Genomic DNA, 243,388 nt, shown 5'->3' with positions numbered 1-243,388 from the left:
CACAAGAAGTACAAGACCGAGGATGCCGGCACAAAGAAATTTGTGGTGAGTCGGTTTCATGATTTCAAAATGATAGACTCAAAGTCTGTCGTTGCACAAGTGGAAGAGTTTCAACTTCTCCTGCATGAAATTGAAGCAGAAGGAATGAATTTGAGTGAGGCTTTCCTAGTAGGAACAGTCATAGAGAAATTACCTCCTGGGTGGAGCGACTACAAGAATCGCTTGATGCACAAAACCAAGGAGATGAATATGGAGGATCTAAGCCTTCATCTAAGGCTTGAAGAGGAAAATATGAAGAAGAGTGGTAAACTTCCAAGGGTGCCCAAGGCAAATTTGGTGGAAACTTCCAAGCCCAATGGGAAAAGGAAACGAGATCACCAAGCCAAAGGCAAGCAGTCACAAAAGTTTCAGGGCAACTGCTATGTCTGCGACAAACCCGGACATAGAGCCAAAGACTGTAGAAAACGCCCAAACAACAAAGGAAAGGGCAAGGGAAAACTTGCTAATCAAGCTCATCTGACCGAGCAAGAAGGTGAAGAAGATGATGAGATGCTGTGTGCTGTGGTCTCCCAGGTGAATCTGGTGACAAATACCAAAGATTGGTATGTGGACACAGGTGCAACTGCTCACATTTGCACTGACAAGAATCTCTTTGCCTCTTATGAAAAGAAAGATGATGGAGAGAAGATCTACATGGCTAATGGTGTTCCTGCCACTGTAGAGGGAAAGGGTAAGGTGATCCTAAAGTTCACATCCGGGAAATCCTTGGCCCTAATGAACGTGCTTCATGTTCCAGAGGTTCGCAAGAATCTGCTCTCAGTCCCTGTACTGATCAAGAAGGGATTCAAGATGGTGTTTGAATCCGACAAGTTCACTATTAGGAAGGGTGAAATGTATGTAGGAAGGGGTTATGCTAGTGATGGCCTTTTTAAGGCTTGTGTTGCTGTAATGGATGAAAAATCCAAATTTGTGTACCCGAAGGCTGTTATTGCCAATAATAATAAAGCAGAGTCTTCAGTTTACTTTGTTGTTTCTCCTTGTCTATGGCATGGTAGATTAGGACATGTAAACTATGGTACAATGAAAAAACTAGCAAACTTGGGGCTAATTCCCAAATTTAATTTGGATGACAACCATAAATGTGAAACATGTGTTGAAGCAAAGTTTGCTAAAAAACCATTTCAATCAATTGAGAGAAGCACTGAGCCTCTAGCATTAATTCACAGTGATTTATGCGATTTGAAATTTATTCAAAGTAGAGGTGGAAAGAAATACTTCATCACTTTCATAGATGATTGTACTCGGTTTTGCTATGTCTATTTATTAGCGAGCAAAAATGAAGCTTTGGACGCTTTTATCAAGTATAAAAATGAGGTCGAAACTCAACTTGATAAAAAGATCAAATCTCTTAGGTCCGATAGAGGTGGAGAATATGATTCTGCCTCATTTGATGAGTTATGTGCAAATTTTGGAATAATCCACCAAACTACTGCACCATACACTCCTCAGCAAAATGGAATGGCTGAAAGAAAAAACAGGACATTAAAGGAGATGGTTAATGCCATGTTAATAAGTTCTGGTTTACCTCAAAACTTGTGGGGGGAAGCAGTTTTAACTGCTAATTATATTCTTAACAGAATGCCCCACAAAAAGACAGGCAGTATTCCATATGAAATGTGGAAAGGAAGAACACCTTCTTTCAAATACTTGAAAGTGTGGGGGTGTCTTGCTAAGGTGGCAGTACCTCCACCAAAGCAAATTAAACTTGGACCTAAGACAGTTGATTGCATATTTATAGGATATGCACAAAATAGTAGTGCATTCAGATTTATGGTACACAAATCTGAAATTGATGACATCCATGTTAATACAATCATGGAAACAAGAGATGCTGAATTTTTTGAGGAAACATTTCCTTATAAAAATACAGAAAACTCTCAGAAAAGGGTTAGAGAATCGAATTATGAGAATGAGAATCAAGAGGCTGATGAAATAGAACCAAGAAGGAGCAAGAGATCAAAAATCTCTAAATCCTTTGGTTCAGACTATCTAACATACATGATAGATAGTGAGCCTCAGACATTCAATGAGGCAATGTCAACTCCAGAAGCTCCATTTTGGAAAGAAGCTGTAAACAGCGAAATAGAATCCATTCTAAGTAATCATACTTGGGAATTGGTTGATCTCCCTCCGGGGAATAAACCAATTGGATGTAAATGGATTTTCAAAAAGAAGCTTAAAGCTAATGGTTCTATAGATAAGTACAAAGCAAGGCTTGTAGCCAAGGGGTTTAGACAAAAAGAGGGTCTAGACTACTTTGATACTTATTCACCGGTCACGAGAATTACATCCATCCGGATGCTAATTGCCATATCCTCACTATATGAATTGCAGATACATCAAATGGATGTAAAAACTGCATTCTTGAACGGTGAACTCGATGAGGAGATCTATATGGAACAACCTGAAGGGTTTAAGGTCAAAGGACAAGAACACAAAGTATGTAGACTTGTCAAGTCATTATATGGACTTAAACAAGCTCCTAAACAATGGCATGAGAAATTTGACCAAGTGATGATTCGGAACGGATTCCAAATCAATGAGTGTGACAAATGTGTTTACACCAAAGTCGTTAACGACGAATGTGTAATTGTTTGTCTATACGTCGATGATATGCTAATTCTTGGACGTAATATTGAGATAATCAATAGTACCAAGAAAATGCTATCAAAAAATTTTGATATGAAAGACTTGGGTGAAGCTGATGTGATACTGGGCATTAAAATTTCCAGAAATTCGGAAAGTCTAGCTTTATCTCAATCACATTATATTGAGAAAGTGATTGAAAGGTTTAAAGGACATGGCATCAAGGATGCTAATAATCCTTTTCTCCCTCATCTAGTCTTACATAAAAATACTGGTAACAGTATTGAACAGTTGGAATACTCTCGGGTTATAGGCAGTCTCATGTATATTATGAACTGCACGAGGCCAGACATTGCGTACTCTGTCAGTAAACTAAGCAGGTACACAAGCAATCCTGGACATGAGCATTGGAAAGCTCTATTAAGAGTATTAGGGTATTTGAATAAAACTAAGGAGAATGCTTTGCATTATGGTAAATATCCTGCTGTTCTAGAAGGGTATAGTGATGCTAATTGGATTTCAGACTCCGAGGAGTCGAAATCAACTAGCGGTTATGTATTCACCCTAGGGGGCGCGGCAATATCTTGGAAATCCTCAAAACAGACGTGCATAGCACGTTCAACGATGGAATCGGAGTTCATCGCTTTGGATAAATCTGGTGAAGAAGCAGAGTGGCTTCGTCACTTTTTAGAGGATATTCCCATATGGCCGAAACCCGTGCCTGCAATTTGCATTCACTGTGATAATCAAGCTGCAATTGCAAGGGCACAAAATATGATATATAACGGTAAGTCCAGACATATCCGTCGTAGACATAATACCGTTAAGCAGTTGCTCTCAAATGGAATAATTTCCATAGACTTTGTGAAGTCTAAAGACAATTTAGCAGATCCGTTTACAAAGGGGTTGAGTAGAGAGCAAATTGACTGCGCATCGAGGGGGATGGGCTTGAAAGCCTTATAATAATGAGTTATCCTGATGGAAACCTAACCTAGCGATTGGAGATCCCAGGGACTAGGTTCAATAGGACAACACAAATTGAGTGTAACTTAAGTGTAAGCAGTACGGAGTTTTACTCCAAACCCATTCCTAAGATGCACAAAGTGCTGCTAGAATGTGTGTATAAGGTTAAGCTATGCTTTTAATGATTCCTATATCTTGTGATAAACAAGTGGAGTATTAGAGGATACTTTTGATAGGAATTCACCTATGTGAGTAAAGAGTATGGCCGACTCTATGAAAGTATTTTAAGGCGATACTTTCTAAAGCACTCACTGAACCCAAGAAGTTCATGGCCGAAATAATGAACACAACCGAGAACCAATATGAATTGGATCAGTGCTGCGTGAGATCTATTGACTAGGCTTACACAAACAACTGGCAGTTCAAGGCGTCAGTCCACTGACTAGTTAAGTAAGTCCGATGGATTTTCACTAGAGAAGGTTCAAAGCCAAAAACTACCTATCTCGATGCAGTATTGATTCTACTGCACTCTCAGACGTTTTCCCGTGTCAGTATAGTCGTCTGTTCACATTCAAAGTGGGGGATTGTTGGAAAATGAGGGTCAACTATAGTTTGACCATTATTAATTGAAAGCTCAATAATAATTATTGAATGAAAATTACGGGCAATTGATCCTTGTTATAAGGACAATAAATTGGAGCAATTAGTGTGACCAAATCATTTATTGGTTGAATATAAAAAGACTCCAAAGTGACCATGATGAGCATGGTGGACATAGTGCAATAAGTGTGTGTATGAGAATCCCACATTGGAAAAATATCATGTGGATGTGTTGTTTATAAGCCCAAGTGTTGTAGTAAGACTTTGGGCCCAAGGGCACCCAAGCTTTTGTAGGAGTGAGAGGCTCCACATTATGAACTTGGACTCAAACACACGCGCGCGCCCGCCCGCCGAGCCGAGCCGGTCGGTCGGGCGTGGCGAGGCGAGCGTGCGTGCGTCGTGCGTATCAGGCCCTTCGCAGACTTAGCCCAATAATTTCTTACATTTTTGCACTTTGTTATAAGCCCATAAGAGAGGCCCAAATGCATTGAATATGGACTGTTCGAGCCCAGCCCATGACTGGCATCTTACCTGGTCAACCATAGCAGTTGCAACAGCCCAAGATATGGGCTGGTGGTTGCAACCTTGCTTGGTCAAATTGCCAACCCGAAAATCAGTGATTTCTCACTGATTTTTCTGGGTTTTTGTTGCTAAGCCTCCTATATAAGGAGAGCCTTGGCAGCAGCTTTATTAGAGAGAAAATCTTCTTCTTCTTCTGTCATTCTGCTGCTCTTCTAAGTCTCGCTTTCCTTGTCTTCAATCTGTTTGAGAGTGCAATTCTAAATTGGTTCGTCTAAGTCCATTAGTATTGAAGTGCTGCTTACTAGTGGTTTGCGGAGCGTTGTATCTTGGGAAGAGTCTGTCCGGAGAGCTTGGCACCAGTGGCTGGACATTTCTCTTTAAGGAGATTCGTGAAAGGCGTACCTCGCTCCCACTATTCCTATCAACTGTTTACGGTTTTTGGTATTTTAATTTAAACATCAATTATTGAGTTCATATATGCTGATGTTACTGTTTTATTTCTGTAGCTTGTTCACTGTTCATGCAATATAAATATTAATTGGTTTATTGCATGTTATATACCAACATCTCTCACCAAGAAACCTAGACAAAACATGAGAGATACACCACAAAGTGATCATCTTTGCTATTTATCAATGCGTATAACCTTCTGATTTCTCTCTACCATGAGCTTTATCACTCATGCACGAACTCCATCTCAGCACCATACCCCACAACAACACAATCTCTCCACGGCAGCACAACCTCCTGCTGTACCGTCCACGCGGCTCTTCCCTCAGCACACTCGACACTGAAAGGAATCAGTGCACTTTGCAAACAACTTTCCTCCTTAAATATATAGAAAAGCAACTTGTCGTGTACCACAAGGAAAGAGAAATCAAAAACAATTCAGACACCTCCTTAATTCAATCCACAAATTCAATAGGAATTTGCTTCATCATTTAATGTTTCTTTCACGTGGTCCTCACACATGCCAATAAAGTCTCATGCCAAATCAATATTAATTTTCCATCAAAATCAACAGTAACAACATCCCACAATATTTGTTGTATAATCCTAAATATGATTATCAACCAACCATCAAGTAGGCCATTGTCATCAATCACCATCGATAAGGTAATAATGACAATATCAGATTAGACAAAACCAAAACGAATTGAAAATTTGAGATAATTATAATTTTAGTGGAACTCAACATCATGAACAAATTGTATAGTGATGAATCTTATCGATGCCAAATTGTATGTACTCAGAACGAGTTCGATTCTCACACTAGAAGCAATATCTTTGTGGTCACGAGCTAAGTTTTGAACTAACATGTCCTATCGTCAGGTAAAAAATTTATGTACGTGTGAGTCTGATAACATGAATTTAGACCCATATCGAATGTTTAAAGGTAAATTTTTATAGTGTCATTCTCTATTGTGATGAGAAAACTTAGTAGGTGCAGTTTGGGATAGACTTATCCAAAAGTGATAAAATACCCAATCAATCGTGTATTAATGGTTTAGGTAGGGAAAAAAAAAGAAAAAAAGAAGGGTGCATTCAAATTTGGGATTCATAACTCACATGAACTTATGTTCAAACAAGAATAGAGACATTATGAACTCCCAATTTTTTATCAACCTTAGCATTTGGTGACAGTTATTTTTGTTATAGCAATGAAAAATATCGCAGAACTCGGATTATATATAATATAGTAAATAATATTAACATATTACTACATAAATTAGACCAACTGTCCTGTGCTTACTCATTTACTATTTATTATTATATAAATTAGACCAATTATCGTATTAAATGCTATTAAGAACCTACTAGAAGCAAAAGCAAAAACATATCCAGAAAGGCCCAAGAGAATTATTATTCGCACGATGTAATCCATCTTCTGTGAAGCCCATCTCACATGAAGCCCAATAAAAGCCTATTCAAATAATTTTAGTGTCCGGTCCATCTATATCAATACCGGGTCTCTATAGTCTCAGTGTCCAGTCGACAACTAGTTCGGGCCCTAAAGACATAGGAGAGAAGAAAAGCCCCTCGCAGCCAGAGCTAGGGTTTCGAAACCCTCTATATATGCCTCTCTTATTTTTCGTCCACCGTCGTCTTCTAGGGTTTACTGGTCGCAGCAGGGAGAGGGGGAGCGAGAGAGCAGCGAGATGGTTAAGTTTTTGAAGCCAAACAAGGCTGTCATCATCCTTCAAGGCCGCTACGCTGGCCGCAAGGCCGTCATCGTCAAGAATTTTGATGATGGCACTCGCGACCGTGCATACGGCCACTGTTTGGTTGCAGGGATAAAGAAGTACCCGGCAAAGGTTATCAGGAAGGATTCAGCCAAGAAAACAGCGAAGAAGTCACGAGTCAAGTGCTTCGTCAAGCTTGTCAACTACCAGCACTTGATGCCTACGCGTTACACCCTCGATGTGGATTTGAAGGACACTGTGAACCTCGATTCTTTGCAGAGCAAGGACAAAAAGGTCGCTGCTTGCAAGGAGACCAAAGCAAAGTTTGAGGAGCGATTCAAGACAGGCAAGAACAGGTGGTTTTTTACCAAGCTTAGGTTTTGAATGGTTTTGTCGCTGTTAGATTTTGTTGGATCTGATGTCTTTTGAATGCTAAGTCCTAGTACGGTTTTGATGAGACTTTTATTTCTTGGATTATATGTAATAGTTTGTTACGATTGAAGTTCTTGGTTGTTAAAAATATTTTGAATCTGTATCGGGGCTTATTTATTGTTCATGAATTATATTGTTTTATGCTATATTTATCTGTTTGTGTTTATTTGCTCTTATGGAATTTACTTAGATTTCTGATGTTATAAAGCTAATAGATTTCTGATGTTAGAAAGCTAATCGAGAGTGATTTCCCTTGTTATTGTTGTTCATTGCTCTATTAGCATATTTTATTGAGATTGAAGGTCTTGGTGGTTAAAAAAATTTTGGATCTGTAACTGGGCGTATTTATTTCATTAATTATATTGTTTATGCTATGTTTGTCGGTTTGTGTTTATTTGCTCGTATCAGTAGTAGGGAACTTACGTAGATTACTGATGTATTGATGTTATAAAACTAATCGAGGGTGATTCTCCTTATTATTGTTATTCATTGCTCTATTGGCATTGTTTTGGCTTTCTTTGAGCATGTAATTTTGATTTATGAAATGTATTGTGCTCATCGATTGACATTCTATTGTAATCAGTCTATTGCGTACATCCCTCCTTATGGGGTCAGTTGTGGCTTTGTACATGCCTCCTTATGGCTTTCTAGAATTCTTGTTGCCAATCCATAGAATCTTTTTTCTGGGCACTAATTGTAAATGTAATTTGGTTTATTGGGTTTTGAATAGTGTGTGTCCGAGGTCTGAAAGTCTTTACTGTTATTTTCTCAAGGGATAGGTTGGATTTGTGCCATTTCTTAGTGTGACTGGTAATTTGAGGTCCTGTATGTTTTGAGTGGTGAAATGGAAATGTAAAACCTCAGCTAAACAGAATTTTGTTATGATTTTTCAACAACTTTTTATGTATGCTTGTGGTGTATGGTGTGTATTTTGGTTTTCAAAACTGTACCTACATTGCCTGGTTTTGTGTGCATATTATCATAATAGTGTTGTGTCAAAGGTGCATCTTATATATCGCCACTATTTATGTATGTTGTTCTTTGTTGGCATAATCTTTGTATCCCTTTATAAAATCTTTTGCTTTCATAAAAAAAAAAACTTTTAGCAGTATTCATTGCATATCTTCGAGTCTAATTTTGGGCAGTGGTTGTGTTCCTCTTTGCTGGGATTGCTGAATCTGGCTGAAACATTAATATATTCCTTTGTTCTCATAATGATGCCATGTAGATGTTTTAGGAAAACACCAGTTGGCTTAGTTGCACTCAGAGCTCACTTATTTTTTGAACTTTTGAATAGTTTCAGTGATCTTGCATCCGATATTGGTTGCGGTGTTTGGTATGGCATCTTTATACTATGTTACCTTATTTGATTGTTCTCTCTGTGAATGTGTCCTTGGTGGTTTTGGAGATGTGGGTTTTACTAGGTATAACCACCATCGATCATGTAGTTGTAGATATTCCTTTCTGCGTTTTAATATTTTATCTAAAGTTTGGGCCTTGCTTGAAATTTTCTGTCTGAGCCTTATTCGCAGGATAAATTGAAATTGGGCCATGTTTTTCTTGAACAGGCTAATTACGGGCCTTACAAGACTACTCTTGGTCTCTTTGCCCACATTCTAACCTGGCTGGCTCAGCCCTCATAGCAATTGCAATGGGAACAATTTATTGGCCAATAAAAATCAATACTGGATCACGTATTTATTACAAAGGTCGTTTTGATAATAAATACAGCATTTGATCTATTAAATATCCTTAAGCCCATCAAACTATATGGGCCCAATCAATTTAAGATCATATAGCCAAGACCATTCCTAATGATAATGGAGAGTGAGGCCGTCCCTTTCATTATTTGTTTAATGAATGGTTTTGATTATTTGTTTAATGAATGGTTGGGAAGTCCAGATCGTTCGATGTAAACATAACACAATAATCCGAACATAGAGACAACATTTGATCCCCTTAAACGTCTTTAGAATCCAATGATTACGTAATTATGCCGGTTAATTACTTGTGTAACTCTTAATCCCCCACCACAATCTAACGGACTTAACGACACACATACAAACGGAACAATTTCACAACAGAAACACCCAGCATTTAACAATACTACGCGCTAAAAGTTACCGACCTTTCCCATTGAATTTTCTCTCTCCCCAAACAGGTTAGGGGTTTCGCTTCTGCTCTGACTCTTCTCTGCTACCTCTCTTTCCTCGCTCTTCTTGTCTTTCTTTCTTCGGTTTGTTCCTTGCCTTTCGAATCTCTGTCGCTGAGCTGGACTTTCTTTTTCTGTAATCTGACTTTCCCTCTCTAGAATTTTGTTTCTTCGTCGATCATGCTTCAGAGCTTACTAGTCCCTCAATCTCCAATCAGTTCGAATCCTAATAACACTGCCTCCTCTTCCATGAAGAAGACTAAGCGTGTTGAACGAGCGGTCACCGGTGGTGAGGCTGAATCTTCTGGCGGAGACGATCAAACCGCCAAACGGCCGAACTTCTCCGGCGACGCGACTGTGTCGGGGGAGAAGACGGCAGAGGAAGAGGCCACGGCCGGCGAGGGAGAGTCGTCGGGGTTGCGATTATTAGGTTTATTGCTAAAATGCGCCGAGTGCGTTGCGATGGACAATCTTGATGACGCCACCGATCTCTTGCCTGAAATATCGGAGCTATCGTCCCCGTTCGGATCGTCACCGGATCGAGTCGGAGCTTACTTCTCTCACGCGCTCCATGCGCGCGTGGTCAGTTCCTGCTTGGGGACGTACTCGCCTCTCACCAGCAAAAATCTCACCTTATCTCAGTCGCAGAAGATCTTCAACACTCTTCAATCATACAATTCCATTAGTCCATTGATCAAATTCTCTCATTTCACAGCTAATCAAGCGATTTTCCAAGCTCTGGACGGCGAGGATTATGTCCACGTAATTGACCTTGACATAATGCAAGGCCTTCAATGGCCTGGATTGTTCCACATCCTTGCCTCCCGATCAAAGAAGATCAAATCAATGAGAATCACCGGGTTCGGATCCTCATCGGAGTTGCTGGAGTCAACAGGTCGACGACTCGCTGATTTCGCGAGTTCACTCGGTCTTCCTTTTGAATTCCATCCTTTGGAGGGCAAAATTGGGAGCGTGACTGATCTGAATCAACTCGGGGTGAGACCAAATGAAGCTGTAGTAGTTCACTGGATGCACCACTGCTTGTATGATGTAACGGGCAGCGATTTAGGGACTTTGAGATTGTTGAGTCTGTTGAGGCCCAAATTGATCACAATGGTTGAACAGGACTTGAGTCATGAGGGAACCTTCTTAGGGAGGTTTGTGGAGGCATTGCATTACTACAGTGCTTTATTTGATGCTCTTGGGGATGGATTGGGGATGGATAACCTGGAGAGGCATATGGTGGAGCAGCAGCTATTTGGGACTGAGATTAGGAACATTGTGGCTGTTGGTGGTCCTAAGAGGACTGGTGAAGTTAAGGTGGAGAAGTGGGGGGAGGAATTGAAACGGGTCGGGTTTAGAGCCGTTTCGCTTGGGGGAAGCCCTGCTGCTCAAGCCAGTTTGTTGCTTGGGATGTTCCCTTGGAAAGGTTATACTTTGGTAGAGGAAAATGGGTGCTTGAAACTTGGATGGAAGGATTTGTCCTTATTGACTGCCTCTGCTTGGGAACCCTCCGGTTGAGTTTTTGCAAAGAACCCAATTGAGATTGATGTTTAGGGATGACAATTTCGAGCACGAGTACTTTCGGGGTGATTGAAATTGTGGCTAAGATGACCTTGATAATGAAGATTCAATGTGTTGTTCAAAGGATTAATTCTCTCTGGAAACTTTCTTGACCTTGTACACTTTGTTTGTTCTTTGGGGTGGTCTTGGAAGGATGGAGCATCTCTAATTTCTTATAATTCTTCGAAGCAAAAAATGTATTCTTTTATGTTCCAATGATTCTGGAAAAGGTAGGTAAAAATAAGGAATGAAGTTCTCACATTCCAATAAATTTTGGAGGTGGTTAAGGTCCATGCATGCTGTTTAACACCAAGTTGCTTGTTGAGAAGTCGCTATTATTGACCACTTTAATGCTTGCTTATCTGTGTTCTTCATCCTGATCTCTAATTCTCCATAGCCAATAAGTGGGAAGTTGGAAAAAAAGTTGAGAATTCGTTGTCAAGTGCTGGCAGGAATTATAGTGATGGGTGAGAGAGACGGATATTCTTTTTAAGACAACGAAACATGAAGTGGCTCAAATTTGATTGCAATGCAGGTTAGGATGCAATTTCATCAAATATATATTGTAGAGATTTTCCTCAACACCGAACTAAGGACATGGACTTGAAACTCACCCTCCAATCTTGTGTATCCATTATCCACGGATGTTCTCTATATTGTTGTAATTTCTTTACAGATATTCTCAGTGGAATTTTACTGATGATTGCTCTGTAATGGCAATTTTTGTTGAGGATACGAATTGATATTAAATAAAAAAAATTGACTGTGTTCTGTTTATGAAGTTAAGGTTTTCCACCCAACTTGGGGAGAAGTGTAATTCGGCAATCAGCAAAGTGTTCGTATAGAGAAACTCTCGTCTCGAGGATGCGGTGCATGGGTTTGGAGGTTTACTCCACCGGATGGGTCTAAAAGGCCCTCCCTTGGAGAGATTCTCACAATATATAATAAAAAGACTCTTATGCCCTTGGCCCACCTTACTGGAGTAGTAGATGTAATTCTCTTTTTAAGCCCGTCCTGTCCCATTCGTCATCTTCAGTCCGAGTTTGGGTCAGAAGTAATAATTTGAATGAAGAAGAAAAAAACAGTAATGGCGACAAAGTAGCCCAGCTCATTTGTGCTAAAGCCAAGCATGCGAGTCCATGCTGCACTCTGCAATTTGAAAGCTGTGTTTCTGATGTTGAGATGATGAGAATATAATACATCGGCTGCTTTCATTGTACGGGCAAATTTAAGTGAAATGAACAAGTGCAATGTAAAAGATTATGTTCTTGCGGAGTAGCCTATGTGAATGTGAATAGTACTTGCAATTATTTCTTTATCAAATACACTGTACATGCATAAAAGTTTCATCAGAAGAGGCCCCAGCCTTTTTTGTACTATATCTTATTGGGTGGTTATCGCTAGCGATCTCCATTTGACTAAACCTGACATGACTTAGAAGTTACCTTATTTTTTACAATTTATAAGCTAACGTTCGAAAATGAAAAAATAAATTCAACTAAACGGGCAAGTGGAATATTAGATAATAGATGGAGTATATTAGATAATTGAACAAGGCTTGCATAAGTAGGAAATGTAAAATATCATGAATAATTATGACACAATGTTGCCAAATAAGTGAAATAACTTATTCAGAAATATATGCAACCCAAGAAAATAAACAAACTAATTTAAATACAAACACAAATCAGCTGTACTTTCTGATTTTCATGGATAAGGGAGAATAACCAAAATAAGTTCCCCAACCAACTTCCAGACTCGAAGCTTGGAGGAAGTGTTAAAAACAAAGCTTCAATCTCAAGCGCATAAATTTATATGAAAAGTAAAACACCATGCAAAATCGAAATCCAGATTCCAGAGTACCACAAACTAGTATTTTTTCCCCAAGATCACACCAATGATAATAGACACTAGAGCAACTGCCAAGATGAACTTGAATGAGGTCATAGCAGAATGGTCCTCAGTTTGACCATGGATCCCTGGAGAGGATGAGGTTGCCACTGAGGTCACTTCAGACCTTTTCTTACTCTTTCTCTTTGTTGGAGTAGAAATGGTTGATCCAATGTCCCTGGATTTTATCTCTACGACATCCTTCGGTTCATTTGAGCTGGCTCCATTACCCTGCAATATGATTTATGAGCACTCAGCTGTTCAGTTTCCGCTAGAAAAACACTACCAAGAAAAAACTAGGAAATCACGTAAAAAGTTTTCATGAACAGGAAATCATATATCTTATTGTGAAAATGGATCATATCCTTAGAAATCAATTAATTACATGTAAGTGGTTAAATATCAAGCTCAAAGCCACGCTATTCACTTGCAAGCACACATACGTGAAAGTCTTCGTATTATATTAGTGCAACACATGCATATATGTATAACATCATGATTTCTGTTGGCTCAGCAATAGGAGAACTTCTCACATTGTGCGGCTAACAAATGAAGTCAACCAAGATTACTTCCTCCTTCATTAATTTTGGCACTCATATTACAGAGTTATTTTTCCTAGAATATTAGTATAGATCTTAATCACAAAGACAATGCAGAAGAATATATACATAAACAACATACAAATAACCTAAGAACATTTATGTTTGCGCAAATGTGTGCACCTAACTCAAATCTTGCTACATAATGGTTTGAAGTCAAGATCAGAAGATTTCCTATATAGCTTCTTTGATCTTATTTCAGAACAATGACCATATTTTTAATTCTCCATGCTTTTACATTTTCTTCAGTTTTCAATCTTAAGAGGAGAAGAGAAGTTAACTGACCTTTTCTAATAATTTGGCATCTGCTTTTTGCAATTTCTGCTCAAGCTCCTTGACAAGCTTCTCCAAATGCACAAGTTCTTTGTTTTTAGCTTCAAGGTCATCAAGGGATTTCTTCAGAGCTGCTTCTCGTTCCACCTCTTTCTGAGAGTATGATTCTTTCTGTTTGATAGAACCACAATGAAAGATGCTCTCCGTCATTTAAAAAGTCATAAACATTTCCAAAGCATAAAGCCATTACAGATTCTTATAAAATTCACAAATACGATAAATTTTTTATTTCAAGCTAGCATCAAGGATCATAAGCTTAAGCTTGAACTTATATCGTCATAAAAATAGGTTGAAAGAAAATAATCAGATTAAGTAGTTGTAGCGGTACCTCATCTTTCAGTTGAGCTTCACCTAACACCAACTGCTCTTCAACTTCCTTTAGCCGAGTTTGCAACACAGCCTTCTCAGCTATCTCGCCCTTGTGCTTTTCAAGCTCAAATCTCAAGGCATCTTCGTTTGCCTTCTGTTCTTTCAGTTGTTCCTGAAGTTGGAAAATCAGAGACTGAAGTTCCTTATTTGAATTTTGATATGTTTCACTGAGCAAATTGTTCTCTTCCATAATAGAGGATATCTGTCATAAAAATATGGTTGTCAGAAAGTTATGAAGAAAAAGAGAAAACACCATGTTATTCATGACCAATTGAAGTATCCACGAAGTTGCTGTAAACCTGAGATTGTAGTTTCTGTCCTTCGGTACTAAGCTGCTGTGATAATTCTTCAATAGTCTTCTTTGAAGTCTGAAGATGTTCGACTGTTTCATCCTTCTCAGCATGGGCTGCGGACAATTTTGCTTGTACATCACTCAGTTTAGATTCATAAATGGCCAGCTCCTCAGTAAGCTTTGAATTTGCTTCAGCTAGTCCTCCACTCTCCTTTTCAAAATGATTCAGCTTAACTTGAAGTTCATCAATGGTACTTTCCAAATTCTTTAATTTTAAAAGAGTCTCTTCTAGCTCAATTTTGCGAGATTCTGCAATTACAGATGCTTCAGTTGCTTGCCCTTCAAACAATTTTATTTGACTTTGAAGGGCATCTAGCTTCTCATTTAAGTCTTTGACTTCAATGTCTCTCTGACCAAATTTTTGAATGGATTCTTGTAACTGATTTTCAGCTTCTACAATGCGGGCTTCGGCTGTAGAATGAAGTTCCAATGCTCGTGAATGCTTATCTGTTAATTCTGTTATAGTGTTGGTGTGGGAAGCAACTTGTTGAGCACTGGCTTCCTTCTCAGACATAGCTAAATCTAGCAATTCTTGAAGTTCATCGACCTTGCTTTTCAGTTGACAATTTGTCTCGAGTAAAAGTTCATTGTCTGAAAAGGAGTTGCAAGCTTTATTTTCTGCTTCTAGGATTTGTTTTTTAAGTTCTTCATTGGCAGTTTCCAGAGAAGCCATTTTCATCAAGTACGAGTCCAATTCCTCCTTCAAGGACGTAGACCTGTCAGTTTCTTCAGCTATCTGCTTTTCATATGTCTTCACCTGGTCTTCACGAACCTTCAGTTTCTCAAAGAGGGATTTTGCCTCAGTATCCCTGTTCGTGAAGTTCTCCATTGCTTCTAGTAGTTTAAGGTCTGTATCCCTTGTTAAAGACTCATGTACGGATTCAAGCTCCAAGTTCCTTGTAGTAGCTTGCTCTATTACTCTTCCTTGTTCCTCCAATTGTTCCTCGGCTAATTTGAGCTTCTCCAACACCTCATTTTCTCTGAATCCAGCAGCATTAAGATCATTCTCAATGTTCTTCAAGTTTTCTTGAGTCATAGTTAAATCATTCTGCAGGACTTCCAATAGATTTTCTGCTTCACGGAGCTTCTCATTGGAACTGTTCAATGCTTCCTCAAACCTTTTCTTCTCATCTGTTGCCACATTCAACAGACCTGTCAACTCACTTTCCTTCTCGTTGGCTATTTGCAGTGCAACTTCAAGGCTTGATCCTTTTGCTTGAAATGCCTCGAGTTCTGATCCAAGTTCCACTACCCTGTCCGAATACTTCTTGGAGTCTGCTTCAGCATCTGCACGTTCCTTCTCTAATGAGATGATTTGCTCTTCAAGCTCTTGAATTCTGTACTTCTCTGCTTCAAGTAACAGCTCCAACTCATTCACCTTTTTTCCTGCATATTCCACTTTGGAATGAGATTGTTGGAAAAGATCTTCTAGCTCAATGCTGCGCTGGTGATTCATGCTCGCTCTGTCCTCATGTTCAGCAGACTTCTCCTTGGCAATCTTCAACTCCTCTTCAAGCTCGGAGTTCCGCGAGGATGATTGGCTCGAGGCAGATTCCAGTTGGGTTATCTTATCTTGGTAGTCCTTCATTTGGTCATTTAACAGTTTCTTTTCTTCCTCAATCTCTATCAATGCCTTGCTGAGTTCTGCTGCTTTCTCAGAGAATTCTCTTGCATCTCTCTTGGCATCATTGCTCTTTAGTTCAACCAAATTCAACTGCTGCTCTAGCTCCACATTCCTTTGTTCCACTGCAATGAATCGTGTCTCAAGCTCCCTCAATTGTGATTTTGCTTCTTCTGCTGCTTCATTTGTGGTCCTGATCAGTTCCTCAAGCTCTGTGTTCTTTTGAGTTGCAGTTATTGCAGCAACCCCAGATTCATTGTGGAGCTCTTCCAGAGACTTTAACTTCTGTTCAAGCTCTGCATTGTTTGACAAAGCCTGAGAAAGAAGCGAATCTGATTTACTAAAATTCTCATTTGAAACTTTTAATTTATCTTCAAGGTCACTGCATAAATCCTTCAAATTTGCTGCATTGCCAGTGAGATCTGCCACGGCAGCTTCAAGAGCTTCTTTTTCTTTCACTATTTTAGCCAGTTTTTCCTGCATAGTTGAGACCTGGGCTTCTTGTGCTTTTGACCCAGATTCAACTAATTCCTTTGCATTCACTTCTTCCTGCAGCTTCTGTCTCATTTCTTCCAACTCAGAAACCTTTGCTTGAAGGTCTTCTTTTGTTGCAGTTAACACGTTCTCAAGAGTAGACATGTCTTCTTTAACCTGAGAATCTGAAGCCTTTTTTAGCTCCAATTGATCCTTTAGTTCATTTATAGCAGCTTCATTCGATGAAAGTCTTTTCTCCATGTCAAGGTTTTGTGTTTTGGAAACTACCAATTCCTCTTGAGCTGTTAGAAGCTCTGTTGCAGTGGCCTTAAGTGCTTCCTCAACCTTTTGATTCTCAGTGATCTTTTCATATAAGCCCTTGATTTCTTCTTGCAGTGAAGCCATCTGATCTTCCTTTTCTTTAGTACTCTGCTTTGCTACTTCAAGCAGCTTCTCAAACTCTGATGCCCTCTGCATCTCAGATTCAGCATGTGAACCGCTTTGCTTGTGCAGCTCTTCAAACTTCAGCGCCTCACCTGCAGAACGCTGCAATTCTTGTTCTAGCTCTTGCGTCTTCTTTCTTGAGCTTTCAACCTCAAGGTTAAGACTGTCAAATGCCTCCTTTACCTCAACCAGCTCCTTGTGCTTTGCTTCTTGAGCTTGCAATGCCTCTTGCAAAGTACTAAGCTGTGACTTGTAGTTCTCTTCAGCTTCAATTATCTGTCCCTGCAATTTCTCGTGACCAAGTTCAAGCTCTTCATATTTCTTTCCACTTTCCTCCAACTTATCCTTAGTAAGCAAGACCACATCCTTCAACTTACTGTTTTCAGATTCTGAATTCTTCAAAACCCCAGTAACTCTTTCCAATTCAAGCTCAAGGTCCTTCACCTTCTCTTGGGCTTCTAGTAATTCCCTACTTGAACCACTTAAGCTTCTTTCAGTGACAGATGGTTTGTCATCCTCAGAAGAGATCTTCACTTCAACCGGTTCCTTCTCTACTTTAACAAATTCTCCATCCAAGGTAGTCTCCTCATCTTCTTTTGTTCCTTCTTTTCTTATCGGTGCCAAGTCTCCATTATTCACCTATAAAAGAAAAAACATAAATGATAGTCAGTGGCATCCGCATCAGTGAGTGTCCATCAATGGATTATTATCTCCCCTTCACCCTCTTTCCTTTCTCTATCTGTTGGGTATCAGCATTCAAGATTTTAGGTTCATAAGAATTTCGTCATCTCTTGTTAATTATTTCATTCTAATTTCTGGTGAGGCTCCAAAAGTATAACTACAGAATGCATAAAATGATTTGCTTCATTTCAAATGGACAGAACAGTCACATGTCTGAGTAATTTATGCATAGAGATTAAAGACAAGACGAAAACTGAACAATCCTAGCCCTCACAGGAATTTGTAGAAAGCATACTCTAAATGGTAGCAGATATACATTAAAAGATCTTATTGATAACGCATGTAGTATTTTGAAGCATTTCAATGTCTTGCATATTTCATCCATATCATTGAAGACCATAGTAATAATGGAAAAGTCAAATGCAGACACAGTCCATCTTATAAGTTGCCTGGTGAAAAACTTGTTTCAATTCAAGTACTGAAATGTGGATTGGTCTCTATGTTCTACTTAACAAGGTATAACTTCTCAATAAATTTCCATGTGTAGTTTTGTTGATTTCAGATAAATCTCTTTGAATCTGCTAGGTATAACTGCAAACAGCAACTGTTTAGGGCTATTCAAAATAAAGTATGCACATACCTCGACGGGACCAGCATAATCCTTCATCACCGGGACTTTGGTACTCACTTGAGTGTCTCCTTCCATATTTTGAACAAAATTTCTCCTAACTTGGCTTGTTTCTCTGTTTGTTACAGGTTAATAGTTTTGTCAGAGCTATCAATCTGGATATGAACTCATTCAAATATATTAATTCAAGATCCATTGGATGCAACAGAGAATATATTACTAAAAAACGATGTTTTCAATCTCACGGAGCATTATCAAAAGGTAAGACAGGATCATAGTATAGACATTTGTACACATGTATTAGCATTATTGCATAAACACATCTATTATTTTATAATTACCTGTAAAACCAAAGTATTATACAGTAAAAACAAAATCAAAGACAACTGACGTGGGATCCAAAATGGGTAGCCGTCAAAGTCGTGATATAGACAAAGTGCCTGATGCATATACTACAAAATCTAATCCTAGTTTGCACATTTTACTTGGCTGTTTTCTCTATCGAAACTTGCACCTCTCGAACCTCACATGGCAAACACCTGTCTTCATGTCATCTTATTCATCTTTAATTATTTGCTCTAGTGCTTTTGTTCCTATATCTTATAGTGCAAAAACCTATTTTTATAAGCCGTATTATTAATATAACCTGCAAAAGTAGTTCCTTATAAATCAAAAGCGTGCCATGTTAGATCATTCCCTTCGTTGGCTTGGCCCCAAATTCAATACTTATATAGGCTAAGTGCACTTAGTGGGCCCTACTGACCCCATTTTCATAAATAAGGCATCGGTAATGTCGTGCCGTTAGATTGTACCACGGGACCCCACTTGATGCTCTCTATTCAATCAATCAACGTCTCACAGGCCAAATAGGCATTGGTTTCGTGCAAACACGCAAATATACCAAAAAGAAAAGTGTGGTGGATGGAGACAACACAGAATTAGACATCTCATCTTCACCACCACGTCTTGGGATTTAATATTAAATGGTTTTTTTCCTGTAAAAAAAAAAATTTAGGTGCGTAATCTTTAGAGTGTGTTTGGATTGAAGGATTTGAGGGGAAGAGAAATAGAGTTTCATTCTAATTCCCTTGTTTGGATAGTTTATAAAAAATTAAATAGGATTGTGATAAATATTTCATTAATTGAGTGATTTGGAGAGAATTAGAGGGAATATTCCCTTCCCTTCCATTTCATTCCCCTCCTCAAATCCCTCAATCCAAACACAGAATATCAAATAAAGTAAAATTTGAAACTGAGAATTCAATAAGTTATTTTTGATGTAGATCTCCATTAAGACTAAATTAATAATTTGCACCAAACATCATCACATTCCCTTCTCTTTCTCAGTTATTTTTCTGGGGAGTCAGAAAAGAAAATATATAAATTTTAATTAGAAATATAAGCCGGAAACAGCAATGAAATTTGTCAACAAAATGATCTTGAATGTTTTCCATAACAAACAAAAACAATTAAATGTCAAACTCACTCGCTTTTTTTATCAATCGAACGACCACGCCAGGAATCGACGATCACAATTGTGATTTGTGAATCACAATCGATACTCAAAAACAAAATAATAGTATAAATCTTCAAACTAGAATTTGGAAGAACATCACAATTGAAAGAAAATCGACGAATCTGATCATAGCAGTCAAAGCAGAGCAGAACAGAGAACTTATTACTATTTAGTAACAAATTTAAAGCAAATCAGACAAGAAGATCAAACACAAGCACATATAAGAAGAACAAATTCAACAGAGACAATCAGAGAGATTCAAATCACATGTACAGTATGACGATCATCATCAGATTAGGGTCGTCTACTCCCTGATCACCAAACAAAAACTCAAACAGAACAAAATCAACACTCAGTTCTTCCACTACTTGATTCGAATAGTCTGAAAAGGCGAAGCAAAAAATAAACAAATAAAAAATAAGCGAGGTAAAAAAAGCGAGCTGTGTTTGGAATGTAGAGGAAGAAGAGATTCCTTACCTGAGAAGACGACGAACTGATGAAGTCGATTTTCCTTTACTTTTCGTGTTTATGAACAATTAGAAGCAAAAGGAGGAATTAGGAGATGATGACGAAGGAAATGATGGTTAAAAAACAGAATTGTGAGAGTAATGGAGTTCTTTTGTGAGAGAGAAAGAAGAGAGAGAATCTTGATGTGTATATAAAGAAGGAGGAGACGAGCCCACTGGCCCCATTCCATTTGAAGTTGGGACCACAGTGGGGTCGGTACGCCGTGGCTTTGGTGGCCTCATGCGGTTTGCCCCTAGATTTCCGTTCATTTACAATATTGCCATATATGTGTTTTTTTTTTTTAAAGATGTTAAATGCTTATTTAGGAAAATCTTAAAGTTAAAAAAGGATTTACTTGTTGGGTAACAAAAGTTTGACTTCAAGTCTAGATATGAATTTTGAATTTTCAAAAATCAAAATCAAGAATTATTGTAATCATAATAATGTTAATCTCGTTTCCTTTCTTATTCAAGATTAATAGTACCCGCAAATGAGCCATTGGTTGAGTGGCAATGACTTTGCATGTCCCTGACTGAGGTCATGGGTTCTAGTCTCACCTCCTCCGAATATTTATAAGGAGGTGTGTGGGCTTAGTCTGCCCCTGCGTGGGCTTGATAGTCTGCCCCTGTGTGGGCTTGATTTGTGCCTCCTGCGTGGGGCCTGTTGACACTTGTACTTTCATAGGCTTGATCTGGTGGTGTGTCGTATGTTGTATTTGTACTCAAAAAAAAAAAGATTGATAGTACCCAATATCTAAACTATGAGATGATTCAATTATTTTTTTATGACATGATATTTTACTAGATTGTTTGAAATAAATTCAAATGTTTGGTGGTGGACATTTGACTCTAACTATTATAATTAACTTAACAATGCTTAAAAAGTCAATAAGTTTTAATAATATTTAAGGTATTTCGATAAGAGATTTTAATAATTTTGGGCAAATCAAGTAACCAACTTATCATATTTCACGTTATTGGAGAATTTGCCAAAATAAAATTAATGCTGAAATAGTAAAATGAATTCAACTCAAATTCTTTCGTTGTTGACTGCTTCAATTTTTAATTTTCTATTATTTATGGGAGGAAACTGTTTTTCAACACTTGGTATAACATATAAAAGAAAAAGAAAATACATAGTTGTGGTTTGTGGCTTAACGGGAGGGTTGAACGGTCACTTAACAGTGAAAAATGTTTGGCTTTTTGGTCTATGCCCTGTAAGTGGCGGCCACAGTGACCGGCCAAACCGCCCTTCAAATGTGTGCCAAGCCAACCACAAGAGACTTTCTTTTTCTTTCTATTTAGCTGATCCTGACATCTACTCTTCCTTTTTCTGGTTTCTTTTTTTTTTCCTCTTAATTTTTATAATTATATCATGACTTCTTTTGAACTGGCACAATTTATGTTCTTATATTTGCATATCGAATTTTATGCATTTATGCCCTCCTTAACACTAAAAATTATGTCAATAATAGTTGTTTAGATCACAGTAATCATATTAATTTGCCTTTTGATTCATGATGATGATAGTTGATACTTGGAACATTAATTAAATTTTTAATTGGTTTTGCTAATGTAGTTATATGATATACTTAATTCCTACAAGAAATCTATTTAATAATCCCACAAGTTTCTGCTAATTGCAAACTGATAAGTTTTTCAGTGAGATGAATTGTTGAAGTGACAAAATCTTCTCAATCCTTCTAACTTCTAATGCATTAATTAATTTTAATTTTATCAAGAATGTTAGTCATTAGAATTACTTGAAAATTAGTCAAGTAATATCTATCACACAACAATGACTAGAGCACGATTTTTTTGACTTGGGAATAATTAGAAAGATTATTGTGTATGATAAACCACTTGGGTGTGATAGTCTATCATTGAATTTTTCTAGGGCTAAACTGTATTAGCTCGGAAGGTTTTGAGTTAAATTCCATCGTGAGTAATACTATTGTGGCCACGTGTTGTATTTTGACCCAACTTACCCTGTTAGCATGTGAAAAATTGATGTGTGCGTAGGTTTGAAGACCCGAGTTTTTGCCCATTTTTACTAAAATGACAAACTTAAATGATGTGTCCTCGATTATAAAAATAATATTGTGCAGGTGTTGCACAAGTATAAGGGCCTCAATTGGTTTGTCTCATGGGACCAGAATGTGTTGATCTCATCGCCGGCCAAACACAAATTGAATTTTTGACTAGTAGTTTTCAGACCTTAAAAAAGGGGTCAATACATCAGCTAATATTCCTTACATGACCACCAAATTGGCCTAAAAATAATTTAAATTTTGACTCTTGATTTCATAATTCATGGTTGACATTTTGTTTGAATATGCCTTCGATTAAGGAGGAGGAGACTTACATAGTTGACATGGTGGACTCATTCTGACCCAGTCAGCTCGACCTGAAAGGCCTATCAGAGTCTGGACTTGGGCCGATTTGGTCATCTTTAAACAGGCCCAAGCCCACTTCACAGAGTAAACCTAAAGGCTAAAGCCACTCAAATCTCTGCCACAGAAAGTCAGACTCCTCCTTATCTTTCCTTCACAAACACCAGCAGTCCACAAGAGAGAGAGAAGAGACATGGATGGAACAATGCAAATTGCGCTTCCAATACTAGGAATAGTAGCAGCTGCTGCCGTTACCTTTTATGCTGTTAGTTTTAATGAGCTTAGAGAGGTACGCGCCTCATCTCTTTTCCCTCTCGATCTCTTGTTATTTTTGGTATTGAATCCTTTGCGCCTCTGAATAATTGTGTAGAAATCATTTAGAGACTTTGAAGATTCAGAATATGAAGATGGAGGATTCACAACATCTTTAAGCTCAAGGGAAAGGCGTGCCAGAAGAAACGCAGAAAAACAAGCCAAAAAAAAGTGAATTATGAAGCACAGACTCTTGTTTGTAAATGGGTTTTGCTTTGCACTAATAGATTATTTCAACTATGTATTCTATCTGCCTAGTAAGCCCCTTGTGTGGATCGTCATGGAGAGTCCAAGTTCTTTGTGTCTGGTTACCAAACACGTTCAACTGGCTTTGAACGTTGCAGCCGATAATTTGTCAACTACCAAGTGTATGTTTGAAACAAGAAATATTTAAAAAGGAAAACTAATTAGAAGCAAAATGAGGTGCTTTTGCCTTTTCCATTGCGATTGCAAATGAAATTCTTAACACGGTCAGACTGCAAACAGAAACACTTTTTGACAGCATACCTTATCACAGCGCCTCGCTTCGCCTCACTTTAGGCGGTCAAAATACACAGCACTCCCAAACGGACCATAGTGTGTGTTGTGTAATACAACAAGATGTATCTGATAAGGTAGTAATAGAAAAGAAAGGAGAAACTTACCCCATTCAGAAGCGAATGGCTCGTCGGCGACATATCATCTGCAATAAAGAAGGGCTAAAGAGGGATCTCGCACTCGATTTATGTTAATTATGAGTAAATAATGTGCACATTCACGTTAAGAGGTATATATAATTAAGGTGAATTTCTCAAATATCTGAAAGAGTATTGGGGGATTTTTTTGGGCCTGGGGGTCCATTCAACCCACACTCAGGTATTGTGTGTTCCGGGTTAGGCAAGGTCACGACTCTCGTCCACGCCTCTACGGCCCATCAACTCCCTACACATTTATTTCAGAATAATTTAGTATCCTCGCCTCCCCCACTGCTAGAACCTATGACTCCTTATATAGTTGGGAGAGTGAGTACCCAAGAAAAATTAACTTATAAAGATCATTAGTCATACCATGAAGCTTATGTTCTTGGCAACAAAGTTGTTAGAGAAAACTTGAACCGAACCACTATAAAATGTTCCACCAGTAGAATTGCAGTGTCGTTCCACGCGATTGCAGTCGATGTGTAGCCTTGTCCTTGGAATGTTCTGTTCTGTTTGGTTTTTGGAACCATAACTTTTTCACAAAAGAGAGAAAGGAAAGGCAATGTCAATGACAAAACTTTTTGATACATACATATATACTCACTAGTAAATGCCAGAGTTGATCCAAATTATGGTCCTTTTCATACTTATATTAGCAATAGCATCAACAGCTGCTTGAACTGTTGTGAAATTGCAGCAACCATTTCGATCGACGCATAAATAAGAGGCAGTGTTAGTGTCTGGAGGAGGTATATCAACCGGAAAATCGTCGCAAACAGATACTGTTTTGCCCTTATCGGAGTATCGTCGATGATGCTCATAACTTTCAAGCCCAACAAGTGTGGTTGATGAGGATGTGGTTACAATCAATTTGGTGAGGTAATTGAGGAGTAATGAAGGGTAATTTGGGATTATAAGACTAGTTGTAGATGCAAAAATTGCTAAAGCTGCAACAAGAGAACTTAGACAACGTGTTGCAAGAATCATTTTTTTAGAAATTTTGATTGGAATTTATGCAATAGAGGAATGTAGATGTAGATGGGGATGATAATATAACTGGTACCAACTTGAAGTGAAAGGGTTTGATAGCATGTCTTGCAAATCACCCTGTGCAATCTTAGAGAGTATCTATTTTGTACCCTACAGATCTTCAGTGTTAGTGATTCTTGGAATTTTTGGTTTTTCTGTATATAACATAGCTATTGTTGATGCTTGAATCGAGAATCAAGCAATTCACATATATTGGGTTTTGAATTAAATATAGATAGCAGGACTTTGGGGACCACTAAAGCTGGAAAATGGGCCAACGGAAAGAGATTGGTGAAATCACTTTACGAATTGGCCCAGCCCGGCCCGGCCCATTTGAACCACTATTAAATGTCTCATGGCCCAGCTATTGTGATGTTTATGTATCATCAGGGGGCCCTTTCTTCTGCATGCATGTAACATGCCTATCGCAGCTGTCATGAAATAACTTTGTTAGAATTTCAGGTTCATAATCATCAGCCCCACCGTCGGCGTTCAAAATAGCTTTGTGACAATTTTTCATCGAACATACCAATAATATAGTTATCTGCTTTAGTAGAACAATAATGTTTAAATTTCTCCTCCAACATCATTAATTTTAAAAAATCTAATTCTAATTAATTAATTAGGAAACCTTTTTTTTTCCTTGATGAAAAAATTATCCTTATGCAATCACACAATTAATTTTGTCTTAAATTCATTTCCCTTGTAAAAAGCAATCAACCATTCATGGGGGGAGGGGCAAAATCATGAATAATCAACAAATAAGAGCAACCACAATGGTTGTTATTTGATAGGGCATGAATTGCAAAAAGTGTATTCCTAATGGGTCATAAAAAATGTAAATACTCCAATAATGCCAATATAATAGCCTTATTTTGGTGTGGCATGGATGTGGGCATGCCCATATGTTTGCTCTTAATTAGGTGCCTAAATCACTCACACTTACATTTTTTACACTAAAATCAATATGGATCCCCCTCTATTATACAAAAATGAAGTCAATAAATTTATACCATTATATCAATATATTTTGTTGATCCAGTCACATAAACAAAGTCCTCTCGCATCAACAAAATACATATCCCAGTATATTTTTTGTCCTCAATAAAAAAACAACAATTATGGTTGTTCTAGAAACTTCTAAGGGGTTAAAAGTTGAATTGACTAAGTTGATTTTTTTGTCATAAATTCTTTGACCCCTCGCCTTCGCGCGTGTTCAAAGCGTGCGTGTGCCTGCCAAATTGCCAATCTGCCAATAAATGAGCGGGCGGCACACATAACAGAGACAATCACAATGAGAGTGAGAGTACAATAAAACTAGTTGCATAAACATAATTAGTTTGAAAAATAAAGATTTTTGATAATTTTTTGATTCTTTATTATTATGATGAACAACAAAATTTGAATTGTAAAAAATAAAGATAATTATGAGATGAATAAATAACTACAATATATTTTTCTTAATATGCTAAGAAATAATTTTCTAAGAGAGAGCGAGAAATTAGATGTATAAAGAAAAAATATGTTCAGAGTTTAGCAATTATTGTTTACGTTGTTTTTTTCTCCAAAGTAACAAAAGTCACTAAGAACATGTGTATGGACAACATTCTATACATAGTAATAAATAGATAAATCATGAATCCCATTCTAAACATGAGTACTCAATAGTGTCAACAAAGCGAAAATATATGTGCCCATTTATTCACGTGACTAAAAGGTAAAACTAAAAGTTTTTAAAAGTGACCAAGTTTGAAGTGCAATACACTTGACAAAGATTTTAATTATAATGCGAGTACATTCAGTAGCAAGATAATAACACTGTTATATATAACATGACATTATTGAATTGTAACATATGGTCGATCACATGAGGCGAAAAAGACGCGATGATAGAAAGCGTTTCTTGACACAACTTCAATTTTATTTGATTTTATTACATATAACAAGAATTTGAGCCATACAGAAACAAATGTGGTAGCTTTTGAAGCACTTCAATATTTTATAATATATTTATCTTAATTATATAATTATGATTGTTCAATTGCTTAGTCGTTATTTTTCTTTATTTTACCCTTTTTATAATTTTTTGTTGTTCCTAATAGTATTTATGCACATTTAATTGGTGTTTAGCCATTAATTCTCATTATTTTATCTCTTTTTATCATTTTTTGTTGTTCCTAATAATATTTATACATATTTAATTGGATATCATTGAAATAACATTGATTTTTTCATAATTAAGAAGAAGCTTTTTATGGGGAAACATCTCCATTTTATATATAGAAATTAATTGATTGATGATGATTGATGATTGATGATTAAAAGGGAAAAACCAGGACAAAAAAAAAGAAGCGTAAACAGCGCATTCTTCTTCGTATGTTATCATGTAAACCCCATTAAAAGAGTATAGCGGGGGTCTCCAAAATAGTAAATAAAGACCGACTCTGTACAGAAATATTATCAAATTTTGTGTTGATTTGTGTTTCGAATGGACGACGAACACAACTCTGCTTCTAACTATTCCAACTCCAATTCGGAGCAGACGCAGTCTGATCGGCCGGTCCGTGTCTACGCCGATGGGATCTACGATCTCTTCCATTTCGGCCACGCTCGCTCCCTCGAGCAAGCCAAGAAATCGTATGATTGCTCGTCTCTGTCTTTACGATCCTTGTTTCTGTGTAGAATTACTGTTTCTGGAATCTTGATCTGAGAACAGTTCGAGACTATCTCGTTTGCTTTATTTGTTGTATTGTTTTGATTTCTCTCACAAGCTCGTGTTTGAGAATTCTATTTTATGTATATTTTATAGAATTGCTATCTTCGTATTTTTCATGTACCCTCGTCTGCGATAAAAATGTCAATCGCGATTAACTTGTGAAATCTACTTTTTCATTGTTGTTCTTTGTTTGGTTGAATATAATTTATAGGTTTTAGTGGCTAAATGTACTTTATCACTAATGCTTGATTGAATTGAAAATTCAGGTTCCCCAACACGTATCTTCTGGTTGGATGTTGTAATGATGAAATCACTCGCAAGTTCAAAGGTAAAACTGTAATGACGGAATCCGAGCGGTATGAGTCTCTTCGCCATTGCAAGTAGGGCTTCTCTCACTTAAGTAATCCTTATCAATTTTCATTTGTTACTGTGTAAACAAGTTAAATCTGGATGTGCATTATTTTGAATTGTTTTCTAAAAGAACAAGACCCCTACTAAGGAAAGGCCTAAATGTGGATTGTGTGTCAACAAGAGCTTTATAATTCAATTCTTTAATATTTCTCTTTCCACAGGTGGGTGGATGAGGTCATTCCGGATGCACCTTGGGTGATTAATCAGGAATTTCTGGACAAGCACAAGATTGATTTTGTAGCCCACGATGCTCTTCCGTAAGGACATTAAGTTAAATTTCACTTGTACATTTTACCAGTTATGATGTTAGGAGAAAAGAAGCGCATTGGAAGTTTGGAACAGTGAGCAAGCTGCTCTCCTTTCTTTCTGTTTCTCCTTTTATCGACTGTTTTTCTATTATAAATATGTATTGCTTGGAGATATGTGGGTATATTTATTTTCACATTCTGCAATTGCTCTGCTTTATCGTACTAAATTTCCTTTCTAATGCTGACTTGGGTAACTTAAACCTTCAGGCATATCATTTGAGTTTTTCTTTGCTGTGTAATTTATGCAGCTATGCAGATGCTAGTGGAGCTGGGAATGATGTCTACGAATTTGTATGTCTTGAGAGTCTTTTTTTTTTTTTTTTTTTCATTTTTTCTGTGATGGGCAAGCTTTGGGGCGTTGTTTGAATCATTGACCTCATGATCAGGGGATGGGGCACTACCGGCTCAAATGAGACAACACTGCATTCTTGAGTGACAGTTTTTAATTGTTTATACATGCTTACTAATTTCTTCAATGTATAATCACGCTGAGTGGACATCTATTTCAGGTGAAAAAAGCTGGGAAGTTTAAGGAAACAAAAAGAACTGAAGGAATATCTACGTCCGACATTATTATGAGGATTGTAAAAGATTATAACCAGTATGTAATGCGCAACTTGGATCGGGGATATACAAGAAAAGAGCTCAATGTTAGCTATGTGAAGGTATGGGCTAATCTACCTCTGATCTGTCTGCTCATTTTCTATAGGTTTTGGTTCGTACTTGGTTCTTTATTAGATTATTTGTGGGGTAAGTTACCTTTTATGTCCTATCTGTTAATAGGAAAAGCGATTGAGGGTGAATATGAGGTTGAAGAAACTACAAGAGAAAGTGAAGGAACAACAAGAAAAAGTTGGCGAGAAGGTATATATTAGCTCTTAGTGACTTGCACTTCTTTTCTCATTACTTTTATCATATATAAAATTTGGAGTTACAGTTTTGTGCCTTATAATGCTAAAAGCCACGATTGGTAATTTTTTAATGTTATGAGTGCCACCTATGCAGATTTTATAGCACCGAGTTATTACTTTTTTTCATCTTTCCATCCTAATGCCCTTTAAGCATCAAACTAAAGTCCATGAAAGCATGTCATCATTATGGGAAATTCAACGTGTTGGCTATATTTATTAGGAATTCTGGTAGAAGCGTCATTGAAAAGCCATCGTAGGTTGTGGTCACTGTAGCAAAGAGTGTAATGGTACTGTTTCCTATAAAACACCTATGTTGGCCTATTTTGACTGACTTTGCAGATACCTAAACAGGGTATTATTAGTGAATCAAAGTCATTGGTTATTGCTCTTTGTAGTTGCAGCTTGTATGGTCATATCTGTTAAGTGGCTACTGCTTACCTGAATCAACAGGGGAATCAATGCTCTTTGCAGTTTATTTTGTAGTGATATCAACTTTTTGTCTTGAGGTAACAGTTGAAGTGGTGACAAACTGGTCTTACTGGTCTGCAGTTCAGGCTTGTGTTGATAACTGTAGCTTTGAGTTTTTTAAACTATAATTATGAATGATGTCTATTTTACTTTGAAAGTTTTCCTGCTCCAACATTTTTTGTGGGAAATGTTAATAGGTTAGTATTTTTTTTAGGTTTAGATCATTTTTCCTGGTGTATGACCAGGCGACCAGGAGGTAGGTGAATAAAATATGGCATAGTTTGTGGTAGCTGGCGGAGATGGTAGCAATGAGTTGTGATTGTCGTTGGTGCTTATTGTTGGTCATTGGATGTTAAACAGATTATTAATATTGGCTTTTGGTGGATTGCTTAATCTCACCCCGCAGGATGATATAAAGCTTTAATGGAAGTGTAATTTCTCCAGAGTATAAGATGATTTCTTATTGACAAGGATTTTAAATTGAGCCAACATAGGATGTGTGAAGAATGCATCCTACAAGCTATTTTCTTTGTATAGGGGTAGGTGACTCGTTGAGGACAGTATCATTAATTCTCACTTCTGCACATCATTTGACTTGTTTTGAGGAATTTGAAGCTTGCCGATGAAGATGTATTACGATAGTTGCTTGAATAAGGGTTTTGATGCTATTTTGGACTGAAAAATGGACCTTTTTATCTTTTAGTATCTAAGAGGCTTTGCTGGCAGAATTTTTTGTTCCTAGTTCTATATGGTGTTCATTGTTGGATTTTGCAATGGCACCATTGCTTCAATTCGCTTCCACAGTACAATACTGGTGTGTTTATGTACACAGACAAACACAGCCACACATCCGTTTTGTTGGGCTTTTGCCTGCCTTCTTGTTCTGTTGTTTGTCCTGTGTTGTTGCAAGCTTGTGGATACTAAGAAATTATTGGACTCTCTGATCTCATCAACGTAGTGATTTTATTAGTTCCTTGTTGAATCAGAATATAATCCTTTGGTAAGTGATACTACTCTATTTGGTTTTGATTGGAAAATTATGAAGACTTGTAGATGGTAGCAAAGTATTGGCAAATTGATTTCAGCAAAATGATGCTTCGTCATGGTTGTAGATGGTATTATTTTGCTTGAATGGAGAAAGAATAATCTTAGAAGGGCTTTATGATAAAATGAAAACGGTATTTCATCCTTCCATTGGTTAACGTTTAGATTGGGAGAGAATTGATGACAAGTATTTCTTTTCTTTGGTCTGGGGGAGGTTTGTGTCAACTTTTTTAGAGCCGACTGACAATACTAGAATGAGATAGCAAAGAAGAGTACAAGCACTATAGGGCCAATAGATTGCTGGAGAGTCTGGTATGATTTTGCTTGGGGAAGGAAAAAGAAAGATGTGGCGTTTCATCTAGTGTCATATATTCCCTGGCTATTATATACCCTTTAGTCTCTCTTTTTTTCCCCAATAGGCAGATCAAGGGAGGATTGTGCATTCTAATTATCTGGAACTGTGAAAGGTCGTTCCTTCTGATAGATAATTAGATCTGTTATTATGGATGTAAAGAGTACATGCAAATGTGCTAACAGTTCGCTGTGTGTTTTCTTTACTATGCCAAACTAGTTGAATGATTATCTATCGCTGGATGCCTGGACTACTTGGGCAGGTCCAAGTCAACTATGCCTGCCTGGCTATCTTTAGAATTTGATCCAGTGGAGCCTTAACCTTATGCATCTTTTTAAAATATTTTTTTTTCTGTGATCATGGATAATATTGATGCAATTATCTTAATTTCTCATTTCAGATCCAAATTCTCGTTCTTTTTACTTGCCTATTTTCCCCTAGTTTCATGGGTTTTAGTTACCTATTATTTTGTTTTAGATTCAAACCGTTGCAAAAACTGCTGGTATGCATCGCAACGAGTGGGTGGAAAATGCTGATCGATTGGTTGCTGGATTTCTTGAGATGTTCGAAGAAGGATGCCATAAAATGGTGAGCCTCTATTCATGTGACATTGACACATACCCGTGTTTGCGTACACTTGCACAAAGGATTATTTGTGAAATATAAGTAGCATGGAACCCTGCTATTTGCTTGTTTATTTACTATTTTGCATGCTTACAAATAATGTGGGGTGTTCCAGGGCACAGCCATCAGGGACCGAATTCAAGAGAGGTTGAGGGGGCAGCAGTCTAGAGATCTGCTGCAAAATGGCAAGGAGGATGAGGGTGAGGAAGAATATTATTATGATGATGATAATTATTACGATGATGATGATGACGACGACGATGATGAGTACTACAGTGAGAAAGATGAAAAACAAGATAAATAAATCTTCCTTTTCATGCCCGAATGTGGTACGGTACGTGGCAAAATGTGCATTGTTTTAGTGCTGCTTTAGTGTGGGGGTTGCTGTAAAGTTGCTATACAACAGCTGGGGGATGTGGATGACGTTATGTGGTATTTGGATAAGATATCGGATCATGGATCTGAGTTTGTCTTGTTTCCATTTCTCATAGTTTGGCTGTCTGGTTGTTTTGGATTTGCTAGGGAAAATACTCAGCTTCCTGCGCTAGTGATAACTCCTACTCCTATGTGGTCTGTATTTCATCTAGTCATGAAAATGTAGTTTTTTTTTGAATATGAAAACAATTGGAAAATGTAGTATTATTAACTAGTTTAGAATCTCTTAAAAAAAAAACTTTAAGATTGTGCATGGATAACATTGTTTGACAGTTAAGTTTAAAATTGCAGAATGACCAATTTGAATCCAATAGTTATTTTTAAATTTTTATTACTTTTCTGACTCTTCCCCTTGACTTAGAGCATGCATATCAATTTCTCTATTCCTACATTTAAGGAAAAACACCACCCAATTAGATTCCTTAAATATTCAATATTCTCTTTTCAACTTTTGTATTGTATAGGTAATTAATATGGAGAATCAGTCAGGTGGGTGAGTAATACTAAAAAGTAATAAATATAGACCCCACTCAATAAACCTTCCTTCACTGCCTTGTCATTTACTCTCCAAATGGATCTCTTATTTTGATCATGGAAAAGCAAAGCATAGACTTTTGCAGTACTTATTTAATCCATATTACTGTATTAGGAATGGGGTATATAAGTAATAGATACTCATTTTTGTCATATCACCTCCTCTCATTAACTCTACCTGCATGGTCCCCTCACCTCGAGCATTTGTGGCAATTTCTCTATCCCAGCATCAAAGGAAAAACACCACCCAATAAATTCCTTAAATATTCAATATTCTCTTTTCAATTTTGGTAGTAATTAATTAGTATTGAGAATATGTTGGGTGAGCAGTACTAAAAATAATTTCCAAGCAGAAACCACATGTTTGCTTGTTGAGGCACTGTGTAAAAACCATATGAATTAGTCAATCCCCAAACAAACTACGTTGTAGACTTACAGAATTTTCAGTCACCAGTTTGTGTGTGGGACATATAAACATAAATATGGTCAGGAATTCAAGGTTTGTGTCACATGTGAAAAATAATGACAATCCTGTTATAAACCCTTTTAATTAATTTGCTCTATTTTTGTGCGCATTACACTGTTGTGGCACTCCTTCTCCTTTTACCCACTTTTATTTTATTTTATTTTCTTTTCTAATACTGAACACCAAAAATATATATTCATAAGATTTTTGAATGATAAAAGGAGATTAAGGTTTAGGGTTTACATACAATATTTGGGCTTTGGCTTACTTATCCATGTATTAGTAACCAAATGGAAAAAAAAAATAATCTAGCAAAAACGCATTGAAATAATTCTTAACGCGCTCATTATTTACTCATATTAGCATAATTGAGACTTTTGGCTCTGTTTTGTCTTCTATTCCTCGTACTACCTTCCATGGTTGTTGGAGAATGCAATTGCAGGTGTGATTCTGAAGAGGAAGTGAACAACAAACCAGAGGCAAAAAAGTACAAGATCGCTGCCTTCTTTTCGATCCTCGTTGCAGGTACGATTGGGGTTTGTCTTCCAATGTTTGGGAAAAAGATCCCTGCTTTACATCCCGATAGAGACATATTTTATGTAATCAAAGCTTTGGCTGCTGGGGTTATATTGGCTACTGGGTTTATTCATGTTCTTCCTGATGCTTTCGAGAGTTTGACGAATCCCCTTTTGAGTGAGAATCCATGGCAGAATTTTCCCTTTACGGGGTTTGTTGCGATGGTGTCTGCAATAGGGACTTTGCTGATTGATGCATTTGCCACCACTTATTTCAAAAAGTCCCACTTTAAGAACTCTCAATCTGCAAATAATGGTAATGGTGATGAGGAGAATATTCCGGGTCATGTTGATGTTCATACTCATGCCACTCATGGTTCTGTAGAGTGTAGGCTCGGGCTCTTCTGATGTTCTTCTTCGACACCGAGTAATTGCACAGGTATGTATGATTCAAGATTTCAAGGTTAATGGGGTTTGACTTTGATAGTTTGATTGATATAATTTTGGGTTTAATATGAAGGTTTTGGAGATGGGGATCGTGGTGCACTCTGTAATTATTGGAATTATCAGTGGGTGCTTCAGAGAATCCAAGCACACTTAGGCCTCTTGTTGCTGCACTTTCCTTTCATCAACTCTTTGAAGGCATGCCACTACAAGAAACTGTTAATTTTGTCACTGAAATTAGCAACGGATTTCATTCCGTCATTGATATTTTTTGTTAGTGACGGTGTTATTAATGATCAATTCGGGAGGGATTTAGTGATGGAAATTTTCGTCACTAAAATATTTCATCACTAATTCCGTGACAAATTTTAGTGTGAAATCCCGTAAAATTTAGTGACGGATTTGTGACGGTAGCGTAATTCCGTCACTAATATTAGTGACACAAAAATTTTCGTCACTGAATATGTCCGAGAAGACAGTCTGCCACGTAGGGTGTCAGAGGGGTAGCTTTTGCGACAAAAAATCATTTCCGTCCTGAAATATAGTGATGAAAATTTATTTCTGTCACGAAATTTTATGACAAATAGGGGAAATAATTATTGTTGCAATGCTATGGATGGAGCTTAGAATGGAGTTTATTATGGTTGCATTGTAGTTTTAGTATTTGACTACTTAGAATGAAGCTCTATTATTGAATTTTTCATTTGAGCTTTGGATTTTGAGAAATCATTGTAAGGATATTAATTGTCAGTTGTCACTTGTTGAGTGTTTTGTTGGTTTGGAAAAAGGCTTTGATGATTAAATACAATTATATTAATTAAAAAATAATATTGCATTAATAATTTTTCTTCACAAATAAAAATTGTAATTTTTTAAAAAAGAATTATATTTTTTAGTGACTGAAAAATACGTCACAATTTCAAAAAATTTTATTTTATATTAGTGACGGAATTTTCCGTCACTAATTTGAAAGATGTATTTTTTATTATTTAATTAACGCATGATCCGTCGTCACAAAGTCTGTCACCAAAATATCCGTCACAAAATCCGTCACCAATACGTCACAAAATATCCGTCACAAAATATCCGTCACAAAATGTCGTCACAAATATTTTAAGACGAGGGTTTTTGTGACTGAATTTTTTCCGTCACAAATCCGTTTTGTGACGGATAATTCTATCACAAAATCACCTGTTTGTTGTAGTGATGGGACTTGGGGGCTGCATGACTCAAGTAATTAAATTTTGTTGGTTCCAATCACTTTCAGATTTTGATCATGGATTGTGATTAACTAATGTTAAGTGAAAACGTCGACATGAACACTCTCTATCTTTTCTTTTGTTATGTTGTTGTCGTTATTAATTGATAGGCAAAGTTCAGGGCCAGATCAGTTGCAATCATGGTAATCTTCTTCTCCCTAACAACACTTGCTGGGATTCTATTCTAATTGGCATTGGAATATCAAGTGTGTACAATGAGGATAGTCCAAATGCACTAATTGTTGAAGGAATATTCAACTAATCAACTCTGCCTCTGCTGGAATATTGATTTACATGGCACTTGTTGATCTTCTAGCCGCTGATTTCATATGAGTCCAAAACAGTGGAAGACTTGAGTTGGGTGCAAGCGTGTCGCTTCTTCTTGGGGCTGGTCTAATGGCTCTAGCAGCCAAGTGGGCTTGACCTAGAACTAGCTAGGCCTAGACGACTTTGTATATTTTTGACAAAAATATATTAAATCCAAAATAAACAAAGTCGTCTAGGCCTAGCTAGTTCTAGGTCAAGTCCGCTTGGGGAAGGAAAAAGAAAGACGTGGCGTTTCATTTAGTGTCATATATATATATATATATATATATATATTCATTGGTTATTATATACCCTTTAGTCTTGTGTTTTTTTTTTTTTTTTCCTTTTCCAATAGACATAATATATATCAAGGGAGGATTGTTCAATTTGATGGATGCTTATTCTTTTCAACTTATCTGGAACTATGAAAGGCCGTTCCCGTGTAATATATATATTGTTAGATCTGTTATTATGGATGTAACGAGTACATGCAAATTAAATGGGCTAATATATAGTTCGCTCTATATTTTCTTTATTACTATATGTCAAATTATCTATATATCGCTGGGCGCCTGAATATTATTATGATGATGATATATTATTTATGAGGATGACGAGTAGTATAGTGAGAAAGATGAAAAACAAAAGGAATAAATCTTCCCTAATTTCTTCATGCCTGAATGTGGTAGCTGGGTACGTAGCAAAATATATGTGGCTTGTTTTAGTGCTTCTTCTTCTGTATGTAAAGTTGCTATATATACAACAGCTGAGCTGGGGGACGTGGATGACGTTATGTGATATTTGCTAAGAGTAAGAGATCATCGGATCATGGATCGATTTGAGTTTTGTCTTGTTTTCGTTTTCCATAGTTATCGCTGTTGGGGTGGTACGTTTTGAGTTTGCTAGGTAGGGAAAGTACTCAGCTAATTCCTGCCTGCAATCCTGCGCTAGCTAGTAGTCTCTTCTAAATGGTAGACATGCATGCGAGATTCAAATTCTCGTGCCAAACAGCAAGCATGGAGGTTCCAAGTCCTCTTCAAAGAATTGAATGATGACACTACGTACTGCGAATACCCTTAACCCGGCCCCCCACTTGATCCCTCACTAATTTTTCAATCCAAGCACAAGTCACATGTTGGCTTGTTGAGGCTCGGTGTAAACGCCATGCCCATGTGAAGTCAAGGTCAACGTAATCAATTATATGGGGGATGGGATGAAATCACTCATCGAAAATTCCAAAGCAAACAAACAAACAACAATATTCGTATACTTTTTAAGAATTTTCAAACTCACCGGCTTGTGGAATTGTGCGTGGGACATATATATACACATAAATATCGTCGGTCAGGAATTCAATTCAAGGTTTTGTGTCACACATGTGAAAAAATTCAAAATATATATGATGATCCTTCTATAAACCCTTTTAGACCATGCATGTTTTGGGCTTCAATTTCTCTCTCTCTCTCTTTTTTTTCTTTTTTTTTTTGTATATTCTGTTGTTGGAAGGGGTTGTGTAATTTTTAGCTGGAATTTCAGTTTTTGTTGTTTTAACTGATTGCATTCTTTTGGAAGACTGGCTAGGCCTATTATTTCTATTTTCTGTTTGTTGGTTGCTCTCAATTCTATGTTTTTGGTTGGCAGAGTTGGCTTAATTTGTTTCAGTTTTGAAATTTATGTTTGGTAGCCATGAATAGAAGAATATTGGGTGACCATCTTTAATTGTAAGAATCCTAATACAAACTGAAAATCTAATCACACATCAAATGTTTGTTTTTGAACGAAAGTATCCCAACACAATGTGAATACAATAAATATGCATGTCATATTCACGTAACTATGCACCACATTTTTGGCCCCCAAGGAGCGGAGGTCCTTGAGGAGGACCATGGCAAGTCCACTCACATCTCCAATCCCCTAAATTCCCTAAATTTACTCCAATCCCGTAAATCCAATGTGATAGATATTTATAATTTTTCTGTTATTAATAAAAAGCAAAAATAAAAACAAATGAGAAAAATTAATTAAATTATATATAAATGTTTCTCAACTTTTTTCTTTTTAAAAAAATTCGTTCAGCACATCAATTATAAATAATACTTTTATGTAAACAGGATATTAAAAAAATAAGAGAAAAATAAACTAATACGAATCTTTAAATTCACTCGGTGCGAACACTCTACAAAGTCGAAGTCAACGTAATCAATTATATGAGATTAGGCCACTCCTTAAAATTCCAAAACAAACTATATTACATTTGTATGCTTAGAATTTTCGAAGTCGCCGATTCATATGTAATCGTGTGTGAACGTATGGACATAAATAATATGTGGTCAGGAATTCAAGGTTTGTGTCACTCTATATACCCTTTTAATTATGATCCTTTCTTTACCCACTTTTATTTAATTTTATTTTCTCATACTAAACACCAAAAATATATTCATAAGAGTTTTGAATGATAAGGAGATCAAGGTTTAGGGTTTATAGATAAGATTTGGGTTGGATTACTTATTTTTAAATTGAAAACCAAATGGAAAAAAAAAATTTAGCAAAAAATCATTGAATTAGGTATGATAAGAGAGGCAAAGCTTAAAATTCTCATTATATTTTATTATTTGGATTGTTTACAGTAATATGTATGAAACGAAATTCATTAGCTTGTACTCGGGATTTATCATGTAGGATGGAATTCAATGTCATTCACCAATGACGTATAGTAATGGTACCCAAATTAAAATAAAGTCACAATATTAGTAAAACAGCAATAATTGAAATATTTGACAAACATTATATAACTTGTAAACACAATTTTGCATATAAGAATAAAACCAGCTGTATATCTGATGTTTATATTTATTTTTTCTTAAAAAAAAACAGCTGTGTAAGTGTATAGATTTTTATTATTTTGAAAAATATTAATATTAGTTGTTTTTCTTTTTTTGGCTAACGACTAAACATAGACAGAGTCAGCCGGCAATTAATGAGCACACTATTTCGACATAAAAGCTTAGAAATTTGGTTACGTGGTTCGAGTTTGCTGTTAGAATGCAAATGAAAGTCTTCACTATGTCGACACTCTCCAATTACTTCATTCACAACTTACTTAGCTATCACTCATGCGGATTTTAAAAAGTTTACTCCCATGTCCATTTGATTCCTTTCTTTTTTTTTTCTTTTTTTACTTTATTAAAAGATATGCTCACGGTATATACTTAATGAGCTCATTATTCACTCATAATTAGCAAAAATAGAGTGCCAAATCCTTCCTTAATTGCTCCTTTGAGTAATTTAGATTGATTTTTAGTCTATGTACTTCGGATTGGGTTTTCCATTTTTTTCTCCGAAACACAAACATGACTATCATCGATGTAAAGATGGGTCCATGGGATCATCTTTCTATGTAAAAAAAAGTTATAAATATAGACACCACTCAGCCCTTCCTTCACTGCCTTGCCATATATTCTTCTAATCCTGTCTTTCAATTTTTTTTTTTTTTCACTTTCTCTGGTCATGGAGAAGCAGAGACTTTTGGCTCTGTTTTGTCTCCTGTTCCTCGTATTACCTTCCATGGTTGTTGGAGAATGCAATTGCACGTGTGATTCTGAAGATGAAGTGAACAACAAATCAGAGGCAAAAAAGTACAAGATCGCTGCCTTTTTTGCGATTCTCGTTGCGGGTACGATTGGGGTTTGTCTTCCAATGTTGGGGAAAACAATCCCTGCTTTACATCCCGACAGAGATATCTTCTTTGTAATCAAAGCATTCGCGGCTGGGGTGATATTGGCTACTGGGTTTATTCATGTTCTTCCCGATGCTTTCGAGAGCTTGACGAATCCCCGTTTGAGTGAGAATCCATGGCAGAATTTTCCCTTCACAGGGTTTGTTGCGATGGTGTCTGCGATGGGGACTCTGATGATTGATGCATTCGCCACCATTTATTTCAAAAAATCTCACTTCAACAACTCTCAAGCTGTGAATAATGGTGATGGTGATGAGGAGAAGGTTACTGGCCATGAAGGTCATGTTCATCTTCATACTCATGCAACTCATGGTCATTCTCATGGTTCTGTAGACTCTGGATCTTCTGATGTTCTTCTTCGACACCGAGTAATTGCACAGGTAATTGAGTCTTGAATTGATTGTTTGATCGTATAATTAATTTGAATAGCAAAAAAAAGTTAATTTTTCCTCTTATTCCAAACATTGAAACATATTAAATTAATTGTCAAGAGTTAGATAGTCTCACATCTAACCAACTGATTGATTGATTTCGGAGATTCAGGAGAACAAATTCCCGTTGACCCAAAGTGTTTTGGCTGAATTTTCTAACATTAATCGTGGTCTTTTTCCCCTTTATGTATTAATATCTGCCAGTGATGGGATATTTATGATTCTAGGTTCTTACTTTGATAGTTTGATTGATATAACTATGGGTTTGACATGAAGGTTTTGGAGTTGGGAATTGTTGTGCACTCTGTAATTATTGGAATATCACTGGGAGCTTCAGAGAATCCAAGCACAATTAGGCCTCTTGTTGCCGCACTATCCTTTCATCAGTTCTTTGAAGGCATGGGACTTGGTGGATGCATTACACAGGTAATTGTTTTTTTCTTGGTTACAAATTCCAATCACTGTCAGATTTTTTTTTTATTTAATTTATGCTGGACTTGTTGTTTCTATTGGGATTTGGGACTCCACTGCCTTTTTTTAATCGAAAAATATTTAGTCTAGATGTGGAAGGATTGTGATTAATAAATGGTAAGTAACAAAGTCAAGATGAACTCTCATCTTTTTCTTTTTGTTATTTGATAGGCAAAATTCAAGGCTAAGTCAGTTGCAATTATGGCACTCTTCTTCTCCCTAACAACACCTGTTGGGATTCTAATTGGCATTGGAATATCAAGCAAGTACAATGAAGATAGTCCAAATGCACTGATTGTTGAAGGCATATTCAACTCTGCCTCTGCTGGGATCTTGATTTACATGGCACTTGTTGATCTTCTAGCAGCTGATTTCATGAGTCCAAAGATGCAAAACAGTGGAAGACTTCAGTTGGGTGCAAACGTGTCGCTTCTTCTTGGGGCTGGTCTAATGTCTCTTCTAGCCAAGTGGGCTTGACCTAGACCTAGACATAGACTTAGACTTTGTTTATTTTGGATTTTTATTATAAGTTTTGTCAATCAATTAATTATGGTCCATAAATTGTGCTATGCGTTTTATCTCTTCCCTGTACTTTTTGATGAGTCATATCATTAAATTTTACCTTGGGAGCTTACTTTTATAGTTTTATGGTGACTGTAACATGTAGTGTTAACAATGTCCACGTAAAATTCCACCCGACTTACGCGTCAGCTGTTACGATTTAGACTGTTATGTAAATAGCGGACCTCGACCAACGAAGGTTGGCCGAGTGATAAGGGGCTCTGATAACTTAAATAAGATTTTGAGTTCGAGTCTTTATGGATATAGAAAATTTTTTTTGAGAGATCCTCACCTTTGACGCTCTACCGTATCTCGGAGGATTAATCTTGAATTTATCTGGGATATCTTGGTAAATAAAAAAAATAGCGGACCTCGAGATTTGCAAGCACAAACGTCACACAATACTAAATTTCTCAATTATCACGGGATGAATCAGAGGTATGGTCGTTGATATTTCAACGAACTCCCTGTCATACCTGTGAAATTACATGATTGTTGAGATACCACAGATTGTTTGTCATTCTCTCTTCCTTGGGATTTAGTTATTTTCTTTCTTTCTCCTACGAGTTCTTTCTTCTTAATGCCACCTGTGATACTAATAAGGCATGGCACTTTTTCTTTATCGACAAACAATATTGTATTAGTTATCTCGGCAAGATTGATGTTACTATGTACTACACTTTGAATATGCATGTTCTCTACTAGCCGCCTCATTTGACAAGCAATATGTGGTATCTCAACAATCATGTCATGTCATAAAACCTTGGAATCTTACTGTTATAGCGGTTAAGTTCTGTTTTGTATAGCAGGTTATTATAATTTTCAATGCTATATCAAAAGCTGTGAGATATTTGATAAAATTTTTCGACTATGATAGTTCATAAATTGTGAAAATTATTTTATATTTATTATTAAAATTATTTTGTGTATAGAAATTTCAAATTAGTTATAATTTAATAAAATAAAAAATAGAAAATAAAACCAAATGATATATGTCCATAATTTTTCCATCCATAAACTTACATAATCTAAATGGCAAGCCAGATAGACATGCTACCTAGATTAAAAAAAACAAACAAATTTTATTAAAGAAGCCATATAGGCATGCCACATGTTTATGTAAGTTTATGAATGTTTATTTTATGAATGTGTAGTGCTTTTTGAAGTTTGTATTTTGTCAACGCTACCGTTGACTTGCATATATTGTTTGCCCCACCAAACAGGCAAATAGATTTTGAGCAACCTACACGATAGTAACTAGGGTTTAGGTTATTGTGACGTTGGTGAACCTCAGACCTGTAGGATTAAATTGGCATTAAAGAGAGGGTAGCACTTGACGACTTAGTGATAATTAATCGTTGAAGTCAGTAATCTTATCCGGACAATGATAATTCAAGAGTGTTGATCATGAGTGGAAGAGTTACTTTTATAATGCTTGAGTTATGATATTGGGATTCCAGCGAACTCTCTGTCATTTATGCTAGATCACATGGGCATATCATATCATAAACCCTTGGGATCGATCTTACTTTTATGGTGGCTGTAACGTAGTATATATGAACAATATTTGCATTAGTCGTCTCAAAAGGATTGATGATAACACACTTTTGGATATGCATGTACTGTAATAGCCTCCTCCTTTGACTATGTATGAAGGCCATAAAATTAAGGGCAAAATAAATATCTGAAGGTCACTGTATTGTCAGCCATGTCGGAGACCAAAACAACGACTCAAACTTATTGGAGTCGTACATCTTTGAATCTCTAAAGTGGGGTTTGTAGGTGAGATCCAAGGAAGTGATGCCTTTAATCGATGTGCTCCTATTTGTTAAAACAAGTAAACCCCAAGGCCATTTAGATGGCTAGCGCTTCTTCATTTCACTCAATTACAGGATCCCACCATGGGAAAAACTCTAGCTGCTCAGATAACATTCTACTTATATGTTCGAAATTATGGTCTAAAAATAAAAATCTTATTCGATTTAAAACCGAGTCAGGTCCAAATAAAAAATAACTTGTCCACATGGAGATGTCATTTTTTTTTTCTTGGGTGACTTCCTTCGTCAACCATAGAATGGAAGAATTCATGGGCCATGATGGAGTTATCCTGAATGAGTCGGCCCGAGACAAAAGCCGATTGTTTTGATTTTGGGCAATAATTTGATGAATAAGCCCAAAATAGACCCAATACTTGTTTGTCAATAATATTATTGTCCCCCCCTCACATGGAGATGTCCTCTTTTCTTCTTTTTGTTTGTTGGGTAGCTCAACCCAATTTTCTACAATCTTTTGTTCCATTTTCGACGAGTCATATCACTTGAAGAAAAGGATTGCCTCTCTTCTACGCTCTACTCTTTTCTCCGACGACTTTTACTTTCTTCCTTTGACTGCGCTCCCTATCCTCATCAATCAATCAATGCATCCCATTCTTCTCTAATCCATCATCTCAGTCAAAAGCAGCATTGAATACATCGGTCATAGACTCTCCAGTATGGAATTGAGACTTTCCACCCGCAATCCAACGCTCTGATTGCCGTGTGAGCCAAAAGATGAGTTTGTTATGAATTAGTAATCCAAAGAAATTTTGTTATAAAATCATAATTTAATATTTTAAAATGAGATAAAATAATCTTTCGGACAGATTTTGAACAATCTGGGTCAGCTTTCCACTGATGTGGAATGTAATCAACAATTATTAGTCAAGAATATGCTTATTTGGCAATAATAAATATTTTTTTTTAAAAATTTGTCCTTCAGTTGCTAACGTGGCATTTATTCTTCTTCATCCTCCAGCTGGTTCTCTGTTTCCTCCTTTGTCCTCTTCTACTTCATCTTCTTCCTCTGCCTCTGTCCCGCGTGTGAATCTCCATCTTCAGTCATCAAAGCTTTTTCTTGGATAATATATGTGCCTTGGGTCATCTGAAAATAGGATCCGATTCTTTTCCCGCTTATCCCCAAATCGAAGACCCTAAAATCCCTAAAATTTCAGAACAAAAATTCATAACTTGAAATCTCCACACTGAATCAGACATGTCTTGATGTAAGCTTCTTCTAGAGAAGAATCGGTTTCAGATGACCTGCTCAGCAAAATCTCCTCGGGTCCTCAGGTGTTTTAGTTGCTACTTGCTAGGCTGTCCGACTATGTGAGTTTTCTTCTTTCATATCTGTGTGACTTCAAAACCCACTACGTAGCAGAAAATTTGACCGAAACTGTTTAAAATCTGTCCGAATGATTATTCTATCTTATTATTTTAAAATATTAGATGATGATTTTGTAATAAAATTTCTTTTAATGATTAATTTATAACAAATCTTATATATTATCTTTCGATGATGATGTAAAATATAATATGAAGCTTAGTTGCACCCCTCATTTTGTTAAGTACACCCTATTAACACTCAAAAAACACAGATTTATAAACACCCCTTTATCCTATCATTTCCCTCATCATTCTCTCTTTCTCCTTCCTTTCCCTGCTCATTCTCTCCTACAACATCCTCCTCAAATTGATGGAAGAGTTTTCGACGAAGTCATGGTCGGAATCTTCAACGGATTTGATGATCTTCAAGTAGAGAGGGAATGAAAGGAATTGGTAAGCTAAACAGACAGAAAGCAAAGCCAACATGCATCTCATTATAGCTCCGATGTGGTGAGGGCTTGTGCTCGACTCTTGGGTATGGATGTCAAGCACTTCTTGAAGTTGATACTTTGTCTATCATTGGAAGAAACTACAGGAAAGAGGAGAAGCTTTATGATTTTTCATTTGTGATCACTTTGGATGTGGGTTTTTTCACAACATGCTTCTGGTCTACAGTTGGTGCTTCTGGTCTACAGTTCTCGCCCAGGTTCAGACCCTCATGCCATCACGGCTCGAGTCAAGGCTGCACTCGCCTGCCTTGGTCCCATATTCACTGAAGGTGAGAAGGTTGGGAGGGCAAAGAAATGACTGCCACCACAGTGGACAGGGTGCAGACAGGGTGCAGGTAACAAAACCTAAAAAAGAGAGAAAATTGGGTGAACACATAATCATTTTAATTTGAGTTGGAGTTTATTTAGAATGAGATGTACTCAATAAAAACTGGGATGCAATTAAGGTTCATCAATATAATTAACCCCTCCCCTCCTCACATGGAGATGTCCTCTTTTCTTTCTTTTTTTTGTTTGTTAGGTAGCTCAACCCAATTTTCTACAATCTTTTGCTCCATTTTCAACGAGTCATATCACGTGAAAAAAAGGCTTGCCTCTCTTCTACGCTCTACTCTTTTTCTCCGACGACTTTTAATTTCTTCCTTTGACTGCGCCCCCTATCCTAATCATCAATCAATGCATCCATTCTTCTCCAATCCACCATCTCAGTTAAAAGCAGCATTGAATACATTTGTCATAGACTCTCCAGTATGGAATTGAGACTTCCCACCCGCACTACGACTATCTGATTGCTGTGTGAGCCAAGATTAATACTGTGAAGCCCATCCAATTACTTAGCCGTCCGATCTTAAGAATCATTTAGGAGGAACTCTGTTATTGGTACGAGATGTAATCGATGATCTATCTAATCTTAGTTAATATTAATGGGTTTTGAACCGAAAACGTTAAGGGAAATGCTGCATTAAAAGTCTTAATAGTAAAGGAAGGAAACCTTAAAATGGAACCATCAACAGTGATGGTCATATTTCTATGACAAATTACCACCACTAACTAATAAAGATATCAGATTGTCCAGAGTAGAGTGTGAAGACCCACCTTCCATCAAAGCCAATCTGCTGGATTCACTCATCTTCTTCATTTTTCTCCTTATCTCACTATCAGGCTCCATAAGGCTTGTAATTCCTCTTTCAATCTCCTTGAGGCTCACAATACCCTCAGGTTTGTCAAAGACAGACCTCCTATAATCCATTTTAATCTCCACTGCCAATCCCAACTCCACCACTATTTCAAAGGCACTGAATTGTTGCTCTGCATACATTGGCCATGCAGCAATTGGAACACCAAACCATATGCTCTCCAGAATTGAATTCCATCCACAATGCGACACGAACCCTCCGATTGCAGGGTGAGATAGTATTGCAACTTGTGGTGCCCATCCAATGATCTTACCGATCCCAGCCGTTCGATCTAAAAATCCTTCTGGTAAGGCTTCTGCAACATTAGTGTACTCAGTAGGACGTGAAGAGGCTGCATCCTTTGATGGGGCTTGGCGTAAAGACCAAATGAATCGATGCCCACTTAACTCCAGTGCAGATGCAATTTCTTTCACCTGGTCTGGACCAAAGCATCCAAAGGACCCAAAGCACAGGAACACCACAGATGATGGAGGTTGGTCATCAAGCCATTTCATAATATCAGAGTTTTTGTCAGCCTCACCTGTGCTTTCAGTAACATCAGTCTTGAGACTCAAAATTGGTCCAACCGGGTACACCGGAGGGGTTAGAAGAGAGTTCACTGCAAGTGGTTCGAGCTCCATGAATGTGTTTATGATGATACCTTTGGCTTCTCTGCAGCTTCTTGCATAAGACAAGGAAGTTGGAAGCCAATCCTTGCTAAGAAAAGAAGTTGGCAAGACATTAGCTGGAACTGGGTTCAACATAACTGGCAGCTGTAACTCTGCATCTGAGCCATCAAACTCTGTAATGTCCACGTTTTGCTCATCATGAAGAGTTTGGAGATGAAACTCGAGTCCTAAGTAAGACGCGCTTGAGGTGAAGTAAAGATAGGTGGGAAGATAAAACTCATTGGCCACGTCTATCATTGATGTACATAACATATCAATAACGAAGCCAGCAAGTTGAGGACGATTTTGGGTCTGGAAAAGCTTGGTCACTTGTTCTTTGACTTGGGGTATCTGGAGGTCGATCAACTGACCTAAGTGCGAGGGCTTTTCTGAGGGTTTTGGCTCAGGACGAGGCACTTTGATGAATTGGAGACGGTGGGATAAGGTGGAGGAAGCAAGTGATTCAATGTAAGTGGCAACTTTGGAGTCAGAACTCCATGGCTGTATAATAAGGAATGTTATGGAAAGCCGGTCATCACGGCTGACGATGAGCTTTCCTACCTCCACAGACGGCGCTAGGTGGCCAATTCCAGGTGCAGGGATGAAAATCAGTTCTGCTTTCTTCATATTGGGCAAAAACTTTGCACTCTCTCTTCTCAATGACCTGCAGTAGCAAAATGGTACATATTATATAACATGCCTTCCAACAAGGGGAGGGGCAGTGGATCAATGACTTTTTGCTATTTCTAGTCTAAATACACTTTTTTTTTGTCTGACGGACTAATTCCAGCCACATATTTGACAAAAGTAAAGCCCAAAAAAAAAGAAAGGAGAAAGATGGGCAATAAAAGAACACCAGAGGGAGGCCCGAGGGGCTATGAGTCAACGACTTTTTGCTATTTCTACTCTGAAGACACTTCACAGATTAGTTTTGTGCTAATATACTAATTTACAGATGACAGCTAAACAACACCGTGCATAAGGCTCTCCTAGTGGATAAAATTAGGGATATACAAGATGTATGCACAAACATTATCCCTACATAATATGTGAAGACACATTTGCAGGAATTAAACTTGTGACCTAACGGTAGAGTTGCAAGATATTTTTGTAATCCTGTAAGGAGCTTACTATATATTCTTAAAAGGTAGGATCATTAACCAATGCTATTCAGCTATCAAGCACTTAAATATAACAACAGCTAAAATCTCTAAACAAGTATCAGAGAGACGTCATTTTTATTCCACTTTCCAGTGTTGAAGATTAAATTTCAAGGATTAGGAGTGTGAAGGAGCTTATACTTCGGCTTATAACAATGTAATTGTAATATAATACCAGCATAAGGCTTTTTCTTGACATTGTCAAAGTAATTAACAATTTCCTTAGCTTCTTTTGGTTCCTGAATGATAAGACACTTGAGCAAGTTTGAGCAGCAGTTTCCAACTATGAAAAGCAAAATGATTTGCCTTCTGGGAATCAAAAGAATGCAGTTACAAGGAAACCGGCCAGAACGTTAAAGAAAGTTAAGGGCAATCCTTCATATGCTTCAGAGGCAGCTAGATCCTCCAAATTCAAAACAGAAATCACAGAAAAGAAAACAACAAATATATGAATATATTAGTGAATGTTTAAGAAAAAGGCACAATATTCTTATATGAACAATAAAAAAAAACTTTCAAAGAACAAAATGAAACAAAAATTAAACATATACATGTGGCCTATGAGAGGAAATGCTAAAATGCGTGTGCTGAATGTATACTGTTAGGTGATAAATCAATTAATTTCACTAAAGATTTAGTCTCTAGAAGTAGAACAACTTCTCATAAGGTTAATGCATGACTGACCTTGATAGTGATGAGACCTTTTTGAGTCTATTCAAGTCGCTTAACGAACCTATTTTGGCCCTGTTCATCATTGCTGATGCGACCATGGAGCACGTCAATGAACCTCAAGGAATCCTTTGGAAAAGTTCTTCAAAGAAGATTAGAAGAAGCTGAACTGCTCATAAATCAGGAAGAAATTCCTTGACAAACACATAATCAAACATTTGACTGTAACTTGTAGTCTCCAGTTGGAAAAAAAATTGATGTAGGCCTCCCTGTTAGATGTTAATCCGTTGATGCAACAAGGTAGTTGCGATACTTGCCTTTCCATCAGTATTCATCCAAACTAGGGTTCTCATCAGGATTGCAATTTAGAAATGCCCCATGGACATGATCTGTCATCTCCACAGCCAATCCTTCCAATATTTCATATACATCATCGGACTGAGGATGCTCTTGATCCTTAGACACAAAACGATTCAAATGTCCTGCAATCTCTATCCAGCTACATCCAACCTCCTTTCTCAAACCCCTTTCCCTCATTTCCTTCCTTATTCTGTGAGCCCTTTCCCAATTTCCTTTCTCTGCATAAATATTTGATTGCAAGACGTGATAGCCTGCTTTGCCATTCCCTGCATCAATTTCAAGAAACTTATTGGCAACATCTTCTGCCAGTTCAAAATATCCATAAAGCCTGCAAGCCCCAAGAAGTGATCCCCAAATTTCCATTGTGGAAGCCTCTTCACCTAGTTGTTCAACAAACTTGTAAGCGCCAACCACCCTTCCAAACCTCCCTAACATGTCTACAACACAACAATAGTGCTCAGTTGATGGTCGAATTTTATACTCTCTCCCCATAGCATTGAATATCTGAAGACCTTCATCAACCAAACCAGCATAGCCACAAGCTGACAAGACAATGATAAAGGTAATGGAATCAGGTATGACGCCTGATGTCTGCATTGAGTAAAACAGTGAGAGGGCTCTCTTGCCCATCCCATTTTGACCATATCCCAATATCATAGAGGTGTATGTGACCGAGTTCTTCTCCATGGTATAACAAAGACATTTTCAGCATAGCTGACGGCACCTGATTTGGCGTACATGTCAATTAGAGCAGTTGCCACAAAGACATTTTGGTCCAAGCTATGGCGAATTGAAAAACCATGAAGTTGCTTACCAAACTTTATACTTCCCATAGGGTTACAAGCAGGGAGAACAGATGCCAAGGTCACAGGACTGGGAAAGAAATTATGGTCAAACATCTGTCTGAAGGTTATAAAAGCATTATCGATTATCCCATTTTGGCTGTACCCAGCGATCATAGCATTCGGGTTGCTTGATCTCTACTGGTGGCACTGCTTTTTTCAAAAAGTAGTTGTGCAGTTCTAATCAATCCAGATTTGGAATACATGTCTATAAGATAACTGTCCATTCCATCAAATTGTAAGCTATGCCTAAGGAGATAAGCATGAGTCTGCCTTCCAATTTGATGGCTTCGAAGGTTAGATGATGCGGAGAGTAGAGCAGTCACTGTCACTGAATCTACCCTATATCCCTGTTTCTGCATTTCATGCCCTAGCATCAACCCTTCATCATCAAGTCCATGCTGCACAAAAGCAAAAACCATTGTATTCCATGAAACATCCCTTTCTGGCATCTGACTAAAAGCTTCAAATGATGCTCGGATAGAATTGCACCTTGAATACATGACAACAATTGCATTCAGCACAGTTACTGGTACTTCTACAAAATTCTTAATTATATAGGCATGCAGCCGTTGAGCCAAATCTAGACATTGCAGCTGTGAAATTGCAGTTAGTGCGGAAAGAAAACTTACATCATCACGAATGGCATCTGAGTCCATTGCGTGAAAAAAAAGTTCAATACCTTCAAGTGGACAATTGCTCTGGACATCCCCCCCAATCATAGTGTTTCAAATCTCAGTATTCCTGTCCGCACAATTTTCAAAAATCTGCCTTGCAATGTCAATATGACCAAGCTCTATGTACATGGATATTGCAGAACTAACAACAAACAAGTCGTTCACATATTCATTACCCAGTTTAATAACCATCCCATATAGCACATTAGCATTACTATAATCCCCCATACCTGACAGGGCAGGAAAAACATTGACAAAACTTACAGCACTTGGTATTATTCCCTTCGCCACCATCAGCCTAAATTGCCTAGCCGCCTTTTCATCTCTCTTTGTGGTAACATACCACGAAATTATGGTGTTCCAAGCAACCACGTTTCTTTTACGCATTGTGTCAAACACTTTGCGGACTAAATCATAATTTGAGGAATCACAGACCCGCTTCACCATCACCTGTACTTAAACACGTAGTGTACATGCTCAGTAGAGAATTATAGACAATCATACTTGGATTCGATAAACAACGAATAAGATGGCAGTGCACGGCTTTTCCTACCAATGAGTTGCGGGTCTCAGCGCAGGCCTTGAGGGTAGATGAGTAAGTGTAAGAGTCACATTTAACGAGGGGAGAGGCATTTTTCATCCGACTATAGAACATGAGGGCCTCATCTGGCAGATTGTTGCAGATGAAGCCGATGATGATGGTGTTCCAGATAGTGGTGGTTGACTGTGTAATTGTATCAAACAGTTGGCGTGCAAGACGTGGCTGCCAATCTTGGCAGAGCTTGCTAAGGCGAGAACGTATTGTAGGGGTTTTGAGAGATGGGTTTGGTGGTGGAATTAGTTGGAGAGAATAGTTGTCACAGTGACTGAGAATATGTGGTGTAGAGAGAGGAAGAGCCGATGAGGATGAGGCCACTGGTGAGAATCTTGTAGTGGCCATTCTTCTTTGTAATCCCGTCCTGTTTGTGAAATTGTTCCGTCGGTTGGTCGATATAGTTTCATTGGCTACCTGCAGGCTGCAATTACAGTAGAACTTTGTGAATCACTCTGTCGTGTCCAGTTTTTAACTTCTCTCTATCTTGGCGGATAAGATCTATTTTGTACCATATATACTTTGTGACTTAAAGCCATTTTAGAATTTGTTCAATCCTTGGCCACTTCAGTTCCCCAAATCCAATTCATCGTTCTCCCTCCAGTAAACCCACCTCCCCATAAAATCCTCGTTAAGGCCCCTGAATCTTATGCTTCGATTTCGATATTCATGGAGTCTCACAAATCACATGTCAAAGATGCCATAACCAATCAGAATTTGAGGAAATACAAATTGCAAATCAGTCTCTGCCATCTTGTGGTCTCTGTTTCCTGGATTATTTAATATGAACAAAATGGCTGTGCTTTCAAACAAGATAATATGTATGAAAAAGTATCAAAATGGAAGTTTGCTGTTAAAACAACCGGGAAGCCACAATGGTAATGTGAACAAATTACAAATTCAGTAAGAAATCAAATATTTGAATCTCTCAAGTAGTTGGAGAGCTTCACATGGATGCTTGGATCTTTCTTCTTCTTCTTGAACCGTTTAGAGGCTGCTTTCAGCACCTTTCCCCATCCCTGAAAACAAGTACTAAATTTTTCAGCCGAATTGAAGGTTTCCAGTATCACCCCATGCTGTAATTTTATCCAAATTGAAAAACACACAGCATGGATTTTCTAAGTAGACTAATATTCTCTACCAATTTAATCTCAAATATGAAGTTCGAAACTTCTGTCCTTTTGTTTCTACCCTCTAAAAGACTAAAAATATCAGCCTTTTCATTGATGATTAAAGATTTTCGGTTTCTTTTTCCTTTCCAAGAAAAAATTTCGTTTCTCTGCAAAGATTTCTCAGATGGGTTCAACAGAATTCTAACAGTTGAAGCATAAACATATGTAATTGATTGAAAACCCAGATGAAAAGATATACCTTAGTGGGGAAGGGCACACAAGAACTCTTGACTGGAGTTGGAGAAAACTCAGAAGCATTGAACTTCTTGTTCTTGTTCTTCTTCTTCTTCAAAATATCAAGATTGAGATTGACATTGATTTTCTTCTTCAGGCAGGGAGTTCGTTTCTTGGCACTATTTCTGCTCTTTCTGTCAAAATCTGGATCAAACCCGTAAGTAAGCTTTCTCGGTGTGACCAAATCAAATTCCAGGTCCATGGGACTGTGCGTACGGGGGACCAAAGGAGACCATATAGAACTCTGGGAGTAATCGAAATCGAAAGCAGTGTTATCTGGGAACTTGCAGAGAAGCTCTCTTGACATCAATGGCTCCAAATACTCAACCACTTTAGCAGTAATGAAAGTGAGTTTCTCTTTCACTTCTAGTTTTTCTCTCTCCATTAGTATCGCAAAACTATGAGAACTGTAATTTGGTTTTGTGCCAGGACGAGAAGGATATAATTAGGAAGGACAAGAAGAAGACACAAAAAAAGTGACCGTTGAGGATCTGGTCTTGTGTGCTCATCATGTTATTGTGTTTTTTTTTGTATATGACCAATTTGTCCTCTTCTTTTTTAATAAGGCAATATATTTATTGATGAAACGGGAAATTACATCATAGTGGGCCTGAGCCCATATAAATGCAAATATTCTTCATTTCAAGAGTAGTGGTGGGATATGGATCGGCCCATTGAACTCATTTGACCAAACTAGTGGGCCGAATTGTTTCTGTGAGCAGTGGATTTTGTTATGGGAATGGAATCTTGCCGGCCCATTGAACATTTTCGGCCCATATGTTTAATGAGAAATTTTATTTACACACCACTAATCTACTATCAATCTTGCTAGCCCATTGAACATTTTCGGCTCATATGTTTAATGAAAAATTTTATCTACACACTACTAATATACTATTTCTTACACGACTTTTTGAACATGATAAGTTTACACCAAAAAAATTATAAGTTTGCACGCAAATTTGTAGTGAAAAACCAAATTACCATTGTTTTATACAATATTAGAAATATTAGTGTTAAATATACACACATTTAACCCACAATTCAATCTCCCATCTCTACCGTTTTCATTACAATCCAACGATCGGCTCTATCGATTCTGCAAATCCGGACTTCGTTTGCCCCTACCAAGTTTTCATTCCAAATTCGATGTCACTTTTCCACCTAGAAAAGGCCAACATCAAACTCAAACTGTTAGTTTAAGTAGGTAAGCCCTTGATTCGTATTTCTCTTAAAATGCCTTATGAAATCTATCAAATCGAACAATATGGGATTGTTAATTGTTACATAGCATGAGTGAGTATGAGTAATTGTGAATTTTGGGTTTAAATCTATGTGCAAAAAAAAGGCACACAAGGTTCGTTTTTGTGCGTATTAAACGACATGATCGTGCCATTTTATACATGAAAAAGGGATACAGTCATTGTATACAAAGATATTTATAGAAACTACACCAATTTAAAAAGTGATGTTGAGATAGTAGATTAATGGTGTGTAGATAAAATTTATCATGGGCTAAATTGGTTATAAACACGAGCCTCCCCATAAACGACCATCACTTGGTGCAGTCCCATGCAACATTGTAAACAAACACACCTAGCGGAGTGGGTATCATAGCTTGGCTGCTGAGGATTATGAATTATGGAGCTCATTGTTGATTAACGCACAAGATCTATTTGGAGATTTTGAGTAATTTGAATGGAATTTATGCATAAATCATACACTTATTATATAGCCTGAGCCTAAACTCAATTTAGCAATTAAAAGTCTATATTTTTTCGTTCTGTTTTCAAGTGATTTTAGTTATTTTCTGATGGCAATCAAACAAGTTTTCCTCATTATTTTATGTTTTTCTGAAAAATGAAAACAGAAACGTGAAAAGAAACATACCAAACAGACTCTTAAGCTTTTTGATTAAATTCCAGAGACAACTTTAGAACAACGACAACAAACTCATCACATTATCATCAACAAACATGTTAATTATTGATCTCATCAGCTCATTGTAAACCCATTTTGATACACATTGAACTAATTTAGGCAAAAAAAAAAAACACATATATGCTTAAGAGTACTATTCAAGATTCCTTTAGCACTTTTGGTACCAATTTATTGTCTTGTGTCCTGCATCAAACAAAAAATGAACTAGTTACAGACATCATCATCAAAACATATATGTACATATATGATCATGTAATTAAGTATTTCTATACCTTAATTAGGCAGCAGGACATTGGAATCCTGCGGGTACAGTCTTGCCACAGTCAATGAGGACTTGAAGAGCAATTGGAATGATGATGTTGAGATTTAGAAGCTTAGCCTTAATGGTGGTGCAAAGACATACGGCAGCATCCAAGTCCACAAGCCCTTGAAGCACTGGACAACAAGTGTCCTTAGCACTACTTCCAATACCAATATGAATCAAACCCCCCAACACATCCACACATGCTCCTAGCTTCAGAGTGTCAATTGGGCATGTGGGTTGTTTTGGTGGTGGTGGTGGTGGTGGTGGTAGGTAAGGCACAGGCACAGCTGGAGGAGGAGGAGGAGGACATGGCACTTCTCCTGGTGGTGGTGTGACAACTGGAGGTTTGGGCACAAATGGTGGGGGTTTCACAGTTGGGGGTTGGGGAATGAATGGAGGGTGTACCGGGGGGTTGACCACAGGAGGCTTAGGCACATAGGGAGGTTCAGGCACAAATGGTGGCTTCACAATTGGAGGGTTAGGTGGTTTGGGCACATAGGGAGGTTCAGGCACAAATGGTGGCTTCACAATAGGAGGCTTGGGTGGTTTGGGCACATAAGGAGGGCTGGGCACAAATGGTGGTTTTACAATAGGAGGCTTGGGTGGTTTGGGCACATAAGGGGGTTTAGGAACATATGGTGGCTTTACAATAGGTGGCTTAGGTGTATAAGGAGGTCTGGGCACAAATGGCGGTTTTACAATAGGAGGCTTGGGTGGTTTGGGCACATAAGGGGGTTTAGGAACATATGGTGGCTTTACAATAGGTGGATTAGGTGTATAAGGAGGTCTGGGCACAAATGGCGGTTTTACAATAGGAGGCTTGGGTGGTTTGGGCACATAAGGGGGTTTAGGAACATATGGTGGCTTTACAATAGGTGGCTTAGGTGTATAAGGAGGTTTGGGTACATATGGTGGTTTTACAACGGGAGGTTTGGGAGGTTTAGGAGGGTGTTTTGGTGGGAAGGGTGGCTTGACATGAGGAGGTTTTGGGGGGAATGGTGGCTTGACATGAGGAGGTTTAGGGGGGTGTTTTGGGGGGAAGGGTGGCTTGACATGAGGAGGTTTTGGGGGGAAGGGTGGCTTGACATGAGGAGGTTTTGGTGGGTGTTGAGGAGGAGGGCAGTTTGGAGGAGGAGATGGGTGTGGGCAGTAAGGGCAAGCAAGAGAGATGAGCACAGAGCCCAAGTTCAAGAGGAGGATTAGCAAACTAGGTAGAGCAAACTTGCCCATTGTGATCAGTAGTGTTCACTGCTCCCTTAGAGAGTGTCAGTGAGGTTCCTTAGTATGCACAATTGCCTTCTTATAGAGAGAGAGAGTACATAAATCATTATCTCCTTTTCTTTTCCTCTCATGAGAGTGAATGCCAGCCAATAATGGATATATCTATTAAAATTTTATCTCACATTGGATTGGGATAACACAACTGAATGACATATAAGCAAAGATCGAATGCTTATATCTTACACAATCAATGATTTTTTTGGCCTAAAACCCAATGACGACAACTAAGAGAACAAAGTCATTTGGACATTTGATTTAAAATGGATAAATATTAATTTGTAGTGTTAGGGCTCGATTTTCAAAATTTGAAGAAAAGTCAAACCAATTGCGCAATATTCCAACCATGAACCATCCCTGTGAGACCGCTTACCCGCACATAGATATTTCTTCCTACATTGCCAGTTGTGTTGGGAATGAATGTAGGTGTAGGTGATGTGATTAGGGTTTCATATGAATTAAGTGTAGAGTTGTAGCTATATATGTATATATATAGTTTAAAGTAGCAATTTTGAAAGAGGATCAAGAAAAACGCGGTTTGTGATTCGGACAAATTTAACATGTAGTGCTCCTTCCCTGTTGCACCCGTGACTATCAAAAAAGAACACACATTAAATGACAAACTTCCATTACTTTATAGTCATCACAGAATCATATATATCCATGAATAGTAAGTATGAGTGTCGGTCATATGTATACAAAAAATATAATCAAAACATTGGAATCATTGAAGCTTCGTGGTTTCATTATATGTATGCACTGTACGTAGCACTGGAGCACGTGCTTCAGTTCCCAATTCCATGAAAGTTGATAAATCAAAGTGATTGTGATATCTCTATGTATGACTGAGTTTAGGCTTATATCGAATGTTCAAAAGGTAAATTTATATTGTGTCAGTTTCAATTATCAAAAAAGACAAGAACATGTATAATTGTGTATACAGACCTTGCTCGCAAACTGTTCGATAAAAGTTCCATTAGAGTCCAATTCATTTTATAAACAAGCCGAAAGATGAGACTAATTTTATGGCGTGATTGCCTCGGCTGTAGAAGAATTCTTTTAATTAGAAGATTCACATTTGAGTCGTAGCATTGATTGAGTTCCATTGCATTTGCATTCTCATTTCTTAAATTCAACTATTCATTTTGTTTTTTGTTCGGATACGAGTGGTGCTCGAAGCTGCACGATCAAATCTGTAGTCCAAAAGTCTGCTGTCCAGAAGCCCAACATAGTTTCCAACTGGAGTATTGCGCCTACGATACACAATATTGAAGTGGATCTGACTAAAATTCAAAATTGGTGGGCCTGGAAAGTTCACTATTTGATAATAGTCTGGCCCAGATATTACAAATGGGCCGTGACAACCAGAGTATTTGCAGAGCCGATCTTGATATGTGTGGGTTAGGCAAACGTACAGATTCGATTCCTTGATTGAAATTATATCCACGACTTAAATGGACATGTATTGGGACATATCACTGTCTCCTAAGTTTACCATGCAAGTGTAAATCCCGAGGTAAACATACTCTTGGCTATTTTTCTATCACAAAAAATAATAATCTAGAAATACTCGGACTTTGACTCTTCATTGTGTAATTTCTTTCAGTGTTTTAGGTATATATGCATTAGACTCAAATAATACATTATAACAAAAATTTACTCAAAGAACGTGATGACGTTCAAAATTGTCTTCAATCTTGATGATGTATCAGGTGGTAGGATCGATGTCGAAGTTATCCTCAATAATAATGAGGATGACCCACACAAGAGAACACGTAAGCTAAGGTGGGTCCTGATGGTGTGCTCTGGGGATCTCTCCAATGTTCAAGTCGGTAAGTTATCAAGTATGAGTGCTTGGTGTTTGAAGCTTTCTCTAACAATTAATAGTGTAGAAATGCAAAGTTAGGGCTCATTTATCTGTAGAGGGGTCCCCTTTTCTATGGATTAGATGAGTTCTAGTCTTGGTAGGAGTAAATATCTTCTCCCTAATCTTAGTCGAATTTATAGGAAGATGAATCCTAACTTGATTCTTTTACTGATTGGAGTCGATTCCCTTTTACACTTTTAGTTTCCTTATGGTGTTTGGTCACTATGGATTGCCGATGATGTATGCTTGATATTACATCGAAGGAAGCCTCTCGGTCTTCCCGAGATGCTCTCTCCTCGGATACCATGCCTTATATTGACTCTTCAAATATCTTATCCTCGGTAAGTGTCCTAGGTTCTACCTTGATCGATGATAACTGAGGATGCTTCTTTGCATTGGTGGGATCCTAATTTTTCATGCCACGTGTCAAAATCTCGATGGATATTATTTTGGTACGATCAATCATAATGCAATATAACTTTCTAGAGAGAACAGTGATTGGGTCAGAATACATAAATGAATCACATAGGTCCAGGCCATATTTTTGTCTATACTATATGGATATTACATTCAACATGTGTTAGGTAGGAGCAAAAAAGATCTACCTAATCAAATCTTCTACCTAATCAAAGCTCTAATTGTAGAACTACTACCTACCCTTATATGGTTATATGTTCTCTTTTGTTCGTCCAATACGAGTAAATTAAAATGGGTTTTAAAGGTAATTGATAAGATAAAGTGAAATTAAAAATATAAAGTAGAGTATAAATGTATAATCAACTTTTAATAGATCTAATTATATATTTTAAAGGAAAATAATTGATGCCTTTATTATGCATATGCCCTTTTCAGATCCTGCTGTCCACCATTACATAAAACTAGGGGTTATATGTATAATATCGTCAACAGATAGTCCAATATTAAAGTATTGTATATTTATTTCAGAAAATAGTCTCATCTCGTCTCTCTTACTTGAACTCATAATCTTTGGACGTTGAAAAATGAGTAAGCAAACATCAACTAGACTTAGTGTAGTGTGTGCATAAAATAAAGTAATAAAAGTCGTGATATTTGGCTACAAATTTTAGGAAGAAAAAGGCCGGCCTCCAAATTGAACAGTTGGTCTTCAGTATTGGTTAATCATTGCACGTAAATCCAAAGAAAAAAAAAGTACATAAATTGGCATTCATCAGAGCGTGCAAAAATGCAATTAATATAGAATAATAATCATCAAGAAGGCAAATTAGAAACCAAGATTAATGATTATTTATGCACAAAGAATGGTAATTAATTTTTACTCACTTGGATATACCGTGACAAGCATAGCATCACCACCAAAATCACAGGTGCCTCCATCGCCCTTTGTGCGCTCTATCAGTAACTATTGAAAGCACATGCAAATAATGCACTGGGCTTAAAGCTCGGCCCATTGGGCTGAATTAACTTGCAATCCGCACCGACCTGCATGCATAGTCCATGGCTTCTTGGACTATTGGATCAGGAACGGATGGCTGGATTGAGGCTGCTTGTGCTGTGGTCGTGGAGCTTGACTACTTGTGGTTGATAGATGGGGGCACCGAACAGGCTTTGGTGGGCTTGGAACAGGAGGAAATGCGGTTGGCGTATTGGGCTCTCTGGGAGGTGGGCCTACAAATGGGTTTTTGGGAGATGGCTCGAATAGGTGGTGTGTTGACTGTTGATACAATTATACTTATACAAAAGCAGGGAGCCTTCAGGGCAGCTTGGGCCTAATGGGCCATTGTAGAGGCCTGAGCATAAATGAGGGCTTGACTATCTGCCTGTTAGCCTGCTTGAGGTCCGTTTGGGCTTGAAAAAAGCAAATCTAACGCCATACAAAAAAAAAAAAGAAAAGAAAAAGAAAAGGTAGAAAGGCTTCTCAACTTGTATATATATATATATATATTTTTTTTTTTTAATTTTATAAAATCTTTTATCTATCCATATATGATATTCAGCTGAAACATTTAGGTCTCATACGCGCCATGTTACACAATAAAAAAGAAATAATTAAAAATTAAAAGTAATTTAATTAAAACTCTAATATATTTAAATAGAAAATCAAAAACAATATTTTTTCTCTTACGCGAATGACTAAATATGCTAGTGGGAGTTCTATATGGTTGATGGAATGTCCGTGGGATATTGATTCCCTCTTCATGCGGGAACGTTGTAATTTTTCTGTTGGTTAAAGAAGTTATATTTTCTTCTTAAAAAAACACTATATATATAATTATTATATATGACAATTAATAAAAAATGAGATAATAATAAGAAAAAACGCACCGACCCCCAAACTATGCCCAAAAGAATTTACTTTACCCTCCAACTATCAAATTCTTTCAGGACCAACCAAACATATGAGATGTACAGCAAACACTCCCTCCGTCGATAATGCTACTAGTCTCTTTTTCTAAGAGAAAATTTCACTTGCTTTGGTGGATCAATATTAATTCGTCTTTTCTTCATCAAAATGATGCTACTTTTTTTTTTGAAAGGTGAAATGATGTACTTTATATAAAGTAATCCAATCATTCATGATTTTATTTTCTTCATAAAATGCCACTTTATTAAAGTAATCCCCTCGTTCATGCTCATCTTGAGTAATCCTAGTCATAAAATGCTACTTTATATAAAGTAATACTATCCATGCGGCAGTTCTGGTCCCATTAAAGTTTACTTTCAGCTAATCCCAAATCTTAGCCAACTGGTTATGAAAAATGAATAGTTAATAGAGTTAAGGGAGGGAGAGTCAAGTGTGGGAGAGTTATGAGAGGGAGACTATATTTACGCACCTTAATTGGATATAACATAAATTTAATGAGATTAAGAAATGTGAAAAATACCCTTATTAATGAAAAAAATTTATGAATGATTTAGTAAAAAACAAACTTTTCTTTCACCTCATAAACCCCCAAGGGTTACAAAATATAGAGTTGGAGAGTTAAGGGGAACTTCATCCCTCCTTCACCCCACTTAACTATTTATCCTACAATCCAAGCAATGTGTAGTTACTCCTCCCTCCTTAACCCGACTCACTTAACTCTTTAAAACATCATTCCAAGCAAACTCTAATGGATAAATTATATAATATCAAAGGTGCTTCAACCATGCAAATTTTTAAATTAAGCAGCCTTATAACTAGGCTCTTGTTGAAGACTATAATAACTGTGATCAGATGCGAAATCAGGAAGAGAATGTGAGAGGAGCAAGTATGTTGGCTAAGACACTGATACCATACATTCTCACCTTATTCTCATGTGTTTCTATTGCAGGATTCATTGCAGTGGCCAAGGTAGCCTTAGAAAGAGGCATGAGCCATTATGTGCTTGTGGTGTATGGACATGCCATTGGATCCCTAACCACAGCTTTATTGGCATTTCTCTTTGAAAAGTTAACTTTCTTCATTCACTAATTCTGAAAATAAACATCATCTGCAACAGAAAGAACTAACCCTTAGTTTGGTGTCCATGCTCATATGTTGCAGGAACAACAAAAACAAAATCACTGGACCCATCTTGCGAGATATATTTTTCTTGGGTCTTCTAGGGTAGGGTGATGACTGATGAGTACTAAACTACAAAACATTGTCAGTTAATAATGAAAATTTTCTCATGATCTTTTATTTCTATATATGTAGGTCCGTGTTGGGAAGGACACTGGTATACGCAGGACTAGAACACACATCAGTCACACTTACTGCTGCCCTGACTATCCTAGGTCCATCGGCAACCTTCGTCCTGGCCTTTATTTGCAGGTACGACTCCAATACATACATGTATATATTTATACATATGCTTTTATTTTAGCTAAAGAGGGTTCTATATGTTCCCTTCAATCTGCTCGCATATTCAGGTTGGAGAAAGTAGACATCTTCAAGCGTGGTTCCCAAGCAAAAATTGGGGGCACTATAATTGCCCTAGCTGGTGCTGCAACCATCACATTCTACCACGGACCCGTTGTTATTTCACCTCTCAAGCCACTATCAAACAAGATAAGCTCCCCAAAAATTAGACAAGGCGGTGATTGGATTAAGGGCTGTTTAATGCTTCTTGTTGGAACCCTTTCAATCTCAGGTTTTTACATCTTGCAGGTAAAAATGGATAGAAACAGAGAGCATGTAAATAAACAATGACCAACTCGCACACACACACACTCTCTCTCTCTCTCTCTCACACACACACATATGAATTCATGTGATTGGATTAAGGGATTCAAATTGGAAAGGTAATGACTTAGTGCAGACAATAGCAATCAAGAAGTATCCGGCGCCAATAACTCTCACATCACTAACCTGCTTATCGGGAACCATACTCTCAGCAATCATGACAGTAATTCTAGATCACAAAGCTTCAACGTGGCGATTGTCATGGGATGTTACCCTTCTTGCTCCTATATATAGTGTAAGTCCTTCAGTTTCCAATTCAAATGGCAATAGCTTTCTGAAATGGAATTGATAAAAAAATGCAATCAAATTTTCAGGGAATTATAGTGTTTGGAATCTCAAACTATGCTCAAACATTGGTAATGAAAGAAAAAGGACCAGTATTCATGACAGCATTTATGCCTTTGGGAAATATTATCACTGCAATAATTGGTCTGCTAATCTTTGGGGATGCATTGCACACAGGAGAGTATGTAGATTTATTTTGTTGGTTTGAGATTGAAACTACTTTCAGCTTAAAAGAAGAGTTTGGGTGACTGATTTTTGGTAATATTTTCAGTATGGTAGGAGCTATATTGATAATTCTTGGCTTGTATGCAACTCTGTGGGGAAAAGAAAACGAGAAGCAGCAGCAGAAACCATTGGAGCACACAACAGAACAAGATGTCGAGTGCAAATTGGATGAGGAGGATGACCATAAATGACATCATAGTAGTAGACAAATGTATACAGTTGCTATATTTCTTTCAGGAATAATAGCATTGCTTTTTGTCAAGTATGAATGGCATACCTGCTTTATGGGGCTGCCTGTCTTCAATGTTCAATCCGAAATTTCAGCCCCTCATTCCAAGATGTCTCAAGCCACCAACATTTGGTCAAGCGTTGGAAAGACAAGTCCGTACACTCTTCACCTATGCAAATCTGTAGTATGTGTAAATTACATCAAAATTGTTTCAACCATGCAAGTTTTAAAGTTAACGAGTTATAGCTAGCTTTTCTTGAAGACTAACAATTGCGAGGAAAGTGCAAAATCAGGAAGAGAATGTGAGAGGAAATATGATGCCTTAAGCATTGATGCCATACATTCTCTGCATATTCTCATGTGATTTGCGTTGCAGGATTTGTTGCAGTTGCCAAGGTAGCCTTCGATAGAGACATGAGCTATACTTGCACTTTTACATGAAAGAACCCAAAAATTTACTATTTGGTCTCCATGCTCATATGTTGCAGGAACAACAAAAGCAAAATCATTGCACCCATCTTGTGAGAGATATTTCTCTTGGGTCTTCTGGGGTGATTAGTACTTGTTAGTTACTGATAAACTTTTTTAAGTGACACAACAACTACTTTTTTATTTTTATATATGCAGGTCTGTAGTATGCTTCTTGTTGCAATTGTCTCAATGGCAGCCTATTTCGTCTTGCAGGTGAATGAGATTTGAGAATCACATTGCTAGCAATAAACCGTCAAATAACTTAAAACTTTTGTACAAAAAGCAGTAGGCACGCTGGACAAACTTGAGAAGCATGTTATTTATGAGCTAATAGTGCAGACAATAGCAATCAAGAAGCATCCGGCACAAATAACTCTTACATCACTAACCTGCTTGACGGAACCATGCTCTCAGCAATCATGACAGTAGTTGTAGACCACAAAGTTTCAACATGGAGATTGTCATGGGACTTTGCCCTTCTTGATTGAAGAAACTAATAATAATTCGAATGAAGCAACCCTCTTGTTGCCTCAGGACCATCCCTCTGGGATTCTGGAATGCATCTGCAATCCTTCAAAATATACACATTAGTACATTACCCTTTCGATCAATCAGACGACATTGATGAGAAAAACAATCAACAAGCCTACATGGGACTTTCTTAAGCTGCTGATGAAAAGGTCTAATACAGTGGAGTACTCACAGCCTGATAATGCTTCCTATGGTCTTCCAAAATCAGTTTCTTCATCCCGAAAAAGAAAGTTGGTGCTGTTATGATTCCTGACAATAAAGTCACAAGATTCAAAGCAAAATCAGGATGTTATTTGGAAGAAGTCCACACAGGGAAGCAATCCTGCCGTCGGTATTGATGCTTGGGACACAGTAGATAGTCAAGCTTGTGATATGGGGGGAGATGAATGGTACACACCGGTTGATAGAAGTAACTCAAAGATGTCTGGCAGGCAGTATCGAACAAAGGCAGCAAAGGATAGAATCATAGAATGATTGAAATGCCATCTCTCATGCCTGGATTGATTGCTGGAATTGAACTGTAGATGGGCCAGCATTGTTGAGATTGTTTTCACTAGGAAGAATAATCAAGGCCAGAATATTGATATTTTGCTGTACTTTCTTGCTCTTTATCTAGTTTGAATCCCATATCCCATGACCAATTTATATATTCACAGGAAATTTTAAGTCCTTATTACCAATCAAATTACTTCTACAATGTACAAAAATCTGGAACAAGACCAATCACTTTTAAAATTAACAAGTACTCACCTCTAATTCCGTTGCAACAAAATTGCTCATGCACAAAGAAGAAAAGAAAGAGGATGGGGAAGGCTCAAAATGATACAATACTCAGTTGAGAATAATTAGATCCATTCCTTTGGATTGATGCAAGCATCTAGTAACTTCCACTCTTCAGTTCCCTCTTCAGGTTTCTGAATACCAAACAATAAAGCAGTTCTCCCAGCATATTAGTTTCGCAACTTATATTGAACATCCATGGAGATTGATAATGATTTGCGGAACTTACATGGTCATATTCCCACCGTGCAGTCAATGGGAGGGAAACAAGAATACTCTCAATTCGTCCTCCTGTCTTCAGCCCAAATGTTGTACCCCGATCATAAACCTGTAATTGGAAAAATCAAATCAATAGAATTGTAATACTTAGTAATGAAAGATATTTAAATAATGAGATCATCAGAGGTCCGGAGTTTGGCTCAATACCAAGTTGAACTCAACATAGCGCCCTCGACGCAGTTGCTGCCATTCCTTGTGCCTATCAGAGAATGGCAAGTCCTTCCTTTTCTCAATAATGGGTATGTAAGCAGGAATTACAGAATTGGCACATTCTGTAGAGTATGAACAATTTGGGAGTTGTAAGTCCATGCAACTTAATCTCTCTGCTTAGGAAAAAGAAAAGAAAAGAAAAACCAAATAGGCGCACACCTTGCAGTGAAAGAAATTACCAGTAGCAAATGAAAGAAGCATCTCCTGATCATGGTCATTTAGATCATCAAAAAATATTCCTCCAAGCCCTCGCCTCTCACCTCGGTGCTACATACAGGATTAACAGTCAACCTAAAGTTTGTCAGCTTTAATATCAATTAAACAAAACCGCATAGGAACAGAAAGCTCCACGACACTACATTTCGAACAATAATGGCAACTTGAATCAGCAAAGACCATCAAGCAAGCTTCCTGATATTATTTTGGCTCTACCGAACTATTTCAGCACTTAGTCAAGCATTAGCTTCATCACAGGTGGTTTGTTAAAATGCATCCACACCATCCACAACAGGTTATTTTAAGAACAAATGAACAAAGGCATCACTACAACAACCTATAACATTAAAATATATATATATACCAAAAGATTCAGCAAGACTGTACCTGAATGTAGAAATAATCATCACACCATTTCTTAAATCGGGGATAAAATGTAGGATCAAACTTGTCACAGGCTTGTTTTTGAATCTGCAAAAAAAAATACTAATATCAGAATACTTTCATCTAAAATTAACCATTTTTGAATAACAAATATCTAAATCTTAATTCTTCCAAAAATTGACATAAACACATTTTCTTTTTACTCTCTGAATGCATATGGTAAAAGGAACTCGAATCTATCAATGATTACAATTTTTTTTTGATCTGCCAAAATATACCACCAAAAAATTTGTTCTATCAACAAAATTTGCATCATCATGAAGGCCTTTATCTTAAACAATGTTAGGTTCAGCTACATGAATTAACGACAATCCATTACATGAATTCTCCTCCACCATTGCTTTCAAAGGTTATACTCGCCCCTAATCCTACAAAGTCATTATCTTTTTTCCATCTCCCTCTTCTCTCTTTAGAGACAATCCAAAACCATCTTAGCCGATTTTCTTACATTATCACCGAAAATTGCAAACTAGGAATTTCTTTTATAAGCACTACCAACACATAATATGACTACATAAATAGAATATTTACCGTATGGAAGTGTCTAACATCCTCCTCAACAATGTATGCAGGAGTCAAATCTGTACCACCACCAAACCACCACTGCCTTGGTGCCCCAGGAACATCTGCATGATTTAACCCAAAAATATAAATCAATAATCCCAGCTGTTCAGCCAGTTTATTATGTGCATATGCAACATCAGAAACACAGAATCATGCTGTTTGATAAAAATATTAAGTAATTGATATATTTTTGAATGCCCGACAGCTAAAGAGAGAGAATAAAATAAACTTCCTCATTGCATTTTGAAGTTTTCATTCACATCATCGCCAAAATTCATGAGGTAGATCATTGACTTGCTACATATGTTAGTTCTTTACATATACTTCAAAAAATTGGTTGTGCAAATTGAAACTTTTTTCATAACTTAAGATATCATTCAAAAAGGTTCTCTTAAAATGATCATTTCGTTTGGTTCAATTATATTATTTGGCATAGTACAATTAGTGCTCCACATAATTATGCCATGAAAGAAACAATTGTTTTGCTATAATTCAACAGGATGATTATACCATATGTTTTCATATTGTTGTGACAACCTAGTTTAAGTATTAGCCAATGAAAAAAAGAAAATGCACAAAGAAAAAGTTTATACCATATGGCTTATTGGCTTAGACAATGTCGATGTACATGGGTATTGCTATTCCACATGTTTAAAATTTTATATATACTTTACTTTTGTTTTCTCTATCAACTTATTATTTTTTTGGTCAATAAAAAAATCAAACTTCATATGAGAAGAAGAGTTGCACTAAGCTTTAGGACAAGATCACAAGACATTTTTTCAACATAAGGTAAAGCAAGAACAAATGATAATTATACATAACAGAAAATATATAGAAAACAGCAAAACCCAACAGACAAAACTTAGAGAAATAATGATAATGAAATATGGTTTGTTAAAGGGGGGAAAAAAGAGAAGGAAAATAAACGAGATAACCACATTAATATTTCCAAAAAGGCATTACCTTTTGGAGCATCAGTCTCAAAATACCGATAATTAAAATGCAAAGTTGGTGCAAAAGGGTTCTTTGGATGCAAGACCTGAAACATAAGAGAAAGGGCAACCATTATAACATGTCTTCATGTTATTCACAGGAATATAATGTAATGTTGTGCTTTCAACTAGCACGTATGCTAGTTCCATATCTACAGTCACTCGAATAGAAATATAACACACAGGAATCAATTGTTGAGTAGTTCTCCGATACACAGATCCAATAGTCTAACAATCACCCAATACAGGCCAGGCGTCCACATACAAAATTCATACACACACACAAAAGCATGAAGCATGATAAGATATCCAAAAATTCACCTTCCAATGCACAATTCCCAGAGGAAGGTTGGTGAAATTGAGCTAAAGTGACTTTTATCTTTTTGAACATCACAAAGTAGCACAACAAATTAAAGTAAAATACCGAGCTGATTCCAGCTGCAAAGAAAGGAATGGGACCGGGCTTATGGTTTGAAGCAGCAGCCTTGGCAGCACGGTAGGCCTCAGGAGGCATAACACCGTAGACAACCGACACATTAACACCAGCCTTCTCCCAAACGGTACCGTTTTGAAGGACCCTGCTAATGCCACCGCCACCTCCTGGCCTAGACCAGACATCCTCCTTAAAACGGCCACCGCCATCAACGACCTCGATGGCCTGACAGACTCTGTCCTGCGCCTCCCTTATCATTGCCTCAAACCGAGCCCTCACTGAGGAGGATGAGGAAGAAGAAGCAATGCCATCGGATTCTCGAAGGAAGGTTTGAGGCCGCTCAGTCACCAGGGTTTCCTTCTCAATAGCAGAGCAAATCACACTAAAACGACGACAATTGAGATTGTAATTGCGAGTGAATGGACTTCTGGTAGTCACACCGATACAAGATAAATGCGAAGGGGTTTTCTTGGTTGAAGGAGGAGGGAGTGGCAAGAGAGTAAAAGAGAAAGGGGTGGAGAGAGCGGTTGCCGGAGGCATGGCTCCTGCCGGAATGTGAAGTGCACGAGAAATTGAAGAGAAACTATCTTGAACGCATATAAATTGTTCGAAGAAATGTATTTGCAGAGAGGGTGACAAGGAGAAAGGACTGTGAATGTGAAAAGGCTTGGCTTGTTCTCTCCCTTTCAGTTCGAAGAAATGTATTTGCAGAGAGGGTGACAAGGAGAGAGGACTGTGAATGTGAAAAGGCTTGGCTTGTTCTCTCCCTTTCAGTCTATTCCCCTCCATGTTGTGATGGATAATGGACCCCAAAAATAGAACCCCATTTAATGTGAAATGTTAGATGTAAAGTAAACCCTACATATATATTTTTAATCAATGATTATTTTAATACCACATAAATTTGAAAAACTTTTAAGGATCAAATTTTGAGGTCTCTAACATTACCTTCCGATGACAAAATATCAATAAACCATTTGAAATGTGAACCCACCCACGCCCCCAATCTCACCAAGAAGTCGCTTTTGATGGGACGATCCAATACAATAACATCGTTCACAAAATTGAACAGAACAAAATATAATTCTGTTATGCAGTCCTCGTGAAAATGCAAATGAGCACCTAATTACCTGAAACAATATTGTATTTACACAGGCGAAAGAATACCTAATTTACACCGGATAGGAATAATTAGATGAATAAATAATGGGATTTCTATTTACGCATGGCTTTGGTTCTAGAAATTGCTTACAAGGCTAAGAGATTCCCCTGGATCAACAAACGAGAATAAATTCCTACTTGATATTAGTTTGGTGCAAAATATGTCTGCAACCCCAACCTCGGGCTTTCCCCTGATCAATTGTAGATAACAAAGTCCGCAACAAAATTTCAGCTTCTTCTTTAGATGTCAGTTCCAGATTGGTCTGAAAAAGTGGAAGAGGTGTGGAAGGATGATTCCACCGCTTTGTTCTTGTCCCACTGCCTTTTTTGGGATGCTGTTGGTTCTGCCTCAAACCGGTATCTGAACCACTACCAACAATGTTTACAACCTCTTCATCTGTATCAGCATGGATTACGCTGTCCAGACCAATTTCTGAATCTATTACCCACTCTGGGTCAACAGGAACACCCCTAAATTCGGGCTTCCCCAAGTCTACCAAACTTGAGCAACTAACGATCAACATTAGTCGCTCAGTAATGACGACAAATTTCCCAGCTTGTTTGAGTGTTTTGCACAGTATTAATAACTCGTCCTTGAGCTTCAAACCATCATCAGCCTCAACGATCACAGATGTTCCAACAGCTTCTTCCCAAGTATAAGGCCTCAGAGGAAGTTCCCTACTTAGAGGCCTTGGAAGGCGCACTCTATAGCATTGTGATCCTGCTTGGTACAGACTACTTCTGTTTCTGATACTCTGTGCAGTTTTTCCAGTGACCTCTAGGATACTAGCTGCAGGTCGTGCCACAAGTCCAGTAACTCCCAAAGCTATTCCTGCAGCAAAGCAGGGACATCTAAATTTGAGACACCAATACTTACAAGCCTGCAATTTAAGATTGTCCCCATACTTTTGCTGTTGATATATAAAGAGGATGTAGAAGATATTTGGTAGGATGTAGAACTTATGAAAATTGCTACATTTTTGTTATGCATTACCAGAGAGAACACCAGGGAGACCATGTTTCTCAGCTTCTTTAATCGGTGATTGGAGGAGACCGGTTAGGCCCTGGAATGTGTGACAGGGAAAAATATATTAGAAAACTGAAAACTACCTCTAAATCGTGCATCTATTTATTCTGTTTGTTCTGAAACCAAAAAGCACTTGTAAATTGCGTATTAAGAAGTACAAAACACAAGTATTTCCGACTGTAGATACATATTTTCGAAGCAATGTGAAGTATCAATTCTAGACATTGGACCCTGTAATATATATTAAGTAAAATGTAAGAGTGTGTGCACTTCTTTTATAATAAGGGCAAATTCAACTGAATTTTCCCAGTATTTGAACTGTGTTCATTGGATTCTGTACTAGAAATTTTCACATCAAAATTCGAATTGTCGCTGATGAATGTATGTATAATTATAATAGAATGAAAACGCAAAGACAGGAGTTCGGCAATCTTTTTGAACAAACTATCTGCGAGAGTAAAATTCCATGCATGCCAATTTTTTTTAAATCATGTGTAGTCACAATTCACACTTTATTGCATTTTGCAATGACAAGTGCATGATGCACACACTCATCCACATAAGGGGAGGTTGCTATTGTGACTTGAACAAGAAACTAATGTCTAACACTTCCCCTCAAGTGAGCCAGACCCAACCCATAATAAGGGGAGCCTAAAAAATGCAATAGTTTAATTTTAAACAAGTGGATGCGAGTTTCAAACTGAAGACCTTAAGCTCACCAAAGCCTTTGACAACATGTGAAACACCACTCATCCAAAAAGTTTAAGCTGTTGGAAGGATGAATCTTTACTTATTATTCAAATAATTACTCTTAAAGGTCTTAATAGTCAGGATTGTTAATAATAATGTACTTTAGTTTGTTTTTCCCCCTAAGGCAAAAAACATTACACTAAACAAAGGCAGTAAGAAGGTGCCGGCAAATAAAATGGAAAACTTATTCACTTGAAGAAATGGGAATATCATGAATAGGTCTTAAATTTCCTTAGGTCATTTTGAAAATTAACTTTTATTAGAAATTTGATTTCCTTTATTGATTAACTAATGTAATTATCCTATTTTGATATCGTTTCACAATATTTTCATTAGACCTTTATCTTTCAAACATAAGTGCCAGTAACATTTATTATATTTCCTATTCAATTAAGTATTTCTTTTCTAGATATTTATAACCAACCAATCTTTACAGAAGTGCCAAACAATATTTTGATATTTAATACATTAAACAAATAAAAAGACTGCACAAAATGTTTACGGAGTTCTATTTGTTAAAATCCTTTCTTATTTCCACGCGATAACATTTTTAGATAAGACTTTATGTTGATGATCGGGATGCTGATGATGAACATATTGGTTCGCTTAGATGATGGAAAAAAAACACATTTTATCGTCCAGTCTTGAAATTTATTATACGATCCTAAAGTGATATCTATACCAATTGAAAGTCCAAAAGTGCGTGAAAAAGAAAAGAACCATCAATCACAGAGATGGGATACCTCTAGGACTTCATTTATTACACCTTTACTGTGCGATGCAAGACCCTTCTGTGGCTTTTCCATTCTTCCAACTGACTGGTCATCAAATGTAAATGCGACAATACCCTAAAAGAAAAGAATCCCTTTAAATCATCAAATGGAAAAGTAATCCATTGAACATTTCAAGTATTGGCAGATATAAATATACCTTGTGTGCAGCTTTACTAAACTGAGTGGCAGCATCACTCAAGGCATACACAGTGTTGCTGACAAGACTAGTGGTACCTTGTGCAACGCCTGTAATAAGTCCAGTAGGGCTCTGTCGAAATAATAACTATCTATTAAAATTCTAATGATGAAATCGCTTCTATTAATTTGAAAGATATTAATACCCGCAAGAAACTTTTGGCAGGAAGTGATAAGAAATCTCTGACACCAAGCCCCACACTCCTTGCAAATCCCATGGGGTTACCTATAACTCCAGCAGACCCAAACACCTACAGACCATATAATTACAAGAGTATGAAAAGAACTCTAAAATGAGAAGTCAGACATAATAACTGCAATGAATTAAGCAGCGGTTTCACAAATGAGTAACGACATAACTGGCAGTAAATTTCTGAAATAAAGATTATAATAAGGGTGTTGAATGACAATAAAGGTGAATTCAAGAGCTACATTAAGGTTTAACAAGACACGTATTAAGAAAATTAAGAGCCTTAGTGATAGAAGGAAAACGCTCAGCAAACACATGGAAGGCTCCGCAAGCATCACTATTATATGCAGTCCAACGTGGGGGATGTGGTGCCAACTTTTAATTATGTCTTTTACCTTGTACATCTCATGAAGAAGTTGCCAAGTGTAATGCCTGATGAGGATCTCCTGAATGGATTCCCAACTAGCCATGTGATGTGTGATTATCAATTGTTTGAGATGAATCCGTGCTCCCTCAATGTCAGCAACAGCCATAAGACCTCTCTGTAAATTGTTTTAACTCAAAGTAATGAAAGTAGATGTTAATAGTAGATACGAATAAACATATAAAATAAGTGAATCAATGCAGACCCACGGAAGATAAAATATTAAAATAACCCCAGCATCTTAGTTCCACAAATTTTTTTTGTGTGATTAAAACAATAACTTCTTCTGACAGCAAAATCGTATTTCTAGAGTTCTTTAATCCCAATATGTTGTAGTTAAAGTAGAATATGGGAGTTGTACTAAAGAAAGAAAGAGGTAAATGCCCTGGAAGAACAAGCTTGTCAAAAATAGAAAGAACAAGTGTTCTTCAATCATTTAACTACAACATATTGGGCGATGTCTTAGGGTAAAGTTTTGGTCAAACAAGTGAGGTCAAATCACGGACAACATCAATAACTTGGTTAAAGAAAAGCTCTCTTTTGAAGAACATGGTTAAGACAACAAGCAAGACATTTTTGCTTGAGAATGGAGTAGTTTTCCAGTTATTACTACAATGCTTTTGCAATGATTTTATTTATGTTGTTCCTCCTATGCTTTATTAAGTTAGGCTATTGCGGAAATCACTCAACTGGAACAAGCCTTGGTTTTGGTCATCATGCCATTCCTAGCCTTTTACGTACAACATTTAGTTAATTATTATAATTCAGAGACACCTGATCAATTAATGATCAACTAGGAGTTCTAGTGCGACCACAAAATAAGAAAAACTTGAACAGTTTACACATACCATTACACTAATCTACTTATTACTCTGGTTTTAAGTATCCAAACATGAGCTTGAAAAAAAAAATTCAGTTGCTGTTGATATACCAGGAAATACTCTCGTCTGAATTTTCTCATGTATTCCTAAACAAATAAAGCTAAAACATCCAAAAACCTAACACTCCAAAGCACCATACTCACCACAAACTTCTAAACCATATTTACTATAAAATAACCAATACAAACGATCACACAATTCTATCTCATACATATTTCAACACTGATTCCAAAGAATTATGCCGACTTACGTGAATGAGAGATTCACCAGATGTAAGAATGCCATTTCTAAGCATCCAGGGACTACTAGAAAAGCTATAAACAACGAAGTGCAAAATCATTGTCAGTGGATAGGCAAAAAATTATGAGCAAAATAAAGAACGGGGTTTAGTAATTGTTAATTAATAAAAGTTATCCGTTCACCTCAATGTAATCTTAACCGGTCCCAAATCAAACAATTCCACATATATCTTCTTCTGTCTTCTAGCCAAGACATAAATTTGCTGCCAAGGAGCTCCAATTGGAACTACTGATGGTAGTGATGCATTGCTTATATGACCTCCACCAACTGGAGCAACATTTATATAATTCAGTTGGTGATCCATCGCTTTGACATGCTCACGAGATAGAGCATTTGCAGAGTTCTCCTTGGAGAAATCCACATCATAGAAAAGACGATGCATTGTAGGATCAGAAAGAGGCAATATTGAATCCTGAAACCTTGATGATACAGTTTTATAGAAGTCAAGCAAGCTTAATATTACGTCCTGTTCAAGCTCAAGACGAATATTTGCCACTCTGCAAGAAATCAATAGAATATAATAAGAATGGAATCAGTTACAAAACAATTCAGCTATGCGGAATGTAGCAATGAGTACCTTAATCTTATATACTGGAATGAAAAAAGTGAACTATCCTTCTTCCTCCATATTGCAACGGCTAGGTTGAATACAGGTTCACAAGAATTGTCACAGGTAATCTGTGGAATGACTTCACTTTTAAATTTTGTATGACCATCCCTTGCTCTATGGCCAGCAAGGTTGCTTCTGTGATCATGATCAAATGACAGAATAACAGGGTAGGGTGTTGTCGGCAACTGGTTATCAATTTGCAACGAAGAGATCTGAAAATAAATTTTTTGCTGATCCATGCTCTGAAGTAGATCAACTGTTATGTTCTGGGCACATGCAAAAACCAATTCCTACGGAAAAAAAAGAAGGTAAACATATTACGTAAATTTGTCCTAAGAAATGCAAAATAGAGGTTCCACTTACCTTTGGGAAAGAATTAATTAACGAAACACCAATCTGTGGAATTGTAATCAAAAGTCTTTCCTTGTAACCAACAAATTCCTCCTGCTTATGCTCATGTTTTCTTTTTTCTTTGAACCACGGGGAACTATTATCTTTCATATCTTTCAGAACATGGTAACTTGAATCAATAATGCTGAGCACCTGGAGCAGAAGCAAACAGCATTAATCAATGGATAAGACAAGGGTTAGCATCCATACCAAACTATCAACCTATGAACCTTTGTTGCTCCCTCCGCTTTGACCGATATTAACAGCGTTCTCTCGGGCTTCTGAAGACAAAAAAAAAAAAAAATAGTATAAGAACTTAACTTTGACAACAGGTTGGTATTGACAAACTGATACCATAAGTTTGATAAGTTGCTCATTTTCTTTTATTGATTTATTGCAATCCATGTGGTTCTCCAAGTCAGGCAAAAAATCCATGTGAAAAATAAAAAAGTTTGATATTTTCTTGCATATGAGACCATCCAATGAAAAGATATTCCATGCCATCCAATCAAGCAGTTTTTGGACTTATCTGATGTACTGCTGTTCTCAATGCACATTTTCCAAATATCTAACTTCATGGTTGAATTCCAAGAGACGGTAATAATTCACATTCCCAATGTTTCAACTTGCTAAATATTTTTCAAGGAATTCTTCAGATAACTATGAATTGCAAGTGAATGCAAAAGTATCACATTCCCCATGTTTCATCCTCAACAATTATTTATCAAAAATAAAATAAAATAGAACTTGGCACTTGGCACATACAAGGCGGCTGTTTTGAGGTGGACAGCAGCATGTGGAGAATATTGACTATCAATGATGTACCGAAAAAGCTGCTTTAAGTCTCTGAGCGTGCAAGCAAAAGGAGAGACGCCTAATTTGGTGTTGACGGTGCTTACTTGTCGGAACAAGTTTGGATGAGATTGCAGTATTTGGTGCCAAAAGGAACAGTAAACGCACCAGTGAGATTGCAGTATTAAGCTTTTTCGCCAGAGTTCATTTTTTTAATGGGTTAATCCCACTGTGAGATTGCAGTATTTATTCTGATCAGTGAGTGTTATTTCCTTGGCTCCGGTTGGCATTTTCAATTGACCTTAAAAATTCCTGTTCAATTCCAGCACTGGGGAGGGCACCAGTGAGTTTTCCGAAAATCATACGGAATTTGGCCAGAATAGCACTGGGGAGTTCCGGATATCAGACCCATTACTCGAATAGGCTATAAGGAGTATTCTGGATGAGTTCAGTTACTCGACCCATGATTTGTGATACATGTGATTTATGGATATTCGGGAGTTTGGAGGGTTGTGTTTTGTTTGTTTGGGTGTTTTGGGAGGTGAGTACGAAGGTTATGGTTGGATGGACTGGGTTTGGCATGCATCACAGATTACTACCCATTTTTTTCTGATTATTTTTGGACTTCCTTCTAACTTTTATGGTTGTCATTTGTGTTTCCCGTGTAAGATTTTATTTTATGTTATGGGTGGTTTGTATGAGGTTATATTTTCCTCACATCCCCGAATCGCTGCGTGACAACCTTATTCAATAGGCGACCTAAAATGACATTCTTGTATACTTCCCTCCAGTTCTTAGCACCTCAAGTGTTTTCTTGGAAAAAATTCATTACTTACAAAAAATAAATACTTTATGCAACAGCAAGAGAATGAAAAGGACGACAGGCATGTGATTTTAGAAGTAAATCCTATACTTAAAACTACCATTTCAGATATTCTATGTTTACCTAAGAAAACAGAGTAATAGAAAATACCTCAGAGGTTGAAGGCAGGTGCACAGGCACATGTTCTTTTAGATCATCAAGAGCATATGACCCTATAACACGCTCTCCAGGTACCTAACATTTCTCAAAAAAAAATTATACTAGTAAATATTCTTTGTAATAAAAAAAATTTACTGAAGCACCAAGATCTAACAAGCAGCATTGGAAACTAATGGGTTTTTCCCCCCTCTTGTTTCTTTTAAAAACTTACTAGTATGCATACCTCAACAATGAGACGGTGTGGATTGCAAGGTTCATCCCATGCATACGAGCAAGAAGTGTAAGAATGGATTATACTGTCAAAATTTTCACATCTTTGCTGATAAATCCGTAATCTCTGCAAAGCAGAAAGATTGGCATGAAAACAAATAGGCAGATTACATAATACAAAAAAGGAAGGAAAAAAAATCAGTCGAAACGCAAAAGCTTTCAGGATCCGTTTCAAAGGAAGAGACGGTGAATAAAAAAGACTTGGTTCACAGGCCAACTGGTATTTTCATTTCAAGGGAAACACATAGAAATGTGGAACTTGCTCACCAGAGTACACACACAGTTAGCATGGTTTATTCACCAGGCTGATATTAACTTTTCAGTGCAAATGGAAAGAGCAAGAGAAAAATGATACTTCTATCTTAAAGAGTATGTTTATGCTGATCACAGTTAAATCGCAGTGATTTCTTTAATTGTTCTATGGGGAGGAAGAATAGATCTTCTGCCCCTAGGGCTGGGTAGCGAGGAGCTTGACCACTTGAAATAGTGGTGCTCTTCAATTATATGAATAAAAAGATACCTACCCAAAGGTTTGGACAAGTTAACCAGTCTTGCTTACATAAATTAAAAAGTGCACATTTTACATATTATACGAAACCATGCATCAACACCAAATGCATATAAGTTTGTCCAGAAAAAGGAAACTCAGGCTAACAAAAAAAAAACAATATTCACTTTTTTTTTTTTTTTTTTTGTGTTTCTAGAATCTCAGCATCGGCTATTAGTATAATGGAAAAATAGATAAGGATACAAACCTCTTTTGAGAAATTATCAATCCTGTATGGCATGTACCCTGTGTCATCATCGGAGAGGAGAATTAAGTTTGTGCCAGAATTTCCACTGAGGCTTCCAACAATCTTTTCATCCCTAATGGAAACATCAGCATTCTGTACCTCCACCCTCACCATATTTAACACACCATACACATAATTCCGCATCTTAACTTGAGTGTCACATAGGTGATCTGGCAAGAAGCTGCCTGACCATTGCCAGCCAGGTCCATCAAAACGAACAGAAACCAACAACTCCCTATAGAAGAGAGAAACAAGGTCAAGAATTTTCTTGATGCAAAGAAAAAACATTAGGCAGTAAACAAACTTGCAAGAGATTTTTTTCCCTGAATAATAAATGTAGTATTTCAGTAGTGTTCAGCAGCATAGCATAAGTTCTAGAAGTAACAATGCATTATACCATCATTTGAACAAATCAATCCTTTTCCAGAAGACAATATCATTAATTTATAGCAATGGCTAGAAATGGAATTAAACAATTCAAACCAAGAATTTTTTAAAATTAAGTAAAAGTAAGGTTGTCAAGGTTATTTACTTCCAAATGACCAGTAGCACAAACAAGCATTTTATCAGTTAACTAATGCACGTGAGATAATCATTGTAATTAAACAAAGCATCTCACTTACTATGCAGCATACCTCGTTATGTCTGTCCAGTGAAGATGAGCATGCTGCCCAATGCCCAAATGGAATAAATTATCAGTTCCCTTCTGCCTATAACATAAATCCTTGCTGCACGCATTACTAATGACATATCTGCAGAAAATTTCAAATTAACCGGAAGATAAGAAAATCGAAAAAGGCAAAGTAAAAAAGAAATATTGTTTGTTCAAAATAAATTGTGACCTAGGCTGAAAAGTAATAGCTTGTGTCCGCCCATCAAAACATCCAGCAAGAGCATTAGAAGTAACAGATATCACGAAAGCCGCATTTGTTAATGATTGAGGAACAAGAATGCTGGTTGAGCCACTGGGAGGGACAAGAGGGAATGGTTCTGACCATGAAGAGTTTGGCATGGTCCTACTTACTTGAACCATAATTTCCCTGACAGAGGAAATGGGAGCAGGAGAATACATGCATGCCTTGACCCTTCCATGTTCATTACCTAGTACGTCAGAATCCCTTGAAGTCGACTTAGAGCTAGAAAAACTGTTTTTCACAGTATTTAGAGAAGACCCTTCACCCAAATCAATCCTTTTTTGTTTTCCTTGAATTTTAGAGGAACCAGATGAAATGAAAGTATTGCCAACAATCTTTCTAGTTGAGATCATGCGACCATCTGAAAAAGAACACCCCAAACCATCCATTTGTACAGCACTAGCATGCAAATTTTGCTCCGAAGCTAAAAGACTGAGACCATCTTTCTTGCTATGTAGTAGTTCATGTTCAATCAAATCATAACAGGAAGTGATAGTGCATCCAGTCTCTTTGACAGTACTAGAAGCATCTGAAATTTTGAGCGGAAAACCAGAACAATTATATAAAAGAAAGGGCACAAAAATGAAGAGTTCTCGAGCACCAGAGAAAGCATCCATGGTCTTTTCCACTGTAGCGTAGGTTGGACCTTGAATAATGTAAAACAAATGTTAATACTGTTTCCCCGAATACTCACTTAAAAAGTAAAATAATAAAGTGAAATATAGATTACCATTAGATAAATCAGAATGAAATGCAATGGTTTCAGACAGAGAGAACTTAGTTCCACTGAACTTGGCTGCTGCACTAAATGTTTCAGTTCGTGGAAACTTCAAAACTGATGGGTCAAATCCATAGATCTTGAATTCCAGCCCCAGGTCATGAGAAGGATCTATGTGATGAAATGAATTTTCCACCTGAAACTCAACACAGATAATCATAACTCATGGCATCACCTACGGCGAAACAGCAAAGAAAATAATAAATCCAAACATCTAAGTGTAGACACCCACAAACCTCAGAAAGCAATGCAGTACGAGTAACCCCACCACTCTCAACTTTCAAAGATACTTCTTCCGGGAGATAGTTATTCACAATCAATGGAGTACTCAAAGTTACTCGGTGGATGGATCGTTTCTTTGACTTGTCCAAATCATGCAGTAGTTTATTGCCACTTTCAACTGATTGTTTGAAAGTGCCATCAACACAGAGAGGTGATGCCTTTTCTGGCCCGTCAGAAAAGCAAATATTCTGAACTGACATGCAACAACGAAATGGATCACTGCTGGGATGAGATGGGTAACAGACAAAAGATCTAAGAAACCCGATCTTGCTCTCGTGCATGAGAATGTCTGAGAGGTAATGTGCTTCACTCCACAGATAAGAAGCCCCAAGTGGACGCCACCTCATGCGACCAGCTTCTGCCAAATGTAATGGCAATGGAAACTCCTGACCAGGATATATTGGATCCAGGATCTGGAATGACAAAAGACAAGTTGGAGGAGTACAGTATGATAGGAAGAAGTAGATGTTTAAAAGAACGGGAGTCATTTTTTTCCTCATACCTTAGGGGATACACCAAATGGGATATCAAATCGTAGTTCCAATGGAACTGAAGTTGAGTTCAAAAGCATGACCTGAAATCCTTAAATGTAAGTAGATGAGCTGAAATCCTTCAAGTGTGAGTAGATGAGCATTAGAAACTCATACAAACAGTTTGTACAGCACATACCGTTGAATATAGTCGTATGAGCTTGCTATGGCGTTGTACTGATACATCAAACACAACAGGGGCAACAAAACCACTATCGGTATCAGCTCTACCATTCTCCTCAATATTCATAGTATATTTTGAAGTATCCACAGCACCATCAATCTCTACTTTTTTTGAAGCCTTTGAAAAATCAACCTCAAAGTAGGTCAACCCAACAAGATCCATTGAAATGGGTGTAGAAGGAACAGACGTTCCGTCAAGTTGAATGGACATGAAGTGATGAGCCACTCCATTTGGTTGCATGTCACCGAGCCTCTCAGAAGAATAGCCAGGCCTATAGCGGAAAAGTTGTTCCTCAGGAGTGTCATTAAGATAAATTGAAATAGATGCCCCTGGTTGAACAGATTTTCCATCCTTCATTTCCGAGATATCAAATTCACTGGAAGTAACCATCCCATGAAAGACATAATATACTAGAGGAAGAGAAGTCAAATTTTGAAATACATAGGGGGCATATCTTCCCTCACATATATTTTCCATTAATTGAGGATTTAAGAGTCTCTGATTTTCAGGAAGGTCCTTTGGTCCCACCAGACTCCAAGCATCCTGAACCATATCAATTGTCCTGAAAACACACTTCACGAGGGAAAATATTGTAAGGAAAATTCTAGGTGTATCAATTGTCCTTAACCATATCAATTGTCCTGAAACGAAGTATAGTTCGCATGTAATTCCCTTCACTGATACCCTTTTGTGGTTTAAATTACATGGGAAAAATAAAGCCTACTTTTGCCATATGCATTTCACCAAGCCCAAGAGAGTTATTATTATCTACTTCCACACATTTACCTGCCCACTTGATTTTGTATGGAAATTGTGTTTCTAAGGACTAAGGAGCATGCAGAGAAGAATATCAATCAACAAGAATAACACCATCAAGAAGGCACAATGCAAATGAGAATAATGACGTCATGCTTAAGAAACAACAAAATAATCATGAAAATGTTTCAACTATTTACAACAGTCTATGGAGAGCATCCATTATCTGTCATTGCACCATTACAAAATATGCACGTCTTCCAGCAATATGTCAAGCATTATTCATCCACTCACTTTGAATAGGATGCCCCCAGATACCATGAAGCATCTACAGCTGAAAGGAGATTCAAGAAGCACTTAATGTGATAAAAATTATATACCTCAATAAGTGATTCTGTGAAGTTCAAGTTAAGCTGTGCCATTGATGTAATAGATATATCTGTATTCATGGAGCTGTTCATCAAAGCAGCTGTCTCCTGCTTCCTTGTCATGCTTATCTCAAACTTACAAGGCTCGATAAAAGACTCCCACAAGACCTAAAGCCAACACAAGTACCGAACATGTCAGCAAGTAGTTTGTACTAAATATGCGGAAATGATTCACACTTTTCATAATTGATAAACCTTGTGAATGTTATTGTAGTTCACTTCAAGTTCGCTTGTAACTAAGCTTTCCAAGCAATTTCCAGCGGCACTGGCATGTAAGTGGAAGTTCCTCAGAAGAATTTCCAACAAAGGTCCACCTGAGCTCCACTGGATGGAGGAAAAAAAAAGTGATAGAATTAGAAACCAACTGGAAAATATAGAAAAACATTCATGACCTTAATTGCAAATTTTGTAAGAAACACCAAATCTCATACTGCTAAACCACAATTTCAACATTTGGTGAGGGTGAATTTAATCATCTAAACCATATTCCAATACTCCCACTCTCATGTTGGACATTCCCTTGACAATGAGAGCCCAACACCAAGATATTTAATTTGAAGGCCACAAGTGGGAGCTGGGTGGCGTGATAGAATTTAACTCGGGACCTCGTGCTCCATGTTTTGTATGGTCCTTATGGGGTGAGGAGGGTCAGATACGAAGGATCATTAGATGCCTTAAAAGAACTTATACCTTTGTGTTCTAACGGGATTCGGAGGTGAATGATTTCAACATCAGTTCATTAGTAAAGAGGCCTTCTCAACTTTTTGGACTGTCGAACCAATAACTCAAAACAATCAATTCATCACTCTTCATTAGAGATATATAAATTTACCACCAGAGCATACTACACATTATTTTTGGAAGCAAAAATAATCTTCATTCAGGGCCACCAAGGAGAAGATAATAGCCGAGCATGGGGAAAGACAAAGTTAGGAGCCGACAAGACCAATGGATGTCTAGAAATTATAACAATAAGACAGCCAAAACTTCAGATCACCAATTGTCCATGAAGTGGTCTAAGTCCGTTTCCTTGTTCAGATCCCGTTAAATCTCTCGCCAAATTACCATATCTAGACAACCAAAACTTCATATCACCAAGCCAATTGTCCATGAAGTGGTCTAACCGTCTAAGTCTGTTTCCTTGTCCAAACAATCCTTTTAAATCTCTTGCCAAATGACCTGCATGTAAGTTGTAACTAGAGGAATAATTGGAGAATCTTCCCCTTCTCTTAGTCTTTGCAAATAAAGAGGCCAGCTATCAACTCTGAACTGAAATTTAACGTCACCACCCAACTAAAGTTCGAAATTCACCGACCCTATTTTCCTAGTCCAATTACAGAGGAACATGTGGCTGATAGATTCTTCCTCAGCTTTGCAGAGCATACTAAACATACTTGACGCATTCTAACAATTCATCCTCATGTCAGCATGACAGGTTGGCCATCCCTCACCAGAAAATATATCTTTATGATTCTTTGAAAAGCATCAGACCAAAGGATAAAGGTGCTTAGTAAGCAAAACTGCAAAAGTATATTTATCAAGATGGATTTAAAATTAATATAGAGAAAATACATGGCCCACTGGTAAGGTTGTCTCATAACCTAGTGGCCATGGGTTCAAATCATTAAGGCTGTGCACATCTTACCCTTCTCCAACCCTGCATCCACTACAAGAGCCTTGAGCATAGATTTGTTTACCTTTATGGTTTTAACATTACGGATTTAAATAATTTTAACAGATAATATACTGTCTTCTCACTATTAGGGCTTTATGAAGCCCACACCCAGTACATCTCATTGCTAATGTTCAGGATTAGAAAAAGAGCCACGAGTCTCTTACATTAGAACGAGACATATTTCATATTTCATAAAATTACTTCCAAGATTGCCCCAAGCAATATCTTTATTCTCTTTACTTTTATCTTTGTCATTACAGCACGAACTGCATAAGAATCTTGAAGAGGAATCATCATAGGCATTCAGGATGGTGCAGATATTTATGGAGTTTAATATAAAGGGGAATGGAAGAGTAAGACAGGTAAGAAAAGATAACAAAGTTACAGTCAGGCTTATATGGGAGGCAACAGGTAAGTTATGTTGGACAGCCGTGAACGTGATATCATAATTCATGCAAATAATGAAGTGAAGACTGAAAATCTGGGATATTTAAGGTCAAACATGTAGAAGTATGGCATAAAACCCCCCCTATAAAGAACATGTAGAATGTGCAATCCTGGATGATTCAGATAGGTTTAGTTGTGGAAACTTTCTCTGCCATATGTATTCTCTATTCCTCCCATGAAGTTTTCTTCTCGACTGAAAATGCCATTTAATATATATACCAGAATATCAAAGGTAAACTAAAGGATAGCATTTCCAATAGAAGTTATGAATAGCAACAAGATCAACATCACAGACAGCACAAAAGATTGATATGCAGCAGTTGCTGCATAACAAATGTGTGCAGCAAGGAACTCGAGTATGACTTTTGGGATTTTCTTTTCAAGAAAAAATCAGATCATCAAACATTTCAAATCCAATCCCCTAAGCACCCCAAGGCCACAATTGAATTATCTTTTGAAGCTTAAAAACACAAATAAGAGTAAGATAAAAAGACTAAACAATGCAAGTTATCACCCCATCGATCTCAAACAACTTCAAAAGATAAGAAAATCAATGGGTTGAATAAAACTTGCCGAAAAGAAGTGCTAAAAAAATCAAATAATGCAACAACAGAAAATTGTCCTTTTCAATGCAGATTGCAAAAAAGAGTATAATGTATATGGTAAGAATTCATCCTAACCTAAAGAATCATAGAGAATTTGTAAGAACATACCCTTCCATCAGATATCAGAAGTGAAAACCTTCTCAACTGCAAATTTATATCCATACTATCATATATGCTTTGAGAAGATCCAGCTTGGGGAATGTTGAACTCCACACCATGCCAGAAATAGAATACTTGATGCGACAGTGAAAAATCCAACCGGTCACACTGGATCCCCATTTTGACTTTGACAAGCTCACTCTGGTCACTTTGAACTTCAGTATCCAGATTAACACGAAATATTTGGAAAAAGGGCCAAGAGTTGCCATTTTTACCCTCGAATATCTCAACTGTTCCACTCAAACTTTCCAAAGTGGAATTCAGTTTTGCATTTCTTCCCGTGACAAGTAGTTCACTATTTCTAGTATGTGTTGCAACTGCAATATATTTACAGTGCCTCCCTTCAGATAAGTTTGATGAAAAGGGCTGAGGCTTCTCATCTTGGACTCCAGCAACTGCAAATTCACCTTCTGGCTCTTTGCTGAGACAGACAGGAAAATACATAGTGATAGCCATATTTTCTGACTTCACAAGGATAATAGTATCCTCCTTCAGGTTCTCTGAAACACAATGAGGTGAAGTACTTGGATTTTGAAGAGAGGATTGATGGGAGACAGCAACAGCTGTATCAATTGAGCCAACCATTTCCAAAGGTGAACTCTTTGATGGTATATCAACTGTATAAATATTAGCTAATTTTTTAGCACAGCTAGTACAAAAGTTCATGACCTCAGTCCACTCAAGAACATGTAACCAGAACTCAAGAGAGGGAATAGAAAAGCAAAATTCATTCTTCTTTTGATCAAATTTTGAGAAAGAAATGTCAAGAACCAACGAGCTTGAGCAAGCAGCTACACATCGTGCTAGCAAAATGGGATTGAGCAATGAATATAATGCTAAAGCAGAAAAACTAAAGTCCATGCTTATAGGTAGCTCATTCATCAGAGATGCAGAGCATCGGAATTGCATATTGGCCTCAGCTACTGGTTTTAATAAAACCAAGTCATCTCTCAAGGAGTGCAACTTTATTGACAAATGATCCACACTACACCGGACTTCTGTTAAAAAAATGCCTAAGGCAAGAGACGGAGCTGCATCATATTCACTTGGACATCGTTTTAATTGAAGAAACTGCAAAACATCTGATGTGTAACTTTGCGATTTATCATTAACCGAGGAAAATTGATCTATGACATCAAGCAAAGCCTCCAATCCATTGAAAATGTAAAAATCTGTACATAAAGACGGAGAGGAAATGAATCAACAGAAGGGATAGCAAAATAAAATATTCAATTTAAAATGAAACTTGAAAGACAGCATATCCTACCATCAGCAATAAGTTGAACATTATAAACCTTCAACATGATGCACGTGGCAACGGAAGAACTTCCACGCAAGGATTCATTTTCACAGGGTATTCTAACCCAAACATCAGCACTAAGTGGAGCAAACAAGGTGACATTTCGACATTTGTCAAATATAAAGCAATCATATCCATTACGTTCGAACACTAGCAATGATACAAATAAATCCTGCCCAAATATATTTAGACAGTGACTTTGTTCTGATATTTTCGTTAGTGGAACCATATTCTCTGATGGAATGTCAAACAGTAGATCCTTTGAAAGACAAGTGTCAATGAAACTACAGTACATATGTTTCATTTCGATCTTCACAAATTGACCGTCATGACTTTCGACTGGCAACATTAAGGTGGAGTCTAGTATCTCAAACTTATACATAGCAACGCTCCGGTTTTCTGTACTTGTCTGCCCATGCATTTCTTTTACATGCTGCTCAGCTGACCAATCAGGCAATGAGAAGTAACCTATTATGATCGCCAAATATTCAGGAGGCAAAATACAGCATACATGTTGAATACTAATGTTGATCTCAAGTTGAGAACTTGATGATTGAGCGTTTCCTTTCTTCACCCGAACATTTAAGATAGGAGACAAATTCGGCAATGACGGACCCCACAGAAACTCATGAAAATTCTTGGTCCACCAAGAAGTGGTGAGAATCAATCCCTCAACGGAGCACAGTAAATCCATTGAGTCATCATTAAAGAGAACTGAAGACTTAGTGGCTGGCAGCACAATTGTTCCTACAATACACGAGGAATCATGGAAATGCACTTTAATTCCAGAGAGATTAATATCAATACAAATATTTGCATCACCAAAACTCCCTGAGGCAGGAACGACAAACATATTGGATGTGGATTTCAAAGGTGAAGCATGAGCTGATTTAGATTCCTTCTTGGAAGTACATTTTGGACTTCTAACTTTACTTTCTCTCATGCTGAATAACTTCCTCCAGTCATAAATGGAATAAAGAAGTGAACTGTCAAGGCTGCTAAGTGATCCAGAATTGCGGATTGAAACAAATGGATAACTACTCAGAGGGATGGTGGAAGAGTCAGAGGATCCAGTTTCAAAGAAATTTGAGAAACCAAACCTTTCAAAATTAAACCCAGGAACTGTCTTCGATTTTTCAGTATCAACAGTGATTTGGGACTTCTCACCAGCACAAGTAGCGCCATTTGAATATAATCTAATAAAGAATCCATTCAGCAATCTGAATATGTATGGGTAGCAATGTAGATCACTATCATTTAAGCAAACAGTCAATTTGTGGCTACCTAAACCAGCCATTTTTGGGGCTTCATAGTGCAAAAGAAAGCAAGCTTCACCACATGCATTCCTATCAACAAAATCATCAGTTTGGTCACCCAATCCAACACCCATGTATTTCCCATGTATAGAACTGGAAGCCAATTGATTCCCTGATAAAAACAATGTCTGGCTGCCCAGTTCACTTCTCAATGGACATGCTGCAATTTTCAACCCTTTCACACATAACCAGCACTCATCACAATCTTTGAAAGAATACCTGAAATTCATACTACGAATATTATTCATAAGCAAAGCATGTTAGAGATCAATTTTAAAAAAAAACAATTAATTTAAGCAAGCATTGAAGAAAAAACCCGTAAAAGACACATTAGCTGGTTTGAAAAAATAATTTGACCCAGCTAAAACTAATAGGAGTTTCAAGCTAGACACTAGGTATCCCAATACCAAGAAGGATTAAAGGGTCTTACGTCTTAACCGGAAAGGAGAGGACATTGTAAAACATAAAGAGAAGGCATAAAAAAACCTGCTATAGGATGTGGAATATTCAGGAAATTTACAGTATAAAAAATGGAGCGCTCAAATTAAGCACCCGAACATTGCTAAAGCTATATTCAAATGGGAATTAAAAAAGGGATTCAAATATATCTAGCTATCCTTACTGCCACTTTCAAACCTCCCCGATAAGCCAAATCAGGGCCATGGCAACTAAGAAAGGCTAGTTCACAATATCCATCTTGAGAGCAGGAAAATTTTTAGCCTTTTCTTACACAAGCATCAACCTCCTTGTCACAAAGTTTATTTAGTTGTCCTGATAAAGCCCTTTTCCTTCTCGTTTACAACTATAGGAATGACCCAATAGAGATCCTTAATGAACTTTTAAAACTCATGCCCACCAATGTGATTGGTTAACAGGACCGCGAAGGAAAAAGAAGATACAGATATGCAGGTGAGAACAAAGTAGATTAATATGGAAAGCATTACGGTTTCAACCTTTGGATGTGATCATTTATTCCATGATACAATAATTAACAAACTCCTTGCTATGTATAGGTTGTCCTGATAACAAGTATAGCTATGACCTAGAGTTACTGAATGAACTTTTAAAACTAATACCCACCAATGTGATTGGTTATCAGGACTGAGAAGGAAAAAGAAGATGCAGGTATGCACATGAGAACAAAGTAGATTAACACAGAAAGCATTAAGGTTTCAACTTTTGGATGTTGTTAGAATATATATAAATGATGTGAAATGCCCCAACCCAACAAGTTAACTTATTGAGTTGAATGTCAAAATAACTAATCTTAACAGATGGGATAATTTATTTCATGATACAATCATAAACAAACTCCTAGATATATACAACCCCATGTAATAAGACTAAGCATCCAATTGCATGGTTTTGAGGCAACCAAACACAAAAAAGCATTTCCCTACACAAAGTCAACAGTATGAAAGCATACCAAATATCTGAATTTTGAAGAACAAGTATAAGGGAAGAACTATTTTCTTCATCATTTGCAAGGTCAACATGGATACTGAACAACTCCAATTTTGCAGTGATAGTAAGATGAAAAGAATGAGCCCCTGAACAGTCTGATGCGATCTTATGTAAAGCATGGCTTCTAATTCTCAGAGGTTTAGCTCTTGAATGAATAACTTGCAAATATGAAACTACAGCCACAACTGAATCGTATATTGATGGAGAAAAGTTTGCACGAAGTGATGATACAACCATACAAACCTGGAACCAAATGAAAAAATGAGAAAAACATTGCTATAAAATTCAAATCCACATCATCATAAAGATACACAGTGAAATTTCAGCAGATATTTTAAGGCGTATACTCAGAAGAGAGAGTCCTGCATACTGCTTATATATTTCCGATAATCAACGAACTCTGATATTTTTATAGGGGTCTAAGAAAAATAGCCAAAATAAAGACATTCAATAACATGATAGCACATGAATGGTAAAAGTAAAGGTAAACAACTCCAGTGCACAAGACTCCCTCAGTGGACGGGGCATGGACAGACAAAAGATGACAAAAAATTAATTAAAATGAAAAAGAAACAGAACCATAGTGCCAAAGCACTGAAGATGTATAGTAACACTTATCCTCAAATTATCAAATCCAACCAACACACAAACTATAAAACTCCCTCATCTTCTTTACTCCTAATTCATTATTTCATTGGCCCAACACACCAAAAGCACTAGGCACCTATATTGGATTTGAATTACATGTTAATTCAATATTTTATGCCAAACCATGGGAGCGTCTTATAAACACCATTCCTCCATACTTCTACATCCCCAGTAAGAACGCTGACCACTATCTTCCATAAATTCTCCTACGGTTTCCATGACAATTTGTTTTTTACTTTGACTGTAAAAAAATTTGTTATTAAGTGGCAAGTTGTTTCCATGACAATTTGTTTTTACTTTGACTGCAAAAAGAAATTTTATTAAGTGGCAGGGCACTGCAGCCCAGGAAACACAAAACATCAAACCATTAAAAAAAAAAGTATAAAATAAAAGAGAACATGGAGCACAAATGATATCAAGTAGATTGTTACAAAGTTTAAAGAGCAAAATTTTAATGGCATAAAACAAGAGTAATCTACGAGTGGTGTATGTCAGCATCCCGGTCAAATTTTTTATTTTTATTTTTATTTTTTTGCTATTTCTTCCTGAAAAGATTAGCCTCCATGGCAATTCACACATAAAGACGCAACTTATATACCTCCAACTGTTTCAACACTGATTCATCAGGAATGATGCAAGATGCCAAGGTAATAGAGGAACAAAATCTCTCCAAAACAGATATTGTCCCTAGGTGACTAGGTATCTTGAGCTTCATCTGCGTCATCAAAATTCTTACATTCAGAAATCCAACCAAGGAAATAGAACAAATAATACCCAAAAAGATAGGATAACAGACCTCAAAATTATCCAGTTTAACTTCAAAGTGGTTATAGAGATCCTGAAGTTCAAAACCCATTAAAAAACTGTGGGCAGAAATTGAATGTTTAAGGACGGATGATTGTTCATTGACAGTAGATGCAAGAGAAGCTACATCAAATTCAGAAGTAAAACGAAGAGATCCCAATTCAAAAACCTGCAAAATCAAACAGACCAAGAGAAATATAACAATCGAAAAAATATCAAATCAGAACATTAGCAAACTGAACTAAGAACTACAGAGCACCGAGCTACAGAAGAATAAAACTTGACCGAAACAAAACTATAAAGTGCTTTGTGCAATCAAGTTCCAGAACACAAAATTTTAAAATAAGTACATTATCATTTTGTGCATGTGTCTAGACAAAAATGGAACGAGAAGGTAAGCTCTTGACATACATCCAAGACATAGGAAAATTCAGAAAAGGGCAATAAAAATGGTTTTCCGCTATCTGCCCCCAAACCTAACATAGACACTAAATCCTCGACCCAAAACCCCATACTCTAAATCCTAGACCGTAGAACCTAAATCCTTTCCCCTAACCGACAAACCTTGAACCCTATCCCTCATGACTCAATATCATGTGAAACACCATCAACCCCAAGAGCTTAAGTTGTTAGGAAGGGTGAATAATATTTAACCAAATCTCTAACTGTATCACCCTTATTGGTCACACACACAAAACCAAATAACAAGAACCCTTCTTTAAAAAAACTCAGCAATACATAGATTTGTACAAGGCAGTCAATAACATAATGTTATCTCAGCTTTTATGACAACATAAGATTGATGGGACACGAATAGTGAGAGAATTAACCACCTTAATATGTAGAATTCATTTTAAAGAAAGCTCAGCATTAAATAGAGTGAATAGGTTAAATAACAACATTAAAAACAGAGATACAGATGAATATTTTAATGCAAAATTTCGTGTTCTAAAAAAATTATACCAGGAAAGCTGACGTGCACACAATATGTTAGCAAAACACATAAATACCAAAAATTTGCATTGAAGCCAATTCAACACAATATCCAATTGAAAATGTTGGGGAAATTAACTTACTAAGCAATAGTTATGCAAAGTTGCATCTTCCCAAGGCACATCTATGGTAATATTGATGATGCTGACATCCCAGACAACTTTTTTATGATTCGATAATACATATCTACACAGTTAAGATAAATTTGTAAATAAAGGCCAATTTATATAGACTGTAATATGTATAGAAACTCCAGTGTTAAAAGAACATACTCCGCTTTAGTTAGTAGTCGAGCTTTGACATCATCAATCCCATTTAGCGATGACAACACCTGCAACAGGTTAAATATTCACTGTTACAACTTTGCATGCCCTTTCACCAACCAAACTTTCAATTAAAGAAAATGGGATGGCAGGCTATAACAGTTATATTGAACCAATGTCTTCAAGCTCTGTAAATTCATTAGATTTCAATACAAATAATAAAGAATTATGAAACTAAAAACTAACTCAAGAAAAGAAAAAAGTCCTGAAAAGACTTTTGAGAAACAGAAACCATATTTCATTGAGCACAGTGGTTCAGAGGTTGGTTCCTCAGTTCTCAACCTGGAGGGGCTCACATCACATTTGAATAACAACAACAACAATAATAATAGTAATGTATTTCATTAAATTTCTCCACTTGAGTAGACGATTTAAATCACAAAGACCTAATACATAGATAAAGTAGGTCAGTTTTCTATTGTTTAATCTACAAGGGTTGCTAATAACTAGCTACAGCAACTCTACAGTGAGTCTCACTCAAAGTTCCAAAAAACATTAGTAAGGTTAACAAAAGGTGTAATGTAGCCAAATTTGGTTAGAGATTCACTAGAAGACAGTCAATGTACAGGAAAATAAAACTTTTGTAAAACGCTTATGGGTTGAGGAGCAGCGAACTACATATACCATAAGAAAAGAAATGCCAGTAAATAATGTTGCTTAAACTTGCAGGCAAAAGTTCAACCTTCTGAAACAAATCAGTTATAAAGATCTCTTATCTGATGATCCATACACTTGGCTTAGCTTCAACCTATAGTACTAGTACTTTCGTTAAGCCCAACTTAAATTGTTACCTCATTTACCGTTAACAGAGGTTTTTTTCCTTTAATGGAAAAGGCTGATAAAGATATTTGAGATTATAACGTATATGGGAATGCAAATATAAGAATATAAACAACTGCATTTAAAATGTAACATCATGGAAAAAGATGAACCATCAGATATTAGTTAAAATTGGAAAATGTAAACAGAGGCAAAATACTGCAAGAGAATAGTGCACCATCAGGTTGGGATGAATTTCCATAAGCATTTAGGCTTACCCTTTCATTGTGAAATTCGAATGATCTCAACACTGCAAAAAAATCTATCACATTCAGGAAAAATTCCATATCACAAATGACTTCAAGAGGCTGAAGCATGACCTGACAGCATAAGAACACACTGTAAATACATGATTCGACAATTTAAAAATTTACCAGCCTACAAAAGTCAAAAGAGAAATTACATTATTAAAGAGCATGGAACATCATACAACCTCTTTCTTTAAGTCAAGAACATTAAAAGTACCTTTACTCCCAATTCCACCTCTAGCTTACGAGATACATCCACTTGAACTTTACATGAAAATTGCTCATATTCTGGCACATCTTTATCAACAAAGGACTGCAAACAACAGGAGGATCATATATTTTACATAGACAAGTCAAAGGAAAATCAATGAATCATTCTTCATCAACCAAACATAGTTTTTTTTTTTTTTTGGAAACAGCTTATATTTGATTAACAAAGTTGTGAGAACATTACCTCTTGGCAGTATGCAATCAAATGAGGAAAGCTAAAAGGATACGAGCATAAGAAAAGGGCAATGTCGAATGTGCAAGAGTAAGGATATGGAAATTCTATGAGACTTTCAGAGCAACTATGCAGCTTGTTACACCATATGACAAAGATTCATACTTACACATACATTAACAAGAAGATTTTAAGGAATTGAAACTCAAAGAGTATGCAGTCTAAGAAATAAAGAACATCAAACTATGGAAACAGGCATAATATGGAGGAATAATTGTGTATACTGAAACCAAGTATTTGCATCCTTTCTAGCAGCTCAAAACACAAGCACAGCACATTCCGCACTGACCATAATTTACATGAATCGACCAGCCACCCTCTACTTCAACAGAGTAGAAAGCATGTGCAATCGCAGCTCTCATAACATTTTTCTGGCAAAAGGCTATTCAGACACTCGTGCATACACATATTTATAATTTTCAGCATAGCTAGAGACGGACAGACAGATAATAAATTCCAGTCCATGAACCAGAATCCAGTAGAACTGCTCGATCAGACATTTTAAGGCTTCATCTAATCCTTTGCCTTAGAATGAACTCTAGGAAGAAACTCAATTTCAATTTTCAAGGAAATTTTTAACCCATTGACACCTCTCGTATTTAGTATTACACTTCAGATGAAACCTGCAAAAGTGGCCCAATAGATGCAGAAGGAACCTCTAGCACTAGCCATAGACTTGGGACCTTGGGTTTGAATTCTACCTGCAATACCTTGGCTTTAAAGTAGCACTAGTAGTTTGCTGGTGATTGCTACTATTAGGTGTTTGGGATGCCCCACCTTAGAGATGTTCCACATCATCCCAAAAAAGAATGAAACAAAAAAGTTGATGATTTGATTTTTTTAAGATATATGCCAAAAGGAGAACAATCTTGTCCGATGGAGGGAGGATTAGTGAAAAGAGCCTTATTAAAAAGGCATACAATCTGTTTCACATAATAACATTATGCATCAGAAAATGAGAACTAGTATCAGCAAATGAGAGTAATACTTCCAAGTTTCAATTAATTCTGCTATCCTCTTCTCAATTCCTCATTCACTGTTTTTCTACAACTGCAGTTGCTCATCTACCAAACATAAACACCTTTCATTGTATTCAGAATAGCTTTGTTTAAACTTTAAACCACATAACAATAATGTATACAATTTTGACATCTACAATGCTGCAAAGTCACACAACCAACAATATTTCAGATTTCTATATATGACATGTAAAGTACTCATACCCCCATCTTTAGTAGCCTAACATTCTTGTTGCATGGATTAACCATCTCTCCAGAATTTATGGAGGCAGTAATGGTAGCCAATTCCCCCCAAAGCTTGAACTCAATCGCTGCCTCTTCAAGAATCAGCTTAGCAACCTCTTCATCAGTTTCGCTGAAAACAGAAGCACTAAGAAGTTATATATTCATTACAAATGGTAGTGGACCATGGAAAGAATGTTCTATTTTGACAAGTAAAAGGACCATTAAACTAATAGGACCAAGTATCAATTGCTGCCGTTCAATAAATTTTTTTATAAAAAAAAATTGCTTAACAAGATCAATATTCCTAACAGTCAGTGCCAGTCTTAGCCAAGAAGCAAAAGGAAAACAAAAAGGCAAATATAACATGCAATGACAAGTTCACTATTTATCTCAGCAAATATTAAACATTCTTTGCAAAAGAAAATTAGATGAGATGAGAAATGCATTACCATGGATGCAAGAAATAGTATCAAGCCCAAAAATCACAGAATTAAAAGCAACACGTAAAATACTACATGGAACACAACACCAAAGTCAAGAACTACTCTTGAAGGAAGCAAAATACTAGATAATACTATATTCAAAGCAATTTGTTGTTCTCTAGTTAATCAAAAAAAACTTAATAATTGTGACACCAGTCTTGAATGGTTTAATACCACCATGCGTGGAGGACTTGGACATAACCTTGCAAAGCACCTTTTAGGGAGCAAGACTAGGCCACGAAGGCAGTTCATGCAAGTATTAGGCCAGCTCATTATAAATGAAATGGTATACGAGCAAGAATTCCTCACGCTAATTAGTCTGCCTGTAGGGAGAGTTGACCTGAGGAGGAGAGGACATTGGACAAGCTTAACCAGACCAGAGAAGGACTTAATCAGAGTATTACAAGATCTCAATCCCACATCAGGTATGAAGTGAATAACAAAAAAAAAAATCCGTGGGGGATATGGACAGACCCTTGCAAGGTGCGGGGAAAATCACAAAGCCTAGAGGATCAATTCAGGCATTACTTCCCATGCATTAGGGCTAGGTCATCAAACATTTTTCATCTATTACTACGGCCACTTAACTTCCATCTAAAGACACAAAATAAAACATAAAAAATTATCCTACAGTATATATGGTGGGCAAATTAGATGCTTGGCAAGATGTTATGTACCTTCTAGAAGTCTACAACATACAAAAGGTTTACAGCTAACTAACGCAGAAACATATATGCTCTTATCAGATCAGACTACACAATTCTTACTATGGTAGGCCACAAAGGGATGGAGTTACTACAGAACACGTTCCAATGGAATTTCCTCATTAATTTATTAAATACTCATTATATTTAATGTACAATGCTAAAAATTTGCAATCAAACTTCATTACTACATAGCAAGACCAAATTGCTAAATCGAAGAAATGCATTGCAGGGTACCAAGGGAGTAGAACCCAGTACAACAACAAAATGCAATCATGAAGCATTTAAAATAGAAATGTGGAACATCCCTCTAATAGAAGATTACCAAAGAAGTGTTCTCAACCATTAATACTACCAATTTAATAATGTTATCCACCACAAACATATACACTGTAACTCAACTTTTGTTAGGAAAATAGCCATGAACTTTCTCTGTCTGATCAGAAATTTATGTCCATTTGTAATTAGATTTCATAACCATCTGCCCCATTCTCTATGACATTTTTTTATTTTGCTGAAAATGTTTTCCTTCCTAGCAAGGACAACAAATTTTCAGATGCAACCATTCAATTCAACTCTTTGCATAATGGATATACATTCAATGGTTAGAAAGTGACTCAACGGCTAAGTTTAACAATAACATACTCATTTCTGAGTGTCGCAGAAATTTGCTCTATGCTGAACTTGATTGCGCAGGCACACATCTTGTCATTTGAATAATCATGACTTCCACTGGATAAATTTGTAGGATGAAACTCTGTTGCCTCATATATGTCCTGTACCCAAGAGCAACAATATTTATTGAAGAACATATATCAGTCCCAACTACCAAGGGCACACCTACCTTCACAACTTCATCAGAGACCACACCAGAAAACTGGCTAGAATCATCTGTTCCGCCAGCACCAAGCACACCACGGGACAACCAATTTAACCATCCTTGAGACCTGCCAGATGAGTGCTCATCGTTTTGTGACTTCTCCATTGGAATATTGGAACCATTCACTCCAATATTGAGAGGTGAAGAGCTTGATAAGACTTCCTGCAACAAGATCGAATTCACGCAAAACAATTGCAGTGCTTTCAGTGGTAACATTTTCACATATGCTGTGAGAAAACAAGCAACTAATTGACAAATGCAGAAAACTCGTCTCAAAATAATCACGAAACTCAACCAGAAAGAATCAGTAATATAAAAATATGATTAAACTAGAAATTTCAGAAGAATCACCACCTGAAGCTCGTGTTCAGCAGCGGACCTATAACTTAGGATATCATCTATGTCAGATTCTTTCTCCATTTGCTCCAACTCACGAAGTATATATTCATCAATGGACTGATAATAACAAAGTAAGACAAAAATTGAGGTTATAAACAGGAGAATAACAAAATACTTTTCCTAAATGCTCAATAAATGTGGACACCAGAGTTGTAAAGAACCTTCTATTGTATAAGACAAGACAAGAACCACAAAAGCGAGATTGTGAAGAGAAAAGAAAGATGCAATCACATGCTGTTTCACCTTCACAACTTTTAGTGGACATTAAGAGCTCATAACATATCAAAGCTAGTAGCAGTGGCTTTAAATGGTTGTTTATAAAGAATACAAGTTTCCATTGTCATGACTCATGACTGCTGATGAGTGTATGAAGGCACCAATGCTACATCTACCCAATCCCACTATGTAAGCTTAAGCATATAAATCGCTAGAAGAGAAGGAAAATCTAGGTGCATTAACAAGACATAATTTGTAGGTATAGAAACAAGTTCGAAAAGAAACGAGTGGAGCATCTAGATATTCTAAATTTCATTGTGAAACATGAAAGGAGAAAAACATATGGTCTTAGAAAGAGATTGATTAAAGAATTCAAGTAAGACTTCAGGATAACACAAATTCAATGTTGAGAGCGACAATTGCTCGTATAGCATAAGCAACTAACAAAAATTTTAGAGGTTTTAGAAAGCATGGGCCCAAAAGCAAATGAACAACATGGTGGAATGAGAATGCTAAAGCAGCAATGAGACAGAAAGGGGCAGTATAGAAAGAAACATTTGGAAGAAGCTAACATATCCCCTTTTTTTAATCATAATACACAATATATGAAATTCCCTGCCCACTGAGGGTCTCTAGAAGATAAAGATGGGAAACGTTGTGGGTCCTGATGGAAATATTAAGTTCAGAAATGGTTAGGTAATAAAGAGACGATGCAGAAAACAAATTCCCATTAATAATAAGATACCCCATGAGTACAATGGAAGTATTGTCGTACCACTTTTAATGGCACAAAGACAATAATTAGAATTGCAAATGACAGATTAGTCATCAAGCTGGAACTACAAACTTTAAAAACTTCAAAATGAGTTTTTTAAGAAACTTAACACGTATAAACAATCCATTACCTGCTCTTGTCGAAGAAAATCAAGCTTGGTCTTGTACAGGTTGACATATTTCCGTCGATAACTCCTGTAATTCAGAAAAATAACCTTTCATTCCACAAGAATGTGTGTTGTGGATCTTCAATTTTATCACCAAATACAGATTGAGAATGTTAAAAGGCTAAACAAAAGTGGCCAGATTAAGAGCTAGTAAGTAGTAACAAATAATCTCTAGCTTCAATGCTTGTAAAACAGCATGTATCAGTACTGTACAGACCACTACTTACAGTTTCTTTCCAAAGTATCTCCATGAAGTTTTCTTCAATCTCTGGCGCACATCTGATAGGACAGATTCTTGTGCAAAGTGCCACAACATTTTCTGCCAACCATCAGGTTTTCTTGATAAAGGACTACAGCATGGATGATAGCGCCAATACCTGCATCGTTAAAATCAAAGACCCAATCAGAAGCCCCCAATATTAGATGACACTGATGTTTCACGGCTGTGAAAGAAGCTTGCAACTAGTTGCCTTGATGCTAAAACTGATCAATGGCATGCAGAAGTTCGGGTCACTGACAAATAAGGCAAAGGTCCCATGGTATGCTCTCCATACAATCAGATTTTATTATCTAACCCAGTACCATAAAATTAATATAAAAAGTTTATGATTTGCAAAAAAACCTTTTCCCAACGTATTATTTATGGCTTCATCGATGTTACCTCAGCTAACACATACAAATCCCAATTCCTAACACTAAACAATCTTTTACCTCGAAGATAATATTCTATTTTAATCTTTTAAATTACACAGCCTTTTTTCATAAATGTAAATTCCCAAAAAAAGCACCAAAAGTATGCTGGCCAGTGTGCAAAAGTAGTATACTGCTAATCCGTCTACATCCGACAACGAAGAGAGTCAACCCTTTCACATCCAATGCTCTCACACTTCTTTACCTTCACACAAACCAAAAAATTGGCACTTTAGAAGTGCATGTACCCCTCCCAAGACTATCATTTTCTTCAACAAAACCCATGCAAGTCCTGTCGTTGTGTATGTCACCTCCCAAAACTGTCTACCTACCAAAGTCTTCCTCCCTTAGCAAAAATGTTCATATCAATCACCGAGGTCCAAAATATTGGTTTCAAATCTCAGATGATATTAAACTCTAACAGCTTTGGCTGTTTGCGTGGCGAGTCCTGCAATGAAAACCTTACAACAGATACTAACTTGTAAAATATAGTCTTCAATTACGTAGCTGTTTTTTGCAATCAGAAAAAAGAAAAAAAAATACCTTTGCAACAAAGCAGAAACATATTTGGGAAGTGGTATTGGGGGTGAGGCGGAGTTTTGGGATGAAATTAATAAGAGACCTTGTTTGCAATTCGAAGGAGGTGAAGTGTTGTACATCTCACATAAAATATAAATTTGAACCCCCAATCACTTCACCTGGGTTTAATTTTAACTCCCAAACACCTCACTTCACCTACTTGCTCCCAAGCATACCCAAAAGTAGTAGTAGTCAAGCACTTTTAAAAAAGAGTCAGTAAAATAAGTAAACTAAAATGAATCATGGAAGCCATGTGAAAAAAGAAAATGAACAAGTAGAAAATGTAGAACATGAAATATTGTATAGCGGAAAACATTATCGCTTAGCACCAAACTTACTTCTCCCTTAATCTGCTTGTACATAAGTAATCTGATATAATCAATATCTGTTGCAGCTGAACTTCATTCAAAGACATAACCTGGAGAATAAAACATGATAAGTTCAAGTTTTTACAATAAATTGCTAGCAACCTAAAATAAATGGGATGAGTTCTCCAAGAAAACAAACCAACCAAGCTAACGATTTCAGCACTGATGCTATACTGTGGCATATCATTATCAGAGTTTCCAGATTTGTTAACCTACTTAAGAAAATAAACATTAGTACACAAGGAAAAATCAAAGAAAAATTAATAAACACACCACAATCACCAACAATTTTCAGGCCTAACACATATATAATAGGTAAAAGGTACATAGATACATATTGGTTGTAGGAAAATATTACATACACCTGTTCGCAAAGAGTAGAAAGCAACAGTCAACGTGAAATGAGTTCACCAAAAAAAATACGCAATTTCTTTTCAACAAGTCACAACATCTAATATTAAAAGTGTACGTGGAAAGCAGCAACCTAGGGCTGCAATCTAGGGCAACAAGTTATCCCTCCCTTTGTAACATTTTCCCTTTTGAACAATGGAAAGAGGCAGCAACCTAGGGCAGCAATCAAATAGATCTTTTGTTGATCAATTCAATCAGGTAGACTCTAGTTCGACTCTAGTCAGGATGGAGCTCGAACTGGAACAAGACAATAGTCTGCTAGCAAGCGGGTAATTGAGTTCAAAATACTAGCATATACTCTCTATATACAAATGTTGTAACGATAGACTATTATACATCACATTTTCAAATATACATGACTAATAATAGATTGTATTCACATACATGTATAATAATTTGGGTTTAAAAAGGTTTAAATTCAAATATATGCAGAATCGCATTTGCGAACATTAACATGCATGTAGAAACAAATGACAGACATAAGGATTACATACCAAAAGCGATATTGATAAATCAAATGGATCTACCAAATGATCAACATTATTTCCTTCAAATTTACTGTTGGACAGAGTGTTTGAGTCTCCAGAACTTTCTGAAATCATCACATTGGAAACTCCTTCAAATGGGCTACAGTAAATCTCCAGACCTTTGATTTCAACAACCTTATTTACTTGGCTTCCTCTCAGTTTTCCAAGGGATGATCTGATATATTGCAAATCATTAACTCAAATAACAAGGGAAACATAAGTTTGTACAGATTAGGAATACATAGAAAAATTTGTAGCCACACTTTTTTACACAATTATTCCTCCATAGATAAAATATAGCTGGTGAACAATTTCAAAAAGAAAGCACAAAGTCCAGCTCCGTAATACACAAACATAAAATATTTCAAGTCATGACCAAGCCGAACAAGCATTTGATTGTTAAATGATATATTCAATTCTTTCTTTTTCAGATTTACTCAAGCCATAAATGAACCAACCTGTCACAAGCCTGCCAGTCAAGCAAAAAAAATACTTGGCTACTATCATGTCAAATCCATGAAGTTCAAAAAAATTTTGCATCAAAGCAAGGAGGAGTATACTACAAAATTCTCACATGTGCGCTTCACATAGATTAGTAAATGCACAACACATTTTGCTTTACTTTAGAGTGAGTCAAAATAAGAGGACCCAACCCCACCTACAAAGCCTGACAATCAGTCATTGATGACATTATCTGGGTCCAAGGAAAACCCCATACCAAACATACTATGGCCACATTTCAAAGGATTTCAGGGAGTCATAGCATTCCACATCTATGATAGTCCCAATGCATTTCTTTTTAAGTTTCTTGCCATCTCCGTAAGTTACCTAACTTCTTTCACTTCCACTTTGGTGATTCTCAAAATTCTATCACGCATTTCATTTGTCTCTTAGTCATGCCACATTTTGCTTTTGGCCAGTTCATTATATATTCAGAAGAAAAAAGAAATAGAATAGCAGTTGATGACACCTAATGATTCTACGGTATGCAATACAACTTATAAACACAAGTTTAAGACTTCTTGCTCATCCTGTCGTGGAGGAAAATATGGAAATTCTTCTTAGACCTGCTATACTAGTTCATTTATTTTAAGACCCAAGTACAAAACAACAAGTAGTCACATAACATTTATTTTCCTTCAAAAATAACGAGAAATAACAAAGATGTTGAGGAGAATTCACTAAGATACGCAAGGTCAGTATCAACACTCAATATTTTGATAACTCAGAAACCAACAAGTGCAACATCAAATTAATAACAGGAATGGTCCAACCAAAGAAATTTAAACAATAAAGTACACTGAGTTAACCTAAAATTACCCAACCGGATTGTGCTTCATTATCATCAAGCTGGAAAACTTCAAACCACACATAACCTGTATCTGGGAGTATAATAGAAAATAAATGTTAATTCCCTCATATTTCATAAACAAAGTATCTAACCAGTAAACTGCTTCTATAAGGTCTTTATTAAACTGAGTTTGATAGGCATTTATAGAAAATAAATGCAGATCCCCTCATCTTCATCATATTGAAGTTACTATATATGACTGTTGGCAGGAACTAATAGAGCCACTACTAAAAAGCCACCAACTGTAATGTGAAGGTGATGACTCCGACTAAAGAATCCAGCAGGAGAAGGGTTCACTTAAGATTACATCATCCTTCGCAATAGCAAACAAGAGACAAGACAACGACAAGTAAAAATCAACAATAGATTAACAATTTCAACAGCAGAAAGACAAGACAAAGAATTTTTTACTACAAGGTTACATCAATAAGAAGCACATGTCCATGTAAAATTGTTGTGCTCCTTTCCCCAGAGTTTTCCACCTTTCTCATTCACACTCAACCCCCCCCCCCCCCCCCCACACAGCTTCTTCTTCTTTCCCTTTTTCTAACACAAAGTTTAATATATTATTAAGAATGCTCTTAATAATCCATTGTATGAATTAACATGAACAGCTTAAAAAACAAAGTCATTTTTCCTCCTTGACCGGGCATATTCTCTATGTTGCATAGATACGATCCAAAATAATAAATGCTACAAAGTAGGCCTTGGAGATAAGGCTTGATTTGAAAGAAAAACTAATTCACACATTGGACTTAAGAATATAGCTATGTTTTTACTGCGGTTGTTGCTGGTGTGGGACTTTAGTGTCCACTCCTATTAAATGTAATAAAAACTAGATGATCATCACAATTATGAAGAAGATGCATTTAAAAACAAACAACCATCATCCAAACGAAAGATTGGTTTTACAAGAACTAACTTAACAATATAAATACCGAACTCATGATACTAGTAATCCATTGCCTAACCACATCATCTAAGCAAGTAAACAAAAGATTTTTTAAGAGTAAACGACCACTTATTATGAGGAAAAGGAACACCGAGTAGGGAAAACTAAAAGAAGGAAAAAAATAATTATGTTCACACATTTTTTTTTAAAGTAAAGGAGCACTTATTATGTGGCACAAAATATCTTTAGTCCAACAATTAATCACATAAGAATAGATTTTCTTTCATATATACTTGTGGACAGCACATAATATTCCCAAAATGCCTAAACTCATTTTAAGAGAATGGTTAGCATCATTTTCTTTGTATATCAACATCATGATATCTATTGACATGACATAGGTCCTCAATAAGTATGTTGTCTACAAGTCCAGTGGAAACCTTTCTAAATTCAATCATATCAGTGAAAATTAACCAGAAGTCACTCCAATTAAATAATTAAGTTATCCTCAGACTCCCGCTGGTGCTAATAAGATGTATTTCACAAGTTTTGACAAAAGAGAAATGGAAAAGAAAATTCATTCATTCTCTCTTAATCTTGAATTTCTTTCTCATAAATATTTATCAAAACATTCCGGAACTACTAAATGTAAATAGACTAAAAAAACTCAGTGCACAAACCTAACGATAGGTATACGAAGACAACATATGCACAAAACAAAGATGCTTCTGCATAGAAGCCTATTACAATGCTCATCATTCAAGCAACAAATTTGAATCAAAAATTAACCAGTAATGAAATAAGAATACAAAATACAACAAGAAAATAGTGATAAGTGTAAGCTTACTGATTTAGACTGTACATCGCTGTATTGAACATGGAAGTTTCTAATTGACACTTGGATGCTGTCAAGAATCTAGTAGAAAAGGAAGAAGTCAGCAGAGCAAAAGTATAATAAAGATTCCAAAATGTCATGGCCACATCGTCAAAGTGGCTGACATAGAACCCATTACCGTGTATATATACAACAACAATAAGAATATGCAAAGATATTCCACCTCCATATCTGAAATAATAGGAAAATCCATGGAAATAAGAAGAAAATGAACAGATTTGTGCAAAAATAGCATTATCAGATAACATTATACCTTTGCAGTGATGTATGACACAAATGATTGCGCAGTCTGATTTTCTGCCGGAAATAAAAGTAGTAATAAGCAACAAGAGTCAAAATCAAAGACAAGCAGCTATTGCAGTGAAGATAAGAAGCAATGTTTTAAAGTTGTGCGAGTGTAAGGCCCAAAGAGAACAATATTGTGCTAGTGGATTTGGGACTATATCCCCAACCCAGAAAATACCTCACCTTAAAACATAAACTAGGACAAAATTCTAGCAAGAAAAGCCACTATAACCTTCCAATTAAACCACGATTATATGTTTCTTAAAGCATTTGCTTTTAATCTTCTTGATTGATTACGGTCTGCGGTGTTCTAAAGTTCCTATAGTGCTGTAAGCCTGTAACAAGCATTAACTAGGGAATCTTTCTACCTGGCTAAAATTTAGAGTATAAAACTGAGTTTGCCAGCTATGCCTACCTCAAACTTACTTCACAATCGTGCCCTCAAAAGGTACTAAATTTTTTTGCTGGTCCCACTCCTCAAAAATCAAAATAAGGTTATAATTACAAATTCCACACCCTCTCAGTATTCATAAATATTTTGCTAGCGATTAATCATGAATTTTGTTTGCAGGTATGTTAGGAGAGAAAAAAGCTACAGCAAATTATACTTATAGACAACCATAACTAAGAATCATGTAACTCACCACAAACCCTCCTTGATAATTTTGCCAGTTCTGCAGCAGCAAGTTGAGCCTTTTTGCCTGCGAATTCTCTTTTTTCAACCGCATCCAAACTCCACTACCAAAAGTAGGGGGAAGACCAACTATTACAGCTTGCCAAAATATTTTAATTCTTTAGAGCCATTTAAAGTATTCTACATATGCATCACATACCACACACACCCAAGCAAGTACACCAATGTTTGCAAGTATAATTGAAAGAAAACTATGCTTTTAATATTTGCCCATTTTCTTTTTCTGTTTAGCTTTTTTTTTGGGTCAAATTTCAAAGCATAGACTTTTTGGTGCTCTTCATAGAGTTACCTCCTTTTCATCCCGCTGGGAAGCACAAACAAAAACATCCTCTAAAATAATCACAATAGGATCCAAGACAAGCTTTTTCCATGGTATTTTGATGCATAACTTTCCAATGCGACCTACCAAAGAAATCCATTTAGCAGAAAGTTATAGAAGGCAAAAAAAAAAACTATATAAATAAATCCTTGGCAGCAACACTCAGCCCTAAAACATATAACGGATACGTTTGCATATGTCACTTCTCTGTTAAAGAACATCAGCATTGTATACCAGAAAAAAGTTACAACTTAAAACCCCAAGAGACGATCAGAAAAGTTCAAATACCTTGCTTTAAAGTAAATCCAACCGAAGATAATTTCCCCAGTTAAAAATTGTCAGCATTATACAAAGTTACAACCCCAAGAAAAAATCAGCAAAGTTACATACCTTGCTTTAGAGCAAATGGCAACTGAAGATAATCAAAAGCTTCGAGAATAAGTTCTACATTCTCCAAAAGTACTTCTTCTGCGAAAAACAAAAAATACATGTAAGTTAATATGACAAAAAAAAAGATATTGATTAACATATTTAATCACAAGTCTTAATTAACATGAATTAGAAGTAGATTTTCTATCAGACCTAGAGCCTGATAAATCCATCAAGAATCATGAATAAGTGAAAAATCAAGAATCATGAATAAGTGAAAAATCAAGAAATCGGACCTAGTCAGTCTTTCTTCACTCAACAATGAGAATTGGAAAACCAACAAACCAAAAAAATAGCGGAATCACATACTAACAAAGACAGCAAATAAATGAGAACAGAAGAACAAGCCGTTCCAAAAGGTGATTTTGAGTTGCAGTTATTGAAAATCCTTAATGCATCCACCTAAATAACAGTGAAGTAACTGATGAACCATAAAGTGGTTTGCAGAAAGTATTTTCATTAGCTTGCTTCAATTACAGAGCACCAATAGTATATACACAACAATTAACAATGGTCACAGAGCAGATATGACAAGAGATGAAAATCAAACATGACAACGGTCACAATGCTAGTTAATGGTGGGAGACAGCTATTCACAAAAGGAGATGACAACTTTGTGTATCCGATATCTTTACTAGCTGGGGCTACTAAATAAGACCTCCCAACATGCTGCCCTTTTCCTTTCCCTATTTGTTGTAACACTCTCATCACTCGCACAGTCTGTGAATACACAGCCAGCTACCAGTAATTACGAATAAATTACCCATACCTCCACCAGTCCACCTACTGCTTACTTAGGGTTTCTCTGCCTCTTATTTTCTGACCCTTTCTCCAGAACCAAACAAGTAGTGACAACATAGAGAGAATACGTGCACATTGCATGACTAATTAACATGAATTGGACGTAGATTTGATTTCTATCATACCTAGAGCCTTCAGAGTACACCAATTGAGAATTATGAATAAAACCCGTAAAATCAAGATGCCGAACCTAGTCGGCCTTTATTCCTGAACAACATGAATTGGAAAACCAGCAAACAAAAGAAAGTAGAGGAACCACGGAATAACAGAGATGAGCGAATAATCAAGAACAAACCGTTCCAAAAGGTGATTTTGAGTTGCTCTTTTTGGAAATCTTTAACGTATCCACCTAGGTAACCCTGAAGCAACTGACGAACCAAACCTTCCAACATGCCGTCCTTTTTCCTCCTCCTCTTCTTCTGTAGCAATCTCGTCGCTCACAAAGCCCGTGAATAAACAAAGACACAACTAGTAATTCCGAATAAACTCCTCGTACCTCCACCTACTGTATACTAATTAGGGTTTCTCTACCCAGCTATTTTCCTACCTTTCTCGGCAACAAACAGGGAGGGAAATATATGTCGCATCGCGCGACTGGAAGGGTTTTTGTAGTGAAATCGAGTTTTCCTAATCCTAACATCGATGGGATTCTTAATTAGTAAAATTGGTCCGTTAGAATCAGAACTAAATGACAAATTTAGCCTTCCATTCCCCGAAGGAAAGTGTCTATGCCTTCATGGTCCGTTAGAATCAGGACGAAATGACAAATTTAGCCTTCCATTCCGCGAAGGAAAGTGTTTTATGGTCCGTTAGAATCAGGACCAAATGACAAATTTAGCCTTTCCTTTCAGCGAAGGAAAGTGTTTACTTCAACACACACGGATGGGATTAGTGATCGGCAAAATTAGTCCGTTGGAGATGTCATCCAAACTACTTTTTCTTTAGTTTCTTTAATTTAGATTTTTTTTAACGTTGAAACATATTATATACAACATTGCGATTTGATTAGTTCTTGAATCGTAAGAAGTTTAAGAGCAAATAATACTCATAAATATTTAAAAATATATATTCTTGATATGTATGTGTTGTCATCTTGCCAAGCGAATACAAGCAAGGAAGGAAGAAACTATCCCTCACTTTAACTCTCTCACAATCTAACTTAACTCTAGCCTCAATTTCAAAAATTTGTGAGGGGAAATGAAATTTTGTTTATTATTTCATAAATCATTCGTTAAAGTTTTTCACTTATTTTAACTTCAACAAAGGTATTCTTGCAATTCACATCTTTTACACTTCATCAACTCTCATTCACTCTGCACTCTACCTTCTATCCAAGTAAGAGTGAGTCAAGTTACTCACTCTTCCACAACTCTTCCTCACATAACCTGCCCTCCATTTACTCTACGATTTCATTTCTCAATCCAAGCTAAGCCTTAACTAATGTTTTAGAAGAGAGGTGTGGTGAGATAAAGTGAGGCGGGTGGGGGGTTAGAACATACTCGGTGTGAGATAGGGTAAAAGAGGCTTAGGAGGTTTCGTTGCTACTTGGCATTTGCACCTCCTAAAACCCCCCAACACCTCCCCAAAACCTCATTCCAAAGCACACCCTTAATCCTTCCAATTTATCCATTAAATGAACTTTCAGTAGGAAAAAAGCAGATTACTTATATGGAAGATGCCAATTCATGCGTTTCTTCAACTTTGAGCTAAAAACGTGTCTACGATATGAAATAGCTCAATCATTGAGGAAAGTGAAACCAACCCAAAAAGTACTAACCAGAAAGTTGAACATCGGTACGAAAGATGACCAACAATCTCTAACGCAAGTCATAACTTATCAAAAATCATTAATCACCCGGGGCCAAATGCTTTTGCTTTGCCTTCTCTATAAGTGGTTTCAACTGCTTCTTCTCAGCAAGAATCTTGAGGAAGTTAAACAAAAAGGGTATATAATTGTGCTTCCTGCGTATGTTTTCAGTTCTCCACTTCTTGAACTTCTCTTCCTCCATCAGAATCTTCTCAGTAGCAGCCTCAATTCCGGCATTCACCTCTGATAGTGATTTGTTCAATGCCTCAACGTCGCTATTATCTGCCACTCTCTCAGATTGGCAGGCAGCCAGCTGCTGCAGGATACGCTCCCTCTTCTTTTGGAGCTCCTTGAGTTCAGCAGTATACATGTCTTTTCTGTTCTTGATTACTGCCATGAGATTGAATCGTATTTCATTTTTGGAATACTTCTCTATGCGTGCCTGGATGATTGGTTGCACTATGCGCAACCAATCCAAATCACCATGTCCACCAGGGCACTGACCAAGGCTAATTGGTCCCTCCTTCAATCCATCAAGCTCATATAGCACCCCATCAACTGGTAAATAACTTATAAAATGGTACACATCGTCATCTTTGCTGGCAGCCTTCTGCTCCTCAGGAACAAAAGGCTCCGGTCTTGCAAAACTGTTATGTGCTGCACGTATAGCTTCACTGTTATTGATTGCCAAACCTTTAAGTTCGGGTGGAAAACTTTTGGTGAAATCTTTCAGCTTTGACAATTCCGGGCCAATGTCAATATCCGGATGGTTCATGAGGATAGATAAAATTGCTTGTGTTGCACAAGCATTATTAATGACCTACGAGAAAAAATATTCTATTAGAATACAAGCGGATCATATCACACAAATTACCAACTTCATGGAAACTGACCTGGCTGGCAAAAAATAAGTTAGGGTTTGGATCTTTAATTACAAGACGGTCATCCTTTTCCCCTGGACGCCATTTGAAAAGGAAAATCAACCCATATACTGGCCTGTAAGTTAACAAATAAAGGTAAAGACCAAGTCACCAAACTTAAATCATAGTGTGCCTAACATAACATGTCTGCAAAAGATAAGAACCGAAGGCCACTAAAAGGCAAAACTAACCTAAGATCATTAAGAGAGTCAAGGTCCAGTGAGTACAACTCCTCAACCTGTGCAGAAATGAAGCATAACGTAGAAGGAAGGATGGCGGGGTATTAATGGTGGTACCAAGAAAAACACAGAAAATTATTTCCAAAATTAAGCAAATAAAAACCCATAATAAAGGCCAAAGAGAGATACACAATTTTGGACAAATAGAGTTTATTGATATTCTATAGTAGCCTGCATTTCCCCCTCTAACCATTTACATGATGAATTAATAGATGAACTAATTAGCCCCACGAATTTACAAGAACAAGATGACTCAAAGAAACCAATGATGTATTTAACCAATTACAGTAACAAAATACACCACACTCCATGGCTAAGGACAAGCATAAGACACAAATGTCACATAAATTCAAGTGGTTACCTGTACACCTTTTACTTGCATTTGCTGGATAAGTTCCGTAAACACACCTGGAATGGAAGTTGAGAACCTTGATATGAAGGCACCATAAAAAATGCATACTTACAAGAGAAGGGGGATGTGTAATGTCTTCATATGTTCTCACAGATGCAATTACTTACATATCTTACCCAAGTGAAAAATAAGATATTGGCCAGCTAGGAGGGCAGGCATATATATAACAAATATTAGTCAAGGTTAAAACTCAAGAAAATTTAATTTTAAGTTTTTTAAAAAGACACCTTCCCAATAATGTGGTCTAAACAGTAATGTAGGCCCATTTAAAGGTCATTGTTAGTCAATAAAAGCATTATTTTATGTTTCTCAGATTTATAGAAAGGGGGGTCAACATTGTCATCAAAGCTCTAGTCCATTTTGAGTAAGGGTGGTAGGAGTTTTTAAATTTGTGTAGGGTAAGAATGGTCATTTAGTATTGGGTGCACTCATACTTTGGAGTCTTATGTATTCTTCTAACTTAGTTAGAAAGACAAGTTTCTCAATTTGGTTTGGAGTTCAAGCACGTTTAATTACAGGGTAATTTAGAAGTTCATAAATACATTTTTTCGCAAGCCAGAATAAGTTTCAGTGCATAAATACATATGAGATCTACTACTTCACGAATGAGAATAAGGCACATTGGAGATTCAGCAGCAGTGAAACTTTCCCTTAAACATTGCATGATGCAATTCTAACCTTATTTGTAAATTGTAATGTACATGGGCTACATCAGTTTGGACTCATTATCTCACAAGCCAGATACACTAACTAAAGATTAGAACAATATTGACACACTAGAGTCGACTTTGTGAAAAGATGATTGCCTCTTTCTTTCAACCCATAAAAGAGGCTGCATTTCTTAGGGAACATTGAATGTAGTTGCCTGAGCCGCAAGAATGTGAGCATGCAAAATTTCACATGATTTGGATGTCTTAGACATTTGTTAGCACAGGTATGTGGTGCAACTTGATTGCCAACAATACTGTATCCTATATTCCTATTATTTACTCAAGAAACATAGCAACAGAAAGAATCTACATCTTCTTTCAATTACATGAAACTAACATATTGCAACTAGTAAACTTCGGATGAGATGTTTCTAGAATAATTTCAGGAATATTGTAAATTTCTTACCAGGATCAGACTCAATAGTGCACCAAGACATGATAAGAGATTGACGGGACTGCAACAACAAAAAACGTCGACCAGATTAAAGACAGAAGGTATCAGCAAAAATGCATGCTCAAATTCACATAATTACCAAAACATTTCAATTGTAACAAAAACTCGCGAGTATCAAGCAGGAAAAAATTCAACCAAAATCATGCTGTAAAATAGGCAAACTGAAATCCCAATTTCACCAAACAATACAACCAAAACCCCTCAACCAACTCTATCTACCATCTCTTAAACCCAACCTAATCAATGCCAAATTTCACTTATGCAAACAATCGAAAACCTAATGGGCAAGAACAATAAAACTGAAGACACAAGATCACAAACAAAAACCCTAGGGCTGAAGATAAAGACCAATACGTTGAAGTTAGAACCTCGATTGCAAGGCAAATTAACATTACGCTTAAAAGTATGGCAAGATCAGAGAGCGAAACCGCATATCAGTAGAGGAGTAGTTAGGTTTAACCAGAGAAACTGAAATCTAACCGCACAATCGGATTTCTTATTCTACCAGTCTCTACTTCGTAGCTCTCTCTTCTTTCCTCCTGTTTGCTTCTGTGCTTGTCCTAGTCATATCGAATAAATAGCACACGAAGGCCATAGTAGACGGTGGATATGTTTTTGTTGAAGCAAGTTTTTATATCGAAAGCCCAACCCGGAATCTACTTTGCTAACCAGTGGAGAGGGCCCATCTATAGCCCATTATAGATTCCTGCTCAGGCCCGTTTTATAGCCCATTTTTACGTGAAGACCATCCCATTATTCTTGAATCAAAACTCAAATTTTGTGAACAAAATTAAATACACACGATTTCATTGCAAATTTTGAGAAATGTAGTCATGTATGTTTGATTTTATTAATTATAGAGGAGAAACATGAAATGCTAAAAAAAAGGTCTGCTAATGGCGATTAAAGAACGGTCACAAGAAGTTCAATACAAACCAGAAAACACACATCTCCAAAATACCTCAGATTTCCCATACATTCAAAACTTGAACAAATTTCGGTGAACCTTGAGCACCAATCTACATGTCAAAGATATTCTAGTGGTAGTTCTATGAATAACTTTGAGATCTCCAGTCCTCATTGCTTGGTCTGCTTTCTCATTAAGTTCTTGATGCATCATTCCTTGGGTTTCATTCACAGCCTGAACAAGAAAATTGCAGCAATGTAAGACATTATGGACATGCCAGTTCATTCAGACTACTATTATGAATCAAATATAGCCTCAAGTCAAATTGATCAATCTTACCCCAGCGTGCTGTTGTGTCACACTATCTTTTATACCGTGCAAGTAATCTGCAACAAGTTCAATGAAATCAACTGCTCAGTGAATTTTGGATAATATGAGATCATGTAGAGGGAAAAACAAAAGACCATGCACCAACCGGAATATGCATTATCCTTGAAAATGAGTAAACTACGAGGCATCAATAGGACAGAAAAGGGATGGTGATTATCTATCCATTCATGTGTCTCGATCTTGAAATCTCTACCATCACATCTTCTATTTTCAGCATCACCCTTCAATGTGTTGCTCCCAAATCTTAATTTTGAATGCGGTGTGAAGTCCATGACAGCAGGTGATCCCAGAGATAAAATAGCTACTACTGGGAAATAAGCAGGTCCATCCTGGTGCGGCTGAGTCGGAAACAAGATCATAATAAGAAGTGCTGCCAAACATTATGCTGGATAGGAATGAGGCAGAGATTTAATACAGGGATCAAATATTTGATCCCATTATAGGTCCGACATTCTTGTAGTAATGACAATGCTAATAATGCTCATCTAATCAGGTACAGATAAAGGTAATAAGGTTCTCAAGGAGTAGCCCACGGTCTATCTAAACAAAAGTTTCACCAACTTGAGATCATAACAGTGAGAGAAAAAGGAAAATGATAAAAAAAAAAAAAAAAAAGACCTCATATCAGTGGGTTTGGTACAATACCATGATTCCCTGGTTAGGATGGTACTCGTTGATGAGAACATGATTGATTGCTGATGGGAAAAGCTCTGATTCTTCATAAATTCTCCTTGTAATCTTTGTTAGCCAAGAGGGTACTGCAATAGAGATGTTTGACAGTTTTTTTTGCCACACTTGTAAATATTTGAATGGTGAGAGCATGCATCACAATTACTTCAAGCAGAGGTGAAAGAGAAGAGATACACATGTCATTAACTCATTATTTGCGGCATAAATGTCATAAACTTATGCTTCTTTCCTCATTGGTGATCAGGTTTACATGTCCTCATCATTCCTTTCTTTCTTATCCGTAGTGAGTACCCATTCCATAATCACACTTGATACGAAACTAGAGGTTATTAAAAGTAATGATAGTTCGACAGCACTACGACCTACATTCACAAGGAGGCTTACTTTCAATTCACATGCAAATCCTAATGGAGCTTTGCCTTCCCATGTTTAAGGAGTGTGTGATCATATGCACACAATCCTAATGGGTGGCAACTCGCAACACACAGCACTTCTCTATTCTCCTTAAGATTTGTAGATTGGCAAGCATGGCTATGTTTGATTTATTAGAGCAACATTCACAAGTACTTAGGTCCCTTCTGTTCATGGAGAGAGCGCTTCTTACACCATGCATGCTTTTTAAGTAAAAACAAAGAGCTCAACAGATTGCTACAGAATTCATGATCATGTAGAGAATCAGAAACTGTAAAAAAGAATTAAGTTACCGACTTACACTCCTGAGGCAGAAGACCCTTTTCATGGACAACACCACCTACAAATGACCATAGACCAGGAAAATAAAACATCACCACCATAAACAATATAAAAGCGAAGGAGCTCTTGTGGCCTGGTGGCAGCCAGCTCCCTATTCTAGCATGAAGAGCAATGATCGATTCCACCCTCTCTCACAAAATTAATAGCATAACCCCATGAATTAAAAAATAATGAAAGTGAAGGGCTGTTTTCTTTTTCTTCCATACCGTGTGTTTGCAAGTGCTTTTTTTTTTTTGTGTGTGTGTGTGTGTAGGGGGGGGGGGGTTCTTCTGTAGAACGTAGAGATAAATAAGAGAAGGAAACCAAAAAATTAGATTACATACCCCAGTTCTGTAGTCTCCTATTCTTTAAAGATTTCCATTTTGACACAGGAGCTTCATAAATCTAAGGAAAAAATACAAAGGCGGTTTGAAATCACTCAACAATGACAAAAGAAAAGGAGAGAAAAGTGATGATTGGATAGCCAAGAAGAGCAAAACTACATATATATGCATGTGCCTGTGTACTATCATGTAGCCTTGACTACATGAATGCACGGAGCAGAGGGCATCCTCACATTATTTAGAAGCTGGTTTTCTTCATCGACTGTGACGAAATTCGGTATATACATCAACGTTGGCACATCTCCAACAACAAAATTATTGAACTTTCCTTCCATTATCCTGCCAAAATCAAAATTAAAAAGTTGATGACATTTGAGAATAATAATCATCATCAAAGCGTTTATCCCAAACAATGAGGGATTCTCCAATGTAGTTCGTTGGTTTACAAATGAAGCTATCCACAACGAAATAAGAACTCACCAATATTTGAGGGCAATATCAGGAAAAATGCCTAAATTTCTTTAAACCTGAAACACCCAAAAGAGTGACTCCATGATCTATTGATTCAATTTCTTGTGCTACGAAATCATGTATTTATAAAGCAGAGAAATTCCGAGGGAAGGAGTACTTACACAGTTTTTGATATTCGGACAAATCCCAATCAAATTTCGATGTGGAAACAGATTTCTTCCACGGACAGAACTGGACTACAATGTTGTCGAGTGGAAAAAAAAAAGTTTCAAGGAAAAATTCTCAGGCTGTAAAAGTCTAGTTGCAGCTCAAAATTGCTAAGAGAGAGAACTAATTACAGAGAGCAATAGTCATCTTCTTCGAGTTACCTTCTCCCGTCAGAGCGAGAGCGATGAAGGAACGAGAGACCACGCAGGAATAATTATTTTGGCCCAGCCCATGGGATTAATCCAAAAAAACCCCAATTTTCTACGGGCTTGAATCCTATAAGACCAACTCCACTATTGAGCTCAGCCCAAGATCATTACCTTTCTTATTCAAATATTGGGCCTTAAGCCCATTTATATGGCCCAACTCTGAACTTATAAACGGGCAAACTAGTGAATAGAGTTATATGCTACAAACGGCCCAATATACTATTTGCCCCCAATTTTTGGTTATAATTTTGCTTTACCAACCAGGCAAGTATAGCCCAACGGCCCAATATTCTAAGAAGGAAAATGCTACGTAGCCCACTTATAAATTTCTTATCCCTATGGTCAGGGGTGAACATGGGTCGGGTTTAGGAAAATACCTCATGCGACCCGCATAAGGTCGGGTGAGATTTTCTTCAACCCTTAACCAACCTCATTTGAAGATGAGTTGGGTTGGGTCGGGTTTAAGGTTGGATTGAGTTACCTGTCATTAGTTTAAAATTTTCACTAAAATTCTCCACCTAAATCATTATGGTGTAATTAAAACATAAATGAGGCCTTCACATTATTCAAGATAAGAAAAGTCTACTGACTCTAACATAAACACATATATATATATATGAAATAAACTCAATGTTTGATTCTTGTTAATACTGCATACAAGTGTGTATATATATATTGCATACAGGTCTATACAAGTATAAAACGATATTATATAATAAAATAGGTCGGGTAGGGTTAATATGGGTCAGGTTAAGGTAAATACCTCATCCAACCCGTGTAAGGTCGGGTTACCCTTTAACAAACCTTTATCCAACCCTCAACTATGCGGGTAGTGGTTGGGTTAGTCGGGTCGGGTTGGGTTGGTGGGGCCGGGTCATATACGGGTTTTGCACGGCCCTACCTAGGGGTAAAAATGATTTGTTACGGTTTATTTTTTCAAATTTTTGACATTAATTTAACTGATTGATCTGTTATATGTAAAAAAATGAAAATAATCAATATAATTTTTGTATAGCCCTACTTATCTCTTTCCAAGTGTATGTGGCACTTGATTAACCATAGTCTATCAATATGACATGAATTAAAACAAACTCCCCTCCCTCATTTCTTCTTAGCGAGAAGGCTAGGACATGAATATCTTCTCTCATTTATTCTTTGCATCTAGGGCACATTCGTTGTCGTCCCATCGCCACCTTCTTTGGTTCGTTGCCTTCCGCCATGGACGAATGAAGACCCACCAAACACCGGATCAAGGATTGTGAATCAAGAGAACCAAAGAAGCGAATGAGAGTATATATTTTAATAAATCCAAGATAACAAAAAAAATATGTAATGGTATTATGAGAAGGATCTGATTCAAACAATAAACCAGACCCCTCATTATTCGTTACCATCACCTACACACTCTGCCCACAAATACAAATATTTAAATTGTGAAGGTATGTTTAATGGTGGTTTTTGGTTTTGTTTTTGTTTTTTTCCTCCTCATCTTCCTCCGCATTATCATCTCTATCTCTGGCTCTCCGCGAAAGAAAGCGTGAATCGGCACGGAATCTTGTAATTCTTGTGCAAGTTTGATTAGATGCTGTAAGGAGGTGGCTTAGGCAAGTCCTTGACAAGCCCACAAAGTATTGCATTGTCAGGGACATTGTACTCATCTCTCAGTGATCGTTCAGGAGACAAAACACTGATGTATAGTTGTTGTCCCAGGTAGTTCCTCTCCCATATCTCAGACCTCAAGTTCCACATTCCGGCATTGTCGAATGTTAGAAGAATTGCAGCCCATGATTTGGGGAAGACTTGGATTGTGTGCCTGCTAATCGCATCGAGGAGGTTGTAGTTCTTCCTCTTCTCTGGAGCCCAGGTTCCGGGCTCAATTCTGCATACATATGTAAAATTAAACATGAATAAAACTGCAGGGCAAGGCGTATCAATGACACTAGCTTCGCAGAAAGTGTATTCTTACGCGACAGCGAAGAATGAGTATCCGCTCAAGTGATAAGACTGGATGCTCTTCTCGTGATTCTCGAGGATGATTTCCACAAAGGTACGGAAGGTGACGTTGTTGACATTGGGTTGTACAGTCACTTTTTCGATATTGGCCGGAGGTTCATCTGGGATGCTGTCATACTTGAAGACCTTGTCTGTAATTCCATAGTACTCAGCAAGCTTAAGTGGGGTTGGAGCATCGACGTGAGAGATTCCATTGAGCGCGTAGCGAAGCTTGCCACCGCTCCTGTCAACTGTGTTCACAAGCTTGATTGTTCGGGTAATGTTGATGGCACCGTAGTGGTATGAGCCTTGGGGATTAGGCCTGGCAGCACTGGCTGTGAGGTTCCAGCGGAATGAGCGGAATTGATTGAGAGACCAAGCCCACCCAACTGGAGCTTCAGGGAGTTCAGGAGAGGCAGGGCCTTTACCACCTTCGTAGCTCATAATTCCCTTTGAAGTTAGGACACTTTTGGTGAATCTGGTTGAAGCCACCATGTAATAGTCCTTTGGTTCTTGATCAGCTGTCACCAGCACGGAATAGCATTGCCCGGCGTGGACGTCAAGGGACTCGTATATGTTCTGGACAACATGTGAGCCTTCCATCTCCACAAGCTTCATATTGTGGTTTTGGATCCTGAAATTGAGTGATGTCTTGATACCAGCATTGCAAATTCTATACTTGTAGATCTTGCCAGGCTTCATTGTGAATAGAGGCTTGTCCTTGCCGTCTCCCTTGGCGGCTTGGCCATTGATCAAGACACCATCAGGCCGACCAATTGATCGTCCGCTGTCCAAGAACTTTGTGAGAGTGCTGTGGCTCTTGGTGTACCAGTCATTGATTATGACAGTGTAATCATCCTCCGGATCAGGGTAAGGGACCGGGATGAGCAGACGACTGTTGATCCGGAGGCCACCGAAACCACCAGCTGCTCTATGCATACCTACACTTGGGTAGTAGATGTAGCTCCCAATCTGATCCTTCACCTGGAAATGGTAAGTGTAGTTGGTGCCAGGAGGGATCGGGCAATTCGTTCCAAGCACACCGTCTTGCCATGAATTCTTCCTCTGTTGGACGCCCGTCCTGAAGACATTATATACAAAACTTCAGGATCTCAACGTTCCATTCAATACTAATTATATAACAAGAGAAGAAAACTATTAATTACCATGCGAGAAGGAAAGGCTCGTCGAGGTTGTTGAAGACATTGACAACCACATTGTTGTTGCTGGTGGAGTTGATATTGGGTCCTGGAAACTGATTGTTGATCATAATCACTTGCTGAGGAACTCCCAAAGGAGAGATGGTGCCATAAGTGATGTTCCATGTGAAGAAAATATAAGGATCTTCACCTCGAACCATCGACATAGTCCCCGCTGAGAGGCATAGCAGTAACACTAATATCACCCCATCCATGATGTTTGCTTCTCCAATTCCCAATTCTCTGTCTCTATACAATGTCTATATATATATAAAAACTATCTATGGAACTTGAAGACGATGTGGCTTCTTCTGCGGCTCCTTGTCCAATCTGTAGGTAGTCTTCTTATATCATAATAATGAAGAATTGTAACCATTCAAGACCCGCAAAGTTCTCTGTGCTCATTATGCACTGTTTGTCCTTGTTTTGCGTTGTTCCTCTCGATGTTTATTTGCTGTCAACTTTTACCGCTTAAAGACAGCTTTTGTTCAATTCAGTTACTCTTGTCCTAAAACCATGCATGCTCATGCTCACATTTTCTTTGCTATTTATGGAACACAATGCATAAATATACACACGTTAAATATATGCAAATAGTAGGCATTTTCTTTGATTCTATATTTTCAAATTATAAGACAAAATTCATGAATCTTGAATCACTAGGTTAATGGGTCAATAACAGAAACAGGTTTATATAACACTTAACCCAACATTATCCAATTAGTCCAAACTTTGCATGAAATTAACTAAATCTTCAAAATACAAGATTCTAAAGGAAAATATGATCATAAGATCACTGAATACAATTTGTCTGAAATTCTGAACTACTCTTCAAAAACTATGCAGAGTTAGTTTCAACTGCAACATGTCTTTTCATGGTAAACTGCTGACAAAGAATGGTCTCTAGGCGGTAAAAGTGGTTGCAAGAATAGCATATCACAACTATAACAAATGAGAGGACACAATAAAATTAGTAAACAAACAGAGAATTTTCCGGGGACTTGAATGATTAACATTGTCTTCAAATTTTGTATAAAAGGGAATGTTAAGGCACAGATTGAAATTGTAGAAGAAGAGGAAGTATCTTCTTCCAATATATAGGGACAGATAGAAAGAAAAAAAAAAAGAATTATTGCATTGTTTTGAGAGGGAGTACTAGGAAGAGGGTTTAATTTTTCTATAAAAATAAACCCTCACAAATATAGAGAGATGGGTGGGGTGATGCTTATGTTGTTGCTGAGTCTCTCAGCAGGGTCTATGTTGATGGTCCACGGTGAAGATCCTTATATTTTCTTCACTTGGAATGTCACCTATGGCACCATCTCTCCTTTGGGAGTTCCTCAACAAGTTATTATGATCAATAACCAGTTCCCTGGCCCTAATATTAACTCTACCAGCAACAACAATGTTGTTGTCAATGTCTTCAACAACCTCGACGAGCCATTCCTCTTGACCTGGTAATAATTCAGATTTTGTTTGTTTTTCTTTTCTTTTGGGTTTGTAGTGAATTGGAAGTCTGCATAATTTGTTGGGATAGTAGTGGAATTGAGGAACAAACATGGGATCTGATACAATTATAATCTCATTAACTTGGTTGGAAATTTCAATACAAAGATCAGACAATAGTGATATGGGTTCTGTCTTAACTGTTACATTGGAATTGTAGCAGATAGAATTGTAATAAATCATAATCTGAACCCAAGTTGATGATTTGATTGTGTGTGCAGGATTGGTGTCCAACAGAGGAAGAACTCATGGCAAGATGGTATGCCTGGAACAAACTGCCCAATTCCTCCTGGCACCAACTACACATACCACTTCCAGGTGAAGGACCAGATTGGTAGCTACTTCTACTACCCAAGCACAGCAATGCACAGAGTAGCTGGTGGCTTTGGTGGCCTCCGTATCAACAGCCGGCTGCTCATCCCGGTCCCTTATGCCGATCCTGAGGATGATTACACTGTCCTAATTGGTGATTGGTACACTAAGAGCCACACCTCTCTCAGGAAAGTCTTGGACAGTGGGAGATCAATTGGTAGGCCCCAAGGTGTTCTCATCAATGGAAAATCCGCCAAGGGAGACGGTAAGGACGAGCCTCTCTTCACAATGAAGCCTGGCAAGACTTACAAGTACAGAATCTGCAATGTTGGGATCAAAACATCATTGAACTTCAGAATCCAAAACCACTTCATGAAGCTTGTGGAGATGGAAGGTTCACACGTTGTGCAGAACACATACGAGTCCCTCGACGTCCATGCTGGACAATGCTTTTCAGTGCTGGTGACTGCTGATCAGGAACCAAGAGACTATTACATGGTTGCTTCCACCAGGTTCACCAAGACTGTTTTGACTTCAAAGGGGATTATCCGTTACGAGGGGAGTAATAAGCCTGCCTCACAAGAGCTCCCTGAGGCCCCTGTTGGATGGGCTTGGTCTCTTAACCAATTCCGCTCGTTCCGCTGGAACTTGACAGCCAGTGCTGCCAGGCCTAATCCCCAAGGTTCATACCACTACGGTGACATCAACATTACTCGCACAATCAAGCTTGTGAACACAGTTGACAGGAGTAATGGCAAGCTTCGCTATGCACTCAACGGAGTTTCCCACACTGACATGGCAACCCCACTGAAGCTTGCAGAGTACTATGGAATCTCTGATAAGGTCTTCAAGTACGATAGCATCGTAGATAATCCTCCACCAAAGATCGAACAGGTGGTTGTACAACCCAATGTCAACAACATCACCTTCCGTACCTTTGTGGAGATTGTCTTTGAGAACCATGAGAAGAGCATCCAGTCTTATCACTTGGATGGTCATTCCTTCTTCGCAGTGGGGTAAGCACATAGCCACATACATTTCATTTTTTCAAGCTTCTCTTGATAAGGTTTATGCAAACACACAAGGTGTTTGGCAAAATGTCTCTGAGACTTTGATAAAACTAATTCCCTTTTTTTATGCAGTATCGAGTTTGGCCGTTGGAGCCCCGAGAAGAGGAAGAACTACAACCTCCTCGACGCAGTGAGCAGGCACACAATCCAGGTCTTCCCCAATTCATGGGCAGCAATTCTGTTGACATTCGACAACGCTGGAATGTGGAGCTTGAGGTCTGAGATATACGAGAGAACCTACCTCGGACAACAACTATACATCAGTGTTTTGTCTCCTGAAAGATCACTTAGGGACGAGTACAATGTTCCAGACAATGCATTGCTTTGTGGTCTTGTCAAGGACTTGCCCAAGCCACAACCTTACACCATATAAACATTTGTGCATATCCCCACCCATTCACCATGGCCGATTCTCATTGTCGAACATTAAAAAGGACGTCCAATGGTGATCTATATGGGAGAGAGCGGCTGATATATTGTACATTTGTACTAACCCTTCCCAAAATTGCAATACATTCTTATTCTTTAATTTGATATATATTTTTATCTGTCCCTAGCTATATATAGTGGAGCTGTCTGTCTCCTCTTCATGTAATTCTACAATCATATGAAACAATTAATTGATATCGATCCCATTTTTTTTCATACGCTTTCATTATGTTATTAACGAAGTGGGCCTGGATAGGTAAATTGGGAGTTGATTTTCACAAAAAAGCTCGGCCTCGATCGGAGTGGGCTCCAAAAACAAGAAAACCCCAACGGAGATGTATGAAGAATGCGGAGCAAAGGAAGAGTCGCAGTCTCGCTCTCGCAGATCCGCGTGTGTGCGGGCAACAGCAACAGCGCAAGTGACTGCCCTTTCTCGTTAAACCGTGCGGGCCTCACGCTGCTTATCCAACATGCAGGTAGATAAGAAACATATGATGTTGAAACTTAAAACAATTGAAATTTTGGTTAGCTTTACCAATGTAAAAACTCATTTAATCTATGCTCTAATAAGACAAAGATCAGAAGTTCAGAAGAATTGACCATGTAATCTATGCTCTAGTAAGTCAAACTCATCGTCTTATACAATCCCAAGCTTTTAGCTCCAAGTAACTATAAGGTAATTGGCCGTCAGTTCACCAATATGGTAATGGAAGAAGTGACAACATGAGAACAACCATGACACGAATTTGTGCTCATAAAAAAAATAAAAACCAAAACTATGACGCTAATTTGATGAGTTTAAAAATGATTTCTCATAAATACAAAAAATTCGAGAGGGATTTCACCAGCATGTTATTTCTATTTCAGTGTACCTCCTCCAAGTATTTCACCATTGACAGTCGAAAACAAGTCATAGAAACAAACAACAAACATATAAAAGGATGCGGAAGGAGAAAAAGTCATTGTTCCCCCAGTTGTGAAATTGAATTTTCTGACAAAAATCTCCAGATAGGTGTCACAAAAATCAAAAAAAAAGATAATGACATCTAAAATGTACACATCACAAAGGGAATTAGTTTTATCAAAGTCTCAGAGACATTTTGCCAAACACCTTGTGTGTTTGCATAAACCTTATCAAGAGAAGCTTGAAAAAATGAAATGTATGTGGCTATGTGCTTACCCCACTGCGAAGAAGGAATGACCATCCAAGTGATAAGACTGGATGCTCTTCTCATGGTTCTCAAAGACAATCTCCACAAAGGTACGGAAGGTGATGTTGTTGACATTAAAAACCAAAACTATGACGCTAATTTGATGAGTTTAAAAATGATTTCTCATAAATACAAAAAATTCGAGAGGGATTTCACCAGCATGTTATTTCTATTTCAGTGTACCTCCTCCAAGTATTTCACCATTGACAGTCGAAAACAAGTCATAGAAACAAACAACAAACATATAAAAGGATGCGGAAGGAGAAAAAGTCATTGTTCCCCCAGTTGTGAAATTGAATTTTCTGACAAAAATCTCCAGATAGGTGTCACAAAAATCAAAAAAAAAGATAATGACATCTAAAATGTACACATCACAAATATGCAAGTAAGCTTTCTTATTTAATTTTCCGAGTTGGAACATTCAAACAAAAAAGGATAATGCAGTTCATCCTCCTAAGTATGCATCACTATTGAAAGTAAGAATTCCAGGTTCACCAACCTCTCTTAGCAACAAGCAACTGTTTCTTTCCATCAACTTACCTCCGCAGGCACCTCTGCAAATGCAGTAATGAAGATGACAACCTTTGTTTCAGGACAAGAAAGAAGAAGTGATGTTATGAAAAAGAGCGTAGCCGTGCACATTTGATACCCTGCATGATTGTCGTCAACAAGCAACAAAACTAATAAATTCATAAATTCAGCCACCTAAAAATAGACAAGTAGCGGATATTATCTCTTCAGAATATCAATGATTTAGCACATGGCCAACCAACTGCTACCAGCAGTGCCATACAATAGAAATCCATAGTTACAACCACAAGAACCTCAAGTACAAGCTGCGAAGCTGGACAATCACTTCAAAAACTGTCCGAGACAGAAACAGAACAACAGCGTCAGAAATGCACATTATTGAAGATCATACGTGGGTGCCACACTATCAAACTGACAGTTACAACTTACATGCCTGGTTTGTTTTATTAGTTATTCCCTACATGACACTACACTGGCAAGTACTCGAAAATTTCTGTTCATCAAACAGAGAAATCGGTTTATTTTCAGAATTGAATTGAGAAAATTACTAAAAAACGAGGAAAAAAAAGAAGAAGAAGAAGAAAAGGTTAACACCGCTGGGAAGAATTGCACCCATAACCAAACACCTATTTTGTAGCTCCAAGACCGCCTTGTCGGAATGGAATTATTTGTTTCGTGACCAAACTCCACATCATCGGAAATCATCTTTGAGGAGGATCCACTGTCCGGACGTATGCACTTGTCATTCCTTCCATTCTATCTTTGGTTATCTCCACAAAGTGACCAATTGTTTCATGAAGTTGCTTCAGCCCTGAAAGCGGGAGAATGATCGAGGACCGATCAGTGCCTGCAACCTGCATACCACGTAAACATTACAAAAGTAAGAGGTATGCCAACAAAAAGTTCTAAACAATATTCAATCATTTAACTTGATCATCCAAGGACTTAAAATAGAGCATCATTTCAGAATTCACCTCTGAAATCCTCAAGAAATGACCTCTGTTGTTGCTCCCAAGGTCAAAGAAGAATTTCTTCTGATCAACCCTGATTACTTTTGAAAGCCCCTCATCATGTGCAGGCAACTCAATTGGCCGGTCCACATTCAGTTCAGAAGATGAAGCAGGTTGGCTACTGTGACCAGTTATGAAGCCAGCCCCTACATCATCAGAAAGGCCAACCAACCGTTCCGATGCTTCAGAGCTTTGCTGTTTTGGCCCAGGGAAAAAAAGATGTAGAAGAAGGGAGGGGGGAAAAGAACTGTTTATGAGAAGTTGTGAAAAATAAATGTGTTTTTCATCTATTTTTTGGGAAGAAAATATGAACAAAAAGTTTATACGTGCAGCACAAGCACCTGATTGGGCAACGTGAACAACCTAGATGCTTCATTAATCTCAGCCAAAATATTCCTGAATGCTGCCCACCCTTCCTCCCTGGTGCTTCCAGCAGGAACAATAATAGTACTGCGGTTTCTACTAACAGAAGCTTCAGATACCTGCACATGTAAGCTTTAATAAATCAAGAAAATATTTGGAAGATGAAAATTATCTATCTTCTGCTGTTAACTTAGCAATTAAAAGATTTATGCGAACTCATGGAAAAAGAATCACAAAGGATGCAAAAAAAAAGACAAAAACACACTCAATAGAGAGATCATTTTGCCAAACTCATCAATCACTGATACATGCATTAGGAATATGCTTGAGTTAATAATTCTATGACCTCCATATTTTCTAGCATTCTGTATTTTAATTATAATATATCTCTAAAAGGTAGTACAAGCTATCATGTTAGTTCCTCCTTTGCAAGGTAATAGCTCCTCCTTCCATTATGTTTAATTAGCTTGGAAGAAGAGAATATAGACAGGCTTAAGAGGGGATGGAGTCTATGTTCTACTTGATTTGTGATCATATCCAATGTGCAAGGCTACTGCCACAATGCAGATGTACTGTTCAACATGAGGGGGCTACTTCCATGATTTACGACTTATTTACAATGAAGTAACCTTACCACTGCATAAAGGCTCGCCTTAATTATTCTTGGGAATTCAGTTAATTTCATCATGGAAATTCAGTTAACTTCATCATGGAAATTCATGAATCAACTTAGGTGCTGTCGTGCTGATTCAGAAGGATATGAGTCAAAATATTATATATTTCAAATGGAAATTTCCTGCTCAAGCTTGGTACCTTACAAGACAAGTATCTCATAACTCACAGTATTTGTAGAACAAGAAGCGCCATTTGAAGTGAAGACTAGGAATAAAGAGAACCTAAACTGAACCATCCCACACTACTTCCAAAACATAATATTCATAAAAAATCGATACTCAACGATACTTTCATCCATCGAAGAATCAATGTAATTCAATGCTGTACAAAAATTCTAGTATACCTTCAAGAAGCGACCCCTGCGATTTTCGCCAATGTCAAAGTAGAAGACCTGAAACGCGAAATAATGATTGAGGGCAGGGGAACGTGATACATTTAACAGATAAATAAGGTAAAAGGAAACCACAAGACAACAAATAGAGGAGTTGAATGCCTTGGTATCGAGCTGCAATTCCTTGCTAAGGACCTCCTGATCATCGGTATTGACGTAATAATTGAAGAGATCAAAGAACCAAGAGATTCCAGAGAAGGGAACTATAATTGTGGACCTGGTGGCAGATGTCTTCTCAGAGATTTTGAGATACCGACCCCGCGGATTCTCCTTGAGATCGAAGTAGAACAACTTATGCTCCACCTGCAAAGTCTTACACAGCAGCTCCACGTCATTCCCCCCTCCTACTCCGCCACCACTGCCTCCCGAATTCCCCTCCATGACAAATCACTTCACACCGCTTACAATCTTAATTTAATTCGAATTCAATTGAACCCCCCAAACAATCTGAGTCGCTATTGCATCATACAAATTTGTGAATAAGCATCAGAGAAGAGTAATAGAGTTAGATCTGGGAGAAATCGATTATCCTCGGTTCAAATTCTGCAATAATTAGGGTTTAGAGAAAGATAGAAGAGAAGAAGTCGATGGGATTGACCCGGTAGTAGTAGTCTAGTACTGGGTAAGCCCCATTTTTGGGTTTCAACTAACGCTCTTCACCAAACTGCGTTTCTTACGTTCCCCAACTGATTTATTACTGCTACTGTCACCTTCTCGTGTTTTTTCTTTTTAATGGCGATTAAGCACCAGGAGAGAAGAAGATAATTAAAAAAAATTATTTAATTACCGTCATCTTTAATCTAAGACAAATATAAAATAAAATAAAATTATTTTCTCTCACCTCATAATACTCAATTTCATATATCAAATATGAACAAATAAGGAATGTAGAGAGAGAAACTCCGCCTTCATACCCTACTAAACTCTACCCCTCCCATTCAAGTATGGTGAAACACTTGCTGCCTACTTAATACTCGATACTTAACTCTAATAAATAAATGTTATTCAAACAGTCATTAAGGTTGAAAGGAAAATTTTGTAGATCATTTGTATCTCTCATAAATATGTATGGTTGTGAGTGTTAAGTTATTAAGATACAATATATTAAAATAACACGTACCCTAAAACGCAAATACTTCATTAGATGTGTAGCCACACAATAAAATATAATATAAGAAATTAGATTATTAAATATAAGGTAAGAGTAGCACAATAAGTTGTAAGAAATTTGTTTAAGATGGTATGTACACATGCAACGTAGAGATATCATGCTGGAGAATCGAGATAATTTGTAAAGTATGAAGCGAAGGGAGATAACTAAAAATACATAACTTGAAGCAATAGAAAAATATATAGATTCAATAAGAGTTGATTAACATATGATCGTAGATATAAATAAATTGCGGAAACGAGTACATGTAGTGAATTCATATTGATTTTCTCATAAACTTATGTAACTGACCTCAAACTTTTGGGATAAAAATTTAGATGACATGTGAACTCCCAACCGCCATCATTAGATAAATCCATGAGCTCGAGTAATAGTTCTCAAATCACCGTGCTTGGCAAACACATGGTAATTTTATATACGGGTTCGGTATAAGAATCAAACACATGACTTTTTAAGAGGGAAGACTTCCTCCTAATGAGTTAGGTTAGAAGCTGATTCCTAACTAAGATTTTAGTATACATTTTGCATTTAATTCCTTTCAATAATCAAATCCAACTTAGACTTAGCATATTGTGCTCAAATTCATGGTTTCGTTTTTAAAGGAGGACGAAAATTGTGCTATTTGCCTATTCAACTATGGGTTATCCGATCAATAAGAGGTGGTTCGGTTGACAAATCGATTGGGTTAGACATATGTGCGTCAAAAATTTGATTATAATGAAAAACATATTTCTCAACGATATTTTTTATAAAGAAATATGGGTTATCCAATTTTTTATATATATATTAACTTATTATATACAAGCTAAGAGACTTCGCATTATGAAATTATGACATAAATAGAAAATTAAACTTTATCCAAACCAGCATGAATTTCGTGAAAAAAAAATACTAAGATGGTTTGATGAGAAAATATTATGCACTTGGTCATAGACTCATAGTCATAGGGGGTGTTTGTACAATAAAACTAAATTCAGGGGTGTTTATGCATATTTTTATCAAATTAAGGGTTGCGAAAGTGGAAAAAAAACACTCGAAGACCGGCCAAAGGGCCAAAACCAAGCCAGCGAAGTCCGTCGTTTCCCTCCAAGCTCACTCCACTCTCTCTTCAAAAGCAAAAGCTTCACGTCTTCGACGTCAACTACTGCTCCGGAACGAATTTCTTCACTGAGCCGTTGCTTTAATCTCAAACACATCTACCAAATCCATGGCTTCATGATCCATCAAGGCCTCCACCGGGACAACCTGCTACTCTCCCGATTAACGATCTTGGATTCTTCTGCTAGGCCTTCTCGGTATTTGCTAGCATCCAGAGCCGGACATTGACCTCCAAAACACTATGATCAAGGTCCTCTCGCAGGCCGACTCTGCTAAGGACCCAACCGGCTCTTTAACCAGATTCAAGCGGTTGGGTTGCGACACGACTCGTACTCGTTCCCTTTGTGCTGACTGCTTAAGGCCGTGATTCGGTTATCCACGGTTGAGAATGGGAAGCAAATAAACTGCCAGAGTTTAGTGATCGGGTTGCTCTTGAATGTTAATGTGGTCACTGCCTTGATTCAGATGTACTCGTTTAACGGCTGTGTTTTGGATGCACGGAAGCTGTTTGATGGCGTGAGTTCAAGAGATGTGGCGTTTCAGAATTCCATGGTTGCTGGTTATGCAAAGGTTGGGGACATGGACCGTGCCTGGGAATTATTAGAGCGAATGCCGGAGAGTAATGTGATATCTTGGACGACTGTAATTGCAGGGTACACTCAGATGAACTGCCCTGACAAGGCAATCATGGTGTTCCAGAGAATGCAGCTTGAGGGTGTGGAGCCTGATGGGATTTCCGGAGGGAAGAAGGAAAAGCATTCACATTTAATCATCTTTGATAAGCTGATTGAAGATAAGAAGATAGAAAAACATTGAAAATATGACAAAACAGATACATGTACAAATATATACAGGAAGGGTAGGAATTTGTTCTACATGATGCACACTCAAAACTTTGGCCTCCAAGTGGACCTCATGGTGGAGAATTCTGCCTGAAAGAGTTTGGCAAAGAGCTTCCGAAGGTGGAGAGTTTAGATAGAGCCCTTTTTATGATGTCCTGATGAACAGACACATCACTGTTAAGTAGCTACGCCAGTATTTTTGTGAAATTATCAATCATTGCAGCATTGCTTGATTGTGTAAGCGTTCTACATAGCAAATAAGATAGGAGGTTGCAACAGTGAGGTTATATTAGCTGTGCTACTTTATGTCACCCACTGGGGCTGCCTCAAAGCATTAAACTGTCGAAGAAGTCATGCTGGAATCCCAAATCATAAAATCCCAGTCCCAGAAGGGCACTGGCGCATATAGTCTGGAATTTCTGTTTAAGAATAGCGTATCTTCCTGACCACACAGAAAAAACAAAGGGTAAGTTCGAGCCAAAATTATTTTTGAAGTTTATTTCCGTATGCAAGTCAGGGTGATTGCTGCTTGTAAAACAATAACTTAATCGAAAAAAAAAAATGCAATGTTGTTTATTCCTCAATGTCTTACCTGTGTTCTGTTTATCTCCTTGTGGTAAAACAAAAGCCATGGTTATATTGTTCTGCTTGGGACTGTCCATAAATAAAGCTCTTTGAGATCTCAATTGCAGCATGCCAAGTCTCCCTTTTCTTAATGGTGGAAATGGGGCATTCAAGTCTTTGCTTTCACGGTCTTCCTCATCCAGTTCAGAGGGCACTTCTTGATGGCAGTACTCCAGTTCTGACATGGACAGTTCACCATCTCCACTCAAGTCAGTGACATTACTGTCAGCATCAACTAGAGAAAACTCACAGCAGTCGGTATTCTTTAGTACATAAGTCCCTGACCATTGTGTTACATCCTTTTCTTCCTGCATCAGAGACATTGCTGTTACCCCATTCTCCTCGTTATAGTGATTGATTCTACTATAGCATACATCATGATTCAAAAATGTCCAACCTTCGTTGTCCTCCATGGATGAGCCATCAACCAAATCTTCTTTCTGAATCATTATCTGCCCATAAGGATTATGAGGGAGATTGATGTAGTCAGATCTCAATTCCTCGTCGAATAAATCCTTCAACATCTTCATTGGTTTGTCAATCACCACTTCTGAAATGGGCCTTTCGGTTTCCCTCATATCAAGCAGTTTTCCTGATTTATCGGCTCTGGGAATTCTCTGTTTTGTTAATCCATGCCTTTTCTCATCTCGTAGTATCACTACTTTACTCCTTTCCTCACTTGCAAGTTTGTTCCCTGGGAGAGGAATAGCTAAAACCCTTTTACTCGTGTGAGTGTCACCATTGATACGAGGTTCATTCTTGTGTAGACGAAGCCAAGTATCAACCTTCGAAAATTTTATGGAACTAAGCTTTTCTGTGTTACCATTCCCATGCTTCTCAAACTCTATGGGATGAACACTTTGACACGAAGTCCCTGGCTCCTTTTCCTGTTCTTGAAAGAAACCCATTTTAACATCATATTCGGAGGTATCTTGGCTGTATTCAGTTTCATTATCTGCAATGCTTTTCGTGTTCAGTCCCTCGAAACAGCTATTTCTTGATATACTGTGCTCTGTGTTGCATACTGAATTATTCTTCACTGGAAAATTAACTGACTCAGCGTGATGAGAAGGTGGCTTTCTTCGTTTTGTATTGAATTGGATTCTACCTTCTGAAGTTCGGTGATCTAGCCCAGTTTTTCTTCTGCTTGACACAGTTGGCCTCATAAATCTCGGTATCCCTGATGAGGGAGCTGTTGCAGCTGCTCCAATATTGTTTATGGTAACTTTATGGTTCAGCTGTGCCTCTTCCATCAATAAATAAGAAGCCTGCAGTTCTTCAGAAGATAAAGTTGTCCTGGATAGATTTTCTAATTTCTCGTTTAACTTTGTAATGTCTCTTATGGCGAATAGGCGCTCATCTTCAATCTTCTTCATCCTTTGCTGCAGATTCACCATTGCAACCTGCTTCTCCTCTCGTACTTCCTGATGATCAATAGTTCACCAAGATTGTTATTACTAAAAGAATGCAGACATCGATTTCTAATTAGGATGAAGCTTTTCACATCAGTTGATATGATAATGTCCTCAGACAGAAATTCTAGCAAGCAAACTGACAAGGTTATGTATCTTGGCACTTAATTTTTTAAAATATTTTTAAAATGCCACCACTTCTTGATGTAGTAATTAAGCATTTGTTCTCACCTTACTTATATATTCTCTTCTCTTTTCGATCTTCGTATGCCGACAATTTATAGTAGGAAAACAACCTCTTTAGACCATCTTAGGATGAAGCCTTTGGCCAACTGACTGCATGATTCGTCTCCTTTTGTTTTCCTTTTACTCTGGATTATTAAAATTTATTATGTTTTATATTATTCTTTTACTTTTTTAGAAAGAAATCTTCCCCTGGTCTATTATCAAAATTTTATCATGTGACTACTATAGACACTGTGTTACATACAGACTCTTGGTCCTATTATTAACAGGTAATCCTAAACTTTGTACGCTTAAAGGCTGCACTCTAAAGGTCTCATACATGTAAAGGGTAACAACCAAGCTCAGTGTTTCTTTTACTTACAGTGGAATCCTCATTCCCTAGGTGAATACTTTTTGCCCTTGTTGCAAAGTTCAAAGAACAGAGAGTCTCACACAAATCTTCTTCTTTGGGGCTGACATGGACAAGCATTAGAGTCTTCGAATCCTCACCTGAAGATAGTTACATACAAAATTGTTAAAGACAAATAATATTCAATTCAAGAAGTTCAATGAGCAAAACTCCTTTGCAATAGCTAGTAGTCTGATCGATAAATTTTCACATTTCACGATGATAGTTTTGCTTGGACTTGTGGTAATCTTCTTTCAAACTCAATGAATTGACGGGTATATTTTTTTTTAGCAGTAATCCTAGAAAGGTTGTAGTAGATCTCCTACATCTGTATCATAGATGCTAATGATATTGGTATGAAGTAGGGCTTTTTCTTTTTGTTCCCTCTTTAAGTAGCACTAATGAGTATCACTTGGTACTGATTAGTACAAGGAATATCAGAAGCACAGAGAAGAAGAATATGATTACCTAGAGAATCTTTAAGAACTTGTGTCAGCTTGCTATTCCTGTCAAAGGTGAAAACTTCAGTTTAGGAGTCTAGATAATGCTGAAGAAGCCACTATTGCTTAGTCAACCCATATTGACAGCTAACTGCAACCCATATTAACAGGTTGAAACTGTTGCTGATTTGGATTTGCTGTTCTATATTTATGGAATTGTTAAATGTATGATAAAATTTGTAAATACAAGCCTTTTTTCTCAAAATCAACGTGAGTCGGCACAAGATAAATAGGTTTCGTGGAAAATTGTTGTACTTCTTTGTGAAATCCTTTGTAAGATTCGACAATTTTTTTCCTGGAAGTCATACGTGGATGCTATAATTCAATTATTTAATGAGATTTGGACTCTGATTGGCACATTCTGGCCAAAACTGATTCATATGGCAAGCCTCAACTTATTCAAACCTTTATATGAAGAATTCTCAAGTTTAACATTTACCTGTAAGGTACATGGCGCTTTTTTCTTTGAAGGGCATTAATAACATCTCCAAGAGCAGAAAGTGACATGTTGATGGCTTTTCCTTCATCTAATCTTCTTCCTGATGCCTTTGTCTTCAGCACACGCTCACTCCCCCCGAGGTCAACTAACCAAATCTTAGTTGTTTCCCTTTGTCTCTCAGGAGCATCAAAGCAAGTGATTGATAATCGAATCATGCTAAGATGAGCAATGACAAAAAGCATAAACTTAGAAAAGTATATCTCAAGTTCGTTTAGCAGTTTCTGAAGCTAATATCCGTTATGTAAGCAGCTTTTAAACTGATTTTAGTTTCAACATTTGCTTTTATGTCCTTTCTAACTTAGCAGACAATTGCACATTTCTTACAATTATAACAACAAGAAAAAGAAATTACCAATGTGATCTGCTTGAAGTTATGTTAGAATATGTGGAGGCAGTTGATCTGTACCGACATCCTAATCTATACAGCCTCAGGGCTTGGTTGAAGTCATTCACTTGGATAGACACAAGGTTGTCGATCTCAATCCCTCTCTTTGGATCTGTTCGTATTGAAAGGCTGCACAGAGAAGCTTTTGAGTAGGGGTAAAATATTCCCTTGATAAATCAAATAGAAAAATGTCTGAAGATAAAGGATACTAATTGCGGGCTGAGAGTCTGAGACCACACTATCTGAAATTATTTATCTGAAAATGAATTGGACAGAGCTGATTACTAAATTGCTATCAGTGCTGATAAGCCAGATTAATGCATTATCTCTCTATTCCTAATCTTAGTAAATGATGATACACAATGTTATTTTGCATCTTCCCCCCTGATTTTGTCATTTTTTAAAATCTCTATTACTTCTCCCTGCAGATTATATGACTAAAAAGATACAGAAACATGTAAACTGCAGACGTACCATGGTGGCATAGGATCAGTTGGTTTAGTTGGCTGAGAAACAAGCAAGTCTTTCAGATTTCCCAGGTAAATCTCAACCATACTGAAACTAATGAAAAATGCATGATTGCTATCTGCTGCTTGCTCAAAGAGTGCCTTAATTGTGCGGGGGACCACCCCTCGAGAATCTGAGGTCCCTTCCTACAGAATCGTATCCATGACAGGCACAGTCAGACATTCAAAATAGATAGAGATTGAATAGCATACTCTATAGATATGTGCCGACTTGTTTTTGAGGTTAGTATGAGAATTCAAATTGTTGTCCTAAATGATTATAGTTATCAGTTATCAAGGCAGTTATTCAGCTATTGGCTAACTGCACGGGTTGTGATTATATATGCTATGGTTAATGACTTCATCATTTCTTGAGGCTTTGGAACTTGCATCCCTCAGTCTTAAATCATGCAATCAAATTGACTATTGCATTCAATCTTCCTCACCATTGTAAAAGTTTTTCCTGTGCCTGTCTGCCCATATGCAAATATACATGCATTGTAGCCATCCAGGACTGATTTGATGACTGGTTCAACTTCTGAAAATACTTCATCTGAAAATTTTCGACAAAACAAGGATAATGATTCGTTTAGCTTGTTAATTCGGTTATTGACTTGTTACAAACTACTTTATACATTTGCATCATCTGAAGAAAAATAATAAGCAGAAACTTAATTGCAGATAAAATGTACTTCCTGCACCTTGTGATGAACCAGGGTGGAAAACCTTGTCAAAACTGTAACTTTTACTCTTGTTACTGGCAAGTTTCAGGATAACCTTATTTGAATCCGAAGCGAAGGCAAGTCTTGAATCTTCAAAGTTCTCCATCGTTCCCATGGGTCTTATACGACAAAATACACGAATATTTCCTGAAATGACAAATTTCATTATCATCATCTAATCCTTTATCCTCAATGTCTGGGATCGGCTACATGAGTTTATGTGAAAATCAAGAGGAATCCACTACGTGCATTCGTTTCTGCCATTTATTTCTATCTAGAATCATACTTTCATCAGTTCTTATTGAATCTATATCCTTTCTTACTACTTCAAGCCATGTCTTTTTATAACTTCCTCTTCGTTTACTACTCTCTCCTATACAAATTCTCTCGATTCTCCTCACCGCATCTACATTGTACGTGCTCATACCATCTTAAATGGTTTTCTAGCAACTTATCTTCAATTGATGCTACTCCTATCTTAGATCTAATAATTTCAATGTGTGGCTAAGAAGCTTGATGCCCCTATAATTGTTACAACTTTGGATTTGGATATCACATTTGTTCTTATATATTGGTACTATCGTCCTTCTCCTCTATTTATTAGGCATCCTATGGGTCGTAATAATTTGATTAAATAACTTAGTTAGCCCTACTTTACCTACATTTCTTATGCAATTTCACTCTCAAGTTGGCATTCCATCAGTCATCAGGTTCATGACTTTACTCCCTTTTATTCTCCTTAAGACTTCCTTCAGTCACCCTAATATATTTTTTATACCAAGGATCTCTATTATCGCAATCCGTGGCCGCCATTAAGCAGCTCATTGATGTAACTTTTCCACCTCTCATTAATTTCTACGGTCCTTCACCAAAACTTTATCATCTATATCTTTCACAAATTTATTGAGCATGTATCTGGTATGCTTTGAATGACCATATCCACATTCAAGAAGTTAGTTAACAGACCTTTCAAATCCAGAAATTCATTGAGGACCTGCCTTCTTTGTATATTTAATTGATTTATGTGGGAAGTCAACGCAGCAAGTTCATCTGTTGACAGAAAAATAGAGAGAGGATGTTTGTTATCAGAAAAAAGAACTAGCTTTAGACTTTAGTGATATATTATTGCATGTTCTTAGCCATATAACACAAATAAATATCTGAATCAGGAAGTAGAAGGTTGGTTACCTCTTATTTTTGAAATGTCAGGGTCTGGATCGACACCATGGTTATACAAGAGACCTCTCTTCGAATCTTCTGGCGTGGATCTTTTGGATGATACTTCAGATGGTAAGTTCTTTATTATATCACAAACTGATTTTACCCAGGTGGAAGTTACATGTGCCTTTACTCCTAGTAGGGAATGAATTGTTTCAGCTAGGTTTCGAACTGATCTTCTTGGATCTGTGGCCATATTTTTCTGGTGAATGATCCTTCTCCAATCCCTAACTTTTATACTTTAGTCCGCATTCATTTCTGCAACTTAACATAAAAGATATATGTTGATGACAGAAAGAGCTGTGTTTGCAAGGTCATGAGAACAAAATATAGGCTGAACTAGGAACCACTCACGCGATACCATACCAATAGGATTTCATACAGATGAACATCATACTGAAAGTTGAAGAAAATTTTTGTAGCTGTTAGTTGAAGAAAATTTTGTAGCTGTTTTGTAATTATTCTTTGGTCTTGACTTACGAAAGATTCTTGTAAGTGCAAAGAATTTTTCTCCACTGTTGAATTTTCTTTATTTCAATGCGAAGAGGAGCTTTTTCTCTGTTATATTCAACATTCTAAGTTATGACATAAGGGTACCTGAAAGTCGAATCATAGTATATAGAACTTGGGATTGAATATGCACCTACTGATGAAATGTTTGAAAATTATAGCAAAGAAAAATGGCCTTTGTCTCACCCAACAAGTAGACAACCTGGTATCATACTATTTGCCTATTTGTTGTATTTATATAAACAAGGTTTGGCTGGATCTGTGACGGATGAACATTGGATAGCACTGGAAAAAGAAAACTCAACCCGTGAGAAGAAAAGAAAAGAAACATCAGCACTGAATAGATGACAAACATCAAAACAACTAGAAACTAGATGAACTTTTTTTGTTTCTTGTATTTGCAGAGAAGAAGTACCAGAATTCTTGGTTGCAAAATTTGGCTGAAGTCTAAACTCTTCAAGGCCCCTCCATAGCTAATATGGGATCTCTGAACATAGGAATCCCCTGAAGACCAAGACATGGTCAACAATACTGCTTCAAAGGTATGTAGCCCCATCAGATATTCCTTCTCCTTATTCAAAAAATGGGTGTATATAAAATTGAATGATAACAATAGTCATATTAACTAAAGAAATATGGGGAGAAGATGGTTGAAACTTCACTAAATGGTTCTCTGCTGAAACAGAATTTATGTCCCCACTCCCCAGTATTTCACATATAAATAATAAAGGTCGAATGCACATAACCAAAAAGCCTATAAGCAACTGATATTTTCATTTTTATATGTTTCTCTCCTCAGAATGCCCATGTGAAAGCACCATTTATTTCATATGTTATACAGATAATCATTGTTAGAGTCTAGCATCTTGACAAAATACCTACCATCCCATCTACATGAATATATGAGAGAGAGTTCTCTGTCAGAGAGGGACCCATAATTTATTGCAGTAAAAGACCCTTCAATGTCATTATCTGTTTTGGTCTCTCGTCTGAGCTACCATTAAAATCTTCATCTGGAGCTCACCAACCATACCCATCTTTTAACCATCTCAGATTCAGTAATTATAGGAAATCTTGATACAATTCCCTGTAATTGTATTCAAGTCCACACTTTCTCCTTATCATTTCCCTGAAATTGTACGCCAACATAGACCAATAAATAGACCAAAGAAAATTATGTCTCAACCTACGATGCAGACACAAATCACAAGAAATAATTTAATGGGTTATGGCAGAATAACTAATAAAATGTTTGTTATTTTTTTGATTAAGTACCATGAATATTTGGGGATGACCACATTTTATCTTTTTTTGCACTTCAAAACAACCCGACATCTTAGACCATTCATTTGATGGCATAATAATAGTTTTTAGTAATCCAAAGATGGTCAGGTGGATGAGCCATCTCTAGTTAGGCTAAAGTGATGGAGATGCATATGATTTATGGTTGTGTTAGAACAAATGATTTTATTATATTTGGAAATGTCACATACTATGCATGTGAAATTTTTCTAGGAAATTGACATGGGTGTGTGACGACTTACCACTTGGAGTTGAGTACATATATATGAAATATAAAGGGCCTTCCATGTATAGGAATGCCTGCATATGTATGTATACTTCATTAGATTTTTGAGCCATAATCATGTGGTAGGCACTTGGCAGTAATGGTGACATACCAGTTGTCTACTTGTTGGGTGGTACAAAGGCCATTTACTCACCTGCTGATAGATAGGGTACCAATAATACCCTGAAGAACAAAAGTCCGGTGATTGTATGGATATATGCAATGCAATGCAAAAATTTTAATTTTTTTTTGATAAGTCTATATATGCAATGTTATGTTGATATTGACAATACAAAAAGAAAGATAAAGTAAAACCATAAAGAAAAAAAGGTATATGATTTACGTGGTTCGACTGTAAAATTTTAGAACATGGCTTAGGCTCTTTGCCTGGCCCTAATATTATTTTTCATGTCTTAGAAATCAGAATTAATGGAGAGAGAAGCTTTTGATAGGAATGAACGGTGTAGAATTCATGTAGTAGCTAGATTCACAACATATAGTAGATTTTCATTAATTTCTTGTATTGATTCGCGCTTTAGAATAAAGATTTTGATGATGATAATGATTCCAAAAGCCTGACCTAGTAATACCAACAATGATGGATCAAAACCCTAATGAGTATAGATTAGCATGCAAGAATAAACCCATTGTGTTTATTGAATAATGAATGGCAATGCCAATAAAGTTAATTACTTAATTTCATGGTATCTTTGGGACCTCTGAGAGTGGCTATTTTTATAGTCTTTTGTGTTTGTTGGTGAGAAGATATAAGTGGGATCTGGTCCTTCATTGCAGGTTTCAGAAATTTTGAGGTCCAAAAAGGACTATTGGGGGACCAAGGAGGTTTGGGAAGGCGCAGCTTCAAAGCTAGTCTTACAAGCAATAGCATGTAGGGAAAGGTACAGTTTCCTACTACGAAGTTTCAATCATTACATTCCAAACTTTGTTTTCATTACTTTTAAGAGAAACCCTTTTGCTTCTTGGAGAATTTTGGGTGACACTAATCAGACTCCTTAATATTCTTCCATCCAAAGCCAAGGTTTCTAATTACAATACAAGCATTTTTGCTGGTATTAATTGACAGATATTTTTACTTTTCATTAATAAAATAAAATAGCAATTGCAATATAGTCTAGATGTCGAAGCCAGTTAAAAAAAATACTGTTTTTTTATTTTACTGTCGTTTATGAAAATTAAACAAAAAAGAGCAAGAAGTCGAGTCAATGCATGAGTTGTTGGTATTAGAATGAATGTCTGCATTACGTGAACGAAATTGACAATTTCAAAAGCAAAAAAATTGCACTCCCTTCCTCTCTGAAAATCGCTATGTTTTTGGTTTCAGACAGATGAAACGGGATCGGGGGAGCTGGTGTCTTTATAAAGCTGAGGAGAGTGCGATTCACTTGCAACGGTCTAATTTTGTTTCAATTCTATATTGTCAAATTTAATTCAACCCCATTTTGGTATTTATAGCCGTTAGAGTCGAGAGCTCTATAGGCCAAAGGGGAAAAAAGTTACGGTGGTTTTGTATTCTGAATCTGCCGATCTTTCTATGCTATTTGATTCTTTTTATTATTTCTTACTTTTTTAGTTCTCTTGATTATAGGCCCTAGTAACTAGAGTCTCATTTACCTAATGTTAATGCGTGTCTATGACCTTTTAAAAAAAAGAAAAAGAGATTTTTTTAGAACTTTAGACCAGTGGCCTGGGCTTTTATGGCCTATGATGGTTTGGGCCAGCCGCATTTTAGCTGGGTTGAGGGGCCCAAGTGTCTCCTAAAGTTACAGGGTAGGAGATAGCTGAGTTGAGGACTTGAGGGGCCCAAGTGTCTCCTAAAGTTACGGTATTACAAGATCGCTGGATTGAGGGGCTACGTTATGTGCATCTAAAATAAAAGGTTATTCGACTATTAATAATTAGCCAAAAAAGATACGCGTAATATCTATTTTCATAATTTGATTATTATTTTTATTAAAGTTTTACAATTAGCCAAAAATATATATAAAAACTCCAAAGTAAACTAAACATTCTTCAATTAGTATTTTAAGGCATTCTTCAGCGCATTTACTTGGGGTATCCACTGGAAGGCTATAAAATTTTAATTAGACGCATTAGATACTCATCTCATCAACATATCAACCACTATTATGTATTATTGTTGCTATTTCCTCGAGCATAGTTGTAATATTTTGCTCTTCCAAGCACAGGGAATTTCAAATATAAAAGAAGAAAGCCGAGACGCTGAAATCAATGATGAATTTTATTTATAATATTCTTGATCAAAACCCTAAATCCCAAAAGCATACAATATACGAAAAAAAAAAATAAACAAAAACAAAAATGACCATTGATGAGATCATTTATGCAAGCGTGTCCCTACATGCAGATCCATCATAATACACAATCATCATGAAGAGTTACTATAATAAGCATTCAGTTCAAGTTCAAGAAACGAAAAAGATAAACGGGCCCAGCCGGGATCGAGTTGTAGTTGTTGTATGGACAAAAATTAAAGTGGATATGATAGGCTCTACATACACTTTAAATATTGTCCATACACTTCAGCAACTGGAATAACCCAGATCCTAATTGCTGATACGTCTAGCACTACTGAAAAAGAAAAGCTTCTTTTACCGCTAAGCTTATGATGCAATGGTACAAATAGAGCAGTTGAAAAAATTATACCTTAATTATATATGCAGATCCAAATAAATGCAGCTTAAATCATTGAAAGAGAATCAAGATATACATGCACACTTGCATGCGCACACACATATGAAACATCAACGGACAGAGAATGAACTAAAGAAACATTGTGTATACTAATATGGGAGGAAAACTGTAGTTAAAACCATAGAAGTAAATGGAAAATGGTACCAAGTGTTTCAAACTCAAATCCTTGATGATACCTGTAAAATTGGTCTCTCAGAAGAAGGCTAGCTCAGATAAACATTAACATCATCAGAGGCCTAGTATGCAAAAGCAGAAAGAAACATGTAGCCAAGAGCAACTTGCCAACTTTTCTCTTTGTGAATCTTGTCACATACCAGATTAATTGTCGGCAAGTCATCCTTGGCTGCATCTTTTACTTTCTATGCCTACACACAAGGCCATGGATGAAACCATAAATCTTCTTTGTAGAACAAAAAAACCTTATTTTGGCTCCTTATATATAAGCTTATAGAGGGCAACAGTATTTTTGAGTCTTTGACAGCGAAGATAAGAAGAGTGTAGATGTGAGAAAAGTGAGATAAAGCAGTTGAAAAGGAAGGGAGAGGGACACAGCAAATCCTGGAGACAGTGTCTTGAATCAAGATGATGAGGACAGCTCCTAAATTGGATCAATTTATGGCTACAGAGACAATATATGATGAAGGAAATAAGGTTCCTTCAAATCCTTTTGGACAATACTTAGCAAAAATAGTACTTGAAAGCAATTTAAGGCCACAAAAACCCTCCCACTTGCATGTAGAAAGCACTAGCTACCTCATATTGCTAACCCCAAAAGTTTTATTTTTTTTTGTATCAAATGCAAGAATGAATTTGGACAAAATGAGGTGGAATTTGTGGTCATTTCTTTGCAGCTTTAAATTAATGATTTAAAAAAAATAATAAATATGAACTCCTATCTTGGAAGGAAACCTGATTTAGAAAGTTTGAACAGTCCTAATTTTGCTAGCTGTTAATTAAACAAGATCTAATTACAAGACAATGAAATATTACTAAAAAAAGAAAAGCTGATGTGGGTTCAACTCCCAATGGTGATTGTGGTAATAAATATTGGGAGTGCGTAGAACAAATGTTCACGTGACATTGCACTTCATTATTAGTATCTCTTCAACTAATCCAAGAGGCATGACGAAAAATATATATTATAAACAGACATAAATGCATAGATGATGAGTACAAATGGAATCTAATAAACACTGACACTTCATTTCAAATGAGGGGAAAAAAAACAACTATAGTAAACAAATAAATGGTCTCTTTCATAACAGGTTTAGTAAGACAATATCACAATGATATAGAGCAGAGTGGAGGCCTTAAGATGGATATGTAATTATGTACGATGTAAAAACTAGTCCTGTCTTAAGAGAGTTAATGGAGGCAGGAAGCATATTTCGTGAAGCACAGCCAACGACACGAGATTGTTTAGTCACAAAAGAGTTATGTTAAACTATACTGCTTATTTATCATAGAATAGTGAGGGTCTCGAACATCAAGGTTTATGTTTTATGTTGGTGTTGGCTCCTGTGCATTCTTTAAAACACTCACTTCAAAAACTGGAGATATAGGATTCCTTTTGTTTCTCGAGGGTGGTGGCAGAAGATAGAACAAACCCATATTCTCTTACCAAAAGAGAATACTGTCTATCTGTCAATCTCTCTCTTTCTAGTAATTTTTTGAGCAATCTCTCCCTCTATACTGTATAATAAAAGATACGCATGCTTATGCAAATATGTGAATATATACTAATCATTCATATGAAGACTTATGCGTAAGGGAGTGAGAGTAGGATATTTGCACTACCAAGTTGCCCCTTGTGACAAAAGTGGGCCCTTGCTTACAAGCAGTTTTTATGTATGGCAGGCAGAAGACAATAAAATGCAGATGATGAAATCAAAAAGAGATCAGAAAAGTGATTTGTGAGAGTTGTAGTAGTACCCATTAATGCAATGATAGAATAATTTAGCTTTGATTAGAAACAAGACCTTATGGAAGTGTTTAAACCAGCACACAAGTTTGATCTCGTTGTAGCTGATTCTCAAGTCCCAAGCAGACAACTTCGTTTTTTTCGAGGAAAACGAAATGATCTGAAGAGAGAGGAAAACTAATGTTAGACATTAAGGTGTTGACACGCAAAAAGTAAATAACGTAGAGGGCCTTGTAATGGGGGCATATATTTACTTACAATGGAGGCAATGTCAAGGAGCATTCATGTTGCAAACACCCAAAGATGGCTTACCAAAAAATACCATAAGACAGCCAAAGATGGAGACATTGTCAATAGGCCCAGCACTGCTTCTGGGTATAAAAGACTCGGCAATAAATTTCAAATCCAAAAATCTGACAAACAAAATTACACCACACACGTCTTTCAATAAATTCCAATCTATTTGTCCCCGTTCTTTCCAAACCCAGAGCTTCTCATCATGGTTATGAGATAGGACAAACCTGCTTGTTTCGCGCAAGATTAAAAAAAATGTAAAGAAGAAACACAACAAAAAGAAAAACACCCAGCTCCACTAATTCAAGGAAAATATGACATCAATATTCATCAAACTTCTAGCTTTAATCCTATTCAAAAGTGAATTATGGATACATGGACCGGAAGATAGATACATAACTTTATAGAAACAAGTCATAACTTCATTATTCCCAGCAGAGAACACCCATACCAAGTGTTTCGTCTCTTTCTTTTCTTTTTCCTGGCGACCAAATACCCTCAACAAGTGAACAAATGAATATTAAATGTTAACATCCCTGCGCAAAGAAGGTACACAACAGCCAATCTTTATAATTGAGTGCTTGGGATAGAACTCTGCAATAACATGAAGGTAGTATCTTTCACAACCAACCATTCAAGACTCTTGGGGTGCCTCAAATCTTGTTGGAGTTTCAATGCCCATCATACAGCAAAGGCCTGATATTAGTATGATAAGTAAAACAATCGCCTGTAGGAGCACAAAAAAACAAAAACATCAAGAATCCATTAACATTGCTGAATGGGTACCAATAGGGGCGATAGAAACTAAAGAAGATATGTATTTGCCTAACAAGGCAAAAAAAAAAAAAGGCTTAATGAGGCAGTTCCAGGAAACCTAAACACAACACCAGCACAAGGAAACAAAACAACAAATGAAACACATTACCACAAATATATTCCCCAACAAATTCTTCACCCTGGACCATTTTTTTTGACACATCATTTGCACCATTGGTGCCGCTTTACGTTCAATAGCTATCCATCTTCCTTATCAAAAGAGATGCTTAGTCATGGAAATTAGAATTGGCTTATTTGTTGCCATTAACTAAATGAACTTCCAAGTTCCAATGTTCAAAGAATAAGCCGCAGTCAACAAAAGCCCCTGCCTCTACGACCTCTCTATTGTGAACCCAGAGCCAGATTCTTACCATGAGCCAATTCAGATGTTATAGGCATCTTTGAAGGAGTATCGTGGCACAAAGAACTGTTTTAGTGCTGGCAGGCAGGGAGAATAGAGCTACAGCTACCAAGGGCTACTCCAATTTCCCAACCATGTAATTACCACACAATCAAACAATTGACTCAGGAAGTCAAACCAACAACGTAGACATATTTGAGCTACAGTGAACAAATTCTGAAACATAAAATTCTTTTACAACATTTAAGAAAAATAAAAATGAATGCAAAATTGCAAAGAATTGTGAAGTTAACTTTTCTTGTGGCATTCTCAAAGAAAACAATGCAAGCGTAAAATCCTTCTACAACAACTTAGGTCAGGAAAGTATACCCCTCCCTGACTTTATGGTTCTTGTGACCATAAGTTAAATAAAAGGTGTTGGAATAAAAGTTAGCTTCATTTCATCGATAGTGCATCATCGTCCAAACATTTATCCCAAACAAGTAGGGGTCAGCTACTAAAATCAATAAGAGAAATTGGTAGGAACCAGGGATACTCCTTCACAGTTCATATATAGATGCTTAACCAGTGAAAATGTCATCACGTGCAGGAGTAGCACCCTCTACAACCCCCCCTCCCTTTTTTCCAACTCTTTATTTTTGGGTAGCGGGGTGATAGAAATAGGTGGCATTTTTGTCGATAATCAAAAGTTTCAAAGTTTGACAGCTGAATTGACGAGTAAGGAAGACTAATGCAACTATTGTCAGCTTTGCTGCCTATAATTGCCTAATATTGATATGCAATGTTTAGAGCACACATTTCCTTTGCATAGGCACCACAAAAAAAATGCATTTCACTCAATAACCATTTATAAATTAAGAAAACTCACCACCAAAAGTCCCTCCAAAAGTGATGACTTAATCTTGCAAACTTCATCACAAATTTTTGAATCAAGTGGTCCATTTCCTTGCACACCTTCTGCAAGAAACCTTTCTAGTTCCCGATAGGTAGGATACTGGATTGACCTCAAGGGATCCGAAACATAAAGGACAGCATATTGTGCCCCAGACTGCTCCACGGAACTGATAACCTCAGAGAAAATTTCACCTGCATTTTTCATTAATAAATAGAGTCAACCAGATTTCAACTTATCATATCCTGCCATAGAGCAGCACCATTGTTAAATACTTATCATACTTTCAGCTTTTGCCGGACTGTGTACTTGCCCAGAGCGTGAGCCTCCATGACAGAACACCACCAGGTTTGCTTGCCCACTAGGTCTCTTTTCCACATTTGAAACCAGAAAGTCCTGCGTATTTTTGATAGATAAAAATGGTATCAGAGTTCTTCGATAAGAAAAATAATGGTAATAACATAGTTGACTTTACATGAACTGAGTCAGGATCCGCAAGCTTTTGGAGGTTTTCGCCATCTACAGAGCATGACTCTGAAAAAGCAACCTTACTGATTGCTGAGTCCCACCCACAAGTCTCCATAAACCCAGAGAACAAAATATTTTCCATTGTCTGCTCCTCCGATGTAGCAACATATGGAAATGCCATGGAGAAATTTGACCTTGTATAAGAGACCTATCCAAGGATATGAAACATCAAGCATCCGAAAGAAATACAGTTTCTAAAATCCTAGAAAAAACTAACCAAAATGAAGTTCAAAATGTACTTAGCAACCTCTAGTTACCTTGAGCAGGTCCAAAAGAGCTGTGTCTGCATATTTGTTTGCAGAGATGTCTGAGGATAGCAACTTGAGCAAACAAAGGGCATACAATTAATCAATAATCATTGAGGAGAAGTAATATAATCATTCATGCACGGCTCTGCAATGTCAATGCCTTATTGAACTACAAACGTTATATTTTCATTCAAAAAACAGGTTGCAAGGATATTGGACCATGAGTTACAAAACTAGTATGGTATAATTCTAGAATGAGAACAGATGTCAGTACAAGATAGATTCTGTTCAATTTTCTGCCTCATAATTCATTAGGTATTGGTTATACACCAAAAGGTCTAAATAACTCAGTACAGGATAGATCCTGTTCAATTTTCTGCCCCCTAATTTATTAGGGATTGGTTATACACCGAAAGATCTAAATAATGGCAATTAGACTTCAGCCACAAGAAGGAACACCGTATGAAATTTTAGTTATCCCGTTAGAAAGCAAAAATGGTCTTACCTCCCTGCCAACAAAAACAAGCGCCACATCCATATGGTGCTGAATTTTCTTTTCCGAACACTATTTTGGGGAGCGGGAAAAAAACAAAAAACAGAAGAAGTTCAAGAGGTACTCCAAAAAATTCTCATTCATAAACACAAAGCACGAAATCCAAAACATTGTGACACCACACAGAAAAGAAAGCTCCTAACCAGTAAATTTGCCCAGCCCCCTTCTGACAGAACAGACTTTGCCAGATCCTTCGGGAAGATTGTCTGATAGTTAACAGCATCCTTGATTCCTTTACTTGAAAACCTGTAACCTCCCACAAACAATATGTTATGAGAAACATATTTGCAGAGATCGCCCAACAAGGAACCAGAACAACCATGTCAAAGAGTAATCAGTAAAAGCAAAAGCTATGTAAACAAAATTATAAACAGTGAAATACAGCATCTGAACCATTGTGCAAACATAGTATGACCAAACCTGAGTATGCTATATGCAGCAATAGTTTGGCAGAAACCACAATTCTGGTTTTCCTAAAAGCAGATTTTGGCTTCGATCAAGCACCCATATATTAATAGAAAGAAGAGAATAAAAATAAAATCTTCCATGTCCATATTTTTCTTTTTTCTTTTCTCTCTTTCGAAAATCATTCAATTTCTAGTCATGAGCCATCTTGACATCTAGTGAGACCACTCAAAGTCCTATACAATAGACTACCATCGAGATTCGATTTATTCCACAATAACGGGAGTCAGCACCACAACGAAATGTATGTAAATTAGAAGCAGCCATTTCAGGCTCTCAGCCATATACAAACAGCAACACTGTTTCTCTTTTGACTGTATGCAGGGAATCATTATTTAGTTAGTCTAAATCCTGCTACATAAACAAATGATATGATGTTTAAAAAAGTCATGGTAAGCGAAAATGTAATCCAACAGTTGCTACAAGTAACAAAACTTGATGTTAAGATAGCAAGAGAAAGCCAACTGATATAACAGACCAAGAATCAGCGGCGTAAGAAGCTCTGAGATAAGTAGAGTCATCAAAGAGCCATATATCCATATAGTGTCTAAGTCAGTCCCAGTAAGTATTATTTGACAATAACAATTAAAGGCAACATGAAACATTCCAATTTCTCAAGTGCCATAAATGTTCATGCTCACCTACCATGAGTATCTAGATGAAATTTTACATCAAACATTACAAATAAGCTCGTAACAAAAAAAAAATGACAACATACTCATCGTGGTGAGGAGACCACAAAAATGCTGGCACAGTTGACGGCAAAGCCAAAGCAGATTGAATATCAGCTACGGCTATCAAGGTCACGAAGAAAGTCACCAAAGCATTCATCATCGTCACCAAAACAATCACTTCCCCAGAACCTTCTTACCTACTCACACGCAAACGCACACAATAAGAAAAGATTCATCATCACAACATGACAAGATGAAGCGACTACATCTATTGTTTCTGCGAAAATGGAAGCTACGCAGCATTTAGGGTTCTTCTGGCACTTTAGCAGTCTAGAATGCAATTCTCCTATAACGAAAATCGCATGCGAACAACTGCCACAAATCAGAAAAGCAAATAAAGAAAGAAGAAGAACGAATCACATACCAACTTTAGAAGATTGATCACTAGGATTTGTCTTCTACTATTACAGCGCCTACCGGCAATCGGTACTTGGAGATGTCCAGATTCAATAAGCTCCCTCTCCTCTTCTGCGATTTTTTACGAAAATAACTGCAGATGGAAAACTCGTGATCCAGACCACCCAAGGAATTTGCAAATTCTTGTTCAATCGTTCTTCTCGTGGGCTCGGCCTATGAGAATTGACTATTGAGAATATGAAATTATGAATATATAGATGCGGGCCCAAAATAATTTTTGGCCACAAGAGTTAAAATCTCCCCAACACTGGACTTAACGTGTGTTTTTAAGAGGCCCAATAGGCCTGCAACACTTGGAAACTTAGAAAGTTAGAATCTCCTAGTCAGAAGACTACAGGAGTTCGTGTCGCTTTTGGGTGGCCCAATCAGACTGCAATCATTAGGCCCAATATATGTCGAACCAGAAAGAAATGCTATCCATCACACTAAAAGGGCATTTCACAGAATATATATATATATATATATAATATATAATGTATTCAACAGCCTGTATATGCTGATGCCAATACATATATATTGTAGCAGTTATGGTAGTTGATAAAGAAGAGATCAATTTCATCATATCCCATCATGTTTAGAATATCTTTACAACTGTGTACATTTTGCTTTTCCCTTCTTTCTTTCAATTGCATGCTATGATTTGTATATATATACACACACGCCCATAATCTTGTATTTTGCAGACTAATCAGCTTTTCCCTTATCCAACCAAGTTTCAACTTGTTTGCACATATGATTACTTTAATTGTGTTCACTTCATGCTTTGATATTCTTTCTAACTGCTCCATGCGCGACCTTTTTCTTTTTGAGGATTGGCATATACTTCCAGCTAACATTGCCTGACAAAGAGAAGAAAAAGAAGGTTATGTACTTATGTGCATATATTAAGTAAAAAAAGAAAGAAGAGTGAAGGCAGGGAATTGGGTACATAATACATATGTAGATTGGTATCTAGTGATCTTTTTCTAAGCTGGACTGTTTGCCACATGCCAACCACTTCCATCAAATCCATAAGATCCTGAATTTGAGGTGGTCAAATTTCCCTGCTAATTGATCTATTTTTTTTATGAATATATATATATATATATATCCTGTTATTAATTTTGGTGTGTTACAGCATGTGTAAATACACTCACGTGCCTAGTTGGGTAATTCAATCTAGAAAATGTCAAAACCAAGGACAAAAGTTACAAGATTTCCGGCCAGTACCATGGTCTCTGATATAAACTATGCAAGGCTGTTCCGTTTTAGTTGTTTACAGTCAGAATCAGTTTGACCACCAAATGTGAATTACAAGTATTAAGAAGGTGGTCTATTAATTAGCACATATAAATTGTGATTTAAGAAATGCATTATCATCTCCACATGACACTTACTTGCACAATCATTGATAGGTGGTCAAACCCAAGAGTTAATTGGACAACTTGTAAACTTCATTCACATATAATCACATGGACTTTTTCCTCTTGTTCCTGCTTACTTACGCTAATGATTGAAAACATGTGCCATTAATGCAAAAGAGAGTGGATTACAAGCTTTCCACAAAACTACTCCTGAAATCTTGAAAAATTCAGAGCTTTTACATGTAGAGAAACTCATTTTGTAAGTCTTTTATTAGGAAGTTAATCTTAATTTTCATTGAATTTTGGAATTCCATTTTTCAAGAAGCTAAAATAACTTTCTGGCATGGTTTGAAAGAATTTCACGCCTGCCTCTGTTTTCAACATTTTTCTATTTTCCTCTGTTTGACCACTACTCCCAAGGTATCTTGGTTTTGGAAAATGGAGGTCAAAAACCCATTTGACTAAACAACTGTGGCAGAAAATGATGGGAGAGAAAGTTGAGAAATTCAATGGTTGGTTATTTTAACAGTTTCAGACTTTCAGTTAGTCGTTTGCTTTAAGGATGTTAAAAGATACAATTCCCAAAGTTTCTGTCTTCAATTCTTTTGGCACACTAACATTAATTGAATCCTCCACTTTCCTTTTATCCACATCTATATATACACATACACACACTTATATTCCCAGTCTTCCATACCATAGTCTCTCTTTCTCGTATATTTTTGGGCCTTCACTCATTCATATTGATCCACCATTTTGGGTTTCAAGTTGACAAAAATGGGTTTTCTTGGTTATGCAATTCTAGCTATTCTAACAATGGTGAAGGCTGTCGATGGGTATGGAACTGGGTGGACTAGTGCCCATGCTACTTTCTATGGAGGAGGTGATGCCTCTGGTACTATGGGTAAGTAATACAAAAACCCAATTGAACCAGTGACATTTATATACAGTATATGTATGCATATATGCTAAAAGATTTGTGTGATTTTGGGGTTTTTGTGCAGGTGGGGCTTGTGGGTATGGAAATCTGTACAGTCAGGGATATGGAACAAACACGGCTGCATTGAGTACTGCTCTGTTCAACAATGGGTTAAGCTGTGGTGCTTGTTATGAGATCAAATGTGCCAGTGACAAGAACTGGTGCTTACCAGGCACTATAATTGTCACTGCCACCAATTTCTGTCCACCAAATCTTGCACTCTCTAACACTAATGGAGGTTGGTGTAATCCTCCATTACAACACTTTGATCTGGCTCAACCTGCTTTTCAACAGATCGCCATGTACAAAGCTGGAATAGTCCCTGTTCAATACAGAAGGGTTGGTTGCATAAAGAAGGGTGGGATCAGATTCACCATTAATGGTCATTCTTATTTCAATCTTGTTCTGGTAACAAATGTAAGTGGAGCTGGTGATGTTGTTGCTGTGTCAATCAAAGGGTCTAAACCCAACTCAAAGTGGCAGGCCATGTCAAGGAACTGGGGTCAGAACTGGCAGAGCAACTCATACTTGGATGGTCAAGCCCTCTCTTTCAAAGTCACAACCAGTGATGGACGCACTGTGATCTCCAGAAATGTTGCTCCTCCGAATTGGGGTTTTGGCCAAACCTATTCTGGACTCCAGTTTTAATCCTCTCGAAACTCCATTGATATCTAACCAAAATCACACTTCGACACTGCCTTCAACTTCGACATGGTGTTTTTTCTCCCCTTGTTTTGGTTGTGAAGACAAATCTAACATTGTGAGTGCGATAATATGCTGGGCCTTTTTGGAATGGGCCTGCGTATGGGTTTTTAGCCTCTGTCTTTTTCCTTTGTTGGGCCTTAGATGCGGTAAGTATTAGAAAGCCCATATAAGAGTCTGTGATAGTTTAAAAGGCTTCTGGAGGGCCTTTAATTAGATTTCTGGGTTGTTTTTTGTTGTGTCATTTTTGGGCCGAGTGTTTGATGAAAAGCCCAAATCCTCTTCTCCTTATCATCATCGACACCAAGTGTTTGATGAAAAGCCTCTGATATCCCGTTGTATCATTCCTTATGTGTAAGGAGAATAATTACTTTGTGCATCTTCATCGAGAAACTACTTCTGAAGCATTCATAGATTTTCATACCTCTTGCAGATGGTCCTTTTTTTTTAATTTTTAATTTTATAATATTACTATTTATACTAAATGTGAAATTGTTTGATCTACTTAAATATTATAGTTAATATGAAAGTAGCCATTTGTGGTTTGTTGTAGTATTTACACCTAAAAAACGTGTTTATTGTGTGAAAGATGCTTATATTTTGCTTATATATCACTTTATTTTGCTATGTCAATCCGATGTAAAAACAAGTCTTGACAAAATGATGTGTGGCGTAAATCCATCTTTCAAGTATGGTTTTCAGTGGCAAATGAGTCATTGGTTGAGTGACAATGACTTTGCATATTCCTGACTGAGGTCATGGGTTCTAGTCTCACCTCCTCTGAATATTTACAAGGAGGTGTGTGGGCTTCGTCTGCCCCTACGTGGGCTTGATAGTTTGCCCCTGCGTGGGCTTGATGATAGTTTACCCCTGCGTGGGCTTGATTCGTGCCTCATGCGTGAGGCCTGTTAACACCTGTACTTTCATAGGCTTGATCTGGTGGTGTGTCGTATATTGTGTTTGTACTTGTACTCAAAAAAAAAAAAAAAAGTATGGTTTTCAATGTATGCTTCTTCTTTTTTTCCCTTCCTTTTTTTGAAGGTTAGTGATAGGTGTGATAATACCTATTGTTTTTGGTAGGAATCTCCCCCTCTTAAGCTTCATTTAAATAAATAATGAGTGTATTTATGTTTTGATTTGTATTTTTTGATAGGTTGATTGCGGTTTGGATGAAAAGTGATGAAAAAAGGGCTGAACTGAAGAAAATGTCCACCGACCTTCGTGTGTTCAAATACTTATAACTTTTTGTCACGTTATCGGAATCAAGCGAAATAAAAGGCATTGGAAACTAGACATCTCAAGCTTTCCGTAGACGCTAAAATCGTGCAAATCGGACGTCGTATGGAGATTTTGGAATCATTCCACGCCTAGGCGCAATATTTGTGCACGCCCAGTCCAGCGAGTTGGGGCGTGAATTTGAAGTTGTGCACGCCTAGGATTGCGCCTAGGCGTGCGCCTAGGCGTGGTGCGCCTAGGCGTGAATACAACGCGCCTAGGCGCACAAGACAGTTTTTTGGGATGTTTTAATTCGCGAACTTGCCGAGCCGCACGACACTTTTTTTAACCTAGAACTGATTTTCTGGGGAGCGAAACCAGAGGGGGAAGGCGATTCTTGGAGCTAGGAGGAGAGATTCTTCAGCTCAACTTGGATCTACTCAACTAATTGGGTTTATTCATGATTTTCTCATCTCTCCTTTTGTGTTTTTCTCTCATTATGTGTAACTAAATCTCTTGTGCCAAGGCTAGGATGAAGCCTTGGGTTTGATGACTTTGTTTATGACTTGATTTACATATATATGAGTTGATTTGGGTATAAATCTTGTGTTTCTATGTTTGATTGCAATTTCTTCATGCTTGTGGTGTTTGGCCAACACTTTAGGTTTTTGGATGAAATTGTTTGGAGAATTTGCTTAGACAATAATATGTCAAGTAGATTATGCTTCTTGAAACACTTGATTATGAATGTGTCTCCCTTTAATTAGGTGACAATTTTGTATGAATCCTAATCTCCATAGAACTCCATAAATTCCTATGCATGTTTAGACCAATAAGATGGCTAGAATGTATTTAGGAATATCCGACCTAGACCAATAAGATGGCTAGTAATCGATTTTAGGGAGATTTGGCTTAAGTGCGCTAAAACCGACTTAGGTACGGATTCGTTATGCCCGAATTAGCAAATATGTGTGTGAATTTACGTCATTCCAAGTCATTTCCCAAGGGGGATTCCGAAGCCTTGGTGTTCATCTCATATTTGTTAAATCATCTCATTTGCATTAGTTGCATCCTAATTCTAAGAAAATACCAAAAACACTTTGCTCTTTGCTTGTTTTAGTTTAATTACCAAACCAAACAATCTTGAGTTGAATTTTACTTTTGATTGCATTGTCCATATATACATACAAATAGACATTTGGATTAAACATAACACCGTCCCTGTGGATTCGACCCTTGCTTATCATTGTGCTGTAGTCGCCGACTAGTACACTTGCTAGTAAGGTTAATTTAGACCCAACAGTTAGTTTCTCGATAAATCAATTTTTGTGACTTACTAGAATAACTATTCATAATTACGAAAAAGCATTATATGGTAAACTCATAGGTCAATTCAAATCCTAGACTTACCATAAGTATTGTGGGGGATTTTTTAATATAGGGGAAATTTCTTAAGGCATGGCTTCGTTCGCACTTATTAAGGTATTGTTTGTTTTGAGTCTGGATCCACACATATTTTATTTTAAGAAATGATTCCGCTTCTCTCATTAAGACCCATGACTTATTAATGGTGAGAAAGTAAGTATTTAACTTATCATTACATACGAATCCAGACCAAAAATGCACAATACCTTAATAGGTGTGGACGAGGCTAGACTCTATAAAATTTCCTCCGCGTTACAAAAATCCCCGTAAGTATACATATAAGAGGATACCCTAAGGGTGAGATAATTTGAACTACCTTGTATTGTATCAAACCAAAATATAGGTAGTTTGCGTTTGCCACTTAGCCTTACTTCACATTGCAAGCCTAATCTTATTGCAAATACCTATTTAAATCAATTTTATATTCAAAAATTTGAACTCAGACTGCTCAACAATATTACTCTTTCCTGAACAGACCGGATTTTTACCACCCCTAATTACAATTGCTCTTAGGGCTTTCATACACTTGCCGCCCATAAAAGACGCAAATCGAAGCAAGAAGGGTTTCAATTTCTCTGCATTTCGAAAGTTTCAACAATCAGTAAAAAGGGTTTTCGTGTAGTTGCGTGTTACAGAAATGGCTTCTCCACCGGAGGAGTCAAAAGGCAATGGAAGAGTCGTAGAATTGGAAGAAATAGAAGGAGACGTCGTGGCAACCACCGACTACATCTTCGAGAACATTGGCCAACCGGTGCCGGTGTTAAAAGACTCGTCCTCTACCGCATATGACTTCGAAAGCCCTCCGTCGCAGGCTCTTGCAGTCTCGGAGCGTTTCGAGCTCACCTTCGCTGCTCACCCGTCTGGTAATTAATTGAAATTCGTTGAGTTAGTTATTTACTTATATTGTATATTGGAGTAATTTTGGTATTGATTAGGATTTTATGCTGTGAGGACCAAGGATGTTATTGATTCGGCCAAGGAAATCAAGGAGAAGGGGACGGGATTGTCTTTGCAAGAGTTGAGTGTTGTGGACCTTCCAATTGGGAAGGTTCACATTTTGGCTCTGTCTGTTGACTCTTCGACTCTCGCTGTTGGTGTTGGTGGAGATATTCATTTGTTTGCTGTCGATGCGCTTCTCAAGAAGGTGGTGACTGGTGACTGTTACTATATCTATACCATTCAAGAAACCTTACATTCATTTGACATGTTCTTCAATTGGTCTCTTCTTTAACTTAACTGATTTTTGCTGCCTTTTCTTTTCTTTTTTTGTTGCCTTTCGTGATGTTTGCACATTTTCTTACAACAATGTTGCTCTAGTAAATATGGTAGCAGGAATTTCTGGTTAGATTCTGTTGTTCCATGTGATTTTGAGCACTATCCACTGTAGGTATTGACATAAAACTAAAATGTTAGAAGCCGAGATGTGATCTATCCTTGAAGTTGTTTTGTTTGACAATATTCGCGAGAGTACTCCACATGTTACTATATGACTGAAATTGGCGAAGTTCCTCATATTTTTGTTGTGCTGTATTGTGTAGGAGCTAAAACCAGCTATCTCTTGTTCACTCGACGAGTCAAGTTGTGTCAAAGACATACGATGGAGTAATAAGCCAGAGAATGCTTATGTTGCTCTTTCAAATCAAGGGGAGCTGTATCACGGGGGCATTGATGGCTCTCTAAATGATGTCATGAACAACATCGATGCTGGTATATTATATATATGATTGTATTTTGACTTGTCTGTGATATGTCGTTCATGCCTAGCGATTCTGATTAAGATGTTGGATACTGCCTAGGGTGTTGTTTGTCCATATGAGTTCTTTTATATGTTCTTTTCAGTTTTTTTTTTCTATGTTGTTTTCCCCTTTCCTTACATTTAACATTTGTACCTCCCGTGTACTTATGATGTATCTGAAAAAGAAAAAAATAGATGGTTTTGCATATGACTTGTGGTGATGTTTACGTTTTCCCCTGTATATAAAAATAAAACAATTTCTATAATGGAGCTTGAACTTCAGCTTATTTAACTGGTTTTATATTTTATTCTAGTTGAATGGAGTATTAAAGGCAAGTTTATAGCTGTCGCAAGGAAGGACACCCTTAGCATTCTGTCTTCTAAATACGAAGAAAGGCTGAAGATGTCCCTATCATTCAAGTCATGGAGTGGCAATTCTGATGATAACTCCATTGTAAAAGGTAATCCGTTGGTTATACTTCTTATTTTTTTCTTCCCCTTTTCCTCCCCACACTCCCCCCGCCCAATTTGTTTCTCCAATTTTTACAAAACTAAGATATTTCTTGAATAATGGCCAGTGGATACTATCAGGTGGGTCCGCCCTGATTGCATAGTTCTAGGATGCTTTCGACTGACTGCAGACGGCAACGAGGAAAATTACGTTGTGCAAGTACTCAAAAGCAAGGAAGGCAGCATTACTAATGTTCGTAATTAACTTATACACTTGAAGAATTTCACTGAATTTTAAATCGTGATTGGCTGGAGCACATCTTGTGGCCAAGTTTATCACTTATGACAATATAATTGAACTTTTATGTTTTGCCTTTTTATACGAATTAGATTGGTAATATCACTTATAATAGTTGCATGAGGACTCATAACTTCCTTGCCTTCTATGTTATCAAAATGGAGACTTCAGGAACTAGCATGGAATTTAGGTGATTTAATGTCAGGCTCTCCGAGGGATACTTTTAGATCTTGTTTGACCAACAAAAAATTATAAAACATTTTGTGGAATAACAAGTATATAAAATAACTGTATAGGATATAAGAATTATATGCTATAAATTTGTCATCTGCATTAGACTTTGTTTTTTCCAGGTCTATTATGAGAAAATAAAATTTCAGGTTGGTTTAGAAATATCAAGGGCATTATACTCTTCTTATTTGAATACCATGCTGTTATGAACTTTGATTTTGCAAAATTATTGGTGCAGGCTTCTTCTCAGCCAGCTGCTTTATCCTTCTATGATATCTTTCCAGGATTGGTCGATGACATTGTGCCCTCTGGAAGGGGACCTTATTTATTCTTTAGCTATTTAGACCAATGGTATGTTTTGCTAATCTCATTATCGTGTGGGTTATTTATTGTATATGCTTTGTGATTCACAATTATCGAACTGATTTGAGAAATATTGCCGAAGTATTCATTGCCGAAGTATTCATTAATTCCTTTGAACTTCAGAACCACTGAAAATTAGCAAAAATATTATCTGCACTAGGCTGTGGTGTCAAAGTTTTTTTAAAAAGATTCATTTTGTAGGGTTCTGATATCCTTTGGAACATTGCTCTTCGCCCACTTTACCTTTTCCTCTGGTTTCTTTTCTTTTCACCCAGTTTTGTGGTGTTCATTGCGATTCGACTTTTGTCTTGCCAACTTGAATTTCATGTTCTAAATTTATAATTTTTTAGTGCATTGCGGCTTGTTAAAACAGAATTGCCGCTATGCATTTGTCTCATTCAATTAGTAATTGCTTACTGCAAATTAACTGTAATAACTTTTGTTTGTATTTGATTACAGTGAGCTCGCAATTGCTGCAAATGTGAAAAATACAGATCAACATATTGCTTTGCTTGATTGGTCTCGAGATGATTTGAAGAGTGAAGTCGCAGTTCTTGACATTGAACGAGATACGTGGCTTCCAAGGATTGAGCTTCAAGGTAATTGGTTTTACTTTTTGTCATAGATTTAGTAGAACTGGATCTACTATGATTTTGTTTTAGTATCACATTTCATTATGCTTAAGGGAATAGGATGTGTTAATTTGAATATTCTTTTACAGTGCTTTTGGTGCCTGTCCAAAAGTGGTCCAACAAAAGGTAGCTTTTTTTTTTCCTTTTGGATCTTTTAGCACTGAGACTGCCCTGTAACATTACCTGAACTGAGAGATGACATGGTGTGATCGAATTTTTATATAGTTCTGTTTGAATCCATTTGATCTTCACAACTTAGTAATCTCAACCTAGGTTTGCACTAAAGTGTGTTCACTTTTTGAAATTTTGTCAGCACAAATTTTCTAATGGCCAATATTGTTATATCTATTGGATTGGTTTTTTTTAAATGTTTCTAGTGACTTGCTTGCACTGTGTGTGTCTGTATCCTAAATCCTAAATACTAATTTTATGGTCATTTGAACCCTTTTAATCATATATGAGTAAGGTATGCCCATTTATTTTGGTTTCTTATAATTTATTTCCAGCATCTGTCTTTTTTTGGCTATGCATCGGAGTAATTGGTTAATGTTTTTCTTAATTGCTTAGCTTAGTCCAATTCAATGCTCAATGGCCCCTGTTACAGATAACGGTGATGATAATTTGATCGTTGGGCTTTGCATTGATAAGGTCTCTGTATATGGAAAAGTGAAAGTCCAACTTGGAGTTGACGAAGAGAAAGAACTTTCACCTTATTGTATTCTCATGTGTCTTACTCTAGAGGGAAAGCTTGTGATGTTTAATCTTGCAAGGTATTTCTAACACTACTTTTTTGTACACTATGTTCTGTTAAGCATAATATGATTGCTGCCAAAATCGGCATGGAAGTTATTTTTGTGGGGATGTGCTGCGAGGCATTAGTCATTCCTATGCCATTTATACATATACATGTGTGTGTGTGTGTGTGTGTGTGTGCATACTGCATAGACATTGAGTTCAGATCTTATTGCAGTGCTACAGGATATAAAGTCTCACCTGGGATTGTTCCTGCCTTTCGTGATGAGGAGGATACTGTGACTATGCTACCTGCTGAAAATAGTTCATCCAAACTATCTTCGGATATGAAGGAACAAAACCGAGAACAAGTTGCTTCATTGCAAGATGTGAACAGAAAGGAAATAGATACAAGTAAAGCTCCTGAAATTCCTATTAGGGAAAATCTGATGTCTTCAGAGAAGACTGAGAGTTCAAGTTTGACACTCGTGAGCTCTCACATAAGACACAAAGATACTGTAACTGTTAACCAGGAAATGGAGACAAAGGCAAATCCTAATTCTTTTATGGTTGATGGGCAGCAAAAAGTTCCTGCCATAGGGTTGCACCGGGACACCGATGGTCATCCTACAGGGTTTTCTTCACAGAAATTCTTAAATTCAGGTCAATCAACTTCAAAGACTTCAGCTGTTGAGGGTTATTATACGGGTAGAGATTCTAGCAAGTTGGATGCCCAAAGATTTTCTGGATTCAGATCTAGTAATTCTTCTTTTGTAGGAAAAGCTCCAACTGATACCCCCAGTCAATTGAATCAAAATACATTACATAAACACGTAGATCTGGGTACCGATTCACTGGGAAAAAATGGACCTATGGGTCTGCAGAGTGCCTTATCTCAGTCATGGTCAGGTGGGAAAACGATGTCTTCTGGTGGTTCTGATACCAGGTCTCAATTTTTATCTTTCGGCAATACACAAGGCAAAAGAACTGATAACATTGGAGCTTATGTTGGTGGTATGAAAGTTCATGGCAACATTGGTGAACAGACTTTTAAGAGGGATGTTTCCAGCAAATTATCTTCTATCAAATTTTCCTCTAAGCCAGCAGAGAGTGGAGGACAGAAAACAACTGGGACAATGAAGGTTGACTCATTGGCTTCTACTTGCAGCTCGCAAATTTTGTCCAAAGAAGAAATTTCATTTGGGAATTCTAACATCCATAAGACTGACATTACCAAGGATGAATTTAAACTTCCAACTCCTCTGGGGATGGTGAATTGTGAACCAAACCGATCAAAACAATTTGGCAATGTAATGCATTTTGGTACTATATAACTTTCTGTTTACCTTTATTGTTGGAATTCTGCAGTGTTGCATTTTCTCTCCTCTCTTTCATTTGTTGTGTTCTCAACACCATTAAACTTTGTCAAACCAAATCTTGATTTACTCTTTTATTTTGATTGTCAGTGTACTTGATGTTATCATCTGTTAAAGGTTTGGCACTTCCGCAATTTGGGAGGTTTACATTTGCTGTTCTGGTGATTGAGTTGAAGATTTAGTTTGCCAATTAATTGAAAGTGGGGCATTTTACATTAAAGTTGCTAGGTTATGTTTGTTTCCAAGCTTTCTTGCATCTTTGCTGACTTTTGAAGGTGCTAATTTCTGCCGACCACAAAATACCCTTTCCCCTTTTTATTATCTTTGTTTGCAACATCTCTGGTATTTTCTACGGTAATTTTAGCACTTTCTCGTTTGTAGGGTGAGTTTTTAAATTCATGTTTGTTTTAATTTCTGTGGCTCTTAGTGTACTTTTTACCCCATTCAGATCAAAGATATGACCAGAGAGTTGGATATGCTTTTGGAAAGTATAGAAAAAGACGGTGGCTTCAAGGATTCCTGCACCGTTCTTCTGAAAAGCTCAGTTGAAACACTGGAGACGGGCATAAGAGCTCTCTCTGACAAATGCAGAATCTGGAAGGTGATATTTCTATTGGATCTCACTATTTGTTGTTCAATACTTTATCAAATCCCATTCTGTACAGTCACGATGACTTCCTTCACATATTCTGCTTAGTAGCTATATTTTCCTGCCAAATTATTCTGTGTAATGAATATTTTGCATTATATTTAAGTGGTTTGAGGGGAAAACTTCTTTCTGACAAAATCAGTGCAAATGAATTTAGTACAATCCTTAAAGTCCATATGGTTTTCCTCAAGGGAACTTGGGTCTGGTACTGTATCACTATTCCCAATCTGACATATTACAGATAAAAAAATTAAAGACCTCTTGGAAAATCCTTTATGTTATGAGTCAGAGGAGCCTCGAAAGGCTTCATATCGTTTGAGACACCCAAATTGACTCGTGGGGAAAGATTAAGAAACATTTTGCATCTTGGAGCAACTTAAAAAATAATGCTGCCAAACATGGGAAGGCTGTAACTTAACAAATTCATTGAAGCAACACACAAGCGTGCTTTTCCCATGAAAGTTTTGCTGTTCCTTTATTAACATTTTGAACATTGGCAAGCACTCCATGTTGTGCTTTGATAATTTTTGTGTTTCTTAAGCTTTATGGATAGCGGCAATGGGTACTGGTTATGTGCTTCTGATTACTAATTTTCTACAGCACATTCTAACATGTTGATTGTTTTTTGACTTTGTAGGACACTGTGGATGAGCGGGTGATGGAGATCCAATGCCTTCTTGATAAAACTGTTGAAGGTATTCTTCAATATAAGAATCTACTGCTGTCACAAGTGTCATATTCATTTTCATTTATAACTGAAAGATGCCAATTTCCTTAGAGGAACTGTAAAAGAGTCCATTGTTGTAAGCGAAAGACAGAAAAATATTCTCGCTCTTCTTTGCTTTCTTTCTTTCTTTTTTTTTGTAATGGAATTGTATGGATAACACATTTGTGATGATGGATTATCTGCAAGTATCTGTATCTTTGTAATAGTGTCATGAAGTCCTTATGAAATTGAATTTGATAACAGTATTTTTACTTAAGAAAGCTATTACATAGATTCCTCCTAATGCTGGAGTACTTTTGATCCAACTCTTCCAAATATATGAAGTTAACTTTGCATCTATGTATTTGTTAATCTCCACTGTCCAGCTTAATTTCCATTGAAATCAGTATGTTTGGCTTGCAGTTGCCTCGTTGTTTCTTGAAGGTGCTTTTTATGTAATTATGTGGTGGTTGTTGGACAAGCGAAATTCAACTTCCTCTCCCTCTTTTTTCTTATCCATGCACATTCACTTAATAGGATATGCTTACATGGTTGTTGGAGGAGCGAAATTTAACTTCTGTGAGTTAACTATGAATTCGCTGTTCCTTTGATTTGGATATACAATTAGTTAATGTTGCATTTTGTGGTTCCCACCTTTATAATCTTGTGACCTGCTAGTATTTGTTGCACTTCACAAAAATGATGTTCTACTGTGTCTCAGTTTTGGCAAGGAAAATATACATAGGGGGTATTGTCAAGCAAGCTTCTGACAGTAAATATTGGGACCTCTGGGATCGTCAGAAGTTGAGTTCTGAACTTGAGCTGAAGCAGCGACATATCTTGCAATTAAACCAGGTAGTTCATTACTTTTGTTTCATTGGTGACAGATTTGTGCCACCTGAGATTTGGTTGGTCCTTTAGCCAGTTCCCTCTTCCAGGATATTACCAATCAGTTAATTGAGCTAGAGAGGCATTTCAATACCCTTGAGCTCAATGAATTTGGCGAGAATGGTGAAGTTCACGCTGGTCGAAGGGCTCTTCAAAGTAGATTTGGTTCTTCAAGGTATAATTGATATATAATTGCTATCTGATCTAGCACATATGGATAAGTTTTTCCAATTCCCCTGTGATATCTGCTTCCACTTTTGATGCACAGAAGAGGGCAAAGCCTACAAAACCTTCATGCATGTGTGGTCCATTTTCATTTTGCCTTGTCGAGTTGTAGTGGTAGAAAAGGTGTTGATTTGCCACCTCTTGGTATATTCTATACTATAGATTCTTCAACATAACGGAGATGTGCATGAAAATTACCATTCAACTTAAAACTCTGCATGCAAAAACTTTTTTAAATATTTTCCCATTCGAAAATAAATTGATTTTTTCATAAAAAAGTGTGTATATGAAAAAAGAAAATTGCAGTTGACTTTCACATCCGTGTTGGCAAATCTTCCGCTTTCTCACAACATTGATGAAATTTAGCTCAATTGCACAGTAGCAAAGGTTGATTGGGTTAATGGTTGAAATATGTTAGTTTGTCATTCATTTTTAACTGAACTTACAGAATGACAGCACTTTCTGCTTAACGAAGTGAGACTTTGAGCCATTGATGGCTAAATGAAGTTGTTTGAAAGCATTGGGGATTGCCATAATTTCAACCCTCCCCCTAACTGGTAAAACTATAGGCTATAAGGGGTTGGAATATGCCTTAATATATTAGTTTTATCCCTTCATGAAATACATGGTGTTTTAGAAAGCTTTGGCAACTGGCTAGTGAGTAGTCAACATTTCTTGATCCACTCACTTTACCATTTATTTCCCCCCTTTGCAGGCGCCTACAATCCTTGCACAGTTTACATAACACAATGACTTCTCAATTGGCTGCTGCTGAACAACTTTGTGAATGTCTCTCAAGACAAATGGCTCTGCTGAATATTGAGTCACCTGCAAAACAAAAAAATATTAAAAAAGAATTATTTGAAACTATTGGAATCTCCTATGATGCCTCTTTCAGCTCTCCAGATTTAGCAAAAAATGTTGACAGCTCTTCAATGACGAAAATACTAGTTGCTTCTGGATCTGCTACTAAAGATCAGTGCAAAAGGCGCCATTCAAGTGGTATGAAAAGTTCTGATTCGGAAACTGCGAGGAGACGGAGAGACTCGTTGGATCGGGTAATTTTTCTAGCCTCTAGGTTTTGGTTTACAATATATTCCCAAGTCCATTCTTTGTGAGCTTCTTCTTCTTTTTTTTTTCTTTTTTTTTTCCCATACCCTTGACTGATATTCTGTTTTATAGTGCATCTCCTACGGCTGAAATAAGTTTTTCTTAACCATATGCAGATATTTCATATTTGATGCGAGTACATGTTAATTATGTCCTCCATTTCATCAACCGTGACTGTACCCAATCCATTTCTTTCATTTTCTGTTTCATTCCAATTCTCAATCTAACCAAATCGCAACGTGATATCATACATGTGCTAATCAATCAGCAAAGTATATTACTATTCTCACCCTAACACCATAGTTTTGCTGGTCTAAGACTGGGATAGTGCCTACGATCAATTTTGTAGTTTTAACATACAGTCATAAGCTTTTCGTTAGTAATTTGTGACGCTGAATTTCACTTGTTACTGCTTATGGATATTGTACAAAAACTGACGTCTTCATTAACTCTTATGATCTTTCAGAGTTGGGCTAGTTTTGAGCCTCCAAAAACAACTGTGAAAAGGATCCTTTTGCAAGATTCTCAGAAGGCACGTGCGAGTAAATCGTCCTCATTGATTGATAAGCAGCTCATTGGTCCTTACAACCTGGAGCTATCAGCAGGTGCTTGCCCAAAGGATAGCTCGACTCAGTTGACCATTTCATACACGCCTGGAAACAAAGGTGAGCCATGAATATATCAAAGGGCTCTCTGAAACATTGATTTACCCTTCATAAGCCTTGTAAGTAATTTTGCTGTAATTGTTTTTCTCTATAAATGTGTTTTCAACAGGTGTTCAGGATACATTCCTCAAACAGGCCTCTGAGAAACAGTCAACCCTGTTTAGATGGGCTAATGAATTTTCATTAGCATCACAGTCTGCTGGAAAAAGCCCTCCCATCTACCAAACTGACAATGTTTTCAACTCCAAATCATCTCCTTTGCTGGGTCAAAATGCATCATTGTCAGCATCCAAACCGTCTGCTATGCCATTCCAAAATCCTTTTGGGGGAAGTTGGAATAAAGCTGAAGATAAATCAGGCAATGGGGCCTCACAAATTGTGGAGTCTGAGGTTGCACGACAAGCTGAAAATAATCTCATTCAAAATACATATATATCTACAATGTTGCCCTCAGATACAATGCCATTGCGGGAGGAATCCGGGGAGTTTCTAAATTTGAACGGCGAATTGACTTTGCCCAAAAGTTCAACAATTGGAAGTGTGAAGCCTACGACAGCTGGTACGAGAGGTTTGACTTTTGGATCTGGTGAACATCAGGACTCTCCAAATGCCACCCGAGCTACTGCTTATGCTTCCCACAGCCCGTATCAAAATGTTTCCCCTTTTGGTGTTGTATCACGTGAAATCCAGCCTAGTCAAAATACATCTTCTTTTCCTACATTCTCAGTATCATCATCAACATCATCTTCCGCAACAATCAATTCCTCATCATCTGTCTCATCTCTGATGTCTACTCCACCTTCAATTGTGCCAACATCTACATCTATGTCGTCATTTAGCAATGCTTTTACTGGCTCGAGAGTGAGCACAGATGCTAATCAAAATGTATCTTTGACATCTTCATTCTCTCAAGTCGCCTCCTCTTCTGATTCTTTCTCTCCTCAAGCTGTAAAGACACTGGCATCCAGGTCTATGCCCTCATTTTCTCTAAGTTCAACATCAGTGCCTCATAAGACTGAACTTCAAACCTCAGTGGGAAAACTTGTTTCAAAGACAGATGGAGATACTACAATAGAACCCTCTGTTCGAGCTGAACCTCCTAGAACTCCTAGCGAGTCTAGTTTGAATCTTGAAACTGTAGTGTCATCTACTTCTACATCTGAAATTCCATCTGAATTTTTATCTGAAAGCTGGGACAACTTGAAGATACCGAATACAATGAATAACACACCTTTAAGTGCTCAAATTGGACAGCCATCTGCTGCAAATATTCCTTACTCAGCACCTGTCACAGTGTCCGATTCTACTGTGAGTGGTAAAAATGATCCCTTAGAAGTTGCTGTTGCCGAGGATGAGATGGAGGAGGAGGCGCCTGAGGTAAGCCATGCAACTGAGCTTAGTTTGGGAGGTCTTGGCAGTTTTGGGCTTGGTTCGACTTCCAGCCCCAATGCTCCAAAAGCAAATCCATTCGGTGGTGTATTTGGGAGTGCAGCAACCAATCCAATAAGCTCTCCTTTCCCTACGACTGTTCCTAGTGGAGAGTTGTTTCGTCCTGCATCTTTTACCTTCCAGCCTCCGCAGCCTTCTCCACCATCCCAGCAAACAAGCCCGGCTGCATTCTCTGGTGGCTTTGGTGCTGCAAATATTGCTCAAGCTCCCACAGTTGGCTTTGGCCAGCCATCTCAGATTGGGGCAGGGCAGCAGGCGCTGGGATCGGTTCTTGGTTCTTTTGGGCAGTCAAGACAGCTTGGCACAGGTTTTCCAGGGGCTAATTCTGCTTCTGCAAGTGGTTTTGGTGGTGGTTTTGCAAATGCTGCAACAGCAGGTGGCTTTGCTGGTGTTGCTTCTACTAGTGGTGGATTTGCTGGTTTGGCCTCAGGTGGTGGTGGATTTGTTGGCGCGGCTTCAGCTGGGGGAGGATTCGGAGGATTCGCTGGAGCTGCCTCAGCTGGTGGTGGTTTTGGAAATGCTTCTTCAGGAGGTGGATTTTGTGCTAGCTATCTTATTTTCTTGTTACTCTATTTTAAATTGCTATGGAGGTCTCGACTGATTGGTTCGAATGTGTACAGGTGGTGGATTTGGGGCCTTCAGCAGTCAGGGACCTGGTGGTTTCTCAGCTTTTAGTGGTGGCACTGGAAAACCTCCCGAGCTCTTCACACAGATCAGAAAATAGACTGGAGGTTTTTTTTTTTTTAATAGAACCAGAGTCTTATCGTAAATTTTTAGTATCATTTTCTGAATAAAATAGTGCCAGCACCTCTTTTTTGGATCTTGCCTGGTTCCCCCTTCCTGCTATGTCCTGATAGGTGTGTATATTACTGTATCTCAAGTTTTAAATCTAGCTTCTGCAAAATCGAATCCTTGTTTCACACTGATTGCTTGTCATTTATGATAGTTGATCTTTGTTGGATGCATGGTTGCTCTGCTGCCCCTTTCCATTCAAATGTTTTGCCTTGAAAGGCAACTCTGCGGAAACCATTCAAGTGATACTTTTGTAGAACTTGTAAATTTTAATACCATGATATATGATTTGTGTTATAAAACATGAGTTTACGTGATGGTTCATTAGTTGGACCTAAGCTATTGCTTTATAATACAAGACACAAGCATATGCCATAATATCATCAATTTACTGTGGCCGAATCTCTAAAATATTTGCCAAATGGTTCTCATGCATTCTGTATAAACATAATACCATTAGACCATAAGTTTCTGCAATCGCTGGCAAACTTCTATGCAAGATTGCATGATAACTCCACATATTTGATAGGCAGCTGAGTGTCTACACTTGGCTTTTCGGCAAAGTTCTCAAACTCAGCTCTGTATCACTACAACAGCATATGCATTGTTTTACTACAAAACTTCATCACCCCGAAAGATTATTTCCATCACTAGCTTGAATCAATATTAATTAAGGTGAAAAAGAAAGAGAATAACTTTCTCAAGCGAGCTCACTGACCAGTAAAGCTTGATGTGATGAGAACTGCATATTTAGTGCCTGTGATAGGAACTTTATGCTGCAAATCAGTTAATTATGCGGGTTACAACAAAAATGTTAATGAATACCATGACTAATGTCCTACGATGAGCATTCATCTTACTAAAAATATTCTCATTAGGATGGACATCAGGAAAAGAACATAATGTGCCCAAGAAATCCCAATCGGAGGGTGATGCATCCTAATACATTATCAAACAGCAACTCCAAGCTCAGAAATTTTCATCATCCGTTTGTCCAGTTCAGTTCTGTGTTGTTTCAAAAGTGATGCCATAGAAGCAACCTGAGAGAGGAGTGAGAGAGAACTCTTAAAATTGAAAGCAGGGAGACACAAAAAGATAAATAAAAACAGCGTAACAGCCTTACCTCTGCCCGAAGTTTCAAAGCCTCCCTGCCAGAGATCTCTCGCAACGTATCCATCACATCTATAAGGTAAAGCAAAAAGTAAATTGTCATAGGAAACAATGGATGGTCAAATTCATTCATGCTGCATTCCCATGGAGATTATTCATGCATAATTCAACTAAGATTGAGCCTGAAATTAGCGTCACTTTTTCCATGCATATGGCAGTAGCTAAATTGAGAAGCAGAAGCTCATGAGGCAATGAACTTTTTGGATTGTCCCAACTCCTAAACATAATCTGGCAGAAAATCCCTTCCCAGCTTCAGTGTAGGAAACTGTACAAAGCATTATGCACCTGTGAAAGGCTGGTGTCTTTGTACCATGCAAACTTAAAGTAAAGAGTATACTATCGGGTAACTACAAGTTCATCAGAAGTTGGCTTGATATGACAAACTAAACCAAACCATGGTTCAAGCCATAGACAAGTTCGGACTAATGACACAAACAGATTTAATACCCTGCAACACTCCTGCAACGATACTAATCATAATGCTAACAGGGAAAGCAAATTTTGCATCAGAGTCTGGGAAAAGCCAGATGCATATTTCATTATCTCACACTGCTTTGAATCTTTGATGCTCAAGTTGCAATAAAATAGCCTCATTCTGTACAAAGGCCAAAAATTAGTGGGGACAAAGGAGTATAAATACCTGTGGCTTGGGATTCAGTCTTGCACAAATATTTATTGACTACTTCAATTTCATTTCCAATTTTCCTACATAGATTGAATAATTATTTTTTTTAAAAAAAATAGTTCATAGAAAGATAACTAGATAAGGAATGAATGGGTTATTAATATGTAGATAACAATACCTGAGCTCAGTGTGGCCCTGTGTCATATCCTTTTCTGCAAGAGCAGCCCTTTCAAGAAGTTTTCTGCTCTCTTTCTTCATTAAATCGACTGAAAGGTTTAACTCTTTCACATTCTTTTCAACTTTAACATATTTTGCCTGCACATAAATAAGAGGTAATAAAAGAAAAGGAACATCAATGAAAGTATCAGAAAAATAAAATTTGACCTTCAGATAAAAGAACTGATAGACAATTTAAAGCTTCCTGCATTAAACGAATAGCAATGCCTGGTTTGGAGCACATATGAATCATATAAGCAACATGAAATTGGTGTTTTGGAGGAATAAAGAAGCTTCCAAGGATTAACAGAGTAGATACCTCCTCACTTTGAAATCTACCCAATGTATGACGAAACAAAAGCCTCCTTGGGCCTGCAGAAATTGTGAAAAAGTAGATAGTAATGATTTGATTCTGTACATGTTGGGAAACTTTGAACAAAAGCACCTTGAGCGTGTTGTTAAGAATTAGAGTCATAGTATTGCGTTTGGAATTCACAGGGGAAATAATTGAGTTCAAAGCAACTGAACAGCAAAAAAATACGAGTTTTCATTCAAACAGAACACTATGTCCAATAAACTAACAAATCAAACTCAAAATGCAAATGTATGAGCTAGCAGGCCTGGTCAGAAGCTGAGGCCCAAGCAGGACTCATTTGTTCAATAATGATATGCAAAAGCATTCCCTCATTTCCATCCACGAGCATTTTTAATCTCTCATTTCTGATGCACAAACAAATAAAACTCAAAAGGAGCTAGCACTTGAAGGGTATGCATCATTCAAAAAGCTGCTTGATTTACTGGGGAAAAAAAAAGGGATTTCATATCTGAGGTTTATTATACTCTGAATAAATAAGACCATACATTCCAACTAAACAAATTGTTCATTCTTGAAGTTGTTCAAGGCAAGCTTTTGATCAAGCAGAGGAAATGGTTTATTTGAGGTCATACAAGATAAACAACTATCCCAAGTTTAAGGTTCACTCTAGTGTGTACTCTTCCACTGTCTTTTGTCACCCCAAGTCATAAATTTAGCACATGCCCTATATCTAAATGGATATTTAACCCTACCCAGATTTTCCCTACATCTAAGTAAGAGGCAGCACTAACCATTTCTCATTTATACAAAGATGCCAACACATAGAGTACTCCTGTTGAGCCCCAATTTGTATGTGTAAAAGTTTCCATAGTGTGATAGCTACATGAAGGTGTGAAATGCAACCTTTACCGTACTACTCCTAAAGGTGAAGTATTCAAAAATTAATTCTAGATTCACCGGAGAAATTATGCCAAAATTCCAGTGTCTTCCACTAGACCAGTATTAGTATCTCAGAATTCAGAAAATACAGGTCCTCAACCTTCAGGAAATGACTTAAGAAAGCATGAAAGAGTGAAAGACATTTACCATGATATGTCATAAAGCATATCTAGAGTATGAAATCACCAAATTTTACATGAATTCAATCGGAGTTCAATAATAAGTTAATAACGATAGCAACAGTCAAAATAATCGAAGCCTTAACCCAAACAATTCCAGATCGGCTCGGAGAACTCTCACGAAATGGAAGGCCACTAAACAAAGAACCATACGAATAAAAAAGAAGAAGATTAATTCATACCAGGCATAAGAAGGAGGCCAGCAGCAACAGCAACTCCGACAACTGCAGTAGGATGTTCCCTTGCACTCATCAACTCTTCTGTGAAAATAATTTATCATGGGAATAAACAAGAGGCGAAACAAACATAAACTCAAAAAAGATAATATTATCAAAATCACCATTGCAACTACAAATCACTAATTCCTGCAACATTGATATAATCTTCCAATATTACCAGATGGATCACTTTCAACGCTTCTTACACCAAAAGACTACTAATAAAGAGCTTTTTTTTGGGTAAGCATGAGGCATTTTAAAAAAAAGTGCCTAGAGAGGATATTCAATATAAGACAAAGTAAGAAGCCATCTAACCCCTAAATGCTATAGAAGGAATCTATGAGGATAGAGACCATATGGAATTTATGGATCAGAGAAAGCTACAGTGTTCACCATGTTCTTATGAGAGAAAACAAATTATCTCAATTAATGATCTCATAATCAATATTAATGAAGTTGATTTGGGGATAACAGTGGATTTGGTAGCAACCATACATGTGTGGTCCTTCGTCTCAATATGAGAGAAGGATTTCAATAGTGGGTGCAATTTTAGGAGCTACTCTCGGTTTACCTTTAACTTTCTTGAAGAAAGCCTCCTCATAAGCCCGATACTGAGATATTGCATTTGGCACAAAATCCTGGCAGAATGAGTTTTAACATAGAATATATAGTTAAAAAACACAAGCAAAATAAAAAATGCAGTGCTCCACACAATAATGGAAACAGAACGTCATCCACTCATCCCCATAAAAAAAATATAATCTGAAAATTTAAATAGACAACAACAACAACAAATAATGAGATGAAACAGAAAAATCTTCCCATACTCATCCTCATTGTCACCAAAGTCTTATTTATAATTATTTTAATTTCTTCCAAACAACTTCAGAAGAGAAATTTAGTTGCAAATTAAACCCCACCAAATGTATTATCCTTCTCCATTCATTCAGCTATACTCTCCACTAATCTTATATTAGCCCTCCCTCCCTCTTTAACTTATAACTTCCATACATGTCTTCTTCATCCTCCATCTTCTCCTTTTGCTATCCCCACTTGAATTTTCTATACTTTTCAAACTTTATGCATTGTAAAAGTCCAAACCATCACAGGGGAATTTCCGTCATCTTAATTTTCAATCAGAGCTACCCGTACCCTAGATTGAATATTCCCACTTCTTATCACATCCTTCTCTATCACTCATTTCTGCCACACATATCTTTTGAGCATATTCCCGTTAACAGTGTAACAATCTTTATAGAAATACTCCTATAAAAGGAAAAAAAAACCCCCAAATAAAATAACTAATAATGAACGCAGCAATGTACACTATTAGCCTTCAAACCAATTTCTTTGTGTTGAATTTGATGCAGCAAGTAGTCAATGATACAATGATGATATCTTAAGAAAATCGGCGTGAATAACACTAGAATCTGGAGTCAAAATTAGACACACACATAAACTTGAAGATTGATAGAGGGATTGAAAATTAAGAGGAAAGATAAACCTGTAAGGAGCGAAAGTGGGTGGAAGAGTTGGATTGGAAAGAACGAGCAGAGCGAACGGCGGAGTCTTTGGATTGAATCACCCTTTGTTGGAGATCCTCTACCCAATTTTCTCCCTTACTTGCCTTCTCTTCCTCCATTATTCCTCTCTGTTTTCCGTTCGGCTGCTTCGACACAAATCACAATTCTCCCCACTCTCCAAAACGAAATCTACGAAGGCCCATATTCTGAGCTCAAATAAGCCCAGTTCAGCGAAGCCCAAACTAGACCACAGAAGGCCTCTTAACTCTTTTTTTTAGGCCCATTTAACAATATTGTGGGCCAAACTATTAGCAAATAGGCTCTTCATTCTAGCATATGGTGTTGTTCACTCACACACAAGGACTCAAGGAGTGTGACACAAGTCACACAACGAACGGTCATACGGTCAAAAATGTCAAACCAGTAGAGGCTGCAACTACTTTTGCTATGACGTGAGGCACACGCGGCTTCTTGTCCTTATAAATCGGAGGATTTGATTTTCGAATTTTCATGTAATCTCGCAATTACAACTAATTAAATAATTATCCGTCACGCGAATAAAAACCCAAAAAAGGGAAAAACAACAAATTGAAAAAAAGAGCAACAAGCCTAAAAGAAGTTCAGAAAAAGAAAAATAAATAGAAAAGGAGACGCAAAAAACTTGCGGAAAACGCCATGAAAATAGTGTCATGTTATTTGTAGCAGAAGAAACAAGCCGAAGAAGAAGAACGACAGTGACGTGAATTCTTCAATCAATGTAGTCTCGTCGAAGGGAGTGAAGAACAATTCGATATCGGTGACAGAATAGGGATTTTGAGGGGTTGCCGCCCGAGTATATGATGCTTTGTAGTCCATTGAGAGATCGAGTACAGGCTTGGCTTCGTGATTATGATAGGCTTCAATTCTTAGCTGTGATCCTCATCTACGTTCAGGTGCGCTTGGCTTTATATTCTGTTTTCAATTTAATTCCTCGCAACGATGATGTTGTTTTCGAGAGTTGTGTTTATGGGTGTCTATGTCTAGATTGCTTGTGCTTTGATTGGATCGCTGGGAGCATTGTATAACGGCGTGTTGTTGATAAATTTGGCGATTGCATTGTTTGCGCTTGTTGCAATCGAGAGTAGCAGTCAGAGCTTGGGCCGGACGTACGCTGTGCTCCTCTTCTGCGCCATATTGCTTGACGTTTCCTGGTTCATCCTCTTCTCTAATGAGATTTGGTGCGCGAAGCTCTGCTTTTACTTTCCATTATTTAATTATAAATTCATGGTTCTCTGTTTGCTATGCTATCTTCTCAATTGTATTGATTCTTTTCAGCTAGTTGATTGCTTTATATACTCTAGTCGATTGATATTATTCAAGTTAAACTCCATCTTTAAGAATAAAACTAGATGCAACCATAATTTGGTTTCGAAAAGCACGAGCCACAAAGTGACATGTTTCTTTGATGCCAGCTCTACGGAATTCTTGTTTTTTTGAGGCTATTTGCTGTCAGGACTAGTCCTTTATCACCATTCACCACCATCTTTCGCCAAAAGGCTTTTCACACCTACTTTAGCCTCCAAACATGTATATATTGAAGGAGTTTTGCATTGGTTACTTTAACCTCTTATTTTTATTACAATATCAGTTTGGAAAAATTAAAACTAAGCGACACCAAACTCAACCTTGGCGAGGTAAGATTATAAATTACCTTAGGATTTGCCAAACTCAACCTTGGTGGGGTAAGATTATTGATTGTCCTAGCCCCTAGGATTCATTTACAATTCACTTTTTTTTCTTTAATACATCTGACTTATCTGCCCGCTCTATATAGTTTTAGAAATGACTTATATGTTCTTTTGTTGTTTTCTTATTCTTGAAGTAAAAGTTCTTTAATATTCTGCCTTCTGAAAAAAATTTCCATGCTTAATTTTGAGAGCAGTGAAAAATGTTTTGCTTATTATAGAATACTATCAAATTAGATTTTTGTAACGGATCAGTTTTTCTAAGGCTTCATTATTCGTGCTTATATAGAGTTGAAGGCTTTGAGATTGATGTTGTGCCATTGCCTAGATTATAAATCAGCTCAACATAGAAATGATTAAGAAATGCAAAATTTGATAGTTAAAGGAGCAAATCTCAGTTAAAGGTCAGTTTTAGTTTATGTAACTTCTCTAATAGGCTTTGTTGGTATCCTTTTTTGTTAGCTTCCCTTCTCGAGTCCTTACTTTGATTTTCTTTTCTTGGATGAAGATGCCCTTACTTTGATACTATATTTGTCCTGTTTCCCGTGGTGAATTTTCTGTCACGCCTTAACAGAAATTGTAATACAAACAATATAGTACAAAATGCCATGCATTTTAAAACTTATTCATGAGGACATATCTGTCCGCATATGTAGTGTTCTTTTTTAAGTAACAACTTATTTTTATTCATTTCCTTGAGAACTTGATGACAGATTCTTACTGCTTGATCTCTTAATGGTAAATTGCTTTCAAGTTGTAGCAAAAAATAGTTCAAGACCCTTTTAGTGATTAAGAAGTTCTTCCAAGTTCCAATACTTGCAGATAGAGATTTGATTCAAATACCTTTGTCTGATTCCTTGAAAAGTGGAATACTGTTATCTGTAACTGATTGAGAGAATTTCTGCGTTCTTTACCCACCTGAGTAGTAGTGATAGTGCTTTTAATTTTTCTCTTTTGTAGCTGGGAGTATTTCTTTGTCAAGACTGGTTGCATCATTTACCACGAATCCAACTTCATGCCTTTTTCACGTGCCTGTCATTATTTTCTATCCAGGGAAAAAAATATATCCATGGGAATTTATCGTGACTTTACCTAATGGAACAATACTTGGTGCAAGGAAGTAGCACTCTGTTAGTTGTGCCACGCCATCCGATTCATGCCAAGGGTTTCTTATTGATTGATGCCGCGCTGAACAACTCTATTTTGTTGATATACATGCTGATATATCCATTTTTTTGTGAAACAAGTGATTAAATTGAAGGTGCTTGTGATTGTTGCTGTAATGTTGCTCTTAATGGAAGCATTGCTTTTGCTTGCAGGAATATCTCTTCTGAAAAATATGGAGCATACTTTATTTTTTCCTTGAAACTCGCTCTAGCAATGCAAATTATTGGATGTTCTGTGCGATTATCATCTTCATTATTATGGATTCAGATTTATAGGTTGGGGGTTTCCAGTGTAGGCACCATAGCTTCTCAGGAAGCAGATTTTGATTTAAGAAATAGTTTTCTAAATCCTGCAACTCCTGCTGTAGTTAGACAATGTTCCGGGTCTGACGAAGCTATAGGAGGCGCCATCTATGATCCGGCATATTACTCATCTCTCTTTGAAGATGGTCAAGAAATTAGATATACACGTGAGGTATTGTATTGTTGCATGCAATCTTGCACAGTTGCACCATTCAAGTTTTCTTGGTATTTTGCTTGAGTTTGTTTTCAACTTTGGCCTGATGTCATTAGTCTTATAATTTGTATGCAGTATAGCTATGTTATGGTTTTCTACCTTCCTTTCTCCTATAAATGATATATGATCAAATATTGCTAACTCAACATCCTAGAAATTGTTGCTAAAAGCCATATTGACACAATGAAGTTTATTAACTGGAATTTTCTTTCTTTTCTTCCACTTCTTTGGCAATGGACTTCACCTATTACCTATATCAAATGTGGAGACATCATAGGCTGGCAACTGAGTGGTTTGGTTACTGTGCAAGTACATTTATGATTCACTGAGATGCAACTATTTGTGGTAGGGTCATTGCGGAAAAAGTTGACCGCCTGTTGAGTGAAATTCTATTAAGTATTTAAAACATAATCTTATGGCTTAGCTCAAAATTTTGAAATAGTAGTATAATGGAGTTGCATGCGTAGTTTCAAGATATAAATAGATTAGGGTATAAAACAAACATTGATTGCATTCGATTGACTAGATCAAGAATGCATTTATTGGAGTCTGCAACATCTATCGTTTTTCTGTTATTTTTTATTTTCAATTTCCACTCGTTTTGTTTGCAGTGTCAAAATCGTGGCATTGCTGGCAATTGGTCTCCTTCTGGTGCTGGAGTTTCTCATCTGAAGGCATCTTTGGGCAGATCTTTTCAGGCAATAGATGTAAGTACCTTCAATAGTGTCTCACCTTTCCTTGATTACTTGGGGCTCTACCACCCCATAGTTGATGGATTTTTCTTAGGATTTTTTCTAAATAAATCCAGGAACAAATGCACTTGCTTTGCCACACTAAAGATGAATATTGTCACAGTAATGTTATGGAAGTAATCGGAGAAGGGAGGCTATGGTGGTTTAATATACTTCACTGAAGAGAAAAAGATACATATAAAAGGACTTTGTATAAAGTAAGGTTTTCAGCTATACGATTTTTGAAAGTTCTGAAAAATGCTGTTATTTCTTCACCCCTACTTTTAAGTTTGAAGTAAAAGTAGGAAAAATAGGTGTAGAGCTAAGCCTTTGTTGCAACTGCATGCTGATTGTGCCTCTGATTTTAGTGACACAATTTTACATTACGGTTTCATTCTCACAAGTATACGTACCGCAAAGTCTTCATACTCGTGTGAGTCATATGGTTAATAGACATTACTTTGAAGTTTACGTGTAACAATACGCTAATATGTGTGAATTTGTGCTACTCAAAAGAAGTGTGCTCTGAATAATGTTTGTCGAATATTCCTATTTTTTCCCCCTTGGACAAGTGCTTTGACCGCGACCTCTTGCCATTGCTTTAACTCGCACAAGAATTTCCAATAAGACTTAATGTTGTTATGATCTTGCTGTTAATGAACTTAATAGTGCCTGCTCTGCCTTATGGTATGTCCCTTTGTTGTTTCTAAGAAGTTTTAGCACTTACAGGAGGAGAGTGCAGTAAGCAAGCCCCAAACAGCATGATATATCCTGCAGCATCAGTGAAAATTTCAAGGTATTCACTCCTTGTGGTTATTGTTGAGGGATTGAATTTTCTATTGTGCCTGGGTGGTGTTGGAGGGGTGTGTGTATAGTTTCCATTTTTTACCAGATTTTGCCAACGGTAAGAGCCACCAATCTCAAAGTGGAAAGTAGGATCGTGTTCTATTTTGTGAGGAGTATAATACGGCTCATGGTTTTTCTATTTGAGAAGCAGTATGTGAATTCAATACATGAGATTTAGCCTAGGATGCCATATGAGGGAATTTGTTAAGAGTTTTGTTACAAGCATATCATGCATGAGGTAGTGATCAAGGATTTAATCTCCTTGGACATACTTGTGCTCTGGAATGTTGGCTTTGTGTAGCTGACTAACTGGTGCAGATTACATTATTGGAGAGGCAATACCCATCCGGAACCCTGGTTGGAGATCCCCCAGATTCTGGCATGTTTTGGGTACGAGTCTTTTTAGGGCCAGGTCTATTCACTATTAAATTGGAAATTATATGTTTTTAATTTTTAAGTAGTTTGTATTTATTTTAAACTTTTTTTATTTTATTTTTTATCTCCCATCGCCCTGAAGGTACAAATGATAAAAATCGGAACAGACGCACAAAAATCTCTGTGGCGTGAGTTTCTCGATAAAATAATATAATCTCATAAAAATATCTCAATTTATGAGAGCCGCAGTAGAATCACCCCATTTGGGTAAAATACACCGTTATTTCCAGTATCAATAGAATCAATTTTTGCAGAGACAAAGCTTCTGTCAGTCTTATGCCACAAGCCTCTATGAATATTCTGGCTGGGAAGATACAATCGCAACATGAAGTTGTGCTCCAGAATATAAAAATTTCAGGACGCAACTTCAAGTATTTGACTGTAACTTCTTCAGACTATATCTATCAATGAAGCTGCATTGTGCATCTCTTGGTATTTCAACATTGAGCAGTGAAGCCAGTGCCGAGATTAATTTAGTGGTCGGTATTTCCCGGCAGCAGTTAACAACACAATTCTTCTTCACAGTTCAAAGTTCATCGTGGCTCTGAGGTGACTCTTTGTTCATTAAATCTAGTTTATGTTGTAGTTCCTGTCACATCAAACATTTGCTCGATCCAATTAGCAGATTCAATCCAGGGGAGAAAAGGTGTAAAGAAGTTTTGATGTGAAAACAAACTACCTTTAGTTTTTCTTCTAGGCAAAGAGCTGGAGTAGACATTAACACGGAGTATCTGCCATGCAAACCAAAGAGTTTTAGACCATAAGAGCAAGCCAATGCACAGGAAAAGCGAGAGAGAGAGATCCTTACTCGCAACGGCTACGTTCATCTACATCCATAATCTCATTTTTCAAACCACATCTTAGCCTGACCTGTAACAACAAAGAATTAGAATGCAAGGAGAGAATCTAAAGCTTTCATTCTGAATCTCGTTCTTAAAGAACACTTATCCAATTTTAAATTTTGGTTTCTCTCTCAGAACAGGCAATACACTTCACAAACATTTAGGATTGGAGAGAACATTTTAACAAAGCATGAACTGAGCACACTAAGCTAACAACTAATACCTTTAAACTTCTATCTGGGCCATTCCAGCACCTGTCACCATCTGAAAATACCATGACTTGATATGAATCTTCAAATTTGTCCCACCGCCTAGTTGCAGAATGAATAAACAAATAACAAAATTAGAAGAAATATTGCATTAAAATTGATGAGAACGAATATCATGCTGTAGCTGTGGCCTGAAGGAAGGGAGGGGGGTTGGGGGGGTGTGGGGGGGGGGGGGGGAGAAGTAGCGAAGCACATCATATACTCTGGATCTGCAATTTGACTAATAAGGCAAAAAAAATCTAACCCACAAAATGACATCTCAACTCTCATTACTTGAGAAAGCATCACCAAGACAATTATGCATTGAGAAAATGGGCACATACCCCAAGCGAGTTGTTGAATGACCCTCCACCTGGGAAGCCTCTTTGAATGGACAGACTTTGTAAACGTACCTGGAAAAAAAATCACAATTAAGAAAAAAGTGGAAATGGTTGGGCAACTGCCAAGAAGATCTAGACCATCTGAAAGTAAATTTGTAACTTGTTCTGCTTGATCTCAAAACAACGATCATAGAATGAATAGAACTCCTCCTCCGGACCTGCGACATTTAACTTTTAGTTTAGTTTTGCAGGCAAGAAAATAGAAATAGATGAAACATAACGCATACAGATAAAAGCCACTTTATACTAACCAAAATCATGTTTTAGCTTCTGTGTCAGACTTGATATCCTTGATTGTAATTTAGACAACTTGGTACTGGATAAATCATATTCCTTGCGCACACGATCGGCATCTAAAGAAGCAAAAATGAACATATGAACATTCCTCAAGCTCATTTCCAGTATTAAGTACCTTACAAGTGAAACTCAGATTTGTACCTGATTTGTCTAGTGGAGGTTGGAATAGATTGACAGCTTGTAAAATATTCCGCACAGTTTGTTGTATCTTTTCCAACCAAGAAGGACCACTTGGAGTGGTGGTATCTAACAACATGGGAAATAAAATAAACTAGAGAACATAGTAGCCTGATTACAATTGGCCTAAGTATGAGAAAACAAAATTTTGATAAAAAAGTCACAGGGAAAAAAAATTGCACACCTGAGAAGTCTGATTCATCATCTGATACAGGTTTGTATGAAGAAGAACTGCTATCATCATGATATTCATCTTCATAAGCTTCATCAATCTCATCTTCTACGCTGCTGTCATCATATTTACCAGTGTCTTCATCTGTTTCTGAAGCATAGCCATCCTCTTCCTCATCATCAGCGTCTTTGGATGTTTCGTCATGATCTTCATGGTCATTATCTTTTCCACCATCAATTTTGCCATTTTGCTTCTCAGTATCCCCTCCTGTCCAACGAGATGCAACAAGGCGACCCAACTCTTCCCTTGACAATCCCTTGGTATTCTCCGTTACATCATTCTCCTGCATATCCAATACAGGTTAAGCACCACAGGCAGAAAGGCAGAGCGGGGTGATTTTGTAAATCCCGATACTATTTAAGGTTGCAATTTGCAAACTTCAAAAGAAACAACACAAAAAACTTCAAAAGAAACAACACAAAAGTTTCCAAATTCTGCACATATAAATTCCCCCTTGCAAAAGACAATAAAATTTCCCGCTACAAAATAACAAAATGATTTTTAATTATGTTCAAAGCAAAGATGAATATATGTAAATACCTTAAGACACTTCATGCAGTACTAAATTGAAGATACGCTTTTTCTTGATAAATTGAAGATAAGCTTAAAACCAATAACTTAATTTCCCCCCATTTTGATCAATCGTTTACTGTGACAAGACAGTCAACCCACTTCAGAAATGCTTGACAATAAGGTCCACTGAAAATAACACTAGATAGCCGTTTAATGACACGGCCTTCAAATGTTTTGACTATATCATAACAGTTCGTTGGGTGCTGTAATCATTCTCAGATGTGAGGACTTTACAGGAGAACTTTTGATGAATTCACGGGGTCCTTTTGATTTACCTGCTCCACCCCATTAACCAGGGGTTCTTCACTTTTAGACACATCGCTTTGTTTAACTCCAGCCACAGGGTCAACATAGTTCTCTGCCACATCCTATTAGAACAAATGAATGTGAGCACCAAAAGAAATACTTGATTTGTTAAATCACAGAACAGAGACCATGTTCATAGAAAGGTCCCAAGCAGAAACTTCCACATACCCACGTCCTTACTAGTATGTAGTGTCCATGTCAAGATTACAACAATGGTGTAGTAAGGGAAAAAATTCTGAAGAGTGTACGGATAAAAATCAAGTGGAGGGTTTCACTAATTACACAGCTGCATTTGTGAAACACAAGCAGATGGTGAAGGAGGACCTGAAGTAGAATAGCACATGCCCCACCCTATGAAAATATAATGCCACATGCCATACAAGAGAAATGTATGGACTAATTTTTTAATAATGCATCTTCTTGTGCACATCCATGCTAAAACTAAGAGAATCATTCGTGAGATAAACTGGAGATGATAAATTCAGAAACCCGAATTACACTGATTTTTTTGAATGCAAAGAATTTTAATGATTTAGGTTTGGAAATACGATGTTTGAGGACCTGGTTATGAATCCCACAACAAACAAATTTCATCCAATTGAAAGCACCAATGAACAAAATAAAAGATAGATTTGATTGATATAATTCACATAATTGAACCCTAATACAATCTATATTGTAAAAAGCACATAATGAATCTACACTAGCCCAAGCCAATTGGAGCAAGAATACCCCAATGAGTCGAATAAATCTATTATAGAACACACATAATGGTTCTATAATAGAATAGCCCAAGCAAATCAAAGCAAAGAGTGCCTTGAGAGCCGATTAATTGGGATAAACCATAGGCAAAGCCTCCAAAACATTATTTAATTCTCCAGTCCATAATAAAACAGCTATACATAAACTTCATATTTAAAGATATCAACCCTAAATTAAATTAGGAAACAAAATGTAATTAGTTGACTTAAATAAGGATTCCAAAACTAACCTAGACTACTACAAACTCTAATTAGTTTACTTAAATAAGAATTCCTAGAAACTTTCTCACTCCTACGATTCTCATCATATGCATTCATGGGTCACTAAATTACTCATCTTCAAAAGCCCCCGCCCCACGGGCAGGTATTGGTGCAATCAAGTTGGTCAGGGAATAGCTAGAGGAACTTGATTCGAGACACCACAGAAAGAAACTCACAACTTCCCTGACACTTGGAGAGAGGAGGCTGATCCAAGTATGTGGGGTTTCCCTGTATATGCACAGGTTTTCCCTCTTACAAAAATATTACTCATCTTTCATCTTTCAAACCACAATATTTTTTGGCGACACAAAAACAGAGAAAAACATTTCTGGGGTTTTCAGGCACTCTTTTAACTTTCATAAATGTAAGGCACTAAATCTGATGCAGACAATATAACACATAAACAACCACAACCTTTCTGACCAACAATTGCATCTGATTGCACGATGTGTTGTAACAGCTACCTCAATTAGAAGGCTATTTGTTGATGTTAATTGCCAGCGATATAGGTTACCAATACTAATCAAAAAAATCGTTTTACGAGACATATTTAAACAAATTGATGAGCACAAGCTTAGGAATCTACAGTTTGACTTAAAAGAGTGTCGAATGTAAGAAGTAAACAAACTAACCTGATCCACTGGAGAGTCCTCTACAACACCAATTTCATCATGAAGCGTGTTTTCCATGGCCTTGCCTTCACTGTCAGCTTTCTCTTCAGTGTCACCTGCTTCCTGCTTAGCTTCCTCCACGACGCTTTTTTCTTGATTAACACTTTCTTCAGCTTCCTGTTTTTTCTTGTCCTCCTTTTCTTTCTGTAAGCGTTCTCTCTCTTCGGCCTTTTCTATTTGTTCTTTACGCTCTACATGAAAAAATATAAAGGAAAAGGAAGAAAAAATGTAATGGTACCTCAACCAGATTATAGCCCTTTATCTACAAATCAGAGCAAGAGAAAAACAGTCATGGTAAATAAAAAAAATCTTACTCTACTAGCATATTCCAAAGAGAAGATTTGGAGATTTTCTTGGCGTAATCCAGCATCAAAAATATTATTAGGCAATCACAAATCTCATTTGAAATGTTGCGACTACAATTGGGTGGGAATGAAAATAAAAATAACAGATAGCAACCCATGGAAACATGTCAAAGAAATGCTAGGGGAGTCTATCTTCTGCTGGTGAAGAGACATGAAGAGCCCTTAAAGTTCAGAATTACACCCGCAGCAAAAAAGGTGGACTCAAGCAATTATTTTCAAGAAAAATTAACAGAAACAAGCAATTCATTTGATATTTCTATAGATTATAACCATTGCGTAAACGCTTTTTGTCGAGAACATATAAAATAATCATGTGGATGTCTCCCCTAGCAGGTTTGTGGAGATATGACTGGAAAATGTAATCACAACAATCGGGCTATGACGATGAAAACATACTATTGTTGGGAAACGAATTCTGGACGAAACTTTCACAAAGGAGAGACACACATGGGAAGAACTGTACCTTTAAGCTGTTGAACAAGCCCCTTTAGTATTTTTTCCTCATTTTTCAGTTTCGATAGCTCTGCCTCATCTTTGGCTATAGCAACCTTTGCTTGCTCCACTTCCTGCTTCCATAAAGCAACACCCTCTAGATGTGTAGAAATCTTCTTCTTCAGCTTACCTCTAGCCACTTTCCCAGCCTCCCAACAGGTATTTGAGCACTTCACTTTGCCGTCATACTCATCACTCCCATCGCAGCAATCTGCACAGAAGGGCCCAGTTAATATGTGCCAAAAAAATGGACAATTAATATGACATGAGGATAAGGGGAAAATCTAGCCACAGAAATAATAGCAACATTTTTCAGATGTTGATCTTTTTTCAGTAATAGCAATCTTCTTTAGAGCATTATCCCCTACAAGTATATTGATATTTTTCATACTTTTCATTCCAAACATAGCAGAATAGAAAAATAAAGAGCAATGGAAAATGGAAATTGTAAACCATGGCTTTAAGGGTACCCTCGAGTTGCAGTCATACTTACCACAAATGCCATCGTTGACTCTGGAAGAAAACAATAAAACGGGAACATGTCCAGCATTCCGGCAATAGAATTTTCCACCGGGGCATGCCGACGTACCTACAGCCAGAAAGGCATAATGTCATCACAAACAATGAAATATTCTAAGTAGGGATGAAGAGTAAGGAAAACAATCTGAAACCAAGAAGAGGCTGAGTAAGGATATGATATGATATCGAAACTCAATCCCCATAATCATCAATTAAGAGGATCAGTTAATCAAAGTAGGCAACTAATGGTGAGATTAAATGCAACATAAATTTCTCAAACCATCACAAAATCGATTACAATATTCCATCATCTAATCTAACTAATTATGGAAATAAAATACTCATAAGCAGAATATAAAAGAAACTCATGCGAAAGAAAACATTACAAACAAAAAATCAAAGATGAGGCAATGAAGAATAACCAGGCTCATCTGTTCCATCTGCGCAATCACAGAAATCGTCATTCAACTGGAATTTGGAGAAATTATTGGATCCATCTTTGCATTTGATCGTATCAGCTGCCTTGTAATATTTCTCATCTGGGTATCACACAAAATCACAAGCCCATTTCAAAATTTTCGGAAAAAAATCACAAAGGAGCGTCACACCAACAAGAAAAGGAGTAGAAAAAGGGGAGATATATACCTTCAGGACGAATTCCTATATAAGGGTAAGGGTCCTTGGGTAGAGAAGCTGGTGATCTATCAATTGAAGCTACAAAAATAAATAATATCATAAACCATTTCAATTTGCTATCTACTATCATCTTCTCGCACAAAAGACGTTGACACTGTGATCTGTGCTTCTTCGACGAACACCTCCTCCTCGGCTAGAGAGTAAAGACTAGATAGTCAGAGAGGCTGTTGATAGCTCCTGGGCAATGATCGTGTGATTATGCGAACTACCGTTGCAGTCTGCAGAAGATTTAGATGTCAAAACGACGCCGTTTAGTGCTTCTTTTGTAATAATTACAACAAATGTCAAAAGTAAAGGAGCAAAAAAAGATAAAAACACAAAATTAAGGGGGCGTTTGTCTTATCTGTAAAGACATTGCTAATATTTACAGAAGAAATAATTATGATGCAATTTACCATTGTCACATGCGTTTGTCTCATCTGTAAAGACACTGCTAATATTTACAGAAGTGATAGTATGATGCAATTTGCCATTGTCACATTTTCAATTTGCCCTACTGCTAAAACCATGCTCATCATGGTTGTGTACTGATTTAAAACTCTTCATTTGGAAGGCAGTTTTTTTTGGAGTGACCATAAGATAGTCAGAGACTCAAAGTTTGCATATTCAGACTCATTCCCATCAATAGGATCCACATTGAAATCTCAAATCCAGTCATCATTCTCCTTCTGCTCAGTTATGTTACTTGCACCCTCATTAACGTCATCCTTAAACAAGTCAAGCCCATCGTCCTTTGAACCATCCACGAATTAGGAAGTGTCATCATTTGACTCTCATCCATGATATTTAGATCATTCTCCATCTACAGTTTACATGAACCATCCATGCATTTACCACACATCCCATCCGTCATGGAACACATAGTATGAATAAACAATAAAAAAAATAGTGTATTTATGAGAAACAGACGTTGATAGTGATAAACCGAAAAATGTCAAAGATAAATATAAAGCAAAGACAATCGTACTTGGTATTTCAGTCTTAACCACAAAGATCTTCACAATCCTAACGCCAAAGGTGCTCATTTGTGGAGAATTTGAGGGACAAAATTAGGTTTACATTCACAATCGCGAAAAGGGAAAAGGAGGTAACGGAGGATTTTGTTTCATTTCAAAACCACAACTTTTTAGTTTAATCTTATCTTAACCCTAGTGTAAAACGATGTCATTTTGCCTTTTTAATTTTTTTAAAAACAAATTCAAAACGATCCCATTTTAGTGTCTATTAGTCATTAACAGTCAACTAGATGGAAGGACTTGGGATGACACGTAATGAAATTATAGGGCTAATTCTTTCAAGTTTAAAAGGAGAGTGCATGTAGAAATGCCCCTAAGAATAGGGTGTGTCTCACATTTAGCCGTCAACAAAATACTTCGTCCTTCCCGGATGAAACGACGTCGGTTCGAATTTTGGCAGCTATCTTGAACTAGAAAATATAAAAGGTGCAGAGGGGGAGGGAGATGCCACAGATTTCGTTATCCACATTTGCCTGAAAAACCGAAGCCAGAAGAAGGAGGAAATGGAGGGAATCTGCTGCTCTTCTTCTTCTTCCTCAAAAGCCCAATTCAAAGCGACCATTTCTTTGCTTACCCACCACTGTTTCAGCACTTCGAAATTCTGCCCCGTCAGTTTCGTTCCCGTGTTCTGGCGGTCCAAAAGGGACTGCAAGCGGCGGACCACGGCAGCCTCTCTCCGAACCACCGCGTTCATGGTCGAGGAAGCCATTGAGAAACCGACTTCTAGAGAAGCCATGCCCAAGATTGACAAGAGCGGCCGGTTTTGCAGCCCCAGAGCCGCCAGAGAACTCGCTCTGTATGCCGTCTCTCTCATTTACAGTCTTTCAGTTCGTGTTTCATTTGTTTCTAGATTGGCTTATGAATTCGATTATCAGATTAATCTGTTACGCGGCTTGTCTGGAAGGGTCCGACCCGATTAGACTATTCGAGAAGCGAATGAACATAAGAAGAGGTTCTGCCTTAATTTCTGTTTTGCTCTATTTTTGCTATAATCATGGATTTTTTTAGGAATTAAGTATCCAATTGGTTATGTTTTTTGTTTTGCATTCAGAATCTGGGTATGAATTTGACAAGGCATCGCTGTTGGAGTACAATCACATGAGTTTTGGCGGACCTCCTGTCAAGGTGGAGACAGTTGAAGAAGCTGATGAGCTTGTGCGCTGTGACGAAAAACAGTCTGCAATTGGTAATCAAAGCACTTGAAGGAATCACATTTTATATACTCATTCAATATGTTAATGTTCTTAATGGTTCCATGTTATTTGTGAGTCTGTATCCCCCCCCCCCCCTTTCCTGTTGGTACACATAATGGTTCAGGCTTTCAGCAGAGGTTTCCATGGCAGTTTATTGATATTTAAATGTTAGTGCTCATTCAAGCCCTTTCATAGTGTGCAGTAGTTATGAAATCATTCTGGCCTCCCAATTTGACAATCTGTGTTGAAGAGTCATCCATTGGGTGAAGCTGTGTTCCGCCAACCAGAAACAATAAATTATGCCATATATCTATTTGTTCTTCATCTCCTCCATTGCTGGTTAGATAGTGGCTAGAGCCACCACACCCCTTTTTTGGTCTTGGCCTATCTGCTTAGGGTCTCCTCTTGCTTTTCCTTGTTTCTTCTTTTCTTCCATCGTTTGCCGATTTAAAAGAGAGAAAGATTTAGAATCTGTTATTGGTATCCCCTCACATCACCTGATTAATACTTTTTTATAATGACAACCACCCAAATTGACAAGTGTAAATGCTTTAGTTGTGGAGACCATATGTAATGTAAGATTGAAATCAGCAGTGTGACATTAATAAATGCCATCAGGTCTTAGCAGGGGCCTATCTGAATTTATTGTGTTGGCGTAGGTGTGATGATTATTCTGGCGGTTGATTGCATTCCTATTTCTATCAATTGGTGGTTTTAATTTTGTTTATGATCTTACAGCGGTAGTGTCTGATATAGAAAAGTTTATTTCTCTGGTTATTGCTGACACATTTAAGACTCACAGGGAAGTTAGTATTTTCGTGGTATCAATGCCTGTTATGCGCTTGGCTTATATTTCGTAGAGACGATTTAAGAGACTAAAAACAAGCAAGGCCCTGATGATAGTTCCTTTGAAATTCCAGCAGAGGTTTTGATGTTCATGCTGTACACTTTGTCATGGTCATCTTTCATCACAGATACTCATCAAATATCAGATAATAGGTCTGCTCATTGTAATATGTTATATGTTATCCACTAAAAATTCTTATTTGTTCTTCTTCCGACAACTTCCTATTTCTCACGTTAGGTGTTTGGTTATGTTATTTTGGAATGCATATTGTAGCTGCATATCATCTTAAGATAACTTATTTGGTTACAACTTGCCCAATACATTTTACCCTGGTGTGAAGCTTTGATAACACTAAAGTCTCTACTCTTCATTGTATACGTGTAGCAAATGCTGGGTTTGCCATACCAAATTCCTTGATATTTGTTGTTGGCATGTTCATATGCATTTCACAGTTCTTCATCACATGAATTATTCATACCATACCCATCTCATATAATATGTGGACTGTAGAGATGTCAAGGAATTTAACCTATGACCTCTAGGTTGCACCTGACACCCGTGCAACTCTACCATTGGGCAACATGTTTGCCTGCCACTGTGGCCAAAATAGACTAAAAATTTGTGGAACATAACACAGACATAAAGAATTGTTGATTAATTATTTTCAGAATGTCCCTGATTAATTGTTATTTTCTCCCTTCTCTGTCAGCTCTGTTTTATAGATGTGTTTACATTTTTCCATTAAAAAACGATGCCTAACCCAGTTTTGTTTTTCCAATCTCAGAAGCAGAAGTCCTTTCAGCTCCTCCAAAGTTGGTTTATAGCAAACTACTTTTGCGGTAAACTTCTTTGTCACCGTAATCGCATTCAACTTGCTACTAATTCTTGGCCATGGTGATTAGTGAGTGGGCAGTGGGGGACTGGGAGGGGGGTGGGGGTGGAGAGGCAATTTTGTAGTGTTTCTAATTTTATTTCTTTCCCCTTGATCCTGCAGTTTCACCAGGAAACTCTTGGTTGCTATTGTGGATAGGTGGAACAATCACGTGCTTGTAATTGACAAAATTGCCCCACCAAATTGGAAGGTTGGGTTACATGGTTTTTTGTCATATCACTATATCAGATGCCTAATTATGCTTTGTGCGATCAAACTTCCATTGTCTTTAATTATAGGCATTCTTTCAGTTGGATAATTCTTCTTTATAAGTTCTTCTATCTTTAACTGCACCTTCCCAGGTAAACATGAAATTGTGCATTCACTGTCCAGTTTATATTTTTATTATCCTTCCCTTTCTCATACTCTTCTTTCTAGGCAAATATATGATGTATGTGATTATATACTATATGAGCCAAAGATATTTTGCACCTGATAGGGAAAAGGAAATGAAACTTCCTTTCTATCGAAGCAAGATCGATAAACTCTTGTCAACCCTCTTTCTTTTGTATGTCCGATTGGGAGTGACGCAGTGGTGGGCATTCGTTTGGTTAAAGAAGGCCATTAATTACCCGACAGAACATGTCAACTGACAATTTTAAACATGATTTGATGTTAGTATCTGGTATTAGTAATTCAGTATTATCTTAAGTAGATAAATGCATATCCTAAATATACAGACGAACATGTGCCTCTGTGGTAGTGTTTCGGGGGCACAACCTAGAGGTCACAGATTCAATTCTTGGAAACAGTGTCCCAATACATGTGGGGGTAATGTCTACGTGCATTTTGCCTGTCTTCAACTCCGCTCATTGCGGGAGTTTTGTGCACGAGTGTTGTTTACCTTTACCATACATAGTCTGAATACACCATTAAATTTCACAGCAGGGCTCCATTTGTTTCAATATGGCCTGGTTGAGTTCACTTCACTTAATTGACATTTTTGCCTGGTAGCCGCAAAGTTAAACATAATGTTTGAGGGACGATTTTTTGTCGGCAGGCTAAGTAGTATTGTTTACTTATGTCTTCATTACTTAATACTTCAGAATGAGCCGGCAGGCAGAATTTTGGAGCTCTGTATCCTTCACTTAGCCATGTCAGAAATAGCTGTACTTGGAACAAGGCACCCGATTGTCATAAACGAGGTATGCAACCTTCCCTTAATGTTCTCACTTTATCTCTTTCAACGTTTTGTTAAACTAATTACTACCCTCGTATTTTGGACCTTATTTATATTGTATATGCCTATGCATGTAGGCTGTTGATCTTGCAAAACGGTTCTGTGATGGGGCAGCACCACGCATAATCAATGGTTGTCTCAGGACCTTTGTGAAGGATTTCACAATGGCTGGGGGAGGTGAGGCTCTAGAGGCTAAGCAACAAATAGCAGTAGAAGTTTAAGTACAACCGCTTGTCTGCGTTCTTATGGTTAGATACACTGCATAAAAGGTCGGCTGGGAATGTTTTTTCGAGCATTACATGGAACCGCTGGTCTTGCCAAACCTCAGAATAGCATCTTGTCTATCTTTCATTAAAGCACGGAAGACGATTGTAGTTTTGAATCCTCTGATCACTCCCAAGAGAAGAAAAATTGTATATGATCATTGTTGTCGTTCTGTATTGCCGCAATGTGTAACATTTTAATTTTTATATTTGAAGCATTCAAATCAACTTTATGAACCACTTGGGTGGGTGGTAGCTTAGTCGATGAAGTCAAGAATTTGATTCCCACTGGGCCAATACTAGTTTTAGTTTAATTTATCTTGTGGTCAGTTGAAAATTTTCTGTTTGAATATGTCAGTTTGAGTTTAGACTGAATGAATATTCAAAACTCTAAAAGACAAGCTGTCTTCCCCCGGTCAAAGGGAAAAAAAAAACACTTCTTTTTTTGTCCTAAGCAAATGCACTGTTTGATCATCCTTGTTACTTTGTTTAGTTGTCAACTTGTCATGGGCTCCATACAAAAAAAAAAAAAAAAAAAAAATCTTGTCATGGGCTATTAAAGGTGTTTGATGTTGGATTGGTCTAGTTAGACTCAACTGGGGCTTAGCCGCGTTCACAGTTTGGGCCTATTGTACCCCTAGGCCCACTGTTCGAAAAACAGGCCGCGTTACGGGTTCACTAACGCTGCGGTTGTGGATCCAGATCCTGGCGTTCCTTGGTCGGTTGGTCCCATGAAAATTGAAAAGGAGGCCTTCGATTCTTCATTCGGTGGCCCCACTTACACATAAACGGTGTTGATGACACTCCCTGAATAAGTAGAATGTGAAACTATAACAGCCGATCTTCTTCACCATTTAGGGTTTCTTTTCTGTCTCTATATATACATAACGGCGAGTAAGCAATTGATGCATCGCTACCAATCTTTTGATTCTCTTCACAGTTCTGCTTCTATTCATCTATCGATATGTGAGTGCCTAACCTTGCAATTCTTCGATCTTTGTAGATCGAGGAATGTGTCGTTAGGCCAGAGTGACGCTGTGTATATATATTCCTTTTGCTCTGATAATCTTTCTCGAATAGGATTTCTTCCGTGACAAAGGTAGAAATCCAATTCCTTGTTTATTTTTGTGTGTGTTGTGATTTTAGGGGCGTGATGATGTATGATGAAGTAAATCAGACGGATTCCCATTGATTTTATTCAAAATATGATGTCACAACCGACTCTTCTTACTCATCGTGCCTCAATTTTCCTTCCGAATTTGTGGTGTTGTGTAGGGTTTTCATGTAACTGTGATTGCATGGTGAAATTAGGGTTTATGTGGTTTTTGTTGTTTGGGGCCGATGATGTGAGAAAATATTTGCTACTCTTGATGGGATTCATGGAGTTCCATCTGATGATTTTTTTCCACCAAGATCTCTGAGGCCTAATATTCGATTATTTAGTCTCCCAATTTACTTAATAAAGATATCTGGTGGCGAAGTTGATTTTTCGTTTCTTTTTTTTTTATGTGTTTAAGCAAAAAAAAAAAAGATTTTTATTTCAAGAATTCTATCAGCGTTCAGAACATTCCAAGTTTTTTTGGTGGGAAGTTCAGAACATTCCATGGACACTCCAACGCAACTGCATATAGATCCAAGATAGCAGCCCGTGTCTTAATGAGGATTGCCAGCAGAATTACTTTGCGGGAAGTTCTATTTAGCTATGGACAACCATTGTGCAGAGCAGAAGCTAGCAACCCATTTGCAACACCATTGGCTATATATTCTTCTCTGACAAAACTGGTTTGCTACCCTTTAAGCCATCTCCAGCTTTTCCAACGGAGCCATTCTCAGGATGCTTGAAGTCTCCATTAGGTTGAGCAATAGTAGTAGCATCCTTTCTTACATCAGATACAGCCTCCAACGGTTTCTGAGAATCAATTGCCTCTTCTATCTTTTCCACGTTGGCTCTTCCTTCCCAAACCTACATATGTAAGTCGAAAGGACAAGCAGCAAATTAAAACAAAAATGCCTACATAAAACCTGGTCAAGGAAAACAATCATCATGTGGAATAAAGGGGATCTTTTATAATTTCACACGTGAGGGGTTATTTCTTGGTTTCGTCTAGTCATTAATAACTTGATTATTTTTAGATAATAGTACATAGAAACCGCGCTCGTAAGGAGTCCTATTGAAACAATGTTTATTATTACTCATGAATTATTACCTGTTTCTGGAACTGCTGTTGCTTAGCCTTCTTCTCCAGGATTGTCTTCTGCCGAGCCTCATAAAAGGTAAAATCATCTAAAATGCACGTTTTACTGGAATGGTCTTTAAATATTTTGATCATTTTAAGCCCATGTTCTAACTTGACCTACACAACGGAAACCAATCTGCTGTTAATATAGGAAGAGGAGAAAACCCAACATAAATAACTTCGGTATGCATTGACTACCTCTTGAGTGTCTCGGCTGTTAGTAACGGGCTTATTTTCATTGTTTTCAAGGGTAATGTGCTTCAATAAACTGTTTGGCACATCCTTTACAATATGCCACTTCACAGCAAAACAGCCAGTCCACTTGTCTTGTTGCCAATACTCTACATTCTTGTTAAAATCAACTGGCCCCACCATCTCCGCAAGACCAACAAATTGCCCACTGGTATTTACCTACATGGAAAGATTAAAAGAACATCAGTTAAAGCCATAATTGGAAGTCACACAAGTAAAACAAAGAAAATACTTCACTAGCATTTATATCCTCACCGAGAAGAAAAGAAATACAGGGCAGCCTCCAGATTTCTGCTGAGACTCCTTGTAAGCAGCATCAAGCTTTTTGTTTCCATCGGGCGTACTGGCCCAGACATTATACTTGATGCTCTTGTGGACATTATCCTCACTGTAGGACTTGATTATGAAGAACTTGGCATCACTATAATCCTCAGGGAAATATGCAATGTTATATGGTTCCCTGTATGGAGCTACAGAAGCATTTTCATTCTCATCGATGTTGGGAGCAAAACCTTTATGGTTCTTTGAACTCTTGGCTCTAGGTCCCCTGTTCAGCTCATTCAATCCGTCAGCATTCTCGTTGCCATAACCAAAGTAACCACCACGCCCCTTGGGTCTATACTTGCCATCAACAGCCAACCATCCACGTCCATTTGTTTGCGAATCATAACCACCAGATTCAACTCCCATACCAGACCTAAATGAGTTTGCATATTGACCATATAATTTGTTTGGGTACATCCTGTTCACAAAGCCATGAGCTGAACCCATGCCAGACATTGGACTGGGATGGTGCAAACCCTGCAGAGTTTAAATTGGACAAAGAAAATCAGCGCCTAATACAAAGGGGGAAAAAAAAAACTCTATTCAACTAGATGCTGAAGTTAAGGAAAAATAACTGCTTGATAACGATTACATCACAAAGAAGAAGCACAGCAACATATTTAGCATAATTAAATTTTAACCATTAAATCAAACACAACATATAGAACAAAGAACATATTCACTCATAAGTTCAAATCGGGCATTGAAAAAAAGAACCAAGTGAAACTTGAACTAATTTATCAATAAAAAAAATCGGTAAAATGTGACCATGTACCAAAACCAGTAATTAAATAAACCAAAAAAATAGATATTATTCACAATACATATCACTTACAAAAGAAAATATAAATTAAAATGGGTGTGTCAATTTTGTATACCATAAATTGGGAATTTGGACGGAAATTCTGATTCCTTGAAGATTGAATGTTGTTGACCTTTGGATACGAAGGAGTCATCCCATGGTTAGTCACAGGCCTATGCAAACCATCTGAAAAGCCATCTAGCCAAGGGATAGGCGAGCGAGCCCCATCGTAACCAAATCTTGGATCTTGATAACCAGAAGGAGGAACACCAATGGGCAGAGCACTTCTAACATAAATATTATTTGAATTACAGGTATTTTGATAAGCTGGTTTAAAGGGGACTGAAACATTGTTTCCCTTGAAAACCCCACCACCACCGCCAATGCTATTAGAGTTCCCTTTCACTGCTTCGACAGGTAAAGGCTTCTGGTCAGCAGTTCCTGACGTGGAGAGCTCCCCCTGTGAAGGATTGACTAGACTAGAAGTTAATGGCCCACTGCTTGGAGTCATTGGTTGGAAATAGTGAGGATATTGGTAATGTTGAGGCCCATATAGCTGTCCATCATTACCTATGGCCGGAACAGGTGAAGTTTCCGGTGAATACAGACCATATGGCGGATACCCAAATCCCTGGTGATACAGGACAGACCCATTTTCCCCATAAATCCCCTGAAACAAAGAGAAGGTATCAGTTGGAAGAGTCATTGGCTAAAATAACTAACAAAACCAGTGCAATAGCATCAACAAATTAAGACAAATGTTAGCAGGAGTTTCATCCTTGACAATAATCAAGGTTGACAATCTACAGTTTACATATCATCAGCACCAATAAAACTTACATGAATCATATCAACTCCATCTTGATTCACATATCGCATATAGTTGTCCCACTCCCTGCCAATACCATTGTAGCCTACAATAATATACAAGAACGTTAATAACTAATATGCTAATCTTTCTTGTGTTGAACATAATTAGGCAACTGTTTGATACACTTAACCTAAGGAGAATATAAGAAGATTTTCTACTAATCGTCATCATAATTCAAAGTGAACAGATCTAATTACCACCATAGTAATATGCAGACGGATAGCCATTTTGAAGATAGCACATGGATGGATCAGAATATTCAGAAAGCAACGGAGTCGCAGATTGCTCAAAAGACTGATTCTGACCATTTGGAACTTTGGTCAGATCAACAGAGCCAAATTGATTAGCAGAAGGCTACACAAAAAGTCAACATATCAGTCGATATAGATAACACTTTTTTATAATAGATTCCATCAATGCTAAGACATGATCTCATTGGCAATGTCTCACTAACACCAAGAAGATAACATATTTTCAAAAAAAATATACCTGCATATTTACCTTCGTTTTGGGCTCAGGAATTTCAAAAGTCTTTGCCTGAGAATCTAGCGTTAAATTTTGCAGCCATCCTGCAGCTTCTACATGAATCAAGAGTAAAGGAAACTCATGCTCTCAGTAACCATTAACCAACAAAGAACTTAGTGAAACTTGAGAGCCCAACCAACAACAAAACTACCTTCCAAGAACCCATGACATGAATTTCTAAAACGGAGGAGGGTAAGAAAGCATTCACTTTCATGGAATTCAGATCCTTAATAAAAAAATACAATAGGTGATGCTTGAGGGCAAACTCAATCAACTCAGCAAGAAAGTAAGTTCATACTTATCGCAAATAGAATCAGAAAACCGCAAATACTACGTCAAAATAACAACCAAATCCGCTTACTACAATAAATCACAATCCACAATTCCATGACTAAATAAACTCCAAAAGCACGGCGTAATACTAACAGAAACCGGAAAGATCCGGATCCAAACAAAGAGACCCAGATCAGAAAGGAAGCCATAAAAAACCCAAAATCAAAGTGTACCCTGGCTGAAATCTAAGAAGGATACGATCGGCAATAGGAGCAACTGTGGCCATGACTAATCACAAACAGATCTGCAACAAGCGACGATCTCAAATCTTATAATCCAATAACAACTTCAGAGATAGAGAGAAACCCTAGGAGTGATAGAGAGACAACGGGTCTCAGAGTATACAGCCGCCAAGGTTTGGGTTTTAAAGAAAAAAAGGGTTCTGTTAATCCAAAAGCGGTGATTCAAATGGCACCACGGTTTGCTTCTTTATGACGTTTCGTCACCCGCAGGTCATTTGATGTGGTAAAACCTTGTTTCCTATCTGTCTGTGAGGCCTTAAACTACATAATTATATGTTTTTCGAAACAACTATTGTTGGTCGGCTAGAGATTTCTAATCTCACCGGTAGTGATGATTGTGGTTTTGTATTTAACTACTTTAAGGAGCCGTGCTCAAGGGGAAAATGTTGGGACTTGGGAAACCCTAAATAGTAAATACAAAGAAAAGGACATGGACGTCCCCATCCTGTCGAGATCGAGTACGGCGGTGGCCCTTTTTGTCTTTTTATGGGCCTTTTATGCGTAATGGGCTTTCCCTCCTCTTTTGGTTGAGATATAATGGGCTTCTGTCTTGGTCTTGAATTGGTGAAGTCGTAAAACAAATTAAGAGTAAAGACAAAGATTACATTTTGGGCCTACGAGTCTTTGGGGGCCCAGTATAAACTATCTGGGCCGAGCCTAATTGACGCCTTGGCCCAGTATTAGTTCAAGCGCCTGCACCATATGTTATGTTTTATATGCGTACATGTTTTGGCGCCTGTGATGGATGGTAGTCCTGTTAAAATCCAATTTCAATTTTCCCTCTGATTTGCGTTCTCCGTATCTTTCAAATTCGAATTCTGCTTCAGGAGCTTATGCCTTCTCTCTGAATCACGTCGCAGCATTTTTTCAATGATCAGATCTCTCTGGAAATCCATGAATCCACAGGTAACTCCATCTTCTCTGTTTGATTTTATTTCATGATTGTCTCTTATGTTTCTCTTTTACAGGTATATGTGTATTTATCTATAGATACTGTTTGATTTGATCTCTCCTACTTTCAAAAAATTTAGGGTTTATCTTGTTGAGAACTGTTTTAAATATTTGTGATGGTGAAATTCTTCCTATAGGTTCCGTGGATGTAGGCGACGTTAAATCTTTGTGTCCGTTTTGTGAGTTTTCAATTTCTCTATTTGGTAGTAATGTTACTTCATTACAACATAGCCTGACAGAACTTGATCATATTCAATTTTATTTAGCATCTCGGTGCTGTGTATAGATGTCCTGCTTCCAATTAGATTATTTTCTTACCCGATGATTGTTTTATGTGTCTTTGAATATTTTTTTTTGCTGAGCTTTGTAGTGCGCCTTCTATTGATAGCAAGCCGTAGTTGCATAGCAGCAAAGTCACTTTTATTACTTGCTGGCCGTAGCAGAGAACCCTTATAAAAGCATACTCAAGTTTATTTTAGTATCTCAATGTTGTAAACAACAAAGCCCAGCAAAAGCATGGGACAAAACCAGTAATGTGACAAACAGAAATATAAGACTGAGGGCAATTAACAACCCAACAAAGACTGAGGGGGTTAGATATAGTTACTTTAATGATCAGCAGTGGAGCCTGAGAAATCATCATGAGTGTTCACCAACACAACCAGTGGACTCCTGACATAATGGAACCCATCTGTCCAAACTATCTCTCCGAAATCATATCGGTTTTGAGATCGCTTCTCAGGTGTGAGAGTCACATAGTAAGAAATTTCTTGTTTGAAATGTGAGAAGATTAAGATCCGAGGCCATATCACCACCTCCACTCCATTCGGCTTGACAATATTAGAAAAGTATATTGCAGTCTTCTTTCGACTCACAATACGAACAGTCCTCTTAATTGTTGTACTAGACTGAAGGTTTGAAACTGTAATTGATGGATAGTTTATGTTGGCATTTGCTTTGTATAATTTTGGGCAGCTTGTGTCAGTCCCGGGACAAGGAAGAATTAAGGCCTTTATTTGTTTTTGGGAGTAGCCGATGTTGCATAGGAAGAGGATATAGTCCCTGGTTTTCATGTCGTAAACCAGACCAGGATGCATAGCTTTTGAAGGGTTTATGTGACCAGCACCAATGTCAAGGGGATCTGATCCTTTCATTGACCCGCCAGCTTGAATAGTGTCAAAGGTTGTATCTGTAGTGTCAGCTGAAATAAGTAAACAAAATTGTTCAATCGGATTGAAATATATTCCACTTATTAGGTTCAGACAATAGACAAACAAATCTGAAGTGCTTTGCTTAGATGAAAAGTAGTCTTGTTGCTACCTGTGGTCATAAGAGCAGACCTAATTACTGCAGGAGACCAGTCTGGATGTGCTGATCTTAGAAGGGCTACTACTCCTGAAACATGAGGGCATGACATTGATGTCCCCGACTGAAAATTCCAACACACGGACCTATTATCATTTTGTGACAGGGATGGAGGAGTTTTGGTAGGCCATGCTGCTAATATGTTGATTCCAGGAGCTGTAATGTCTGGCTGTAAGAAGGAAGGAACATAATCAGAGGTTAAATGAATCAATGCTTTTCATGGTTTTTTAAGAGTTAAAAACCATAGATATACCTTAAGAATATCGGGTGAAATGGAGCTTGGTCCTCTAGAAGAAAATGATGCAACTGTAGGTGCCAGTGACTTTCCAATCAGGGTTTTAGCTGCTTCTATCTGCACTGTGGGGAGGCTTCATACGACACGACAATCTTATGTCAGAGACCAACAATGCAGCATAGCCCAAAAGTAAGGTTTACCCTTCTCTTATATATGCTTCTTCTAAGTAAAAAAAGTAGTGTTTGGAGGATACTCTGCCTTTGTTCCTTTCTCTTTTCCTTTGAATTTTAATTTTGTTATTGTCTTAAGGATTTTTTTTACTCTCGATGTGTTAATTTTGTAGATGCTTTAAAACTTCAAACTTTAATTGTAACATATGTTGATGCATGTGATTGCTGAATTTACTGACTAATCTATGAAGAATGCCTTTTTCTTCACAACAAAAAGATCTTCCATTTCTGTAATTAAGCAGCAAATTGTTTGTAGTCAATACTTACTATTGAGATTGAGCAAGATAGTATCGGATTCTGGTTCCTTGATCAACGTCCACTCGTACCGTGGGGATGATATCATTGATATCTGCAATTTGCATGGTTGGAGGTCCCACGTATATCAAACCCAAACCATCTGCATTCGAGACTGCATCTTGTGCCGTTGCACTATCATCTATCGAGCCTGTGGTGGAGAAGCACAGCACAACCTTCCCAGAAGCTAGTTTCTTATTCCAGTTATCTCGCCTGCAAACCCTGGACATCAAATTCAAGGTACACTACCATCACTGGTCTATTAGATGAATAATGCACAAACAATCACACACGTAGGATCCCCTCCAATTCTTCTTCACTCCTATTCCCTTCTTTTCCTGAATTAATGGTTGTGATTTGGTCGCATTAACTTATACTAAATCAGAAAAAAAAAAATAAATAAATAAAAAAGGATTTAGAAATGGAGGTAATCTCAATCCAATTGTTCAGGGGACAAATATTACTTGATCTAGTGATTGGTTGATTATAGTATACACATTTATTTATATATATTGAGAGAGAGAGAAGAGAGTACCCATTAGTAAAATATCTCGGTGCATTTGCCAATAGTCCATTGACTTCTTTTCTAATGAAGCTTTCTCCCTGTGCAATCATGGTTATGGAATAGTTACACTGCTTGTACAGTTCAAGCATAAGATAACATTTTTCAAAAAAGTGGTATGGAAAGATAAAGATTTTATAGGTAGAGAAATCAATCAATTACCATGGCAGAGAAGTTACTGCCTAAGATGATCCGGGTAGGAAATGTTCGATCAATTGAAGAAGCAGCCACACAAAGACTCCATGGAGCAACATTTGTCACCTGAGATGGATAAGGACCATCATTTCCTGCTGAGAACACAACACTAACACCAAGTTGCATTGCGTGAAATGACCCGATATCCGAAGATGAACCGAAAAATGGAGGCAATGGTGGAGGTGAACCAATTGAGGCTGAAATAACATGAACCCCATCATACAAAGCATCATCAAAAGCAGCTAGAATATCAGCTTCAGTACACTTTGCGACATAATTCTTTCCCCAACATATTTTGTACACTGCTATTCGTGCCCTTGGCGCGCCACCCCTAGCAATGCCTTTGCCTAAGCCAAAGAAGTCTGCACTTTTGGCTATGGATCCAACTGCGGTAGAAGCTGTGTGTGTTCCATGGCCAAGAAAATCGCAAGCTGATCGATATTCTGGGTTTCCACTGATGTTTAATGCCCCATATTGTCGTTCAAAGCCACTTAAGTAGTAACGTGCACCAATTAGTTTTCGATTGCATGCTGTTTTGGGGTCAAAATTTTCTCCTCCAAAACACTTTCCCCTCCAGCTAGATGGGATTGGTCTCATGTTTGGTTCTTCCTTGAAACTTTCAGATTCTGGCCATATGCCTTCAAAACAACAACAAAATTATAAGCACACATATGTCGATTGAGATACTACCAACCGGCTGGGTTTGGCATGAAATATTAGTGGATCAAAGAAGGGAATCATTACTGTGAGCTTGGGGTTAGCTAGGGTTTTGATTGGGAGCCTTCAAAAATTTATCATTGACACTTACTAGGATTTTATTGTATATGTATATATAGTGAAAGAGAAAAAGAAAGTTGCATTCCTTCATTTCTATGACAGATTTCACTAAGAAGGGCGGTTATGTACGGGAAAGTATATGGAACCTGTATCAAAGACACCAACAATAGTGTCATCTCCATAGATCAGCTGCAGTGGACTCACTTCACCGCCTTCCAAGGTTAGGCCTAAGAAATCCCAGCTTCTTGTAGTATGCAACTTCAATGTTCTGCTCCTAAAAACTGATATAACTCCTTCCATCCCTGCATGGGATTTATTTTCTTGGTTACATCATATATCTCCTGGTATATGTGTCTATATTTTAATAAGGCGTGTAAATTAAGGAAGGATATATATTTCAGCTCATACTGGCTAAGGTGCTTGCTTGTGTAGAATTGATCTTTGCTGAGAAGCCTGAGAAAGTATGCTTGTAGCTATAAACCGTGGATCTTTTAGCATCTTCTTCACTTTATATATGTACATATACAAAACAGATTCAGATATGGAAAAGAAAAGCATTATACATTTGGTTTTCTAGAGCATTAACTCATTAATAATTACTAGCATAGAGTTATATACCTCTCAAAAACACTAGAGAGCAGTTGAATGTGGGACAAGGAAGTAAGAGCAGGATCATGATCATGCTTGGTGAGCCCTAAGTACACAATGTAAACCTGCATACATAGGAAACAAAAGTGAGTTGGATAGCATGAGAGACTATATAACTAGCTAGACAAAAGGGGGCCAGAGAAAAAGGTGGAGGCAATGGTAGTAAAGTTACATGAGAACTAGTGGATGCTGAGTTGATAAAACAAAGTGAAAGTGAGAATAATGAGAAATATATGATCAAAAGTTGAAGAGAAGTACTAGACATGTCTCCTATATTGAAGAACCTTGAATGACTGGCTGGGATTAAATAGGGCATATGCATGACTTATGATTTCCTCTCCAAGAGTGGCCCTGTAGAGATTGGTTACTCTGCGTGCGTTCAAAGGCTCTTTAGGGTTGCAACAACAACAACGACATAGCTCCTATGGAACCCATGATGACATTTTCGCTTCAAAGCACTTCGTACACACCTCTCTATCTCTTCCTTTTCTACAATATATCTACAAAACCCTATTAGGTATAATCCTTATTTGTGTGTATATATAGCTAGAATTATAGCTGAAGTCTACCTTTATTACAAGGCACCATCATGTACCATAAATACCATACAGAGAAATGCATGTGGCCTTCCATCATTTTTTTGAGGGTACAATCCTTACATCTATTTTTCTTTTATGCTTGCAAACAACTTGGTTGACTAGATAATTGCACTACCTTTTAGCTTTCTTCGTGGTAATAATACTCAGCTTGCATTTGATGTTTTCAGGAATTTTTGAAGAGGAGGGATGCGCACAAATTAAAGTAAACGACGTTAATTCCTGCTAACATGGTCGATATATATGATATTAGCTCTCAAGGTACCCTCTAAATTACTGAGTGAACTATAATTTCATGCCTCTAGTCATTACTTTGTGCTAAATTGAAAGAAATGCTGAGAAAATTTGTGCTAATTATCAACTGTGCTGATTCCTTTCTTTCAAAAGTGTCAAAAGTGCAAACCTCCTAGTTCATATTCCTAGCCATTATAAGCTACTATTTTATTAAATATATGTATTATAAGGTGTTTTTTCCTTCTTTTTTTGTAGTAGTATCATATATTTAAGTAGTTTAGCGTGGCTAGAGCTGGATGGATGATAATCTTTTATAGGTCTAGGCTATATAATGAATAATTATACTTCACAAACTAACATAAACTCATCTAGGAAGCTTTGATAGGTTTCATTGTATATTTCTTTCTAGGATAATGTATATATAGCTGAACATATTTAGCGCCAATAACATGCGCTCCTTTGTGGTAGAAGCAATATATATACCTCAAGTATTCAGGAATATATAGCAAACATGACTTGCTTAGCCTATATAGAAGCATCTATCAATTCTTGTATATATACTCTAATTCTACTCTCGTTTCTTTTGTTTTTTTATGTAAATCTACTGATTCAACTTTGGAAAGCAAAATTATATCTACTCCCCTAAATCATTGCTCAACTACATTCTCACTAACACATTGCGTAAACTAAGTTCAAATATTTTGCGTAAACTAAGTTCAAACGTGTTGCGTAATCACAACAGGACTTAGAAATCACGATACACAATTACAATCTATCATAAACTTGACATTGAATCTTCTTCAACATAAACACTAGGAGTTGCTTTTCTTGATAGACATTTGGTTTTTGGTATAGCAATGCATAATTGCATCTTAATGAATCATCATAGATTGATTGAAGTAAGTACTAGTCATCTAGCTTGCTTTCTTTAGCAGGAAATACAAGGTATATAGGGATTTATCCTTATTGTCATTATAATAGTAACATAGTTTAAATTTAAGTTCCATTGACCTTCTAGATCTTAGATTTTCATTGCTTAAAGAAGAAGAAAATAAAATTTAATTTAATTAAGATTACCTTCTTAAAATAAATATATATAGCATGGTATTATAGCTTTAAGTTTGCATATTATATACAATTTTGGCGTTGAAAAACACTGAATATACATGTCTAATATATTATATACCCTTTAGCTGCTGCTTCACCTAGCTAGTTTATAATGTTCAACTATATTTTGAATATGTAATATAGACACACACATATATATACACGAATATATAATGGAAAAATGGTCTATATATAGTTTCACGAGAAAGTTGAAAATCCAGCTCGCTTTGCCATTTATATTCATATATATTCTTTAGAGATCATAGTCAATGAAGTGAAATTAATACAAGTATAAATAGCAGTCTCATGCTAGCTAGCTTGTCTATTTGTATGTATATCCCCAAATGTAAGGAATGGCAGATATTTTGTCCAATTTTCATGCTCAAGCAATGTCTTATACCTCTTCTTTTGGATTCCATATATATTGGAGTATATATGATATGCTGGCCTGGCCCTCAGTAGTACTGTTTATCACTCGAAAAGATGTCATACAAAATTCTGGTCAAATATATATATATATATATATGTGTGTGTGTGTGTGTGTGTGTGTGTGTGTTCTTATTCTTGTATTGTTTAAGATGTTTGATAGTTGAAAAACCTAGTTACTCTCTTATTTGCATGGCCATTTGGTATTCGACGACAATTTGTGGTTGAATTGCATGTCCAAAAATAAGTTTCTGGTTCCAGCTTGCACTCGATGTGTTTGCCAGTACAAAAGTTTAGTATATGGCGGAAAGTTGGGGGCAATGTTTATACCTTGTATGTGAAGCATCCAATGGGATAATCGTAGCCGTTGGATGCAAGAAGTGATATCATAATTGATTTTATCACTAACAGTATTAGTGTAAAGTTTAGAATAATTGTACGTAATCTAGTGTAAGATAATTATGTGTACTTAGGGTAATTCAGATTAATGACACATTAGTAGTCTATATATATTGCCTCTTACTATAGTAATCATATATAATTTGTTGTGGATGTATATATTAGATTATCATTGTGAATAATTATCTAACATTATTTCTAAATCTCTGTTGCTATATATGTATTATTACCAGCAATGCTATTGCTAATAATCATCAAAGGTACATAAGATTATGCTACTTTGGATGTATTAGATAGTTATTATGATTATATTATATAGTTAATATTAACATGATTGTTCTTCGTCAAAACATAAATTCAGTAGTATTATTAGTAAAATTAATGAGTACCCTATGTTGCCACTTCTAATATATCATTTGTTTTGGGATATTATTAGATTATCATTATAAATAATTTGTAATTACCTTGCTAACATTAATTAGTTCTAATGATCTCTAATGCAATGTATTATTACCGGTAATGCTGATAATTATCAAAGGTACGTATGTAAGATTAGCTATATATAATTGTATAACTAATACTCAAACATTATAATTTTGACATGATTGATCCTCATGAAAACATACATCTAAGTTGTAGTATTATTGATGTAAAGTTCTCCACAATTATAATCTATACATGAACATTATGAGTGCAAAGACAATTACAATTGTAATTAATATATATTGCGACTTCTGGTAATCATATCTAGCTAGGACAGCATTATATGACATTAGTAGTGGAAATATTAAATGATGATTAGGATTAATTATTATTAAGGGTAATCTATTGCTATTATCAGTGTTGATAATCATCCAGGGCAAGACGATTAATTAACATCTTATGTGGTATGCATGGTTATTATGATTAAATTATACTTCTATATTACTCTCTAATTATATACATGAGTAGTCATCATCATTTCTACACAAATTGTCGTTATGCGTAGGCTATTATTATTACCTATTTGAAGACATTATATTGACCTTGTAAACATGTGCGCACTACGCATGCGTGTGTGAGACTCAGCTAGTCAGCTAGCTAGTGACACAGATACATTCATACATACATACATAGATGAAAGCTATATACATATACATACATATATATATATATGGAGAAATTCTCACATAAAGATCTAAAGTAAGGATGTAAAATACGAGTTTATGTTTAATGGTGTGGATGATAAGTGGGACCCATTGTTTTGGGTTTCACATGTTTCAAATCAATGGTGTAAACATAAACTCTTATTTTACACCTTTACTTTAGACTCTTACGTGGGAATTCCTATATGTATGTATTTATATGTCATTTTCTCTTGGTCTGGCCATAAATTTTCTACTTTTCAAACCAAACAAGTGATTGAGCTGGAGACCACATAATACATACATGAAGTTTGGACCCACCATTCACTAACATCTCTTTCATTTACTAATATGTATATGTAGCTGATTTAAGAGGATTAGACTGCCCTGAAAGAACAGTCATTATGTGGGACATTGCACTAAACTTTCTCTTCCAGGTTTCTTGCAAGATTTGTTAAGAACCCTAGCTATAGATTAATTACCTAATCTTGATAGATAAAAAGTGACCGATTTTGTCTAGCTTCACCTTAATTTCCAGCATTATAGAAGTAAATTAAACTTGACTCATATGTCTAGTTACACTCAAAACTTGCCGACAATATGGAACCTCTATCATCACCTAATTAGTCAACATTGTATATGAAAAATCTTATCCTTGCAGTGTAATAGTTGTTCTGTAAATCTGAAGTATTACTTTTGACATGAATACGAATGTCTACTTTTTTCAATATAAGCGTCAGTATGTGTACTATTAATGGTTGAAAAGCACTTCTACTTGTCTATCATCAAATATGTAACCTCTTAAGTTTGCTCATAAATAATTTTTTTCGAGAGATGGATTCAAAGTTGTCTCATGAATAATTCATTACATGTTACAATCACTTGGACGATAGTCTAGGTGTTAGAGAGTCATACACTTCATGTAGCATGCATATAATCATCATCGTTGTACCAACTACATACCACTACCAACAGTGATCCACTGCTCTAAGATTACATTTTCTTGACAATCATAGTTTTGTAGACCAACTTTATGTTCCTGTGTAATTTTAGTGAATAAAAGATAGGATCAATTGATTAGTCAAAAATTGTACTGAACTTAGTCCTTATTAATTGGTTCTTGATGCTGGAGCTTCCATTGCAGGATATGATTTCATTATCACAATGAAAGACACACAAACAACGACTTTGATTGTTGGATCTTTCTTTTCTTTTCTTTTTCTTTTCTTTTTTTTTTGTCTTATGTAACCATTAGAATACCTCGGCAGCCCTATTCCCAAGTGTGAATGTGCTGAAATATATCTGAATAAAAAAATGTACTCCACATGCCTAAGTGATTATATATATATGTGTATGTGTGTATGTATGTATGTATGTATATGATGATATAGTGGAAATGGAAGAAGAAGAATTGACGGAAGGTAAGGTGGTTGCAGGGGTCATGTAATTGGTTGTTTCTTGAGCCGCGGTAGTGTTTTTAAAATTAGGTATGTATGAACAAGGCCAAAAGAAAATGATATTGCAGACGGTTGATTGTGGTGGTAGAAAAAGATTGGTGGGCATGAGAATGCGCACTAAAAGGAAAGCAGATGAAAAACAGAACTCTCACACCTCAACACTCAACACTCAACCCACACCTCAACACTCAACCCATCATTTCCATCAAGAACTCTCTCTTTTCCTGCCCTTCTCTCACCCACAAACAACATTCTATCACTCTCACACCTACCCATTTTATGATGTATTTTGTTTCTCCATCTCTCTTTTGCTCTTTCCCTTTCTCCCAATCTGGATTTGCTTCATCTTTGTAAAAGAAAGAGGGGTGTTTGGTGAGCAATTGGGTTGAGCTGGGTTTTTTTTTGTTGGTTTTTGGTGTAATGGGAAACTGCTGGTGTAGATGGGAGCCTTCAATTTATAGAGTATCTTCCAATGCAAAGTCAGGTTGGTTTTTCATTGATTGTCTTCTATAGCTTCTTTGATTTAATCCAGTGATTGTTTGTGTTTGATTCTTAAGTGGTTTTACTCACTAGTTGAGGTAGCGGTGGAACTTTCATTCAATTGAATATACTCTTTCTACATATGAATCGACATGCTCTGTTTCTCTATTTCTGTTTGTTCTTGTTCTTCGGCTTTGAGTCTCTTGCATGAATATTCTTCGTCTCTCTGTGTTTTCTTTTTCTTTTTTTCCTTTGTTTCCTCTATAATACTTTTCTGAGTGTCTTACACAACTTGAGTATACTACTATGCTTGTTTTCCTTTGTGTTCTGTTCTGTTTTAGTAAAGTTTCTCTGGCATCCTAACAAAGTAAGATTCTTTGAATTTCTTTTAGCTTATAGACTTAGCAGTTTAGATTTTACATGCAGTAATTTAAAAGCTTAGATATGCTATCTTTGTGTAAGTAGACTACGAAAGCAGTGAAGAAGATATATTTCCCTTTCCTTCCTCCATTATCTATCGATGTTCCCACTGATAAAGGTCTTCTCATAGTGCCCTTTATTCTTATCTTGACACTACTTTTGCACATCAAAGATAATGAGTTTGAATATATAACCAAGAATATAAAAAGACGAACTTTTTATTTCTTTTACTATTTTTCTCTTTTGTTTTCCAAGTAGGTTTTTTTATTTATGAACTCATGCTTTCCCCATTGTGATGCAACATCTGAAAGTGTATTTCTGAGTTAGTCTATCCTAGTTCTATGAATCTTGGTAAAGTAGTTACTTTGGGAGAACTATTTTTTATGCACGCTCACTTCATACTTGGGTGTGGATTCTTTAAATTTAGGATTGTGACTCTGATTCTCGAGTCAATATTTGTACATTGATTCAGTATATAACTCTTTAGTTTGTTTTGGAAATGGGGTTTGGATTTGATGATAAATTGTGAGGTTGTGTACTCAAATCTTTCTTTTCAGAATCTCCGAAGGACCAAAGCCCATCCGCAAAACCAAGGAACAGTGATTGTAGATTACCATCGAATCCAAAAGAAGTAGAAGATCTACGTCGTGATTCAGCTGCAAATCCATTGATTGCATTCACTTTCGATGAACTAAAGATTATCACTGGTAATTTTAGGCAAGATCACTTGCTGGGTGGGGGAGGATTTGGAAGTGTTTTTAAAGGTTTCATCACTGATGACTTAAGGCAAGGACTTCAGCCCCTTCCAGTTGCTGTTAAGGTCCATGATGGTGATAATAGTTACCAGGGCCATAGAGAATGGCTGGTAAATATTTCTTTCTTAACATAATCTTTGCATGTTATGATGCAATTTATATTATGAAGACTTCATGTGTTTTCTTCTATTATCTTCTTGCCATTTGATAAGAAGGATTGTGCGGTTTTAGGCCGAAGTCATATTTCTCGGGCAGCTTTCGCATCCAAATTTGGTGAAGTTGATTGGATACTGCTGTGAGGATGATCACCGTGTATTGATATACGAGTATATGGCTCGGGGTAGTGTGGAAAACAACTTATTTTCTAGTAAGTCTTTCCTGCAATTTCTTTTGAGTATTTAAATCTTAGAGTCTTTTGCTTTTGTTGAATCTCTCTTTAATTGGTAGGGAATTATCCCAAACACCTTATTTTAGTGTGCCAAATAGTATGTTAGAGCCAAGAAATAAGGCAACCATTGGTCAGGATAAAGCACAAAAATCCATGTTCTTTCTTGTAACATTCATGGGCTCAACTTCCCTTGTCAATAACTTTTCCTTGGCAACATCTGTTCCTCAAATCCAAGCTCTAGGATTTAGGATTCCAAATTGAAGAATCTGCTCTATATGTCATAGGGCTATTGTGCTGTTCAAGGATATAAAAATTAAAAAGAGGGAGTGATGCTAGAAGCCACCATAACTGTGTTTGGACTTTGGATGTCACTTTCAGCCTTCAGGGAAGGTGAAAGTTAAAAATATATATATATATATATATATATATTTAAAGTTCTGTCAAAGAAATGAAAAGTTCCTTTGTGCTAAAAGATTGTGATGGCCAATAGAAAGGTGTTAAAGAGGATGCAACATAATCTCTTTATAAATTCGAGGAACTTTAATATAAACTTATTTTTAGGCAATGTGAATTTTGAAGTTACATAGGAAACTATAAATGCTACAGTTTTTCGTTTACTTTGCCAATGCCTATGGCTTTGTTTTCTTCAATATGTAATGCAGGCACTTACCGTTGTTGCAGGAGTATTGCTCCCTCTTCCATGGTCTATCAGACTGAAGATTGCTTTTGGTGCTGCAAAAGGACTTGCTTTTCTTCATGAAGCTGAGAAACCGGTCATCTATCGTGACTTCAAGACATCGAATATTTTGTTAGACCCGGTTGGTATATTGAATAAACTGAAATTTTTACCTGGTTTCCAGATTTCCTACAGAAGTTTAGACTATAGATAGGGTGAGCTTTGAATCGTGTTGAATGAGGAATTTTTTTTCATAAAATTCTAATGCATTTGATGTATAAGGATCGATTTGATCATGCCGTGGCGAATTGTGTCAAATATCTGATCCACTTATATATTTCTGCTGACACTGGTTCTTTACACACATTACTTTAACAGGATTATAATGCAAAGCTCTCTGACTTTGGACTTGCAAAAGATGGACCAGTGGGGGATAAATCTCATGTTTCCACTCGGGTAATGGGAACATATGGATATGCAGCACCTGAGTATATAATGACAGGTAACTCATCAGTACTGAATCTTTTGTTCCATATTATCATTTTATAGAGGTGATTGGGAACTCTATGCTTAAGCTAATGTTGATTACATACAGAATAGCTACTCTGTATCTCTGTGTGATTTGTTTAGAAGGGCTGCTACAATAACCATCACAAGGAACTTCCGACACTGACGTTCTTGCAAACTACATAATTTTCAGGTCATCTGACTCCCAGGAGCGATGTATACAGCTTTGGTGTCGTTCTTCTCGAACTTCTTACAGGAAGAAAATCATTAGACAAGTCAAGACCAGGCAAAGAGCAGAACCTTACGGACTGGGCTCTCCCTTTGCTGAAAGAGAAAAAGAAGGTGCTTGACATTGTGGATCCAAGACTAGAAGGAGATTACCCTATTAAAGGAGTACACAAAGCTGCAATGCTTGCTTATCATTGCCTGAACAAAAATCCAAAAGCAAGGCCTCTGATGCGAGATATAGTAGATTCCTTGGAGCCTTTGCAAGTCTCTGATGAAGTCTCAACTGAAGAAACTGTGATTACTGTGATTAGTGAGGCACCAGATGCTGCAGAAAAGAGAAATGAATAACACTGTTAACTGACATTGATTGTGGTTTCTTCTTGTAAGTGCGTGAGATGATATTGTATAGATGAATCAAATGTTTTTCCTTTCCTTCTTATACTGTTTTGTTTGTGTCGTTCATAGAGTCCAATGGTTCGGCTGGTTTGGGGGCACCACTGTCCAAATTTAAATGAGAATATTTTGGGACTGCAGAAAGCATAATGATCTTTTAAATTGGGAGTGGGGACATGTGGGATCCACTTACAAACTCTAGGGTTTAGGGTTTTGCGCATCATAGAGAAAGTCTCTAGGCAGAGAAGAAAAGTCTCTGGGCAGAGAAAAGAAGGGGAAGTGAGAGAATAGAAGCCACACCCATACACACATTGTAGTTGCTGGACTTAGAGATGGAGTAGCCATGTAAGGGCCCATTGACTTGAATATGGGCTAAAGACTGGTTTGATCTAACGGGCCCAACCCAGTTGAGGTTTCCTCAATTATAATAATTCCAATTTCTAACCCACAGTTGATGATAAATGTGCATGGGCCCTGATTTACACACAATCAAACAGGAAAACTTTAGTCACACTCCAAGTTTCACTAAAGACACCCCATCAACTGAGTTGTACAAAGGATGGTCAACTCAAATTGAGGTGTGTTTAATAAAAGATATGGTGTGATTAAAGTTTTCCATAAAAAAAGAAACGTTCTTGATCGTTCTTGGTACGACAAATAAACGGCCCCGGGTGTTGAAATCCAACGGTCCAGATTGACTAGAAGCTTCAAGAGCTAGTAGAACCGTTTGTGACCTTTATGCCAAACACAACAGCCTCGAGACTCGAGAGCAAGAGTGGGAACTAGGAAGAACAAACTAGTGCACTCCGACGACTTATCCGAAATCTCTCTAAACCCTAATCTGCTCAGCCTCCGACACCGCCGATTCCCCGTAAGCTTGTCGATTCTTTTAGAACCTGAACACCCTGGTACAGTTTGTTCAGTTTGTTTCTGTGTACAGATACTTCTGTTTATAGAGAAGCCAGAAACTTTGCGATATCTTACTTGTGGTTTCTGTTTCTGCTTTTACTATTGTTTGGAAATGGCCAATATTCGGTTTTCTTTTTTTTTTTTTGGTTGTAAAATTAACATGTTGTGAATGTAAGATTCCGAGTATGCTTCAATGTTAGGTAATTGGATTGAGTCGAGTATTATACTAGACTGGCTGGAATTATTGGTTTTTTGTAGTTGAGATTGAGAGTTGAGTTAGTTTGTTTCTTTCGGTGTTGATAATATTATTTTCTTTTAAAATATTCTGTGTCTTGTCTTTGTGAATGAATTTTGATGGATTTTGTGGCGCGCTGTACTTTCTCTTCGAAAATTAGTCAATTTTCTGATGAGCTGTTGCATGCTTCCCTTTTGTCGTAAGTTGTTTTTGTGGGGATGAAAATTTATGCATTCGTGACGTATGTGAGGTGTTCTGAGATTGTTTAGTTGTCGTAAAATGGATGGAATTGCTAAAGTGAGATGATGTTGAATTTGACAGCAATAAAGGGGAAAATGGCTTCCACCTTCACTGCTATGTTGTCAGCTGGTTCTTTGGTTGCTCCCAGTTTGGATAAGAAGCTAGCATCTTCTTCAAACCGGCTGTCATCTCTCGCTTCCATTTCTTCCACTTCATTTGGGAGGAAACAGAATGTGGTTTTGCGGAGATCTCGTTCTCCCAAGATATGTGCCATGGCAAAGGATTTACATTTTAACAAGGATGGCTCTGCTGTTAAGAAACTGCAAGTAAGTCTTTGAATAAAATTCTGCTACATTCTCTACCTTGTATTGTTTTAATGTAAAGCCCTTTAGTGTTAGCCATGTCTCACAATCTATTTCTCCTTTATCAAAGAATGCTGTAAACAAGCTTGCGGATCTAGTTGGAGTTACTCTTGGTCCAAAGGGCAGGAATGTTGTTCTTGAGAGCAAGTATGGCTCCCCAAAAATTGTTAATGATGGTGTGACTGTGGCCAAGGAGGTATCATTTGCTCTCAAACTTTGAATAGCAATAAATTTTCTTTTGAATCGGCATTGAAATGCATAGCCATCAGAATATGCTTTTTGTTAGGCTGAGTATTTAGTGCACTTTCCATCTTTTCTCAATTTTTCATATTTATAGTATTTCTATCTGTCTGAATACATGATAATTTCATTTTTTTCTTAGATTGTCTATTACAATTTATGGGTATAAGGATTAAGTTTTATTACTTTTCTTCACTTTTTCCATCTCTGATATATTTGAGTTGGTTTTCTTGATTATGCTGAGGAATGTTTTTATCTTTGATGTTTTAGGTTGAGTTGGAGACCCAGTTGAGAATATTGGTGCTAAGCTAGTGAGACAAGCAGCTGCCAAGACTAATGACTTGGCTGGTGATGGGACAACAACATCTGTTGTTCTTGCACAAGGCCTCATCGCTGAAGGTGTTAAGGTCTGTGCGAACCTTCATGCATTTTTTTTTTCTATCATTATAATGCCTATATTAATATATTATTTTAATTGACCAGGTTGTGGCTGCTGGAGTAAATCCTGTCTTAATCACTAGGGAAATTGAGAAGACTACTAAGTCTCTTGTGTCTGAGCTCAAGCAGATTTCAAAGAGGTAATGCAAATTATGCCTCATTCTGACAGAACATCTATAGTGCATATGTGAACCTTCATGAATCTCATTCATTTCTCTCATGGACTCATTTTGCAGACCCCAAACTATTTAAGATACGGCTTAAGGCTTTGATGTTGATGATGATGGTGATACGGATTCGTGATTGCAGGATGAAGATAGTGAGCTTGCTGATGTTGCAGCTGTTAGTGCAGGAAACAACTATGAAATAGGAAATATGATAGCTGAAGCCTTGAGTAAAGTAGGTCGGAAGGGTGTGGTTACTCTAGAGGAGGGAAAAAGTGCAGAGAACAGTCTATATGTTGTCGAAGAGATGCAATTTGATCGTGGTTATATCTCACCGTACTTCGTCACCGATAGTGAGAAAATGGCAGTCGAATATGAGAACTGCAAGGCATGCAATATTTTGCAACTCTATTGGAATCATGCTTTCACCTTTTAGATCTTAATGCTAACACCGTGTGTTTTGGTTGCAGTTGCTTCTCATTGATAAGAAAATAACCAATGCAAGAGATCTTATTAATATTTTGGAAGATGCAATTAGAGGCTCATACCCTGTTGTCATAATTGCGGAAGACATTGAACAAGAGGCTTTAGCAACTCTTGTGGTGAACAAACTTAGAGGGGCCTTAAAGATTGCTGCTCTCAAGGCTCCTGGCTTTGGAGAGCGCAAGAGCCAATACCTCGATGACATTGCTATTCTGACTGGAGGTCAGCTCGAGTTTCATATATAATTTTGTTTTCTCCTGGGGCTATACTTGTCTTTTATATCTCTGAATCTTTCCGTTCCCTCAAACTGATTTGTCTCTTAGTTTCTATTTTCTTCTGCATTTTTATTGGTGTGTGCTACTGAAGGTTTTTTTTAACTTGCAGGAACTGTCATCAGAGATGAGGTCGGGCTTGCCTTGGACAAAGTTGCGAAAGAGGTCCTGGGAAATGCTTCTAAAGTGGTGCTTACTAAGGATACAACCACAATTGTGGGTGATGGAAGCACCCAGGATGTAGTTGAAAAGCGTGTTGCTCAAATTAGAAACCTTATTGAGGTATGAGTGTCCATTACGCGTATATCCATTATCTACATATCAAGACTGATATACTTGCCTGTTTGGTTTGCTGTATTTTTTATTTTTCTGGAGCTTTGTCTAATGTACAATTACACTCTATGCAGGCTGCAGAGCAAGACTACGAAAAGGAAAAACTTAATGAGAGAATTGCGAAACTTTCTGGAGGTGTTGCTGTGATACAGGTAATTTCTCAAAGTAGGAACAAAAAATATAATTTTTTGAATGGTACAGGACATATTCTTCAAGGGCATCAAGGGGGTGGTGCTACCCAAGTGCAAAGGACTGGAGAATTTTCAGTTCATGTATAAAGTAAATATTATGCTTATTGATGCTCCATTGAAATTTAAGGTCGGTGCACAAACTGAGACGGAGCTTAAGGAAAAGAAACTGAGAGTTGAAGATGCACTCAATGCAACAAAGGTACTAATGTATTTTAAGTGGTTTTATCCTAGTCAAGTTATTCGTTTTTGCAACAGAACCAATATGGTACCAAGTCAGTACATTTCAATGTTTTACAGGCAGCTGTCGAGGAAGGTATTGTAGTTGGTGGTGGGTGTACCCTACTGCGGCTTGCATCAAAGGTGGATGCCATCAAGGACAGCCTTGATAATTATGAAGAAAAAGTAAGCACTGTACCATTCTTAAACTTCGCGAGCCTGCCGAGCCTTCTCATTTTTGATAATTTTGTGCCAGTACAATCTGAATTTTAAATTTGTAAAGGCATTACAATGCTTAATTCAGTGGTAGCTATTATAAGAACTTTAAATTGTTTAATGCTTTTTTAGTTTTTATCTATTTGAAAGGAAGGTCAATAGTATATTGGTAACTTGCAGGTTGGAGCAGATATTGTTAAGAGAGCTTTGAGCTACCCTCTGAAGTTAATTGCTAAGAATGCTGGTGTTAATGGTAGTGCGGTCAGTGAAAAAGTGCTCTCCAGTGACGATCCTAAGTTTGGTTACAATGCTGCAACTGGGAAATATGAAGATCTGATGGCTGCTGGAATTATCGATCCAACAAAGGTGAGGAACTGATCTCTGGTTGACCTGTTTATGGAAGTCTTTCTATTTAAATGGTGCTTTACACATGCACAGCTATACAATGTACCGTTAGTAGTACATCAATATATACAGCCTTGTTGTCTTAAGTGTACAAATTTCACCCTTAATTTTGTGTATCCGTGATTGGTTGTATCTCACTTGCCATGCTTCTGCTGAACGCCACTTTAGCGTGCATCTGAAATTGGAAAAACTTATGAAAACTTAAATGCTATTTGATTTTGAACAGGTGGTCAGATGTTGCCTCGAGCATGCAGCCTCAGTAGCCAAAACTTTCTTAATGTCTGGTTGTGTGGTGGTTGAAATAAAAGTGCCCGAATCGGCGGTGCCTTCTGGCAATCCCATGGATAATTCAGGTTTGTAATTGTTGGTGTAGTCAATGCAAATGCTGTCTTACCTTTGTATGTCGCTCAAATGCGTTTGTTAGACGCATTCTGAATATGTTATATGACATACCCTTTTTTTTTTGTTTACATCAGGATACGGATACTAAAAATAATGGAGCAAATTGGAGAAGGGAGAAAGGTCCATCCTCCATGTTAGCAACAATTACTTAGTTGGATAAAGGCTTGTGGTTTTTGTATTATCATTATTTGTCGGAATTTATAAATTCTGGTGAGGGCAGCTTGCTGGAGTTACGGCGTGTAATGCCTTGCAATTTGGTGCAAGTTGCAATGTTATTGGACGTGTTTTTTGAGTGAAAGAGATTTTGTTCTTTGTCACCATGCGTTTCATATTTTCATCTGCTTACTGAAGTACTGAAGCTCTTGTTTTAGTCACAACTCGTCGAGTGTGCTCTGTGCCAAGCTCATTGGGCTCCTCCATGAATCAGGTATTGAAGTCTAGACTAATCTACTGTGTAGGAGTAGACCTGTGGGTTCTAGGTCTATTCGTGTATATGTAGCCTTTGAACATTGTCATTCCTAACTAATGTGATACTCCGATCGGATGTATATTCCCAAATCCCAATATATTTTTTAATGTGACGGATCATCTTAGTTCATCTGCACCTCTTACCTAGAGGTAGCAATGCAAACTTCATGCAATAAATTTGCTCAATACGTGACAAAATTTTAGACATTGAAAGCAGAAGAGGAAAAACAATCAAGACAATGATGGTGAAGAGTAGGGAGATGGGTAGATACAGGAAGTGAAAGACATGGCAAAGTATGAATTTGCGAAGCCGCTTTTGATAGGGTTTGGTTCTGACGTCGAAAAGTTGGAGGAAGAGATATTGGTTCCATTCAAAGAGGCGGAGTAACGCCACGTGTCGGATGCTTCGGACGTGGACTTTCCTTGTATTTAGTATTCCTGCTTGACAAGCTTCAAAACCCCGCCACTTTTAGATCTAGTGCCAGAACCCGTGACTTGCCCTTTCATTTCTCATATCTTCTGCCCTAAGAAATCGCAGAGAGTGAGAAATGAAGAAGAGAGGCTCTCGCAGATCGATCCTGCCGATGGCGTCTCCTGTCTCTCCGAAGGAGTCTCCGACTTCTGTCGCGCTTGACAGCATTCTAATTCTTTAAAAAACGACAACAGCAGCAGCAACGAGAAATGTTCGTATCTCCGTCTCGCAAAACCCTAACCTCTGTGACCTGTTATCTTCGCGCCTCAGAGAAAAATCTCATAGATCGGTCACGCGTCTCCGATTCCCTCCTCCACACGATCTCAAGGACCTGCTGCCTTCGTGCCTCAGACGATCGCCAGAAATCTCATAAATCGGTCACACGTCTCCCATCCTCGCCTCCACAAACGCCTGAAGGTACTTATGTCTATAATTCATCTTCGACTGAGTAGATTCTACCGAGCTACTGTGTATCTTTGCATAATGTGTTTTGTTACAGAACGATGTCTCTCTGTTTGATTGCTCGCAAAACAGGGGTAAGGACCGAGAAATTGATGTTTGCCTGTAACGTTCGAGAATTCGGGGCCTAATAGGCGACTCAAGTTGAATGAGAAATAGTTGAATTCCAAACATTTTAACCCTGCGCCATGTGCCTCCGTTACTTTCCTCAGGTTTCTTGGCAGCCAAACAGATTATTCTAAGATTAATTAGTGTTTCAGCCCTTATATCTTACGAGGCATTCAATTTTTATTCAGCTTATGATGTGAAATACATTATCACTTTTCTTTCTGGATAGTTGGCTTCAATGATGTGAAGTATTACCTTATCAATCGCTAGAACGGCCTTTTCTTTCTATTATTTCTTTTCCTATTAAATGAAAGTGAAACTTTTGGACTTGAATCTGCTGCAATGATAATTGAGAGAGATCTATAGTTCACATTTCGAATTTCGGGTTCTCCAATTCAATCTTTAGGTTACATTTTCAAGAGTTCTTTGTTTGCTAATTTCCTAATCAAATCCACCATGGTCATTGGTCAACCATGCATGTAGTTTCTATTCTATATTGATACTTTCTTGGCGTTATGCTTACATTGTTGACATCTCTGGTTCTTAATAAATAGTACATATGCGAACATGATATTTAATCAGGATTTTTATTTTACATGGATCTAAAAAATTAGTCTCTATTAGTTGATTGTTTTAAGAGCTTCAGGCAGTCGATGTTTTTTTGTTGGTTTCATCATGTATTTTTACATTTTTTCAACTATATAGTTCTTGTTAGTTGTTATTAAAACTTAATTGAATAGAAATTCATGTTTCTAAGCGTTAAATTATAATTGATTAGATAGTTTTAAAGTTTCGTCAATCTGCTGACTAATATAACAGGATTACCGTTGGACTTTTATTGGATGTTCTAAATTACATATGGACTTTTGTTGGACTAATGTGGTTTTGAAGTTTCATCAATCTTTTATTCTGGTTTTAAAGAACAGATCATGCATTTCGTTAATTTTGACCTGGTCTGGCACACCTAGTTGACTATCATGTGGATATAAGCTTCAATCCTTTTGTTTGTCATATTGTTTGTTCTTCATTCAAATTTTCAGTGCACAAAATATCCGCCACTGGGCTTCCGAAGGTTTTTGTGAGTGAAATTCATCTTGATCAGGCAGCTTTTTGGAACTTAGGTTCATCTTGATCGAGCTGTGCTAGCAAAGAGAAATTTCATAGTAAGTTATTTCAATTCTTGGTGCTCTTCTGCAACTATCAAATTATACTTAGTATGTGCTATCACATGATGTTAAAATTTATTTTATTACCTCTCATGTTCCTTACGACTTCTATACAAAACTATTTAAATGTATCTGGATTGGGAAAACTATCAAATATTGCTACAAATAATATTTGATAGCTGACCAGGCATCCTTGTTAAGAAATTGCTAGCATTATGGCTTTTAGTTAAGTTGAGAAGTAAACTTTAGTGCTAGTGACATACTATACTATACCCCACTTCTATTCTCACTCCCTCCTAATCCAACCCTTTCTTCAGTAGCCTAGCCGTCGCGACACATGTTTAGGCTTTGTCTAAAATAAACTGTCTGCTTTAAGATTATATATCTCTAAATGTTTATATAGGGACTTACAAGTTTACTTAGTTGAAAAAAGGTAGTGGAAGAAGTCTGGATGGAAGATTGTCTGCTTTTTAAATGTTTATAAAGGTACTTATGTTTGTTCATTTTGCTTTTCTATGGTATGATGCACTGGATATTATGCTGACGTTTCATATTTTCTTGTAGGTTAAATTTTTTAGTACTCCACTCTTCTATAGGATGTTCCACAAATGGCTGCTTGCTTTCTATAATTGCATGTATTACATCAAGCCAGTTTATAGTGCTGAACAAATGCGCTTTTTAGTAAAATAATCACAGAAAAAATCATAATCAATAATCACAAATATTAATGGATGACAAGCACTCACTAATAATTAGATTTCACATTATTAGAATTTAATTGACAAATCATAGCCAAACAAATTAATAGAATGGGCTAAGGGCCACAGCATCGTGCTTTAAATCATTTTGACATAGCCCAACTGGAATGGCTCTTGGTCTTGGGGCAGTGTTGGTGAAAAAGGAATATAGTGTATAAATGAGCCTCGGCCTAACTTTAACGGATTTTGAACCCGGGCCTCAGGCCCAACAGAAAGAGGGTAGGGCCCAATTTGTGGGCCAGTACCTAATTATGAGCTTTAATGGGCTTCTAAAACATCACCCTGGGCCCGGTGCCAGGTTTACTGGCCTTCAGTTCAAGTAGACCCTGGGCCCAAAATTGTTGGCCCGTCAAAGGCCCACTAACGAGCCCACAGAAAACCACTATCGGGCCCGTAGGTCCACTAGCAGGCCCACTATTGGGCCCATTAAGGTCCACTAACAGGCCCAAGGCCCGTTAATGGCCCATATAGGTCCACTACTGGGCCTACCAAGGCCGACTAATGGCCCATATTAGTCCACTAATGGGCCCATATCGGACCTACAATAGGCCCACTAATGGCCTACAACGGGCCTCCCAAGGCTTACTAATGAGCCGTTGAGGCCCACTATTGGCCCATAACTAGCCTACCAAGGCTTACTCATGGGCTGTTGAGGCCCACCAATGGGCCCATTCTTTATTATATTGGGCCTGTGGCCCAACTTCAATGGGCTTAAAGCTCACTTTATTTGGTCGTACGCCGAACTTTGATGCGCCTTATATGCAACTAGAATGGGCTGACCCCACTCTTAGATAGATCATGGGCCAAATATGTTTGGGCCTATTGCAGGCCCACTACAATTGCTCTCAGTAGTCAGTTCATTAAAGTGAGCTCGAGGACCAACTTAAAAGAACATTTTTTTCCAACCGCTTGTGGCTTTAAGGTCCTCTTAACTAGACCGTGGGCATGAGCGGGCCCGCAGCACAAGCCTGTACGGGCCAGACTTTATGCTTTATTCAATTCTTTAGTGTTTAATATCCGCATGGTTAAAAATCCTTTTCAAAAAATCTAATGGTTTAAACTTTAAAGTTTAAATCCTCCAGCCATTCCATTCAGCGCAGGCCTTTGTTCCTACAGCACACACTTCTTCAAATATCGAAGAACTTTTCCATGTAATCTCTTGCTTTAGAACTTAATTATCAGATGAGTCGGTCGTCCCATGCATCCACGAAAAACCCTGAATAAAAAATTAAAAATTACGTTATTTTAAAAACACCACACAACGTCAAGGAAAGTCAGTGCCTCCAATTCGAAACCATGAAATCATCCAAACAGGATCACATTTATTTTAGAGGGGAATCATGGCATCACAAACTGCAGATGTAAACAACAAACAGAATAACTGAACCACTGGAAAATTACAGCATAAGATGCAATCCAACGTACGTAAAACTCAATTCAAGAAGCACATAGCATGCGAAATTTCTAATGATTTAAGCAATAATCAGAATATGTCCGGACTCAACCTCTTTGTCAAAATCAGAAAGCACAAACACGAATAGAAAACGGGACATCATGTCCATTATATGGTAATTCTCACTTCATATATCACCGGCACTTACCACTTACCACTTACCAGTTACAACTTCATGAAATTGAGTAATAGTTGCTTAACACGCAATTTATATTAACAATGGGCAATGGTGCACATATACCATTTCAGTACATAATCCAAAGATCTATGATTCAAAAATGAAATTCTACAAACCCATTTACTCAACGATATTGTATCCAAAACACAGTACAGGAATTTGCAACCCTGGAATGAATCATGTTTCAAACACACAAATACTTGCAGCCATGTAACTAATAGTGTTCATTTTTTAAATCCCACACAACCATTTCCTCAAAGATGCTGTAGCATTATTCAAAACACAGTACAGGAATTTGCAACCATGGATGGAATCATGTTTCGAACACACCAATACTTGCCGCCATGTAACTAATAGTGCAAAATTTTCAGAAGCTAAGACAGAACCACCTATGCTTATAGGGGCATGTAACTTGGGAGAAGCAAAATAGCCAGTGAGTTTTGAATTTGATAAAGCACCATGATATCTCCTCACATATTGCAGCTCCAGGCCTACTGTTGTTCCACCTGTGACACAAATTATATTTCTACGTGTTTCATACAATAGCAAATCCAAGAACAAGGATCAAAGAGACGCTGCAACAAAGACAACAAACCAGAGGCGGGTATTATAGTCGCAGCTGTTCTGGAACAAAGTGATGGTACAACATAAAAGCAACAACAATACAACAAAGATTTATAGTGAACTGCAATCATTGAAGGGCTACAGTAATGCATTACCCAAATGGAAACTAAAGAAACAAGTTAAACAGATGTTATTCATCCACACCCAAAAACATAGCATACAAAAAGCGAAATGTAAACAATAGCCGTGCACATGGCTCTTGCCTACCCCTCACATAATATGTGGGAGATTGTTTCTATGAATTGAACCTATGACCTCTAGGTCTGCAACTCTACCCCTAAGCCACATGTTCGCCTGTCCAAAAGGTAAACAACAATCGTGCACAAAGCTCTCACAATGGGGATATTGACGAAAGAAAAGATATATGCAGACTTTATCCCACATAATATGTGGATGTCGTTTTCAGAAATTGAACATGTAACCTCTAGGTTTCACCCCCGCAACTCTCCGCCGGGCCAAATGTTCATATGTAAATGATAAACAAAAGGTATCTGGAGAGGAAAAAAAAGAAGAAGAAGAAGAAAAGGATACAGAAGGGCTTCTGTAGCTGATTGTGAGGTCTCAGCAACAAAGCAAATAAATGCTTAAAAGTGGAGAGGGAAACGCAGAGGTCAGGCAATTATATAGTTTACAACGTTAATACTTCGTTTAATAAGGTTGATAGCATCCTCACTTGCTGATGGTATCCATGCAAACAGACAGACACCAACGCATCAGGAAAACAAGATATTCAGTTGTCTAAAGAGCACTTGCAAAGAGAAAAGACAGGGTGGGGGAATAGACCTGTGGAAAGTGGAAGTTAATATCCCTCGCAAGATTTACTCCATCAGACCATGTCACTGCCTATTACATCTTATATTGAAGATTTCATCTGCTTCAAAGCATTCATATCAATTAAAAGGCAAGATCTGACGACACTATGAAATACTGAAAAAAACATTATTTCCATAAATTGGTGGTACCAGATTACTACCATGGCTAAGATCTCGAAAGCAACAAAAGATCTGGAATATGTTAAACATCAAATCCTCTTCAGGAACATATAAACTTTACCTAAGCTCCAATTATCTTTGTTACAACTTCAAGTCTGCAAACTAAAGCTTCGTTAGTTCTAGCCAATGGTCTTAAGAGATATATTATGTGATTGAAGCAAATCCTTAATGCAATTATTTTGCAAAGAAAGATGATCAATATCATTTAAGAGAGATATCTTACAGTTGATAATTTAAATATTATTGAGTAACTATAAGCACTAGTTAGTAATTACTCTAAAAAATTTATGTTCTGTGGTTGGTGAGAAATTGAAGGAAAATTGAAGTGTTTGGATCATACACAATATGCAACATTAAAAAGATAAGAGAGACGAAAATTGAAGGGTCGTGGAATGAGAGAGAGCTTTGGCATCTCAACATACAGCAAGATGTTGAGATCAGAAGAGCAAAGTATCGTGTTCTTTTATTTATTTTTTTGACAATACAAAGAGCCAGGTATCGTGGTTAAGATTTTGATATAAGAATTTACACTCCAAATATATAATGCTATTTCCTTTATATTGATCTATCCATCCTCGATCTGTGTGAATTTACTGAATTGCAAATTATATAGGATTTGGTAAAACTCAATGACCGAATGAAAGGCGACAATATAAAAGAAAAGCACACCAGAGTCAATCAAGCGATTAAATAGTCCATTTTACCTAGCTATATCCGACAACGATATTGTTGATCGGGATGAAGATCAGCTTCACGATGAAACCGACAAATCACGAACCCTATCGCTGAACGGAACGCCACCTTCATGAGATCCACAGCATGCAATACAAAAACACTGAGGCTCACAATCCGAAACAGATTGAACATTAGAAGCAATGGAAACAATTAGTAACCGTTCGATTCAAAGAAATAAAAATCGAAAAGTTCCTCTTGTACCTTTGCGATCGAGATTATGGCACCTCTTCGCGAGGCGAACGCTGTCCTAAACATAAACACTGAATCTATGGCGTCCATTCTCTCATTTCTCTTTCTGAAATTCTGAACGTGGTGGACCTTGTCAGCGCATATTGATGCTTTGGAGCAGAAGAAGAAGGTCAGCCAACTGTGACGTCGAGAAATCGGAAACACAAACCTATATCGGAACAATTTGCTCCGATGCGATGGTAATTTTCATGTCTCAGCCGTTAGGTTATGCTGAGAAAGCATTTAAAAAAGAACGAAAGAAAAGAGTTGCTAGAAAGTGCTGGAAAGGGTAGAGAGCGAAAATCTCGTTATTGTATATCGAATGAAAAACAAAAAGAATGAAAAGTTGCTTGTGCAAGACGCTAATTTACAAGGGCCTTCACGTGACAGGCACATGCAGACACATAATACTAAGGAACAGTGTCGTATTGGACCAAAGCTTGAACCGACTTCCACTCGAGCAGCCGAACTTACAGCTAATGCTCATCTCTTGAAAGCGAGCCTTGGTATCTTACTCTTAGCTAGACTTGTCGAAGAACCAGCTTTCCAGGGAAATTCCTGCTTCATTAGGATCAACCAAACTCTGCCATCAATGTCAAAAGTGCAAGAGCTAGGATTAGAGCATAGTTACCTGGGAACGGTCTAACCCCCCTCATACCTTGGATTGGGACGCACGTCCCAGAACGGGTACACTAGCGAGCTGGGACACTCGGGAACGCGATCTGGGATGCTCAAATGGGGTCCCAAAATTCTGCTAGGAGAAAAAAAAAATAGAGAATGAAAACAACATCAGTAAGTAATCTAATAACAACATGTGATCTTTCTCACTTCAAAGAACGAAAACGAGATAAGAATACCTCTAGTCATCAGACTGGAAATCAATGTACCATGGTTTAAACTTATTACGGGATATGATATATGTGTCAATTAGGATTTATTCTCCATTATTCTCTTTTCTATTGTATATACAATTGAATCCTGGTAATTATAGGATGCACATCCTTAGGCTTAGATATAGGGATTGATGTAGAGATTGTAGGGATTGACGTAGAAGTTGACCTTCATGTTTGTACATATATACTGTAATATTCCCATGGTTTGAATAACACTTTCTATTCAACCGCTTACTCTCTGTTCAATCACTTGCTCTTTGTTTCTTATGATGGTATCGGAGCGAGGCCATCTCATTGCCTAAGTCCATTGTTTTAGCCTATTTTCTCTTCATCACCATGGCACAAGAAGAACCTCAATCAACAAAATCTCAAAACTCCAACACCATTGCCAACAAGAATCTGAGTGTGGACCCAACGCATCCATATTATGTTCACCATTCAGACCACCTTGGTCTTATGCTCGTACCCACAAGGCTGGACGGCACCAACTATCCATCATGGAGTAAATCTATGATTCATGCACTCACAGCAAAGAATAAGATTGGCTTCATCAACGGAACTATCAAACCTCCCTCAGCAACAGAGCAACCAACCGATTATAATCTATGGAACCAGTGCAATAGCATGATATTATCATGGTTTGCACTTTCAGTTGATCCTCACCTTTCAAAATCCGTGGTTTGTGCCAAGACCTTCAACAAGTGTGGGAAGATTACAAAGAACAGTTTTCTCAAAAGAATGCAACAACAATATATCAAATACAAAAGTCCATCGCTTGGCTGACACAAGGTTCAATGACGGTTGCCGATTATTATGCAAAACGCAAAGATCTTCGGGATGAATTGGATTCATTTCAAACACCACCCACATGTGATCAGGCTCATCAACATGACAAACAAAAGGACGAAGATCAGATGATGCAGTTTCTCATGGGTCTCAACGACACCTTCAACACTGTACGCAGCAATATTCTTATGATGACACCACTACCCAATGTTCGTCAAGCCTATTCACTTGTTGTTCAGGAGAAACACAACGTCAGCTGGGATCCAGACAGACGGACAACTTCTCTATTGCTACTGTTGTGCAAGGTCACTCTCATAATACCTCCAACCACACAAAACACTGCAGTCATTGTAATCGGGACGGTCACACAATTGATGAATGTCGAACACTTAAATTTCATTGTAGCCATTGTGATAAGCGCGGACACACAGATGACCACTGCAAATTCAAGAATGGTACTTGGTTTCCTAACAATAGAGAAGGCCAACAAAACAGGCATTCCCAAGGGCAAAATCATGGACCTAATAACAACCAATCCTATCAGGGACAACACTCCAAGAATTCACGTGGTTTTCCTACTGCACATGCAGCAGACACTACCTCTTTTTCAGCAAACCAATCCAACTTCCATGGTGAAAACCCAGCTCTAGATCAACAACCTGCTTCGGCTAATCCCCTTCATGGTCTTTCTACAACCCAACTCCAACAACTGGCTCAAGTCTTTTCTATAATGAATTCAAATCACTACTCGGGTAATAGCGATGCTTATGCAAACGCCACAGGTCTGTTTACTTCTTTTGTTGCCTCAATTAATTCTGTGTTTACCAAGCCATGGATTCTAGATAGTGGGGCCACTGATCACATTACACCTGACCTTACACTTTTCACCACTATAGAAAAATCATCCTTGCCTCTTGTCAATTTACCTACCGGTTCTTCTGCCCCTATAACGTCCACTGGAACCTTACCATTTAATCCAGACATCACACTAAACAAAGTGTTATGTGTTCCTTCCTTTCATGTAATCTTAATGTTCTGCTAGTAAAATCACCAATTCTCTCAATTGTTGTGTCATCTTATTCCCCACCTTTTGAGTTTTGCAGGACTTGGCTACGGGGAAGATGATTGGCAAGGGTGAACAGTGTGGTGGTCTCTATTACATGTCCCCGCTACCCAAAACACCTTTCTCAAATCAAGTTTCTCGTCCATCCAATCTATGGCACATGCGACTTGGGCATCCATCACCTTCCCACCTTAAATTAGTTTCCTCTTTATTGTCATCTAATGAAGTCTCTTTTGATCATAATTGTACTATTTGTCCCATGGCCAAACAAACCAGACTACCTTTTCCTACAAGTTCAATATCAACTACTGCTCCCTTTGATTTAATACATTGTGACATTTGGGGACCTCACAAGGTTCTCACACATTCAGGGGCACGTTTCTTTCTCACCATTGTCGATGATTTCATTCGTTGTACTTGGCTTTTTTTGATGCAACATAAATCGGACACCCAACAGCTTCTCAAATCTTTTTTTACTTTTGTCCAAGTTCAATTTCATGCTCAAATTAAAGCCATTCGAGTGGATAATGGATATGAATTTTTTTCCATGCGACATTTTTTCCAAACTAATGGTGATGAATACCAGCGCACTTGTGTTTACACTCCACAACAAAATGGAATTGTAGAGCGCAAACATCGCCATATTCTTACTATTGTTCGTGCACTACTCTTCCAATCTCATTTACCTATCCTCTTTTGGGGAGAATGTGTCATGACTGTCGTTTACCTTATTAACTAGCTTCCATCCCCAATACTTTCTAACAAATCACCAGTCCAATTACTCTATAATCGTCCACCTTCTCTCGATCATTTGCGAGTCTTTGGTTGTCTTTGCTATGCAACTACCCTTCACCATCTTCATAAATTTGACCCCCGTGCCCATACATGTGTTTTTGTGGGCTATCCCACAGGCCAAGGGATACAAACTCTACAACTTGACAAGCAAACAATTCCTTGTTAGTCGTGATGTCAAGTTCTGTGAGGATACTTTTCCTTTCAATACCATTTCGGACTCTTCCAATAACTCACCACCACAAGCCTCTTTACCTATTCCTTCTCTTGCTAGTGACCCATTACCCGTAGACACCATACCCATTCCTACAGAAACACCATCACCTACCTCCTCTCCCTTACCTACTACAACATCTACATCTGACACTTCTTCCTTACCAAACCCGAGTATACCACCTCCAGAACCTACACCACCAACAACATCTGACACCATCTCCTCCATATCACCATCTTCTCCCACTTTAGATACCGAAACTCACCCACACCCTCCACCCATAATCCAGCCACCCACCATTATTCCGCGTCATTCCACTCGTTCTCGCCAACCACCAGCATGGCATTCAGATTACCACATGTCCAACCAAGTCATATCTTCAACCTCTGCACCAAGTCTTTCTTCTGGTACGCGATACCCTCTCTCTCAATTTCTTTCATATAAACGTTTTGCTCCAGACCATTGTGCTTTTATTGCTAACACTACAGGGCATACAGAACCTACCTCATACAAACAAGCATCGCTTGATCCCAACTGGCAGTAAGCCATGAATGCTGAATTAGAAGCTTTGCAAAAAAATAACACCTGGTCTTTGCCGACAGGGGGCGAACATTGTTTGTCGGCTCAACAAGTCTCTTTATGGACTCAAGCAGGCATCTCGAAACTGGTTTTCCACTTTTTCAGATACAATCCAAAGAGCTGGTTATCGACAGTCCAAAGCTGAGTATTCACTTTTCACCAAAACTCAAGGTACATCATTCACTATTGTACTTATTTATGTTGATGACATACTTCTCACAGGCAATAATCTCCAAGAAATGGAACATCTCAAAAAGTTTCTTCTCACGCGCTTCCGCATCAAAGATCTTGGAGACTTGAAATATTTTTTGGGGATTGAATTCTCTCATTCAAGACAAGGTATTTTTATGTCTCAAAGAAAATATGCGCTGGATATTTTGAACGATACAGGACTTTCGAATGCACGGCCAGAGAAATTTCCAATGGAGCAAAATCTTAAACTCACCTCCACGGATGGAGATTTATTGAATGATCCATCAAAATACAGGAGACTAGTTGGCAGACTCATTTATCTAACTGTCACTAGGGCTGACATAGCTTGCTCTGTACGCACATTAAGTGAATTCATGCAACAACCTCGAAGACCTCATTGGGATGCTGCATTACGGGTTCTCATATACATTAAGGGTACTCCAGGTCAAGGTCTATTATTTCCTGCGATCAATAATCTTACCTTGAAGGCCTTTTATGACTCAGAGTCTCAGACTGGGGAAGTTGTCGCACCACAAGGAGATCTGTGACAGGATACTGCATCTTTCTTGGTAATTCACTCATTTCATGGAAATCAAAAAAACAAGCCACGGTTTCTCACTCATCAGCAGAGGCCGAGTATCGAGCCATGGCAATCACATGCTTAGAGCTAACTTGGTTACGTTATATATTACCAGACTTGAAGATTCAACAAACAGCTCCTATACCATTCTATAGTGACAATCAAGCTGCCTTGTCTATCGCAGCAAATTCGGTTTTTCATGAACGTACGAAGCACATTGAGATTGATTGTCACATAGTCAGAGAAAAATTACAAGCTGGAATGATCAGTCCTTCATATGTTCCTTTATGTTTTCAATTAACTTATATTTTCACAAAGGCATTGGGAAAAGACCAGTTTACAATATTGCGCGACAAGTTGAGAGTTTGTGATCTTCACTCTCCAACTTGAGGGGGCCTATTACGGGATATGATATCTGTGTCAATTAGGATTTATTCTCCATTATTCTCTTTCCTATTGTATATACAATTGAATCCTGGTAATTATAGGATGCACATCCTTAGGCTTAGATATAGGGATTGATGTAGAGATTATAGGGATTGACGTAGAAGTTGACCTTCATGTTTGTACATATATACTGTAATATTCCCATGGTTTGAAAAACACTTTGTATTCAACCACTTACTCTCTGTTCAATCACTTGCTCTCTGTTTCTTATGAAAACTCATCTGTCTTATAAGTGTAATTTTTTGACAATAAAGTGGAGGCAAACGCCAAAACTGGGCACAAGCTGAAATGGCATGCCCCATCTTCCAACTCTGTGTATATCTCACTCTCTCCAGTGTCAATGAAGTCCCTTTTCTGTCATTTCATCATCCCTCGCAAGCACCAAACAGATTCCTTAAGAACTGAGAAAAGGAACAGATCGATGAAAATCATATGGCAACCGAATCTCTTCATATTCTTCTTCTTTGTCTTCTGATTTTTAACTACAAACCGGAACTTCGATGCATCAACTCAACAGTTTCTCCGAAAGCTTTCTAGAATACACTTCTAGACAATATGTTCTGACTACAATTACTGGATTTGTTAACATCGTCAAATCTTCCGTGGTCTGACATCCATAACAAATGCACCACATCCAATTTGTACCAGTTCTCTATCAGTTAATGATCCATTTCCAGAAAATATATTATGTCCAGCAAATGATCCAGTACAAGAGAACAGCCTTTGTAGAGATAACACTCCTCAAACAAACACTCGTATAACATTCCCTCTCAATATCTCTTCACAATGATGGTATCGTTCATGCTAAAGAAAATTTTGCTAGTGCATTAGCATGTCATGAAAGGATCACTTTCTGCAGAAAATAATGCAAAACATGTCATGAAAATTCGATTACTTCAAAGAAGTTTCATAATCTTGTAATGAATGAGAACTGAGAAGTTTACAGTGCATTAGAAAGGAAACAATGGCTTCACATGCCTAACAATAATTCAACAAATAACTATTCTGCTTCACTGTGTGTTCTCCAGGAAAGAAAGGTCTTTGTACAAGAATTGATGATAAGGCCCCAGTCATAGGAAATGAGAACTTGAATTTTTGACTCCAATGCAGCTGTTGAATTCTCCATAAGAATGGAAGGGCATCACCTAATTTGTCCATCTTATCTCATGCTTGTGTTAGCATGGAAATGTTCGGAGATGACATTAACTGAACATCAAAGAATGACACAAACGCAGCCCCTAGTGTTCTCGTATTCATTGTCTGTATCTTCTGTTTCACTGTTCGAAAAAGAAAAAAAAATGATACCAATAAGTTGGGACCAATCAATTATATCGTAGATTAAATTTAAGAAGAAACATATTATGAGATGGGAACATGCCAACAGAACAACATTTTGCAAGAGTCATACATAGGTCATATTCGCAGCATCATATGTTCTAAACTCTAAAGCAAGTTCTTTGCATGGATTGCTTCAGAGCATTGGGTCCCTATGGCAGTATGGCTCCAACATCACATATAATACTGATCTGATAGACCAGGTATCCTTGACAAACTTCCTAATCTTACCATTAACATTAGCATCCATGGACATTGAATGGATTGCAAAGCTTAAATTCAAACACATCTAAATCCATGGGTAATGATCAAATGATTCTTTCACGTTATTTAAAAATTCAACGACTACCGTAGAGCCATTAAAATTAGAACTCTTTAACTTTTCCGATTCCCTTTCCCTGTTCTTCTGCTTGCGACAAGTACCTCTCATCCAGTGATTACAGAATTGACAAAGGCAGAAACCACACTAAACATCTCCAGAATAATATTCTAAAAAGGTGAAATTGATCAATGAGCTTATTGAAAGCAAATGGAATTTCATTTGATTCCTTCAGTAAACTAGGAGGTAACAACCACATAATCTTAGAATTCTTACTTGCAGATGCAATGAATTAAAAATTGAATTACAAGTAGACTACAGTCTACAGGTTACAAATATCATTTTAAAACAAATGTGAGGCAAAAATTTTAATCATTCAAATTATATAACAAGTAGATTTTGTCTCTATAGTCTATACATGCCATCCCAAATTCCACCCATTCCAGAAAGTAAATCGCATGTCAAGAATGACAAAATTTTAAGCAATTTCTATACCATTACCAATGTTCAAAAATTAAGTGAAAACATATCAAACTCCAGAAAAAATCCTCTCAAACATCAAGAAACACCAAAAATTAATAAAGAGAAAGAGTGCTCAGAGAAAAGAGAGAGTACCCACCTAGGTTCAAACTCCCTGATCTCAACTAGTTCTTTCCCCAACAAATCCGGCCATTGCACTCTCTTCTTTTGAACCTCTTTCGAATCGGGAGATGTCTTCTTGAGACTGCTTTTCGCAAAATTCTCAACCTGTTGTTCTTGCCGTTGCTTCCCATCTACATCAGTAAAATCTTTGCTGGCCGCAATAGTCTCACCATCAGTATCACCACATTCATGATGGTTACAGGTATCAACAGCAACTGGCGCATGTGGGCTGTTTTCCAATTTCAATGGTCCAGCAGTGTACAAATGAGGGGAGGGTTTGCAGAAGCAAATGAAAGAAGGGCAATGGATCTTGCAAAACAAAATCCTCATGAACAAAATTTTTCTTGATGATTCCAGCCCAGCATCACTCCTGACATCCCATTACGAAACTTAAATCTCAATAAACAAATCTAGATTCAAACTTCAACCTATTTGAAATAATTGAAAGAGAAACCCAAAACTATAGAAAGTTAAAAAAACAAAAAAAAAAAAAAAACACTAAGTATTATATGGCAAATGAAGCCGTTGTCTGGTTGACACTATGGAAACTATGTCAGGACCCCACTGAAGAACATAGAATTCCAAGTATTCATCTGAAAGAAAATCAAGGACCCAATTCCCAAATTGTGAAAAAGACAATTTGTTGCCTTGTTAATATGAAGAATAACATATTAACATACCCAATGTAATCTAACAAGAGGGTAAATCGTGAATGCTTTCTGGGTTTTGTGGACTGAACAGAAAATTAATTTTTAGGAGTAAAACCCAGCAAGAAAAAAATGGGTTCTTGCCTTCTTGGAAGTATCCAACGATGAATTTCCAAGTCTTTAGAGGAATGGGTGACCAAAAATAACCAGAGAATCCAGTTAGTTTCCCCTCCTTTTGGGGAGTGACGAAAGTAGACACCTGTCAAATATACTACTGTTAAAGCAAATTGCGAATGAAATTTACAAAATGACACGCCTGCCCTATGTTTTTTTGGTAGGTGACAATCATACCCTCTATCAAAGCAATATCTCACTCTCCCCTCCATTGTCAACCGTGGAAATAAATTTAATCAGATTGGTGATTAGCGAGATTATAGAAGGAACAAAAAAAGGTAGGGAGATCAGATTAGAAGGAAAGCCTTCTCACTGAGCAGAGAGAGAGACTCTCAATTTGGAAATATATGGGATTTCAAAAAAACAACTGTCAAGTCTCTCCAGAAAAGGAATTTTATAATAGTAACCGCCATTGTCATCATTCATCAATATATTGTGATTATACAGGGATCATGGATTGTAATATGGCACAGGAGAATTTCCCACGTATTTTCAATAGAAGCTAAACACGAAAGCAAGATCAGCCAAACTTGTTGAAATTCTCGTACCAAATGTAGAAAGATTAAATAATATTGTATTCTATGGAGCAAGTCATTTTCGAGCCCTTGGATTCTTATCAGGTTTCGTTAAATTAGTACTTAAGTAGGCCATATTAGCTGATTCATATAATGTTTGTAATTCGAGGTGTGGTATGTTTTAATCCCACAATGGATATGAGCCATAAACAACCATTTTAACTTTAAGAGACCGGTATTTCGGTTGCAACACAAGTGACATAGTCCAATACCATTTGGCATCTAAACTGAAGGCTTTCCCTGCCTTTATTAAGTTTCCAGATTACCGATTCATTTACCTTTTGCTCTTTGCACGAAACCTAATATTCAGAACTCTTGTTGGGACGTGGATTTTATGATGCAATTGCAAGGCAGGTAGGTTCTCTTTTTCAACAGCACCTTTGCAGGCACGGCTTCGTTATCCTTTGCTTCTGCCATTTTCATAAGAATCGAATAATCCTCGCGATTCATGATCAATCTCACTGTCAAAATAAGGTTTTTCTTCCTCTTAACACTATCAAAATAGGTTAAAATAACTATATTTGATTTTATAATAAATTCCTACAAATGGAGAGATAAAAATGGTGTCCTTTCATCCCATGCCTTCCCGACTTGATCATTGGCTCTTTGTGAGGCTGGGCATGGCATAATGTTATCGTGTCACGTGTACATAAGTACAAATGATAACCGTACACTACATTATATGACATTATTTTCGTTAAGTTAGCCAGCAGTTGTTCTACATAAAACGTCATAGCGGGTGGGCCAGCAATCAATAATGACATCAAGAAACCAAATTATTACAGAAGCTAATCGAAACAAACAAGAAACCTAAACTGAAGCCCACGTAAAAGCTGCACACTACTGTAATCATGTCAACCAAAGCCTTTTCTTTTGGGCCGTGTCGAAAAAAGCATGCCCAAATGTTTTCTACTTTCTAGCTGAGCGTGATAAGTGACTGTACACTTGTAGAGTCAACAATGTTATGCCCCCCAAGAGGCAGTTTTCCAAACGACTTTCTTATAATATCATGCATATTCTACACTCCATATACTACCAATCTCATGCAAGTAAAATATGACAGATGCCAATTCCATCTGTAATCCCAGGGGATCAAAATCTGAATTTTGGTAATATCAAAGGTTGGTTTACCTTTAAGTAGCCGTGCGCCTCGGGCTCAGCTGCTACATGTTCTTTTACTAACGATTCTTCAATACTCGGAGCTTCTTGTATTTTGCTAGGACATGAATTGGGCTTCTTCGCGGTTCAAATACTGCACAGCCATAGATGTTGCCAACAATTCTCTAAAATTTTCATCAAGAACTTTTAATTGTCAAAGTTACACGATCAAGTATAATATGCAAATAAACATGACTAACTGAATAAAGTCACAGCAAAAAAGTAGATTTCTAGTGAACAGATTTTGAATGATGCCCACTAGGAATCCAAGGATGCTGAATTATACCTGAACCAATTTCAGGAAATATGACAGCAAGAAAACATCCAACAATGTTACAGTAAACCATGATGTAGTATATAAATAAGCAGACAATGACCAAGTTCCCCGCCACTTTCTCTTCACTTTCTAAAAGGAAAAGTGATGGAGGAAATCTCTCCAACTAACTCACAGCCCTAAATATTCTCTACAAACTTGAACCTGCTCCCATAAAAGAACCTGGTCCGCCATTACTCTCTGCTGTGGTCCTACTGCTGAATCTTTAGGACAGGAAATGCTATGACTTCTCGAATACTGCCCGAGTTTGTCAAAAGCATCACCAGCCTATCAATTCCAAGTCCCTGAAACATAATCCTTCCATATTAAATCACCTTTCAAGAATTTAAAGAAACACAAGTGATATATCTCCAGTCGATTCCAAATTGGAAGAGAGCAGTGAGGAAATAGTCTCCCTCACGACAAATTATTCATTGAACCCTCCTACCATTTTTTTTACAAAAAAAATATATCAAAGCTTTAACTATCAAAAGATGGCTAGTTAATATATACGTGCACACATATATAAATTTTCAGAATTGCATTAATGCCTGGTTATCCATTAGAACAGACATGCAATTCAGAGCGAATTGACTGAAAAGTATTATCATACCATTCCTGAAGCAGGGGGCATTCCATATTCCAAGACTGTCAGAAAATCATCATCAAGGGTCACCTTCATAGGAATTGTCCTCATCTTTCTCTCTTTCCTCTTCACTACAACCTGCTTCAGAAGCAGTGGCTGCTCTCTTCTCATTGTGCTGCCTCACTTGCTCTTCAAAGCGTCCTCTCTGCCAACAGTTTTGGTAATCAAAATTTTCCTTTCTAACTGAAGTAATGTATAAGGATAGATTATAACAACAGATATGGCATGACCATAAGTCACACAGCTATTCCCAAGCCATGAATCTGTACCAACTGCATTTTACAATCTTCAATTCTACAGATCTTTTTGACATAATGCAATTTCTATATTTCTTTTGCCTTTTGATATGTGTTGACGAGTTGAGAAGGGTATGGTGAAACAAAACTTCATGAACTAAATGATGAATAAAAGAAAACAAAATGAGCTTAAAAGGCTATAATTGATCCATTGGCTATATACCAAAAGAATATCAAAACCATCAGCATTAAACACAAGTTACACAAGTCCATAAACAACAGAAAACTCATCCAGAGTAATGAATTGACTATCCAGCTGCTAACAAGTCGTTTCATGGTCAAAATAATATTAGCAGCAGTGAAAGAAAATATCAAAACCAATAACTGCACTGGACTTTACCTGATCCAAGGGATCAGTCAATTCAGAGAATGCATTTGCCAGCTCCCGACCACAGATGAAGAGTTCAAATCTTTCAGTCAAGCCTGCATGCCTACAGTGGAAGGATTAAAAACAGGCATGAAAATTGAGCTGAAGTTAAGAAGTCAAAAGGCGTCCAAGAAATGAGCTTATCACTAAAATCAGTCCTCAATTCATCTCAACATATGATTTCATTGCATGCAGTAAAAGTCATTTAACGATAAACAACTGTGCAAGCATTTGAGCCAAATTTCTGAGAGTTATGCATACAAGTGTTAGTCACAAAAAGCCAATCAGTGAACTGTGAGGGAAAATTGAAGTATCTTGATCATGGAGAGAGAAGAATAATGGAGAGAAAAAAAGCAGAATGGGTAAACGAAGTACACAAAGAATGGTATATGTGCAACTGCATATGTACAACAGAGAGATGTTGATATGGCCATTCGTAGACCCGAAAAATTCAACTAGGAGATACCTTAATAGAAGAGGGAGACATAAAATGACACGGATAAAAGTTACAAGAAGCTTTTGATAGGAATGGATGAAGAAGAAGACTTCTTTTTGCGAATTTCCCTGATTTATTGTATGGATTTATGTAGCTGACCCAACATGGTTTGGGATCAAAGCAATGATGACGATGATGATGATTCCAACTGGCAAAAGTGTATAGCAAGTACCAACACTTGATGCGATCAAATCTTCAACAAGATCCGTCCAGGTCAATTTCATGCCAATGTTTTAGACTTTTAGTAAGGACAGAAAGGCATATATGCAACACAGCATTATAAAAGGAAACCTTGCAACAAAACGAAAGAAGCCATCAGTGACATGCAGAACATCATCCAAAAGGAAAAAAAGAAACGGATAGTCCAAGGCACTTACATTTCTTGGGTAACAATTAATTACCTTCTGTGAGGTTTGGCTAGAGGAGATATCTCAACAGGATAGTCCAAAACAAACGTAGGTTGTAGAGCCAAAAAACATAGGTTGCAGAAGCTTTGGCTCTACAACAATTTCAAAAACCTGAACGAGTACAATTAGAATCGTGAACCTTGCAGAAACTTTTTGAAAAAGGATGCTTTGGAGTTAATGAATTAGGAAAGAAAAGGAAAGGGTCCAAATTAGTCCAAAGCAAAAGAACTTGTTTAATTTCAGAACTAAAGAGTTGTGAAGACAACAGCCTCCATTAAGAAGAAATACTCAAAAAACTACTCTCGTGTACGTGAAAACTCTATAAAAACAGAGAATATGTTTTAAATAGTAAAGGCAAATTGACCTCATTGAGGAGGTGGCCAACAGAAGGGCATGCGTCAAAGGCAGATAATTCTTTTTTATCAACCCCACCTCCAAGTGTCCTCGAAGTAATAACTTTAGCAACTTTAAGATCACTGCCCAACTCACTGAAATTAATCCCAGTTGCTTCTTTTACAAGATTGTGCATGGTTTCCCTCCTCCAAGGCCGATCTAGGCTTATCTCTGCCCCCTGGACCGAAGCATAAGATAAGCTTTACATATTCAAAAGCACCACAACCTCGGATAATATTTAAATGTGAGAAAACCAAAAAGTGATTCGGATATCAGAACGGATGCACACTAATTATCATTATGATTGATATTGCAAGAGCGAATTCACCTGGTAATCAATGCTGAGCTTTCCTTGAACTGCAAGAGCGCATCGAGTAATAATTTCTTCTGCCATGTTCATCATGCTTTGGTAGTCTGAATATGCTTCATACTTCTAAGACCAAGTTAATGACAATGACAATCAATACCAGTTTGATGAAATGAAGACATAGCAAAGAATATGCTATACATTCACATTTGTTATGCGCTAGATTATACAATTTCATTTTACAATGGGGATAAGATTCAAAACCCTGTCCTCGGGCAGGTGGTGAGGGACCTTGACTAGTTGAACTATGGGTGCTCCTTGATCAAACAAAAAATGTTGAGGAAGAAATTACCTCTATAGTGGTAAATTCAGGATTATGACGAGTTGAAATGCCTTCACTTCCGAATATCCAACCGATTTCATATACCTTTTCGAATCCCCCAAACTGTTAATACAAGCCTCAAACGCAATGAAAGCTAGGGAAATGTTAAGTACTGAAGTATAAAGAAACATACAGAACAAGACAGTCCAGAAATAAGCGTTTTTTCCAATTATCAATGAACTCACATGGAAGAAGGGTGGGGAGAAAGAGTTTATCATCAATTAACTCGAGAGGAAGGACTTTATAGGATTGGTCAAAGTTTATGGCAAAACATAGCAGCATGAAGCTTACCAACATTCTCTTTAAGTGAAGTGCAGTTGCAATTCTCAGATAAAGCTGCCTTCCAAGAGAATTATGATATGTAACAAATGGCCTAGCTTCTGCTCCTCCAGCTGCTCCCTAGTTTATCAAATCAAATAAAAACCAATGCTTGAGAACATTAAATGTGACAATTCTTGAGAACAGCTTCCTTGTACAAATTTTACAGGTGTCTTTTTGAGAACATTATATGTGACAATTCTTGAGAACAGCTTTTACAAGTGTCTTTCACATGTTTCTTAACTAGTAAATTATTCAAATTACTTAATCAATCTTTAACAAGTTTTAGCAAGTATTTACTCTTACAGCATTTCTGCATTAGCTAATTGATCGAGGATTTGCAGTACGGTTCTCAACCCACCAAATGGGTAGCACATTCTCATTGAAAAATTGAATGCATACTTGAAAATTGTAGGTTTATATTTTTATACCTGGTCTTTCTCTTAACTTTTTTCTTCTCTTCCCTCTTTCTACAATGTTTTTACTTAGTTTCCTAATAGGTCTATGACCTTACTTGAATAGGATCAGTTCTATAGGCTCGTACTTTCCTAACAGGTCTTCGTAATGATGGATACATGGTCTTGAAGCTTCAACCAAACAATAAAAATAACCCTTAAAATCCTCATTTATATCCCAAGCCTACTAAGAGTTTTACTTGAAGAAAATGGTTATAACTCTCAGTTCAAAAATATCATAAGCATAATTTTAACTTAGAAGTTGAAATAATGAAACCTAATCTTTGTCTCCCTCTCTTTGTTTGACTACTCCCCTTCCTATTATCTTAAAATCATTACAGTAATTCTATATCATATACTCTTTCATCATAATTCACTGTGTAATAATCATCATCAGAAATATCAAAACCCAAAAGTAATACGGAGATGAAAATAAACCTGTAGAACTGGAGTTTCAACTTCAACAAAACCAAATGATTCCACCGTTTTATGTATCTCTGAAACTATCTACTGAAAAAATAAGCATCATGAGAACAGCAATTTCAAGGAAACCAAAATACAATCACAGAGGCATAACAAAGAACATGACAAAACATTCTAAAGAAAATCTTTGAGAGAAAGCAGTTTAGGAAAGTTGTTTCTTCCTCTTGCAGAGTTGGTGACATTACACATAAGAATAAAGGAAAGTACAATAGACATCTCATGATAATTCTTTTTTCTAAAATGAGAAACCACATTTAGAAGGACTGGAGAGTTAACAGATATTCAGTTCTAACTTTTGGTTATGGCATGAGTCTAAGCCTATGCAAAATATATAAAGAGTTGATATACCTTTTCACACAATCAAACGTGTTTCTCCTTTTATATGAGAAAGGCAACCCACCTTTGCTCTTTTGCGGAATGTATCTGCTACTTCAGGGTTTGCAATCATATCGACATACCTAAACATCAAAATTATAGATTATTTCAGGTCAAAAGGAATAACAGAAAAGGTGGTAAAAAGTATGCATAAAAGTTTCAACAGTACGCTTTAGTATTAGTAGCAATGTCTACAACTGCCTTCGTGCCAGAAGAACATTGATGTAAACATAACTATCATATCACAAGAACCTTTTCAATTCCTTATTTTCTACCAATAGGGAATATTGTTAAAATTGAACTCAATTTAAATGTAACTAATCACCAGGTAGGAAAGCACAAATTTCCCAAACACAACAAAAAAAAAGGAAACATCAATAACCACACCGTTGGCGATATCGCTTATCCACATCAGTAAGACCATGATATTTAGCCGGGAGAGGAAGTAGAGATTTTGTAAGAATTGCAAAAGATTTCACATAAACAGAAAGCTCGCCTGAAAAGAAATTTTAAAAAAAATAAATGAAATTTTAATCACATATCATACATGAGTAATTTATAACACCAAACCACACATGAACCTATTACATGCAGCTCAGATACTTCCTCAGTGTTTCGGTGTATTTGGTTAAGTTTTGAATATTTTTCTCCAAAATGCACTTGAACTAACCCATGCACATCTCTTATTGTGTAGCTTCATAATAAGGCATCAACACAGCAACATACATGACAACATTAGGAATGAATGGGAGCAAGGGAGGCATTGAGGCATTCCCAAGCCTCACCAATGGAACAAAATGTAATGATGTAGGTAAGCCCCTCATACACATGGATCATGTCGCATGGGTTTCAGTAATGTAAGGAAGCTTACCTTTCTCTGTCCACTTCATTGAGCCACAAGCACCAAGTATATCACCAATGTCAACAACTGTCTTCAATTGCTCAAACTGCTCATTTAAAAGCTTTTCCTTCTCACAATATAGCTGTTAAACAGAGGAGAAGTTGTCATTTTCAAGCTTGTGCTTGGGTATTAATCATCTCATAGAATGTTGGAGGCTGTATCTTGAGAAGAGAACTCCTATGTCAATCCTGCCTTGGCATATACAAGAAAAAAACAGACGCACATTCATGGCTGTAATGTTATCAATAGGCAGAGACAGACATATGCCAAAGCCCGAGTTGAGCAATATTGAGACAGAACAGGCATATGCTCCCTGAATAAAAAATTGACATTTAAACTATTATCCAACTTAGTGCACATATCAGGGATTTGCATTATTTCAAATCATAATAATCACTGTGCAGAACAAGAAGCTGGACAAATAAACTAGTCTACAATTTTTTTTATGAACTAAAGTAGACTAACAACTTATTTTAATGTAAAAGTTGCTCATGAAAAGCCAAATTGAAACAAGAAAAAATCATCAAACCTGTATTGTCCCTGAGTCATCCCTTAGTGTTAAAAACGCAAGCTTTCCAAAAGCTCTGCGAGCCACAATTCTTCCGGCTATTGATACAAAATCATTCTCTTTGTTTGCCTCCTCACCATTCCCCAAATTTCTATATATATCTTGTAGTTGGCTAGATGTATGAGTTCTGTTCCAATTATAAGCGTAGGGTTCATAGCCTTTGCTCCGCAGTTCTTCCACCCGCAAAAGATATAAAAAAAATGTGAAACTCCTGTACCATCATTAAACAATTTCATCACTTCTTCAATAAATGAAAACCGCATTATCACATTTCCAACTCAAAATATAATGCCTTTTCCACTATTAATGCCCATCTCGTACTTGAGGGACAAAAAATATTCAATCACTTATAGCATTATTATTTATTTATTCGTTAGGATATGAAGAAATACTAGATCAAATTCAAAATTCAAATAGATAATAATCATAAATTTCGCTAATTCTCAATGCTTCTACCATTTAAAAGAATCCACAAGCACCACACAATTCACTCATCGATCAGTTTGCCGTAATTCTCCATTAACGTCGTAGCCGCCACAAAGAAAATTCTTTCGAATACAAATCACAATTTCGATTCGCTTCTTTCGGTTACAGATACACGTCCACGAGTATATCAGGGTGTGATTACCTTTTTGAGGCGAATGGCGCGAACAGCATCTCGATCTGAAGTGGAAGAAGACGATGAGGAGGAGAAACGGCGGTTTCGGGCAGCGCCAGTGGTAGTGGTGGAGGAGTTGCAGCAGCGAAGGACCAGGGAAGAATAGGTGCGCCTGGATGTGGCGACAATAGATGGAGAAGTGAACGGAGAAGCGAAGGAGATTAAGTGCCTCAATGGCCTTGACGACATACGCCACACCTTGAGCGCCTCCATTGCTCCACCCCTTGCCCACTGCTAGTGCTAGTCTGCTTCAACTATTTATACATTACTATATTTTATCCTCAACGGGTCTTTTTTAGAGGAAGCTATAAGCGTGCACTTTACGTCAAAGTGCAAACGAAACTGTGACGGTGTGATTAGATTGGGCTCTGGTTTGGGCTTTGGCTTAGGATTGGGCCTAAGCCCTATTGTCTAGGTTTCATATTGGGCTTCGTCTTAAGATTGGGCCTTCGCTTCATAACCAATAAACTGCAAACCAAAACCAATAAACCGAAACATGCCGGGTCAAAATAACTGCAAACCAAAACCAATAAACCGAAACAAGAAAGCATTCAAAAAACAGAAGCTCGGACAGGAAGGACGATTCAAGAAGAGAAGAGACAGAGAGATTAGGAAATCTAATCAAAGTAATAATGTTCAGCAGCCTGATAGTGTTATCAGTTGCTCATCTATCAGCGGATACATGGCAGCGGATATCATGTATAGGATTACAAGACCGGATAAGCAGTCACCAGTTGTTGGATCTGGTCTGCTGTTTTCCTCTTCAGCAACTCGGCCGTCTCGCCCTCTGCATCTGGACCTTCCTCTGCCTTCCTCCGCCCGATTCGTTTTACTCTTATTCCTACTCCTCCGACGACTCCGATTCGGATGATTCCGATAACGATCGGGATCACCGTCATCATCAGCAACAGAGTCATCAACAGCGTGACTCTTCTTCTTCATCTACTGTCGATCTCGATGCGTACTACTACGAGGCCAACTCCCATTCGGATTGATTGGTTCTGCTGGCGCTCTACACCTTCCGCGTTTTGTAAAGTAATTCTCTTTACCTTTTGTCATGATGCTTATTTTTGCTTTTACGAAAATCATTTTGATTTAGATGTGATTATTTGTATTTCCCTTTTTTTGATTGACTGTTATTGTAGTTAATCTTATTTGTAATGACTATAGCATATTTGATTACTTGTTGGATTCACATATTTGTTTTCTGGTTCAGTGATTCCCAATTTTTTATCCTCCATTTATTGTGTGTAATGATTTTTTAACTCTCATAAAGCTTGATCGTATGTAATAGTACAAATTGGTGATTCTGAATATACATCATACTAAGCTGAAATGTGAGTATGATTGGTGATAAGGTTCTTTTTGTGTCATGGAAAATATGTTTGACATTGTTCTAGTTGAGTTGGAATTGGTGGCAGAACTGCTTCTACTTTTTGAATATGTATATCGCTTTTGGAATCAAATCCCTTTGTTGCTCTTGCATAGCATTTAACAAAGATTCTTAGGTTAATTACAAGGCACTTGAGGTCAGTGTTTATTCTTAATCTCTTTTCCTTCCCCCTTGAGATGATAAATCTACTTATTTGATGAGCATATTCCTGAAAATAGTGTGAGTGTGATGGCTGTTTATGTGATGAATGGAGTTATTTGTAGTCCTTTGTAAAGATTTCCCGGGAGAACATCTTGTGATTTTGTGCGCTTCCACATCTCAACCGAGCACCCTATATTCTTGAACACTAGATGCACCTGTGCTCTCTAAAAAAGGGTATTTAATCCATGCATGTGCTTGGGATGTTGTTCTATTTTACGTAAACCAACTAAACCAAGAAGCTAAAGCACTGATTCCACCACATACCAGTGATTGTAATCTTAAGGGAGGGGGGTTGAAGAAAGCCACAATCCTTTTTACATTGACAAAGTAGGTAACCAAAATGATATAGAAACTTCATGCAAGTAGCCAAGTACAAGCTTTAACTAAAGAAGATATATTCCGTCCCTTTGGTATATCTGATAAAAGAGGATATATTCCAAAGTGTACTATCATCTAGTGGGTTAAATTTGAACACCATGATATCACTAAGAAGATTTTGTGTTTTGCTGCCTGGTGTTAGACATGCTTGGCCAGGCTTCTATTGCTAAAAGTATCTCAACCACAATGACTTTAAACAATGACAGTGGAAAAATACATGAATTATGGTACTGATAAAGCATTCACCTGTGAATATTGTTATTTTTGGTTGTGGACATATACAGATCTTTGTGTGTGTATTCATAAAAACCAGATACTCTTTCTTTAATCCCCTGGTGATCAAGAGGACATGATATGTTGAATACAATGAATAGGCTTGACATACGTTCTCTTTTATTTCCGAATTATGAAAATGTTAGTTATATATTTTGGATTTGATGTAAACCACTCCCTAAGTTTGCAAGATCAATCTCTCTTGCTCGGGTTGTGCCTTTAATCTCATTTACATACTAATAAAAAAAAATTGTCATTCATTTTAGAATCTCTTATCCTGTTTGTGAAAATTCAATTGCATAAATTTGATATAAATCCTTCGACGTTTTCCTTTGGTTTCCACTATTTTTAGAATGGTAAGTCTCCGGTTGTTGAACAAGGATGGAGAAAGATTAAGAATGACATGTGGTCTGAACTGTTGTCGACACTTTTGCAATACATTTAAAACTCATGTATCTTTCTAATTTCTCTGGATTACGGTGAAATTCTAGTTGATGAGATTAATTTATTCTGGCATTGGCTGATGATTTTTTGCACTTTTTCTATGAAGTGCAGGACTAAAAGTAAATTCTTGGATAGCCTTTTGACCATGTTACACATATTCGTGCTTGAAAAAAGTGGTTGAGAACAGATTATTGTGAGGCAACTTTAGGCATACTTGTCAATTACTTGCAGGTTATTGTTGGACGAGGTGAATAGTTTCTCTCCAAGTAAGAAAACTTGAAGGACTCTGAAGCTCTTTTTGTAAGGTTGTGCTCTTTTTGTATAGCTTCAGCTTTAGATAATGTTAGATCTCATAGCTCAGTAATATATGCAAATCACTACATAATTGCAAGTCACCCTAGAGGAAAAATACTTATATATTCTTTTGTCGCTCATTCATCTTTTTCTTTTTTTATTTTTTCTTTTGTGAGATTGATGTTTTTTTCTCCATATAGGATAGGTTTTGGCCTTATTTCATCAACAAACATATAGGATCTTTATGTAATCTTCCTCTTTGTGCCAGCGCTCTGAAACTCCTGCTTTTTGTTGTTAATTTGTTATCATGATGAACCGTAGTTAAGATATACATACATGTATATTTTTATATTGAGCGGAATTAATATCGTGCTGATATTCGTTGTGTTTTTTGGGACTACAATTGCCGGTGAATTTAGGCTTAGGCTGTTGTGGATAAGAGGGAATTTGTAATTAGATTGTGCATGTAAACAGGGAATTCATGTATATGAATATTTATTATACTAAGGTTACTAGCTTGATATGGACCTTACTAAAGAACAAGGACTTACTTAATTGCAGTTTTTTTAATGGATAATGAAATTGCAGTTGGATGGTGCTGATGGAGTTGTGCTGTTTCACTTTTAGATAGTGATGGCTGCCTGCGTTTTCTTAAAACTTAACATCATGTCTATGATTGGTGCAATTAAAGCCATTTTCTGCTATAAGATACGTAGATTTGGAGCATCAGCTGCCATTTTTTGAAGTGCTCGCATATTTGCATAAACCATGAAAACTTTGTTGTGGTTCTTATATTTACTTTACAGATTATGATCATGAAACTGTCATTTCTACTTTGAACAATGTTAATGCAGAGGTTCTTCACAGAAAACCGAAACATTTCGTCTCCAATGGGAGGGTAGAGCGTTGAGGTACAGCCTCCCATTGGAGACACTGTTGTTGTCGGTTTGGTTTGGTTTTTTATGCCGGAAGCTCTTCTGCAGGTGGCTGTGTTATTCCAGCTTACATTGCTTATAGTTGTGGCTATGATTGTTGTTTGAAGCAGTCATACCCTAATAGCTAAATAGCTAATGTTGGCTTTGTATTACCTGTATGCGGCTATGTTATGACCCATCATCAACACTTTTCAACGCCAACATTAAAGTGTTTGTTTCTTTGCCTCTGATACCGCAGCATCTCTCTTGCAAAACTTTAGTCACAAATTCTTTGATTACTCTGTATATTGATGTATACAAAGTGGCTCTATTAATAATTCAAATAATATTTAAAAGATAAAAAGTATGAGTGACAGCCTAAAACACCAATTAAATATGAGAAGGAAAAGGAAAATTTGGAAAAGCGTACCCTTTTTTTTTATGTTTTTTGAAACGGGGGGGAAATCAAACCCAATCACCATGGAAATTGCAGGGCTTTTTCTCCACTAATAAGATTTTCGGCTTTTTATTTGTGTCTTCCAGAGGAGGAGTTGACTTCTCTCATTATGATGAAGGGGAAAAGAGGGCTCAATTAATCCTTAAATTATGATCTTTTTGTCTGGTCCAATCCATCTTTGGTTGTGTTAGCCCCGCAATGCTTGTCCATTCACACACACTTGAACCACCACAGCTTGGCTTCAAGTGATCATTAAAAAAACGATACTTAATGGTTTTTGTCAAGATGTCCACGAACCAGTGAAGATAAAAATTGCTAATAACTGAATTTTACATTCATATACTACTGCACTATTTCCAGGGCTTGCCGACAGATTTCCACTTATTGTTGTATTGTAACGTATAGAAAAATTCGGATGTACAATAATTAATTATGTAAACCAAAGTCTAGTATTGTTACAAGAAGTTACTATGATTATGTAAATTTTAAATGATAAGTTGGTTAGCATTATTGGTAAGGATGATGTCTCAATTAGGGTTAGGGGTATGGACCAAATAATGAAAAATAAATAAATAAAGGCCTCTTTTGATTGAAATTTTTCCATAGCAAGAGAGCTTTAATTATTTAAATAGCACACATTTTTAATAATCGTTTTTGAAATATTGTAGGATCTAAGAAATAGGAAAAAGGTTCACATGAGTTGATAATGATGAGTGATGATGTGTTTCAAAAAAAATGAATGATGATGATGGTGATATATATTATCAAAACTTTTTCCATATTAGTTTGTTTCTTCTATTTTTTCCGTGAATGATGATATATATTATCACAACTTTTTCGATATTATTTTGTTTCTTTTATTTTTTTTCCGAAAATTGAACATCAATATAACATTTCTTACTTCGTTTTATTGACTATAAAAAGATATCAAGGATGCACACCCACAAATTCAAGCTCGAATAATGGGGAAGAAAAAAAAAGAAGTTTAAAAATTAAAATGAAAAATAATAAAGGAGGAAAAAGTTGGAGGGACAATTTTGGGCCCAAACCATGTGCCAATAAATTACACTAAACTTCTTGTAACTTAAATAAGACATATATGGCCATGGCCATGGCCCATGGCGTGTGAAAGTATAGAATCAGTAATTAGATAGAGGGTGATAGCCTGATAGGCATCAAAGATTCAAAATCACGGGTCCCCTACTCCCATTCACAAGATCAATAGTTACCTTAATACACTATATGAGTAAGTTTTTCATACATACGCGTACCAAGAAGTAGCCAACTTGATTAAGACTCTTCTTACTAGTGATCACCAATTCAAAGACCGTGTGTATAATTTCTAACAAATTGTTGGTTGAACTGAATTTTATAAATCAAGCGTCATCATATTAAGGGTTGTTTCCAACTGTACGCTTTGTTAGAATTGTGATGATGGACTTGCTCTAAAAGTCGTAATTATGACTCAAATCAAACATTTTCAGCATGAGCCCACTCTTTTTCTGTTAAATTATTTTTTTCATACATGCGATGATTATTGAAGCTGCCATTGCATGACAATAAAACAAATAAATACAAATAATTAATTAATAAATAAATAGAGAAACATCATCCGCATATCATACATAAGATTATGAGATCCGTCGTGATTGATCAACTTGCAAATTAAGGTGGGTCCAATACATCA

The 243,388-nt window shown here is 37.2% G+C and overlaps 34 protein-coding genes, 2 long non-coding RNA genes, 2 other non-coding genes and 3 pseudogenes across 75 annotated transcripts; 20 read left to right on the top strand and 21 right to left on the bottom strand.

The window, feature by feature from the left end:
- The first annotated feature begins 6,819 nt into the window (after positions 1–6,819).
- LOC119996769 (60S ribosomal protein L27-3-like) lies at positions 6,820–7,512 on the top strand. The gene has a single exon (XM_038843537.1). The coding sequence runs from the start codon at positions 6,891–6,893 to the stop codon at positions 7,296–7,298; it is 408 nt and encodes a 135-aa protein (XP_038699465.1). The 5' UTR covers positions 6,820–6,890; the 3' UTR covers positions 7,299–7,512.
- Positions 7,513–9,255: 1,743 nt separating this feature from the next.
- LOC119996768 (scarecrow-like protein 23) lies at positions 9,256–11,406 on the top strand. The gene has a single exon (XM_038843536.1). It carries the CDS (start codon positions 9,679–9,681, stop codon positions 11,017–11,019), a length of 1,341 nt encoding a protein of 446 aa, XP_038699464.1. The 5' UTR covers positions 9,256–9,678; the 3' UTR covers positions 11,020–11,406.
- A 1,218-nt stretch (positions 11,407–12,624) lies between these two features.
- On the bottom strand, positions 12,625–20,603 carry LOC119996602 (putative leucine-rich repeat-containing protein DDB_G0290503). 2 transcript variants are annotated; one of them, XM_038843288.1, is made up of 7 exons: positions 20,446–20,597; positions 20,236–20,350; positions 18,465–18,567; positions 14,552–17,782; positions 14,212–14,454; positions 13,836–13,994; positions 12,625–13,182 (listed from the first exon to the last, which is right to left on the bottom strand). In XM_038843288.1, exons 2-7 carry the CDS (start codon positions 20,256–20,258, stop codon positions 12,931–12,933), a joined length of 4,011 nt encoding a protein of 1,336 aa, XP_038699216.1. In that variant the 5' UTR covers positions 20,259–20,350; positions 20,446–20,597; the 3' UTR covers positions 12,625–12,930. The 2 variants fall into 2 exon arrangements, with proteins under 2 accessions (XP_038699216.1, XP_038699217.1); XM_038843289.1 differs by lacking the exon at positions 20,236–20,350 and having other exon boundaries at positions 20,446–20,603.
- A 2,413-nt stretch (positions 20,604–23,016) lies between these two features.
- Positions 23,017–23,472, top strand: LOC119997911. Its single transcript, XM_038845141.1, has 2 exons — positions 23,017–23,156; positions 23,238–23,472. Exons 1-2 carry the CDS (start codon positions 23,061–23,063, stop codon positions 23,352–23,354), a joined length of 213 nt encoding a protein of 70 aa, XP_038701069.1. The 5' UTR covers positions 23,017–23,060; the 3' UTR covers positions 23,355–23,472.
- A 110-nt stretch (positions 23,473–23,582) lies between these two features.
- On the bottom strand, positions 23,583–24,843 carry LOC119996839 (probable pectinesterase 8). The gene is made up of 4 exons (XM_038843631.1): positions 24,461–24,843; positions 24,226–24,388; positions 23,715–23,785; positions 23,583–23,655 (listed from the first exon to the last, which is right to left on the bottom strand). Exons 1-4 carry the CDS (start codon positions 24,841–24,843, stop codon positions 23,583–23,585), a joined length of 690 nt encoding a protein of 229 aa, XP_038699559.1.
- Positions 24,844–27,226: 2,383 nt separating this feature from the next.
- LOC119997334 (choline-phosphate cytidylyltransferase 2-like) lies at positions 27,227–32,414 on the top strand. The gene is made up of 8 exons (XM_038844274.1): positions 27,227–27,522; positions 27,868–27,981; positions 28,174–28,269; positions 28,569–28,611; positions 28,830–28,985; positions 29,104–29,184; positions 31,573–31,683; positions 31,835–32,414. Exons 1-8 carry the CDS (start codon positions 27,374–27,376, stop codon positions 32,021–32,023), a joined length of 939 nt encoding a protein of 312 aa, XP_038700202.1. The 5' UTR covers positions 27,227–27,373; the 3' UTR covers positions 32,024–32,414.
- A 1,146-nt stretch (positions 32,415–33,560) lies between these two features.
- Positions 33,561–35,795, top strand: LOC119997335 (annotated as a pseudogene).
- Positions 35,796–39,113: 3,318 nt separating this feature from the next.
- On the top strand, positions 39,114–40,958 carry LOC119997333 (zinc transporter 8-like). The gene is made up of 3 exons (XM_038844273.1): positions 39,114–39,794; positions 40,122–40,271; positions 40,488–40,958. The coding sequence occupies exons 1-3, from the start codon at positions 39,186–39,188 to the stop codon at positions 40,791–40,793; spliced, it is 1,065 nt and encodes a 354-aa protein (XP_038700201.1). The 5' UTR covers positions 39,114–39,185; the 3' UTR covers positions 40,794–40,958.
- Positions 40,959–45,464: 4,506 nt separating this feature from the next.
- Positions 45,465–48,342, bottom strand: LOC119997187 (anthocyanidin 3-O-glucosyltransferase 2-like). The gene is made up of 2 exons (XM_038844042.1): positions 48,214–48,342; positions 45,465–47,033 (listed from the first exon to the last, which is right to left on the bottom strand). The coding sequence occupies exons 1-2, from the start codon at positions 48,297–48,299 to the stop codon at positions 45,554–45,556; spliced, it is 1,566 nt and encodes a 521-aa protein (XP_038699970.1). The 5' UTR covers positions 48,300–48,342; the 3' UTR covers positions 45,465–45,553.
- Positions 48,343–48,491: 149 nt separating this feature from the next.
- Positions 48,492–51,351, bottom strand: LOC119997186 (annotated as a pseudogene).
- Positions 51,352–51,487: 136 nt separating this feature from the next.
- Positions 51,488–52,557, bottom strand: LOC119997188. Its single transcript, XM_038844043.1, has 2 exons — positions 52,041–52,557; positions 51,488–51,688 (listed from the first exon to the last, which is right to left on the bottom strand). Exons 1-2 carry the CDS (start codon positions 52,458–52,460, stop codon positions 51,581–51,583), a joined length of 528 nt encoding a protein of 175 aa, XP_038699971.1. The 5' UTR covers positions 52,461–52,557; the 3' UTR covers positions 51,488–51,580.
- A 1,405-nt stretch (positions 52,558–53,962) lies between these two features.
- Positions 53,963–55,603, bottom strand: LOC119997175 (36.4 kDa proline-rich protein-like). Its single transcript, XM_038844023.1, has 2 exons — positions 54,289–55,603; positions 53,963–54,199 (listed from the first exon to the last, which is right to left on the bottom strand). The coding sequence occupies exon 1, from the start codon at positions 55,548–55,550 to the stop codon at positions 54,294–54,296; it is 1,257 nt and encodes a 418-aa protein (XP_038699951.1). The 5' UTR covers positions 55,551–55,603; the 3' UTR covers positions 53,963–54,199; positions 54,289–54,293.
- A 4,739-nt stretch (positions 55,604–60,342) lies between these two features.
- LOC119997943 (WAT1-related protein At5g07050-like) lies at positions 60,343–62,492 on the top strand. 4 transcript variants are annotated; one of them, XM_038845178.1, is made up of 8 exons: positions 60,354–60,695; positions 60,759–60,876; positions 60,971–61,033; positions 61,124–61,240; positions 61,339–61,576; positions 61,728–61,886; positions 61,966–62,117; positions 62,208–62,492. In XM_038845178.1, exons 1-8 carry the CDS (start codon positions 60,662–60,664, stop codon positions 62,350–62,352), a joined length of 1,026 nt encoding a protein of 341 aa, XP_038701106.1. In that variant the 5' UTR covers positions 60,354–60,661; the 3' UTR covers positions 62,353–62,492. The 4 variants fall into 4 exon arrangements, with proteins under 4 accessions (XP_038701109.1, XP_038701106.1, XP_038701105.1 ...); XM_038845180.1 differs by having other exon boundaries at positions 60,364–60,682; XM_038845177.1 differs by having other exon boundaries at positions 60,356–60,876.
- A 265-nt stretch (positions 62,493–62,757) lies between these two features.
- LOC119997942 (coproporphyrinogen-III oxidase 1, chloroplastic-like) lies at positions 62,758–68,003 on the bottom strand. 2 transcript variants are annotated; one of them, XR_005468103.1, is made up of 11 exons: positions 67,305–68,003; positions 66,852–66,927; positions 65,853–65,947; positions 65,265–65,348; positions 64,841–64,928; positions 64,599–64,723; positions 64,402–64,500; positions 64,143–64,306; positions 63,565–63,910; positions 63,251–63,424; positions 62,758–62,936 (listed from the first exon to the last, which is right to left on the bottom strand). XR_005468103.1 is itself a non-coding variant. In XM_038845176.1 (8 exons), exons 1-8 carry the CDS (start codon positions 67,851–67,853, stop codon positions 64,238–64,240), a joined length of 1,185 nt encoding a protein of 394 aa, XP_038701104.1. In that variant the 5' UTR covers positions 67,854–68,003; the 3' UTR covers positions 64,102–64,237. The 2 variants fall into 2 exon arrangements, 1 of the variants encoding a protein (XP_038701104.1); XM_038845176.1 differs by lacking the exons at positions 62,758–62,936; positions 63,251–63,424; positions 63,565–63,910 and having other exon boundaries at positions 64,102–64,306.
- Positions 68,004–68,377: 374 nt separating this feature from the next.
- LOC119997199 lies at positions 68,378–105,772 on the bottom strand. Of its 2 annotated transcripts, none has more exons than XM_038844062.1 (47): positions 105,430–105,772; positions 104,295–104,372; positions 103,875–103,987; positions 103,536–103,629; positions 102,860–102,903; positions 102,559–102,627; positions 100,789–100,850; positions 99,436–99,643; positions 98,674–98,742; positions 98,501–98,580; positions 97,121–97,270; positions 96,858–96,921; positions 95,692–95,793; positions 95,302–95,499; positions 95,103–95,233; positions 93,251–93,401; positions 91,743–91,838; positions 91,496–91,597; positions 90,408–90,466; positions 90,219–90,321; positions 89,135–89,311; positions 88,937–89,053; positions 87,653–87,933; positions 84,878–86,457; positions 83,560–84,782; positions 80,920–81,048; positions 80,677–80,832; positions 79,496–80,113; positions 79,329–79,400; positions 78,781–79,239; positions 78,497–78,680; positions 77,695–78,412; positions 77,488–77,604; positions 76,814–77,087; positions 76,012–76,125; positions 75,780–75,863; positions 74,245–74,295; positions 73,988–74,167; positions 73,592–73,914; positions 73,137–73,511; positions 72,965–73,028; positions 71,805–71,951; positions 71,366–71,470; positions 71,182–71,292; positions 70,995–71,099; positions 69,469–69,538; positions 68,378–69,306 (listed from the first exon to the last, which is right to left on the bottom strand). In XM_038844062.1, exons 1-47 carry the CDS (start codon positions 105,524–105,526, stop codon positions 68,609–68,611), a joined length of 10,602 nt encoding a protein of 3,533 aa, XP_038699990.1. In that variant the 5' UTR covers positions 105,527–105,772; the 3' UTR covers positions 68,378–68,608. The 2 variants fall into 2 exon arrangements, with proteins under 2 accessions (XP_038699990.1, XP_038699991.1); XM_038844063.1 differs by having other exon boundaries at positions 84,878–86,445; positions 105,430–105,771.
- Positions 105,773–106,734: 962 nt separating this feature from the next.
- On the bottom strand, positions 106,735–110,247 carry LOC119997859 (ubiquitin carboxyl-terminal hydrolase 2-like). Of its 7 annotated transcripts, none has more exons than XM_038845068.1 (6): positions 110,112–110,247; positions 109,629–109,677; positions 108,462–108,508; positions 108,053–108,099; positions 107,835–107,937; positions 106,735–107,761 (listed from the first exon to the last, which is right to left on the bottom strand). In XM_038845068.1, exons 2-6 carry the CDS (start codon positions 109,657–109,659, stop codon positions 106,982–106,984), a joined length of 1,008 nt encoding a protein of 335 aa, XP_038700996.1. In that variant the 5' UTR covers positions 109,660–109,677; positions 110,112–110,247; the 3' UTR covers positions 106,735–106,981. The 7 variants fall into 7 exon arrangements, with proteins under 7 accessions (XP_038700996.1, XP_038700998.1, XP_038700995.1 ...); XM_038845070.1 differs by having other exon boundaries at positions 110,182–110,246; XM_038845067.1 differs by having other exon boundaries at positions 110,157–110,245.
- A 260-nt stretch (positions 110,248–110,507) lies between these two features.
- LOC119996296 (alpha-ketoglutarate-dependent dioxygenase alkB homolog 6) lies at positions 110,508–113,616 on the bottom strand. 2 transcript variants are annotated; one of them, XM_038842880.1, is made up of 9 exons: positions 113,372–113,616; positions 113,220–113,266; positions 112,973–113,078; positions 112,740–112,800; positions 112,376–112,414; positions 111,619–111,731; positions 111,059–111,311; positions 110,923–110,969; positions 110,508–110,817 (listed from the first exon to the last, which is right to left on the bottom strand). In XM_038842880.1, exons 3-9 carry the CDS (start codon positions 113,072–113,074, stop codon positions 110,656–110,658), a joined length of 777 nt encoding a protein of 258 aa, XP_038698808.1. In that variant the 5' UTR covers positions 113,075–113,078; positions 113,220–113,266; positions 113,372–113,616; the 3' UTR covers positions 110,508–110,655. The 2 variants fall into 2 exon arrangements, with proteins under 2 accessions (XP_038698808.1, XP_038698809.1); XM_038842881.1 differs by lacking the exon at positions 113,220–113,266.
- A 1,508-nt stretch (positions 113,617–115,124) lies between these two features.
- LOC119997947 (L-ascorbate oxidase homolog) lies at positions 115,125–117,032 on the bottom strand. Its single transcript, XM_038845189.1, has 3 exons — positions 116,785–117,032; positions 115,593–116,699; positions 115,125–115,505 (listed from the first exon to the last, which is right to left on the bottom strand). Exons 1-3 carry the CDS (start codon positions 117,030–117,032, stop codon positions 115,205–115,207), a joined length of 1,656 nt encoding a protein of 551 aa, XP_038701117.1. The 3' UTR covers positions 115,125–115,204.
- A 918-nt stretch (positions 117,033–117,950) lies between these two features.
- LOC119996513 (L-ascorbate oxidase homolog) lies at positions 117,951–120,181 on the top strand. Its single transcript, XM_038843178.1, has 3 exons — positions 117,951–118,274; positions 118,545–119,651; positions 119,778–120,181. The coding sequence occupies exons 1-3, from the start codon at positions 118,027–118,029 to the stop codon at positions 120,076–120,078; spliced, it is 1,656 nt and encodes a 551-aa protein (XP_038699106.1). The 5' UTR covers positions 117,951–118,026; the 3' UTR covers positions 120,079–120,181.
- A 1,884-nt stretch (positions 120,182–122,065) lies between these two features.
- LOC119995976 (transcription factor Pur-alpha 1-like) lies at positions 122,066–125,047 on the bottom strand. Its single transcript, XM_038842461.1, has 5 exons — positions 124,418–125,047; positions 124,268–124,315; positions 123,228–123,368; positions 122,851–123,081; positions 122,066–122,730 (listed from the first exon to the last, which is right to left on the bottom strand). Exons 1-5 carry the CDS (start codon positions 124,694–124,696, stop codon positions 122,578–122,580), a joined length of 852 nt encoding a protein of 283 aa, XP_038698389.1. The 5' UTR covers positions 124,697–125,047; the 3' UTR covers positions 122,066–122,577.
- Positions 125,048–125,843: 796 nt separating this feature from the next.
- Positions 125,844–127,400, top strand: LOC119996838 (pentatricopeptide repeat-containing protein At5g56310-like). The gene is made up of 2 exons (XM_038843630.1): positions 125,844–125,891; positions 126,945–127,400. Exons 1-2 carry the CDS (start codon positions 125,844–125,846, stop codon positions 127,398–127,400), a joined length of 504 nt encoding a protein of 167 aa, XP_038699558.1.
- A 326-nt stretch (positions 127,401–127,726) lies between these two features.
- LOC119997984 (kinesin-like protein KIN-14T) lies at positions 127,727–134,989 on the bottom strand. Of its 2 annotated transcripts, none has more exons than XM_038845236.1 (12): positions 134,852–134,989; positions 133,897–134,190; positions 133,675–133,758; positions 132,688–132,855; positions 132,433–132,539; positions 131,955–132,133; positions 131,448–131,609; positions 131,036–131,251; positions 130,565–130,602; positions 130,070–130,197; positions 128,019–129,474; positions 127,727–127,868 (listed from the first exon to the last, which is right to left on the bottom strand). In XM_038845236.1, exons 2-12 carry the CDS (start codon positions 134,120–134,122, stop codon positions 127,753–127,755), a joined length of 2,880 nt encoding a protein of 959 aa, XP_038701164.1. In that variant the 5' UTR covers positions 134,123–134,190; positions 134,852–134,989; the 3' UTR covers positions 127,727–127,752. The 2 variants fall into 2 exon arrangements, with proteins under 2 accessions (XP_038701164.1, XP_038701163.1); XM_038845235.1 differs by having other exon boundaries at positions 127,728–127,868; positions 133,897–134,184.
- On the top strand, positions 127,763–137,542 carry LOC119997985. Of its 6 annotated transcripts, none has more exons than XR_005468138.1 (9): positions 128,837–128,977; positions 129,111–129,340; positions 129,439–129,609; positions 131,217–131,336; positions 131,909–132,019; positions 133,918–133,998; positions 134,841–134,978; positions 136,799–136,892; positions 137,346–137,542. It is a non-coding gene; the product is annotated as an uncharacterized LOC119997985 (long non-coding RNA). The 6 variants fall into 6 exon arrangements; XR_005468136.1 differs by having other exon boundaries at positions 136,799–136,902; XR_005468134.1 differs by lacking the exon at positions 137,346–137,542 and having other exon boundaries at positions 129,111–129,271; positions 136,799–137,080.
- Positions 137,543–141,227: 3,685 nt separating this feature from the next.
- LOC119995883 lies at positions 141,228–146,121 on the bottom strand. Of its 2 annotated transcripts, XM_038842351.1 has the most exons (10): positions 145,913–146,121; positions 145,533–145,685; positions 144,493–144,595; positions 144,302–144,361; positions 143,806–143,868; positions 143,496–143,696; positions 143,305–143,416; positions 142,997–143,214; positions 141,583–141,678; positions 141,228–141,487 (listed from the first exon to the last, which is right to left on the bottom strand). In XM_038842351.1, the coding sequence occupies exons 2-9, from the start codon at positions 145,646–145,648 to the stop codon at positions 141,586–141,588; spliced, it is 966 nt and encodes a 321-aa protein (XP_038698279.1). In that variant the 5' UTR covers positions 145,649–145,685; positions 145,913–146,121; the 3' UTR covers positions 141,228–141,487; positions 141,583–141,585. The 2 variants fall into 2 exon arrangements, with proteins under 2 accessions (XP_038698279.1, XP_038698278.1); XM_038842350.1 differs by having other exon boundaries at positions 141,228–141,678.
- A 1,964-nt stretch (positions 146,122–148,085) lies between these two features.
- LOC119996452 (expansin-A10-like) lies at positions 148,086–149,361 on the top strand. Its single transcript, XM_038843094.1, has 2 exons — positions 148,086–148,212; positions 148,313–149,361. Exons 1-2 carry the CDS (start codon positions 148,086–148,088, stop codon positions 148,933–148,935), a joined length of 750 nt encoding a protein of 249 aa, XP_038699022.1. The 3' UTR covers positions 148,936–149,361.
- A 2,713-nt stretch (positions 149,362–152,074) lies between these two features.
- LOC119995941 (nuclear pore complex protein NUP214) lies at positions 152,075–164,099 on the top strand. Of its 4 annotated transcripts, none has more exons than XM_038842423.1 (18): positions 152,075–152,492; positions 152,565–152,773; positions 153,168–153,336; positions 153,679–153,825; positions 153,943–154,067; positions 154,582–154,694; positions 155,166–155,305; positions 155,943–156,108; positions 156,309–157,212; positions 157,895–158,047; positions 158,733–158,790; positions 159,339–159,380; positions 159,523–159,656; positions 159,740–159,864; positions 160,630–160,972; positions 161,491–161,689; positions 161,799–163,670; positions 163,759–164,099. In XM_038842423.1, exons 1-18 carry the CDS (start codon positions 152,267–152,269, stop codon positions 163,860–163,862), a joined length of 5,229 nt encoding a protein of 1,742 aa, XP_038698351.1. In that variant the 5' UTR covers positions 152,075–152,266; the 3' UTR covers positions 163,863–164,099. The 4 variants fall into 4 exon arrangements, with proteins under 4 accessions (XP_038698351.1, XP_038698349.1, XP_038698350.1 ...); XM_038842421.1 differs by having other exon boundaries at positions 156,309–157,380; XM_038842424.1 differs by having other exon boundaries at positions 152,274–152,492; positions 152,588–152,773; positions 156,309–157,380.
- Positions 164,100–164,644: 545 nt separating this feature from the next.
- Positions 164,645–169,291, bottom strand: LOC119995942 (RGS1-HXK1-interacting protein 1). Its single transcript, XM_038842426.1, has 8 exons — positions 169,098–169,291; positions 168,165–168,231; positions 167,558–167,635; positions 166,261–166,313; positions 165,904–166,040; positions 165,741–165,805; positions 165,054–165,112; positions 164,645–164,970 (listed from the first exon to the last, which is right to left on the bottom strand). Exons 1-8 carry the CDS (start codon positions 169,233–169,235, stop codon positions 164,881–164,883), a joined length of 687 nt encoding a protein of 228 aa, XP_038698354.1. The 5' UTR covers positions 169,236–169,291; the 3' UTR covers positions 164,645–164,880.
- Positions 169,292–169,708: 417 nt separating this feature from the next.
- On the top strand, positions 169,709–174,595 carry LOC119997263. The gene is made up of 5 exons (XM_038844161.1): positions 169,709–170,048; positions 170,140–170,333; positions 172,160–172,481; positions 173,135–173,230; positions 173,984–174,595. Exons 1-5 carry the CDS (start codon positions 169,953–169,955, stop codon positions 174,017–174,019), a joined length of 744 nt encoding a protein of 247 aa, XP_038700089.1. The 5' UTR covers positions 169,709–169,952; the 3' UTR covers positions 174,020–174,595.
- Positions 174,596–174,809: 214 nt separating this feature from the next.
- Positions 174,810–181,568, bottom strand: LOC119997262 (glucosidase 2 subunit beta-like). Of its 2 annotated transcripts, XM_038844159.1 has the most exons (15): positions 181,326–181,567; positions 181,103–181,219; positions 180,655–180,750; positions 180,133–180,372; positions 179,266–179,495; positions 177,581–177,673; positions 176,685–177,015; positions 176,465–176,569; positions 176,278–176,379; positions 176,127–176,184; positions 175,970–176,038; positions 175,601–175,688; positions 175,344–175,405; positions 175,215–175,266; positions 174,810–175,124 (listed from the first exon to the last, which is right to left on the bottom strand). In XM_038844159.1, the coding sequence occupies exons 1-15, from the start codon at positions 181,444–181,446 to the stop codon at positions 175,062–175,064; spliced, it is 1,827 nt and encodes a 608-aa protein (XP_038700087.1). In that variant the 5' UTR covers positions 181,447–181,567; the 3' UTR covers positions 174,810–175,061. The 2 variants fall into 2 exon arrangements, with proteins under 2 accessions (XP_038700087.1, XP_038700088.1); XM_038844160.1 differs by lacking the exon at positions 177,581–177,673 and having other exon boundaries at positions 181,326–181,568.
- Positions 181,569–182,789: 1,221 nt separating this feature from the next.
- Positions 182,790–187,103, top strand: LOC119996116. The gene is made up of 7 exons (XM_038842640.1): positions 182,790–183,188; positions 183,268–183,344; positions 183,444–183,578; positions 185,217–185,271; positions 185,427–185,514; positions 186,410–186,508; positions 186,621–187,103. The coding sequence occupies exons 1-7, from the start codon at positions 182,896–182,898 to the stop codon at positions 186,762–186,764; spliced, it is 891 nt and encodes a 296-aa protein (XP_038698568.1). The 5' UTR covers positions 182,790–182,895; the 3' UTR covers positions 186,765–187,103.
- An 856-nt stretch (positions 187,104–187,959) lies between these two features.
- On the top strand, positions 187,960–188,041 carry LOC119998046. The gene has a single exon (XR_005468172.1). It is a non-coding gene; the product is annotated as a small nucleolar RNA R12 (small nucleolar RNA).
- A 101-nt stretch (positions 188,042–188,142) lies between these two features.
- On the top strand, positions 188,143–188,231 carry LOC119998021. The gene has a single exon (XR_005468153.1). It is a non-coding gene; the product is annotated as a small nucleolar RNA SNORD24 (small nucleolar RNA).
- A 234-nt stretch (positions 188,232–188,465) lies between these two features.
- Positions 188,466–192,700, bottom strand: LOC119997367 (YTH domain-containing protein ECT2-like). Of its 4 annotated transcripts, none has more exons than XM_038844319.1 (9): positions 192,349–192,700; positions 191,782–191,870; positions 191,490–191,646; positions 191,262–191,335; positions 190,498–191,091; positions 189,551–190,096; positions 189,242–189,454; positions 189,014–189,160; positions 188,466–188,769 (listed from the first exon to the last, which is right to left on the bottom strand). In XM_038844319.1, the coding sequence occupies exons 1-9, from the start codon at positions 192,374–192,376 to the stop codon at positions 188,563–188,565; spliced, it is 2,055 nt and encodes a 684-aa protein (XP_038700247.1). In that variant the 5' UTR covers positions 192,377–192,700; the 3' UTR covers positions 188,466–188,562. The 4 variants fall into 4 exon arrangements, with proteins under 4 accessions (XP_038700247.1, XP_038700249.1, XP_038700248.1 ...); XM_038844321.1 differs by having other exon boundaries at positions 191,794–191,870; XM_038844320.1 differs by having other exon boundaries at positions 191,782–191,867.
- Positions 192,701–193,687: 987 nt separating this feature from the next.
- LOC119996837 (subtilisin-like protease SBT3.18) lies at positions 193,688–197,914 on the bottom strand. The gene is made up of 10 exons (XM_038843629.1): positions 197,822–197,914; positions 197,620–197,714; positions 197,410–197,507; positions 197,148–197,303; positions 196,192–196,862; positions 195,995–196,070; positions 195,441–195,702; positions 194,962–195,076; positions 194,664–194,877; positions 193,688–194,544 (listed from the first exon to the last, which is right to left on the bottom strand). Exons 1-10 carry the CDS (start codon positions 197,912–197,914, stop codon positions 193,952–193,954), a joined length of 2,373 nt encoding a protein of 790 aa, XP_038699557.1. The 3' UTR covers positions 193,688–193,951.
- A 5,255-nt stretch (positions 197,915–203,169) lies between these two features.
- On the top strand, positions 203,170–206,940 carry LOC119996221 (probable serine/threonine-protein kinase PBL16). The gene is made up of 6 exons (XM_038842777.1): positions 203,170–203,476; positions 204,450–204,757; positions 204,879–205,014; positions 205,717–205,853; positions 206,090–206,213; positions 206,412–206,940. The coding sequence occupies exons 1-6, from the start codon at positions 203,413–203,415 to the stop codon at positions 206,792–206,794; spliced, it is 1,152 nt and encodes a 383-aa protein (XP_038698705.1). The 5' UTR covers positions 203,170–203,412; the 3' UTR covers positions 206,795–206,940.
- Positions 206,941–207,555: 615 nt separating this feature from the next.
- LOC119996694 (chaperonin 60 subunit beta 3, chloroplastic-like) lies at positions 207,556–212,265 on the top strand. The gene is made up of 14 exons (XM_038843417.1): positions 207,556–207,710; positions 208,305–208,549; positions 208,656–208,786; positions 209,100–209,232; positions 209,309–209,400; positions 209,569–209,815; positions 209,898–210,132; positions 210,295–210,464; positions 210,590–210,667; positions 210,834–210,905; positions 211,004–211,108; positions 211,319–211,504; positions 211,770–211,896; positions 212,020–212,265. Exons 2-14 carry the CDS (start codon positions 208,319–208,321, stop codon positions 212,031–212,033), a joined length of 1,821 nt encoding a protein of 606 aa, XP_038699345.1. The 5' UTR covers positions 207,556–207,710; positions 208,305–208,318; the 3' UTR covers positions 212,034–212,265.
- A 3,998-nt stretch (positions 212,266–216,263) lies between these two features.
- Positions 216,264–219,926, bottom strand: LOC119996695. 9 transcript variants are annotated; one of them, XR_005467904.1, is made up of 5 exons: positions 219,560–219,924; positions 219,328–219,458; positions 218,605–218,718; positions 218,415–218,502; positions 217,022–218,307 (listed from the first exon to the last, which is right to left on the bottom strand). It is a non-coding gene; the product is annotated as an uncharacterized LOC119996695 (long non-coding RNA). The 9 variants fall into 9 exon arrangements; XR_005467905.1 differs by having other exon boundaries at positions 218,685–218,718; XR_005467900.1 differs by adding an exon at positions 216,264–216,592 and having other exon boundaries at positions 217,397–218,718; positions 219,560–219,926.
- An 889-nt stretch (positions 219,927–220,815) lies between these two features.
- On the top strand, positions 220,816–221,262 carry LOC119996836. Its single transcript, XM_038843628.1, has one exon. It carries the CDS (start codon positions 220,816–220,818, stop codon positions 221,260–221,262), a length of 447 nt encoding a protein of 148 aa, XP_038699556.1.
- Positions 221,263–225,978: 4,716 nt separating this feature from the next.
- Positions 225,979–228,428, bottom strand: LOC119997745. Its single transcript, XM_038844929.1, has 3 exons — positions 228,220–228,428; positions 227,406–227,798; positions 225,979–226,409 (listed from the first exon to the last, which is right to left on the bottom strand). The coding sequence occupies exons 2-3, from the start codon at positions 227,756–227,758 to the stop codon at positions 226,346–226,348; spliced, it is 417 nt and encodes a 138-aa protein (XP_038700857.1). The 5' UTR covers positions 227,759–227,798; positions 228,220–228,428; the 3' UTR covers positions 225,979–226,345.
- Positions 228,429–230,093: 1,665 nt separating this feature from the next.
- Positions 230,094–237,595, bottom strand: LOC119997632 (annotated as a pseudogene).
- A 268-nt stretch (positions 237,596–237,863) lies between these two features.
- On the top strand, positions 237,864–240,597 carry LOC119995934. Of its 3 annotated transcripts, none has more exons than XM_038842415.1 (2): positions 237,864–238,382; positions 240,268–240,597. In XM_038842415.1, the coding sequence occupies exon 1, from the start codon at positions 237,980–237,982 to the stop codon at positions 238,340–238,342; it is 363 nt and encodes a 120-aa protein (XP_038698343.1). In that variant the 5' UTR covers positions 237,864–237,979; the 3' UTR covers positions 238,343–238,382; positions 240,268–240,597. The 3 variants fall into 3 exon arrangements, with proteins under 3 accessions (XP_038698343.1, XP_038698342.1, XP_038698341.1); XM_038842414.1 differs by having other exon boundaries at positions 240,143–240,597; XM_038842413.1 differs by having other exon boundaries at positions 237,865–238,382; positions 240,148–240,597.
- The last annotated feature ends 2,791 nt before the right edge of the window (positions 240,598–243,388 follow it).

This window comes from Tripterygium wilfordii, chromosome 4, assembly GCF_013401445.1.
Source record: "Tripterygium wilfordii isolate XIE 37 chromosome 4, ASM1340144v1, whole genome shotgun sequence".
NCBI classification, from domain to species: domain Eukaryota; kingdom Viridiplantae; phylum Streptophyta; class Magnoliopsida; order Celastrales; family Celastraceae; genus Tripterygium; species Tripterygium wilfordii.
The sequence above is the reverse complement of the archived record's forward strand: the minus strand, read 5'-3'. Positions and strand labels throughout refer to the sequence as shown.

What these genes read in the sequence shown, in the direction of transcription:
- LOC119996836 (XM_038843628.1), top strand. Translation starts at nt 220,816, where the DNA reads ATGGCACAAGAAGAACCTCAATCAACAAAATCTCAAAACTCCAACACC.
- LOC119996116 (XM_038842640.1), top strand. Translation starts at nt 182,896, where the DNA reads ATGGAGGGAATCTGCTGCTCTTCTTCTTCTTCCTCAAAAGCCCAATTC. An exon ending in GCGAATGAACATAAGAAGAG is followed by an intron (nt 183,345 to 183,443) that starts GTTCTGCCTTAA and finishes TTTTGCATTCAG; the next exon opens with AATCTGGGTATGAATTTGAC. An exon ending in TATAGCAAACTACTTTTGCG is followed by an intron (nt 185,272 to 185,426) that starts GTAAACTTCTTT and finishes TTGATCCTGCAG; the next exon opens with TTTCACCAGGAAACTCTTGG.
- LOC119997984 (XM_038845236.1), bottom strand. Translation starts at nt 134,122, where the DNA reads ATGGCCACAGATCCAAGAAGATCAGTTCGAAACCTAGCTGAAACAATT. An exon ending in AAGCGCCATGTACCTTACAG is followed by an intron (nt 130,603 to 131,035) that starts GTAAATGTTAAA and finishes CACCTTTGACAG; the next exon opens with GAATAGCAAGCTGACACAAG. An exon ending in AGTTCTTAAAGATTCTCTAG is followed by an intron (nt 130,198 to 130,564) that starts GTAATCATATTC and finishes AACTATCTTCAG; the next exon opens with GTGAGGATTCGAAGACTCTA.
- LOC119996221 (XM_038842777.1), top strand. Translation starts at nt 203,413, where the DNA reads ATGGGAAACTGCTGGTGTAGATGGGAGCCTTCAATTTATAGAGTATCT. An exon ending in ATCTTCCAATGCAAAGTCAG is followed by an intron (nt 203,477 to 204,449) that starts GTTGGTTTTTCA and finishes CTTTCTTTTCAG; the next exon opens with AATCTCCGAAGGACCAAAGC. An exon ending in CGAATATTTTGTTAGACCCG is followed by an intron (nt 205,854 to 206,089) that starts GTTGGTATATTG and finishes TTACTTTAACAG; the next exon opens with GATTATAATGCAAAGCTCTC.
- LOC119997911 (XM_038845141.1), top strand. Translation starts at nt 23,061, where the DNA reads ATGGATGGAACAATGCAAATTGCGCTTCCAATACTAGGAATAGTAGCA. An exon ending in GTTTTAATGAGCTTAGAGAG is followed by an intron (nt 23,157 to 23,237) that starts GTACGCGCCTCA and finishes ATAATTGTGTAG; the next exon opens with AAATCATTTAGAGACTTTGA.
- LOC119995883 (XM_038842350.1), bottom strand. Translation starts at nt 145,648, where the DNA reads ATGATGAATGCTTTGGTGACTTTCTTCGTGACCTTGATAGCCGTAGCT. An exon ending in TTGTTTTTGTTGGCAGGGAG is followed by an intron (nt 143,869 to 144,301) that starts GTAAGACCATTT and finishes TGTTTGCTCAAG; the next exon opens with TTGCTATCCTCAGACATCTC. An exon ending in CAGTCCGGCAAAAGCTGAAA is followed by an intron (nt 143,215 to 143,304) that starts GTATGATAAGTA and finishes TGAAAAATGCAG; the next exon opens with GTGAAATTTTCTCTGAGGTT.
- LOC119996513 (XM_038843178.1), top strand. Translation starts at nt 118,027, where the DNA reads ATGGGTGGGGTGATGCTTATGTTGTTGCTGAGTCTCTCAGCAGGGTCT. An exon ending in GAGCCATTCCTCTTGACCTG is followed by an intron (nt 118,275 to 118,544) that starts GTAATAATTCAG and finishes TTGTGTGTGCAG; the next exon opens with GATTGGTGTCCAACAGAGGA. An exon ending in CATTCCTTCTTCGCAGTGGG is followed by an intron (nt 119,652 to 119,777) that starts GTAAGCACATAG and finishes TTTTTTATGCAG; the next exon opens with TATCGAGTTTGGCCGTTGGA.
- LOC119996602 (XM_038843288.1), bottom strand. Translation starts at nt 20,258, where the DNA reads ATGATGATCGTCATACTGTACAT. An exon ending in ATTATGCTGGTCCCGTCGAG is followed by an intron (nt 17,783 to 18,464) that starts GTATGTGCATAC and finishes TTTCTTTTATAG; the next exon opens with GTGAATAATGGAGACTTGGC. An exon ending in GACAGAAACTACAATCTCAG is followed by an intron (nt 14,455 to 14,551) that starts GTTTACAGCAAC and finishes TTTTTATGACAG; the next exon opens with ATATCCTCTATTATGGAAGA.
- LOC119997263 (XM_038844161.1), top strand. Translation starts at nt 169,953, where the DNA reads ATGATGCTTTGTAGTCCATTGAGAGATCGAGTACAGGCTTGGCTTCGT. An exon ending in AAATTAGATATACACGTGAG is followed by an intron (nt 172,482 to 173,134) that starts GTATTGTATTGT and finishes TTTTGTTTGCAG; the next exon opens with TGTCAAAATCGTGGCATTGC. An exon ending in GATCTTTTCAGGCAATAGAT is followed by an intron (nt 173,231 to 173,983) that starts GTAAGTACCTTC and finishes TAGCACTTACAG; the next exon opens with GAGGAGAGTGCAGTAAGCAA.
- LOC119996769 (XM_038843537.1), top strand. Translation starts at nt 6,891, where the DNA reads ATGGTTAAGTTTTTGAAGCCAAACAAGGCTGTCATCATCCTTCAAGGC.
- LOC119995941 (XM_038842421.1), top strand. Translation starts at nt 152,267, where the DNA reads ATGGCTTCTCCACCGGAGGAGTCAAAAGGCAATGGAAGAGTCGTAGAA. An exon ending in AGTAGATTTGGTTCTTCAAG is followed by an intron (nt 159,865 to 160,629) that starts GTATAATTGATA and finishes CCCCCTTTGCAG; the next exon opens with GCGCCTACAATCCTTGCACA. An exon ending in ATACACGCCTGGAAACAAAG is followed by an intron (nt 161,690 to 161,798) that starts GTGAGCCATGAA and finishes TGTTTTCAACAG; the next exon opens with GTGTTCAGGATACATTCCTC.
- LOC119996694 (XM_038843417.1), top strand. Translation starts at nt 208,319, where the DNA reads ATGGCTTCCACCTTCACTGCTATGTTGTCAGCTGGTTCTTTGGTTGCT. An exon ending in ACTGTGGCCAAGGAGGTATC is followed by an intron (nt 208,787 to 209,099) that starts ATTTGCTCTCAA and finishes TGTTTTAGGTTG; the next exon opens with AGTTGGAGACCCAGTTGAGA. An exon ending in TCGAATATGAGAACTGCAAG is followed by an intron (nt 209,816 to 209,897) that starts GCATGCAATATT and finishes TTTTGGTTGCAG; the next exon opens with TTGCTTCTCATTGATAAGAA.
- LOC119997367 (XM_038844319.1), bottom strand. Translation starts at nt 192,376, where the DNA reads ATGGCCACAGTTGCTCCTATTGCCGATC. An exon ending in ATGGAGTTGATATGATTCAT is followed by an intron (nt 191,092 to 191,261) that starts GTAAGTTTTATT and finishes TCTTTGTTTCAG; the next exon opens with GGGATTTATGGGGAAAATGG. An exon ending in CTGTATTTCTTTTCTTCTCG is followed by an intron (nt 189,455 to 189,550) that starts GTGAGGATATAA and finishes CTTTCCATGTAG; the next exon opens with GTAAATACCAGTGGGCAATT.
- LOC119997199 (XM_038844062.1), bottom strand. Translation starts at nt 105,526, where the DNA reads ATGTTGGAAGGTTTGGTTCGTCAGTTGCTTCAGGGTTACCTAGGTGGA. An exon ending in TCACAGAATCACTTATTGAG is followed by an intron (nt 80,114 to 80,676) that starts GTATATAATTTT and finishes TCCCTCGTGAAG; the next exon opens with TGTGTTTTCAGGACAATTGA. An exon ending in CACTGGACAGACATAACGAG is followed by an intron (nt 77,088 to 77,487) that starts GTATGCTGCATA and finishes TCTCTTCTATAG; the next exon opens with GGAGTTGTTGGTTTCTGTTC.
- LOC119997334 (XM_038844274.1), top strand. Translation starts at nt 27,374, where the DNA reads ATGGACGACGAACACAACTCTGCTTCTAACTATTCCAACTCCAATTCG. An exon ending in GGAATGATGTCTACGAATTT is followed by an intron (nt 28,612 to 28,829) that starts GTATGTCTTGAG and finishes CATCTATTTCAG; the next exon opens with GTGAAAAAAGCTGGGAAGTT. An exon ending in AAGAAGGATGCCATAAAATG is followed by an intron (nt 31,684 to 31,834) that starts GTGAGCCTCTAT and finishes GGGGTGTTCCAG; the next exon opens with GGCACAGCCATCAGGGACCG.
- LOC119996838 (XM_038843630.1), top strand. Translation starts at nt 125,844, where the DNA reads ATGAGCTCGAGTAATAGTTCTCAAATCACCGTGCTTGGCAAACACATG. An exon ending in CCGTGCTTGGCAAACACATG is followed by an intron (nt 125,892 to 126,944) that starts GTAATTTTATAT and finishes TGACTGCTTAAG; the next exon opens with GCCGTGATTCGGTTATCCAC.
- LOC119997262 (XM_038844159.1), bottom strand. Translation starts at nt 181,446, where the DNA reads ATGATAGTAGATAGCAAATTGAAATGGTTTATGATATTATTTATTTTT. An exon ending in TGGTTAATGGGGTGGAGCAG is followed by an intron (nt 177,016 to 177,580) that starts GTAAATCAAAAG and finishes TTGGATATGCAG; the next exon opens with GAGAATGATGTAACGGAGAA. An exon ending in CATTCAACAACTCGCTTGGG is followed by an intron (nt 175,689 to 175,969) that starts GTATGTGCCCAT and finishes TTCTGCAACTAG; the next exon opens with GCGGTGGGACAAATTTGAAG.
- LOC119995942 (XM_038842426.1), bottom strand. Translation starts at nt 169,235, where the DNA reads ATGGAGGAAGAGAAGGCAAGTAAGGGAGAAAATTGGGTAGAGGATCTC. An exon ending in CCCACTTTCGCTCCTTACAG is followed by an intron (nt 168,232 to 169,097) that starts GTTTATCTTTCC and finishes TCATTCTGCCAG; the next exon opens with GATTTTGTGCCAAATGCAAT. An exon ending in TGGCCTCCTTCTTATGCCTG is followed by an intron (nt 166,314 to 167,557) that starts GTATGAATTAAT and finishes CAATTTCTGCAG; the next exon opens with GCCCAAGGAGGCTTTTGTTT.
- LOC119997942 (XM_038845176.1), bottom strand. Translation starts at nt 67,853, where the DNA reads ATGCCTCCGGCAACCGCTCTCTCCACCCCTTTCTCTTTTACTCTCTTG. An exon ending in ATGATTATTTCTACATTCAG is followed by an intron (nt 64,929 to 65,264) that starts GTACAGTCTTGC and finishes TCCTGTATGTAG; the next exon opens with CACCGAGGTGAGAGGCGAGG. An exon ending in GCTTCTTTCATTTGCTACTG is followed by an intron (nt 64,724 to 64,840) that starts GTAATTTCTTTC and finishes CATACTCTACAG; the next exon opens with AATGTGCCAATTCTGTAATT.
- LOC119997187 (XM_038844042.1), bottom strand. Translation starts at nt 48,299, where the DNA reads ATGGTCGCATCAGCAATGATGAACAGGGCCAAAATAGGTTCGTTAAGC. An exon ending in AAGGTCTCATCACTATCAAG is followed by an intron (nt 47,034 to 48,213) that starts GTCAGTCATGCA and finishes TTGCTACTGCAG; the next exon opens with GTCATTGAGAAGAGAGAGTG.
- LOC119997859 (XM_038845066.1), bottom strand. Translation starts at nt 110,068, where the DNA reads ATGTTAATTTGCCTTGCAATCGAG. An exon ending in GACTCTCTTAATGATCTTAG is followed by an intron (nt 107,938 to 108,052) that starts GTTAGTTTTGCC and finishes GTTAACTTACAG; the next exon opens with GCCAGTATATGGGTTGATTT. An exon ending in ACTTATTTTTTGCCAGCCAG is followed by an intron (nt 107,762 to 107,834) that starts GTCAGTTTCCAT and finishes TTTTTCTCGTAG; the next exon opens with GTCATTAATAATGCTTGTGC.
- LOC119996296 (XM_038842880.1), bottom strand. Translation starts at nt 113,074, where the DNA reads ATGGAAGGAAAGTTCAATAATTTTGTTGTTGGAGATGTGCCAACGTTG. An exon ending in GGGTCTTCTGCCTCAGGAGT is followed by an intron (nt 111,732 to 112,375) that starts GTAAGTCGGTAA and finishes TCTCTATTGCAG; the next exon opens with TACCCTCTTGGCTAACAAAG. An exon ending in ATCCTAACCAGGGAATCATG is followed by an intron (nt 111,312 to 111,618) that starts GTATTGTACCAA and finishes TTTCCGACTCAG; the next exon opens with CCGCACCAGGATGGACCTGC.
- LOC119995976 (XM_038842461.1), bottom strand. Translation starts at nt 124,696, where the DNA reads ATGGAGGGGAATTCGGGAGGCAGTGGTGGCGGAGTAGGAGGGGGGAAT. An exon ending in AATTGCAGCTCGATACCAAG is followed by an intron (nt 124,316 to 124,417) that starts GCATTCAACTCC and finishes TTCGCGTTTCAG; the next exon opens with GTCTTCTACTTTGACATTGG. An exon ending in ATTTCTTGAGGATTTCAGAG is followed by an intron (nt 122,731 to 122,850) that starts GTGAATTCTGAA and finishes CGTGGTATGCAG; the next exon opens with GTTGCAGGCACTGATCGGTC.
- LOC119996768 (XM_038843536.1), top strand. Translation starts at nt 9,679, where the DNA reads ATGCTTCAGAGCTTACTAGTCCCTCAATCTCCAATCAGTTCGAATCCT.
- LOC119997947 (XM_038845189.1), bottom strand. Translation starts at nt 117,032, where the DNA reads ATGGATGGGGTGATATTAGTGTTACTGCTATGCCTCTCAGCGGGGACT. An exon ending in GAGCCTTTCCTTCTCGCATG is followed by an intron (nt 116,700 to 116,784) that starts GTAATTAATAGT and finishes TAATGTCTTCAG; the next exon opens with GACGGGCGTCCAACAGAGGA. An exon ending in TACTCATTCTTCGCTGTCGC is followed by an intron (nt 115,506 to 115,592) that starts GTAAGAATACAC and finishes ATATGTATGCAG; the next exon opens with AATTGAGCCCGGAACCTGGG.
- LOC119997943 (XM_038845177.1), top strand. Translation starts at nt 60,662, where the DNA reads ATGCGAAATCAGGAAGAGAATGTGAGAGGAGCAAGTATGTTGGCTAAG. An exon ending in TTTTTCTTGGGTCTTCTAGG is followed by an intron (nt 61,034 to 61,123) that starts GTAGGGTGATGA and finishes CTATATATGTAG; the next exon opens with GTCCGTGTTGGGAAGGACAC. An exon ending in CAGGTTTTTACATCTTGCAG is followed by an intron (nt 61,577 to 61,727) that starts GTAAAAATGGAT and finishes GACTTAGTGCAG; the next exon opens with ACAATAGCAATCAAGAAGTA.
- LOC119997745 (XM_038844929.1), bottom strand. Translation starts at nt 227,758, where the DNA reads ATGAGGATTTTGTTTTGCAAGATCCATTGCCCTTCTTTCATTTGCTTC. An exon ending in ATCAGGGAGTTTGAACCTAG is followed by an intron (nt 226,410 to 227,405) that starts GTGGGTACTCTC and finishes TTTTTCGAACAG; the next exon opens with TGAAACAGAAGATACAGACA.
- LOC119997188 (XM_038844043.1), bottom strand. Translation starts at nt 52,460, where the DNA reads ATGGAGAGAGAAAAACTAGAAGTGAAAGAGAAACTCACTTTCATTACT. An exon ending in GTGTGCCCTTCCCCACTAAG is followed by an intron (nt 51,689 to 52,040) that starts GTATATCTTTTC and finishes ACTTGTTTTCAG; the next exon opens with GGATGGGGAAAGGTGCTGAA.
- LOC119997175 (XM_038844023.1), bottom strand. Translation starts at nt 55,550, where the DNA reads ATGGGCAAGTTTGCTCTACCTAGTTTGCTAATCCTCCTCTTGAACTTG.
- LOC119995934 (XM_038842415.1), top strand. Translation starts at nt 237,980, where the DNA reads ATGTTCAGCAGCCTGATAGTGTTATCAGTTGCTCATCTATCAGCGGAT.
- LOC119996452 (XM_038843094.1), top strand. Translation starts at nt 148,086, where the DNA reads ATGGGTTTTCTTGGTTATGCAATTCTAGCTATTCTAACAATGGTGAAG. An exon ending in TGATGCCTCTGGTACTATGG is followed by an intron (nt 148,213 to 148,312) that starts GTAAGTAATACA and finishes GTTTTTGTGCAG; the next exon opens with GTGGGGCTTGTGGGTATGGA.
- LOC119997333 (XM_038844273.1), top strand. Translation starts at nt 39,186, where the DNA reads ATGGAGAAGCAGAGACTTTTGGCTCTGTTTTGTCTCCTGTTCCTCGTA. An exon ending in GACACCGAGTAATTGCACAG is followed by an intron (nt 39,795 to 40,121) that starts GTAATTGAGTCT and finishes TTTGACATGAAG; the next exon opens with GTTTTGGAGTTGGGAATTGT. An exon ending in TTGGTGGATGCATTACACAG is followed by an intron (nt 40,272 to 40,487) that starts GTAATTGTTTTT and finishes GTTATTTGATAG; the next exon opens with GCAAAATTCAAGGCTAAGTC.
- LOC119996837 (XM_038843629.1), bottom strand. Translation starts at nt 197,914, where the DNA reads ATGTCTAGTACTTCTCTTCAACTTTTGATCATATATTTCTCATTATTC. An exon ending in TATCTTGCTCAATCTCAATA is followed by an intron (nt 195,077 to 195,440) that starts GTAAGTATTGAC and finishes TGTCGTATGAAG; the next exon opens with CCTCCCCACAGTGCAGATAG. An exon ending in GTCTGCTCTTATGACCACAG is followed by an intron (nt 194,545 to 194,663) that starts GTAGCAACAAGA and finishes TACTTATTTCAG; the next exon opens with CTGACACTACAGATACAACC.
- LOC119996839 (XM_038843631.1), bottom strand. Translation starts at nt 24,843, where the DNA reads ATGATTCTTGCAACACGTTGTCTAAGTTCTCTTGTTGCAGCTTTAGCA. An exon ending in ATCAACTCTGGCATTTACTA is followed by an intron (nt 24,389 to 24,460) that starts GTGAGTATATAT and finishes TTTGTGAAAAAG; the next exon opens with TTATGGTTCCAAAAACCAAA. An exon ending in CCAAGAACATAAGCTTCATG is followed by an intron (nt 23,786 to 24,225) that starts GTATGACTAATG and finishes CTACCTTATCAG; the next exon opens with ATACATCTTGTTGTATTACA.